General features: G+C 43.9%; 1 protein-coding gene and 2 long non-coding RNA genes across 3 annotated transcripts; 1 reads left to right on the plus strand and 2 right to left on the minus strand.

Annotated features, from left to right (window-relative positions):
- Positions 1-30,461: 30,461 nt before the first annotated feature.
- On the minus strand, positions 30,462-38,571 carry LOC128854347 (uncharacterized). Its single transcript, XM_054086800.1, has 3 exons — positions 38,477-38,571; positions 38,065-38,361; positions 30,462-31,364 (listed from the first exon to the last, which is right to left on the minus strand). The coding sequence occupies exons 1-3, from the start codon at positions 38,569-38,571 to the stop codon at positions 31,220-31,222; spliced, it is 537 nt and encodes a 178-aa protein (XP_053942775.1). The 3' UTR covers positions 30,462-31,219.
- A 3,775-nt stretch (positions 38,572-42,346) lies between these two features.
- On the minus strand, positions 42,347-197,968 carry LOC128854356 (uncharacterized). Its single transcript, XR_008453397.1, has 16 exons — positions 197,714-197,968; positions 193,196-193,252; positions 155,286-155,459; positions 128,226-128,303; positions 127,460-127,571; positions 124,999-125,142; positions 123,067-123,173; positions 113,996-114,120; positions 78,272-78,303; positions 72,215-72,294; positions 55,548-55,659; positions 53,308-53,416; positions 51,441-51,533; positions 46,520-46,649; positions 44,138-44,214; positions 42,347-43,478 (listed from the first exon to the last, which is right to left on the minus strand). It is a non-coding gene; the product is annotated as an uncharacterized LOC128854356 (long non-coding RNA).
- LOC128854357 (uncharacterized) lies at positions 139,073-155,990 on the plus strand. Its single transcript, XR_008453398.1, has 3 exons — positions 139,073-139,209; positions 141,427-141,511; positions 155,876-155,990. It is a non-coding gene; the product is annotated as an uncharacterized LOC128854357 (long non-coding RNA).
- Positions 197,969-288,358: the final 90,390 nt, after the last annotated feature.

The raw sequence follows: 288,358 nt of genomic DNA on the forward strand, positions 1-288,358 counted from the left end.
GAGATTAGAATCGTTTTGAAACATCAACAGTGGCATTATAGTTGGTAACATTTCCATCTAAAATAGATGACATTGATGCTATACAATCAACAATGCCACTGGGAATACGATATAGAACAGAAGACTAGATTGTTTTACTCTATATTGATTTCCCCTTAGTAGTTTTTGATTAACTGTCAAATCAATTAGCTTTCCCCACCCAAACATCATATCAAGTTGCTATATTTTTTAGTGTCCCCCTCACAAACCCCCAGTTCAAAAGCAAACAAACAAGGGAAGCCTGGACTCAAGTTCTCAAAAGTGCTCTGAAAGAGAGGTTTTACAGGCAGAGATAACTCCCCACAGATAGCCTGCTTCTCCTCTTGATGCTGGAGTCTGGCCATGTTTTTATTGAATCAGGTTCTGAAGCTGTCTAAGGCACGAAGAGATCTGATTGTAGCCTTGCCATAATGTCCTTTTAAAATAAAACGTGTGGCATTTTCACAGTGACATAATGTTCTTTGGGCTCAGAAGAGAGAGTGTGTCGACTAGTTTCGCCTTCCTGTATTGCAAAGGGAACACATCCATCAATCCATCCATCCTAATTTCATAGTCCCTATACAGCAAAACACCTTGTTAGTTGTATTTTCTTTATCCCGCAACAGAAGGTGCAGTGAAATGTCATTATTACTGATGGGGCATTAAAGGGAATCAATGAGAGAGTGGGAACTTGCCCAAAGTGGCAGGCAAACACAAAACCCGTCTGGTTTACAGTGGACTCCTCAGTTACAAGGCCCTCACTTTTTCCAAACTGTCCCAGGTGAAGGCGCACATGCAGCGTGGAAAAGAGGGTTTAAATCTTCAAAGCAGAAGTTAAGAACACATTCATCTCTCATAATTTCTTCATACCTATCTAGCTGTGACTGGCACTACAGGGTCAGAAAGCTCAGATTTGGCCTGACTCTGGATCTGAACTTTTCAGAAGTTTGGAACCATGCTGGGCCTTGACTTTTCTTGCATTCTATTTATTAACCACCTCTCTCTTCTTTACCTTTTCTTTGTCTTTCTAATTCAAATTGTCTTCACTGTAGGCACTGAAAATCTCCCAGGGATGCTGTACTACCCACTATGTCTACCAGGACTGATAAATTGGACAATGTATCTATTACGATTTGCATTGCACTGATGCTTAAGGGACCAGGCAGCTTTTATGTCAGTTTGTACACACGTGGAAGAGAAGCCAGCTCCTGCTGTGAAGTTCTGGAAGGCTGAATGGGGACAGCAAGGCAAGGCAGAAAAAACTCAAAGTCACACAGCAGGTGAGTGTCTGGGACAGATCCTGGGTGTCTCAGTTCCCAGTCCTGTGTTTTATTCATTCGACCCCAGACTTTCTCCAGAGGCCGTTGTGACGGGTGCCTTAGGACAACACACAGTAAATAAACTTCTCTAATGAAGACTTAGAATCATAGAACCATGGAATGGTTTGAGTTGGATAGGACCTCAAAGCCCATCCAGTCCCACCCCCTGCCATGGGCAGGGACACCTCCCACTGGATCAGGGGCTCCAAGCCCCATCCAACCTGGCCTGGAACCCCTCCAGGGATGGGGCAGCCACCACTGCTCTGGGCACCCTGGGCCACGGCCTCCCCACCCTCACAGCAAAACATTTCTTTCTAAGATCTCATCTCAATCTCCCCTCTTTCAACTGGAAACTGATCCCTTTTGGTCCTATCCCTGCCCTCCGAGATCAAGAGCCTTTCCCCAGCTTTCCTGGAGCCCCCTTCTGTACTGGAAGCTGCTCTAAGGTCTCCTCAGAGCCTTTTCTTCTCCAGGCTGAACAACCCCAACTCTCTCAGCCTGACCTCGTATGAGAGGTGCTCCAGCTCTTGGATCATGTTCGTGGCCCAACCTTCACCATTCCACTAAAAGGAAGATCAGCTGAACAGCTTTACAGGGATCATTTCCCTCCTGCCCACTCCTCAGTGATACCCAGTCCCCTAATGTGGGAAAAGGATCTTTATCCAAGCCCAAGCTGTCCCAGCGTTAGGTGTAGGGAGGCATAGTGGAACCAGCTGCTGCTGCCACGCCGGCAGCCAAGACTCTCATTTGTTTTGGCTAGCGCTGAAGAATCAGCTTAGGCATCTTTGAGAACAAAATGGTGTGTGGAACGGGTCCAAGCTGCAAAAGATAAGAAGCAATAAGAGTCGCAACAGATTATTTGTCTGGTAAAACAGAAGGAGAATTCTATCAAAAAAAAACCAAAAAACCTGAGAGGATCCTGGTCCAGTCCTGCGAGCATAAGTTCTGTTTGCGTGGCACCAGATGAGAGCCGCTCGGGCTGCACAACAGGTGCTAAGCTGCTGCTATTTCTGGTGAACAACAAACTGCTGCTGCCAAAAAGGAAGGACAGAGGAAAGCAATTTCTGCACAACTGCTGTAAAGAGGAAGGCTCTTCAGCAACATAGCAACACTCCAGGCCACCATGGCAAAGTTGGAGGGGAGGGGTGTAAGTATTCAGCTAAAATAAACAGAGGTAACAACTTAAAATAACCAGTTTGCTCTTCTGTGATGCTGGAAAGGGAGATTTGGTTGAAGATTAGCCACAGCTTTCCCTAACTGATTGTCAGCGAGGCACTTAACCTCTCTGAAACTGGACTGAGAATAAATCTTACCACCTCCTTATGCACTTCGGATCTATTGGGCCCATTTTCTCCATGTCCTTTACAAACAAGGGGAGATGAGAGGGGAGGGTGTGTACCCCAAAGGGATTTAACCAAACAGATCAGAAGGAAAAGAAAATAAACACCTGGAATTCAGTAAGCAGACATAAGCTTAGTAACTGATGAGTAAAGACTGGCATGAATCCTAGGATTAGGTTGTCACCCAGGCTGGCCAAAATATCTTTAAAGAACCTAAAGGAGATTTTATTCTATCACCTTTCCTTAGTCAAATGTAAATGTCCTGGTTTCCTTTTTAAGGAAAGCTTTTTAAGATATTGAGCTATAACACCACTCATTACAGGTTAGATAATAATTGTCCAAAGCTCCCTTCCAGATCTAGGTTCATTCAAAACCAGCCTCGAATCAGGAAATAAAACCCAGGGAGGCAGTTCTGAATGTGCACCGAACAACACCCACCTTCAGCCTAAGCAACTGAACTTTCACATATCTTGTGCTAAATAAAGGAGCGTATGATAGCAATATCTGAAGGGATGTCACAACGACACAGGCATCGTTCTCACAGCTGATGGTTCCTGAAAGGAAAGTGGTGCCAGGCACGGGACAAGTAAACCAGATCCAAACCTTTGCAATGAAATCACACAAGACAACAGGACTCATTTCACAACAACATTTGGTTTACAGTAAACATTTCACTCTTGTGTGATGTCATGTGTTCATTCCTGTGTTGGTCTGGAGAAAGTGTTTGTGCACCTGAAACTGTGTTCATTTTTATTGTTTTGTTCTTCAGCTCTGTGAGACAATGCAATAAAAGCTGCTGCTCTTTCCCACCAACCCTCACTCCCTTAGTACTGTACAGCTTCTTTTAAAATTCAAGATGTTAAAGTCTTTATGATAAACACATCTCTGCAGCCTAAAGGATTTTCAATCTTGCTTGATTTACAAGCATTTCATTGCATTTGAGTATAATGTATTTTAATAGCGTGGTGGAAATTGCAGCAGGGGCTAATTAAAGCAACGATGTTAGTTAGATTTCTGTGCATTTGGGAAACAGGCTCCATCCTTTTAATAGAATAATCAAAATGGATCTCCCCGACTTGAAGAGTTTCTCTGTAGATACCAGGAGAACTGATAGCAGTCTAAATGGAGGCAACTCTGTTCAAGTTAATGGGACAAAGATGATTTACTCCTGCTAGTGAGCAGCCCTTCCTTAGCATTAAATCCTGCAAAGTACTGGGCACCTTCCTCCTGCAGAAGTAGTGGGAGGTCTAGGGAACACAAAACCTGGCAGGACTGAACCCAGAGGACAAAATCCTCTGCTTCCACTGCCGCGTTATTAATAGATGCTCAGCTTGCCAGCAAGACTCACTGTTTGGGATTTTTAAAACTCACAGTCATGGTCTTAAACTAAATTACAAACCATTTGGCCTCAGCTAACTTTGACTTGCTTCAATATCATCAGGCTGGTTTGAATTGTTCTCAGCTTGCAATCATAGCCTACAACTAATTTGAACCACATTGAGAAGGTCAACAAGCCCATCCCTGGCTCTCCCTCTTGTCGTTTCCCGAGGTAAGGTCTTTACTCTTAGACCCAGTCATCCTTGATTCCTGCTACAGCCGAAGGAGAGGAACAGACATCTTTTAGGGTACAACCCATCTGAACTATTTTGTACACACAGTTTAGGATAAGATGAACCATACCCTGCAAGCAGCATTTTTTTTCCTCTATGGAGCACCAGCGAACCCAGACAATCAGATCAGATACAGACACAGCTGGCAGAGTTTACTGGTTCAAGTTTTACCCTCATCTCCATTATTAGGTTACCTCCAAGTGACGGGAGCCTCATCAACAGGGACCTCAGCTTTATGTTTTATCTCAGGCAGAGCTGGGAAACCCCCACTCAGCTACTCCACACTGCGTGAGAGTGCTCGGGTGTCGCAGCCACAGGCTACAAGTCCTGCCATCCACTCAGTCCTGCAAGTATCCACACAACGGGAATGGAGGAGCAAACACAGAGCAAATTAGATGTCAGAACATGCTGGTTCTAAGTTACATGCAACACCACTGTCTGTCAATGAGGGATGATGACTATGTCATATTCAATGTTAGGAGGACACTCAAGCCTGTTAGGTTGGCTGTGATTTTCATGCTTCTGCAAAGGGACTGATCGAACACAGTTCCTCCTGCCCTCTGCCACTGCCCACACAGCCACACTGACCTTGCTAAGCCTCAGTGGACCCAATTCTGTTCTCATTTGTATTAAGTAAATTATCTGACCTCCAACACTTACTTGATTTAAGACAAAGAAAGAAAGGGAAAATTATACCTGCTTTCTGTAGAACTGCTTTACCAAGGGGTTCCCTGCCTTATGCTGGAACTAGGAAACATTCCACCTGGGCTCAAGCAAAGGCTGGGGACCATCTTTGATCCCCTTTGAAATTTCCACAGAAGGCTTTCATTTAATTTTCCAGGCTTCTTTGCCTTTCTCAAGTAGTAATAGCTGATATCATTTAGTGCAAAGCACAACAACAGCCATTAAAAATGGTTATTAGTCTGGAACTGCCTCCTTAATAGGAAACACACATGCCACACTCTGGGAGTTCAATGTTTTTTAATAGACTTCAAGGTAAATGCCACTGTGACCCTTATTTTTAAGGAAGGAGGGAGAGAGAGGAATATGTTTCTTGGACTGAGATTTTGCCCTTAGGCAGAGCCTTGGGCAAGAGGTGGAGCAGCTACACATTCCCTCTGCTCCTCCCCTCAGGAGGGACCCTGTCTCTGAAACACTCCTCTGAGGATCTGCTCATCCACAGCGACTCATTTCTGCTGGAGGGAAGGAAGATGCATTAGCACTTCAGCATCCTTCCTCCCCGGCATCCAGCTGGTGCAGAGGAGCGGCACCACGGCTCAGCATACCCACAGCCTTCTCCTCCCTCTGCTCACACTCTCCCTGCTTTCTCCTTCCCATGGGCAGAACAAGGCCCTTGCAGAAGTGGGGTGCCCTTCAAAGTAGCCCTGACAATCCTCAGATAGGCAAGGAATTTGCACATTCTGGAATACTGACATTAAAACTGATTGCATTTTTGCCTTAATGCTCCCTGTGATTCATCAAATGCCCCTTTTAAAGCAGGAGATACTGAAAATTCCTGCCCTGCGGAAGAGAAAAATAATATACACCAACGTTCAGCAGGCTGAAACATTTCAGTGTGATGTGGGACTACACATCAAACATTTAGAAGTAACATAGGTACTTAGGACCTTGAAGAGTTTTCTCTATTTACTTTCCTTTCTCCTCCCACACCTGAATCTGGCATTTAAAGCAGAACCTGAGACCTCTTAAATGAAAACAGAAACAGTGCCATACCCACTACAAAATTAGAACACAGGGGAGCCAGGGGCTGATGGAGAGACTCTGAATCTACAGCGTGTCCACTGCTTTCAGTTCTTTACCTCACATAGTAAAAGCTCTCCCACACTTCTTACAAGCCCATTTCACTAACAGGATATTTTATTTGCCCTGGCAGAGAATGTCTAATGCATATCTGATGTTTGCATTGGGGTTTGTTGTTGTTTTTGCTCCTTTCATCACCTTATAAAGGCCACGTGATGATTGCGTGATGCTGAGTCTTTTGACAGATGTAACATATGTGCAACAATATTTATCATTTATTTAGCATGCTGGGTATAGCGGCTGGCAAGACACTGCCATGCCTGACTTAAAGGCTGCTGGCACTTCTATTAGATAAAACCCCATCATGCGGGGGGTTAAGAATTCAGGCATTTCAAATCACATCAGGCTGAATCATGATTCAAATCAGAAAAGCCAGTTTTTGGTTCACTAAGGGCTGACAAAGTGGGGAGAGGGGGGAGGGTCAGGAAGAGCTGGTCTAGATGGCAGGTCATGAATATGTTCCTCTCACTGAATGGATGACCAGGCTAGCACACTATTTTTCAATAACTAGGGAAGAGAGTGTTCTGCCTAGCTCAGATGTAGCCCTCAGATATACAGAATTTCAAGGTGGGATTTTTCAAAGATGCTCAAATCTTGGCCTATCTGTCTTACTGCTACAGACAGTTTTGGTGGAAGCAGACATAAGCCAGTAGTCATCTGCTTTGAAAATCCCACTGCAAAGTGTCTGACAGTTGCATCTTAAGGACCACATGCCTGCCAGACACAGAAAGCCTCCTGCTACGTACTGGGGTCCTGCACCTCTCAAGAACAGAAACGTCTGTGCTGACCTGACCCATGCTGACTGAGAGATGCAGTAAGACCGAAACAGCCGGACCCCCAGGTCAGGCTCAGGAGCTCAGCATCTAAATCCTCTGTGCTGTCTCAGGGTCTGTCAGCTGTGACAAACAAATGTACGGACTCTTCGGACCCTTATTTAGTGCTGGAAAGGTTAGCTCAGTGCAAACAAGCTTCTTTAAACCATCCTTTAAAGCAAGATATAGCTTATCGGGTTTTTTAATGTTCTCAAGGAAAAAGAAATTAACCAAAACATCAAGAACTGTCAATTTTCCCTGAACCTGGCTTGCCTGTAGAGCAATAAGAAGAGTCCTTTAACTTCTGCCCGGTTGCAGTGCTCTCTGTTCTCATGGAGAAGCAACATACCACATATTTCATAATTAGGGCAGGAGTGAGAGATAAGGCCACCGGTCTGTGCACATGAAAGGAATGTGCTGGGTGTGGGGAGATGGTGCTGAAAGGAAGAAGAGTTTTATATAGGCTGGAAAAGGCTCAGGGAAGAGCCAAGCTGCTGAAGGGGGAGCTGCGTATGTCAGTGGGAGAGTGCCCAGGTAGTTGGAAAACACGTGGTTTTTCTCCAAACTCTGTCATCCAAGGATTAAAAAGAGGCTGGTAAAAATACTTAAGTTCAGATTATGTATAAGCACACACATTGTGAGGGAGGTTTGGCATTCCAGGAAAAGGAACAAGGAACAAGTGCTTTGCAGCACTTCTCACCCCAGGAGGGATGCAGCTAAGGAGAACCTCCAAGGGTTGTGGTCTCCAAGGTCCTGCAAACCTCCTGGCTGGGGGCAAAGGGAAAGGAGGGTCTTCTCCTTGTGACTATTTTGCACAAATCCACCTCAGGGTAATATTTGTAAAGGCCCACTCTGTATTTTGGAGGGCTTTTGTGTTTGTTGGTTTTGAATAGCCTTGGGTTTGGCATCAGAGTGTAGGAAACCGCACGGTTTTATGAGCTTCCAAAGCGAAAAGAGACCTTAGTGCCGAGCACAAAAGCATGCTACTGTGGCAGAGGTAGATGACATCATTATTTGCTGAATAAAATCAGAGGAAAGTCAGAAAATAAGAAATTGCATCAAAACAAGAACCTGCAAACTCTGCTGCTCATTCTGATCTCTGCTACCAAGGCAGTACGTGCCCTTTGGCGACAAACTTGATTGCTTTGCACCCATCTCACTCCTCAGACCTTGGGTTCCTTTACTTCGATTAAAACTCTGGGCCCACAGCACTTCTAACCTTTCTGGAGACTTACAGCTGCTTCTGAAAACACCAATAAATGTCCCTACTCAATATTTCACTTTCAGCCCATAACCCTCACTGACCAAACGGGAGACCAAGCTACATCTGGAGACTCTTATTGATCATGTTACAGTTCCAAGGTGTTAGTGAATACATAGGAACTCCCAGCCTAAAAAAGCTCCTCGAGTGATTTTTTTTGTTTTGTCTTTAATATTAAAATTCAGGTCTTATAGAAATGCTGGTTTTTGCGCTGCTGCTGTGTGTGAAGGCTGGCCCAGAGCGTCAGGTGCAGGAGCGGCACATAGCTTCTTTGTCTCAGAGAACAGAAACCATCCTGATTTACACCACTGCAGCATCCCAGTCTTTGTTCAAAAAGGTCCTCACATAGCTATCTGTCAGTGATAAACTGGTAAGAAAAGGGCTAAAAGTAATTCTTCTATTTTTAATATATATTTAAATGCGGTGTTTCTACCTGACAGCCGCTCTTCTGGGTGTTTGCTCCTCTGGGCTCCACACCACTGGCTGCAATATTTAAGCAGCAGGCTGACTACAAAGACACTTGTACCAAAGCCTCGCATTTTACTAACAAAAGCAGCACATGAACCCCCCATACAAATGGTGTGGAGCATTTTCCTAAAATCAATCAGGCTCTATTATTCGGTTTAAGCCCAATGTCATTGTCTCCTTCTTCCTCCGGAGGCCGATTTCTGCCAGGTAGAAAATTAAGTTTCCTTTACTTTTCTTCCCTACACAATTTTTCAGTGTTGCGGCACCGTTGTTCGGTGTGGGAAACCGACTTCCTGTCTCAATAAACAAGTGCACACAAGGCTTTGCTGGACGCATAATGGGGTCTTTTCTTTTTTTTTTTTTGTCTTTTTTTTTTATTTTATACAAAAATCATTCCACACTTAACACATCAATGAAGCCACTTAAGCTCTACTGCATCTGAATTAAAGGGGGAATTGTGTGATCAAAGAGTGTGAAGGAACCACACATGGAGTTCTTCAGACACTTCACTTTTGTTACATTTGATACATAACAAACCCAATAAGTATGCTTATCCCAGTAGCTTGTTTCATTATCTCATATCCTTATGTTTAAGAGCATTTCCTTTAAGAGCTTTTCTCTTTCCTTTGTTTTACACCATCATAGTTTTGAAGCAGTTTATTTTAAATTAAGATGCTAAAAAGACAGAGAAAAGCATATTTTTTTTCCTGGATATGTCCAAACAAGACTGAAAATCCCTCTACTCCAAGTTTTTCACTGTGCTTCAACTGTGCAGGACATATCTACTCCACGGTAGAACACAGATACATGTGCAGTAGCCTCAGTGAGGGGTTATTGGAGACAAGACTTGCACAGGATGCAGGGAAGGACAGGAATGCTTCCTAAAATTCTTTGCAATAATTCTCTGCCTTTTCAGCACTCTTCCCTGCACTATAGATCAAATTGCTTCAGAAAATAAAGATTTCATGTACCTTCCCTAATGCTTTCAGTTCTGGGAACAATTGCAGACTTGCGGCCAACTTTATTTCTCCAGAATTACATCAAAATAATGAAGATTAGAGCCCTTTCCCCCCTTTCTTTCGCATGGTTTCTCCAGCCAACAAAGAAACTGCAAGGACTGATTTTTGGAAGTGCCAAAAGTGATGTCTGGCTGGTCAAAGGGTCTGTGGTCAGAACAGCTCTGGCTAAGCCAAAGCAGGACTTTGCTCAGTCCCAACAGTGAGCAGGAAGGTTTAGGTGATTTGATTCCCATCCATGCAGAATAGATGGCCGAATCCCCTGCTCCTGGCAGGAACCTGTACTCACACAAGTTCCAACAGCATTTCTCTTGGAAATTGTGTGTGCTCAGAGCTGTACATAATATGGTCTACCAGAAATAACCATTGTAAAGCATCCACCAAACCACCAAGATAACTTATTTGGAAGAAAGTGACAGGTGCTTTCAGCACAGTTGCTCATTAAAAGGCATTTTAAAACATAATTTTTAAAATTGCCTTTGTATCTTTTTGGGTTTTTTTCCCCGTCTTCCTCCTGCTTTCCCCAAGGGGTCCTGACAGAAGCGCTTGACACAAGATCTCACATGCACTGAAACTCTAAGATCAGAATCCGCTTTGGTAAACCTGCTTCCTGCCACACAAGATTGGTTTCTTTCTTTTCTAAAACTGGATGAGAAATTATCCTGCCCTAAAAATAGATTGACTTGCATACATCTAAGTGCTTCTAACGGGCTCATGTGCAGCAAAGGCAGTGGGGAAAAAGCACCTGAACTACCAGGAAAAAAAAATGTATTTTCTGCTCTGTTTAACCCCCACTATTAAATATGATGCTTTTGTAATGAGCACGGCCTGGTTATAGCTCCCTTTGTTTCACTAAGCAGTGTTTATCTCTTGTCACTTCCCAAATCAAAACAACTAAACAAAACAACCCCCTGCCAACAAGACAGGGGCTCAACTCCTAAGTAGGACACATCTCCATCTCTTCACTCCAGCGCAGCTCTCACCAAAGTCGGTAGGAACTCAGTTCAGTACAGATAAGAATTGCAATATTTGACCCCGTGTCCCTCAGCCACATTCTGTAAATGGCTTTTACAACTTAGAGACATCAAACTCTCTGCTAACAGTTTTCCTGCCACCATGATCTTACCATCAGCCTAACAATGTTTTTACAATGTCTGCCATGACATACAGTTACTCTGACAATGACAGTTTTCATTGAAAGGGGTTTGAAAAAGAAGATGCCTGTAACACTCATGGTTAAGGAGGAAGATCTGGTAAAACATAACACGAAGAGAAACAATTGCTAATGCTAGAAGGCAATGAGAATAAGTCCCACACCATCCTTTCCTAATCTCATCCTTTTCAGACTATTGGTGTTAGGTACCTGACATTCTGTGTGGTATTGATAACCCAAGCAGTCAAGACGCAACACCTCATCGCTATGAAGGGTAGAAAGGAAGTGTCTGGCAAGAAGGAAAAGGAAGATCAAAGCCAGCAGCCTGGCTGGCATGAAAAAGAAATGCTAAAATATCACAGAATCACAGAATTGTTAAGGTTGGAAAAGACCTCTAAGGTCATCCAGTCCAACCATCAGCCCAATACCACTGTGCCTATCAAACCATGTCCTGAAGTGTCACAGCCACAAGCTCTTTTAACATCTCCAGGGATGGAGACTCCATCACCGCCCCGGGCAGCGACTTCCAATGCTTCACTACTCTTTCAGTAAAGAAATTTTTCCTGATATCCCATCTAAACCTACCCCCTGGTGCAACTTGAGGCCATAATATTAACAAAAATGCGCACACCTAATTTTTGTTCTCCATATATGGTGAAACATTCATTTATAGAAGTGATATACATGCACACATGACATTTTTAGCATTGTCCCTTCTTCCATTGTGGGTGGGGCTTTTTTGTATAAATCCATATTGGCCATTAAATCAAAATTTAAGAAGCACTTAGTGGCCAGGAGCTGGGTGGCAAAAGCCTGCTCTAACTCGTTTAAGCTCCAGCATCCCATTTATCGATGGCCTGAAATACCTACCCTATGCACATCCATGTTATCATGCCTAAAATGATCCAGTTAAAACAAATGGGAAGAAGGGAAGAACATTAAAGTCATTTTTATTCTCACAGGTTTTCCCACGATTGAAACCTTCATCCAATTTTAGATTTCTGTCTCATTTTTTAAGCAAGAGCTTTTGAAAGGCGACTGTACTGGGTGTGGTAATCCAGCAGCATTAGCGGTTCTAATCACCTTTTGCCTCTGAGAAGATGCTTTGAGGGAGACCAATAGAGGAATAATCAGATACCAGCTTTTATTATAAACGACCCTGCTTCAAAAAAAACTGAGGGAAAAGGGAAAAGGCTGTAAAATCTGGCTGAAGTCCTTGCCAAAACACTTAAATGATAATGAAACAAAGCAGCATTTAAGTTTTTTTACAGATTAAATTGAGAAAAGATACTGCAAAGACCCACTGATGCCTCACTAAATGGCTGCGGATATTTAATCTGGCAACACACTGCACCAAACAATTAAACCTATTCCTCGCTCTAAAATTTTTAATCTTGATCTAAATCATGAAGTAAATTTCAAAAAGGGGGAAGTGGATAATTGAAAGGGGCCATTTGGTTTGTCCTGTTACAAGAAATAAGGTTTCCCTGGTTGTATTAATTCAATTAATCTTAAAAACTGCTCTGGGAGTAGCAAGGAAAAACTCCCAAACTTGTCTTATCCAATAACTGAGATAATTCTATGGATTTAACTAAACCCAAAAAAGGTACTGTGGATCATACAGACAGAGAAGAACCTTCATTGGTTCTGATGGGACGCAGGAAAATTGCTTAAAAGCCCTAGTTCAGCTTTTAAAGCTGTTTCTGACAGCGTAAAGGTATCTGCAGAGCTTTGGAACTTCACATTTACCAGTCACAGCTTACAATGGATCAGACAAGTAGGTTGAGTCCAAAATCCTTAATTATGAGCCTCAGCCATCACTTCTTATAGCAGGAAAAAGTACTGCTATAATGAAGAGTTATGGAAGAACCACCTTTCACCAGCATTTCTAACTTCAGGCACTGCATGGGCAGTTTTAGGCAGGATTGTCTGCCAATGAAGTACTTGTCAGTCCTACAATTGCCACGGCAAGCAGGAAACAAATAACCCAGTTTTCATGTCCAATGGCAATGTTGTATCTGCTAACTAACTTCAGAGGAGACACTGGAAGCAAGGATTCTACATGCAAAAATAGTGCAGAAATGTATGCATTTATGTATGTATATTGTATATGTATGATATACATGTGGATCAAGGAGAAAAATAGTCTGAGCCTTCAACTGTCCCACAACTGCATCTCACTCTCAGAGAAGTGTCAGGCACTGCAAGTGAAGATTTATAGCACAGGATATAACTCATCATGAGCAACAGTGTGAATCTGAGCCATGACATTTTAATTTCAGACATATACAAAGGTAGGAGAGTCACTGTGTTCTGACTGAACTTTAGATAAGCACGTGCTGTGCCATGGTTTCGGTCTACTCACAACATTCCTCACATTTTCACTGCAGTAGGAGGAAAGAAAGAGAAAAAAAGGAAAGAAAGGGGAAGGGAGAGAGAGAGAAAGAGTTTGGTTTACAGGAGGTGTTTTATTGTGTCGATACCCAAAGGCTGGATTCAATAAAACCTCCATCTGGCTCTCACACAAAGCAATGTCCTCTAAGACTTTGCAGCAGTTCTCCTCACCTCCAGAGTCAAGTTTTGGAGAGTTGTGAGCATTCGCATGGGCCTCCCTCCTGCCACGGTAGGACAAGGTTTTTTATGGAGCCAGACCTGTGGACAGCATCTCTCTGCCTTATTTCAGAGACTGAGGGTGACTTCAAGCTCAGATGATGCACCAAGGATGTTTTAAGAACTTGGCTTCAGAGAATCAGCTATTCCCCGTGTGCCAGAGTGAAAATAAAGCTCAAGTTGTTGCTAAAACACCACACGTGGAGTTTGCTGAGCGAAGTTCCCCAGCTTCGCTTAAGGAGGGGGCCAGACAAGTTGTTCATGAGGGTCTCTTCTGGCCTTACCATCTACAAACACATTTTCATCCACACAACTGAAACTCCTTTTGTGGCTGCATCACAACACAGGGTTAAAAATGCTCAGAAATGCATAGAGGTCTGTCCCGCTGCCCTTATTTTCTGATCTATCACCTACTCGGGTACCAGCACTGTAAGCACAAAATAAGAGCCTGGAAAGACAGCGAGATAAATGATACACACGTCAATACACAGAACCAATTAATTCGATAGATCTGATAGATGTTTTGTCTTTTCTCAAGCAAAATAAATACCAACACCCCGGGACTTTTTTTTCTTTGTGTTATAAGATTTGATCAATAAATCCTGGTTATAATTTTTTTTTTAAGTTAAGGAGCATTTTAATATTTGACCAAGTTAATTGTCTCTTTGTTAGCTCCCACATAGCCTTTTCTCCTCCTCAAAGTTCATTTTATAGCTGGTATTTTGGCTCCCATTTTGTTTCACAGCAAAGACATACAGTCAGACAATAAGAGAAAAACCTATTCCTTTCTTAACAGATAACACTCGTGCCTTGTTACAGAAATTTCAGGCTGTAAATCAACTTGAAAAGCTAATTTAAGGATATTCTCTTGCAATATTCAGGGCTGGATAAACATTCCAAATCCCAATTTTTCATAAAGACATATGCGAATATTTAAAAGGGATTTAAAGAGCCATTTTGCAGTTAAGACGATCTAGATCGAGCATTTTATTTTCCTTCAATGAGATTATCATGTAATATTAATATACAGAAAAAATATTTCCAGTGCCTCTATGTATTTATGAGGTCCTGGGGGACAGCGGAATTCCTTTAGCCGAGAGGGAGGCTGGAAGGAACTGCAAGAATAAGACCGACTGTTGAAACATCAAATGCACGACAGGATCCGTTCGTACACTGCAATTCCTGCGAAAGCGCTGCGGTGTTGGTTTTCACTGTATCTGCTGGTTTAATTGTTTCTGCCTGTTCGTTTCTTTGTCCGCTGGAACCACTAGCCTAAGGGAGACTGAGAAATCAAAAGGTAGGGCCGAGGCTGAACAGGAAATGAACACTGGTGTTGCGGCATTATTAAAGGAAAAAGTTCAGCCGCGGCTCTAGGAACCAGCGTCTCCATGCAGGGTTTAAGGGCCATCACCCTCTCTGCCCACTCTTTTTCTTGTTGGGTCGCCACTACAAATCAACCCCAAACCCTGCGTGGCGAAGTGCCCTGGGTTTGCAAGGCTTGAAAGGGTCAAGTTGAGTCCTTGGGAGACGTTCCCAGCCCTCTTGCACTGAGGACCCCTTTAATGAAAAGATCCGCATTTGATTTGGTGTCATCGCAACCGCCTATTTTTTCTTCCCCCCGTGGATCCTTTACCCATGTGGGAGTTTGTGTAGACAGCGAGCTCGAACAGAGAAAGAGAGCAACACGCGGGTTGCTATTTTCGGAGCGGGGAGTGCAAATCGAACTCCCAAAGTTCAGAGCTCCTCACCGGGTACAACGCCAATGAGACGCTTAATGAAAATAAACAGAGCTAGCATTAGGATCTCGGCGAGGAATTCCTTTCCCCCTCCTTTTTTAAGTGCACTCTATCTTTCTCCTCCTCTATCTCTCTTTCCTCCTCTTTTTTCCCCCCTCATCTCCAGGACAAAAGATTCGACAATCAGAGATTCCAACCCCAAGCAAGGAGGATATGTACTTAAAATACCACACGGCCAATAAAACCTATTTTACAACATATCTCACCTTTAACAAGCAAATTGACCAATGCAAGCAGAACCTGATGCAAAATTCTTCTATAAAAGAGCCAGAAAAGCCCAACCCTCCATTACAGCTATTTAAAGAGCCATAAGATTATGAGAAAAATATTCAGAGTTTTAATAAAAATCACAATAGTGGTTGTTTCACTGCACAAACGTGCTCACTACCCAAAAGGTATGAGGAATTCATTTGGTTTAATTCAAATGGCAAAGATGAGGTAGGCAAAATAGCAAGCAATTACCTTCTCTTGCCTTTGAAGAACAATGACTTTGGGATTGGTCCAAATTCAGAAAGAGTGGTTACAGACTGTATGCTAGAGTAAACCTCTACCTTTTTAGTACATACAACACATATATGTGTACATGCACACTCTACGTGTATTTGTTATGTACCTATTTGTCTGTATTCGTATTCTACAACACGCTGCCCTTAAAGACTTAATTAAAGATAAAATTCAATTATTTACTATACACCCTGCTAATTATTTTTTAAGCTCTATAAAGAGAGGCGGAACACTGACCGACACAAGCCATAACCCAGCAGCCAGGCTGCATTTGTGTGGTCACTTGGCGAGTTCAGCATGCAAACCGTTTATCATTTAACCATTTCCTATATCGCGTGTATCAGGGTGGAAGGGTTTGAAAGGAAGGCAGAACTACAAATTTGACTTAAATATATTTTTGAGGAGGAAAGATCTATTTCTATGAGTTTCGACAATCACTTTAGTGGATAATAAGCAATGTTAAATAAAACATGTAGCTAAATAGGCATTAAAGGCCTTTTACATACTTGGAAGAAAAGAAAACAGTTTTTTTCTCTTTTTTTTCCTCTTTCTTTTTTTTTTTTTTATGCTGCAGACTGCAGGCATTTTGGTCTATCTCTGTCAAGTGCAATTCTTTCTTGATGAATGACAAGGTACGATAATAGGCTGCCGTTACCAGGGCAACCAGACAGCAGAGCTGTGTGCCTTGAATTTTGTCATCTGAAAATGAAACCAGAAGCAAAAGAAAAGCTGAGAATCTAGCGACAGATTAACTCGTTGAGGGGGGACTGGCAGGGGGACAGAAAGCGGGAGGAGGAAGGAGAGAGCAAGGCCAGGGGAGAGGGGGCTATGTTACAAGCAATTAAAATTACTGTAATATGTGCTATATGTGTCTGTATTGCAATGTCAATAGGCTTTTATCCCCGTCTTCCTCACTGCTCTCTTTGTTCCAGAAATACATAGAATGCTTTAAAAAGTACCTTTCTCAAAGGCCTCTCCAGCACATCTACCTTTGTGATACTGCTCACCACCCCACTCCTAGCAGCACCCACCCAGTCCCTCCCAGTCCCACTCAGCCCCTAAGAGGCTGCAGCTGAGACCCGAGGGTCGGGAACCAATGCTCCTTTCCATAGTTTATGCTGGGCAGCTGGCATGCGACTTTACTGCACATGGAGATGTGCAACCCGTGGCTAAATAAGACCCCCTCAACCCAAGGACTCCACAGGGAGTCATCCAGTGCCGTCACCATGGGCTGGGAAAGTCTTGCCCATGGTCTCTGTGCAGTCCTTCTGGGTCAGACCCAGCCATGCATGGACTGGTTTTGGTTCACACCGAGGTTCACAGGTGCATTCAGCAAAAGGCTGAAAGCAGAAAGGCTGCAGAGGAGCCAGCTGCCAAAATCCCACCTGCAATCAACTTTTAAACACTAAGATGTCTGGATCTGGGCTTAGTTCAGGCCTGGAACTTATGAACATGAGCTAAAACTGTAGCAGTCTGTCTTCCCCTTTGTACTCCAAAATTTGAATAAAATAGAATGAAAACACACAAGTCTTGGGTTTAGAAAAAAGTATCTAACCTGCAGAGCTCAGGCACAGTCTAACATGGCCTTCACTAATACATAATAATATTCATAGCTGAGACAAAATCTCTGCCTGCTCAGGCCACATTAGCTAAACCTGTAGCACATTTCCTCAGCAACGTAACCTGAAACCTCATAATATTTTTGTGTCAGAACCACCATCTTCCATGCCCTTCACAGATTTTTATATACATCATCTCTTCCTCTTGGGTTATCAGATAAAACTGTGCTCCTGCTGGTTTTGTGGAAGATAAAATAAGCCTTCTGTAATTTCTCTGCTGTCCCTCAGGCAAAACTCCCCATGATCCTTGCACAGGGTGAGTGAATCTTTAGGCTCCAATATCTAAGGAGAAGGCATTTCTGCCAACTTTAACGATGAGGAAACCAGCACGGAGAGTAGCTGCCTGAGTAAGACCCTTTGAAGTCACTGGGACTCTTGTGTTAGGCTTCAGCTGGGTTTGGACCAGACTTTAACAACCTAGAACTCCTGGCTCACAACTTCAGGCCTCCGTAAGCCAAATTTCTTCCCAACAAGCTTTCTCTTAACATACTGATTTAGAACGTGTTTCAATTAAATAAGAATGCAAAGCAATAAATGTTGCTTAACCAAAATTACTCCACCTTTGCAGAGGAAAATTATACTCTAAGTATGTCAGTCGTAAAGATTACATGGTCTTGAAATAAAAATTCATAACCTGTGCATGTCTTTACATGGGGAAATCAGCTACCTGATTTTTTTTTAAGGTAGGGATCATCCCTAAGCTTCCTCTATAGCACCCAGGATAATGGGTTATAGAAGAATGACTTAATTTTTTTGGCAACTTGACTGCCTCTGGATATTCTCCACAGATAAATGAAGCGATTTTTCTCAATATCATCACTTGCATGATTGACTATTTTGCCATGACAAGTCCAGGACATTTCAGTTATCCTGATCTATTTTTCCTTGCCTAGTATCCTATGACTGTGTCCACATGGCATTGAGGAGAGGAACCCCTGCTAGCTCTGGCATCAGCAGCAGTCTGGTTGCATCAGCAGCTTCGTTCCACATGGACTAATTAGCTACAGTTTTTCAGGCGAGAATGTTGTGTCAAGTACAGTTATGCTCAGTTTTGGAGCCAGATTAAGATCATCTACATGTTCCGCGTAGCTTTAGCTGACATCCTGCACAAGTACCACGAAGCCAGCGACTGCTTTTTTAGGCTGAAGAAGTAATCTGGCTGCTTCGCCTGCCAGTCCCTGTTCAAGCAAGTGGTCGCTAGGGCAATTACAAACTTGTCTTTGTTGCAAGCTGCTTTCCAAACCCTTCATTTAAAAGCTGCATAATTCTTTCTGCAAATCGTTTCCATTTAGTTTTGAAGTGGTAAGAGGAATCTTCATTAGAATTTGTCTCTTACCAACTGGATTTGTGAAATGTGAAGGCCTAACTCTCAATGATGTTATCTTCTAACTCCCAAATCAATTGTGTTCAATGCAAAAAGCAGTATTTAGGTTTTTAAATTTCCTGCTTTTTCATGGAATCATGGAATGGTTTCGGTTGGAAGGGACCTTAAAACCCATTCAGTTTCATGGGCAGGGACACCTCCCACTGGATCAGGGGCTCCAAGCCCCATCCAACCTGGCCTGGAACCCCTCCAGGGATGGGGCAGCCACCACTGCTCTGGGCACCCTGGGCCAGGGCCTCCCCACCCTCGCAGGAAAAAGAAAACAAACCATCATCTTTTCTGCATTCTCCTGTTTCTGTATTGTGAACAAGGAAGAAAACATGTTCTACTTTATCTGACTCAATAATTCCCAGAACTCAGGATATTGGACAACATGGTAAAACACAGCACTTCTCCAGCTACTACATGTCAGCTCTATTTCTCTCCTGTCACATACCATCACATACTTTAGGTGTATTTTGCCATATGGAAGATTCCCCAGCTGAATGGCAGAACCATGAAAACCAAACTTTTTAGAATGTTCCTTTAAGCCTTGGGCATTTACCATACATGTCCCGGCCATTCCTTATACCTGTCACGGCCAAACACAAAAGCAATCATATTAAAAGGAAATTTCTACCTATTAGTCATATTGACTAATTCTAAAGTGCTTTTTCCGAGCTCTGCGTAAGCCCACAGCTGAGCAAGGTGGGATAGAGTCCAGCCATCATGACTGCCTATTATTTTAAAGACGAGAATTGAATTAAGATCTCTTTAGTCTTAGAGCCCTGCCTCAACCACCATCCCATCCTATTGCTGCATTGTAATCTTCTTTCTGTGCACCTCTGTGTTAACTCAAGCTGAAGCTGAATTAGGGCTCTACTTATCCCTGATAAGCTGAGGGAGCTGCGGAAGAGCAAGCTGGGGTTTACTCAGCCTCATGCATCCATCAGCAACATGTCAGCTAGTTTCCAGTTGTGGAATCCTTATTAGCAGTGGTGATGGAAGAGGCACATGGGAAAGGGTGGGGTTTTCAGACCCCCTCCACTGAGCACCGAGAGGTGACAGCTCAACAAATCACCTTTAGATTTGTGAACTCAGCAGATTGTTTCTGGAAGTTGTTGAGAGAAAATAAATATGGAAAACCACAATGTCATTTCTAAGAGTCACTTTTCAGAGCCTGACCACATTTTAAGTATCTGTTAAGTGATGGCCTTTCTCCTACCATGCTTCTCGCCAAAACCAACGTTGTATCAGTCTCCTGACAAAGACAAGTTTGACATTGGGATTCCGGACACCAAAACAAATAATACCACCTACAACCCTCGTGAGTCACAGAACTCGTGATTATTTTTTTTTTTTTTCAAAAAAGAAGAAAAACCCAAATAATTCTTAGAAAAAGAGGCATAAAAAAGGAAATAACTCAGTAAGGCTTCCCCGTTTGTTAATGATCTTGTGTTCAAAGGAGAGAAAATGATTTATAAATACCCTGAAATAACATAAAGAACACACATTTATATACTTAATGAATTACGTATCTATACCCAAAACCACCCTGCATGGTTTGGCCTCATGGAGAACCTCTGGGAGAACTGTCTGCTTGTGGCAAGGTGCTTTGCTTCCTTTTATTCTACAGGGTTTGATGATCCTGCTTTCCTGTGCTGTGGACGTGAACCAGCTCCAGCCCCAGTTTACATATCCTAGTACGTTAACATGACTGCGTGACTTCCAAACCACAGTCAGCTCAGTTTGGCCAGCTCTGGACACGTGCAAAAGCAGCTTTGGTCTCTTTGCACCTGCCTGTGTAGCCAAGTCCTTCTCTGCTGCTTGCTGTTTGTGGAGACCCAGCAGCAGGTACATCCCTTGGCTCCAACAGTCCTTCCTGACAACTATCCCAGGGATGAATGCAGCATTTATAAAGGAAGGTTAGGGTAAAATTATGTTTTTTGAGGCACACTATGCTACGCTTACTTACATGGCAACTGGAAACTCTGGTTATGGGTACATTAAAATGTATTTAAATGCTGGTGTTAAATGACAGCCTTCCTAGTGCTTCTTACTCAGAGCACAGTTGTCCAATAAATTATTTTGGAAATGGCTTTAGACTTTTGCAGTAATGGGGTTTTGGCAAGCAATGAGACTCTTAAAAGAGCCACTTTATCATTAAGAGAAGATCCTAAATGAGAGTTAACTCACAGATACGGTCATTTGCCAACCATCAGAGGTAACAACAAAATATGAGCCACTTTTAAACGGACTGCCAAGAAGGAAGCATGGGAGGAAAAAAACCTGTCACCAATCCACAGCAGGCCAACAAATGCAGGCAAGTATATTATACCCTGCAGTCCAACAGATCCTCTTTCTGTCAGATTGCATTGGCACAGCACATTTTTTTTTATTTTTTTCTTTGAGAAGAATCACAGAGCTGTCTTGTGGGCCTCATCTCCAGTGGACATGGAGAACAATGTATTCCCTCTGCTTCTTTCTTTTGTGTTTTGAAGGCAATTTTCAAGTTTCACTTTCAGCCTTCTCTTCTCTTGAATAACCCCCTCAGTTCTCTCAGATATTTTTCCCCAAGAAAAGTTATTACTCATAAACCTCTAACCACTCTTTCTGTTTTTCCTATGTTGATTGCTTCGTGTCATTACTGAAGCACAGACCCAAGAGAAGACATTGTCCTACACCCAAAGCTCTGCTTGGTAGAGAGGAATGTTTATTACTCATACAGAACATCCCAATATGATGACATTGCTGATTCATGCTGAGGTGGCTGGTACTGCTCATCCATGTTAAGATTATTGTAACTGTTAATCTTCACCCACAATAAGGTGGCCCTTCAAGAATAATGCAATGTCCAGCAAAGTGGTGAGCAAATACCATAGAACAATTTAGGTTGGAAGGGACTTCAAAGCTCACACGGTTCCAACCCCCAGACACAGGCAGGGGCACCTCCCACTGGATCAGGGGCTCCAAGCCCCATCCAACCTGGCCTTGAACGCTGCCAGGGTTGGGGCAGCCACAGCTGCTCTGGGCACCCTGGGCCAGGGCCTCACTGCCCTTTAAGGAAAGCATTTCTTCCTAAGATCTCACCTCATCTCCCCTCTTTCAGCTTGAAACTCTTCCCCACCCCAACCTATCCGTGCACTTTCTGATCAAGAGACCCCCTCCCCAGATTCCCTGGACCCCTTTCTGTACTTAAAGTTTGCTACAAGGTCTCCCCGCAGCCTTCTCTTCTCCAGGCTGAACAACCCCAACTCTCTCAGCCTGAATCAGTTGTTGATGGAAACATGCTATGGAGAGAGGGACTATAGAGAATTGAGGGACTCAAGCTGTGGTGACAAAGGAGAGCAAATATTTGGAGTATGACAAGAAACAGCCTAGCAAATTAACTTATCTGTTTTCATTACAGTTGGAGAGTCTCCTACATCTCCGTTGGCAAGTGGGTGGGGGGTTAAGATGGATGTCACACTTTGGTAAGTAGGGCACTCAGTTATGAAAGATTAAGGCCAGAGACGCGCATGCAGCTGAGTGTAAATGAGACTCCCAAGAGTGAAGATCAAAGTTTGTAGGAAAACCATAGTAAAGCATGAAAACCAAACTTCCTACCAGGAATTTAAGCCTGAAAAGGCCACAGTAACTTTCAGCTTCAAGGCCAGAGGCTGAAGACATTACTGAAAGCTATGGGAGGGTCTCTGTGCCAAGACTGGAAAGTCCTCACTGAAAACAGGCGGGAAAAGAGGGGTTTCTTTGTGTCCAAGAAAAAGAATCAACTTTGCAGGCTGGGGAATCATGCTAGCAAACTAAGACAAGATACAGCTTCGATATTTCTTGGCATTTTTCTCCCATAAATATGAAGACCACAAGACTTTCAAAGAAGCCCAGAGGGCTCTTGTCTGTTTGTAGTCATGTAAACCGCTGCTCATCAGAGACTCTTTCTTGCCAAAGAATTAAAGCCGTTTCCTTCCTGGCCCCATTTGTTAAAGACTTTGTCTCTGCCATTTCACTGCATTATAACTGGCAGGGCGGGAGAGGTATTGGAACCTCTTCCACAACAAGGTGATATTTATGCATTCTCATCTGGAGCAGGAGAAGGAGACACAACAGTTTCATATCCTCTTTATCGCATAGCTGCATGCTCACTCGATTGTCAGAGCCTGCAGCTGCCTAAGGAAATCCTGGCAGCTTTTTCACTGCTGTCAATATAACCATGTTGTTACCTTAGCCCTTTCCCTCACTCTGTGATCAACTTAATGTGAAATTTGGGGTAAATAATTCAATTCCCCCATGCCTTCAAGGTTGGGGGTTTAATAATAATTATTATATATATCCTACAAACTGCAACACAGCCATTAGATCCATCTTATCTGAACATCTGATAATCTATTGCTCATCACCACGCTGTAACCATTAAGTTTGTGGCAGTCTGGTATGTAAGTAGAGGGAATGAGGTCTGTGCTGATATTCTGGTCAGAGGCAACAATAAAGGGAACACTGAAGAGCTGGTTTGGCAGTGATACTTCTCACTTTTCAAATCCCAGCCTCCTTTAATTAACTTCTCTAAAGTGTGTGAGGAAAGAAGTATGGAACGTTCAGCTCTGCTCAGGGATGCCCCTGTGCTCTGATTGCAGCAGAGCTTCTCTTCAGCAGCTGCTGCTCATTGCAACTTTTAGTGGAGGAGGAAGAGGGGAGGTGGCTCCCACTAGAAATTCCAGCACAATTGCATGCCCTGCCACTTCTTAAACTGGGTTTGAGAGTCCTGTTTAAAAAAAGGAGACTGTTTAATGTGCAGTGGAGCATCCTGAGCAGGCGGAGGGAAGGCAGAGCTGCGCCCTGCTGCTAGGGTTGGTCGGCTGGAGGTGAGTATGGCAAACTCTGCCTTCCATCGTAGTCGTACTACAGTGACTCCTATCCCCATGGACCCTTCATAAAGGAGTCACTTCCAAGTGACTCTGCACTGCAAAAGTGACCTGCCCACAATGGGCTAATACTGTCCAGCACCTTCCTTTTTCCAGCTGGGGTTAGAATTCATAGGAGAAGACATATCCCTTGCCAGTTTACTGTCCCCCTTTCCCACAGTTTTCTCCACTGGTTTCCCATTTCATTTTCATCTTTCCTAGCAAGTCATTACCTCTTTTGACCTCCTATTAGATCTCTCTTCCTTTGGAGAAAAGGAGTCAGTTGTAATATTCCCCCCCTTCAGCTCTATCCCCTGCAAGTTCCACCGACCTCACCCCCACGAGGAATTTCAGTTTTGTCATTTTTAACTCTGCAGCAATAAATTTAGCAGAACTAGACAGGGGTTTAAGTGCCAGAGCAGTCGAGAGCAGGACACGTAGCGAGGTCTGAATGAGTTAACCTTAATAACACTTAAGCCAAGACACACAGCACACACTCCACTGTGACCTAGCTTGGTAAGAGCTCTGTACGTTACTTGGGTAACTAGAGCAGCCTAATTTCTGTGCCATTGCATTCCCACCCCACCATTACCTGTTAGCAGTAGCATTTGCTCTAGCAGCCCAAGCCACAGTCTCATCACACCTTCACCTCTGGCAGAAGAGCCAACCTCTCTGATGAGTTCTTAAGTACCCACAGGCACCATCACAGGTGGCATGAGCCGGTTCCCATCAGTTTTAGCCAATCCTCTTCCGCTCCTCCAGAAACCAATCCTTAACCAGCTGCACAAAAAGATTTCATCAGCAGCTTCCAGGAGAGCTAGAAAGATGTACAGTGCCTGGGGACTGAACCAGATTATGTTTAGCCTTTAGTCCCCTGTTTCAGAAACAATAAAGTTATGAATAATCCTTTTATGTTCATATATCTTGTATAAATATCTGAAATATGTATAAAACTAAGGAGAGGAGGGAATTCATTAAGGTGGTCCAGGGGAATGTTACTCTGAGAAATAAAGCACTGCCTAGGCGCGTTTAAATTATTTTATCCCATTACTTTTACTTAAGAGAGGGGGTGAGAGAAAACTAAATATAAGGACATTTTCCAAACTATGGAAAATTTCCATTAGTTTGTGGAAGGATCTTTCTGAGGAACCTGTGGGAGCTTTAGTGTGTTAGCCCAGCTGTCCTAAAAACTGCACTAGAGTGATTCTTCTGTATTTTACTGCAAAATTCCCTATCAGCCAAGTCCAAAGCCTAGAATCAATAGTAATCTTTCAATAGAGTTCAATGGACTTAAGGGGAGGCCCCACGTGATCATTATTTAAAGTAAATAAAGGGGGAAATAGTGAGTCAAAACGTGACACAGGCAGTGATTTTAGGAAAATCCCCCTAATTTTTAAGAGACTTATTCAAGCCAACTTTTTTAAGACAAAATAGTGCATGCATTGACTTTTCAGTTCAATTACATCACATCACACTGATTTCATCTGGTTAACGCATGTTATTGGTGGGAATGTAACTCGATGCAGCTCAATACGGATTGTGGCGTACTGTGATTTATTACAATTTAAATGATAAAGCACCCAAGAATGTTCAGGCAATTGGATTACTCCATTGACTGAGTGTTCAGACGTCTATTTTTAGAAAAGAGATGTCAGTTTGTGCAATATTAGATGGGCTGATCCACTGTTACTGAAGGCGCGGGGGAAATCACATGTCGTAATGCTGCTTTATGGTACCCTCTGCACTTTCATAGAATAGTAGAATAGTTTGGGTTGGAAGCGACCTTAAAGATCATCCAGTTCCATCCCCCCTGCTGTGGGCAGGACACCTCCCACTGGATCAGGCTGCCCAAGGCCCATCCAACCTGGCCTGGAACACCTCCAGGGATGGGGCAGCCACAACTTGCTGAGGGTGCACTCAATCTCACTGTCTATATCATTGATGAAGATATTAAACAGTACTGGTCCCAGTACAGACCCCTGAGAGACACCACCCGTCATGGATCTCCATCTGGACTTCGAGCCATTGATCACTCTCTGAGTACATGTAAAAAGTTTTACACTTTTTAAGGGGTTTGTGTAGACCTGGGTGTGACAGGATTTTATCCATCAAAGGTGGACCGAGTTCTCGACACACTTTGCTAGGAAAGACTGAGCCACAGGATAAAAATCAAATTCAAGTCCACATTTTTCCGGCAGTTTAAGGAGGCTCTGGACATGGGTTCTGGTTGTGCTACATTTTTCTAGGGATGGGACAGCACTGACCACTGCTGAGGAGCAAGAATGGGACTAGAACTTGCCTAGAACACATGTAGGTCTGTGGATGCCAAGTCCTTGGTTTGTGCCATCCTGTACTCTCATAAATTATCCTAGATCCTCAAAGCTGGAAGCTGTTTGGACCCACAGCTCTGGACAGACAGATAGGAAGTGGGAAAACTCTGTTCCTTTCTTTTGTTTTACAAATATTTTTAAACAGGCTATATTCCAAAACAAATATAACCATGAAACTGGAATAATTCATGAATAACATGGCACAACAATAAAAGATTGGGCATTACTGCAGTGAATTCTTTAATTCAGCCAAGAAGAGAAAGTGATAAACTCAACACAAAGGGAACCCATTAGACCATTAGTAGATGAAAGGCTGGTTCCAATTGCTTTGGTTTGCTCAGCTGGATCTCTTTAGGAATGCTGAATGGTGAGGTGGGGCCTGATTCTCCATTTTTTGTGTTCCAAAGTGTAGGACAGGAGCTGCAGGTGTGTGAAGGTAAGAGTGGCATTTGATGTGTGGTTTTGAAGAGATAGTAACAACTATTATGGTCATCGTATATCAGATTAGTCCATCTTCTGGATACACTAATCAGAGACATTCTTGTGAGGGCCCCAAAAATTTGTTCCTGTCTTGACAACAAACTCCTTATTTTACATGAAAGCATCAGAAGCTTCTGGGAGATGGATTAAATCTGGTTTCAAACTTCTCTTGATAGGGATAAAAATGTCCAGGAGAATGGGCTCGACTAATCTCAGCAGGAACAAGATCTCCTGCTGAAGAGCTCTCGCTTTGGTGTTTTAACATCTGATCTTACTGTCTCTGGGTCAAAATCATTCTGGGTGTGATTCTGACAATAACATGAGCCAGTTTAAGAGAGAATTTGTCCCGTTGCATATGTGGTTTTGCATCAACCAAAGTCCACCTCTTAGGAAAGAGGAAAGGTAGCAGATAGAAAAAAAGTCAAAACTCAGAAATAAACTCATAGAAAGGAAAAAAAAAAAAGGACATTTAAGCATTCGTTCTTTAAACATCTCTACTTTTTGCATCTCCTCTAGCAGTAAAAACATTTGATTTTATAAAAGAAACATAGATTTACAAACAATGCTGAAAATTTCAAGAATTAATTACCCAGAGACAGTCAGAGGGAAGGTCACTAGAAGCCGAGCAACTTTGTCTTCAGTTTTAGCAGCAAACGGGGAAAAGATGAGGTCCATATGAAAAGATATTCTGGCCTGGGTGACATAAAAATTAGGGGATGCAGGCTGCTACCAAAGTCAAAGCTATGTTCCCTGGTGGGAGACCCCCTCCCACTTAATCCTCCAGTCAGAGCTTCCACACCTCTCCAGGCCTGGCTGCCTTGGACCACCCGGTAGGACTCACACCAAGGTAACTGCAGTCACCCGCTGACTCCAGCAGAACTGGAGCTGATGAAGTGCAAGGCATCCCAGCACCTGATCTGAGTCAACGCTACCACTTAACTGGGATATTCCTGTACATTTCTCCCAGATTCACCTCGTTGCCGTTATATTTATCTAAAAGAGGTCTGGCTGTCAGCCTTCCCTGGAAGGCAGAATTTAATGACAGAGTAGAACGTGTGCATAGTCAGCAAGGAACTTCTCATCATCAATTAAACAGCAAAAGAAATGATGAACCAGGACTTTCCATTTCTGCACTTATGGGTTTTTTAGACTTGTGGTCAAAGCAAACTGATCAGAATTTCTTCATTATGAGACTGATGAAGCACTAGAACAGCTTGCCAGGGAAGTTGTGGCTGCCCCATCCCTGGAGGTGTTCCAGGCCAGGTTGGATGGGCCTTGGGCAGCCTGAGCCAGTGGGAGGTGTCCCTGCCCATGCAAGGTCTTTAAGGTCCCTTCCAACCCAAACTATTCTATGATTATCTGAAGAAGTTCGGGTCTTGATTTAGCGAAGATCTATATGTACACCTTCTCCATCTGATTTGTCTTCTTCAGGCTAACGTGAGTGATCACGGGCACTTTTTCTGCAAAACCATAACCTCAGATACTGCCCAGACAGTGGAAGCTAATTGGCATTGCAAAGCTGTCTGAACCTGGCACCCAGTTCAGTTCACAGATGCTGAAGCTGGTGTAAAGGAGCCTGCAGAGGCAGTCTCAGAGGCTGCAGCTCCCCATCCCATGCCTGAACTTCTTAGTGTGGAGAGCAAATTTCTTTTTCCCAAGCCTCAAGCTAAAGAGCAAGCAAATGGTGCAGGGAGTTTGTATTGAAATTAGCCTAACATGACACAACAAATGTATGAAAGTAGCTTCCCCGACTAGGGTATAAAATCCTTACAGGTGTAACAGCTATTCAAACTGCCAAACGTAGCACGCTCCACCGTGAACATCTGAAACTGCTTTATGGAGAGAGAGAATGCTGGGCAGGAGTCAACAAGCGACAGTGCACGGCTAAGAGCTACTGAAGGCACAGCTTCATCCCTCCTCTGCTGCATTACCTATGGTTGAGGCATCTTCGCAGGCACAGATGGAAAATGCTGTAAAGGAAACATTTTAAAACTAAAGGTGCATTAGACAAATGATTGCAAGCACTGTGATTTATAGATGCAATAATGGACTAGGACTCAGAAAACTGAAATCCATTTATCAGCTCTGCCATCTCAGGCAAAATGCTGAAGCCAAACTTTCTAATCAGTGCTTTTAGGTTAGGTTGGTTTTCAGAGGTGCTAAGCGCCTCCTCACCCACAGGCTCTGTGTAGAGTAAGAGATTCCCCAGCCTTCTGGAAAGCAAACCCTCTGGATTGAAAGCTGATTTCCCCTCCCCTGCCCCAGAAGAAAGAAAAGTGAACAAATCAGATTCTATTTGATTTTACTGTGCTTGATATAGAGGGGGTGGAACTAGATGATCTTTAAGGTCTCTTCCAACCCAAAGCTTTCTATGCTTCTATGATATATTTTTTGGATAGTTGGGTTGCAAATGAAGTCTTACTTCATGTTATCAGGGAAATGAAAGTGTGGAAAGGAGGACACAGAGGTTAAAAATCTTGAAAAGAATGGACTTGGTTCTCTGCCTGTGTTTTTCCTCTCATGCAAATAAAGAACAGAAACATTTCCATACCCACCTCACAAAGGGGCCTGTGAGAGTTAATTCAGCTCTCTGCAGAAAGTGCCTTGAGATCCACATATGAAACTTGCTGTAGAAGCGAAGCATTACTAAATAATGAGGCACCATCATATGTGAACAAAACAGACTCGTATATTGCTCCATATGTTTTATAACATTGAGCCCTGTGTTGTTTTCCAACAGACAGATACATTCCAACCTGGAGAGGAGCAAACATATCCCAGAATATTTTGCCTTTTTATTTCTGAGGTCAGGAGATGGTTCCAACAACAGTGTTGTCTCTTCTTGGGTACGGAAAAAAAAAATAGGAAAGAAAATAAAAGGGGTGGGGGGGGGACGGGAAAGAAGGAAAGGTTTCACGCAGCATGTGCCAAAGGAACAGAACTTCTTCCCGCACATTTGTCCCTGAACAAGAGAGGAGACCTTGGGGTTTCTATCTCAACTGAAAAGATAAATGTGAAAACACACCTGCCCCGCTGTCCCACTGTGGTTTCATGTACGGACCCAGAGAGATCCCTCATGAGAAATATTCATTTAAACTTTGGTTCTGCCACTGGCGTCTCCTTTTGCCTCTTTCTACCTCCCACGGAATTCGCGCCGACCACTCATGCTCCAGTCCAGTCCTCCATGCGAGTACAAGAGATCGAGGCTTGTCCTCTTTGCAGCTAGAACTTGGGGAAAGTTCTTCCTGAAGCAGGGAGAGAGGAGAAGACTGGAACAATTTTATTTGCCTTCGCAGTGCCAGTTTGCATGCCATAAATGTAAGAAAAAGCAGCATTTAGCTGCCTGAGGAATACGGGGACTTCAGTTTTTTATTGAATAGTTTTGGCAATTGTACCAAAATGTCATGTTTTTACTGGGTTTTGATCACTATTTTTAACTTTTCTATTCATATATTCCAAAAGGAACCGAATGCTGACGTAAAGACAGCAAGCAGAACACCACTAATTCAAAACCAGGGCTTCCCTCCTCCTCCAACTGTGTTCCAGCATCTTTCAAAATCCACATTATATCCCAAAACTACACAAGGGCTGTTGGGTCACGGGAAAGAGATCAAAGGGGGATGAAGGACAACTGGAATTATGCCAAAGCTGTACTGTTATTTCTGAATTACCTCTGAAACACGAGGGAGAGAAATCCAGATCTCATGAGGTTTTAGTGTATTTGGGCCCTCAACAGTGAGATGCAACACATCTTTTAAATCACCTTACCGTGCCAGATATTTGTGAAGTGAAAACACAACAGAACGAAAGATTTGAAGGCAAAATTTGATCCATTTGTGTGTAAGGTGCTCCACGAGCCCACCACCCTTCTTCCCAAACTGGTATTGTTTCCCTGGCGTTCTTCCCTCATCCCAGCCCCAGGAAGAACCCAGCCCCAATCACTCCATCCTCTCCTCAAGGGCAACTGAGTGCTGTAAAGGCAAGAGGATACCCTAGGGGAAAGGAAGAATCAAATGAGACAAACACACTTGAAGTAACTGATTTACAGATTCACCGTTTACTGGATTCCTTGTGAATAACCATGTATATTCTTGGCGAGTTCAGACACGATACAAGCACACACGCACAGGAAAAATGAAGTCCACTGATTATTGTTTTGATCCTTTCCACTTTTTGTCCTTTTCGGGGAAGCTGGAATCCAGGTGAGTCTCAGACTTTATCCAGAAGTGAGTTCATACACTGAGAGAGGACTCTTCCCAATCCTCAGCTCCCGAATGTCTGATGCTTCACAGCATTTCTTGCATAATTCATCTTAAAAGTGGAGTTACCAGCAGGGCAGTCAAGTGAGAAGTATATAATGGCCTGTGATTATCAGACAGCTTCTGGGGAGCAGAAGCTGTCGGTTCAACTTCTTGTAGTAGCCAGAGGGAGCTGTTCGGAGACTTCTCTCAGGAGCTGACTTAGCTTATCCTCCTCTTTGCCACACAGGACACCAAAGGGCATCCCGTCTGTCCCATCTTCCAAAGGCACACAACAGCAAATAGCACCAAGTTTCAGTCAGCATGTTGGCTGTTTGACATGAGCAGCAATGGTCTGAGAGTCAGCAGCAGGAAACAAACTCTGCCAGCACTAATCTACTCCTTGTCCCGCAGAAGCCCAAACCATCCTTCAACAGTTGCTGCTGGAGACCACCCGTTACTTCAAGGATGGCATGAGAAGCACATATTGTACAGCAAAGCCTACGTTTGTCCTTTTTTGCCCTCCCCACTCCTTAAAAAACATACAATTCATACCCAGTGTATCATCAGCCCATTGCTAGGACACTGCCATAGGTGGAGCTCTGTGAGCACAACATCATGGATACAAGGGCCAGCAAATAAATGCTTCTGTAAGTGCCAGACATTTCAGTCCAGGAGATTAGAGATTCATTGCCTGCAGCGTGGGAAGGGCTGTTAAAGAAAAACAATCGCAGTTTCAGCCTTCTACAGTCACTTTGACTACCATGATAGGCAGAGACACATCTTTCATCTTGAAAAATAGCTTGTATATATATACATCACATATATATATATATATATATATATACACACACCCCCTTGTATCCTGAATACAGTTGCCAGAGCACTGGGTGAATGACACAAAACCAAGTAAGACTTGTTCACAGAAGTAACATATTGGTTCATGACTGCATCTGTGGGGACACAAGAGGGTGTCCTGGCATACTGGTAAGCTTATTCACAACCTGGAAAGTTCCACAGAGGAAGAGTGTGTACTAAGTAAGTACAGCAGCCCTGTAAGCCAGGAGACATGAATTATTGCTTTGCTAATGATGTACTGTGCTTCCTTGGGCAAATCACTTTGTGGTGCCTCTTCCCTTCATAGTCCCTCCATCTACTTTGTATAAATCAACCTCCACATCTTCTGAGCAAGGAAAAGCCTCTCTCCATGGACTAGGGACCCTACTGGATTAGACACTGTGCAATTTCAGGGTAAGCCTGCACGTTCTGCCTTGTTCACAACAAATTGTTACAAACCACTGCATCTTACCCCACAGCATTCCTTCTCTGGGGACACCATGGAATCAATCCACTCCACAACTGTAACATAGGAGTAAAGTTCAGTTTGGGCCCAGGGTAAAAGCAAGAGCCACTGCTGTGTCTAAAAGACCGATACACAGCCTCTCCCCTCATTTAAAGGGTGAGCCGCATGCTGACATTTTACTTGAAACATCAAAGTCAAATTTTCAGACATTCCTTTGTTTGGCAGAGGAAAAAGTAACCTTGACTGTATCGAGTAGAGAGGTGGTAAATTACGCTTTGTAAATGCATCACATGAACCTGTATATACATTTGGGCAAAGGAGTATAATGACATATAATACAATGAGATATTCTGAGTAATATTTGATGCACCTAATTACTGAGAATATGCCTAACAGATTTTTTCCAGTAGCAATATCAATGCCCTGCAGTTCCTTGTCCATGCAGCCTGTTCCCCTGTATAGGATCTGCAGACTGCCAACCTGGATTGCGCTCATCGACATCTCCACTCACTGATTCCAGATGAAAAACTCGTGCATTTAGAGGAAAAAGTGTTTGCCTGGCATAATAGTTCTAATCATCTTACTGAAGACCTAAACCGACTCCACTGATGAGAATGGAGCTCTTCGCAGTTTGTACCACCAGCAAGTGAGACAATGCCCCGACCTTGAAATTAGACCCCACATCAAACCAGAGGTCCCAGACCCTTCCTAGACTCTACCACACATTTCCCAGCATCGAGAGATGCTGGAAAAGTGCAATCTAGCTCCCCACTTAACTATAAAAAGATCTCAGACTCCAGCAGTCATTCACCAATTCCACATCAAACTGATTCAGCCCCATCACAATCAACCCAAGAACGGCTCCTGGCTGAGAATTTAATCTTTTTAATGGATCATTTCTAATAGATCTAGCTTTTCTGAAGCCATGAGCTTTTTCTCTATTATTGACTAATATCCAAAACTTCCATTGTACGCATTCACTTCTTCTAAAAACTGAACCACCTTATGCAGAAACCATTATTTGGAGAAACAGCCCAATTAACTGTGCAACTATTTGTAACCTTTTGTGTTATTGTATCAGGTGGTGAAGCAGTAGCAAGGGTGGCAAATATCCGATCTTGGGGAAATGTAGCATATTATTAGGTTTGATGAGATCCATTTTCTTGATGGCTTCTGAAAGGTCTTTGCACTAATTAGCCAAGAATACCACTGAATTATTTAATTATCTCTACTTTTGTGCAATAAAATATGTTGTCATATCACACACTCTATCTTGCTGTTGCTCTGAAATACTTAATGATGCCTTTATAGTTAGCGATTTCCTTTGTTCTCCCTCTGCAAGTGAGTTTTGGTGGCGGTGCTGGAGAATGGGGGAGCAGGGAGGGAAAGAAAAGGGAAAACAGCCATTTTAAACTAAATTTTTAGGTGTGGGGAAATCTTCACACATGTTTATCTCCAGCTCCAGTTCCCTATGCAATATGCAAAATGTGTTTCAATGCTGCAGCACACCCCTATCCGTACTGCTAACGCAACGAGGAACGCTTTCCAGAAGAAGAGGAAAGAAACTCTGGCTTCAAAAATTTTTAAATCAGCAAGGAATGTTTTTTTAACAAGGAAGAGGTAAATTATGATAATTACTCTGACTGGTAGGGTCCTTAAGCATTACTAATTAGCATTTATTGCCTGGATTATTGAAACAATGTGTGTGTTCCCAAGAGTGAAGAAGAACTGGGATTCTCTTTCCTTCTGAGCCCTGGGAAAAACGCAGGGCAGCGAGAAGGCAGTACAGTTGGCAAGAGGAGGCTCTTCTTCCAAGCACCGCGAGCACCAGCCTCGTGCAGAGAAACTGGGAACCAGGGACCTTTTTTTCAGCCCACGGTTTGAACTTCCGAACTGTACATCTGCATTCTGCCTCACCCACAGAGAAGTGAACAAAATTAGGGCAGCACAAAAGGAAAATGGCCATCAAATTAGTCAAAATCGTATAGCAACGGCTAGAGGTGCGGATTGACATTTATCTTACATCTGGGTATAGAGTGTCTTGTATTATTATTGGGGCGGTGCGCAAACGTACTGTGAATAAACACTTTAGTGCTTTAAAGTACTGAAGCACAGCCAAAGAATTCATTGCAAAGAAATTAAAGAGTTAATAAATTCAACAACAAGAAGAAAAAAGAAGTCTATTTTGCCATTTTCAACTAGCATTTTGGCTGGGTTGATATGACTTTGTGAAGAGGCTGCAATCAGATTTCAACATAAGCTGCATTGTTATTATCAAGGATTTATAATGTGAATGAAGCTTTGAATTAGAAATCGATTAGAAATTAATCAATCATCTAATCAGCGCTAGCCACTGCGCAGGATCTCAGCTATAATTTGGTATCCAGGCCAATAAATCCTTAAGCACTTTGGAAATGACTCAGGAAAGACAGACAGTCTCCATTTTTTGAGCTGCAGTTCGATGTAACTTGAAATACTGTTAGAACCCTTGAAATAAAAGAGCAACAATGGAAAACTGCAGAATGCCTCGGACCTTTTCTACCTTTTGCTGCCACCAAACCCCATGCCTTTCAACTTGGGAAAGCAAGTTCCAGCTAAGCTCCAACGAGGTCAAAGTCACAGAGCTCAACGCTACAGTTGCCGCTCAGACAAAACTCTCAGACACCAGAGTTTTGAAAAACCTGCATTTTTTTTTAAAGCCATAAATAAAAAACAAACCCCCAAAATGCCTTGCTTTCTCCATCTTCCCCCATTTTAATTATTTGCATCAGATATTGCACAGAATACTTGGGATCACGTTATATTAAATGGCATTATAGCATATTAGACTTTTAACTCAAACTAGTCCCAGTGTGGTATTTTTTAGTGTTGAATAAGATTTTCAATCCTTACTAAGCCCGATTTATTCCGTTTGCTAATTAAATTAATATCTAATATTTTTTTTCTTCCATTATCATCTTAAGATTTAAAAAAAAAAAAAAATGTCTTTTTGTCCAGAGCTTCCTTTTATTCCAGAGAAAACGTACAACTACAGAGACTGATGAAATTATCATTGGAGGAGCTTTGTAACTCCGAGACAAGAAACCCTGACGATAGCTCTAGGTACAAAGCAAAAATAAAACCCAAATGCAATATCCCTTCTTTTGTCTGCAGAAGAGGGAGAAAAATAACGTTGCTCGGATTGATTTTTACTCGTTTACAAAGAAATTCTTTATAATAATTTATAATGTCTATTTAAGGGCTATTTATAATGTCATTAAGTCTCCTAAGGCTGATATTTCGGGACGGATGTGGCTCAGAAGCCCTCGGACCCGCGTGCCCCGGGCGCTGCGCTGGGGATTTCGAGCTGCTTGGAAAAGGGGGGAGAGAAAATATCTCCCATTTCAGCCGTTATTCGCTCTTTTTTTTTTTCGCAAGAAGCGAAACAAGGAGGGGGGGCGGGGGGTGGTCCGGTTTTTCGGTTTCCCTCTTTCGTTTAATTCTTGTCAATGGTTTTCCATCCCGTTCCCCTCGCTGGCGGATCCCGGAGGGCCCAACCCGCTTCCAGCCGCGCTATCCCTTTAAACCGCCAGCCCCTCTAATTGATGTGTCTGGGCGAGTCTAGACTGGCAGCGATGGAACCAGCTCCCAATTATGCTCCTCACCGCGCCGGGGCTCAGCTCTGCAGCCGACGGGTTCCCCCCCTCCTCTTCCTTCTCCTCCTCCTCCTCCTCCTCCCTCCTCTCCATCCCCGGCTTTGCCGCAGCCCCGCGCAACTCCCGCCCCCCGCACCGCGCAGACAATAGCGGGGCTGCAGCCCCGGGGGCTCCCCGCGCGCCCTCCCGCCCAGAAGCGACGGAGACGGGGGAGATTCCAGGTATTACAGGCGCGCAGCGAGCCCCTGGGCAGACAAAAGCCCTAAAAAAGCAGCTTCTGAAGTAAAAAAAAACAAAAACCCACTTTTTTTTTTCCTTTTTGCCTATCTCGGAGGTGAATTGGTGGACAAAGCGCATGGTGTTCTGGTCCCAGGTAATAAGAGAATAAATTCTACTCAGAACAAGTTTCTCACTTTGAAATGCAAACAATACACAAATTCAGAAATAAAAGGCTTTCTCGGCATTTTTTCACGGAGATAAAATAGTCAACGAAAGTACAGCGTCAATAAAATCAGCTAAATATATATATATATAAATAAAAAATCAAACAAGCAGCCTTTTCCAGTTCAATAACTCTTAAGCACATCCTAAGCTAGAAAATACCAAAATGTTCCACCGTCAATCATTTTTGGTGCATTGTGGTTTAAGTAAAAGCATTCGCAATCAAATATCAAACAGCAATTCGGTGCCATAACAAGGTACAGTAACTTCGGTATAAATTGCCTTTGCAGAACAGAGATCAAAAATACAGTTCCAACCGTAATTCATTTTACAGCAATAGGGAAAAAAAAAAAAATCTAATAGAGACAAAACAGCAACAGGAAACATTTTTTAACAATTCTGGTTTACACATAATTTTGAGTGGAAAAGCAGCAAAGTTGCAAGTTCTCCAAAAAGGACTAAAACAAAACTTCAGCATTTGCTCAGAATTTCTTTTTCGCAGTTTCCAACCATCGGCAGACACAACCATTTTATTCTTTTAGTTTATTTTGACCTAATGCTCCCTAAGATCCAACCCATCTCCTGGCTTTTTCCCCTCATTTTTTTTCCCCCTCTCTTTTTTTTTTTCTCCCCCCTCTCTCTATTTTTTTCCCCCGGCCGTGTGTGTGTCCATAGAGCACATTTCCAAGATTAATCGTTCAGTTTTAAACTTGGAAGCATGAGGCATGCTGGGATTTCAGCTGAGGTCAAGCACCAATGTACCGAGCTGTTACTGTTACGCTCTCAGGGTACTCCGTGTTGCTCTCAAGAAGGAGGGAGGGGGAAAAGGAAAGAGAGAGATGCTCTATGCTGTGGCCTGCAGCAAGGCAAATCTCTCTTTCCATCTGAAAACACAGGCGTGTATATTATTATACCTCTATATGTAAATATATACATACATCTCGGGTTTTATTTCCCTACATCCATATTTATCCCCACGTATCATCCATGTGTGCACCTATACACACACCTCAATAGCTGTATTTACACGCATCCGTATCGTGTCTATCTTATCGACACACGCATGTATAATAATCGCTCTACGTGTACACATAGACACCCCCGTATCTGTATCCGCTGTAAAATTATCTCTCGAATAGACACACATACACAAAAAAAAATCTCTTTGGTGTGCAAACGCCAGGTTTTAATTTGAGATATTTTTTTGTACAGTAAATGGCCATAACCACCGCCCTACTGTTCACCGATCGACTCTACGGAGGAGAGAAATGCTATTTTTTTTTTTGCCCTTAAAAGGTCTACCGAACACTATTTGTATGTGTGTGTATCCGTCTCTCTCCATACAGCCGCGCGCACAAATATATACAGAAATAGAGAGGATATATCGATAAAATTAAAAAAAAAAAGATGCCAAAGCACAACTCACAGCTCCCAAGAGCCTAACCCGTGGATTTAAAAGCTAAACATCACAAGTTAGGGTCTCAGGGATTGAGAGGGGCGCAACAAACTATTCCTTGCAAATGAAAAATTAATAAATAAATAAAAACCAACAGGGATAAAATAATAAAAGATAAAAAAGGAGAAAGAGGAAAAGAACAGCAGGCAAGTTCGATTCATGGCTCAAGATTACAAAACAGGACACACAGGTGGAAGGAAAGAGCTTCTCTAAGGACCCTCTGTTGAGAGAATACATTCCATTTTTAATCGTTTATAGAAAAATGACAAGGCGCGGCAGGTTCCTCACAGCTTCCAACAAGGTCGCTCGCGACAAATACACGAGAAGTCCCCGCGTTTAAATAACGAAGAGGAAGAAAGGAAGGGAAGTTTGGGGCAGTGACGGAATTATTTTCATTGTTTGAAGGAAGAGGAATGCAGAAATAAGAGCAGGAGCGGGCAGGCTCCCCTCCAGCCGCCTGGCACAAAGCGTGCAGCAGCATAAAGGGCTGCCTCCCCGCCCCCTCCGGCAGCCCCGCGGCCGCCGGCGAGGGAGGAAAAAAACCCCACTTGCGAGAAAATCAGGTAGAAAACTCACCATTTGGAAGCGGGGGAGGCTCCGATCTTCAGCGCCAAGAGCAGGGGGGAAAAGCCCAGCGGTGGGGAGGCGGGAGGACGGTCGGAGGGACGGAGGATGGAGGGATGGGAGGAGGAGGGGGTGGAAAAGCGGGCGGGACCCCCGGGCTGGGGCAGTGCCCGGAGCGGGCTGGGGGTGCCCGGCGGGGTTTGACACCCCGAGCGAACGCGGGCGAGCGAGCGATTGCGAGTGTGCGGGTGCGCCGGCGGGGGAGGCGGCGCGGGTGGGTGTGTGCAGCGCCGGGCGAGCCGCTTGCAGCTTTAAAACTGCTTTTTTTTTTTTTTTTTAGGGAATATATCAAGGAAAAAAAAAAAAAAAAGGGAAAAGGGAAAAAAAAAAATAGAACCAAATTCCTCCACAGCTCCTCGCTTACCGCCCTCCTCCCTCCGCGCTCCCACCAATGCTGCTGTTATGATGATGATGATGATGATGATTACGGGGCTGAGGGGTCTGCAAGCCTGCTTCCATCAGCGGGGGGGCTGAGCCAGGGCCAGCCTGGTGGCAGCAAAGCCCCGCTTTGCTGTCAGCATCCCGGCCACCCTGCCCTGCCAGGGAGGAAAAACCTGGAGGGAAAAACCCCGCTTTTCCCCGGAGAGGAGGGTCCCCGAGCCCCGTGAACACACACACACACACACACACACAAAAGGGACTCCATCCTGCACCGGCTCCTCTCTCCAAGCACCTTGTGCAACCACAGCCAATGGAAATTTTCGCCGGCCATCACCGAGAGAAGGATTTCGTCCCCAGTCCGCCACCTCCTCCTCCGCTCTTCTCCTTTTTCCCTTTTCCCCCTCCCCTTTTCCCCCAAATAAATAACATAACAGCTGCACCCTCCACCCCGTCTCTGCCACCACTTTAGGCCCAGCGGGGAGAAGCCGAAAGGTAGCGGTGAGGTTGGGTTTAAAAACCGCAAAAGGTGCCGAAAGTCCCCCCCCCCCGCCCTTGGCTTTCCCCGCATCCCGTCCCCGCACCGCTACGGAACCATCAGCATCACCACCATCATCATCATCATCATTCACTCCGGTCCTTTTCTCACCTCAAGGAGTCTGAGCCCATTCACCAAAGTCCTTCCTCGTCCAGGATCTCAAATCTTTTTTTTTTTTTTTTTTTTTAGTTCGTTTTTTTTTTCCTCCTTCCTTCTGGATCAGCCAGTCCCGACATCATTAAACTATAGTCCTCCTCTTCCTCCTCCTTCCTTCTCCCCCGCTCTGTCTCCCCCTCTCTCTTTTTTTTTTTTTTATTTCAAAAAGGGGGAGTGGGGGGTAGCTGGGGGGGAGTAGACATAGCTGCATGAAGTGGCTGCCTTTTAGAAAGCACATTTAATCTTTACTGGCTCCCCTAGGCTTCGATGAAGTAGAAGGGAAAGGAAAAGGAGAGGAGAGGGGGAAAGAAAAAATACAGGCAAGGGAGGCTGTTGAGGGACAGCAAGCATCAGGCTCAAATCAACGACCAGATGAAAATGTACTAGACCACACTGCCCCCTCTCTTCCTCTCGCTCTGTCTCCGTCTCTCTCACACACTCTCACTCCTGGAAAGCTTCAGTGTCTGGTTACAGACTCTTTTGGATCCTTCCCCCCCTTCCTTCCCTCCCCACCCTCGCCCTTTGCCAACTATCCTAGAGATTCCTTGCATGCCTACTTAAATTTTTAACAGAATAAGGACCCGGCTCCCTCGGCCGCCAGGCTCGCACACCACCCCTGCCCCCCCAAGCCCTGCTCCCCCCCCCCCAATAATCCTTTAAGCTCCCGGGAGGAACCCGCAGAGCATCCCACCCCCTGCCCGACACCGCCTTCCTACGGGGGTGCAAGGGAAGGAGAAAAAAAAAAAGGATAGGGGGGGCTTGGGGTGCAGCCCTTCGCCTAGCATCCCTCTGGAGTTTAAAACAATAAAACCCGCCGCTGCTCTCCGGGTTCTCTCCCACCACCACCACCACCCCCCCGCTTCCCCACCCGCAGCCGCCCGTGGAAACCGCACGCCCCACGTCTGCCTGGCGAGGCAGCAGCCTGCCCGGCTCGTGCCCGTGATGACTTTGGAGCTGACAACCGCCTCTCCTCGGCCCCCCCTGCCCGCCTCCACACCCACCCCTCTGCTCAACGGCAGCCCCGCTCCCTCTCACACCAGACTATATTTGCAGGATGTGCTAATTTACCAGCTATATGCCCTTGGATTTTAAAATGAACTCATCAGTCAATGTTTCGAGCAGCGATGCTCCCTCTCCCTCACACACACCCTCCGCTGCAGACATGTTACTCATTCTCCAAGCATTTCCTCTCCCAATGTCCGTCAGACGCATATACACTTCATTGATCAAACCAAATCCCTTGATAACAATAAATAATAATACAGACAGTTAACATCAGCGGGGAGCGGAGCGGGAGGGGGGAAGAGACAAAGATGACGACTAAATCTCCATTGTGCTCTATGAAGCTGAGCCCTGCGTTTGCCAGAGCTGCGGTGCTGCGCGATGCGGGAGGACAGGTATGGCCCCAAGACAGGGCACCCCCCCAGGATTTGGGGACCTCACCGCAGACCCCCTGGCTGCCCCGAGCTGTGGGGCTGCTGCTGCCTCGTACCTGCCCCCGCCTGCAGGAAGAGAAGGTGCTCCTCTCCGTGAAGGAGAGGAAGCGCCTCACGCAAAATAGAAGGAATAAATAAAGGAGGGGGTTTCTTTGTTCAGCTGTCGCTGCACAGGTGCTTAGAGGTAACCGTGAATCCAAAGATCCTGATCGGTGGGGGGTTCAGAAACGCCTTCCTAGCTCCCACTGAAATCTTTTCCCTTTGTATTGAAGACAGAGAGCACCTCTGCAAGACCCCAGGTGAGGAGGACGGTCTCTGCCATACCCTTCCGTTACACGTGTCAGGTATTTCAAGAGCTTCTGTGGCTTTATTTCCTACATTTGGGGGGGGGCTAAACCAGAGAAGAAGCTGCCTCTTGGGAATTTGCCTGCTTAGACATCTTGTGTGGGTCTGGCAAAGAGAAAGCGACTGCAGTGCAAGTGTTCGGGAAGTTGGGAGGGTGGGGCTATCTAGAAATCTTTGACTCACTGGGGTAACTCCCTGAACACAGGAATTAAATTATTACTCAAAGCGCTGCATTTTATGAGCGGCAGCCTTAGAATGAAATTCTGCGTGCACACAGGGGTTGAAACAAGGAAAACAAACATATGGAAATAAATATATGATACATAATTAAATTATCAGGTGCAATGCAGAAGTCCCTGGGTGGTAGAGGAGGTGGGATTATGCAGTGAAGTCAGTCCAGGAATCCATGGCTACAAATTTTCTTATTTATACTGACATAATCCTGATTGACATCAGCACAGACAGGGGAAGAATCAAACCCTGCATGCTGAAGGATCTAATCTTTGGGAAAGTCGTCTGTATTAGAGAGCCTGTATCTGCCAACCATCCTTTCACTCCCCTTACAGATGCCCTCACCCTCACAGCAGCATGCAAGATTTTGCCATCACACAGAACACTTACATCCATAGTCTTTTTTTTCCCATTCTGTTATCTTTCTTCCCAAAAAATGTTGGTTTTTTTTTTTTTTAAGTTTTGCTGCAAACACATAATTTCTTTATACAATTTAACCAAGCCTTTGGAGGATACTTATTTCAAGCAGTTAACACCTGACCCCAATTTTTGTGGGTAATTAGTGAGCTAGATAACCACACAAAGTGGGTAATTATTTAGTACCCAAGGGTACCGTACAAGAGGGTAGAGGCTGGCGATGTTAACAAAAGCACATTTCTAATTATTGTATCTATACTGGTGATGTTTTAAGAATGGTTACTCCATCTAATGATCCATGATAAATCAGTAAACTATTTTGCTTGCCTTAGCATAGGCGCGTGGTCTAACCAAGGGCAGGACGTGAGGGCAAAGCAAACTGAAGCCCCAACTTCGGAATACGCACAGGCGTCTGGAGAAGTGAGAGGCACCCAGCGGGAGGAGAAAGCAAGACTGGAAGTGTCTGCTCTAGAACAGCAGCAGCAGAGCCTAAGAGCCATCACTAGAGGTAACAGGTTGGTTGGGATGACTTGAAAAGCCCCTGCAGGAAGAAGCCTCTAGAGCGTTCCTCAGGGTCTGCTTCTTGCTTAAGTGACGTGGCTCCACTGATGGACCTCTGTATGCAACAATAACCTTAATCATGTTTTCACCGAGTTCAGTCTTATTGAAAACCGCTTTGAAGGCTGCACAAGTGAGGCATTTTGTGTTTGTGGAAGGTCAGGGCTGAAATGCAAGAGAGTAGAACTGGTGGAGAAAAAAACCCCCTGTATTTGATGTATTTCAATTATCTGCCATCTCCAATATTTACATTGCAAAAAACCACATTTCCCCATGGAAAATATTGACTCCTCAGTAGATTTTCTCATAGAATGATAAAATAGTTTGGGTTGGAAGGGACCTTAAAAATCATCTAGTTCCAGCCCCCCTGCCATGGGCAGCAACATGTCCCACTAGATCAGGCTGCCCAAGGCCCATCCAACCTGGCCTTTTCTACAAGTCTAAGAAGAAGGAAGAGATGGGAATTATTTTGAAACAGATACAAAATAAGAAAGAATCGACCACGAAATAAAATGGTTTCGGTCATCAGAACCCTGTGAAAAGAAGTGTTCTGCTGCAAACAGATCCATAATCTCATACACAGCAGTCACTAATCACTGACCACTGTTCGCAGCATTACACACACACTTAAGAATATCTTCAAACCAAGACATTACGCTCACTGGAAAAACGCTTTCCTTTTTCAATCGCTTTTATAAATCATCACTACCATCCGGACACTTCATTTACTAGACTCCAGTAATCTTGTTTTTCAAAGACCTCAATTCCAAAACCTAAGGATCTCCAGGCGGGCACAAAAAAGATAGAGGTGTCATTCTCTTTTGATCATAGCCATGGATTTAACTGAGCTTGCTGCTTTGGGATCATTCAAGCCAGGCATTACAGAAGGAAACACAAACGGCAACATCACCTGGCACCGTGACTACCAGGTATTTGAAATTGTTGGCCTGAAAATCGTTTTCATGTTTAAAAACGGGCCAAAGCTCTGCAGCCCTTTCAGTCCTGAGCATACCTGTTTGTATTACCAATGCGAACAGGTTAAAAAGGACAAAACCCCCCAAATTTCAGCTTTAGGGATAAGTTCAGAGCAGCTATGAGGAAGACACTTGTTCACTCTGAACTGCACCAGAAGACTGAAGCTTCTTTCATGTGCCACAGGCCATCTAACCATCCAGCAACTTATAACATTTGGCTGCTACCATGCTGAGGTGGGTATAAATAAACCGGTATCCCTAATCTTCTTAGGGACCTGGTTTGCAGGAAAAGTCCTTGCAGAAATGGAGTGAGAGGAAGTTTGCAGAGAGAAGCTGGAAAACAGAAAGGAAGAATGAATTTAGTCACAGGCACAGGTTCAAAGGAAGAAGAGGCCCTTGTAAGTGCACAGTTATAGCAGAGAGCAGAGTGGAGACCTTTGTTGCTACATTTTTCTGTGACAAAATTGGAGAGAGTGATTCGAAGGAGAAGACACATAGCAGAAAGGATGCTCAGCTACAGATGAAGCTTTAGGGGCTTCAGCATTAACTATATAAACTATTGACTACTCAATAACTTCACCCTAGACAAATTAGACAGACATCATTTAGGAAATGTAAAATAACAGTTCTACCTCAGCTGTATGGGCAGCATGTATGATTATATGTGAGAATAGTTTATGAATGAATACAATTTATTCAGCGGAGTAAAAAGCACTTTCTAATGCAAATGTAGAACTCTAATGATGTGAGGAAAGGTACTAGTTCATAGGGTGGGCACATCCATGGAAAGCAAAGTTGGACAAAGGTGTCACAATTTGGGCACTACCAGAACAGAGCTCTACCAAGTGAGGAGTTTGACAGCCAGAAGCTTCTAATTTGAACCTCACTGGTTTGTATATCATTGTCCAATTCCACATCAAGTCAGTGATAAAAACACTTCACCTCTTCCTACCTTGCTTCCCCACGTATAGAACCATCACAACAATTCTTACCTTTCCTTGGAGTGGTTTGAGGTCCTTGGAAGAAAGCTGCTATGTCCACATTACTTTTGTTATCTTCATCTCATACCCTGTTAGTCAACAGAGAATGGAGTGTGGTTGAAGATCACGTAAATTTCCTTTCATCTCCAACAATTCCTTTAAACCTGACTCACCTACTGACTTTCACTTCCAAACCCAAGAAGGCATCTGTTATCAAAATACCTCACCCAAGCACTGTCCGGACAGCAACACAGCTTAGAAAGTTGTTGCTGCGTTTTCTCTCCATCCCTCCATTCTGCTAACAGGTTTCTCAAAGCCTTTTGAGCACCAACCACATCAATCCCTGGATAATGGAGAACGATTAAAATAATAAGGTGAGAAAGCCATAAACCAACTCTATTCCAAGGCGAGTGGAGCAAGAGCAAAATGAGGCAGTGCTGTTCACCTCCTGGTGAAAGGGCCTGGAATTCCATACCAGTTGGTGCCCTTAACGAGAACAAAATTTTGGGAAATGGGAAGAGTTCAAGGAAAGGTCAGTGGATGTAACAGAGAAAGGTTACAGAGATTAATTCATCTGATATCAAAGAAGGAGTATGAGAAGAGAGAATGCAGTACCTAGAGTTATGTGCATCTTGTCTATGGGGAGTTAACAATTGGCCCTTATCCATGGGTTCTCCTATACATACCAGATTTATCTGAACTCTGAAACTCAAGGGGAAATGCAGATTTACGTGGATGAAGTCAGGCAAAAAAAGTATTCCATCGACTCCTGCATGATTTGCCATTTCCGTATCACATAAAGCACCTGAAACCCCTCTTATTTCACATGTTTTCAAATAAGACTCAATTCTCTTAAAAGAGAACAAAATCTCCAAGAACCTCACTAAAATTTCAGATAAATCTAACCTTTTTTGAGCTGCTGCCATCATTTCTTAAGATCTGAGGCTTCACACTGGGAGCCTGACAAATGGTAAAATATTTCAGTTGCTAAGAGATGAGCTGTATTAATATGTTAACCTACAAGGGTGCTACAAAACTTTCTGTCTGGTCAACGTTTAATGCTTTTTAAAATTTACTAGAAATTTCAATAGAGTCATTGCACAGAACGATGGTGTCTCTCAACCAACTCTTTCTTTTTCTTTCTGAAAAAGCCAGTAGAAATAATATACGTTGAGGCTAGAATCTAAACTGCTGAACCTAGATTCAACCTCAGAAACGTGCATAAAGTTTAGGGACATTTGGGGAATCTGATCTTGCAGGAAAAGTAGAAAATTAAATGAAAATTAGAAATCCACGCAATTAAAAGCAGAGCTAGAATGAATCATATTCCAATAGGCAAGAAGTGCTAGGGTCACTCAGTAAAAAAGAAACAGGTTAGAGGGCAGAGTTTGCAGCCTGCAGTCCCCAGATCTATTCCCATCTCCCCCATGAATTCACTGTGGACCCTCAGACCTGCCTCCACTTCCCATTTCCCCCTACGTAAAACCAACACAAACAGGTAACATAACTATCACACATAAGGAGTTGTGACTCTGAGCCTTAATCAACACTGGTGAAGAGCCCCGAGAGATCACAGGGACATGAAGAACCTCAAAGCACCATCCTTAAACATCCCCCAGATCTCCAGTCAGATTCTCAGCCTTTTTCACCAGCACTGGCTTCCTTTATAAGGAGGGGGTGGAATTATTTCAAAGATAAAACAAAGAAACAAATGTTCTTCAGGTTTTCCAGCACTCCAGCTACAGCCTGCAGTTGACCCAATTAAAAACCAAACAACACGTGAGGGCATATATCAACAAAATAATACTTGTCTCAGCCACTGCTTAAGAATTAATCCAAAAGGTAAGACACCATAGAATCTTCTACCACTCATTGGTGGGCCCAAGCCACGGACCCCTGCAGAGAAAGAGGGCAGAAGCTGGCACGCAACGAGCCTGAGGAATCTTGAATTGGTGGTGATGACAATGGACAGGATTCAAAAGCCCTGTTCCTATTCCCACTCTTGCCACTCAACGTGCTAAGTGTCTTGGGCAAGCCTCTCCATCTCTTCGCGCTGCTTCTTCTGCCTGCCTTTTCTAGTTTGACTGCAAGCTCCTGGGGACAGGGAGTCTCTCCTCACAGGGTGTCTACAGGATGCCAAGCCATTTAGGTATTGCTGTCAAAGAAATAACAGGCTTGGGCACTTTAACACAGGCAAAGGCTGAATGCAAGTCTGGTCGCCCCCACCTCTTGTGAAACCAGACACAGAGATCTTAATATACCGTAACTTGTTTTCCATTGCTTCACTGGTGTTGAGAGCGTATCAAAAATGAGAAAGTCACATATCAAGAGGCATGAGACAGACAGCATGAATGTCAGAACATGAGGAAGATGCAGCAACCTCTGAGGACTTACGGTTGGCCCATCAGATACTGCTCAGTCTCTGCATGCCAGAAATAGCAGCGGGACGCAAGTGCAGCAGCCAGTCTCCCTGGTCCTGGTGCCAGTCTGTGCTTCTGCATCACTTAACGTTGCAGTGCAGGCTCTAGTACACCCAAAATTTAAATTTAGCTGGTTTTATAATGCAAAAAGACAGTGTAGCATTTTCATAAGATACAAAATGAAGAAAACAAACAGAACAATCTGAATACTAGATTATTATTATAAGGTTTTTTTTAATTAGGATTTTTGAAGGGTAATAGCAGCCTTTTCAAGCAGATTTTGTTTGTATAGAAGTCGTATTGGATTATAAATACTGTCAATTTGAACTCTGCACCGCTACAGAATGTATTTGTCAGCATGGAAGTAGTCATGGAGTCATAGAAGGGTTTGGGTTGGGAGGGACCTTAAAGCCCATCCAGTTGCCATGGGCAAGGACACCTCCCACTGGATCAGGGGCTCCAAGCCCCATCCAACCTGGCCTGGAACCCCTCCAGGGATGGGGCAGCCACCACTGCTCTGGGCAGCCTGGGCCAGGGCCTCCCCACGCTCACAGGAAAACTTTTCTTCCTAAGTTTTCATCTCAATCTTCCCTCTTTCAGCTGAAAACCATTCCCACATGTCCCATCCCTGCCCTCCCTGATCCAGAGCCCCTCCCCAGCTTTCCTGCAGCCCCTTTCAGGACTGGAAGCTGCTCTAAGGTCTCCCCGGAGCCTTCTGATCTCCAGGCTAAACAACCCGTACTCTCTCAGCCTGTCCTCATACGAAACATTTCATAGAGGTTTACAGTGTGCTTTCCCTGTAATTCCAATAACTGCCTGTGAACAAGTCACATATGAGCAACTTCTCTGTCTTTATAATACTTCTTACGAGGAACAAGGACCTCTATTTTATAGACAGCGAATAAAATCAAAGAAATAGAACTGACTCATCCCCCGTGCCATAGGGACCATGTAGCAGGATTTCAGGGCCTGCACCACTGGCTTAATAAAAAACAACCCTGTTCCACTGTAATGGTAGAGCCTGTGCACAGCCTTCGCCCCATTAATAATAAAGCAAGACAGGCCCCATGAGCTGAATATGAACAAGAATCCCTCACAGTAACTTACAAAGGTAATTCTCCTGGTGTCTAAGAGAAATCTGAACTCCTGTTTCCCAGGAAGAACTCCTGCCAGTCATGACGGCAAATACCTATTCCCTGGGTGCCTGCGACTGCAGAGAACCACGATTCTGACCCTGATGCCCAGAGAAACCCCTCCCAAACCAGCTCACACCTGGGGTGATTTAGTAGCAGCACTTAATTCTTACGATTTGACCCATGCAGGTCATGCTATGACAGGCTGTCCACATGGAACCAACTGCACCAGCAGGTCCCAAGCCATTATTTGGTCACTTTCCTGCTTAATTGCCATTTTTAATTACTTGCATAGTAACAACAAAAAGTCAATCTAGTAACGGAAATCCATTCTTTGAGCAACTTCTGCCCTTCTTCTTAGAGATAAACTATTGCTACATAAGCCATTCCTGATTAACATTCAGCCCTCACGGGAACTCCACTGCCTGTCTACTGAGTTCATCGCCCATGTCTTCTTTTCTTCAACTCACAACTCAAGTCCCTAAAAAGTAAGGGCAAAGAGATCCCTTATTTTATCATTACAAGATGACAGCACTTTTTCCCTCGTTATTTTCTCTCAGGAAGATATATTAGCACGACATGTGCTCCTCCATGCGGTGGGATTTCTTAAATAAAAACCGTATGTTACATACGTACGGACTTGGAACCAGAGCTGCATTAGCCTATTAACTATCCACATTTGCTTCAGATTTGGCCGGTCACCTAGAAAACCTGCCAAGACCTTTCTGGCAGACTTTTCCCAACAGTTCCAGGAAAACATGGAATATTCAAAGAATTTTAGGGCCTCCCAGCTCTGTTTGTCACCACTCTCCTTGCCCACTTAAAATGAAATCACAGGCAAATTGCTCTAATGCCCTATTAAAGATTTAAAAATGGCCTTCTCCACAGCAGAGTATCTGAGGACAAGTGTGCGTTGATATATAATGCAAAATCTACATCAATACGTAATGCAATGTGGCAGGAGGCAGACCGAGGGCTTCACAATGAGCAAAGGAGCCGAGATTTTGAACTTCCCAGGTGAATTTTGTCCTGTTTACAGCTTTTAAAGCTCCTATGGATACTCAAGGCAAAAAAGAGATTCATTTTGTCTTCATCGTTAATCAAGCAAATTCCCATTGAGGTTGCAGGCCTGTGTCATCCAAGGAGCAAACAAGAATATGAGCAGCTCCGTCAGGATCCACCACCTCCATGGGTCTCAAGGTACTGCTTGAGCAATGGAAGTTGTTAAAGCTTTGCTTGAGTCCCCTTGCCCAGGGTTTGTTTGTAGGTTAAGTTTGAGATGACCAAATGATGTGATTGCATAACCAAATTTCAGAGTAGGATTAATGGAAACAGCAACTGGAAGCATTTTATTTGCAACCTAATCCAGGGTCTAACTCATTTTAAAGCTGTAGCAGGACAAAGACAAAAACCCTGCTGTCATTTGCATGAACTCTTACTGCTAACTAAAAGCAAAAATCGGCCCATTTCACTTGCACAGCTTCCTCTGGTCTTTAAATGCAAGAGAAGCACGCTTTAAATTATTTGAAGAGGGGTTTTCACTACACAGAAAAAGCCTCCCTGTGACTTCAGATGTCAAGTAGTCTTCCTTAATTCCTAGCATTAATTTATGGATTAAACATTTAACCTTTGACTTCAAAATGGATTGAGAGTTCCTCACACCTGAGTGCTGACAGACCTCCCCCCCCACACACATCCCAGGTGCCGCACAGAATTTCTTGATTCAGTTTTGGTGCAGGACTGACTCTCTGTACAACTCTCAGACAGTCTGTTAGGCTTTCACCTCGCATCCTATTAGTCTAAAAAGTGATCATGAACGTCTCTCTGCTCCAGATAAACTTTTCTGGCTCTTCAACTCATTAGTACTGTTGCTTTGCAGTTTACTACTCACAGGCATGTGACAAACATATACAAACCTACACATATATAATGTCAGACAGCATCAAGACAGAATGTCTTATGAGATCCTCATCTCTTCTAAAATACCCAGCAGACCACTGGTGGGCACAGCTCCCAAGAGGCTGTATGCAGCTTGCAATGAGACTGTGGATACCTATGTAGTAATTAAAAATTGTCCCTCTATTGGACTAGAAACAAAACAGAGCATCAATATTCAAGAAGCATTTGGACAACTCCCTCAGACACATGGTGTGGACTTTGGGGTTGTGGTGTGGGCTACAAGGTTGTCCTATGCAGGAACGGGCGTTAGACTTGATGATCCTTGTGGGTCTCTTCCAGCCCAGGGCATTCTATGACCCTATGATCACAGAACCCCTTGCTCTAGGAATTCCACCAGAAGAGTATGGTTATCCCCCTCTACGACCGAAGAAGACTACAGTTCTTTAATTCTGATGCTCTGTCACCAGGAGCCACATTTTGAAATGTGGCCACCAACATAGGGCCCTTGTGGATTCATTACAGCATTGCAATTATAGATCACTGACCAGCGACTTCTATCCTAGAACCTACAAACAGACATGATTCAGTGGTCTGACTGCGTCTGTACGAACACAGCAAGCAGTGTAAACTGATTGTTTATTTCCACTAAGACGTGTCAATAACTGTTCTCATATAAAAATGAAAGGAATGAAATAACTTACGGTCCTTATAAAATAAATTCTCCTTTCACATTTCAGAAGTTACTGGAAGGGCGATTTCCAAATCCAACTCAAACCACAAGTTCTGCAGCAGAGAGCAATTGTGTCTTGCCTTCTTCCCTTCCCATTTCCTTCCTCTTTTTCCATCTCTTCCTTATTTTTTTTTTTTTTTACAAAATCTTGTCCTCTAAATCTAACAACCTCATTTATGAAAGGAAATGGAAAGCCAAGGGGAAGCTGTGGCATCACACAGACTACAAACCCCGCTACGGCAAACCACTCTCTGATGCCACAACTGCTATTCCTTGTCAGAAGAGGTGAGAGGCCACTTCAAACACAAGAAAAACAAACTTTAAAATAAACCCACATCAGTGGCATTAATCCGGGAATGGGTTTGACCTGCTGTTTACAATTCCTTAAATCTCCCTTAAGCCAAGGAACACAAAGGCTCTGCCTACACTCTTCAGGAGATTCCCTGCAGTGACCCCAGATCTAGTACCAACCTCAGCTGCCGCAACCACCAATCTCCAGCAAGTAGTGTTTGGAAGTGCCAGCTCAGGCTTCCAGGAGGCAGGACTGTTGCTAGTGCAGCACCACATCTAAGCTCATCACGTTCCACAGCAGCCACTGACTGCCTGAACATATATGTATGAGATGCCCTTGCCTGGTAAAGATCAGCTCTAACCTCACACTGAAAAGTGGGTGTGAAAGCAGCACCAGGTGTGACCCTCCTCACTGTTTCTCTAATTTTATTACTTCTGGTAACACCAGGGTTCCAAGAAACCTACTTAATGAGGAAGAAAAAGGTCACAACACATGTTTAGATGGAGAAGTTCAATCCAACTGACCTGGCTTTTGTACACAGCCCTTCCAATGATACTGTGCCTAGCCTTGGTAAGTCATTCACCTTCCTCTGCTTTCATTTCTGGAGTGGCCACGTAATCCTTTCCCACAGCACGTGGTAACTGTAAGGAGCTGGAGGTGGACTGTGCCATTGGATAATTATTTCTAACACTGCCGTACTGCAGTTATTCAGTATGCAAGCCCAGCGAAGTACAAATATCCATCAGCCCTTCACTTTTATTAGTCAGCAGCAAACTAAGTGATTAATCCTTTGCAGGAGACAGATATAGACTGTGTCAGGATCCAGACTTCGCTAACATACCTTTTCCAACAGTGATAAGTTTTAGCAGCTTTGGATAATGAGAGCCGTCCTTTCCACTGGTTCTTCCCTGGTCTTGAATTGCCGCACTTCATCCTAAACGGTGAAAGGAAGTCTTAACTCAGTTCTGAAGTTATCACAATGAATTACCATAAGTCTCTATATATTTATTAAAAACATAAGTATCTCATCTGTTCTAGACTTGGAAACTTCCCATCAACCTCTAACAGCAATTAGGTCCATTTTTTTTTTTTTTTAATTAAACACTGGTGGAAAAGAATCACTTTTTAAAACATTTTCAGTTTGTCACCATTTCACTCACTGCATGTCTCCTTGCACTCACTTTGTGAAACTGAGAATCTCTCAGTCTACCTCCTCTTTCTTTATTTTCATGGTAACATCAATTCACTTTTCCTTTCAGGTGGGAATGGTGCCACTATATAAGTATATATAAACAGAAAGAGGGGAGATTGAGATGAGATCTTAGGCAGAACTGTTTTGTTGTGAGGGTGGGGAGGCCCTGGCCCAGGGTGCCCAGAGCAGTGGTGGCTGCCCCATCCCTGGAGGGGTTCAAGGCCAGGTTGGATGGGCCTTGGAGCCCCTGATCCAGTGGGAGGTGTCCCTGCCCATGGCAGTGGGGGGTTGGAACTGGATGGGCTTTGAGATCTCTTCCAACCCAAACCATTCTACGATTCTATATCAATTTCAGATATCTCCATGCACGGGATCATATTTGCTGGCACCTTTTTGAGCCACTCCTCCTCTCCTCAATTTGGCAGTACAGTTCCCATGCTGCACGCCTTACTGTCTTTGGTCCCCAAATAGACACATTGCTCATACAAACTTCACATCAGCATTAGATAGTTTATCCACTCCATATTTATAATAGAATCAAACCCTAAGATGCTCATAAATCTTCCATTCATGGCTTGAGATTTGTATCTGTAGTGGATCTAGGAAGATCATGCAGCAAGGTCTATGTGTCTATCGAGAATTCAATGAGGAGAAAACAAAAGGAAAAACAGATCTGTCTTTACAAGCCATTTGCCTGACCGGTCAAGGCTTTTTTGGACATTGACAGTTGCACATGTAAAAAATGGCCCATTCACAAAAATATTCTTACACTACAATTTACACATCCTTGTTAATTATAAATGACTCAATCCTGACATTCTGTTAACACATTATGAAAGCCATAATGAAACCTTATGAGCTGCATGTCACACCTGTAACAAAGACGAGCTTACAGAAATCACAGTCTTGTCATCAGACCCTGGCAAGGGGTGGAAGGAAAAGTGGCAGCAGCGTGACTCACACTTGAAGCAGACTTAACCTCAATGACCCAAGAATCTTAGAATGGTTTGGGTTGGAAGGGAACTTAAAGATCATTCAGTTCCACCCCCTGCCATGGGCAGGGACACCTCCCACTGGATCAGGGGCTCCAAGCCCCATCCAACCTGGCCTGGAACCCCTCCAGGGACGGGGCAGCCACCACTGCTCTGGACAACCTGGGCCAAGGCCTCACCATTCTCACAATAAAACATTTCTCCCTAAGATCTCACCTCAATCTCCTGTTTTTCAGCTTAAAATCACTCCTCTTTATCCTATTCCTATTCCCTCTCCTCAGCTTTCCTGTAGCCCCATTTATCTACTGGAAGGATGCTCTAAGGGCAAGGGAGAACCCTGCACAACATTTGCTCCTCTGTGGCACAAATGTGGCTACCTGAATGTGGGATCCAACAAAAGCATATATGGAAAATAAAAGTCAAGGAGTCTATATTGTTTACACCTACACTGCTCTTAAACAGTACTCTTAAAGTGGTCTGGACTGTCGTTGGCTTTTTTCTTAGAAAAGAAACAGTGGTTGTACCTTGAGAGCTGGCTCTGGCAGGATCCCTGCAGCCATGGGTAAGGCCCCCACCTCTGGCCAGCAGCTCTGTCCCCAGACAGACAACTTCATCCTCAGCATCTCCCACCTGCTTTTAAGAAAATAATTGTTTGGAGTATTTCTAGCCAGTGGTGTCTCATTTGCAGTACATCTCAGACACTCTTGGATCACCTGTCTGAAGAGGAAGCTGTTTTCTATGAACTGCAGAAGGAAGCAAGGAGAGGCGGTGGTAAGGAGGAGCCACTACATATAACACAGAATGCAGACTTTCAACTGCTTTCCCTATCTGCCCCAGAAACCTGATTCTTGAACTTATTTAACCAAGAAACAGGGCCATGACATTGTACAAAGAGACTAATTTCACTCTATCGCACGGTGAAAAAAAAAATTTTGCCTCTAACACGCACAAAAAGAACTTCCTTCTTCAGTAATTAACAATTTCCAAAGGAGAGAGTAGCAGCATTTCTGAGGTCTGGGCTTTGAATCCATGTAATGAAATTGTCTTATTTTTAACTGTCTGAGCAGCTTTCAAGCAGAAGCGTGTTATAAGTCATATTAATTTGTGCAGTACCCTATCATCATCATAATTTAGCTCACAAGGTTGCTGTGCTTGGAATTCCAGTTATGACATGAATTCTATACATTTTATACAGATTTATAAATGGCATCAATAGAACACTTAGGGCCTTATTCATTAAACAATGAGTCATTCTGGCATTCCATTCTATTTCATTCCAGTTCTTACAAAACTTTTATGTACAAATTGACTGTATTTAATGCATCTGATTTAGCAGAGAAGTGTTGCAGCATAGTTTCAGCTGGGTGTGGAAACAGATGAAAGGCATTGTTTAAAAGAAAAAAAAAATCCCTCTAACGGAGAAAGTTTCAGCCTCCTTTCCAAAGGAAGAATATTCAAGTCCAGGAAAAACCCTTTGCTTCAGCTTTGTCACCATCACAGGCTGGCCCTCTCCAAGGAGAGCTTTGAGGCAGCACAACAGAATTAGCAGAAGATGCTTAAGGTGTCATGGGCAATCACGTACCGATTTTGTGGACAAGGAGAGCTCCTTCTTAGAATCACAGGATAGTTTGGGTTGTAAGGGACATCAAAGATCATCTAGTTCCAAACCCCCTACCTTCTTCAGAACTGTTAGGGTGCCACTTTTCACAAGAATCAGAGCCACGTGCGGGCTGAGAACCAAAAGAAAATTTTGTGCTGGTGCACTACTGCAAATATTTCCTTGCTACTAGGCAAACCTGGTAAAAAATATTTCTGAATACCATGCTTGAGCAGCAATTCTTGATGGATAATTTTAGAGGTACAGTACAAAAGGCTTGAATCACAGAATGGTTTGGGTTGGAGGAGACCTTAACGCCCACCCAGTTCCAACCCCGCCCTCACAGGAAAACATTTCTGCCTAAAATCTCATCTCAATCTCCCCTCTTGCCGCTTAAACCCATTACCCCTGGCCTATCTCTGGCCTCCCTGATCAAGAGCCCCTCCCCAGCTTTCCTGGAGCCCCTTTCAGCACTGGAAGCCGCTCTATGGTCTCCCCAGAGCCTTCTTTTCTCCAGGCTGAACAACCCCAACCCCCTCAGACTGTCGTCGTATGGGAGGTGCTCCAGCCCTCAGATCATCTCTGTTCCAACAGTTTCGTGTCCTTCCTGTGCTGAAGACTTGAGAACTGGACGCAGGGCTCCAGGTGAGGTCTTACCTGACTTACATCAGCATGCAGCTTACGACTGGCACCAGCAAAATACTAACAGTGCAGGACAACATATGAATCCCCTAATGACCTAGGGCCTTCCTACAGACTGGTTATATGTATGTGTGTGCACATGTTTTTAAATGAGAATTGAGTAGAAAATAAGAAGATTTATCCACAGTTAGACCTGTCACCTATCTTTGAGGAATTGCATCTCTATCACAAACACTGGCTAGCAGTGTGACTACACAGCCAAATACAGGACCGTTGTTTGGTAAATTCTAGCTTAACCTAGGCAGAGCACATAAAATTAGCAGTGAAGTCATACGGTATGGATTATAGCATGCTCCAGCAACTGGAGTACAAAGTCTTTAGGGACATGCTGGTTACCAGCCAGTGAGAATCTGTTTGAACTGTTCTAATTATTTCGTTCAAGCCAGTTAATCCAGGTAAATTGGCATATGCCACACTGTTCTCCACTTCATAGTTTGGACATCTCAGCATATATCAATATTTTACCTTCTCTTTGTCCTTTCAACCTTCTTCCCGACTGCACTGGGTATATGGCTGCAATTTCTGTAAAGCTTGCTGGGACAGAAGAGTCTTGGAAGTCACTGCTCCTCTATCCAATCTGATTTGGATTAGAAAACAGTCTCAGAAGCTGTTTCGGAGAAAGAAGGCATAGATACACAAATCTACCTAACACAAACAAGCACGCTAGCTGCCTTTTCATAGAATCATAGAATAGTTTGGATTGGAAGGGACCTTAAAGATCATCCAGTTCCAACCCACCTGCCACAGGACACCTCCCACTGGATCAGGCTGTCCAAGGCCCCATCCAACCTGGCCTTGAACACCTCCAGGGATGGGGCAGCCACAAGTTCCCTGGGAAAGCTGTTCCAGTGCCTCACCACTCTCATAGTGAAGAAATTCCTCCGTATGTCTAGTGTAACTCTGCCCCTCTTCAGTTTATACCCATTGCCCCTCATCCTATCACTACAAACCTTTGTCAACAGTCCCTTCCCAGCTTTCTTGTAGCCCCTTCAGGTACTGGAAGGTCTCTGCAAATTCTCCACAGAGCCTTCTCTTCTCCAGGCTGAATAACCCCAATTCTCTCAGCTTGTCCTCGTATGGGAGGTGTTCCAGCCCTCAGATCATTGCATCATTGCATCTCTATCACAAACACTGTGATAGATCATCTTTTTTCATTGGAAACCATTCTGAGGCATCATGATTTCTAGGATTCTTGTAGTTTTCTTCTTTACGTATACAAGCATCACTGCCTATTTTTGCTCTTTATCCTTAATAAGTCACAGCAAATTTGGAATCTATTTCACTACATATTCTTGTACATTAGGACACTCTCTACCCAGCAATCACCATGCCAAGAAAAGCATAATGCTATCTCCACCCATTGTCCATAAGGGAGAATAGGGATGCGTGCTTAAGTAAATTGTACCATCTCATTTTCATTAACTCTCTCACCACGTATTTCTAGTACTTCACTTTATGTTGCAGACTTAAAGAGTCAAATACAAGACCAAAGTTTACATTTCATTATCGTAGAACAAACAATTTTCTGGGAGGTGGATTGTTTCTTCTTCATTGTACATTCCAGTGGAAACGTTTTCTGAACAACAGTTGCTCTCTCTGCCACTATTCACAGGCTTAAATGAATAAAAACTGGGAATAGAACAGTAATGGAAAACAAGGAAAATAGGACACTTTCGTCCCTTCATTGTCCAAGCTGAGAGAAACAAAACTGGCAATTAAAGGAATCGTGCAAGGCAAGCCACCTTCCTTTTGCTTCCTCCTCTTTTAATCTACGGCTCATGTGTTGCTCCTTTACTCACTGCGAAAGGTCCACAATTGTAACACTGCCACGTTCTCCTGGAAATCTATTTAAATGGCATATGATAGAAGGCATATGATAGAAGCTTAATTACATAGAGGGCATATGGAAGGCATATGATAGAAGGACATATGGAAGGCATATGATAGAAGGGCATACGAGGACATATGATGGCAGTCTAATTAATTGACAATACATTCCTCTCATCAGGGGGAGAGTTGGAATGCTATTTTGTTCAGAAGAAAAATATGCACACTGAATTATGCTTATTGTCAGCTTCAACGTACCACTGACCATTCTCCTTTTGAATTATTACTCCTTGTTCTTTGGAGCAAGATAGATAATTTGATTTACATACCAGACAATTAACATACTTCACGTAAAGTGAAGTATGATAGCTACAACTGTGTGCGTTAGTATAAATAACTGCTATTTTTTAACCTTCTTAAGTTCCCTTATGTGTGTACAAAGCAGATCTAAAATGCTTTACAAATCCATGCATTTGTAAAGCTGTTCCTAAAGAAGTACCAAATAGGTAAAAAAAAAAAAAAAAAAATCAACCCTCATGGAACAGCTCAACATTGGATCAGAGTCAATGCAAATTGTGGACTTACAGACGAGAATTTGCACTTCCATCTGCAAAAAGATTTATGGGGGGGGAAATAAGGTATTGCCGAAAATGTGCCAAAAAGATTCTTCCTTTTAACTACCTGCATATGTTTAATGCATGTGCCTTCATGAAATACAGAAGCAGCATTGTGTTAGCCCGGATACTTGCCTTGTCCTAAGGAATCGTGAAGTTATAAACCACGGTAGTGGTATCTGTAACCTCTTTGAAAACAAGATGAAATAAAATCCCACTAATCCACTCTTTGAATAACTAATAATTAGGCATTGGGTAACACCCGAGAAACCAAGAGTTTCTCTTCGCACTCATTAAGCAAGGATTTGCAGATATTAAAAAGTTTTTAAGTGTCATTTTAGCAGCAGAACACTTTTCTGGGTTATTTAGATACATTTAAATATCATATTTCACACTTTTAGATTAGCCTAATGAAATGAAGCCTATGCCTACGCTTTACTTTTATTTGCTAACTTGGACTCGAGTCCAGAGAAGGCCATGAAGATGATCCAAGAGCTGGAGCACCTCCCATACGAGGACAGGCTGAGAGTCGGGGTTGTTCAGCCTGGAGAAGAGAAGGCTCCAGGGAGACCTTAGAGCGGCTTCCAGCACTGAAAAGGGCTTCAGGAAAGCTGGGCAGGGGCTCTTGATCAGGGAGGGCAGGGATAGGATTAGGAATAATGGTTTTCAGCTGAAAGAGGGGAGATTGAGATGAGATCTTAGGAAGAGCTGTTTTGCTGTGAGGGTGGGGAGGCCCTTGTCCAGGTTGCCCAGAGCAGTGGTGGCTGCCCCATCCCTGGAGGGGTTCCAGGCCAGGTTGGATGGGGCTCGGAGCCCCTGAGCCAGCGGGAGGTGTCCCTGTTCATAGCAGGGGGTGGAACGGGATGGGCTTTAAGGTCCCTCCCAACCCAAACCCTTCTATAATTCTAACTTAGAAAGCTGACCCTCTAGCAAGCTGTCTCTGTTATTTCCGGGGACTCAAAAACTCTTGCCAGAATCAATCACATAAACAGTCCAAAGATGCAAGACAGCTCATGTTTTGGGCTTTGATTGAGCAGCAGGGCCACTAGCTGCATCCAGGCTGCCCCAAAGCCCCAACACTGCCAACATGAAATCTTGACTCTTGTGTTCAAATATCATCAGATAAATGCCAGTTTCCAAGAAATTTAGTTAAGCAAACAGAACTGAGGATTTAAAGAGCAGCCAGTTATATTTGGTATGTTCCCTGCATTTTAGGCATGTCAGACACAGGAGAAACATCGTATTTTGCCCAGAATTGCTGGCTCATCATATCCCCATTCTCCACACAGCTCCTCTGCAAAACCTGGGGTGTCTCCACAGCTCCTTAACCCAAAGTGCTGTGTGGAAGAAGCAAACCACCTCTATTGGATGCATCCAGAAGCATCAGCCCTTGAAACACCTGATGTAACTGTACAAGCCTAGGAAAATAGCCCTTACTCATCCCTATTTTCACTGACTGCAATCTCTAATGGATACTCCCGAAGAACAGCTCTCCAGAGGACTATGTAGATTTAGGTACTTTCACAAAACCCCTTCCAGCCTTTATCTGGAAGCATCAGCACCAACCTCCTACACTTCCTGAGAGACAACGAGTGTGCCAGGTCTCACACTGCAACTGGGCACAGCCTTGTTTAACTCCTCGTGTAGAAGTAACCAAACCAGTCAAAGACAAATGGTGAGGGAAACCTGCTTACATATCTCAATTACAGATGCAGACAGAATGTTTTTCATGTTACCTTTGGAGATTTCTGATGGTGACCGTGAAGGCAATAACATTGATATGTTGCCATCATGCTTTTTAGGAATGTTACACATCACACTGCCCAAATGCTATTAAAGGAAGACAAGCATTACCAGTCCACTGAATCTGCTAAACACTCAATAATATAGCACCAATAAGTAAAAAATGCTAATGGAACGAACATTTCTGAAGTTCTAAAGATGCAGAAGGAAAGAAAAGGTTTTCTAGTTCACCTTACCTGCTTTTACCTCTTCCACGTGTCCAGCGCAAACATTGCTGAGGAATTGTGGTCACTCATCACGCCGTTCTGTGCAAGACCCAAGGAAAGCTAGGAGGTTGTACAGTTATCTCCCTTGGTGTAATTCTAAACTATACAACCTACTACCTCAACCTGGATGCATGCAGTCAAAAACGCTGGAAGCTACCCACCACTTCCCAGCCAACAGAATGTCAGGGTTTTAAAAGTCCTCAAAATTCTCAGTGCTCTAATTTAGAAGTAATAAAAGTTGTACTAGTGAAAAGATACCAAACCCAAATGCAGCTCTCCACACTGCGTATGTTAATAGATAAAACACAATAAGCCATAGTTATTACTGCTGGATATAGGCAACATCATGGGCCATGGCTAAAAAAAATACTCTCCCCCCGTTCACAGCAGATGCATCCGTACTGCAGCACACAATATACACACAAATTTTATAAAGCACTTAAAGAAGGTTTAGGATTAAATTTGCCCTAACACGTCCTTTTTGAACACATATAACACTGCCTTTGGAAGATCCCCCTTGGCTCCTGAACGTTTAAAGGATGATCTTTTTGACAAGGCCTTATAGCAGCGTTTCAGTAATTCAAGGGAATACAGAAAGGCCGGGGAGGGGCTCTTGATCAGGGAGAGCAGGGACAGGGCAAGGGGGTATGGTTTTCAGTTGAAAGAGGGGAGATTGAGATGAGATCTTGGGCAGAAATGTTTTGCTGTGAGGGTGGGGAGGCCCTGGCCCAGGGTGCCCAGAGCAGTGGTGGCTGCCCCATCCCTGGAGGGGTTCCAGGTCAGGTTGGATGGGGCTTGGAGCCCCTGATCCAGTGGGAGGTGTCCCTGCCCATGGCAGTGGGGGGTTGGAACTGGATGGGCTTTAAGATCCCCTCCAACTCAAACCATTCTACAATTCTATGATTGCAGAATTGGGATTAGGAGAAGAACTGCAAAAAGGGTAGAAAGTTTTAAGTGAATTTCACCCTAGCATCAATCCCTTGCTAAGATTAATGAGTTCAGGAATGCAACACTGAGCCTCTCTCAGCAGGCAGAACAAGACTGTGTTCCCTTAACAAGGAACACATTGCATTTTTAACTTGTAGCAGCTCACAGTCAAACAACCAGGATGTTATCATTGTGACTCATTCCCATTACCCACCAAGGTATTACTTAAAGCAGTACACTGCCTATTATGGCTTACAAACAGGGATTAGCATCTTAAAATACGCCAGTGCAGACAGTGGACTGAATCAGTCCCAAGATCCTGCCTCTCAGGTGAATGCATCCTCAGGCACAGCAGCTCCGTGCTGGAAGGGGATTACAAGGGAATCAAACCCGATGAATGAATGCTGAGCTGTGCTGAATTGATGGCATCTTGGTTGTTTCTATTTTCTTGGGATAAAGAAGTATTGCTGATAATGAAAAAGCCAGTGCCCTACCTTTACATTCAAAGCCTGACTAGAAATAAAGGAGGAAAGTGAGAAATAATACCTCTTTTCAGAATTCAGCTATTTGAAAAAACAATCTTTCTGCAAGGTTTAAAGGTACATGATGTTGATACCATCAGTGGAATTTCTAATGACTTCATAGTCTGTAAAGTTTACTTTGACCTGATAGGTTCTGTGGAAATACAACATGTTATTTTAGTTAACAGCAGAGCACAGTGCCCTAACAGTGGAGTCACTGTTAACCATTTTATTAGTTAGACCAGCAATGTAAGCACAAATCTGGATGAGGAAGCCATGGCTCTCTCGCCCCATACTCTGACCAGGAGCTTTATTGCTGTCTAAAAACATCCTGAAACCATCCCAGTTCCTTGATGCAACATCATCATTTTTGTGCACTGAACATCTGTGCTCTGACATGAAATCCAATGATGGAACTAATGTAGCTCTGTGGAAGCCAATGAACCTGTGTGCTCATTTAGGATGACGGAAGATCTCAAATCCCACTCAAGTTCTATGTGACACAGGAAATGTAGACTTTCAAAAATGTCTTATTTCATATTCTGCAGCTATAAAATAAACCATCTCAGTATCACATGGCCAGGCTACTCATTTTTTCTACAACTTATCCTTGCAAGTATTTCCTGTATCTCAATCTTGTTGTGAATGTTAGATATTCAATACATTTAAAAAATTATTAACTAAACCCCATCGCAGAGGGGGGTGGAACTGAACAATCTTTAACGTCCCTTCCAACCCAAACTATTCTATGATTCTATGAATCTGTTTGATTAAGGAAAATACCATTAATATCACTATTGCATGGAGACTAACAGGTACACATTGCAGGCTATGTAGTTATCAGCAGAGCTGAGCAAAAACTTCTCCAACAATTTGCTTTAAAACAGAAGGTGTAGAAAAAGCATTTTGTTTCATTTATCTCCTCAGCTCAGTAAAGGTCCTTTCATAAATATATTTCAATAGAAAACTCCTTATGAAAAATTTCCTTACTCTCATCTTAGCCTAAATAATCTAAACTTTTCTCAGGTTGGCAAACTCCACTGTGACTCTTTCGTTCATGACTCTCCACCTCGACTTCCTGCTCTTCCATCGCAACTTCAACTTCCTCTTCACCGCCACATTTACAAATCCTTGAGCTGTCAGCTCCGTGCTGGCACTTATTCAGAGCCTTCTCGCTCCCTCCTCCGTCACTATATTGAGACAGGGAGCTGCGCCCCGCTTGGCACACGTGCTTCTACTGCAAGTACCAAGACCCGCTCCAAGGTGCCATGGCAGCATCCAAGAATGAACTGCCAGAAGAAGGTACTCACTGAGAAGATATCCTCTATGCCAACGTCTCTCTGCACAAATGTCATAGTAATAAGCAAATTTTTATGTGGACTTGTATGCAACCTACGTTCACTTTACAAAAGCAATACAAAGACCCGATAAGATAAAGTGTTTTCTAAACACTTAAGCAGTTTCTGTCTCGGGGTCTGACATCTAATCCACCCTGTGGCCAACTGTGAGACACCTTCACCACCTGCGGCACAGATTATCCCAGCAAATTTTACCCATTTATAAGAGCTTGGCTTCAGAATTACAGGTATTTTGCTCCCATCACTTTAAGCTCAGATGAAGCCTGGACAGATGAAAGTGTATTTGCATCCCAGAGGAACAGCAATCTCAAGCAGATATAAGCGTCACACATCTAGTCATGCTATCAAATAGAATATCTACTGCTATGACTGACGTGAAGTATTGAGTTTAGGAAGTGAGATCAAATATTAAACCAGAAGTTATTTCATTACTATCACTTCTGCACCTTCACATTGATCAGTGCCTGGCTCTTTGGTTACTACCTGTGTACTATAAGCATTCTTCTTCTGGGAGGAGAGAAAGAGCACCATAGCACTCGTGTCATTATGACACTTTCTTTTGGTGACATCAAGCTCCATGTTTGTTTTCTAGTGATTTTTGTCAATTATGTCTTCACCCAATTAGCACAATCATACCTAATTATGTAATTAGTGTAAATATGTACTCTAATGACAATGTTCAATTATGCTTCGTATTGATGTCATAGAACTTCCTATTAAATACTGTGATAGGGAGACCCGCATTACACGTTGAGCTGCGTCCCTGTATAAGTTCATGTGCTCGAGCGCCTATTGTTCGTGAACCCTTTGAGGCCTCTTGCTTTTTCAGAGTCACAGAAATGATTTCACACTTCTGTGGACAAAAGGAAATCTCTGTCCCAGCCCAGTTAGCTGTATTTTAAAGCAATAGTCTAATCAAATAACTGTGCCTTTTTACCTACTGCAACCCTCTGATTTCTGCAATTGAGCGGCTGAAGTGAAAATGGAAAAGGCTGCTGCCTTACCACAGGGAAGACAAGTTGTGTGCACTGAATATTTATTTTCAAATGGAGAGGAAATGTCATTGTCACAGCCATTCCCAGACAGCTCGAGGGTTTCAATCTCTAGAGTTAACTTCTGAAGATGTTAGATCAAGATGCAAGCCTTAGTCTGGACCAGGAAGCATCATTCATTTTCCTGCCTGTTCCCTTCATGGACCTCAGCTGAGACAAATATTCAGAAATCTGCTTCCTCTGCTCTATGCTACAAGAACCTGAATTTTACATTCTCCCCAACAAGAAGGGGAGAATTCAAATCCAGAACTGATTTTTGAGGATTGAATAGCTGGAATATTCTACTCTTTTAAAGCATGCTTCAATGCAAAGCAGCGATTTAGTCATGACCCACAGAAAAGCAGGGTTTCAGAAGGCAGAATATTCCCAAATAATGACACAGAAGATAGTGCCTTGTGCACCGATTCCCTGCTGCCGTAGCACACTTTGTGTGCATTCACAGACCACTCCTACTGCCTTTACAGACAGGAATAAGACAGTAAGGTTACCAGCAATGGAAATACAGGCTAAATGTGTTCAAGAAGGCTGAATTCTATTTTGATATTTTCATCAAGAAAATCATCAGCTGAGATTTGGCTCTGAATCTTTATGGCTGTGAATGATGTAGGAGAAGAAAGAACCCACCTTCACTTTCAGATCCCAAGCAGGCTATTGCAAGGCCGGCCAAAGAGGGGGTGGAAAGCAGAAAATACTCATGAAGAAAACATATTTCCTTAAGTCATTGAGAAAAAAATAAATACCCAAACCCACAAATGATATTGTTCCAGTTTGAGGTCTGAAATCTGGTTTGCTAAATTTCAGCCTGGCGTGATCTTTTTTATAACTGACTTTCATAAACCTCAGACAGAAGAGATTTTACAATGGAAACGCTGACATGATTCCTACTAGTCATCTCACCCATTCAGCTCTACGTGATGAAACTCTGTTACTAGAACTTGGTTGGGATGGGTAACCTGAAGAGGTTCAAAGGTTTACTCTAGCTCAGAAGATTCTCCTAGAAGTCTGGCAGGCACATGAAACATGGCTGGAACTTCAAGAGTCTGCAAAATAAGGAAACAAATCTCATCTGGGTTCAGCTGGAATCCAGAGCATGGAAATATTCTGAAAGCTATCCAAAATTTTTCAACACATTACAAAAATGGTCTCTGCCCCAGCTTTTAGCAAGAGTTACAGCAATCTGAAGATTTGCTCAATATTACATTTCAATAGCTGGTACTTTCTAGGGGAAAGGTAGCAATGCTCTTGCTCCTGAACCATATGTAGCTTCTTGTCAGCAGCTGGGGCCCAGCATCAGCTCTGGGTTAGACAACACATGACAGAGACACTCTGCCAGCTCTACGGGCGGATCAGGGATGCTGGGGGGTAAAGTGCCACAAGCTAGCAAAGGTTGCAAGGTTTATGACTTTAAACGATGCCAACGATGCCAAAACCTATTTTTTTTAACTTAGCCTGAGCCTGTTCTGTGATCAAGCAGTGCCCTATGATTTCATGGAACGGTTTGGTTTGGAAGGGACCTTAACATCCATCCAGTTTCAACCCCCTTGCCATGGGCAGTGACACCTCCCACTGGATCAGGGGCTCCAAGCCTCATCCAACCTGGCCTGGAACCCCTCCAGGGATGGGGCAGCCACCACTGCTCTGGGCACCCTGGGCCAGGGCCTCCCCACCCTCACAGCAAAACATTTCTTCCTAAGATCTCATCTCAATCTCCCTTCTTTCAGTTTAAAATCATGGCATTTTGTTTTGGTGTGAAGCTCAGTGAGCCAAGCCCAGGTTGAACATTCTCATTTGATATTCTGCACAGCAGGACAAGACCCAGAGCCCACGCTGGCTTCACATCCACACTGGAAAGTAAAGAAACTCATAGTTGATTGCCATATAGCTGTACCAAAACATCGTCCCAGTTCCAGGATGGCATGGTGAGGCTACATCACATCATGATACTGCATATCTAGAAGCAAAGGCTCCACAGTTTGGATGGAGCACATCTCCCATCCTCCTTCAGATCGCTCTGGCTAATGCTTATGCAATGCTTCTAAGTTATGGAGCCTTCCTGGCTCAAGGGCAGGTGTCGTACTTAGTCTTAGATTCCTCCCCAAGAACATCCTCTCCTTACTTTCTCCCTTACCGATTAAAATCAGATAAACAAACAAACAAAAATACATCAGAGTACTGAATTAGTTATTTATCTGCCTCTTAAGAGTTTAACCAGATTTGATTATCTGAATAAGAGAATTTGGATATGGTTCAAAGTCCAGGGTACACAATTACATTCTGCTTCTCATGAATCCCATTTGCCACTGCATATGGTTATTCTAATCACCCAAATGCTATTGTGTGCTCCTCTGCTGACAAGGGCTCTCTGTGCTCCACACCAGACAGGACTGAGAAAACGGGGAGCACACAAATGGGATGATATCCACACCCTAGTGGATATCGAGCAACAGACTTGTCTGCAAGGGATCTTCCAGGGACTTTCTGTGAAAGATGTAACAGAAATGAGAAATGCTCTTGTTATTTTGAGGGAGAGAGACATGATTTACCAAATCTGGGGGGGGAAAAAAAAAAGGGAGTTTGCTTTGGAAAGGCTTTGGTTTGCTTCTTCAGACAAGAACTCTGCTTCTGGTTTAAACTGTAACTCAGGCCAAATGAAACACAATTGTAAAGCCTCCCCAGATGCAGATAGAGCCACGAAACTCCACAGGAAGCGGTTTTTTTCCCCCTCTTGGGAGGCACTACAGCAATGACTTTGCCTATTGCTGGAGAAAGGAGCCGCATTAATTAAAGTACCAATTTTTGGAGAGGATATTGGGACTTTTCATATCCCCAAGGCCTCCCTGCTACTTTCTACATGCAGGTGCTCCGGTTTGTTTCCAGCTTCAGTAATGGTCTTAGATTTCTTTAAGTTCCTCTGCAACATCAAACTGGGTGAAGCATTCAGTACTTCCTGCCCTTAGCAATTTTGCAGTGCGTCTGTGCACTGTTCGGCAGTCGCTGTACCTCAGTGACAGATGAAGAGATCTCTTGGCATACTGTATAGCACTCGGATCAAAGCTGCTGCATAAATGTAAGCTCCTTATCAACAAAGCGAGGAAGAAAAATTCATAAGAAACATACAGGTAGAAGCTCCACGGCTTTCAATTAGTTTCTTCCATCCTAAAGGGAAGACACATTACAAGGTTCTTCACATCATTTTGTCCAGACTCCAGTTTCACTCAGAAACTTAATGAAGTGCAGTGAAATACAACCAACAGAAAAGAAATACAAATTAAGGCTGGGAACACAATAACAGTACTTTTCAAAAGGATGAAAAATGAAGGGCTGGGGGAGGATATTTGAGGCTGTAGTTAAGAAGAACAGGGGGTAGTTCAACAATTTTAACATTTAGTGCAACGTAAGAGGAGGAGGGGAGGGGAAAGGCACCGAGCTAGTGGCAGGAAGGCAGGAGCTGGAGCCAGGCCATCCCAAGTACTAACTCTGGCTCAGAGTGCTGCCTTAGCAACATCAAGCAAACAGGTACAGTGAGAGAACACTTCGATACCCAAATGACACGTTGCATCATGGCAGAAACCATAGCTACGAGAAGCTACGCTGGTATTGCTGACAGAAGCGCTGACTCTACTCATGCCCACGTTGGCATCCTCTCTGCCGCATCTCTTGCTGCAGAAGACAACAGAGTTCAAGAGGCTTCCTTGGGCACGTTTACCCTGTCCCATAAAGCAGAGGCCACAGCATCTCCAAACTCACGTCAGGCTGAGCTGATGCATGCCCACACAGTGGCACAGCTACTCTTTTTCTCTGCCAAGCACCAGAAAACCAGAAGCAACCAGAAAACATGCCTAGCCTCAGAATACGATGTGATGGTTCCTCACAGCAGCACGGGGACTGCATCTCAGCCCCATTCCTGAAGGCACATTTCTAAAGCTTGATTTCTAAGCATCCACCCGTGTTTGTATCAAGTCTCTCACTGAAGGGAAAAATAAAGTTGGATATCGATGAGCAGGTCCCAGCACAGTCAGTGAGAAAACACACTGAAATATTTTACTAAAAAATCTGTTTCCTCTTGCCTCCTCTTTGATTCAAATATTGATTTTCTAATCCAAAAATATGCTCCCAGACCCAACTGCAGGATCTCATTTTGCAGCACATCTGCCCAATTCCCCTGCCATGGGCTTCTGGCACTCTCAAAGCAACAGCACCTGAAGTGCCAGCCTCTGGAAACATCCGTGACAAATTCCAGGCTTTTCTTAGCATATTCTGCCAGAAGCCTAGTGTCTCCAAATAGTTTCACAGAGAAGAGACCACCACGCAGGAAACTATTTACAGTCTAATTATTTTCATATAGAATCTGTATATTGGGATTTTAAAAAAATGACTGCTTCAAAAATAATTGTTCCACTTTCACAATTCAAAAAAGTTTGTTTTCCATAGCAGGTTTTATGCTGCCTTCTTACATGATGGGTTTTTTTTCCTGCCCTACCAGTTCTTTGGAGTTTACAGCATGATTATTTTCCCTTCAAAACTGTTTTAAAAACATAATAGCATGAAACTGGAAGGAATGGGATTCTACAATAAACTAATTTTTGAGAGAGAATAGGAGGTGGAAGGCCAATCCACTCCCCTGTTAGAGAGCTGCCGCCACCAAGCAAAAAACGGATCCACATTACTTCACAAATGGAACAATTTTATCTGCTTCCCAAGAACCTGTGAATTAAACAACCTAGGAACAGTCCCTAGCACGTCCCCACAACCAGACCTATGCAGAACGTGTCTGAGATTTAATTTCTCCGGTCCGATGTCAAACAACTCCCCCGTCCCATTTTACTCCAGCACAACTGAGTGGCTGGTTTGCAGGAGCGTATCTGAACAGTAACCAAACCTGAAAGCTGATATGATAATTGTGAAACAATATTTGCAGCTCTAATTTTATATATCTGGAAACAAAAGACAGGAGGAGGGAAGAAGGCATTAGAAGAAAGATACAAGCAGCAAAGTTGAACATTGGCAGTTGAAATGCATAAACACAACACCGCGCACTTGCCAGACAGACACATACCTATAGATACAAGCTTGTGTGGAATATGACCACAAGTTCGGATCTACGGGTTTGTGGCAACAGGCAGGAATCTCTTCTGTAATTTGCTAGGGTTGAGTTTTGATTTTGTAATGAAAGAGGAAAACCATCTCTGCAAATGAAATTTCAGAGCTGTTAGTAAATACCAGCTTTCATTCTCCACAGCACCTTAAGAAACTAAAGCCCCTCCTTTAGGGAGGGGGAGATTCGTGTATTGACTTTGCTCTAACATTAGCTCTGAGCTAGAGTTCCTTTGCGCCCATGAAACCCTTGAAAAAAGATCAGCAAAATAAAACAAATTTTAAAATAAACAAAATAAAGCAGCTCTGTGTTTCTTTCTGGGCAGCACTTTGCTGGACAGAATTCCTGATGATTACACAGTCCTGGAGGATTAACAGCCAGCGCTGGAGGTATATCGCTAGCAGTGGAGCAAACTATCCAACAGCAAAGATTTTGTATATAGATAGAGCTGCAGCACACACGCATACCCCCACCCCACTCAAAGTTGTCCTGTTCCCATTCTGACAGCCTGGCTAAAACAGAAAAAAACAACTGCATAAGAGTTGTTTTAACTTTCAGATAAGTCACTACTGATCTGGGGTTCTACTTTAATTCTCTTTTTAAAGGAAAAAAAAAAAATCCTTTCAGTCTGCTAAACAATCCAGACATCTCCCCTAACCCCAGCTCTCTGCAGCCATACTGCAATTGGTCCTAAAATGACAAATATAATACTTTTTTAGGAGTTTTCTAATAAATCTTGAGAAACAGTCGCGGAGTGAAGTTTTGCCACTGCAAGCAAGAAGCGTCCCCTCCTTCCCCTGAAGTTTCCAAGTTTTCTTTCCTGCGTAACATTTCCAATTAATGACATTTTATTGGGTGGGCAACTGGCGGGGAATCGGGCTGAGGAGCGGTCTGGCTGTGAGCTCCACACCGCCCTGGCAAACAGAATCAGTGCTTAATTGCGATTAAAGTCTTACAACATTTTCACTTCCTGCCTCTTCTCTTTCTTGAGAAGATAAGCTACATTAATGCAAGCTGGTGTTATTCTCTATGAATTGAAACAGTCAACACTTGGAAAAGAATTCTGCTACTTGGATGCTTTTAGAAAGTTCCCCCACTTCTTGTGCAGGTTCTTAAAATAAATCACTTCAACCTTTCCAGCCTGGTAAGTAGGCAATTAAAACATGCAATTTTCCTTTACTGGAATTACTGCTTGGGCTGGCTTACAAGAAACTCCTGTTCCATCCAGCAACAGGGATGTTAAACTTTTGCCATCTGTCCAAAGGTTACCTAAATTGATCCTCTAAATTTAGATTCCTAGCACTTATCCTCCAATACCTACCTTAAAAGCGTCCAGCTTTCCCAAAGTTTTCAGCACCCAAAATTCATACCAAGAACAGGAGCTGCAGGGAGTTAGCATCTTTGAAAACTCAGGACTATTTTTATGTTGGAGCCTAAATGCAATTTAGTAGCACACAGAATTCAGAGAGCTCTTGCCCTGCAATAACTGTGCAGCAGTCAAGGCAATGGGTCAGGGAGCACGTGGTCCTGCAGACAGAACAGAGTCACATCATGCACAAATACACGTATTGTGCGCTCCTTTGGAACTGAACTGCAAATGGGATATAACAAATGTTACCCTACCAAAAATAACTCCAGCCCTCCAACTACAAAGCTCATTTATTTCAGGGAACCCAAGACTGAAATTCAAATTGTCTTTTGACCCTTTTAATAGAACCTGTTAGGCACAGCATTAGGAGCCAGTAACATTGCTGCTGCATGTACCAGTATTTCTTACAATGGCAAGGAATTTTTCCATCAGACACGTCATTCTAATGCTATAATGCAATACAGCATAAGACAGTATTTTCTGTATGTGCATATTCATTTTGACCCTAATATTTTTTTCCATTAGCATAAGTATATGAAGGTAAGCAAATTTGCATGTCTCTCTGCATGGCAAATAAATACTTATTTATTCATATGAGATAGGAAAAAACGTAGTCATCTCACTGAAGTTCTTATACGATGTGGAGGTCACATTTTTTGCTAGGTTTTCCTGCCTCTAAAACTTCCCCCCTTAATAGCTCACAATCTCATTTTCTAACCACTGGGATAGTTCACATCCATGAAAGAAACCAAGTTGTAACGTTTGGGTGGCCTGTACATACCTTCTTGCAGTATGGGACATGTGTCCTCAATTCTGACTGGTCTGAATGGAAGCTGCAGGCACCCAACACACTTCAGCAACTGCTCTTTATTACTGAATTATCGCAGCTCTTCTCAGAGACCGGACTGAGCTACACCTTCTTAGAGCCCACCACATGCTTGCGAGGGCAGCTGTTAGGTGCTGACCCATACAGAAAATACACCCTTTATTTAGTTGCCCACACAAGAGCCGATCCCTGTCGCAGTTCAGGCCAACCATCTCCTACTCCCTTGCCACCTGATTGGCTTTTACAACACAAAAGGAAAGGAGCGCTAGGATCCCTTGCCACAGCTTCAGTTGTTGAAAAAAGGAAAGAGAGCAGAAGAGAAAGCAGCAATAGCTCTCTGTAGAAAAGCACCTATGACTGCCAAATAAATCACTTGGGCAGGTCCCCACTATAAATCTGATCGGCCACTTCTGTGTTCCTGGGAGCCCCGTCGAAAGGCAGCTCGGTGGCACGGAGATTTCACCAAGTGGCACCTCTATGCTGTAAATTAAAGCTATCCAGGAACCAGACTCCTCTCCCTCCTACATTTTGGGCAACAAATTCATGGACAATTGTAGAGGCAATGAACTGATAAAGGCAGCAGCAAATGAATACGGGTTTGTTTTTTGCAAGGTACGGATTATTATTTTTTTTTACGAGCACTGTTTTTTTTTTAAAGATTAATTTTACTTGTAGCAAATCTATTCAGGGAGGTTGAATGAGAGCCATAATTATACAAGATCTGGGTTTTGAAACGTTTCCCTACATTGATTAATCATCCAGCTGTTGTACCTTCTGAAAACCTGATGAACATATACACAGTGGCAGAAAATCCATGAGAGCCAAACAAATCAATCCCCTTCCCACTACATTCGTCTAGAATGCTAAGATTACAAACAAAAAGTTTCAACCTGTACATTAGGGAACATGTTATTTATATTAAGGATTGTGATATTCTTATATGAAGCATACTTTGCTTCACTATTAATTTTATTACATGCCAATGATCACAGGACCAAGAAGGCTTTAGTGCTAGAACCTGGGACAGCCAAAAAAGTAATACATTTTTGTTAGTGTTAACCCAGCCCAAGACTGGAACTTTATAGATTTATAGCCAAAGGAATATAGCAGGAAACACGTAGAAATAAAAGTCTCTAAAGACATAACATTGGGTTTGGTCTGTGGGTGGTATTTTTGCAAACCACAAAGCATAAATGCCCTGTTCAGGAAAATCGATCATTATGGAATACATTGTGTGCCTGAATAAGAAGCTGTTTGCAGCCATTTCATACTTCTGCCATGAAAATAAGACAAATAAGAAACATGACTGCTAAATAATTCCCATTCTTTTCCCCTACCCCTTCCCCCCGATTTTAACCCAGATCTATTTAGGCCTATAAATATATATATTTATATATAGACACACACACACAGACACTCTCTCTACCTTAGGTTTAAAGACCTGCATAAATAGATTTCTGTACTTTAAATAATTTTAAGAAACTATAAGGAAAAGGAAGATACTGACTGGAGAAGGTATGAGAAACCACATTACCTCCGTATCAGCATTTTACAAGATTCCTTATTGAATGAACGCTGCCATCTTGCTAGGCCCAACTCTTCAAGGCACGTACTCTGGAAGATAAAATATTTATGGATATTTTCATGGCATATTTTCAAGATATAGATTCTACATTTATACACCCAGAGGCTACAGCTTTAGAAGCAAAAGGAACAGATCATGTCCTAAGAGAGAAATTACTCCCCCCTCCTGATATCCCAATTTTGTTTACGAGGATTATTTTCCATCTTACACCTCAATTCAGCCCTGCCCTGCACCATGCAAGGAGTTAAATCTGTGGAAATAAAACATTTCTGGTAACGCAAGCATTTAAGTAGTTCGCCAATTCGATTACCACCAAAGCGATGAAGAAAAATAAAGCAACGTGGAGGTCGCAACAGCAAGCGCATTCCCTGCTAGTTAGTAACCCGCACCAACTTCTTAAACTGATTAGTTATCATATCTAGATTCCTATCCAATTAAAGTTTGAGAAAACAGAATCAAATAGGAGGATCGTTACCTGCTTTTGAGAAGGTTCACCAAGCAAGCATTTTAAGCTTTTTGACTCTTTTAACACTGATACAAGGAATAATTATTTCTCTCTGCCGATGCGATTGTTAAAAGAAGTGAAACCCCGGATTGTGGTGGCTTCGCGGATGCTATTCTTTTTGCACCACAGCAGGATTCTTGGCTGCCAGTCCAAGCTGCTTTCACTTGCCAAGTTTTAAGATGCCGGTTTTGCCTTTCATTTTATTGTTCCTTTTGCAACGTTAAAGACCGACTTAAAAACCCATGCACAGCTGCTATCGGGGAAGGGGGGGGAATTATTTGAATTTTGCACAAGAATGGAGATGAGGAAGGCGCGCACTGTGATGTAACCACAACGACACCCACAGAAATATTCCCAATATTGGGGAGGGGGAGACGACGGACTCACACTCAGAATCCCGGCGTATTCCCTACAACTCAGTTGGGATGTAGTGTAAGAGAAGGAAATAAAACCATCCAAGCCCTACAATCAACCGTAGTCACGTACGAGGTGGATGTTGGTACTTCTACCTCCCTCCCACCCCCCCAATCTATTTTTTAAATCCACTTTCTGCAGCTTATGACTGTTCTTTCTCACTGAGGATTTCTTCCAAAGGGGAGCAGGGAAGCAGAGGCTGGGGAGCAGCCTAACAAAAGGATTCCTCCCCTGCACACGGACTCCTACCCCACCCTTTGGCTGCTTCCCTCTGATAGGAGTTCACCCATGCCCAAACATCACGGCCTTTCTTTAGACGCAATGCCACTGTGAAGAGGCTCAGCATCACGGCCAAAAGCTTCCACCAAAATCCAGTACGGGGCTGTCAATACTTTCATCAAATACATTCATTTATCGTAAGCAACTGATTTTATATATATATTTTTTTTTAGAGACTGTGTAAAAATAAGGTGGGAATAGATTTTTAAAACCCCCCAACTTCTCTGTAGATGAGTTGATTTATTTTATTTCACTTGATGCATCAACAAAACTATTGGGACTGGTACCTAAGCTAAAATCCATTTAAAGGAACAAACAGCGACAAAAAGTTGTTTGTGATCCTTCTCAGACTTTAACTAGCTATTAAAAGCGTTACGGTGGCTTACGCTCAATATACATCATGAAGTATGGAATGATAGAAAGCTTCCATCTGTGGGAGAGCATTCAGACACACACAGAGTCAGACTGAACGACTGCTTCTTGGTGCAGATGTTGGAAGGACATATACTTCATATCTGAGTAAAGAAAATCCCCACTCAGACACGGTTCCTTGAGTTACCCATGCAGGCAGCCCTACAGGCATACAAAAAGCAGGCAGGGTAGGCAGAATGGCTGGAAATGACTATTTTTCCCAATACATAGGTGACTGTTTGTACAGCCTGCAAGCCAGAAAATGGAAGCTGTTTCAAACATACAATAATGACAGTGAAAATAGCTCTGACACCAGCTGTTATACGTGCACAGGTTTACAGCAGAACTAACTGCAACTTGCAGAGGATGAATTCACCCCCATATTTCAGATTTTAAGAGGAATAAAAAGAGCTTACCAACAACTTAAAGTTTCTCTGAAAGGCAACAGGGTGAAACAAAAGCAGCGTGAATTAAATAAGGGGGGGGGGGAGAAAAACAGAAGCTTTGTTCTAAAGTGGAAGCATAAGATGTGAAATTTCAAAATCAGATGGCTTGGTCTGTGATTTCTTTCATTTAAATGAATTGATCTGTTGCTAAACTGCTGCTCTTGTGCCAAGAAACTTTAACTCTTTCAGCTCAAATTTCTCCATGTTTTGCTGTTTTCTCTCTCCTCCCAAGCAGACTACAATTAAAGCAGAAATTAAAAATGAAAGGGGGGGCAATAAAAAGCAAGAGCATAAAAAGAACAGGGGAATTAAACCCCCAAGTACACGCAGAATACAAAAGAGGCACGATCTGGAAAGTATTGGTGCTTCATTCGAACTTCTACTGTATAAACAACGTGATTCTTGTTCTTACTAAAACTTGGAAAGGAGACAGAAAGGCCTTCAACCTTCACAATTCCATCTACAGCAAGAACTCCAGGGTAAACCCAATCGAAACAGGGCTAGCAGCAAGGAAAACAACAGAACCTCTGACCTGTTTCAGTGCAAACATTCACTTACCGAGAATGCCTTAAGCATTTCCAACAGAACCCCCTTTCCTATGCATGCTCGCCTATGTGAAAAAGAACAAAAAACCCCATAAAAACTGAAAAACTCACAAAAACAACCCAAAAGAGAGCTGCTATGATAAAATTCTGAGTGAGAGTTCCTACTGCTTTTCCATTTTGTTTTGGATTTGTTTTGCCCACTTCAAAAATAAATTAAAAAAATTGTATTAAAAAATTGAAAATAGACTTGTCGTAATTAGCGATAATTCCAGGAGGAAAAAAAATTATGTGTAGAACAAAAAAAAAAATAAACACAAAAGAAGATATTTATATATCTATACATTTCCCACTTTCCAGTTCTGCTGCAGTTTCCCCTAAACTGCTGCTGCTCGCTCCAATCTGCTGCCTGCTTAACAACGGAATGACAGGCAACATCTGTTTGTATAGAAGCCAAGATCAAGCCTTCAAAATTTTTTTGGCTCAGTCTCTTTTATTTTTCACCCCCCCCCCCCCCCCCCCCCCCCCGAAAGCTTTAAAAAAAAAAATAGAAGGAAAAGAAAAAGTAAAAGCAAGATTTTGACAGCAACTTAAGTGAGGCAGTTACAATTTTCCCTTTTCAGGGTACAGTACTTTGAGGAGAACCCTTTCCTCTCTCTCCACCCGCCGTCACCTCCTCCCCTGCTCTCCCCACCCTACAGCCTCTCTTCTTGCCCCGTGCTATTAATAAAGCATCACACAAACTGGGAAAAAACCATAATCCAACGTACCTTGATCACTACAAGGCCACTCCCTCCGATGGGGAGGGAGGGGGTTCTTCAATAGGCAACTAAAAAATACTGTACAGGGAGGGGAATAACAGGCTGGTTCGGGGTACAGTCTTGCCACAATCCTCTCACCCTCTCTTTTTTTCCCCCCCTTCCCTCCATTTTACCGATTATAAAATATACTTTGGAAAGAAAAGAAATTGTTTTAAAATAAATAAATATGCAAGGAAAAAATATAAATCAGCCTAGATCCAAATAGAATTCAAATGACTAACAATGTCAGGCTACTGCCAATTCTGTGGCAAATCGGGAGAAAGCACAATAATTCCACATGCTGAGATGCGAACAACTGGAAAGAAACCAACTCGCTAGAAGTCACAATGAAAACTCTTACAGTGCCCCCACCCCCAGCCCCACTGCCACCCCTTTCGAGGTCTGCCCCGTACCCTCCTCTCTCCAGGGAGAATAAAAAAGAAAATTAAGCCACTAATTTAACAAAAGGAGAAGGAAAAAAAAAACAACAACATGAGCATCAACCAATGCTATCTAAAAACTCGGGGAATGTTTTATTCACTGGTGATTTGGGACAAGGCTCCCATGTGTGTACACACACATACACACACATCCCAGGAAAGAAAAAAATCAGACAAGTTGCTAAGGAGACTTGTGTAAACTCAGCATCCAGGCACATTTCTGGCCTTTTCCCCCGATATTCCATCTCGTATTCCGATCACGCACCACTGCGGCACGATTGCACCAATGCACTGCATTAATCTTGGCCTTAAACGGGCTGACTGGCAAAGCAAACTGTGTGTATATATCATCTTTCCAACTTAACAAGTTAAAGCGAGAGAGGGTGGCAGTGGGTGGGGAGGGCTGGGGGGGGCGGGGACCTTCGTGCTGAATATAAAATATAGAAGCCGAGCCTAGTAAGGGAATTTAAAGGAGGAAGTGTTATCCAGGCTTATATATAAAGCCGCAAGCTTCCCCAAGCTTTCTTGCGTCTCTCTCGCTCCTCTCTCTCTCCCACTTCTCCCACAAAATCCCTCGTCCCCTGGCAGATGTCTGAAACCCTGCCAGCTTGAACAATGTCGGACCCACTCACTGCCACCAGACACTCGGGGCCGCAGACCAGCTCATTCTCTCAGCACAGTGGGGTCATATATACATATTAAACAACCTTTTCCCCCCACACCCCAGTTCCTGATCTGCATGTTTCTAAACCATAGAGACAATATTTTCCACTTCTACTTTTAGGAAGGGGCGGTTTGAATCAAAGCCTGACCCATTTGTGGGAGATTTGAGCAACCTGATGCAGAGGGAGGTGTCCCTGCCCATGGCAGGGGGTGGAACTGGATGGGCTTTGAGGTCCCTTCCAACCCAAACCATTCTAAAATTCCACGTCTGTCACTTCACAGCACAACCCGTTCAGTAACCAACAATGCGTCAGCCCTTGGCTGGGACAAAATTAAACTTGGGGGTTTATTTTTCTGTTCTTTATATTTGAGCGCAGAAAATGCACCCCTTTTTTTAAGACCTCCCTCCATGTCTCACAATTTCAAATCCTCTCCCCCTGACAGGCAGCTCGGTACAACCATTCAACACCTTGTTCAACACCTGCCTTTTGCTTGTTTTGTACACTGTGTTTCACAAAACGAGGATTTCAAGCCTCACGGAAGGAATCCAGTATCCTACAAATTCAAAAGCAGCACATGCAGCAAAAGCCAATTCCATGGGCTGTGCCTTGGAGCCAGTCCTAGAGCATCACCCTGCCTTCAGGTCCAATGAGGGGCTTTTACAGAAGAAGGAATATTGCAGAAGGGGAACCCAAACTGCCCTAAAGGACATTGTCTTCCCTTTACACCCAGGCCAGCAAAAGCATAGGAGAAGCGAATCCATTGGCTCAGCCTCAGAGTGTGTCCATGCCAGATCTGAGAGCGGTCCCTGGCTTCATTTCAGCACAGTCGATGTCCCACCATGGTGCCACCCTATACAGGAGAAGCACCATCATGTGTTGGGCACATAGGGTCGAATGCTCATTCCCTGCCCCGGTACTTGCTTTTCGCATGAGGGACTCAAACCCCATGAGGGTGCTGAACAGCCACACGTCTCAGGGGCTTTGTCTCAGCTGCAACACGAGATGCGAATGGATAACTGTGACTAATGCTCTTGACAAGGCATAAAGAAGGGACAATATGGAAATCTGAAAGAAAAAGTCTAGTTGGACTCCAGAGCATCACGTGGAGGAAGGAGAGGCTGGCCCTGAAGAACAACTCCACTGGCATCTTCCACTTAATCTAATGACAGTCTCACTCATAAGACTATTTATCATGGCACCCAGTGGGGCCAATTCTGGCAGCGTGCTTTCCTTTCAGCTCCAAATGACAGTGTGAGGGTATTACTAACAGAGGAGAAAATTATAAAGTCCTAATCACTAAATTTGGGCTCCAAAGCAAATGAATCTGTGGCACTGCACAGACATCAGAGAATTAAACGTATTTAAAAATGCCTCTCAGTGGGTTAGTGCTCAGGTGGCTACAGAGCCACCCTGAACCTCACTCTTAACTGTCTAGCGCTGTCCCCACTGATCATTTCTCTTTCCTTTTCCACAGATCTACTGGAGAGCGGGGTGTTTGACTCACCTGTCTGCTAATCTTTGTTCAGGAAGAACCACCTGAAACAAACAAACAAAAAAAAACAAATTAAAAAGTTAAATCGATGCATTTAAGAGAAAGGTTTGTCTTTTCTCCTAGGTAAGGAGAAAGCAGGAATTATCATGAAAATATTATTTCTTACATACTAGTGCTTTTTTAAGTTAAAGGAGAGCACACAAAAATAAGCATTTCCCTTTCCCCAGCCTGGCAGTCCCTTTGAGCAGACAGATGCTCCAAGCCCAACAACGTGGAGCCAAAGCACCTGCCGGCAGGACACAAAGCATTCAGGTCCACACATTTACCAAGGGCTGAAAGGAGGTTTGAGATGTTGTTGCACCATAACTGCTTCTGAAGGAGGTTATGGCTTCTATGGCAGAGCCAGGAGAAGGGATCATAACACAGCAAAAATAAGTCATTTTAACTTAAAACCAGAAAAGGAGATGATATAGACCTCACCAGACACTGCACTGCCTTAGGGACATTCTTCTTTCTCTGCACGAGTTGCAGATGGGAGCTGCCTGCAGATGTTCAGAACCTCAACAAGTCCAGGTGAGCTGGGAAAAGGATACTTGCCTTCATGTCTAGCGAGACATCTGTAATTCACATCTGAAAATCTCCTACTGCAAAGCAGACATGTCCAGCTCCTCTGAGACTGATTTAGTCTTTTATTTAGATGGATAACTGAGCTCCAGGCAGCTTTGCCTATAGGAATACACACAATAATGGGCAAAGATCTGAGAACACTGACTGCACCTACGCCGATTCTGTCAAAATCCGTACTGACCACAGAGGAGACAACCAAGCATGCATCCCCTGGACACAACTTGAGCACCTTTCCAAGGAAAACAGAATCCATAGGTCTCAGACCACTAGGCAGCTATTAAATAAACCATCAGGCCCAGTAAGGCAGGGAATTTGCAAAGCACCGACATGAAAAGAAAACTGAGAAGGAGTAAAGCAAGGTAGAAGAGGTAAAAATACACTAAAACCACCGCAAAGGCAGCACCAGGTACTTTATATGCTTTCCCAGTTCTGGGCCCAAAGGTTTTCAGAGGAATTTCTAGTGTTGAGGTTGACTAAGTGGGCCTACATTTTTGTTTTGGTTGCAAATTGGAAGCCACTATTTTTATTCACAGTCCCCCAAAGCATCTGTTTCTCTTTAGCTATTTAAGATTTCCTTTTATAAGACCTAGTTAGAGGGATATAATTATTTTTAAATGTTACTCCTTGCAGTCACACTTACATTTTATCATCATTACGTGCACCATTATCTGTGTGTTTGAACTGTGTAATTTGAAGATGAGGAGATAAAAATCTTGCAGGGGGTCTGAGAGTTACTTTCCCTTGAGCAAATATTTTGGGATAATACCTACCATTTGGTACAGGCCAGTGCATCCCCAATGAAAGGAAAAGCAATCCTTTTACAGGTCATGCTTTAATGTCACCTAGAGAAAGAAATTGTGTGGAAACATCCAAAGAGTAGGCTAAATTCCCAGCAGAGAAGGAGAATACCCTACTTGCTCCTAGCTCGTAGTCAAGGCAAAGCCATCTAAAAAAAATCTGTACAAGCATCGTTTGCTTTCCCTGGAAACGCTGCATTCATGGGGAGTTCTGTTCACTGCAAAGAGTAAAAGATGAGGATATATCAAGCTTTCATGGTTAAGCTGTAAGACAGAAGAGAGTATGTCTTATTTAATGAGCTACGTGGAGTCACAATTACAACAGACCTGACAAGATGGTAGTTTTGGACCACTTAAGGGTTCGTATGATGCGATGTAAATGCAACTCAGGTCATTCAATTTAGGAGGCCACTTTTGTTTTGCTGATTCTGTAACTGATTTACCTTGCTGCTACTAATGGCTATGGGGATTTTTTATTGCCTCATCACCGCTGTCCCTAAGTGACAGGCAAGGAAATGAGATCTACTCCAATCCCATCCTATAGCAGGGAAAACACCCTCTTGGCACTCGATAGGCCTGGTACATTGTCAGCTTCCGGAAGACTGTAAGGCAGTGGTAGTGGGATGCTACCACAACACAGGCAAAGCAGCAAGAGACCAAAAGTCTCAACCTCTGGGTCTAATCTAAGGGACAGGTGCATATCCGAATGATGTCTAAAACTGCATGTCAAAGGAACAGTCAGATGTGTCATGCAATCAGCAACAAGACATGTAGAATTTCAGTTCCTGACAAGCAACAGCCCCAGTCTGACCTAAGACTGTTGGACTTGATAGTGCACTTGGAGTAAAGCTGCTACACAGTCCAAGAGTGGGTCAAGTGCACAAAGTAGTGAACAGAGTCATACATTATGGGTTTGGGTTAAATTTTTCACGTCTGTCAAGGCCTTCTAGCAAGAAATTTTGTCCTCTATGTACCCTGTCCTAGAAATCCTAATGAGAAAATAACATTCCCTCTTCAACCCTGGATTCAAAGTTGTAACAAAGGGACCAATCATGGAATGGATTGGGTTGGAAGGGATTTTAAAGATCACTCAGTTCCAAACCCCTGCCATGGAGACCAAGATAAGCAAAGGCAAATTTTAGACATAATAGCAATAGTTCACCAGGGATGGGAACAACCGTAAGCAGTTTGTGGGTGAGAAAACCACGGTGGGGACAGTAGGGGATCTTTTCTTTGACTTCTACCACCCAAACCCAGATCACAGCGGCTTATTCAAAAAGAAGCTGCCATGTGAAAGTTCAGTGAGTGAAAACCAACTCCAGTGTCCTAGGCTGAGTAATACACCCAAGGACTTGCAATTTTGTTTTCATTACCAAGTGCCACATCATGCCACAGGGACATCTTGGAGTGTGGGGAGGCATGTCAATCCATGGACAACTACCTTCGTTCCTACTCAGCACAGCCTGGGTAACACTGTGAGGTGTGCAGGGCACTGAGACCAAGGCCGGTGCAGATGTAGCTCATCCAGACTGCCCAACCCTACCTGGAGCTGCCACTGCCTGTCACGTGCCCCCCAGGGAGAACGTGTGCACACACCTACGCATTCCTTCTGCATTATTCCATGGCAGGTTCATTCCTTTGGCCACCGATTCACTGAGCTCCAAGCAAAGCAGGTCTCTGAGAGTCTGCACAAGACAAGAAGCTTGACTGGCATTTCATCAGATATGAAAGACAGATATAAATCATGTGAGAAAGATGTTTCAATAAGTGCTGCTGTCAGGTCTACGTGTCTCCAAACCTTCAAACAAGAAGCACTACATCCCAGAAGAGGACGATTGATTCTGTATATTATTCTAGACACAAACCTACAAGTAGGTACAAGTGAATTTAGTCTGAAATAGATGTTGACACACTGAAGGGAATTCTCCAGCAACTGCCTTTCCTTCTTCCCTTTCCTCTCAACATGAAGCTGGAAAGTGTCCATATCAGGTGCCAGTGAGACAAACCTTCATTCTAGTCTTCTCCATCAGATTGTGACTGTCATTTTGGAAGTCCTTCTCCAAATAAGTAGCTTCCAATAATCAGAATTGCTGCATTTAAAACTTATTAAAATACAGCTGTATAAGCATACAACACTGATTCTTCATGGACAGCCTTTTAGCATTGCTCATGGCCATTCATCCCTTGACCATCTAACTAAACCTAGAGAGCCTTCATTTCCCAGTGTTGCTACTCCTCAACCGCTCTGAACCACGCTGTTTCTCACTGTCATCAGGCTGAGTAAATAGCATTACTCATTGTGTCTTTCAACCTTGTCGAGCTTTTGCGCTCTTACTTTCAAATTTTAAACTATTTCCCTCCTGTAGGTACATGGGGCTAGAGCACTAATGAACTCTAAAGTTAAGACATCCAGAAAATTACCTGTGCAATCAGTCAGAAGCTTTCAAAATTGCAAGTTTGCTACAGAAATCATGAGAGTAGGGAATGGAGGCACAGAGAGAAGAAGCAATTTTCAGAAGCTGACAGGAAGTGCACCACTGAGTTTGGAATTCATCTTGCATCTCTTGGTTCCAGTCCAAATGCTTAAACCACAAGATCATCCTTCAGGCCTAGGACACCAACAAAATCTTTAACTCTTGTGTTGTAAGATCCTGAAGCATTTATATTAATTGCTTTGTAGCACAGGTGGCCTCCAGCCTAGGAGAGGATCCTGATCTGACTGCTCAAGGTTTGAAGACAGAGAGACAGAGTTTGTGAGGGGTCTGTTGGATGACAGCCCACACAGTTTTTAACAACTGCTTTGGGCATTTCACATCCCAGACATGATGTAGCACTCTACATATTTCTGCCTCAGCTGTGCTACAACATTTTGCTGGGATCTGAAAATGGTGAGATTTTTCCAGATACAGTGTCTTACTGAGAGAGTGTCCTTCACCACTCCTTCCCTGTCCAACCTCAGAGGGGGTAAAATGAAATATTCAGAACTTTAGGAAAACTGTAAAGTTGTGAGTAGAATTTCTAAATATCTTGGAAAGAGAATATTTAAGCACAAACTAACAAGGTCTCTTGGAGACAAGTTGTGGGGAGGAAGAAGGGAGGTCTTCTGCTGTCCAAAATATTGCTTTTCAGAAGGTATAAAAATACCGTGACCCCATTTCCCTTCAGCACAGAACCAGCCAGAAAATAAAGTGAAACACGTTAATTATCATAGCAAGACTGATGGCTAGGGAGGGGAAGGAGGAGGAGGAGTAAGAGACATGTGTCTACATGCTCAGTACCAAAGCAAGGAGGGCTGAAACAAAACAGATGCATATTTAAAAGCAGCAAGTCTCACTGGGGATGGACACATGCACACACACAAACGACTCTCACGGCCACTCACCCATCTTCCTCTTTGGCCTCAGACCAGAGAAAGGACAATTGAAACAAATGGGGTCACAGTTTAGCACATACAGAGCCACCTAATGCGAGAAAAAAACCTTCCTCTTTCAGTTTCCAATGACTCAAAGAGAAATTGTTCCACCACTTCAGCTTTTTGGCTGCATGGCCCCTTAGAACAGAGCGCAGCGAGCATTTTATCTCATCTCCATTTTCTAAATCTAGGTCACCTCAATCTGTGGCTGCACTGCTAGTGATACCTCTATGATGTGCCACAGCCCTGGCTTCGAGCAAGTCAGCAGCAACTAAGGAAATGCTAAACAGCAGGCAGAGTACAACCAGCAAATGGGGAGGCTGCTTATAACCCAGTCGCTGCACAGCCACTGAAGCAGACAGATCACCTACCTCTGGTCACAGCTCACTTACAGAGAAAAGGCCCACAATTAAAAGCCAAGAATCATAAAATGGTTTGAGTTGGAATGAACCTTAAAGCCCATCCAGTTCCAATCACCCTGCAGGGACTCTCCACTGGATCAGGTTGCTCAAAGCCTCATCCAACTTGCTTTGAATCCCTCCAGGGATGGGGCAGCCTCAACTTCTCTGGACTCACTCTAATAGATCCATGTCCCTCGTGTACTGAGGACTCCAGAACTGAATGCAGGACTCCAAGCAAGGTCTCATCAGAGCAGAGTAGAGGGGAGAGTCACCTCCTTCATCCTGCTGGTCACACTTCTTTTGATTTACTTCTTCAGCTGCTGGACATAGCAATGGTAGAACACATCATCCGTTACCACCAAGCTGGTCCAGTACAACTACAAAACCTGCCTCTGGTAAGATGAAAAAGGGATGGAACAGACTGAGAAAGTGGTTCAAACACTGCAGTCAAACTTTCCAGAGACATCCTGATGTCTCTAGTATGTCTCCTGATGTATCTAGATGACATCCTGAGTATCTTTGGGATACTTGCAGATCTAAGACCAGCATAACTGAACTAAGGAACTGGAATCCGAAACCAGCCTTTGCAGTTCAAGAAATGTGGACTTTTCCCTTTCCTTGCTTATGTGAGATAGTCCCTTGAAAAGACCTAAAGGATGTACATGCAGAAGGCTGACTTATTTGTCATAGCAATGTTGACTGGTGCTAACTAGAATAAGTGGTGGTTCAGATCGGCTTTAGATTAGGAAGAGACAGGAGAAATAAAAAGAGCATCTGACACCAAAATAAAACTATTTTGGTCACTGCCATCTCTCTTATTCTAAATGAAGCAATTGTGGGCTACGTTTGCTTTGCATTCATAATTAGCAGACAGAACAGATGGCAAAGGCGTCACTTAAAGCCACACGTCCGACAAAATAACCCAGGCTGCCAGTGTAATTTTTCACTAGGAACAAGGAATACTTTCCCCTCTTCTTCCCATTGAAACATATCCCAAAGAAATGAGGCCAGCAAATGTTTGCATCAAGTAGGGGATTCACCGCAAGAAGAAATCCATTGTGTTTTAGAATGTGTTGATTACTGGCTGAGCAATGAAGAAAAGGACAATACCAAAAGGACTGCTAGGAGAACAAAAAAATAGGAATGGAAACTAGCAATACATTGCCAGCAACGTAACAAGGGGCTCAAATAAACATATATTCTCTCCTCCCTTTAGTCTTCTGGTCCAGGCATAGGCTGGAACTCAGGACATCTGTGTCTCATTTAAAAGACAGCCAAACAGGAGAATCATTATCAGTAAAGGTAACTGTTGTCCCACACCCACACCTGACTACATACGCATATTAAATGCACTCACCCTCTCCATACCTATCTCAGTTTAAGGACAGTGGAAAACAAACAAGGCACAAAGTGCAATACCTCACTCAATGCATGCAAACAGTTTGTAACCACAGCCAGGGCAGGCTATTTCAATAGAAATCTGGAGCGTAAAACGCATGTGTGGCACTCTCATCCTATTTCCTCTGCCACAAGGAATGAGATAAAACCCCAAACCACACACTGCTTACTGAAAACATTGAAGCGTTGTTCCTTGGTCTATTGGATAGTACTGTACTGAGTTTGGCCTGTGACACTGAGAATACAGGTATGAGTACATCTCCAAGGAAGAACTTCTCTGGGGAATCTCTTCTGACAGCCCATGTGGTGTGACCAAGTCCCTTTGTGAAATTCTTAACCTCCTACAAAACCCTGACAATTTAATCACCATGAACACCCCTGCTTGTTGAGAAGAAAAAGAAGACAGATACTAACATAGTTTCGTTCCTTTTATAGCCTTGTGAGGTCCTCCAACAGCCTTGCTGATAGACTACAAGAGGGTTTTGGCACACCATTCTCTGAATGCTATGGATAAGCTGTTCCTAGCATGCATGACTGAGCAGTATCAGGACACAGACTGATGGGCAACATAATAAACTCCATGAGCCTTACCACACTCATACTGCAAATGTGCTGGCAAGCAGGAGCTTCCGTAGCTGCTGCAGCCTCAAAACATTGTCTCTGATACTATTAAGATGTTAAAAGTTGTGAATCTTTCTCAGCTTTTGCAGTGACATGTCTCCCCTCCCAGGTACTGCCAATGTATTAATAGTTGTATGCCTCAGTAGCTACAGCAAAGTAAAACTCTGCTCTCTGATGTTGTATATACACTAAAAATAATGAGGCTCAGCACTACTGTAGCCTACACAGCTCACCCTCAGCAAAACAAAAACACTTAGAGAAAAAGCACAGAGCTCTAGGAAAGGCATAGGTGTCTAGGAAAGAGCACAGACATAGAGAAAAAGAGTATAGGTACCTGCAAGAGTTAAGTACCTAGGAAACCCCGTAGACCTAGGGCACACCTCAGCAGGACCCAAAGCCACTCTCTCCATCTCCCTCCCCTGGTCAAAGACTTCTGAAAAAGGAGAAATACATTGAGACAACCCCTCTATCTGCCAGGTGTGCCCATCAGGAGCAGTATAGACAGGCTGCCTTAACACAAACACTTTCAGTGAGCCTCTCAGGATTCTGACGATGCTTTGAGCAACCCATTAGCAGTTCTGCTTCAGGCCTTTCCTTCCCTGATTAACCCCACCTCCCTCCAAAAGCATTCATAGAACCATAGAACAGTTTGGGTTGGAAGGGATCCTAAACATCATCCAGTTCCAACCCCCCTGCAGGGATACCTCCCACTGGAACAGGTTGCTCAAAGCCTCATCCAACCTGGCCTGAAAACTCAAACTCCTCTGTGTGTCAAGGAGACCTCACAGCAACCTTCCAACATCTGAAAGGGCTACAAGAAAGCTGTGGAGGGACTGTTGACAAAGGTTTGTAGTGATAAGACGAGGGGCAATGGGTATAAACTGGAGAGGGGCAGATTGAGACTGGACATAAGGAGGAATTTCTTCACTATGAGAGTGGTCAGGCCCTGGAACAAGTTGACCAAGGGAAGTTGTGGCTGCCCCATCCCTGGAGGTGTTGTTCAAGGCCAAGTTGGATGGGCCTTGGGCAGCCTGATCCAGTGGGAAGTGTCCCTGCCCATGGCAGGGGGTAGAACTGGATGATCTTCAAGGTCCCTTCCAATCCAAACTATTCCATGATTGTATGAATTAGAAACATCAAAGTCACGTCAGAGCAGAGGCAATGGTATTCATGCAACAGGACTAACACATGCTAGCAGAGGCGTTCCTTCTCACAAGGCAGCACGTTAACTTTCTTGGGCAACCACAGTGGAAAATCTCCTCTCAGCGTTGCTGCTCCACTCGCCATCCACTGGTGTAGGAAAAGGCTCAGAAGTTTCAGCAAGTTCCACGACAGTTTCATGCATAGTTTTAAGAACATTCACTTTGATCTGAACAAGCACAGTCACAGTGTTTTATGAGTAGAAAGACTTAACAGAAAGCAGTGATATTAATGCAAGATACAGTTAATTCATATTGCTCAACCAGAAGGTTCTAACATTTTTTGGACACCTTGTTCCTATTTCCTCTCTGTTTTATAGTGGCGACTTAACTTTTTTTTTATTTCTTTCTGCAGTTATCTGAACATTCACATGCAGGGAGCATTGTGCAAGAAACAGGCTCATCCAAAACACGAGTGTGACTTCCCCTCAGCTTCAACCTCAAATGACATTTGATTTTTGTTACCTCCACCAGCTCTAAGCCACAAAACCTCCCTGCTTTTGCCAGCTGCTCAATAATCCAAAAGAAGGACCCCTACATGCTAAGCCACCAGGACACATAGCCCAGGGGCAGAGCTTAATACCCTCCAAATTTAGAGCTCAACATTGGTCCACTGGCATGACTTTAAAACATTCAGCAACGGCTCTAAATTAGGAAAGTGCTCCACAAACGCTCCTAGAGCTGTTTTGCATCTACTGGGAATTCCCTTTAGATTTGTAAGAGAGGGAAGAGCTGCTACCAGGATATTGCTCCCACCATCTCTGCTGCTTGCAGAGAGGCCCTGGAACATTTCACAGGGACTACAACTCTTGCAGGAAAAAAAATCACACTGCAAGAAATCCACCCTCATGTTCTCAGGCTCATTCCACAAACTGACTCAGACTCCTTCCAGCAATCTGGGGATCTGAGGTGCCCAAGAGAATGATTCTCAAAATATCAGACTCAAGTCTTAGCTACCAGGTTTGCTGCCATGCACATCTCACTCAGGTCTCTGGATAAAATGCAATGACCGTGGCTAATTAAACGCAAAGCCCTGAAAGTCAATCACACCATCCTCCATTACCTTAGAGCAGCTTCCAGTGCTTAAAGGGGGCCTACAGGAAAGCTGGGGAGAGGCTCTTGATCAGGGAGTGATGAGAGGGGAATGGTTTCCAGCTGAAAGAGGGGAGATTGAGATGAGATCTTGGGGAGAAATGTTCTCTTGTGAGGGTGGGGAGGCCCTGGCCCAGGTTGCCCAGAGCAGTGGTGGCTGCCCCATCCCTGGAGGGGTTCCAGGCCAGGTTGGATGGGGCTTGGAGCCCCTGATCCAGTGGGAGGTGTCCCTGCCCATCGCAGAGGGTAGAACTGGATGGGCTTTGAGGTCTCTTCCCACCCAAACTGTTCTATGCTCCTATGATTCTACAGTGACGAAAAGAGCAAGGAAACAGAGGAGAAGACTGTGTCACCCATCTAGGCTCTCCAAACCTTAGAGGTCAGTGCCTTAGCCAGCTGGCTGCCACTTGCTTTCTCCTGTCAGGACCTCCTGCTTCCTTTAGCATTTCCTGCTAAAGTTGTGGAAAATGGTAAGATTCAGTGCACTGGAAGATGGAGCACGGGTCCCTGATGTGCTCCCTGTGGCACTCACCTGGCAAAGGGGAAACCTGGACTCCGATCCCTGCTTTAAGGACTACATCTACATTCTGTGTTAAATAGTCAGCAATTAAAATTCACAAGCAGTTTTAAATATGGAATCTTAATATAAAGAGTCACTGAAATAAAACAATTCTCTCGTCAAATCATTAATACAATCACTGGAAGACATAGGAAGGTGAATACCCACCTTAAGACCTGTCAATACTTAGTTATTCATGCAAAGTGGAACAGTGTTAACACAGGCTGGAGTTCAGCACACATTCCTGCAAGCTGGATGTGGTTCAAATTTCCTAAAGGTAGGGGCGGTAACCGAACCAGGGTGTCCTACATCTCAGGTGACCGTGCTCCTGAGACACTTAATGAAAAGAAGATGCTACTATGGCTGCTGATGCCTACTACTCTTCCTTCACCTTGTCAAATCCAGCCTCTAAAACTCTGCATTTTGCTTTCTGAAAGCTCAAGGCTTGTTAAGCATGAGAAAAAAATGTGTGGGGTAAGAGATTCCTTTTTGGGGAGGGTAAACGTAGACTTTTCTCCCCCAAATTCCCAGTTCTGCCACTGATCTCCCTTACCTCTAAAAATAGCCCATTATTCACACAATCCTGCGACAGGCGAATCCCACTGAAGTCAAGGGTAGTTATAAGACTTCTGAAAACTTGGTACACTTCTAATTTAGGCGCCAATGAATTCAGCAGATTAACAGGTGCCAACATATTCATGCACAAGGCTTAATTAAAGCAAAAGGCATTTGGTCCCAGAACTCAACAGCAGCAGAACAAAGCTGGTATGCTTATTGTATAAGCACGCACACACATTATTCATTAATTCACAAGTCGTATCATCATGCTATATACATCCATATGTGTTATTCACTATGCTACACAGTGGGCATATGTACATTCAATATTTAATCTGCAATAGCACTCGGGTCATCAATTAGACATGTGTTATATCTTTTAGAACATACATAAGCCGAGAGAGATGAATCTTGATGGAGAGGCATTTCAAATCTTCAAAGGTGAAGTCCTTTAAAAAGGGATTGACTGGGTCAGTTCAGCTTTATATACAGCCCTCCTCTAAATCTTAAGCACTGGGTATTATGTGTTGTCCTCCCAACTATTCATGGTGGGAATTTTACCTGGTATGTGTAATACCTCTCGTTTCCACAGCCTTAATCTTTGCCCATAGGCAAGATCTCAGAAGCGCCATAAAGTATGCACTTACCTCATTCCTACTGTCTAATCATAATTTCAAGAGAATGAGGTAACCAATCTCACCACCAATACATTTATTTTCATTGTTCAGCCCAGGTTTCCTCCTTTTTTTTGCATTTATTTAATTAAGCCTATTTAAATCTATGGTCTTGTCTTAATGCCGTGCCTTTATGGCACTTTGAACAACAATTCCCACAGTCAGAGGCAGCTCTCAATTCCACCTAGAATTCCAAATCTAGAGAAAGACCCTACACTTGAGATGGGATGCCTTTAGCCAGTTCCCAGCTCACAAAAGAAGGGGCGTGCACCACTGCAGGCAGTGCAGAGGCTCCTGGTAACTTCCGCAGTGTTACCCGAGGCATCTTCATGGCACAGGTCAGGGAGGCTGGAAGTGCTTTCCCTCAACTAAGCTCCAGCAGCTTGGCTGAGATACCTTAAGAATGCCTTAACAAGTCTCACAGCCTCTCGAAAACCAAGCTTTTTATTGATTATTGCATTTCTGAGCATGCCGCAAACCCTCATAACTGTGTATTACCAGTCACTTCTGACAATGAGACAGGCTTTTTTGCTCGGGGCTTGCAAAATACAGATAAATGTTATCCCAACATTAAGACATACTTTCTGATCACGAGTTTAAGGTTCTTTTGGCTTTCTTTCATCTCGATACTACAAATGCCTGCCTAAATTTCTCAGGAAGGCAGAATTCAAATCTATGTAGATACACCCATGCAGTAATAAATAAATAAAAAATAATAATTAATAGCTTACTCAGATAAAGGCTTTACATCTTAGGGCAGAGGAAAGTATTAGTTAATTAATCATCAAGTTGGCATTAACTTATCTTTTGGCACCTACAATAAAATGTAAATCTCAAACAAGCAGTAGGGGGGGAACAAAGGAATAAGAAACCAACAATAGTTTTGGAAATGGATGACAAAATCCAAATGTTCTGCCTCACTGCTGCTAAATTAAGCACAGTGTTATCAGTGCAAAGATTAAAAAAAGAGAGATTTTCCTCTGAACCTGAAGTCACACTTCTTAGCTACACAGGACATGACAGCAGTAGTGAAGACAAGAGAATTCACTCATCCTGAAAATGAGTGGAAATAATAAAAGGATCTGTTCAGTTCTTGATTTCCCCAACTGCAGTTCTATAGAGTAGAAAAAGAAAGAAGGACATTAGTTTATTGTACGGAGCAGACAAAGAAGTGATGCCCCATGTTCCTTCCCTCCTAGGCAGCATCTGATCCACCTTTGCCTTGCTCTGCCTTGGGCCTGTCTCCCCTGCAGGGCACAAGGCAGAGGTCAGAGCCAACCTGCAATTGGAAAGGGATCTAGCGAGATCTTGGTTTTAGCTCTTATGGGAATTAGTTTGGTGTAAAAAGTATGAGAAAAATTGTTTTCCCACCTTCCATCAGAGGCTCTCAGCTGCTGAACAAAGATGAAAGATCCTCACATGGAATTGACTTTTCTCCAATTGATTTTGTTTAGCTTCTGAGTAAAACTCACTCTTTCAGAGAGAGGTCACGGCCAGAAACACACGCAGTGTTCCGTGTATGCATCAATTTGGGTATTAAGGGATGCACAGTTCCCCCACAATTCCTCTACCTACAGCCAAACTGCACCTTCTCTGCCTCTTGCTCTGTCTGTGTAATGAAAAGCCAGTGAGGTTCTTGTTTTGTCCTGTTATGATTTTCCAGGATCTCTGCACAAGCAAAAGAGGCCTCTCAACATCTTCGTCCACATAATACAATGGCAGCACAGAAGACACCAAAAAGGACATTATGCTCCCCTAAACTTCTTGAAAAATCATTTATTTTCCTAATTAACATCGAAGTGTAGGAAATCTAATCTTTAAGCCACTCCAGTGCTTTCCTCTTGTTTCCTTTTGCTATTGACTTTTGATAGTATTACTAATTATTACAACTACACTAGACCATAAACTGGTAGCATCAAGCCAAGTAAATCTAAAGACCTAAGCCAAACTATCTCTGCTACAAACCCTGAGACCTTGGGCAAGTCATGGGCTCTTCTAGCACATCAGTCCCCCACCTATCAAGGTAAGATGAAAGCACTGCTCTACCTTACAGAGATGCGGTGCTGTGGGGTTCTTGAGTGTTACAGACACTCAAGTGGAAGTTACCCAGGCACCAAGTTGGAGAGAAAAGTTTTGATGTTCTTGGGCTCAAAGGACAGCTGTAATGTTTTTTGGACGGGATGGTGAATCCTAGTCTTTACTATTGACTCGGTAAAATCACTTAATCAACCTATATCACCATGTATTTCTCAGATAAACCTAATGATATTTCGCCCCTCAGAAGAAAAATGGTGAAAACAATTAATGCTCTGTAAAACACTGCTAGAAAGAAAAATATTACATCTAGTGCTTTTACTCTAAATCCAGAGGAGAATCAGCAAGGGAAACAATTACACACACATCTCTTCCAAAACTACAATTCATAATCATTCATTACAGTTCCGTGTCAAACATTTTGCAACCACCCGTGGGTGTTTATTTGATTAAAGTAAATGTGCTCCATCCTGCCCAGCAACAGAGCTGCCTGGTAGAGGAGACAGAAGTCTGGATGTGCACTTTTACTCCTCCTGAAAGCTGTTTTATTACCAAATGAACTGTGAATAAAGGAAGGTAGAAAGACAGTCTTAAACTATCTTTGCTCTTGCATTTAATTCAAGATATCCCGCATTTGTCTACAATGACTTCCCAGGAGTCCTACTATCATCTAAGACTCTCTAGAGTCTATAAACCCAGTGTGCCAGAAGGCACGAAGGCATCTGATACAGGGCAGCTCCAGCAGCTGCATGGCACCTGGAAAACTCATGGGATTCCACACCAACCCAGGTTCATAAAGCAAAAATCAATGTATTTCTAATCAGCAGGGCTACTTAGGCACAGCACAGAGCCCACAGCTTCTCCAAATCCATCCAAAAGAAAATATTATTTCCACATATACTCCTCTGTATACTACCTCTAATATTCTCTTTCCTTCTCTTCCTCTTTTTCCACCAAAATGACAGGAAAACCAACAATTCAGCATGTTCTGATTGAATGCACAAAACCCACCGAGACCTGGTCTGAGCTGCATCAAATTCCATTCAGAGGCTGCGTCCTTTTTTTTCTCCCAACTTGTCCAGCCACAGCGACTCACAAATCCACAGCAAGGAGAGAGAAAATGTTTCTGGATCTCTAAAGAAAGAGAGGATGCAGTTTTAGGTGTTGGGTTTGGTTTTTTTGTTGTTCTTTTCTTTTGCCACTGCATCTTGCATTCATTAATTTCATTTCAAGAATGAAGTCAGATTTTTTGTTTTAATGTGGTTGGTTATTTGACGAGTGAAGCATTAGATTTGTGAGTTGTTCCGCAAGCCAAAACATGCTCCCCTTTCATTCATAACACTGAGCTGCTCTGCGTTAAACAGCCGATTATCATGAATGAAGTGGGTGTAACTTCCTTGAAATCCTCCAAAGACCTGTCAAAGCAGAGCTACTGCAGCTCAGTTTGCTCCTTGAAGCGCACAGATCATTGGTTTAATTGTTCCATGCTGATCTTGAAATACGCTTGCTTGGTTCAAAGCATTAGGCGGTATCGCTTTTGGAGGAGGAAAAGGGAAGGGTGGAGAACGGTGCCTCGGGATAAGAGAGAAAAGTTGGTATATGTCTCAACCATCGAATTTAGATTTTCTTTCAGAATCTAAATTGAGCTTCATCCATTTAAAAGTGTGTCAGGCTAAACTTTACAAACCAAAGCCCTGGCCTGTTTTGCATGGATAATCAAGAGCCGCTGGCTCTTTTTGTAAGAGGAAATGTTTAGCCCTAAAGAGAAGAGGACTGATCGAACAGTTGAAGTGCTGGCCAGTGACTCAGAAAATTTAAATTTGACTCCAGGTCTGCCATTCTTCATCCTATTCCAAACATTTTGGTGCCACTTTTACAAAGGAATGTGCTGATATTTGCAAACTGTGATGGTCTTTGAGCCTAGAGACTGAAAGACTACACATTCACTAATAAATAAATGTACTAAAATCTGTGTCTATGAACTCATTTACTATAAAGAGCTTTCCAAGGATGGCCATTATCTGCAACAAAAAGACCTGCAGCATCTCAGCTATTCATCTTATCAGACCTTAGGACACCAACGGATGGATCTTGGCCAGTAGTAAATTGTGAAAATACCACTGACTTTTGTGGGCCCACTAAATATCTAATTTGCATCTGATCTCTTGCCTAACATTTTTAAAGCCTGGCAAAATGGAGATTCCTGGAATCGTGGAATGGTTTGGGTTGGAAAGGACCTTAAAGCCCATCCAGTTCCAACCCCTCTGCCATGGGCAGGGACACCTTCCACTGGACCAGGTTGCTCAAAGCCCCATCCAGCTCGGCCTTGATGGTCTAGACAACTACAGGAAAGTCAGTAAAGAAAAACACAACCCATGAGTACTAACACACTTAGAAGAGATAGTCTCAGGAAACACCAGGGAAAGTGGCACCAGTGAAAAGTATTAATTTTTTTTCTGTATTTCAGCTCAGATTTTCTGCTAAATTTCATTATCTCCCCCATAACCCAAACAACAATAAATTTTGATGGTAGTTTCACAACAGCAGTTTTTACACACCTCTTCACAGCAATAACATAAATATTTGTCCAGCATTTTGGAAATTATAGAACTTATAATACACTGTGGCCAGCTCCAGAGATGTAACACACTGAACTGAGCTCCAGAGATAGCACTGCTTCCCACCGGCTCCTCATTCCTTTATCGCCTTCCCACAATGAGGTGATGCCCACCTGGGACCATTCACATTTGACTGGAGACTGTGCTCTACTGAAATGCCGCCCCCTCTCCTCAAGGCGCCGGTGCACTGAGCTAAAGGTGCGCACAGCAGAGCAGGTCCTCTACCAGCTCCATCTTATAAAAATCCACAGCTCCTCGAAATGGAAACCACAAGACTGTACCCCGCAGCCTTGTTCTGCTCCCGTGAAAGTGAGTGAGAATTCTGACACTGGTTTAAAAAGCAGCGAGAGCTGGCTGACATACAAGCAGGTCTGACAGGTTGCGTTTTCATTCTCATTACTATTACGGGCATGCGGATTCATTTCTATTTATCTTTAGCTGGCATTCGGTCCTGGATTTAAACTGCATCTGTGGTTGCATTGCTGTGAAATGTATCACTACTTATGACTCACGCTGCAAAGGACATGTTTGTAAACTGACCCACCATTGACAAAATCCTCTCTTTCTTCATTTGTAGGAGGCGAGATGAGGCATAGGTTCCTCGTCTGATTCATTTCCTGAGGAAATTTTTACTCTATGCATCTTTTTCAGTCCTTATTCAGTCAGAGAGTAGCGAAGTGATTAATACAAAATCCACGCTTGACACGGAGTGGAAGGAGGATTCATTCAAATTCTTTTAAAATCAGCGCTTAATTAATTGCTTAGAAAAACAACCCTTTGCCAAAAATGTGTGGGGTTGGTTTTTTTGCTTTTTTTTTCTTCTCTTCTTCTTTTTTTTTTTTTTTTTCCCCAGTTGAGAAAGCTTTTTCAGTTGAGAAACTAATTACAGGCAACGACACACAGTAAATTGCACGAAGGACAGATCTGGCACCTTTGGAAATCAGCCCCCTGGAAGGAAGAATGGGCAACCTGGACAGAGCTCCGGGCAACTCCAGCTCTGCTGCCTCTTGTGCTTGATCTAATTTGCTTACAGCCAGCTCTGGTTCTTTCTCACAACACTGCAGAAATCCGAGGAGAGCTGGATATCTAACACCTCTGTCACACACAGACAATAATCCGGAAATTAAAATTGCCAGAAATAAAAGATAACAGAGAGCCCTGAGGTAACTGCAGTAAGTTTCTTGACCGTTTTTATCTACCTGATTATTTATATCAAGACAGTACTAACCAAGTCCGGATCAGGATGGGGTTGTGAACAATCCCTGGGGCTTGGAAGGCTGTTCAGAACTTGGCACTCAGGATCAGGCTCATTTCTGCATCCTATTAGGGTGGACAATGTTAGCCTACAGAATCAGGGAGAAAAGTGAGTGTGTCCTTTCCCTCCGTTTCTTCTCCCTCTCTCTGCACACTCTTCTCCTCTCGTCTTTTTCACTGCGAGCACTGAATGATGGGATTTTTGACATCAGAGGAAAGTCATCCTTTCTCCACTCCCCCAGCTCGTGTCCGCTTCCTCCTTATGCACGCCTGTTCGTTTGCATACTATATCCCTGCTCAAAGAACGGGATCAGCTGATCCAACCACAGTTTCATCTAACTAAGCATCCTAAATCCTGCCCAAAGTAGACCAGACTGACTGGCTCATTCCCGCTGGCAGTCTGCTACCAACAAGCCTTTAAAGTACATTTTGTAACCACTACGTAGCTGGCACCAGCTATAGCAAAGTCATTGTTTAGTCAAGGTAAAGTGACCTCTATTTACTTAGACAACTCAGCTGCCTACAGGGAATAACTGGATTGGAGATAAGTGACAATTTGCTGGGAAAGTTGCGCTTTGGCTGGGCTGACACTTACTACAATCAGCTAAATGTTTGGCCAGTTCATGCCCTTTCTCCTACAGTTTCTTCAGCCCTTTGATTTATTATCTGTGACTAGACAGCAAAGGACCCCATCCAATTCCAGCGAATTTGTGGCAAGCCAAAGACAGATGAGAGGCTTGTTCAACTAAGTATATTTTGTGATCCCAAATAAATATCCCATTGATGGTCATAAGATGCCAGGCACCTGCCATAAGCTGTTTATTCATGTATGAAAGAATACCATCACTCAATCAGGTCTTTTTCTACATGTAGCTTCTCATTTTCCCCCTGCCCCCTCAAATGACTCCAGGCACCACTGCAAGAGTGCCGGCTAATTCCAGCCGCACTTCAGGGGGTGGTGACCAGGACTGCACGTAGGGTCAAGATCACGACTGCTACAAGCTGAGCACCACCCCAGGAACCGCGTAAGCAGTGACTAAGGCATGACTCTGAGTCACAGCTCTTCTCCTGCTTCCTTCTTTCTCCGGGGGGCGGAGGTAGGAATTTCCTGCTGGCCGGTCCTTGTAAATCACAACGTCCTGTGGCAGTAACACAGCTGGGAGGGTCAGTGAGTGGGAGAAGTGGAGCTGGTGCCCAGTCCACCTGCCCTGGAGGAGGAAAGATAGGGCAGACTGCCCCACTCAGGCATGTACACTGAGAAGACAGCAGAGATGCCATACCATAGTAGGACCTTGTTCCCCGTGCTCTGCATCATAGTTGAACCTGTAGAATAGCCCTGACACCTTCAAACATCTAATAGCTTGACTGAAACTGCACACTACTCCTCCAGCAACCAACCCAGGAATACAATTTTCATCTCACAAACACATGAATTACACTGATATAACCTAGGCAATTTCTCTGTCTTTCTTCAAGACAGCATCATCAGTGAGAAGAGAATCAAGATGTAAATTTCTGCATGCCATCCCATATACCTATGCACGTTACAGTGAAAACCAAGACACTCAGTTGAGATTCTAGGACACATCCAACCATCAGCCGTCACATTGTGAAAATCTTCCCAGCTGCCCTTCAAAAACTTGAACTTAATTACAGTTGCAGCTGGAAGGATTTCACTATCACAAAAGAATTCAAAAACATGAAGGAGCGGTGCCATGAAAACTCTGCGAAAAAGTGGTGTATACCTGTGAGAAAATGGACCATGCATGGTTAGGAAGGGAAGGAAACATAGTAGCCTTGTGAGAAGCACCTTCCAGAGCAGATCTAACCCATTCATTCGTGAAAACTAGTGTTTGGAGTAAGAAACTGAATGAAGGAAAGGAAAAGACGGATGCTTGCAAAGATAGTTCTAAGTAGACTTCATGGAACAGTTTGGGTTGGAAGGGACCTTAAAGCCCATCCCGTTCCTTCAGACTCCACACAAAGAACTGGACTGACAGACAGCACTAAGTTACTGCACAGGTTCACCTGATTCACAGATATGTTGTACAGTGCTTAATCACTCTACTGAGAGTAACAGTTAAGTACCACACAGTGACAAATATTACACAACAACATTAATAGCACCTACCACGACAGAATTATGTCCCATCAGCTACACTGGTGTAGTTACATGACCTGCTACCAAGTGTGGACACAGTCAGTGGGACTTTTCTCTCTAAATTTTCAACTCTGCACTTTTATATTGGTTTAATTTCATCCCTTCTAGGGATAATTTTGCTTTAGCTATCACAGGGAAACATATTGCAGTGTTCAGCCAATGGAGACATGCATGTGCAAGGAGATTCCCGCTTTAGACCAGGACTCTTAAAAGCATGCTGATACTAGAGGGGGATTTTGTGGTTAGTCAAATCTGAATGGATTTTGGCACATTCTTTAAAAAGTATGGGGTTTGAGAGAGATCAAATGGTTACAGTCTGAATTTTACATCTTATCAAGAAGATGATGGCTCTTGGAGAGTCTTTTGGAGCACATCGGATCTGGCTATCAAAGACTTCAAAAAAATTTTTTTACAGGAGCTCTTGTGTCTACAGATAGTGGTATAACCAAATGCAATGACAAGAAAATTAAAGCAAAGTAGATTCTGACCAAAAATAAGACACTCATTTTTAGCATCCAGAGGCAATTAACCCCTGGAAGCACTTCTGAAGGACAGTGGGTGGCTTTCCATCACTCAGTGTTTAAAAATCAAGGATAGATATTTTTTATCTCAACAGATACAGCTCAGACGGGGAAGTCTCACAGTCAGCATTACACAGAAGGTCAGAGCAGACTCTGATGAGGGTCCTGGCTGCCTCCACAACCTACCCAGCCATTCACCTACTGACTCCCCAGCACTGCTCTTGCAGTACATAGCCTTGTTGTTCCCAGTCAGTCTGTTTCCCCACGGATGACCAGACCTGACCCTGCTTAGATTACAAAAGTTAAAGGGTTCAGAAGTGAGGAAAACAGGAAACCCAAACAGTGAAAATCTAAGCAATAACGTTTCCTAACAAAGACCTTCAGATCTCACTCTCAGCCAACAGCTGTCTTCGTGACGTCCAGAAAGGACGATGTTTAGCATGGTGAAGACTGTCTTTCTGCCATTTATTTTTACCCTGTTTATTTTTCTATACTGTGACATTTTCCTCCTTATTAAAATCTTGGTCATAAATGAGGGCGCTAATCCAGACCTAAGAAAACATACACGAATGCACGTACTCCATATGCTTCAATTACATGGGCTCACAGGGTGGAATTCTCCCTACAGAAAAGCAAACCAATACCTGTGCACCACTTCAATTCCCCTTTGGGCCACAAAACAAGCTTGAATGCTGCAGAGCCTTTTTATTTCAAGCGAATTGAAATGAGATGACCTGTAGCTCAACTTATTACACCACAAAGTCTGGAACTGCAAGGCAACTGAAAACATTATCCTGTGGAGAAGTGTGAGCAAAAGCTGAAGAGTGAGGAAAGCTTAATTGTGGAAGAAAAATACATTTGGTTGCTTTACCGTTTCTGCATTTTAAACCTTACCCAAATTTCCTGACTCAACGTCATACACATGCAAATCACAAGTAAGAGGGGTATTTGTGTGAGCCATGTGGGCCAAATCTGTGGGTGGCATAAATTGGAGTAGCTCCTGTGCCATTGGGACATAAGTGAAGACCTTGTCCTCGGTCTTTAGACAGAGCCTTATGGGAATTTGAGGAGACTGAATGGGCATTTTAAGGTCTGATTGGTTTGCATTCAAATTTTAAATTTCATCCACTTTTTTTTTTAGGTGAAATTTGAGTTTTCTGCCTGGCAGCACAGGAGGGCAGGTTTTTGCCATTACGCTGCCATCTAGTGATACGAGGTTGCAAGGCAAAAGAGCTGGTGAAAAGATGGCTGGCCAACAGCAAGTGCGAGTCAACTTTTGAGAGGACGGTCCAGAATTAAATTACATACAATTAAACAAAAGGGCACACCCAGTGGTGGCTCTCAACCATCTATGGGAAAGATAAGCATTATGGTAAGTAAGATAACAATACACTAGAAGAGGCTGCATAGAAGCTCATCCATTATCCAGCTGTTATCCATGGTAAGGGACATTTTGGACATATAAACTTGCAACTGTAAGTCTCAAAGTCCAGTTTCTCAGTGATACAAGCTGCTATGGCTGTACTGATTTATAACTGCCAAGCGTACATAAGCACTCGAACGCCTTTGGACATGTTTCTTCCAGCTTTCCTGGATACATTCCTCAGCAGAACTCCCTCCTGCATTCAGCTCTGTTGTATCAGATCATCTGGGCCAAATTTATTCTCTTTGTAACTGATTTCAGTGGTTTCCACCACGGATCATTCTGATAGTCTCCATCCACAGCCACTACTATGGTCAATCAGTATCCAAAAAAGGATCTACTAAGCAAGCATGGCATATTGCTTACAGAAAGTCCTCCTTATAATCTCTTTGCTCAAGGACTTGACAGTGAAGTTAAGGCTTAACCTATGAACCTGAAATGAACTGACCTTTATGAGTTAAAATCCCAGCGCTAGTGTTTTACTCATCTTGAGGATATTTGTCCTCAGTGGTATGTGTGTCAGAGGGTGTGAAAGTGAGAGTGTCTTGAGGTTAACAATTGTTCATACTCATAGTGGATGAATCATATGATAACACCACAGCAACATCCTGTATAATTGTTGGGAGCCTCTATTTCTGGCAGTGCGTCCCTAGTCTGTCTCATGAGTAAATGTTATTCGTGCTTTACTATATAAAACCAAAACCAAACAGAATCATACAACTGGACACTATTCTGCAGGCGCCGGCCAAAATCACAAGTGCCTAATTGAGCCTTCAGTTACCCACTTCAATGATGAATTGTGTGATGAAGTTAATAGGGCTGAGATGGATATCTCTGTTCTTCATCTGATTAGTACATGAGCAACTCTCCACATGTGAGAAACAATATTTGTGTTTCCTTAGCCACAATTGAACTCAGTGGGACTATCACATACGTAAAGAGGTGGGACTTTGCTTGTAAGGCAGTGGGTGCTGAGGGAACAAGCATTGTACTGCAGGTCAGAAGATTTATGCTTTCCTTCTGGATGACTGCAAGCAAGTCACTCCCCCCTTTCTCCCTCCCGTCTCCTCAAACCTACAGTCTGCAGGCTTCACTACTCTTTGAGCAACAGAGCTGCACCGAAAGGACAGCCAGCTCGCTTCGCCAACCTAAACACCTGAGGAAAGCAAAACACACCACCACAGGCAATACCAGAGCATTGCAGCAAGCCACAGATTTAGAGCAAACCCCCTGGGGTGCAGCGAAAATACCAAGTATCTAGACCACCCCTAGCACAAAAAGGCACCCATGCAGCCCGGATCCCCTGTGCTGGAGTTTCAAACAGAATCATAGAATGGTTTGGACTAGAAGGGACCTCAAAGCCTATCCAGATCCAAACCCCGTGCCACGGTCAGGGGCACCTCCCACTGGATCAGGGGCTCCAAGGCCCATCCAACCTGGCCTGGAACCCCTCCAGGGATGGGGCAGCCACCACTGCTCTGGGCACCCTGGGCCAGGGCCTCCCCACTGTCACAGGAAAATGTTTCTGCCTAAGATCTCATCTCAATCTCCCTTCTTTCAGCTGAAATCCATTCCCCCTCATCCTGTCCCTGCACTCCCTGATCAAGAGCCCCTCCCCAGCTTTCCTGGAGCCCCTTTCAGTACTGAAAATCACCGCTATGCCCTGCAGCAGTGGCACCAGGTGCCACACGGATAGCATCCTCGGCCTCTTTGGGGTGCGTACACGGCTGCTGTCAGGAATTCTTCCGCTGGGAAAGGTTTGTCGTAGGCACTCTCGTAACACACACGCTCAGGGCAGAGGCCAGCTCTTGTTTGCATTCATAAGGTGATGGCAGGATTTTGGCCTGCGGTTTGTGACTCCGGTTCCGAAGCATTAATGAAACAACACACTGGCAAACATCTAATGTTTTATCCATAATCACAGAAGCTTCAAGGGAATCGTGACTAAACCACTGAGAAAAATCAGGCCAATGTTGCAATCACCTTTTCTGCATGGAATAAGACTAGGGGAAAACTTTAAGTCCTGTAAAACCATATATTCAAAAATTTCAGAAGAGATGTTTTATTTCTCATTAGAAAATAATGAGAAATAACTTTGCTATGACATTTACTAGCTTTACTGTCATATATTCATGTGTTAAAGGAAAACTCAATATCGACAGGGAATCTTTTTAATCCATCTATAATGAGCAGATATTCTATCTTTTAAAGTAGAAAACATGCCTATGAAATGGTCAAATCTGTTCAAATGTATTTTTTTTTCTGAAGGAGGAGAGGGACAGGTAGAAGAAAAGCTTCCTCCAGAAAATTTCAAAGTATGGGCTTGTTTCTGAATAATAGCTGAATTTGAAATCCTTTGCAAGAATTATCTTCTGTTTAGCTCTAAAAATAACATATTTCTAAAATGCCACTAATTTCAGGAGGCTCGAGGAAAGACGGCGAGGGGCTCTTGATCGGGGAGGGCACAAATAGGATGAGGGGGAAGAGTTTTCAGCTGGAAGAGGGGAGATTAAGATGAGATCTTGGGTAGAAATGTTTTGCTGTGAGGGTGGGGAGGCCCTGGCCCAGGTTGCCCAGAGCAGTGGTGGCTGCCCCATCCCTGGAGGGGTTCCAGGCCAGGTTGGATGGGGCTTGGAGCCCCTGATCCAGTGGGAGGTGTCCCTGCCCATGGCACGGGGTGGGACTGGATGGGCTTTGAGGTCTCTTCTAGTCCAAACCATGCTATGATTCACTAAATGATTACCATTACTGTATTTTCATTATAATTGGAAACATTTTCAGTGTTTTACCCACTACTTGCAGTAGAAATTTACAGGATATTCACACTAAAAAGAACAAACATTTTAAAACAATCTAGGGGATTAGCCGCACACCTGCCATTAAAGCTGAAGTTCCCCTGACTGCTTTAAATTCTCATGAGATAAACTTTAAGACAGTCTATTTAAAATGAACATAGAAGTGGGATCTGAAACCCTTTTCACTGCGGTGGCAGCAGAAGGGACTTTCTACACATGTAGCACCCAAAAGATACTGGATTCTGAAGAACTGAAATTATTTAATTCTGCAATAAAAAGAAAAAAAAAACCAAAAAAAAACAAAAAACAAGCCCTAAAACAATCCCAAGCAAACTAAAACCAAATGAGAACATCAGCAACAGAAAGCAGAAACACTTTATGAAGTCACATATAGTATTTTGGCTTCAGATTTTTGGATCATCTTGCTTCTTTCAAACCTCAAGCCTCAATCCGAACGTGGGTCTAACACAAACCCAAATTCTGACACCACTTCCCAAAGGTATCAACAAAGCCCTCGCTGCAGGACCTGCTGGCCTGAGCATTCCTTGCTTCAAAGTAAGAAAAAATCCTGTCAAATTCAAAAAATATCTTCACTGCTGCCTCCTCATTTCCTGGCTGCAGCAGAGAGCGGAAATAGCTACATTTCCTGAGCAAGGCTGTTCCCCAGGGAACGTCAGCCTGTCTACAGTGAGCAACCACTGGATGCTAGGGCTGGACTGTGGCATTTCAGGGGGGTTTAAATCTGAGCTGGAATACCACTGCAAGCATTCAGAGTTAGTGAAGGACACCTCAGAAGACAAGGCGAGAGGGGAAGGAGGGAAGGTGTGAGGAGATGGAAGTAGGAAACCAAGATGAGAATATAAATATGTGTTGAAAAATAAAAAAGACAGGCATGAGAAATACAGAGGAGAGGGTTATCAAAAGCTTGGTGAAATCAGATGTTACTCCACAGTTCCCCCAGCCTGCGTTCTGTGTCTGTTTTGGTCCTGATGACTCTGAAGGGTTATTTCGCTCCAAAGCACACTCATGTTCAAGAAGAAAAGCAATTTATTAAGACAACATGAAGGCTTCACTTTAGGAGAGTGGGAAGAGATTTAATAGCCGGAGTGAGGGGGGAAAGATGGGTGAACAGAGACTACTTATAAGAAACTCTGCAAATAGGTGGAGCAATTGGCAATCCAATAAACCCCATGGGGAAAGCCTTATCTTTTCTTCCTGCATTAGAAATCCATTCTTTCTTGGCTCTTTATGGCCAGGCAAGTCTCTCATTATCCAGAGAGGTGTAAAGTCCAAAAGAGTCCACACACCTTTCAGGTAGTCGTCTTAGACTGCTATTGCCAATTGAGAAGGTAACCAGATTTCCAGAGTTTTTACAACATCACCTTGGCAATGTCTACAGGAAAAGAGTGTTCACGGTTACAGAGGCTGAAAGGCAGCTTGAGTCATACTTTGAGTTTGTCCTATGCAGCGACAGGAGCTGGACTCAATGATCCTTTTGGGTCTCTTCCAGCTCAGGACATTCTATGATTCTTATAGAATCATAGAATCACTAGGTTGGAAAAGACCTCTTAGATCATTGAGTCCAATCACTCCTGTCTGCCACTAAACCACGTCCTTGAGTGCCTCGTCTACCCGTCTTATAGAATCACTAGGTTAGAAATGGCCTCTTAGATCATTCTACATTAATCATTTATCTGTAACCATCAAAAGGTTGGGTTTCAATTCTTATCTAATTGTTTAGTGCTTTATATCACAAAAAAAACCCAGATACAGGAACCTTTGGGGCCGAATCAACCAACAATAAAGCAGAGGGAAATGGAGAGAAATCAACCCAACTCAAAGGGAAATGATAAACACTACCAGTTAGTTCCCCAAATAGCTGCTTCATTTAGAGAGCTGGGTTTTAGGTGATTGAACTCGATCAAGAGAAGTTTCACCCACAAACGCAGTTTAAGGAAAAATAATAATAAAAATCTCTATATAAGGGCCCAACTCCCACTGTAAATAAATAATAATCTCAAAAAATGGCCATCAGTGACCTAAGTTTGCAGCTGCAAACCATGAATCCCTGAGAGCCAGTCTACTAAGAATCAGGCTTGGACCTGACCTCTGCATCATCCTATGAAGAGGATGTTGGTTGATAAAACTGCACTGAGTTTAATTGTAGAAAATATCACCTCAACCTGCCCAACACATAACCCAATCAATCTGCTGAGTCTTCACAATTTTAACCCACAAAACATCTTTGCTTTGGTAATTATCAACCACCTTTATGCGGAAAGGTTCTTCCAATTTTTTTTTAACTGCTCAATCCTTTGAGAGACAGATGAATTTTAATGATTTAGATTATTAACCTAAAGGTTGATCCAGACTGGAAGGAACAGAATAATTTGTTTAATCATTATTATTATTTATAATTATTTAACATAGGGGAGAAAAATATCACCTTAAATGTCATCATGATGCTTTTTAATTGCCTCAGATGAAATTCAGAATAATCATCGCTCCGTAAATGTATACGGATCTAATTTTAAATACCCTAAGATGCTGGATATTTATCTGGAAAATGCAAAGAATGCATATTCATTTCTGTACAGGGAGTTGCAAAGACAGAAAATAATTGATCAACCATTTATTGAAAACTCATTCTTTTCCCAATTCACAACCAGGCTGTAACTTGACACAAGGCAGAAAAATAAGGTGAGCCAGGCAATTTTTCTTATTCATTCATTCCAGGGCTTTAGTGTGTGTCCTTTATGAAGGGATTTGTTTTATGGATGAGTGAAAAGATACTTTCATAGACTCATAAAACGATTTGGGTTGGAAGGGATGTCAAAGCCCATTCAGTCCCACCCCCTGCCATGGGCAGGGACACCTCCCACTGGATCAGGGGCTCCAAGCCCCATCCAACCTGGCCTTGAACACCTCCAGGGATGGGATGGGACAGCCACGACTTCTCTAGGCAAAAGAAAGTGGCTATAATTTATAACATATATGTTGTGGAGTTACCTGCATTCAGATTGGTCATCCTGAGGGATGCCCAGGATACCAGGAATTTCAGTATATGAGGAATATTGGTACCCAGGCTCATGCGAGGAACATCAACGCATAGGAAATACATGACACTCAGTAGTTTCAAAGGATCTTTGTTTTGGTTTAGTTTGGGGTGGGTTTTGCATTCATGTAGCTCCTTCAGCCAGATGCACACCCATGTAAAAAAGGTAGAGTTTGGGATGAAGGACAACTCTGTGTAGGTCCAGCATCTCAAGGGAACGAAAAGCACTGTAATGGGATATGGGAAAGGCAGGTATAGAACTACCTGGGGAGGTTCCAGACCCGTGCTTCTACAAACACACCATAATTTAGTGATGATGCACCTAGTGCAAGTTACTTCCAAATTTAAGTGAAATGGAAACTGTTTGTTTTTCCACATTGAAAAGACTGTCTGTTGTCAAAAAGCCTCAGCAAACAAGCTCAAAGAATTAAGCAATCATCTTCTCCCGTTTTAAGATAATGGCAAACCTTGAGCATAAAGACAGTCATGCCAGTAATTGACTCCAGCACTGAGCTGATGCTCTGGGAGAGAATAGAGTTTACATCGCATCAGGTCTGGATGCAGGACCGCAACACTGAACTAATTCAGAAATGCTGTGACTAGCTGAGCTAGCAACACAAATAATAGTTTTTATGGAGTTAGAAAAGAATAATCGTTATCAAATAACGAGATAAACAGGGAAAAGACCTTACTGGTTCAGAGAAACAACTCTATACCCTCATCACTATACTCAGTTAAAGACAAACTCCTGCACCTTAGTAGACACCATCAGTGTCTGATTCACTGGCCTTGATGCTACCCCTTTTGAGCCACCCATAAAACCTGGCTCCAGTGTGACAGGAAACAGTCCTCGAGACCAAAGCTCCTCGGCTACAGCAGCACAGATGAGGAAGAGCTCAAACCATCAGAAGGTTTGAGTGAAAAGATACTTCAAGATATGGACCTTCAACAACAGCCTTGCCACCAGGCTCCACATGCAGAAATATCACTGGTATCTCCCAGCCCGCCCTACTCATCCCTGCAGGTAACAAGGATCTGGGATCGGTTTGTGACCACGGTTCTCCCACAGTGAGACAGCCTCCAGTGACACACTGGTACCTAACACCACCATACCCACTGGCCATAAGGATGCACTCCATGGCAACATTCCTGCACTTGGAGGAATAACCTTCCTTCTGACAGGAAACCTTCTACAGTGAATTACAGTTAAATAAATAAACAAAACCAGAAAGAAAGCGACATCAAGTTCTCCTGTAAATTAGTAAAGGATCCAATAATCCAGTGCCAGATGAGAGGGTAATGGACTACGGAAAAGCGGGAGTTCCAGTAGGTACCTACTCTATATTTTACCCTGGTCTGCTTTATTCATGCTTCCTTCTCCAAAGCCCTTTGTTTTTGAGTTAGATCAAGACCTCCCCATTTCCCATCACATCCATGTCTCCATGCCCCTGCTGCTGCTGCTATCAGAGCTGGGGCACAGGCACTCCGAGTGCCTCGTCTCGGGGAAACATTTACATTTTCATTGGCACAGGTACAGCATTCAGAATTCTTTCAGGCCAGGCCAATTAAAACAAGCTGAAAACTGCTGAGTGAAGCAGTTTCAGCAAGGATCTGCTTACATTCCCCCTCTGAAAAAAGCAGGGGGCCCACTTTCTGTAACTCTCTCCCTCTATGCACGGCATGGGTTTTGCTTTTTTTGCCTTTTTTCTTCCCCCCCCCTTTTCTTTTTAAGGTGGAATAACTTGTACCCTTTACACAGTGCCTCTAAGAGATGGCTGGCAGAACTTGGGAATGCAGCTTCATTCTAAAACCAGAGCCCAGCCAGGCTCTAATACTGAATTCAGGCATGGGAAAAAAAGGGGGTGGGGAGGTGGGGAAGAAAGAGAAAAAAACACCAACCCAAAGACTGGTAACTCTCCACAGATTAACACACTTTACCTCCTTCACAAACCTTGCATGGTATTTTCTTAGAAAGGCATAGAGCCACATAATTAGCAATCAGTCGAAGCCTAAGGCTTTTCTACCACCACAGAGTCTATTCAATGCCTACTGGCTCTACTAACACACTCTTATTACTCTTGGGTTTCTTTTTGGACAGCCTCTTTCAAACCTCAGATGTGTTGTAAATGCATACTGACAGGTTAAAAGATACCACTTTCATACCCCTGAGCCAAAAAGGAAAAATATCCCATCCTGCCAGCACTGCCTTCTCTTCTACTGGTAACCCTCAAGGGCTAGAACAGGACACGAGGATCTAGGAACAATGAACCAGCTCAGAGAGTCTTAGGGAATGAAGGAGAGTCAGGTCTCTGCACACACGCATGCCCTAGAAGGATAGCAAGAAATGGCTGATGGAAGCAGCCTTACCAGAGCCTAGCTCTGCTAGTCACAGTGGCCACTCTTCCCAACACCTGTGTGCCAGGATCCAATGTCAAATGACAAAAATCACAGAGAAACCCCCCCTGCAAATGCCCTTGCATCAATCTTGGGGGGTGAATGGGCTAATGCAGCAGAACAAACCACAGCACATGGATTTGCATTTGTTTTCATCTCTGAGAATGAGGCTGTGTCAGTCTTACATTTGGGCTGAATGGACGTGAAACACGTATTGCATGTAAAGTTTGGATCCATTAGGAGTTGATCTGGAGTTTATCTCACCTGGATAAATAACTGCTGGGTTTATACAGCAACCTACACAATACGGTTCCCACCAATGCCTGTGCACCCAGGAGTTGTGACAGTACAACTAGAAATGAGACTGCAATGCAACATTGACACATAATCTGCTCACCCAATCATCACAGCATTACTAACATGTTAATAAGAGAAACATCGAAGAAACAAAGCAGGTGACAGCTGGAGTAAACAGGGAAAGATTCAAGACAAAAAAAATACCAAATTTTCTTAGATCATCACTGAGAGAAGGCGATTCTCTTCTGTTCTTTTCTATCTGCTTTCAGAGCCCTGTTCTAGGAACAAGCTGGCCCAAGGGACCAGGAAACTAGGACATCACAACTATTCTGGATCAAAATCCTTTTCTTTCTCAAAGATTGCTGGGATGCCCCCTTCAGTGACCTCAAGCAACTCAACTTGTCACCTGCTACACAGGTGCCTACAAAGGTCATTTATTGATTCAATTAGGGCAGACAAAGAAAAGACAATCTCTGCAGTACGTAGAACATGCAACGAGCATCCTCTGATCCCAGCTCTGCCTGTTAGAATAATGTGGGATTATTCATCCTTAAAAGTGTGAGCAGATCCCCAGCTTTACTAATAATGGATAACAGCATCTGATATTCACATGATGACTTTTATGTTCGAGTGTCCTCAAGTACTTGAAAAGACACATAGCTGTACACCTCTCCTTCCTGTCCTGCTCTACAGCTCCACCTCCGCAATGGCCTATCTTCCCAAATAACCTGCAGGTTGAAACAACCCCCATCCCTTTTATCCAAAAACAGTAACGTTTTTTATCTTTTAGAAATCTTTCTGACCCTTTTTCCCTCACCAAGGAACCTCATTTAGTCTCCATTTGTATTCATTTCCCCACAGAAAAAGTAAGCAATAACAAACAAACGTATAGTAAAAAATCCTCCATGCAGGGAAGCCCTCTTGGAGTATAAGCAAGGACTGGAACGAATGAGTGATATTCAGCAGAAAACCATGTATCGCAGAAAATATAAAGAAAATCTTTGCAACTGGGCTATCTTGGCGAGTCAAGGTTATCACCCGCTCAGGACACTTGGCTTTCCAGTGACATTTGCTATTGGCATCACCCATGTTGGGACTCCCCCAGCCATGCCCTAATGGGCATCCTTTTTTATCTGGCCCCCAGGGGAATGAAAAAACAACCAACAAACTAAAAAGAGGGGATCAGGAAACACTCACTTGGTCATGTCCTGAGCAACTCCCAAGATGCGAATGAGCCTAGGCTTCCTGCTGTCCCCTCAAATATGTTATTTTCCACTCCCACCTTTCTTCCTCCTACTTATCTCCCTCCCTCCTTGCCTTCTAAGCCTGAGTCAACCAGTGCAGATTAGATGCCAAGCAATGCAGTCGCTGTACAAAGATTTGACTCCCACAGACAGGCTAGAGAGATAAAAGCAGTCTAGTCAAACACTGTCCAGAGACAGCATAGAGAGAGCCGGGCTCCCAGTACCTCTGACTGGGTGATGTCTTGAACTGGTGACACTTCAGCAACTTAACTGCAAGTGCTAGAGGCATAAGGGCTTCTTCCTGGTACCTGTGCTTAAATACAAATAAAATGGGTCAAATTTGCCAAAATAGCCACTCTTTGGAGATAAGATTGACTGACGGAAACCCTGATTCAGGCATCAAAGATCTGCTGCTGCTGCTCAGAGGTGCAAAGAAGTGGCTCTCCTCCTTACATCGCTTTACTGGGACCTAGTGCTCCCAGGCAGACAATGACAAACACTGTGCCTGGTCCAGGAACACTCATATTCCCTTGGTATTGATACACTCATAAGTAAAGACAACTTAGATGCACAAAACCATTTCCCCTGCCATTTGAAGTGTAAGAATTTCTACAATGCAAAATAAGGCCCATTTAACAATGCACTTAAACAGTACACAAAAGTGTGGCAAGCATGACTGTAGCGAACCGAACCCACGCAGAGAATCTGTGGCAGTTTGGAAGGTAATGACCCACAGGAAACGTGGACAGATCCTACCTCTGCAAAAACCTGCTGTAACAATACATACTGTGGGTAGGCAGACTTGCCAAGCTGCAGTCGTGCCATTTGGACTACACTCATAATACTCTTGCTATTTAAGAGAACCATATACTGGTTTGGGTTGGAAGGGACCTCAAAGCCCATCTGCTTCCAATCCCTGCCATGGGCAGGGACACTTCCCACTGGATCCGGTTGCTCAAACCCCATCCAACCCGGCCTTGAACCCCTCCAGGGATGGTGCAGCCACCACTGCTCTGGGCAACCTGGGCCAGGGCCTCCCCACCCTCACAGCAAGATATTTCTTCCTAAGATCTCATCTCAATCTCTCCTCTTTCAGCTTAAAATCATTGCCCCTCCTCCTATCATTGCACTCCCTGATAAAGAGCCTCTCCCCATTTTTTTCTAATGGTATTGTTTTCCCCTTAAATGACACTTAGAACATCCATCAGGGTAAACAGCTCGGTAGCAAAGTGTCTGTCCCATCTGTGGACCTCCGAATGGCACTGAATGCTGAAGTAAAGAAAAGCTTTCCGTGTTCATTTGGCCTATCTCTGGTTACACGATAAGAAATGAAGTTGACACAGCAATATAAACATTATTACTGACAACATTAAGATAGACAGTGGGTGTGGGTCAGGCCACAGTATCCAGGGGATACTCTATAATGGTAGCTGTCATATTTATCTCTGGCTTCTTCAGAGCCAGTCTTAGTAGCTGGAGGCAGAGCACACAAAAGGACTATTCAGTGTGATGCACAATCTGGAATAAAACAGATGCATTGTGGAAGTTTGCAAACTCCCCAGCACAGAAGGTTGGCAGATCTCCGCTCCATAACTAGAGCCCATCTTCTTGGCAGCATCAGGAGCCCTCCCGCAGCCTTGGTGCCATCGCACTGCTCATGCTTTTAGACGAAGGACAGTCTGGAGGACAAAGCACTTAGCTTGGCAATTAGCAGGGATGCAGAAGTAAACCAAGGCTCAGAGGCCACTCGGGCTTTTAAACACTTCTACCAATTTTGGCTGGTAAAGTCAGGTTTCTTTTGTTTTTTTCTCTGTTCTGGCAAATTACTGAGCAAAATGGGGAAAGAACATTGCAGCTGACTTGCTGGTAGTTTTATTCTAGGTGAAAAACAAGAGGTCAAGGAGCAAAGAATATATATAAAGGTCAGATTTCAGAGGCTGCAGCATAGCATGAAGCAATTTCGACCGTCTAAAGCATACAGCAAACCGGGTATAAGACCAAGAACTGACTTGAACAAGGTCTGTTTTCTATCTGGAAAAGCATAAGGGAAGATTCAAATGCTTAAATTAGAAAAAAAAAAATATCCCGGTTTGAAATGCATTTCATACCCACGTTAAGACCAATCCAAAATGCTTTTGTTCATAGCTGGTATTTCAGGAATGAGTACAACCAAAGGCACCTGGTCTGGTTTTACAGACTGAAACGCTTTTGGAAAGGAATCAGATGTGATTTGGACAAAACCAATGGAGGGCCAGACACAGAGGCTGCCCTGGGAGAGTATACCAGCTGTCTGCTCAGTCTCAAACCTCTAATCGTATTCTTGGAGAGGAAGCAAGGGGACCTGTTAGGGGTTGCCGAGCTCTGTGCTCGGGGCCAGGTCCAGACGGTGGAGCCAGCGAGCATGAGTCCTCCCCATGCAGAGGCTGCTCCATTGCCTCAGACTGAAAATTCTGGCACCAGGACAACAGCAAATGAGGCCGAGTCTCTGAACAGACACCAAGGGCTGGGAAGGAGGCAGAGGGAATAAAAACAGCAGCACGAGCAAAGATGAAATACTGCAACTCGCGAGAACAGCAGGAGGAAGCTTGGCAGTGCCCAGATAGGCAAAGCACCTGCTGGCATCGAACAGAGAGGACTGCTTTTAATAGGCAATAGGGCCCCCAGTCAGCCAGCATAAATCAGCCCTGCTTCTTGCTGGCAGCCTGGCTGCGCTCAGGCACAACAGTTTTATGGCCCCGCTCCAGCCCTGATGGCTTGATCCCACAAACAGAGGCAGTGTGCTGCCTGTATTAATGTGATGTGCAGGATGGGTAGCAGAGGAATCCAGGCTAGTGGTAAGGAGAGCACTGCCTCAAAGCAAAACAAACCCTTGGAAAGAAATGTATAAAACTACTACTGTGTCCTCTTTCAACTCTTTAGATCTTCACTCCTGCTTGCAAACTACACAGACTGCAATGCTTCTTCTCTACAAATCATTTCATGACAACCTAGTGTTCTCCTGTTCAGTTTATTTTGGCCACGTGTTGTCTCACTGCGATGAGCGGACACCACATCTTGGCTTGCATTCATTCCAATAAGGTGCAGGCAATTGAGACCCCTCGTTAAGAGCGCAGTTCTCTTGGGCTCCACAGCAGAGCAGCAGCGTCTCCAAAGCTGATTCAGCCCATCCCATCAATTCCAAGAGCTTTGTGCCACTAACTTAGGTCCTGGTGTTAAGCACCAAAAAGTAGGTGAAGTTAATTAATTCAAGCTTGTGCATGTGTGGTTCTGATCTGTCTTTTGGGCCTCTTGTCGCTGCCACTAAGCTGTAAAATGCCAAACATGGCTCATATCAATTCCACCTCTCTCCAATACGTTTTGTCAGCTCATCATAACCTTAAAAGAAACCTTTAAGTACAGGGAGGCATCCTGGTTTCTAATTAGGCTCAGTCAGATTTTGTGGCCTCATACGCCTATTTAGCCAAGTTAATCTGGCTCACGCTGTTGCCAGCTTCAAACTTACGTACTTGAGATCAGTTTTTCCACTCAGAAGAAGATAAAGCCTACAGTTTCCTCCTCTCACATAAGTTTAAGGAAAAAAAAATGAAATAATGTCCCTGTCATCCAATATCCATGTGGTTCTGTATCCCATCTCCATAACAGCTCCCAAACCAGGACCATTTCCCCTTCACCCTGCCCCGAGATATGTCATCTTTCTCTACAGCACAGTGAAGATTGCATAGTAGTGCCCCAAATCCATCCCCTTTCTGCTGTGCCCTCGGCTCTCCCTCTGGTCAGCAGGAGAGATGGACACTTTCAGAGGAATATGCCACCTGTCTGAAGTCCGAGTCACTTTTTGCACCCATTTCTTTCTCTCTGCTTACCCAAAGCTCTGCTGAGAAGCACAGGACTGCGACCTAAGCACCCAACCACAACTGAGTTTTGATTATGGGAACTGCCAGGTTTGAGAATAACTTCCAAAGCCTTCCAAACTACAGGTCTGCACCAGTTGCAGATCTGGCTCTATCTGAAACTCTTTCAAAGAAAGAAAATTGTATTCAATTTCTTCAGACTGCCCCAGACCATAGCTGCTCATTACCGGCATCCAAACTCAGAAATCAAAGTACAGGATACTTCAAGGGATGAATCATTGAGCAAAAGAATTCTTGGATTTCTAAGCCATCACAAAAGATTTTGCTAAGCTGCTGTTCACTAGCACTATTATTACTATTCGTGTTTTCAGAGGTGTCAGTGTCCTCAGCACTTTGCAAACAATAGGTCAGAATTCACATAATTTTCCAAACAAATCACCTTGTCAGGTTAATGCAAAAACTCAAAGGCCATCCAAAAAAAAGCAGAGAATTCAAAGATGACTCAATCAGCTTCACTACAAAGCATTATCTGCAATTTCTTTTCATCAACTGCATGCTTACTATAAAACACCTGATGTAATACCATTTTTAAAATCATTTAAGCCTTACAACCATTTAATTCCTTTCTGATACAAATGAATTTCAGTTGTGGCATTTTTATCACCTTTAAAACCATATGCAGGGTCTGACTGAGTGATCACAGATGCTGCTAACAGAACGCTGACAGTGACTCCAGGGAAAAGGCACTGACCTGTCGAGGTGGTGGTATATGTATTGCACAGCACTTTTGTCCTTTTCGAATCCAACTTGAATCTCGCCTCAGTAATCCTTCCTTTGCGGTGGCATTCCCTTCTCACACAGCTGCCAAAAGGAGATCTGAAATGACCATAATTAACATTCATCAGCAATAGGCGTTTTTTTTCCTGCTAAGCATCCAAAAAACATCTTAGATAAACAAACAAATCAAAACACTTGGCTTAAACCAAGTCCTGGCTCCAGCCAAATCTGGATAAGAAATTTGTGTCTGGATCTATCATATTAAATCCAGTGAAGTAAATTTACCTCAGATGTGTCCATTACTGTGATATCTGGACCCCAAACCTTTTGGTGGGTTGAGTAACATCTTTTAGCATCTTTCAGGATGTGCCCTGGGGTACATCTACACTCCGGGGTCAGGGATGCTCAAGCTGTGTCCGAGAGCCCTAATCCAGACCCAGAAACACTGAGCAGTAGCAGAGGAAGGTGCACTCTGGTTGGACTACATGGGCACTCTAGCTGTTGGGATCAAGCATAGCTGTGACTCTGTGTGTCTAACTGAAGTCAGGAGTACCTTTGGGATCTCTCTCTCCCCATGGATATACCCTGAGGCCAGGACACGTCTCACTTACCTTAAGGGACCTGCCTGAGGTAGCTCAGGTGAGGGACACCCCCAAGGCACTCATGCAATTGAGAGAGGTACCTTTGGAGACTTTGATCTCTCTTGCCATTAGCTACAATGCCTTAGGGCAATTAATGCCAAAAGGGCTAAGCCAGCCAGTGCCTCAGATCCATCTCTTCCTTTGTGCTCTGTTATCCTGGCTGTTGTTTGGCTTGCACCCAAAAATGCAGCACCTTGGGAAGCCTGCATGACAAGTCAGGCTTTCCAAAGAGCATTATTTGCAAAGCTGGAAGGACGCATGCAGATCTTCATTTCTCAGACAGCACATCTTTCCTTCTCACTGACTTTTCCATCCCCGCTCAAACTTCCAGGAAACACAAGGGATTTGCTGAGATATGCGGGACTCAAGGGCAAGACATCTTGCTAAAATCGAGGCGGGTGAGATGCTGCAGAGCTCTGAATGGGCTGCCTTGTCTTTAAGGTTTCCACTGAGATCAAATTTTGCCTAAAAGGGATTAATTAACATTGGACAACCCCACAGCAATTCCTCATCGGCTCTGGAACAGAGGACCCATCACTATGGTGACACAACATTAAAGGGCTGGGTCCAAAATGCTATTCTGGCAGGAAGATGCAAGCACCAGGCCAGAATCCGAGATGCTGGGTGAGCTTGTTGTAACTCTGGTGGAGATGCTCCTGGCTTACTCTGGTGCCACCGAGACCAGCCCTGGACTGCAGCCTTTGGGGAGAGCTCCATCCTATCGTGCAGATGGTTGGCCTTCTAATTTGGAGGGGCTGAATGACTTTTCAAATCTTTGATTCCCGACTGATGTATTCACTTTAGGAGACACAAAAGTACAAAATCTCAGCATGGAGTGACTCCCATGCTTTCTTTTCCTTTCCTTCCCACCACCCCTCCCCACCAGCCCCCACCCCTGGTCTTTTCTTCTCTCCCTGGATAGTTTTATAATTTTGGCTTGCGACCAGCATGTCTGTCCTTATTAGCTTGGGCTGGCTGTGAAACACCTGCAGCCCATTATAGCAGGAGGAGGAAAATAATCGGTTGTCATAGGTGAAGTAATGACCACTTATTTCTTTGTTTTATCACACTAAAAGGACAGTTGAGAGGGGAAGCAAAAAAAATGACACTGCTTTACTATCACACCTGCCATTGACTGGACTCAGCTGTAGATGCTGGGTCATATTTTTATCTGATAAGTGATGCCAATAAGTTGTTGTCACTTCACACCAGTGAGGGTGACAGTTTATTCAATATGACATACACTTGCTACATTTGAATACTGTCTTGTGCACCTTTTCTCTTAATTTATGTCTTTATTATGAACTTGATAAGCACCAGGAAGAAACTTCCCTCTGGGCAGGTTATAACTAGAGTGCCTACTGGCATATCCCTCCAATATCCCAGTTGGTACTGGCTGTAAACACTGCCAGATCAAGCCAGGGCTGTGTGATGGCAAGGCAGAAGAGCTATGGGGTGGGACAGACACTGTCCAAGTTCTATGGGCCACTGCCTCAACCTGAATGGCTGCACATCCAAAATATCTTCATATCCACTTAGGTTGGATATCAGAAAAAGGTTCTTAGGCTGGATATCAGGAAAACGATCTTCCCCCAGAAGTGGAACAGCTCCCAGGGAAGCAGTCACGGCACCAAGCCTGACAATATTCCAGAATCATTTGGCTGACGTCCTCAGCCCCACGGTGTGAATGTTGGGGTTGTCCTGTGCAGGGACAGGAGTTGGATTCAATGATCCTTGTGGGTCCCTTCCAACTCGGCACATTCTATGATTCTATGAACAGACTGACCAGGGTATAAACACAGAAATCTCCATGATTGAGGTACGTGGTGACATATGGCAATACTTGCCCTCCACACTCCCAGCCCACAGAACTCCATCTTACTTCAAAGACCAGCTCATTGTACTTCTGCAAGACCATCCATATGGAGATGAGCCCTACTCATGATCACAAAATCCTACTTCAAAAGATGTGTTTGTACACAAGCATGGCTGTTACTCAGAAGGTGCTTGGTGCCCACTAAGATGTTGATGATAAAGAGATCAAACCAACCTTTACATCCCCTACTGTTTAGCAGCACAACAACCGAAATACTCCTGGACTGAAGGAAAGGCCACAACTAGACCTCCTGTATATCTATCTCACTGAAGGTGCATGTATCATCGTTGGGGATGCTAGAGAGAGAGGATCTGGGAGGACAGCTAGAGGTCTAAATAATTTATCATGCTCTCGAACTACGATAACAAAGTAGGTAGCTGCAATGCAGCTCCAAGAGTTTTGCTACTGAAAACAGACTCGGTCTCTAAGGACTTGCTGGTATTTCAATCCCAACAGCCCATTCAGGGAAAATGCCACAGTCGGGATGTCAAGAGACCCAGAGTTCCTTCTAAAACTTTGCTGGTTTAATCAAACTTACTTGTCTAGCTGCAAGGCAGTTGAGACATTTACCCCAGCAGCTGGCAGTTTCAGTTCTGCATCAAGGGGAGTGCAGTCATTTTGTAATAAAAAAAAAAGGAAAAGAAAAACTTTTCACCACAAGGGACTCAGCCAAATATTCCCACTGCTGTCCTGGAGCATGAAAACACAAGTCTACTGTTGCACACGGGTCTGACTATTTGCATTTTTAATAATTCAAGAGTTTAATTAGTATCATGGCCTTAATCAGGGGCTGAATATATAGCTGAAGTCATCAGAGCTTAATTAGTTTCAGAAAAAAAAAAAAAAAAAAGATATCTTCAGTCTGAAACTGCCTCTAGTAACATGAAGGTTTGTCCTTAGCTTGATGTTTTGGGGTTCAGCTGAGCCTTTACCTGTTGCTTCAGGCTGGGTTTACATGAGCACTCTAGCTGTTGGGATCAAGCATCTCTGTGACTCTGTGTGTGTCTAACTGAAGTCAGAACTAGCTTTGGGATTTCCTTCTCCCCATGGACATGCCCTGAGGCCAGGACACATCTCACCCACCTTTAGCGACCTGCCTGAGGTAGACTTCCTGTACCTCACAGTAACTCAAAATCCCCAAACAATACTGAGTCAAACTAGTGGGATTTCTTCTTTATTTCTATAAACAGCTTTCTTGAACTGGACTCAGAAAAACCGACCCGATCGAAGACAGCATCTTAAATTAATACAGGTATATCCCACATGCTCCATGTGAATTTTCCCTCTACGGGAAATGGAACCTTTTTACAACACCAAGAACTATCACTGGATCTTCAGCCAAGCCAGCAGGAACACGGGGAATATGAAGGAAATAACTGTTTGGCTAGAAAAGTCACCATTCCGTAGTGGAAATGCAGAAGATGCCCTGTGTGGCAGGTCGCCTCGGTCCCTCATAGCCCAAGTTGGGCAGTGAAGCGCAGGAGGTCCAGTGCTGATTCACTTCCCAAGTGCAAGGGATGGATGAGGTCTCAAAGAGAATTATCACCAATTTGGAACCTGAAGCCCTGGCAAGGGCCATCCATTTACTCACTGGACTGATCGATAGCATTGTACAGGACATCCTGGACGAACTTTTTCAAACAATATGGGATTTAACAGTGGGACTCATCGCTACCCGGTGCAGTGGAGGCCAAATATATAAACAGGTTCAAAAATGGATTTGCAAAATTCATGGAAGATAGGTCAATCACAGACAATTAAATATGGTAATCCGGATGCAACTTCCAGTTCAGGAAGTTAGTTGGTTTAATGCCCTTCCACTTCTGATTTACTTGTAAAAAGGAAGCTAGAAAAATTCTCCCCGTGCCAAAATTGTCCCTTGGCTCCAAGCATTAGCTAGAATCACAATAAATTCTTTTTTTTCTTTTGGCAAGGGAAGGGGGATACATTTTCTTTCAGTAATGATATTACAACATGGTATTTATTTCCCTCTGAAGCTCCTGAACCTCTGTGTAACCTCCCATCTCTCTATCCCCTTAGGAATTTGGCAAATAAATTAGTGAGACCTACTGGAAGGTGATGGCAATCACAGATAGCACTAAATCCCATTTAGCAAGGAATTAGGAAACCAATCACTTATGTACATAGGAAAAGTCTGACTGGATCACACTGAAAAAACAGTCTGTCTTTGTGAGACCTGGACCAGAGGAACATGCTGGAAACTCAAAATGGAGAAATATAAGTTGGTTTGTCCACAAGGGAAGCTTTTTGTAACCCCAGGACAGCTGCTGTTTGATTTATTCCCTGACACATGCCTGTGCAGAAGCTACTTTTATATATAAATACAAAATACCTACACACAGTGCATTTCATAGAACCATAGAGTGGGCTGGGTCAGAAGGAACCTTAAAGATCATCCATTTCCAACTCCCCTGCCATGGGCTGGATGAAGCTGCTCAAAGCCCCATCCAACCTGGCCTTGAACGCCTCCAGGGATGAGGCAGACACAATTTGCCGGGGCAGCATTTCATACTGCAATGCTCTGTATCCTCAACCCCTTCGAATCCTGCTAAACTCTTGCAGACCCATGACCCACTGAGCAGTTTATGACACAGGTTATCCGCTCGCTGCTCCCTTGTTGTCTTACCTGCTGCAAGCTTTTCTATCCATTGTCTGGTTTTGAAGGCATTTAGGGGGTTTGGTGGAGAGCGAAGGACAAGATGACAAATGAGCTAACACATAGCGATGGAATGTAAGTGAGTCTCAGCTATTTTTAATTAAGAAGCGATGACAGCTGACTAAATTCCCTGACACTGCAGTTAAAGGCTCCCTGACCCAGACATTATTGGACACGCTCCTAAGACCAATACATATTGGTCCCAATGGTACTTCTATTATTGTCCCCACCATCTCGACAGATGCAGGACTAACAAAATCTATGCCTATTATCAGCATGCAAATAGAGAGATAAACATGTGAATGCTTATGAGCAGGACAAGGCAGCAGGTGAGAGGAGGACAACGAAGGTAATTTTCAAGGGAGCGCTGAAGTGCCGATGTTTCGTTCCAGTAAATGTTCAAAAGGTTTGGACAAATTTAACTGCCATTTTCATTTTTGGTTGGTTAAACCAATGACAGATTGACCATGAGAAAGGCAGAGAGACAGAAAGAACATTTCCTGCTGAAAGGCAGATAAAAGATAAGAGGTAAAGCCTTGGACTGGCTTTTCTCAGCCCACAGATCACAAGGAGGGCTCAAATGAACGAGAAAGTTTTTCTAATTCCCAGAACAGGGAGCCCAGGAATCTGATTAAATGATCTGGATTATGAAGGACAGGAATTCATCTGGCTTTGTATAAGGACTCTTTATATTAGAATAGAGCCAAGGTGTCCAGCTCCTACAGTCACAACAGACTGGCAAGGAACCGACTGTTTGAACAACAGACTGTCTCGGAAAGATGTCAAGAGGAAGATACCAACTGCAAAAAGAGAATACAAACCCCACTTTTGTTCTCAGGGCTCACACAGCAATGAATCCAGCAGCAGATCCCTTTATCTTGAGCTCACTGTTTGGTTTTAATAGCAAAGGCAAAGGGAAGATTCCCTCCTACCCTTTCCAAAGGACCACGGAGAAAAGGGGTAAAGCAGCACATGCAGCAAAGTCACACTGATCACGTACAAACTTGGCATGAGCGAGACAAATACATTAAGGGACATCATCAGGAACTTTCCAGCATGGTTGCACAGTAGAAGGGGGAAAGTTGCTTTCTGCTGTTGCTAAGACAGTTCCCCCACCCTTGCACTCCTCCAGCCCAATCCATGGGCTTTCTCCTCTCATTGGTTCACCAGCTGCATCGAATGATCATGACAAGTTTCCCTCCTCCTCCCTCTATTGGCTTCTGCCTATGGCCTATTATCAGGGGAGAGCAAATCAGACGCATAATCAATAGTTTGCGAGAAGGAACAGGGCTGCATGATGCTATATTTGCATTAAATCTCTCACTGCCTATGTCTCTGTGTTCAGATAAGCACGGATCAGCCGTATTGGCCACACTTGCAGAGGTGAGCGGAGATGGCAGACTGATAGCAAAGCAACACTGCAGTGAGGGAAAGGCAGCCACTACACGTTCCAGTCCTGAACTTCAGGCCAGGCTCTACCTGATGGGAAGGTCAGACCCTGACCTTGCAGGCAAACCAGCATGATTCAAGGACCATCATCATCCTGCGTAAGCACTGATGTAGATGCAGACTTCCTTCCTGGTATCCTGTCTGAGTGGTGTCCCCACTTGGGGTACTCATTAGTGCAGCTGGCTCTGAAAATACAGAAAAGGGGTGTAGCCGGGGAGAAGTCTATCATGCAGTACCATAAGTGATGGCCTCTTCAGCAAGTTTTTAGAAGTTGATTGGTCTGAAGGCATCTGGAGGCAGGCAGAGAGCATAGAAACACTCCACAAGGCCAGATAGGGTTTCCCTGGCTTGAGGCAGGACAGTTGATGACCGCCTTCAGAAATTCAGGAACAGCAGTTCCTTCATGTTGCAGCGTCTCTGTCAGCTTGGCTCTCCCTACCCCACCAAAACCCTATTACTGGGCAGCAAAACACAGCAGCAGTGGGACAGATGGATCCTACCAAAGACCAGGTCAAGGCCTGGAGCAAGAAGCAGAGAAGAGGCAGATGAATTGGAACAAGTTTCCACCTACAGCCAAAATGGGCTTGAATTGACACCACGCATCAATGAAATACCAATGCCAAACAACTAGATGTTGCCAATGGCTTTAAAACCAGCTGCTAAATAAAACTTATTTACCAGTGATGGTTACATCAGAAACTAGGACATCAAGAGCATGGCCAAGTTAAGTGTCCATAACTACTGAACTGGCCTCAGGCCTTAAAGCTCTGCAGTTTAATTTATCCAAGTAGGGCAGCTAATGAAATATCATAGAATCACAGAATGGTTTGGGTTGGAAGGGATCTCAAAGCCTATTGAGTTCCAACCCCCCTGCCATGGGCAGGGACGGCTCCCACTGGATCAGGGGCTCCAAGCCCCATCCGACCTGGCCTTGAACCCCTGCAGGGATGGGACAGCCACCACTGCTCTGGGCAACCTGGGCCAGGGCCTCCCCACCCTCACAGGAAAAAACATCCCCAGGCACACTGGGCACTAGTGAAATAGCAGCCCTTTGGCTATTTTCTTTCACCACACAGGTGAGTCAGCATCCGGACTATGGAAGAAAAACTGGTGTTTCCTTTTCTGTTCAGGACTGCAAGTGCCTCATGGCAGAAGGAGCTCAATCCGGTCTCTGTTCCTAGCAGACATGTACGTAGACTACAAGAGGTCAATGAACCCAGCAAAGCCATCCGCTGTGGTTGGATGCACATACATTAGACGTATGCTGTCCCCTAAATACTAGATCTTCCCGGCCTGGACAGTCCACTTGCTCTCTGTCCTTTCCAGGCTGATGAGGTTCAGTCACAAGTGTTATAACCTAAGCTGTTGCAAAATAATACCACTGAGGGCAAGACACAGGGCAATTTTCTACGGAAACTTCCGCAGCAAATCTATTTTTCTCTGGGGTGGAGGTGTTTGAACACAAACCACTGGGTCAGTTAAAAATTCCCAAGTGTCTGACCTGAATACATCCATTTTTATGGAATCCAGGGGGATGGTTTCTTCAATATAAGATGGAACGTCAAGTTAAAAGGAGAAAAGAGTGTGCATAAAAATTGGATTCAAATCCCAGCTTGGCCTCACTCAGTGAGGACTCTGAATTAGGTCTACAGTTACTTAAATGGCTTCAAGTATTCTGGGATCTCTCTCCAGTTCATATGATCTAAGTTTCATCCTGAGGCAGAACAGGAAGAATGTTCTGAGCTCTCAAAAATGTTCATGACTTAGGATAAATATATTATATGCAGCTTCAAAACAAATATATTCTCTTTTTAAACTTACGTAATAGGCTAGATGCCTGTGTTTTGATTCCTCCCAACTGTGCACTCAAACTAGTACAGAGCTCCGTGAAAGAAAATTAATGGACTGGAAGGAAAGCTACACTTATTTTTTGTGTATCTCTAAACTGTGGGCCTCTTTTCCAGATACCTTCACAGAGAAGCATGAAATTTAGCAACAACAAAAATGATAAAATGAACTCAAAAAAGAACTCCTATCATAAGTCAATCCTGCTTCAGCCACTCAAGAAGACAGAGCCTATGAATGAAGCATTTTGATCAATAAAAGCCTTTTAAATAAAGTAAGATAAGAGGTCTTTACGACTAATTCAAGAAGCAACACACAATGGAAAAGATTTGGCCCCTGACTGCCTGGGATCAAACTTATTCTTGCCTTACTGCGAGTGCCTACACAACAACATTAACCTGGACTATTAGATTTGCTGTAGATGAAAAAATAATTTGATTCTTACGATGAGGAAATATCAGAGCTGGTATGTTATAACAGATGCTATGACCACCACCGTGGTCAGTTCACTTGCGACTGCTCACCCCGCCACCCAGGGGGAAGGTGGGCTCCCTTACCTGGCAACATGTTCAGTGCTCAGCGACTGTGTTGTGCCCGTCCTCTGTGAGAAAGGCAAGGAGGATGGGCACGCGCTTCCTCCCCTCCAACACTTCGCAGGCACAACCTGGGGAAACAGGAATAATACATCAAGATATGGAATAAAATGATGGATAACCTGACAGGAAACCCCCAGTGGTGGAAAAACTGTGTCCACAGCTCTATCTCCCCACTCCATTTCTGCTTATCAGGCTCTATCTGAACCTAGTCCCAGGCTCAGACTTCAGGGCTTCCAGGCTGCTGGTCACCACCTGCCTGGCATGGCTGATGGAGAACAAGGATCCAAGAAACCTGAGAGCTATTTCTGAGCCAACAGCATTTGTTCCCAGGATTAACTCTGTTTTCAGGCTTCCAGTTTGAAAGATAACTCCCAATGGATTTCTTTTCAGATTTCTCTTACACTAAAAGTTACTGAATAACTTCTTGGTTTTGTTATAGACAGGAAACTATTTTCCATATGCATTTCAGAATTTATCACAAGAAAAAAATCAAGGATACAGCCACCCTTACTTAGCACATTGTACAGCTGTCCATAAAGGAATTTGATTTCTGTTTATCTGCTTCTGGTTTTTCCCAGCTCCATTTCATTAATAAAATTTCTCAAAAAGTTTGTATCTTTAATAAAACCAAACCACAGGAATACTTCTCAAAACTGCTCTATTTCTCCAACGCCAGAAGCTAGTTAAAGGTCTCCAAACTTCAATTTTGCCTTTAAATAGTTGTACGTAAGGTAACTCAGTGTTATTAGTCCCCTTTTGCTATTAAACAGAGGCGCAGAAGAGTGCTAAGAATTGTCACAAGCCATAAAATAAGTAGAAAAAGACAACCAAACCCCGAGCGTTGATCCACAGCCTCTTGCTCTATCCCAGCAGAAAATATTCTTTCCTATAACTACTAAAAATATTGGAGTCTCCTCTGAAACAGAGTGGGATGCTAATTTTTGAGGTGAAATCACCAACCCAGCACGGGACATCGTATAAGTGAATATAAAACTCTCAACTTCCCGAACTCTTGTACAACAAACAGCTTAACAATTTGTTTCCCACAGAGGCACCTGTGTTTTAGTAGCAGATAAGAAATGACACACACGGATACAGAGCCCTATTTTCTTCTAGCTCTACACACACATGTATCTCCCCATATGCACCAGTATTAAATACAGGTTTATATATACATGTCTATATCAAAGTTATTAAAATTAGAAGGAACTTTGATGTTGGACTCAGCGTGGTCTGCAGAAATGCTAATTCCACCAGAGCACAGCTGTGGGAAGGAGACACCGGCTCTGTGCACAGCACTCCAGGCACAGAAAATGCAAAGACTTACTTGGCTGAGAGCACAGAGCCAAGACGCTTCCCTCAAGCTGCTTCTTCCGATCCATCATCACACCTATCACCTGCCCACGGAAATGAACTGCCCACAGGAGTCTCCACACTCTCTGGTGAGACCTTGACCTCTGTGCCATCCCACAATACTCGCTGAGTATCACCACAAAACCTAGCTACCTAACAATTACAGGTTTTTAATTGAAGCACAGACATCTCTCAATAAGCCAGGATGGGATGGCTGGATGCCTCCAGTGCTAATGGCAGTGCTCTCATGAATGCTTCCAACTCAAACCATCCTATTGATTCTATGACTCTTAAAGCTAAACAACTGAAAAAAAAAATAAGTAAACTAACAAGTTTCTATACTAATTTGTTTAGGATGACAGATGGACAAACACAGTAATTTTTTAATGTATTTTTTTAAAACAAACAGCTTTTTATAATTCATAACCCAAAATAAGCCCTGACCCATGCGGTGCCATGTTAAACAGTAATTACTCTATATAAGGCTGACCAAAAGGGAATATTTGTGGGCCAGTGGAATGAAATTATTTTCAGACTTACACAGACTGTCTCGGGGAGCGATGAGACAAACTGAGGGCAATGTGGTGCACCTAAGCAACAAGCGGACACAGTGGGGATTTTTTCTCCTTCTTTCAAGCCTCCATTAAAACTCACTAGGTGACATGAAATGACTTTCCCAAATTCCTGTTCAACAGAAAAGGAAAAAAATAAAAGAAGTAGAAGTGAGATTTGGTGACCTCCATATGCATTTTGAGATTCTCCCTCAACCTTGCTACCTGTCATGCCTGCTAAGCCACACCCAAACATATCACAGAGCATAAGTAAGCAAAGCTGCAAAGCAAAACTCTTGTAAAATTTCATTATATTTGAGGAGGATGGGGGAATCAAAACTCATCTCCAGCTCTTAGCTACCATTCAGGTTGCTTCACCGTGAGCTATCATACATGGATGCAGGACATCTGCCTCAGAGGAGAGCAAGCTGAAGGAGGGATTCCTTTGAATAAGGCAGGACCTTCTGGAGAAACCTTATAGCAGCCTTCCAGTACTGAAAAGGGCTCCAGAAAAGCTGGGGAGGAGCTCTTGATCAGGGAGGGCAGGGGTAAGACGAGGGGGAATGGTTTTCAGCTGAGAGAGGGGAAATTGAGACGACATCTTAGGAAGAAATGTTTTCCTGTGAGGGTGGGGAAGCACTGGCAGAAGACAATTTCTTGCCCAGAGAAGTTGTGGCTGCCCCATCTCTGGAGGTAGATGGGCCTTAAGGTCCCTCCCAACCCAAACCACTCAGTTCATCATTTCAAAGTGCCTCGTTTTGAAGCAAGTGAGGCAGCACAGCCTGTAGAGAAAGGAACAGAAGTCCCATAACCTGGAGCACATCCTGCCTTGCAGGAGGGTGGGGAATCCTAGAAGAGACTGACAGAGCTTTCAGAGGGGTAATGCTCAGTTAAAAAAACATGCAAAAATTAGTGGCGTGCCATTTGGGTGCAAGTGGCAGTTTTCCAGTTTCCAAAATATCCCTCCTCTTATGTCACGGTAAAATGGAGCAAAAATGGAAAGTGGTTTAGCAAGTAGGAACATTGCAATTCAAAATAGAACCAGAGAGGATTAAAGCAAATAGCCAGACTGTTCTAACCTGTGTTTACAGCCCAAATACTGTACCAATTCCTGTTATTTTCAGGGGTTTCTTCCTGTGTTGTAACATTCTCTCTGGGATTAAACTTGGCCCATGCAACACATGACTCATCTGACAAAAGTCCCTGGGCATATGCTGCAGGTTTTGCAGGTGCTTATCACTGACAACCCATCCTGCAGCCTCGGAGCCCAACGCAGCACATTACACGGTGTGGGGGGGGGATTGCTGGAAGGGTAAGAAGAAAATGATAGTATCAGCCTAACACTAGATTTTCATCCTTAATTAAGGTTTTAAAAAATAAGTCCATCTTCCGAGGAGGATGGTGAGTAGGAAATAAAATAGAGCTAGTTTTTAAAGACCTCCAGTCCATTTGCTAGTTATTATGCACCCTTGCACCCAGGGATTTCAAGTTAAAAATTCATTGCTATGGAACTCGTGTTATCTACAGCACCAAGTGCTGACAACAGCCAAACTAATCCCAGGTAGGATCCTCTGCCTCACCGATATAAAACAGATTCACTGTTTTCAGGTTTGATTTTCATTCTACCTGACTTTCTGCATTCCAGAAGATAACTTCTCTCTGTGTCTGTTTCTCATTAGTTCTTTGAATTACCTCCACACAGGTGATTATTCAGCACTGAGTCCACCCTGCCATTCTTCATTCTCTTCCCCGACCCAGACAAGTGCCAGTACCATATCGATACTCACTTAAGAGACACTGTAATGCATTTAGCATTACAGTGTTAAATTCACAGGTGAGATCAATTTTAGCTGCAACAAATCACAAGATGTAGCAGGATGCAATTCAAAGGATAAAAATTCACAGAATACATAGAGAGGAAGAGAGAGAAAAAAAAAGATAAACACGCAGAATCCCAGGGACTTGTGTAATAGACTGCAGCCTTACAGTACGTTTGTAAAGTTTAGCAAGTTATAGAGCTTCTTAGCTTTTAATTATTCGTTCAGTTCACAATTGGTAAGGCTCGTCTGAAAGAAAGGAGCAAAAAGGTAAGCATTTCATAGAATCACAGAGTAGTTTGGGTTGGAAGGGACCTTAAAGCCCATCCAGTTCCAACCTCCTGCCATGGGCAGAGGCACCTCTCGCTGGATCAGGCTGCCCAAGGCCCATCCAACCTGGCCTTGAACACCTCCAGGGATGGGGCAGCCACCACTGCTCTGGAGAACCTGTTCCTGTTCCTCACCACTCTCATCATGAAGAATTTCCTCCTTATGTCTAGCCTAAATCTGCCCCTCTCCAGTTTATACCCACTGCCTCTAGTCCTATCAGTACAAGCCTTAGTAAACAGCCCTTCCCCAACTTTCTCGTAGGCCCTCTTCAACCTTCAGTTGACAAGATGCTGAACATCTCACCTATAACAGCTCCTCCTTAGGCTCTTTGCCAGTGGGAAGGAGCAACTGTGAATTGGGGCAGCAGCTTCTGTTGTGTGGTTTGCAGAAGAGACTTCACCACCATTGGTAGCTCCTGAAAGACAAGGAAATTCACAGTCAAAATTGGAATGAGATGTGATCTTTACATTTTACTGAGTCACTGATTGCTGAAGAGCCCAGCTCTGTTCACATGCCGCAAGTCTGAAACAGAGTGAGTCCAGGCCTGGAGAATTCAGGTATTTCAGTACATTTTTAAGTGCACGAGACCCAGCTGACCACAGTGGACATGCCTGTCAGTACAAGTTAATCAAGAGCCAGAGCCTCTTGCCGAAACGATGCCCGAGGTCAGAGCAGGCTGTGCTGCCTTCTCCAGTGTTTGTCTACTGAAATCAGCAGAGTTACATCGGCAGAAGGTAGGTAGCTCAAGGTACTTGCTGACCTTTAGGCATATATCTTAGCTGTAGAGCAGCAGAGCTGCCTAACACAGAAGCCGTGAGCCCTCAACTGAAGACTCTGCTATCAGGAGAGCCAGAGTCCAACCTTCAGAGCCTGATCCACTCTCCCAATTCTCCACATTCACATTTCCACTTCTATTGGCAATAATCAGATTCACATGAATATCATCCTTAGTTTCTTCTTCTTTAGATACGTATGTATCTGCAACAATTCCTTTAAAAACAATCAAGGCAAGCATGACACAGAAATTACAAGATAATTAAAAAAAACTACAGAAAGCAAATATACATACCCCTTTGTTCCACTGGGTTGCTTTAGAACACAGTGTTGTGGTTTATTCCTTCCCTATCAATCTGTCACCAACACACAGCTACACGGAAGAAAATAAATTGAAATTAAACTCAAACATTACGCCCAGTTCGTTACTAACACCTTCTAAACAGTGTTGAACCTTTTACGCAAATACTTCGTGCTATAACCCCAAACTATAAGGCCAATAAAGTCACAACAACTGACAGCAATTACAGACTTGGTCTATATTCTGAATTAAAATATCATAAACTAGTAATAAAAACAGCAATACACACACAAAAAAAGCCTACTTCTGCAAAAGTTACTTAACTTCCCAAGCCCAAAATCTTTGTTGCAGGCTTTAAATCTGAGAGATACATGTGTGTGACAGCTGCCAGCTCCTGCAGTACATGTGATACAGCACCTTCGTACAAATATTGTATTGTACAAATACTCATCAGCTAACTTCTAAATAACTGTGTTAGATGGGATCATCAAAACCACCCCTAAATTTACTGATAAGTAGGCTGAGAAAGAAGGATGGAGAGGGTTGTCTAAAGTGAATAAGTAAGTAACAATGAGAACTCCAAAGCATCCTCCCATCTCTGATCCATGGACACGGGTTTTTTCAATTGCGAAAAAAATATATTGGGCATAATTTGACCCAATGCCAACTGAAGTTTGAAGACTTCAAAACCAACCAAACAACAGACTTCAGCTCATACCCTAGGTTCATCACTAATGAAGCATTTATGTTACATTAAAAATGTGTCTTTGCTTGAGTATCCATTTTTAACCATCAACTGAAGTGAAAACATTAATTCATGCAAATCAATATTCCCTAAACAACAATTTTCCTCTAGAACATTCCTTCTTTTTTAACATAAACTCTTATCTAACATAACCCTTTTAAAGTATTATATTTGCAGAGTTCAGCAATTAGCTCTGTAAATTGTTTTCCTTGAGCGTATAGAAGGTTTTATTACATAGTGAAATATAAAGTGTATGCTATAGTGAATGAAAACCTCACTGCGAACAACGATTATGTTTCAAAAAGGCTGGGATAAGGGCCAGATTACCAAAATGAATTCAAGCCAGCTATTAAGAGTTCTACTTGTACATCCAAACTCCCCTGTTATTTCATGCAAGCATCCACTTTCACTGCACCTTTGGGGATTTCCAAATGTAATTGTTTATATGTAATGCCCACAGACGGCATTTTCCTGAAAACATGGCCAGAAAAATCCAATATGAAGGACAAAAAAAGCAAGGAAATACGAAATGGGAGCAAAGAAAAGCAGAGAGAGAAGGAACAATATATAAAACAACCAAATATAGGTGGGAGAAGGCACTGAGAGAACTTCAAATGCTTCTGAAAGAGAGAAGAAAGGAGAGGCTACACCTCATCTGCCCACTAATCCAGGACAAACTCATGAGAATCACAGACTTGTAAAAAAACAGTATTTTGCATGGAAGGTGTACAAGACTACAAAGTCACCTAAGCCATCCTTCTAACCTCAAAATTGAATCCTTCCCCTATATCCAATCAGAATTTCCCTTCTTGCAGCTATGACAGATTTTTTTCCCAGTTGTTTAAAGAATGTTTCGCTCAGCTCTTCCTCTCAATCAGGTGGTTCACAGGAGATGCCCACCACAACACTCTCTGTGGGCCACTCTGATTCTGACCCACACACTGCCAACACCCACTGCTAATCCTCTGCACAATTCACAACCCCGTCTTCTTGTTTTCCCTGTACATCTTTGTCAAAGAGCCATATCCATCCATTGCAACACTCCAGCCACGTGAACTATTCCACCATGCCTGCCATTCCAGCTTGATTAAAGTCCACAGCACAAAGGTACTAATGAAATAAAGACGGGGTGAAACAAGGCACACAGCTACGATGAGGACAAACTGCATCAAGCATAAGTGACACTGAAGACAATATAGGAACCCAAACTCCTCATCTCACATATTACCTTTTAGAATAAACAGCCCTTGATGATGCCCTAGAGGGCAAAACAAGAAGGAAAACTTCTCATGGAGCACAGTCACATGGGGCCAGATGCTCAGCAGATCAAAATCCATGATCTCCACTGCCTTCAATGCAGCTATGCCAATTTACATCAGTTGACATGACCTATATAACGAAAACTAGCTTGAAGCAGCCAAGGAATAGAATCCTGATTTATTCCAAATACATTATATTTAATGCTGTCACTTATCTTTTACATGCCAACATGCAAGCTCAGGAGGCAGACACATTTGGGTACTCTCAGCTGGGAATCGTGTTCTTGCAACACTCCTAGATGATGCACATACTGTCTCTATTCGTGTTCACCCTTTTGGATGGCACGGTGCCCATGAAACAAGCTGATTAGCACTTGCCCTGGGCTATCAAGGCAAGGCAATAGTACATTTAGATCAGCAAACTGCATAACAATATAAATGTCATCTATTCTACAAGAAGCTTTGGCAGTATTTGCATCTTGAGCTTCGTTGCACATATGTGCCAAAAAGAAACTCAAAGGCTTGCAAAAGAAAGACAGGCATGGGATTCGCCAGCCCAACCGGTTGCCAAAACATGCTGTATAGCAGTGGGTGCCTCATTATAATCCCCAAGGACCATCTCTTGGGTGTCAGATTGCATGTAATGTGTACACTACTGGTACATATATATACAGCCTTTTTGTTCAGCCAGGCTCATAGGCAGAAAACGAACCACAAGCAGCACGTCTGGCACAGTTTAAGACATGATCTGTACACTTGCCCAGAAAAGGTGGCATCCAGCCTAAACAGAATAGCCCTGGGTGGTCACTGGCTGGTTGTGCAACATCTCTGCTGATGAGGCAAACTGGAGCAATACCTAGCAGATACAATGGGTAATGGGCTAGGGACAGCGGTTTTGGGGACACTAGCTGGAGTGCGTGCCAAGCCTCTAATGGCCTGGCACTCATTAGCATTTGATTGTTACTGGAGACGTATATGGCATGAAATGATGGTCTCACTCCAATTCCTGGCGAGTAAATGTCAGCACCATTATCCCAGTAAGCATCCATCTTAGTGGCTGCACCAAAGAAGCCACAGGCTGAATGGGAATAAAGGCTGATCTATGTCTCATTGTCAGCGGAGGGGGCTTTCCAGGACAGAGCTGGGGCAAACCAGCAGAGTTCAGAACTGCTGCCTGTACAAGGCCTGCTTAATTCTTTAGCAGACGGGAGAGGATGCACAAAGAGGAGGTATGGTGCCAGAAAGATGCACAAAAAGTGAGACAGCTATCTGACAAAGGTAGGAAAAAAAAACCCTGTGCAGATAAACAGAAAACATCATGGTATGACATGCTAAGTGTAATAGTGGAATAACACACCTAGAGCATCAGCAACTGAAACCACACTGTAAGCACACAACTAGGACACTGAGGCAAACACAAGGACGCTTTACTAGATTTCACAGGTTCTTCTATGCAGTTCACATGTTGCTCACACACTAGGAAACAACAACAGAGCTGAAGGTAAACCCCTCAGCCTGTGTCCCTTAGCCCAACAGCCTGAAACAGAGCTCTCGGCACTCCGAGTCTCTCAACAGGCTGCCCAGGGAGGTGGTGGAGTCCCCTCCCCTGGAGGGGTTTAAAAGATGGGCAGATGAGGTGCTCGGGGATCTGGTTTGGCAGTGGACAGGTACGGTTCGACTTGATGATCTCAAAGGTCTTTTCCAAACAAACAATTCTATGATTCTAACAATCTCCTCCTAGAGCAAACCCTAGCACTTTCTGTACAGTTTGCATAAATTCACAGCTACATGCTTGATCCTAACTACTTATTAATGACTATTATTCGCTTTATCAAAGTTTTATCTTCACAAAAAACATATAAACCACTTGAACTAATTGTTGTTCCAATCGATTTGTGAGCAAGGCTTCCTTCTCCGAGACCTTCCTTCATTGCTCTGTGTAACCTTACTGCATTTCTGTTTCATTACACAAGTTTTTGGTCAATGTTAGAGCTATAGCACAGACGGTAAGACTGCAGAGTGACCTAAGGAGATTATGTAAAGTGTCACTTAGCATTAGATTTCTATTTGAAAATGGGATTTTTTTTTTTATTCTTAGTTACACTAATGAAAATCAGAAGAGATACTTTATTTTCTAACATCAAAGTGGAGCCCTTAACTTTTTGAGAATCCGTAGTCGTGCCCTTCTGCTATAGCATATTCCTCATAAATTCATATTTACAATACTTTATATTAACGACTTCTTTAATTTCTGAAAATAGAAATGGGTTTGAAATGCTTTTGTTTGCTTAGCAGGATCCAGATGCATTAAACTTCTATTACATAAGAGGATTTGTACTTTATACTGAAGTTTTCAGGAGAGAGATATTTAAAAGATTACGGAATGTGCTGGTGAAAAAAAGGACGTTGGAACACATCCATCAATATTTCAGTATAAATTGTTGAAGCACTTGAATTACACGGTATGATTATCTTTCAGAACATATAGCTCCTACCACTGATCTTTACATTTAACAGAAAAAGTGGTTGAATACTTAGTAAATGAATGCTAATTGAAGTGTTGGAAATGTTCTGTCATAACTGAATAATGAAACTAATGCACCTTGTGCATTTGTTTAAGAAGACTCTTCTGCTTTGCGTGTACCAAGCCCAAGTGGCCTTTTAGGCAATATAGCACCAACACAAATCTTTACATAAAGTCTGATTCTTTCTGAGTATCAACCAAAGATCTGATTTGGACTCCCACAGCAAGCAGAGCCACGCTCTCCATGAAACCTTTAACAGAGTCATCAGTACTTAAGATGAGCTGGACAACTGGTGCCTGGCTCCCAAAAAGCAAAAGACTTGGATTTCTCTCAAGATTTGGGTTTCTTTAAGTTAAAAAAACCCACAATTAGAGACAATTCTTTCATATGTCACAGTGACAGGATTTTTTTTCTTTGGGTTTCTTTCCCCCTTGTATTCAGCCTTTGCAGAAATAGTTCCTTATTGCCTACCCACCTATTTTCCGAAGGGCTTGACAATTCAGTCTGGGGTTTGATCACATGCCATATCAATACGAGGTCCATTTATGGCATGTATGTTTAAGATGATAACAGGGCAGGTTTTGCAATGGTAATGTGGGCCATAAGAAGAGCCCAAACAAAGAATCCGATTGACATAGTCGTGTTTCGGATCAGGCCCACTGTGAATCTGAAGATGCAATAAGAAGCAGGATGACTATTCCCTTCCAGTAAATATGCAAAGTTCTCACATACAATGGCAACAGTTTTACCCTGATGTAGATCATGGGCCATGGATAATCAGCCCACTATTCAACTTCCCCAGCTTTGCGGAAGCGTAATCAGGAAAGCATTATGAAGAAAAACCTGCCCTGCAGGGACAGACTTGCTTTAATAATGTTTATGACTTGTCCGTACTGTATTTACGTCTGGAAGTTGATTCCTTAGGTTTTCCCACCCTTCCCCCACTCTCGGCCCCAAAGACAATCCGGCAAGCTGAATCCTCCACCAGGATAAATGGGAGAAGCGCCAGTGACTGACAGACAGGACCCCTCTCTCTATACACTCAAGATCACATTCAAGAATAATGCTTGATTTTATCTAACACACAGGTCAAAGCTCACCTTTTCCTGAAGTGACCAGTCCAAAATGAAGCTTATTCTTTACAAATTATTGGGTTTGGACTGAAAGTACAAGGCTTATGCTGGTCAGCTGCGGGCCTCCTGTCCACTTGCTTTGAAAACAGCCCAGATTCACACCAAAGCCAGCAATATTAAAAGAAAATTATTGAAGACTTCCCCAGTTATCTGCCAGGTTCACAATTTTTACTAAGCCTTACGAATGTGTCATCATCACTAGTTCTTTTAAAGCCATCAATCTTAGTCACCCAAATCCATCACAAGAAACAAATCCCCAAGAGGAACCAATGTGCAGAGCAATTGAGAAAGACAGGCTGTGAGAAAACCCATGCAGAATTTTGCTTGGTCTCTGTACTCCCTCTCAGACAGGTTCTGCAGGCAGATATCTGCTGGGATTCCTTTTGCTGTGTTACTCCACTTTGGCTTCACTGATCACTTCTGTAAAACCCGCCTCAAACTTCCCAGTTTTCCAAAGACTGGTGAAGCATCAGCAGAGGCTGCCCAGGTCAGTGGTAGAGTCTCCATCCCTGGAGGAGTTAAAAAAACATACAGACTTGGCATTTTGGGACATGGTTTAGTAGACACGGGGCCATGGAGCTCATGGTTGGACTGGATGAACATGAAGGTCGTTCCTAAACTTAATGATTCTATGATTGATTTGGCTTGTGGCAGAGGCTTGAGTGGAGCAGGAAATGTGCAGCTTTGCAGACAGAGCGTCTGTCTGAAAGGTTAAGGGAACCACCAAATGTCAGCTTCCCTTTCAGGAGATAACACTTCAGACTAAGTCTGAGGTGATCTGTCAACTGAAAAAGCACTGAAACCCAAAGCACCTGATGGGGTGTTCCTCTTGGGCTCTTAGCCTTCAGGACACTTTAAAAACAAGTATTGGCTTAATGAGCTTCGTTTCTTCATGCCATCAAAATTTTGGTCTCTGAAACCCACAGAATCATGGAATGGTTTGGGTTGGAAGGGACCTCAAAGCCCATCCAGTTCCAACCTCCTGCCATGGGCAGGGGCACCTCTCACTGGATCAGGCTGCCAGTCTCCCTGGAGCCTTTGCTTCCCCTCTCCAAAGGGCTGCTGGCCTCACCTGGACTTGCAAATTCCCAGCATGCACGAAAATAGAGCACAGCCCATTTTAACACAAACACCCCAAAATGAGAGAGGACCATCTTTAAACTTTTGGACACAGCCCATACAGAAGCAAGGAGTGTGTTTGGGCTCCCCTAGCTCCAGGCTGTTCTGTGGCTGCTTCCAAGTCCAAACCAGGTGCCCGCTTGCACATAAACACTGTGGAGAGCCACTAAATCTGAACCTGAGCAGCTGAGCACTGAACTGCACTAAGCATTGCTGCAGAGGTCACAACCAAAATAAGAAAGACAGCTTTTATTCCTGCCTTGGAGCACTCTGACTTCTGCAAGATGGAGCCACAGGAGTCACTTGCAATGGCTTTGCTGACCTCTCCTTGGCAGCAAGTGTGTGTGCAACCAAATGCAGTTGGAGGGGAACATCTACGGCTCCTGTGCTTCACAGCTGCACTGGACTTGTATCTTTGTTCTGATAACATTAAAGTTCTTCTAAAAGACATAAAATAAACAAGTTAATCATGTTTTCACTTTCCCATGCACCACTCAGCACCTGTAGCTGTCTACAAGAAAAGCCCCTGAAAGCCGCAAGGTTTCTTTTTTATTTACTTCTTTCATCTTTGCAGAAAAGTAACCCAGCCTTGGTTTAGTTCAAACCTAGCCAGAAACAAAAACCCTCTTGAATTCCTCTTCATTATAAATGGATTGTCAATGTGTTAAATAAATCAGCGAAATGGAAATCCAAAAATAAATAGCCATCCTGCTGTTGCTAGGACAACTCTAATTTTTTACCTGGACAGAGATTTTCTGTTTCACAGTTAGCAATCGCTGAAAAGGAGGGTCAAAATTTTTAATCCTCATACAGTTTACCACCTACCCCCAACAGAAAAAAGGGATTATTTTCGGTTACTTTTTAGCAAATGAGGGAAGATCAAAACCAGGAAATCTTTTTCATTCCGGACAGGAGAGATGAGTTACACTTACCATTTACAACAGCATAGCTTATAACATCTACTCAGCTGAGAAAGGACAGCGAGCACAAAATATTAGAGTAGGATTTCAAAGGCTCTAATGTCACCCTGCTAAGCAAAAAGTGCAGCATCTATAGAGTAGGATTATTATAGCTTAAAACCATATTTTTGGCTCATTCATTAAGCAATTTTACAACGGAAAAAAGCAACACCATTTAGGTCTCAGCAGGAAGTAAATCTTGCAACTTGTGCCGACATGTCTAAACAATCCAGAAGTGAAGACTGCAAAGTTAACATACTACCCAGTCCTTAAAATGGTAGAAATGAACCCAGTCCCATCCAAGGCCATGGCTAGAGAAGTCCCAACACACTGAAGAATCAGGGCCACACGTTACAGTGGAATTAACTTCTGGGTTCTATCTGCCACACGCGATGGGAAGAAACACGCTGGGATGGTAAAGAGAGGGAAATTCAGCAGTGAAGAGAGGAAGAGCCGCTAAGGGGACACGAGGTGTCACAGAGCCTTAAGCCGGTATCACCTGGGAATCCCTCAGCCAGCCCCAAACAGTCACATGAATGTCTTTTATTCCATTTTACTTGCCCAAAATAGTCTTCTTAGAGCCTCTGTGTCTGGAAGCTGGTGGGTGGATTCACTACAGAATGGGTCAGATCAGAGTACATCATCATCTCTTGGCTGATATCCAATTGCAAGCAAACCTTACCTTCGCGCCGAGAGGTGACCAAAAAAAGCCAAAATCTCTAAGAATTCCAGAAATTCAAAACGTAGGTAAGAAAAAAATCTCTAGAAAATCATGAGTCCGTTTCCATTGGCCAATTTTTGTAAAATGCTTACAGTAATGAGATGAATTTTCAAAACAACATTGTCTTGACTGAAATATTTTCTTCAGTTCCAAACTTTGTAACTTGTTCCCAAAAAAAACATTTTTGATTGGGGGTAGGAAGGAAGTGGCACATAACCACACTGTTTCTTGTGAAAAGTCTCCACAAACGAGCATTTTCCACAAAAAATACCTATTGTCAGAAACTGCCTCGATCTGCATTAAAGAGAATTTATGAATCTCAGACAATACTTAGCCTAATGGCAATAAAACCATAGAACCATAGGATAGTTTGGGTTGGAAAGGACCTTCAAGACCCTCCAGCCCCATCCCATGGGCAGGGACGCCTCCCACTGGATCAGGGGCTCCAAGCCCCATCCAACTTGGCCTTGAACACCTCTAGGGATGGGGCAGCCACCACGGCTCTGGGCAAAAATGCTAAATATTCCCCAAATCAGACACAATATCCCCCACAGCGAAGTGATAAATTCTTACAGAACCACACACAATACATCTGGCCACGTTAGATGGGGTTTTTTTTACAGTCTAATGTTTGTACCAACGTACAATCCTACCAGCCTAAGTCTGTATCCAGGAACTGATTTTATATAGCTCTGTATCCACACATATGCACACACTGCGATTGTGAAAGTGCTCTAAACAAATATGGGTGTTTGCATCCTGCCTTGCCCGAAAAAGCAAAGCAGACTGTTCAAGCAGCAGTCGGTGAAAGCAAGCATTCAATTCTACTCTGAGGCTCGTTTTCCTCTAAATGGGCCTCTCAGACTCAGTGACAACTCTTTGCTGCCTGAGAAAAAACACTGGAATCAAAAAAAAAAAAAAAAGGAACCTATTTTCCAGTGCAAAGTAATCCCTGTTCCATTGCCATGGCACCAGACATCCGTCTCTTTCTTTCATTGACCAGACGAGGTCCTCCTCAGCCCCTCACTTTTTTTTTTTTTTTTAAAAAAAAAAAAAAAAAGAAGACATTTTTTGTTTTGTTCATGCATGTGTGTGCGCCTGAATTTGTTTCCTTGGTAGGAAAAGGAGTCATTAAAGTATTAGTTTAGGTTGATTGATTCTTTGGGGACAGAAGAGGGTTCCGGGGCTTTGTAATAGCTGACATGATCTCAAAACAGAGGCTCTTCAGCATGATACAAGATTGAAATAATAAAAGGAAGATGCAGCTCGCCCCTCAGAAAACCAAACGGCATGGTTTACAGGCTGGGAGGCAAATCCCTTCCAATAAGTCTGTGATTTCTTCCAGGTACAGTGGTGAAGTTAAGGAGGAGCGTAACGCAATCTCTTTTTCTTTTAACTTTAGAGCTGTTACGCACATGGTATCGTTCCAAAATGCCCTTTACCACAGCAGCAATGGAGAATCTGGATGTAGATTGCAGCATAAGGCAAAAAAAAGCAAAAAAAAACCCCAATAACTGAGTCCATTTAAAATGAAAAAGACAGGGGGGGAGGGGGAAACAATTGATGTTCAAGGAAATACCAGTGTTGACAAACACACAAATACTGCAGAGGTTACCAAAACCACCTAGCTCTGCCTCCATAGTTTTGGACCCCCTCCTCTCCTGCTTCCCAAGCTAAGGAAATCCAACCAATTTCCAGCTTCTTTGGGTGAACAGAGGAGTACAAAAGTGCTGGGCAATGACTCAGCATCTGTTGCTTTGTTTCAGCAGATGACTGTATCGGGCAAGTTTAAAAGACATATCTGATTGCAGCTCAGGGGCTGGAGAAAGCCACAGCTCACCCAGTACGCAGGGGATGCTGCAGGTGCTTGGCTTTTTCAGGAACGACTCAGCACCTTGGCAGGATGCAGTTCTTTGGTGGCAAGAATACACAACACAGGCAATTGGATGTGCTCTGTGTGCCAACTTTTCATTTAGGGAAAGAGAACCTGTGCTTACTGATGGGTTTTGCAAGGAAAACAAAAGAAAATGTCTCTCCCCCACAGACGAATCCATCTTTGGCTGCAATTTATGTGGCTCCTTATTAATGAATAATTCCAAATAATCATCCTGTGTGCCCTCCCTCCAACAAGAGTCCTGACAAGACAGATGGCTCAGAATCACCAAATGCCACGGTTCACCTTTTTATTTCATAAAAAAAAAAAATCAATTTTCTGTGGCATCCGCAGGGCCAATGCAGGAGGAAGCAGAGCAAGGGAGCAAATGTATATGCAGGGCGCACACAGACTGCGCTGCTGACAGCGCACGCGCTGGCACACACACACACAGAATTGATTCCCTCTGGCTCCTGCAGTCTGATCAATTTCGCATTCAGCGCAGACCTACAATGAATTTATTACTCCTCGGAAACTTTCTAGCAGAAAGGGAGATGGATCCATTATGGCAGAGCCCGGGGTTTCAATCAGCCACCTCCTGCAGTGCCCTTGCAGTTTTTGACCCATCCCTGCTTCCCCTGAAGGTAAGTGGACACCTGATTTAAGGCCTGCACATTCAATATTTTGGGTCACACGAATGTTACTGGCATTATGGCATATCCCAGAGGCATGATTTGGCACAGAGTCCCTGTTACACCACACGAATTTCGATATTTAGACTGCAAGACACAGCAAGAGGCAAAGTAGATGGAGAAACAGAGAGGCGAGGTGACTTAGAACACATTAGTGACATCACCAGCAACCAACCCAAGACACTCTGAGTCCAAACCATTTACCAGCCTCCAGCCCACAGCCTATTCCTCCTACCCAAGTCCAAGAGGACCCTTTTCTTGGACATGCGAGACCTTGAAACATTCTGAATGCTTTGACATTTACACCTCTTGGAAACCATCTCCTTCCCCAGTAAGGAAAACATGTCTTTCCCAGTTGACACAGCTATGAAACTTCACTTCTGCCTGACACTTCCATATGTGACAGGAGCACACACTGAAAGCCAGAAGAAAGCTTCTTCTGTGACGGGGCAGCATTGCAGTACCAGGATTTCTAGGGCCTTAGGAAAGAAAGGGTTATTTTTCATTCCAGGACAGTCTGGCCTCCAGGAAGATTCTCTGGCTCATTTTATATGCAACAGTGGTTTCAACATCCATGTTCGATCTCTTTTGCCATGCACAAGAAGGAATTACCTTAAATTCAGCCCAGGAGGGAAAAAAAGAAGAGAGAAGACTGTTCAGCTCATCATTCACTCTGGAAAGAATGGATAAAAGTAAGGGAACACTCCTTCCTTAAGCTGAAGGGGGTATTACGTGATCTCTCTTCGCTTTCAGTTCTTTCAATTTAAACCCAGTTTGTAATTCAATGCCTTCCCATAATGTTTTCCTGCCTCCAATAAAATGTCTGGGCAGAGGTTATGAACTCCAATGCGATTACTGCTGCAAAAAAGGATGAGGAATAGGATGGAGCAAGATGGCACATGTTACACAATGAAACAGGAACATCTCTGTAGCCCAATGACCTTTATGTTTAGCTTCAGTTTCTGGAAGACGAAGCTTGGGTGTAGATATAAAGTTGGCTGCTTACTCCTACCTCTGCTGTGCGCCAAACAAAATCTTGGTACCTACCCCCAGAGAAACACTGCAGTACTTCCAGCCCAGAAGTTTCAAACCTGATCTCCCATTTTGTTTTCCCACGCCCACATACTGTGATGGATTTGCTCTTAGCTAGCGAGACTGTCCACAGCAAACAGATCTGGCACGTGATTTTTTTTTTGCCTGTTGTCTATTCATGCTTCACACAACCCCTCCCAAGGATGCTCTAGGGTTGGCTCTAAGCTGCCTCCTACCTCTCATGATTTTTAGCTAGACAAAATCTAAAGCACTACCAAATCAGAATGGCAGCATTTCACACCTTGACTTCTCGTAGACACAAAAGATGATGCCAGGTGCCAGACAGGGGAGAACCAGTCTCCTCCATTGTCAGTCCTGCAAGACACACTAAAAATAGAGCCGTGCCAAATATAGCTGGGCTGCACCCGGCTGCATGCAGAACCAACTCAGCTCCTTTATGCAGCCTGCAAATTAACACCAGGGTGAATCTGATAGAATCATAAAACGGTTTATGTTGGAAGGGAACTCAACAACCATCCCCTTCCACCCCCTGCCACGGGCAGGGACACCTCCCACTGGATCAGGGGCTCCGAGCCCCATCCAACCTGGCCTGGAACCCCTCCAGGGATGGGGCAGCCACCACTGCTCTGGGCAACCTGGGCCAGGGCCTCCCCACCCTCACAGCAAAACATTTCTTCCTAAGATCTCGTCTCAATTTCCCCTCTTTCAACTGAAAACCATTACTCCTCATCCTATCCCTGCACTCCCTGAGCAAGAGCCCCTCCCCAGCTTTCCTGGAGCCCCTTCAGGTACTGGAAGCTGCTCTAAAGTCTCCTTGGAGCCTTCTCTTCTCCAGGCTGAACAACCTGAACTCTGTCTGTCAAATACACAGCAAAATTACATTCTTCTGTAGAATTCCAGAAGGGTCTTTCACCAAGATAATGTAAACGATAGCCCAGATTTGCCCAAGTCCCATTGTCTGTGCCAGCCTGCGACACCTTCCTCTGTGTCCAATTCCACAGACTACCAGAAGAGGGGGATCACATACAGGACTGACCGAAGGGGAGTTCACCACCAGGAACAGGTTTCCTTCAGCAGATTTCTTTATTAATTTAATTTTACCCTTTCCCCTTCCAGTTCTCGCTGGTGACAGAAAAACAGCAAGGAAAAAAACCCCTCCTTTCCAAGAATCTTTGTGCCATGTGAACAAAACCACAGTGAGGTAAGGTATTAACATAGTTATTTATTGTGGAAAAGTGTGGTTTTAAGTTAAGCCAAACTAAATTTAAGAAAAAATATATTTAGTTGTTGAGACAAAGCAATAATGGAACAACAAAAAAGGCATAATAATGGAAAATACTGGCCCCCTAAGCAGGTTTTATGGATCTGATTCAGGTTTCACACAAGGTTGCAATGAAGTAGTGCAATGCTGACCAGCAGAGCTTGGCTGCAGTACACTGGCACAGAAATCAGACCTAGTGATGTTTGCATTCGGTTTTTGAGAGAAAAGGCAATCCAGCACAGAAGGAATTGAGCAGAAGCTTCACCAGCACTACTTGAAGTAGGGGAGAATCCAGTCCCTGGACTGGCCTGAACTTCACATACCCCACAAGCAGTCTTAAAATATACCGTTACAGCCAAAGAGAAGTCTTAGAACGCAAGGAAAACCCACGAATTCTGAAGCCTTTAATAGACAATGAAGAACTTGTCAGCTTTTCCTGCCCCAGGTTGCAGTCTCATGAGCTGGTTTCAGGCAGTTGGTGTTGGCTGCAACGAGTTCTCACTCCCTCTCTGCTCTCCAACATCTGACCCTCTGCCCACTCCCAGCTCACACATGCCAGATCCCTGCTTTTTCAAACATCCCAGCGTGCAGTGTACCCACAAGATACTACAACGCCCTAGAGGCACCCTAAGAATTGCAGTCATATTGACAGAGATGGTTTGGTTTAGTTTAGAGTGATGTTTCCGTTTTGATTTGAAGCGCACTAATGCCTAATTTAGCAGATACTGGCATAAGAAAGCAGTGCATCAGGTGTCCATATCCTACAAACTGAGACACAAATCCTTGTCATAGTCCCTAACTTTTCCCCCACCCCTTCTAACAGGTTGATGCGATGCGTTACCATGAAGCAAATTTAAAAAAAAAAATGCTCTTTATAGTATAGGTCAGATCTTCTACTGATGTAAATCAAAACCAAGGAGAGATGATGCATGCTGATTTATTCAAGGCAGAGACCAAGTGTTACCCAAAAAACCCTACCAAATACTGGCATCTATTTTCACAGGCTTACTACTGCAGAAGAAAAAGCCAGGCTTCAGAAATACTCCAGCCAGGCCCCTGGGGAGGAGGAGGGAAAAAAAGCGAAAGCAAATCCGGCTCCTTCTGGTGTTCACAGCAGCCCTGATACAGACTGGGGGTGGTGCCGGGGGAGTCTGGAGCTGGAAGGGCTGGGACCTGGGACCCCAGGCTGGACAGGGCACACTCGCTAACCCCTCAAACAATCGGATGAGCAATCTTTGTCAGGAACAAAAGACATCTGCTGAGTAAAACAGGAATTGACTCAGAGCAAGGACAAAGCCAGACAGTATCACGTGATGCACCAGCCTGTTCCAGCAAGATGCCAGGGTCAACGGCAACTAATGCACCCAATAAGTCAAGAGGAATCAATAATGCTAAACAACTCAGTGTCTTCTATATGAAGCAAATCAGTGCAAATGCAGTTAAAACGGGTCCTCACACCGCAGACGGGACTCTGATTGAAGTCCGTCATGTGACACGGCGGCATTGGCAGTCTGAGGTTCCCACAGCTGCGGGAAAATGTCTTTTCAAGCTCGACACACGCGTAAGGCAGGTTTGAATATGGATGCTTGTTACCCATCTATTTTTAGAGACCTAAAATGGGAGGAGAGCAAGGAGATACTGGATTTTTAGAAACGCATACATATTGCCCACGCAAAGAGGCTGTTTAATAACAAACCCCACTTCCAAACCACCCCCTCAACATTTAAGTATTCCAGCTTCTAAATGCTGTCTGTGCATTTCTGTGCATGTACTCACAATAGGCACACAAGCGATACACGCCTACCCGAATCGCCCCTCAAGAACCAGCCAACAATTCAGATGCCGCAAGCAGATGCTGCTGTGCTGTGAGGAAAAGCTGAGCTTAAAACTCAGAAGGGTCATCACTCAAGTTCCTAAAATCATAGAATCATGGAATGATTTGGGTTGGGAGGGACCATGGGCAGGGACACCTCCTACTGGATCAGGGGCTCCAAGCCCCATCCAACCTGGCCTGGAACCCCTCCAGGGATGGGGCAGCCACCACTGCTCTGGGCACCCTGGGCCAGGGCCTCCCCACCCTCACAGCAAAACATTTCTTCCTAAGATCACATCTCAACCTCCTCTCTTTCAGCTGAAAACCATTTCCCCTTGTCCAATCACCGCATCGTGCTCTGTTTTATTTCTGGTCATGTCACTTAGCCTCTCTGTGCCTCAGTTTCCCATTTGTAAGAGAAGACATGACCACTGCATTCTGCCTTTGGGAAGCTGTGAGAAGAATACTTTAGCAAAATAGGACACTCCCTGATATCACAGCAATATAGGGCAGACAAAAACCTACGTTTCCTGAAAAGAATTATTATATGGCTTAACCCAATTATTAACAAATCATATACTCAAAGTTAACCACAACTCAAGAAAGCATCAAACTCACATTACCTAGTATTTCAACAGGCCCTTCTCTTTCTCCACAGCAGACTTGGCATGCAGATGATTTTGCATCATTATTACACAAAATGGTTCACTGAATTCAACCTCTCATTCTGAATTGGCAGGACCCTAACTACTTGTCCTCAAAGATAACACTAAGAACAAATATTCCCTCCTTACTTTGGATTCAAACCCAGATTACATCCCTCCGGGAAACAAGCTCAGCTCCTCACTTATCAACTCGCCTGACCACCCGTAACTCGGCATGATGACTCTACCTCTGCATATTGAAAAAAATGAACATTGATTTTCCTTTCCTAACTCTCACAAAGCTGTGGAAAGATTACATTTCCCTTGGAAACATTCTAAAAAATTCTAAAATTTATTGTGTTTGATACTTGGGGATTTTTTTTAACTAGATTTTTCTCCCAAAACCACTTGCCCCAGTTCAGAAACTTTGCAAAAAATACAATATTTGAAGTTTCATTTTCTACTTTTAAATGCCTCTTCTTTTATTGTTAAAGACGGCTACGTGCCTTGTTTAGTACATGCTCAACTGTTCAGTCCACCTTGGCAATTCCTGGAACTACAATGGGAATTTTATTGTTAGATGGCACAGCACCGTAGGGAAAACCACAATCCAAAATACACAGATTAATTCTAATCAGTTCAAACCAAGAAACAGAGGAATGGAGGCAATGCAGAGAGAGGCACTACTCAGCAACCCACATCTAAGGAAGTAAGTGAATGGAAGTAATCTGAATCAAGAGTAACAAAACAGCATCACAGCACATATTACCACTTTCCCTGGCAGCTCTCCTTCAATCATCTAAATGGTTCATTTAACCTGTTCCTAACTGTCTCCGTGGAGGAAAATGCAAATTCTTACACAAGGAAAAATGACTCATCACTTAAGCAGGAAGATCTTAACCCTAGTCAGCAAGTAAGTTGAAAGTAAAATTATTAACTTAGATAAGCCACAAAACCACGAGCAAAGATGAGCATACATCAAAGAAAACACACCTTAAATATGTTAATGAGTGCCAGAAAGTCATGTCTTGGCCTGAAAGACTACAGAGTTCAACACAGAGCTCTGCTACCAGCACAGCAACCAAATACAGAAACACAGGTTTCTGCAACCTGCAGCAAAAACCCGTCCTGCGGGAGCCAGCAGCATATGCTGGAGAAAGGCTGTCAAGGAGACAGGGTAGATTCATAGACTAGTTTAGGTTGGAAGGGGCCTTAAAGACCATCTAGTTCCAACCCTCCTGTGATGGGTAGGGACATGTCCCACTAGATCAGGGTAGGAAGTGTTGAGCTCCCCCCCATTTGATTTCCCATTTCCCCATCAGTTCCACTCTCAACTATCAAAAAGCACGGCTGGCCTCGGCCATTCAGACACATTTCCCTACCCCACCAGCAACTGAAATACAGGACTTGCAGGTAGAGAAAGGCAGATGAATGCTTCTCTACTACACTCCAGACATAATAAAGCATAATACACCACATAGAGGCTTTCACAGAGCAGGAGAAGATAAGGAATTAGGGAAGCTAATACCGAAGAGGCCCCAACACTACTATGAGCTCTGTAAAGCAGCTAGGCGAAGTATTTCAGGATGAACAGGACTAAGCACAGATATTATTGTTATTATTTTTATATAACATCCCATATTGCTGCATTTTCAATTCACCCACAACCACCTCCCGGAGCACTTACACTGTCACTCTCTTCTTATGTTGCCCTAGTTTTCCAGATTTCTTCTATCTAGGTAAATACAGAGGCCCCATCTCTGAAGCAGCTGAGTACCTATTATACCCCGCTGTTTCTCCCTCACACTTATCCTATTATGCTATTACAGCTGGCGTAGGGTCATGTGTTTTCTATTTTGTGACATAATATTGTGGGCCCAATTCCACCACCACTAATATGCTATATAATAAGGGTGAGATGCACAGGAGTGCTGGTAAGAGCACTTCATGTAGCAGGCGTCAGGGCTGCAAATAGTTAGACTGCTATCACTCAGCAGGATCCAGGATCGGCTCATTCCCACAGATACTGTTATGCCTTCCATTTATATATAAATTACCATTTTATATATAAAAGCAGTACTGACCTAAAATAACAACCATAGCAAATGCAGCCAATTAATATGTGCAAATAGAGACAACTTGGGTGCATATCAGAATGATAAAACCTCTCCTCTGCCTTTTAAGCAGAGGAAAAAATTGTTTTATTACTTCCTTCTTCTCAGCTCCCTCCATCTTCTGCAGCTGAAGGTACCTGAGCCTGGACCAGCAAAAATGGGAGGTGAGGAGTGACAGTGGGATATGGATTTTTCCCTTCTCCCAGACTCTTTTTGCAGAAGAATTTGTGACCTTCTGTCCTTAAAACCTCCACTGGTGTTTTTATTCTTGGAACCAAGTCAAAATGATCCTCCGTGATGCTCTGCAGTGGTCACTGGGTCCAGAAGGAGTTTGTTGTGCCATTTTGATCCAGTGGTCATGAGAGTTTGGAGCCTACATACATTGGGCATCTGAGGTAAGGCTAAATTCCAGCCTATTCCAGCCCACTCCAACGTGGATAGAGAAGAGCTCATCAAGAGGAGCTCCAAACCAGTTTAAAAAGCATTGAAAAGAGGCAAGATTTAGCAATTCAGAGTTCTCTGCTAAAACAGCAATGCATTTTCAAGCCCAAGCTGGTGTCTCCTTGACATCAAGTCATGTAAGAGAAAAAAAGCCACCTCCCTGTTGCATGTTGCATACCCAGAAGTATGCTACAACAGCAAACAAAGGAAAGCCAAGGGGAGCACAGGTATGACGTGCAACAGAGCAGAGACACGGAATCTGGTGACAGCAAAGGCTTTAGCTTTTCATCTCTGCCTGAACCAATGCAGCGCAGGCAATGAGTATGACCAGAAAAAACATCACACAATCCCTGTGACTCATTCCATAAACATCTGGGGCTTATTATTTCTTCTACTACAAGTGAAGGTACCAAGCAAGACTAGGTGGTAATTTACTTAGCTCAATAGTAACAAAGAGTAAAAACCTTTGAAAGCAATGGGAATTACTTGCCTCAAACTATACCACCTTCTCAGCTGAAGCATACGCTATTTTTAAGAATAGAGTAGGTTCCTAAACCTCTTTCTCAAAATGCTCCTTTCAGGGATTTGCCGATGGTCACAGAAAAAAGGCACTGCAGGGCTACCACACCCAGATCTCAGCTGCTTCAATTCCAAGCCTTGGCAACAAGAGCAAAGGGCCTGGACCATGATGATGTAATGGACATGGAATAATGAGCATTTTTCTATCCTATTCAAAACTATCAAATGATTGCAAAATAGCATACTTGTCTATTAGTTAGTGCCTTTTGTCGAAATCATCGCTTTTTTTTTTAACAAGGACTCTAATGAAACTACAAATCATATTGTAACCATTACGTTGCATCCATACCTTCTGCTATGGTTATGGCTAACCTGCTTATCAGAAGGATAAGCGGAGAACCTTACAGCAGCTTTCCAGTACTGCAAGGGGCTCTGGGAAAGCTGGGGAGGGGCTCTTGATCAGGAAGGGCAGGGATAGGATTAGGGGGAATTGGTTGTAAGCTGAAAGAGAGGCGACTGTGATGAGCTCTTAGGAAGAAATGTTTTCCTGTTGATCTTTATGGTCCCTTCTAACCCAAATCACTCTATGACTCTATGATTTGACTGATGTAAAAGATGTAAATATCTGGTTATTTTATTCAGAACAGTCTTATTGGTAGCAGTGACACAAATGGAAAGTAGAATCATTCTTCTCAATCACCCCATAAACCAGACTGTCAGCTGTGTTCAGCCACGACCTGTACCCCACCATCCCAAGTGAGGATCTTGCCCAACACTCATACGGTATAATCCTGCTGAATTTTTGCCACAACGTATGTTAACCAATTGTACCTTACAGAGATCTTGACATTAATTTCCATTCGTTACTTTTGGTTTGCACCTCTTGCCAGTGACAGTCAATCTTTTACTAAAGCCAAAATCAGTTCCCCACAATCACACCAAGCTTTGGACTTCGCTGAAATCCATCCAGGAGACATCAAGAACAGACTCATACCTTACAGCAATTTCATAACTTGAGCATCTTGTGTTTTGTTCAACAGTTCAGGTGGCAAGCGCAGCCATGTAAACTGAAGAGCAAAACCTGCGCTGCATTTTAACTGAAGGATTTGCTAATAGCAAAATGAAGAGTGAATTTATAAAACTCCTACTTGTTGAAAGAGCAGAGATTTTAAATCTACTTGGGCAAATGCCGCTTTGCACAACTATCCTTTCTCTTTTCTTTCTTTTCAGTTCCCTACAACCTTCTGGGGTGTTGTATGTCCCTGTGATCCACTTTCCATAATATCATACATTCCTTTGCAACCACTCTAATACCCTTGTTTTATAGCCTGTATTGGAGAATCCCACTGAACTGAAATGATATTACAACTTAGAGACAAAGCAGTGAGAGGTGAGAATTAGGTTCACTCTTTCTATTTCTCTTGTAATAAAACCAGTAAGCATCATAGTCAATGTCCATATTTATGGTGGATTAGTTCATTAAGCCATCCGAAGTCACCTCTTCTCTTCTTATAGTCAGTCCGTAATGTCACAGACACAAAATTATATTAACAGTTCATAAGCTTTTTATCTACAAATGTGCAGCCTAGGGCTTTTTAGCTTGCTAGTTTGCCATAGCTACCTTGTCCAGCTAACCTGGGACTGCACCAGGACCTCTGAAGTTAAATCAACAGTGCTTTACAGCCTGAGCTGCAGGGTCAAAGTCTAAGAGCCAAGACAGACCCAGTTCCTCTGTGACTTGGGCACTCAAGGGACGCACAGTACACACTGACCAACAGATTTTACCCTTCTCTGAACAGCAGAGCTGACCTGGAGCATCTCTGCTGAGCTTCCACTGATTATGGTGACTGTTGGCCAGAACATAGGTAATTATAGCTTGACCTACAGTTAGAGGACTTCAAGTAAGTCTCCATTAGCAGCACTGCGTCACATATATGAGCTCACTCCAAAAGATCTATTATGCCTATATATCTCAGCCCTGCTCCAGGGAGAGAGATCAGCTCAGGACCTAAAAAATATAATGCCACATTAACCTGCCATAATCAGCCTCTGCATCAGCTGGGCTGGTCCCGCTTTGTGTGTCTGAACTCACCCGTCTGCAGTTTGTTCTCTATACGTTACAGATACCCAGCGAGTGGAACAGCCAGCTGGCAAGTTCAAGGGCCAGATCCAGTTCATGAGGCAGAAAATCTGGTCCCAGGGGAGGCTGGCTGATCAACAGGCCAGACAAACTAGTATTTCTGTGTGCCTGCTTAAGTGCGTGAAAGGGCAAGGCACAGGTCAGCAGCCCTTATTAAGTTGCCAGTAAAAGGGAACACACATCAGACACATACCAATGGGTTACACCAACACGTGCTTGCAGAACTGGACTCACATGTAGTTTCAATGACCTCAGCAGGACCATTCACATGAGCACAGGGGCACGTGTGCAGAAGTATCTGTAGAATTATGGACCAGTTGTGCCTATAGCCAGCCCCCATATGATCTGTACGTTAAGGGAAAGCTTAGCATTTGAGGTCTGTTTCAAATTGTAAGCAGTCCTGCCACAATTAATCACAGCTTGGTTGAAAAAGCCTACTGCACTGAAATGACAACATGCATTCTGGGAAACTAACACTGTCATCTCTAGCCGCAACAAGTTTATTTTAAACCTCAGAACAATGAAGGTTTGTCACCAAATCCCTTGTCTGCTCTGTTCTTCTGAATGCAGCTTTCTAAACAAGAAAGAAGCAGATGGCCCAAAAGATGACAGGCTGAGAGAGCTGGGGTTGTTCAGCCTGGAGAGCAGAAGGCTCAGAGGAGACCTCATAGTGACCTTCCAGTACCTGAAAGCTGGGGAGGGGCTGGTCACAAAGGCTTGGAGTGATAGGACGAGGGACAATGGGTGTAAACTGGAGAGGGGCAGGTTTAGACTAGACATAAGGAGGAATTTCTTCACTAGAGAGTGGTGAGACACTGGCCCAGGTTGCCCAGGGAGGTTGTGGCTGCCCCATCCCTGGAGGTGTTCAAGGCCAGGTTGGATGGGCCTTGGGCAGCCTGATCCAGTGGGATGTCCCTGCCCATGGCAGGGGGTGGGACTGGATGGGCTTTAACGTCCCACCCAACCCAAACTATTCTATGATTCAATGATCATTTACCAAGGTTTTGATTTCTCCATCACCTTCTAGATGGAGATTCCCAAAACAACAATCCGTGTCTTCAGAAACAAAATGCTGTCTTAATGACTGACGCTATCAGGCCAATACATGGAACATAAACATGAAAGAACGCCCGTTCATCAGTAGTCAAGAACAGGGTATAAGCTACATGATGCAGTACCTTTCTATACATACTTAATTGCTGAACATTCACAACATGATTTTATTAACTACTGAATTAAAGTGTCTATTGGATTAATTACTGCATTTGAACTAATGCTGGCACCTCTTCAATTCTCTCTCCCCGTTCAGATTTTCCTTTTATAGAATTTTACTCACTTTACCTACACAGTTAAGTCCATCCTGGAAACTATTCAAAGTTATCTGATCATCTTGAATCATATGAAATGAACATGCAAATATTTGGTGTTTTTCAAGCATTTTTTAAAACTTCATCAAACTGAACTCCTTCTCCCTTTTTTTTGCGAGAAGATATTAAAAAAAAGAAAGCCTCTCCCAGGATTTAACTTACTAACCTTTTATAGTATCATGGAATGCCCTGAGTTGGAAGGGACCCACAAGGATCATCAAGTCCAACTCCTGTCCCTGCACAGAACAACCCCAACAGTTTTCAATAGAAACAATGTATTAATGAGAAACTCCTTATCACCTCTGCTTCAAATTAAGATCTTAGTTCTTATCACAGTCTGATACCGAATTCACTGCTAAAACCTGGCAAATAATTTCTCCTTTCACAGAGTTTTTCTGTGTGTAAAAGGAAATAAAAAGCTATAATTATATTATAAGGGCAGCAATTACAATGAAGAAATATTCTATGATCTAGAGCTCTTTCCTAAAGCCTGTCTTTATGTCAGAAATGTCAGATCTGTACAGCCAAGAAAGCTAAATCTGAACACTTTGCTCCAGAAGCACAGGCCAACCATCCAAGAATGAGTCGCATGATTTAGATGACCAGTCACCGCTCAAAAAGAAGGACAACCTGGCAGATGCTGGCTGGTGCGAGACCCTTCTTCCCTACCACAGCCTTGTCACGGCAGGCATCTGAGGACCATGCTGCTGTGTGGCCCTACCAGCCATAGTAGTACACACACAAGGCACCTACTGCAGCTCTAGCTATTGTGAATTTAGTAGGTTTGGCTAAAATAGTCATGTAGGTGAAAGACCAGGCAAGTTTCTTCCTGGAGGAGCCACAAACCTACAGCTTTCCCTACAGGATCTGCAATAGATCTTTGAGATATTTAATATTTGGTAGATTACTTGTTCTAACATATATTAATTCGTTGCCTGATAATTCAAAGAGCAAACACGTGCAGTAACTAAAAGAAAAAAATCCAACAAAAGATAAAATATGCAAATAGGAAAATGCATATTTGTTAAATAAGCAGATAGGGGCTGTGTGACATTTGCACACACGGCAGATTTCAGGACCTTTAGATATGAGAAGAGTCCAAAGTGATAAAAGACATTAAATTAATCAGATATGTTACTCCACACAAGGTTCTGACCCCTTCATGGCTTGGCATCAGCCTAAGATATCCTCCTAGCCCTGCCCCAGCCAGCGTCCCACACAGAGCCCATGAAAGCAAAAGCTGGTCACCCATGTACCACATCCACTGACCTGGAGGCTACTGAACAGCCTCAGCCCAGCTGGTGCCAGCTGCAGAGTTACCCTCAGTCCTGATGCAATGTCAGCATGAATTGGCAGTCAGTGAGTACGAGGCTCCTTCCACTAGCCTTAATTAATGGGTTTGGATGTTCATCATTTCCCAGCACCAGGCCTCCTACATCCACCAAAACATAGGCTATTTCAGGTTGGAAGGGACCTCAGGAGGTCTCTAGCCCAAGCCCAGGCTCAAACAAAGTTACTCAGGGTTTTATCCAGTCTTTCATCCACTCTGTTGCTTTCAGCAAGGCATACTCCTTCACTGGCAATCACCACCAGTGTTTCATTTCCATTGTCCACTGCGTGTTGCTGAGTCTTAGTGCCAACCACACGTTTTGCTGAGCTGCAGCTTGTACCCCAGTTATCTTTTTTTAACCACTTACCTATTATTTATACAGATTACAAAATGTATCATAGTATAGTTAGGGTTGGAAGGGCGTCTCCATGGGCGGGGACACCTCCCACTGGATCAGGCTGCCCAAGGCCCATCCAATCTGGCCTTGAACACCTCCAGGGATGGGGCAGCCACAACTTCCCTGGGCAACCAGGGCCTCACCACTCTCAAGCTGAAGAAATTCTTCCTAATGTCTAGCCTAAATCTGCACCTCTCCAGTTTATACCCATTCCCCCTCGTCCTGTCCCCAGAAGCCTTTACGAATAGCCCCTCTCCAGCTTTCCTGCAGGGCCCCTTCAGGTATTGGAAGGTCACTATAAGATCCCCTCTGAGCCTTCTCCAGGCTGAACAGGCCCAACTCTCTCAGCCTGTCCTCATACGGGAGGTGCCTCAGCCCTCCGATCATCTTCGTAGCCCTCCGATCATCTTCGTAGCCCTCCTCTGGACCCGTTCCAACAGCTCCATATCCTCCTTACATTGAGGATTCCAGAACTGGACAGAATATTCCAGATGAGGTCTCACAAGAGAGGAACAGAGGGGCAGAATCACTTCCCTCGACCTGCTGGCCACACTTCCTTTGATGCAGCCCAGGATACAGAGGATATAACAAGGATAAACGGAATCACTTGACACAATATGCTAATTCAAGAAGTTTACCATTTTACTTCAAATCAAAAACAAGAAAAACGATAAATTTAAATAAATGAAGGGGAAAAAGAACCATGGTTACAGGGAAAATATCACACAGGACATTTAGATACGTACCCGCTGCACAGCCAACCTATCTACAGCCTCAGCAAATATGCTGATACGTTAGAAGAATAAATCATTTCTTGTAGTCAATACTGAAGAAGTGTGGCCTTAAGAGGGATTTGCATGTTGAGAAGGTAAAGGACGAGAAGGATTTTCTACGCACAGGTGGGAATGTGAACCAGAGATGGATATCAAGGTAGGTATCATCAGCAGAATGGAGGGAGATATGAACCAGAAACCAAGTCTGAGGTAAATTCTGTAGGAAGAACATGACTTGCAACTGGTTTATTGCCTGCTCAGCATTTAAACCTAATGAGGGCACATTCCTTCAACACTTGGGGCTAGACCACACCTGTGTGCAGTGTCTTCTCAGCTGATTATACCTTCTCTCTACAGAGTGCATGATGTAGTCTCTTAATCTCATTCTCCTGACATTTTGCCAAGTAAGCACAAAGCTGGACAAGACAATGAAAACCTGTGATGGACAGGAAAAATTTTAACAGTGCAAAGCTTGATTTTTGCTTTGACTAAAGCTTGAAGAGGCCTCTGAACCTCACAGAAATGACTGTACATTCTGCAGCAATTGGAAAAATCAACCAGGATCAACATGGTGACAAGTGCCTTCCATCAGACTTCAGTCCCTTCTCAAATCATGGACTAAATACTTTGAAAAACCAAGGGTAGAAGTGGCAGGTGGAAACCCAACCTGTGCATTGCCTTTTTTAAACATATTACTCACGCACAGGTTAAGTCCTGGAACATTTTGTCATCGTAGTCAAAGTCAATGTAAAGAAACCAAATAATGTTCATGATTTTCAGCACATGCACATCTCCACACTGACTACCCTGGTTCAGGAAGATGTCCTCACATAAATAGAAGTGGGAATTCCACACCCAGGCTGAAGACAGTGGTTGAGTAGATTTCAAGCATATAAATGAAACTGAAGTTGTACCACAAATAATCTTCCTACAGAAATCACCTTGTGGCAAAGTGCTATCCTGCAAAACTGAAATAATGTTCTGAAATCTGAATTAAGATTGATATTTGAACACATGAAGCACTCCTGACACAATGTCAAAATACAGCAATTGCCCTGAGTTAGAAAGAAAGCAATAAATACTAAAAAATTCTTTTCTCTCTCTTGCCAGTACTGTCACATGAAAGTTTTCTGTTGTCAGAACACACTAATGGTTTTCAAAGTTCTGTTTTTGTTAAACTATGTCATGTGTTTTGAATGAGGAAGAATGAAATCTGCCAGCACAAAACTGTCTCAACCCCCGGGAAGACCAGACCAAGCAGGACAGAATCCCTGACAATTTTACACAAGAACTTCCATCTGCCTCACATCCCATAGCTGAAGAAGATCTCTAATTGATGTTGAACACTGTGACAGTTTCCATCAGATAAGGGTCTGTCCCCTTACACTCTCTCTATTCAGAGTCTTCTCAACAGACACAGCTGACCACAGATTTGTACTAATTTACTGGAAACAAACATAATCTTACCTATTAGTAAAATAATTGCCTGGCTAGTCTTTCACTCCACACATCCCTCCCAGCTTCCCATGGCTATATGAGTCCCTCCAAGCCGGCTTTTCCCAGTGGAAAGTAACATGTTCTTCCATGTCTTATTTCAGATGCTTCCCCTTTTAACAGGGCTGTAACCATCCCAATTCTACCTGTTAAACTGAAATTGTTTTACTGCTATTGAATAATACCTAATTCTGTAAACAAACGTGGAAACCAGCAACAATCCCTGGGGAAGGTTCTGCCCGTGACATGCAAAGCCTACCTGGACACTAAATTCATTTCAATGGCTTGGCTCTGGTGGTCTGTAAAACTCAAAAGGCCCTTAAATGCCGTGGGTTACCTAATCAATGAGTTAAAGTGATAATGCCCTACCTATGCGCATCTTGGGTGATAACAGGATAAGTATTTGGAATTGCTAACAGGTTAATTATCCAATGGTTCAGCTTTTCCTGACATGACTCACTCAGGGTAGCTCTTCTTGCATTTTGGACTGTACAAGCCCACCTTGTTCATGAGCATGTAATGCCACAAAGGCCAGAGGCAGGGTGTGAAAGAACACATTGGGGTACAAGAACCTGCTCTCTGATTCACTAGAAAACTTTACTGACACGATTTATATGGATGAGAAGTGAGCACTTCTAAGGACTCACCAGTGAAGGTCCAAGAAGGGTAAAACAATACTTACTTGAACCTCAGTGTGTGATGGAGTCGCTGGAGAATAGGCAGCAGGTGAGATCCTCTTCTTCTATCTCGGGTAGGTCTTTCATGGAGCCTTCTGGCCCTGACTTGCCTTCAGAAGATGCCAGATGACCCTTTTTCTTCTTTACAAGCAATTCCCGCTGAAGTCATCAAGTTACTCCTAGGACAGGGGGAAGAAAGTGAGAGAGAAATTTATTCCTATGTGTAGCAGGACTGTAAGGGTTGTGTTTAAATTAAATCCCACAGGAAAATGTTAAAGAGGTGCCTGTTTCTTGACACTGTACACAGAACACTTCAACCTCAGGTAACTGCATTTGGGGGGGAAAAGCCTTCTTTTTTTTAATATTAAAACCAACAAAAACACAAGTTGTCTTGGTAAATAAGGAGGTAAACCTCATTTAAAAGATTAAACACAGAGCAAAGTTTTCCCTTCTCTACCTTAAACAGTTCCCTCAGTCTCAAGACTGTAACAGTTTTCCAGTCAATTCTCCTGAATCATTCTTTTTTGCAGCAAAATGCACCTGTGGGGTCAAATGTTGCTGCCTTTGCGCTGAATACACTTCTTTTTCCTCCTAGGTAGACCTAACAACCTAGCCACCACCACCACATTCCCCCGGACGCTGTGGAATGTCCAGACACACATAATTCTACCCCAGTTCTTTGGAGAGACTATTTCCCTACCCAGACCTACCTAAAGAAAACACATCGAGTTATTCAAATATTTATTCCTAGATTCTGGAAGGTCAGACTGATCTCACTTCTACAGGTGTGAGTCCGGAGTAACGACAAACTCAGGATTTACACCCATGTGTTTGCAATCAGCATGAAGTCACTCAGTGAGCATCTATCGTCAGAATAGTTTTGCACGCATAAAGCACTGCAAGACAAGCTCAGGAAGCAAAGAAATAATCCAGGCCTTATCCTGATGCTGCATCAGTATTCAGCAGCCGTTTCAGTGGGACAGCTCAGTATTTACACTGGAGTAAGGAAAATCAGGATTAGGCACCATCTGTCTCCAAGTCAAGCAACCAGAATCGCTCTACACATTTGAATCCTCTTCCCCATTTGTTTAATCTCTTACACATTCCAGGTTTTCTATTCGGCCCCAGTGACAAAAGATTTTACAAAATGACAGTCCGGAGTGAGAGAACAGAAATGACAACCTCTGACAAAAGGGATCCCAAACTTTTATCAACGACAAGTGCTCCCTTCCACACAGCCACAGGGCTGCAATGGTAAATATAAGGCAGATGTCGAATGGAAATTCAACATTGTGCTCCCAGGGTGGCCCCGGCTGCCTTCAGAGGTTGATTTAAAACAAGGCCAGAGTTCTTTCATCATCTCTTCAAAAAGTTTCAATTCTAAAGATATTCCAAACAGACCCTCGCTTGACCTAGAACTTGGCAATGCAAGACAATATACATGTGTAAAAAAAGACTAATACGGAGAATAAAAGGCAAAGCAAGTTGTCTGTAGGATGGAGTAAGAGAACTTGTTCATCAAACCACTCATATTTCAGCATTCTGAGAGTTAAAAGTGAATTCAGGTGAATATCTTTCCCTGTTTCTTTCGAAGTTAAATTCACACAAACATTTCTCGATTGGGAGACTCGGACAACTCAAATACAACCAAACCAGGAGCTTAACTATGCGACAGTTTAAGGAGTATTTCTCTGCACGCTGCTTTAAGACTTAAACCATATTTACATCTGTGAAATCACTCTGCCTGTTATTATTAGACATGATAAAATAGCACTAGACGTTTGCAATGGCTTAGATATTCAGACCCAAAAAGCACATATTGGAATGGTCTGTAGCGTTTGCTTTTTATAATTTCTGATAATATAACAATAGCTCAGTCAAAGTAATGTAATAATAGACTTGTAAAAATGAAATTCCAAACTGCTAAGTATAGTGTACAATTAGGAAAGTAAGCATAAATCTAAAAAAGATGTTCATATTTACAAAAGCATTTAAAAGCATAAACCAAATTGCATTTGCTTTTCTTTTACTTTGTTAGTTTTTTAAGAGGAAAAAAAAAATCCTGAAAGTGAAATTACTGGGTTATTTACAATTTGAATAGGTAAATATGTATGTATTCTGCTTGGAAGCCATATTTGAGAAATAATTTCTTTTTCTGAACAATTTCATCTCAAACACAGTAAACCAAAAAACTTTCTGAGGCCACGACTTTGTAACCTCCCTCAAGTTTTGAACGCCGGAAAAGCTGGCCTGTTCACACAAGACAATCAAACACAGACTTAAATGTCAAGTGAAGCCCTATTATACATTTTTCCCTCCACAAAAGGAAGAAATTGTGACAAGATTTTACTTTTGGATGACCTGACAAACCAGCATCTCCTGGCACGACCAGGACAGTCATTCCCCCTTCAATTCCCAGTACAAGATTCTATCAGCTCAAACACAAACCTCATTCTGCACTGAGAAATTTTCACATAAAACCAACTTGCAAACAGTCTCCCCGGCCTTTTGAAAAATCATTTTCAATGGCTTTAAAACATAAAATATAGATGAATGAAAGAATGAATGAATGGACAGCTCGAGAAACGCTTTCAGTCATGCTTCCTTCCCCCACCCCCCTTAAAATTGAAAAGCATCAGTATCCAAATAGCAACAGGAAATTTTTACCTTGTGGCTAAATAGCTTACTGTTCACTTTGCAGCTGCCTCTATTTTTTGCTGGGCAAAAACACCAATACAAAAGTCTTTCCTAAGAAACCAAGCTTTTAACATAAGGGCAGCGACAAACGCAAACCTACAAAGAATTTTTTCCCCCCATCCCGTCGTTATAATTCCTAATTTTGTGGGATGTATTGCTGGGCTGTTTATCATAACAGTGTGCAATAAAAAGGACGACTAACTCTTGCAATTTTCTCCCTACTCCTCCCCTTGACAGGGGCCACTGATAGGGAAAGAGGCTCGGAAAAGCAGAGCAGTGAAAGGCTAAGAAACAATAGGCAACCATGGCTTTGACAATGCAGCCCTGAACCCTTTTTGCTCCCGCTGTGACACTTGCATTCAAGAGCAAGGGCGGCTGCCATCATAAGAATGGACAATGGCATGAGGAATACAAGGGAGAGGGGGGATAAAAAAAAAAAAGGAAATCAGATGAATTCAGAGCTAAGATGGCAGAGCTCTCACCTTTTCCGCTTTTTTCGAGTAATCTGGATGGAGACGTCCCGCAGAGAAGAGATAAAAAAGGTGTGCTGAACTGTTGGATGGTTCTGAAGACTTCTGCATTTGCAAACGCATTTTAGAACTATTTGTAGGGGTATATATGCTGCATGCCATCTCTCTGTCTCTGTCTCTCTCTCTCTCTCTCTGTCTCTCTCTCTTCTGTTTTATGTCCTGCTATCTCCATCACACACCTCTAATAGTATGAAGACTTTCTGCCCATGTAAGTAAGTGAGAGTGTGCGTTCCTTAATGTTTGAATCAAGACACACGTCTGCATGCATTTCTAATCTAAGGAGCCTATAGCAGTTACTACAACTATCAATTAGTCAGCAATAGCTTGAGATCCCCATGTGTCTGGGTGAACAAAGGTGAGAAACACATGCAAATAGTACTACAGCACCTGGGTCACGTACAGTAACCTAGCTAGCAACAAATAATTGCATTTGTTTCTGTCTTTTCTATGCTTCTGGTTCATTGTTATGTAATGTTACAGGTTATTAATGTGAATAGTAACACAATTAGACATGGCATTGTATATTTTCATTTGAGCAACACAATAAAAGGAAATTAAGCTTAACTAGATCGAAATAAATGGTGACTTAAAGGCTTTAAACTAAAAGATGCTTGTATCTGTTGCAGTGCTTCCATTTCTTGATCAATTGTTCCCGAGTTAAAAATTCAAATGATGGAGATGTATTTGGTCATTTCATATATATTAGATAAGAAACTGATTATACCAGAGGAGACAGAGGATGCCTAATTTCCTGAAGTTAAGTCTATAAAAGAGGGTAAGCTAAATCTGTTACTATTTTTATTAATTAAGCGACTGTTACTTTTAAGATCATTTTAAGGGTGTCTTTGCAGATGCTTTGCACTTAAGCCAAACAATTAAGAAGATACAGTACCTTTTACTCTCTCCTTCTTCTTAATCTCAAAAAAAAAAAATGAGCTTTACCTCTAAAAACTGTCAAAATGGACTAAAAAACCCCCAAAAATAATGCCCTGAACAAAATAAAAAACAATAAAACAAGAAAGCTCCAATATCCAGCACCACCCTGACTCCACCACAAGAAACGACAGAGCGAGGTTGCTATCCATGAGCAGAGAGCATTTCAAAGATGACAACACAGTTTGTGGACAATGTTATTTACACAGATTTGATAAGAGCGACTACGGCTCCAAACTGTAATTTAATTTGCAGAAATTACACCCCGTGTTTCGAAGTGCAGGGAACTCGTAAAATTAAGCAGTTTGACAGAAAGAGTTGGTTGCTGAGAAGGATGCATTTTTTCCTCACCTACACTATACTCGCAGAGTCCTGCAAGGATGCACACTGCACATCCCTTTACTGTTAGCTCTCTTTCGACTTCTATCAGCTTCCACGGAAGGTTGATCAGTGACACCAAAGGAAAAATAGTCCTAATTTTGGACTTGAAGAAACTGTAGGGTTTATTTAGCTTTAAACAGCTTAAAGAAAAAAAAAATAATCTTCAATTTAAAACAACAGAAATAACTCCTTAAAGAACTCACCAGCTCCCTCACCTTTTAGAGCAGGCTAGTGGCTAAAAGATTACAGCCGGCCACTGCTAACAACAGAGAAGGTGCTCACAATGAAGCAAGATTAAAGAAAACCTGCAGTAAAACAATGTCTTTGCCCAGAGAAGCCCTGAGTGCAAGCGTCCCAGAGCAAAATCAAGCAATAACGGGCTTTAAAAGAAACGGGTGTTGTGCTGACCCGTCATGCAGTTTCATTTCCAAACTTAGCTGTTGGGAATTGCAGGCACTATGGAGACAGAAGATTTCCAATATGCCAAGCGCAGAGTTTATCGTAGGCTCTCAGAAAAGAAAGACAGCGCACAGAGGACCAGCACAACACGGAGAGCAGTGGTTGGCTTTGCAACTCCACCAGAAACAAATCCCGCTTGCGGTCCCCGTGCCAGAGGTCCCACCAGACAGACAAAAGCATCACAAAAACTACAAAATAATCTCACCCTTCGCCGAACAATGAGACCTTAAAATATACGTACACAAGGGTATTACATGCAGAATAGGCAGGGGGAGGGGCGGGGGGGGATGAGAGCAACATTTCCCATCAATGCATTTTATTTCTTAGTGTCTGAAAAGGCTGTTTCCCACTTTAATGTGAATTACTCAACGCTTTTATCGGGCCGGTCTGTTGCCTGTGAATGTACATCTCAGGTGAAAAGGGGCATTTGTTTAGGAGTTCAAACAGAAAACTAATCGCTCGATACTTATCTGGGGGTGAAAAGTAGTTAAATAGAACAGGAAAGGCTGTAATCATTCCCGTGGCTACCTATCCACTACTACCGCTTGGGCAGACAGGTCCGTCAGACAGAAAGGGAGCTGAGGGAGGAAGCGGGTGAGGCTGGAGCACCAGATAATTTATTTTACTACTGTATTTTATGTCCAATTCCTCTAACTCCTAGACCGAGTCCTGACACCATCGCTCCTTCAAACATACCGCATTCTGATAAAGTAAGTCGGCTTGCTTTAAAACCAACAGAGGAACAGACACCACTAATCAGATGTAATGTAATCGAGCGCTCTTCTTCATCTAATCTGTCTGCTCTGTGTAATCTTGCTATTCTACCAGCTCCAGCATTCGTAATAGGCATGACATTGATTCAGAGCTCGTGTAATGTTATTTCAGTATTTTATTTTTAAATGAGGCCACAATTTGGGTGGCTACTTGGCATTCCAAATTCTTCATCAACTTTGAAAACGGTCCCAGCTGTAAAGCAAAGCTGATCGGCACCTTTTACACTATGTTTTAATTGCTAGGTTTCCTAATGTCACGGACAAATCTCAAAGCACGCCATAAAATTTTAAACAGACAAAAGAGCAACAGGAATTTAACAACTGAACTGTCCAGGATCAACAGCAAAAAATGAAAAGCACCAAGCTATTTGATAAGATCTGCCTTCGGACAGTCTAGAAAGGAATGAAATCTCACCGGCGTACAACTTTGATATATATTTATATTTCTAAAACACAGACTGCCTCCCTTCAAAACAAGCATTTAAGCAATGTCCACCTAGGTTTCCCCAAAAGAAAAACTCATCTTATTTTACAGGACAAGCAGGATTCACAGATTAAGGGACAAATCAGTCTGCTAAGTAAACAACATCAGTGGAAAGAACAAACCAATCTTCTCACACAAACAAATATATTTGAATGCAATAAAAATGTTCACAATAGTTACATGATTAAAGCAATTGTTTTCTTCATTTAAGGCCTTACCATTGGAATAATTTAAAATTAAGTGAGAAATATCAGCCCCTCGGGTTTTGCAGAGGAGAATTAATTTGTAGAAATAGTTCTGATTTTTTGTTATTGTTTTTTTTTAAACATAGCTATTTTCAACGTTGCAAGATAAAGCCCTCTTTTTTTTTTTTCAATTTTATTTTAAGAATAGACCCCATTTAGGATTTCACATTGTAAATCTCCCTATGTCTGAATGCTGTTACAAGGTTTGACAATGAAAGAATAATTCATGTCAGACAAAAAGAGCCCTTCAATCAGCTTCATGCAGCTTTTCTCCTGCAGGGCTATGCCAAAACGAATGTGGAATCCTGAACTGAACCATCCATCACATTTCCCGAGTCTTTCAATTAATGACACTGCAATCAGATCGATGGCGTGTAATAAGAAAAGAGCTTTGCATTTCTATACCTATTAATTCGCTGAGTAACTCCACTGGTAAAATGTGACCAGAAAGGGAAAAGAAAAGAAAATTTCATCCTCCTAGCAAGATTTTTGGGGATGTTTAAGCCACTCTGCACAAGCCTCGGTTCCATATCCCTGCCTCACGCCAAATCCTGAGTGCTCAAAATCACATAAGATTTTTTTGTTTAAAAGCAGGGCAGTCTCCCTTCCAGACAGGTATTTTGTCCATGGAGCACTAAGTGTTTTCTAGATTATAAAGGAGCCTATTTTTCTTACAGGCTCAGACTGGGCAACTCCCACCAGACTCCTGTTAGCCAGAATCGTCCTCTAGGCAGTGTGAGCCATGAAGGAGCGCAGACACTTACAGGACAGGACTCTGCAGACTCGTTCTCCGGTGCGAAGGCAGTAATTAGTGACCAAATTTCCAGATCACAGAACATGCCAAGGATGGAGTTACTTCACGCAGTGATTAACCTCCAACAAAACAAGGTGGGGGAAGAGAGCTAGGCAGGGGGTGAGGGCAGCCGGGACAAAAACCGTCTACCAGCAACCATGGGATGAAATTAGAGTGACCTCACATCAGTGAACTGGCATAAGATTTTGGATCGATGACAAAAATTATCGAGGCTTTGCAGAAGGGAGCTGCCAAACACATTTCAACCCCCTTACTGCAAATGCTGTGGGTATTGTTTGGAGAAGCCGAACACTACAGGAAAGAGAAAACTGTGATTAACCAGAGTACTGCGATTATTAATAAAGGTTTAATTCAGAATTTTCTGTTCTTTTAAAAGATAGATTTTTGGCCTTAAAATGCCTGACATAAAATACCCTCTCTTGAATACTGCACGGCCGTGCATTTCCTAAAATGCTACCAAGTCTCCCATTACTGGGTCACACAGGGAAATAAGAGCTCAAACCAAAAGGCTTTATAACCCCGTGGCTGACGAGCAGCTTAGAAGGAAGGAGGGATTTGGAGGACCTCCCAGGAGACAAGGTGGGTCACAGGCAAGGAGAGACACATCTCGCCTACAGAAATGATCTGTTATGTTGCCTTCGACAGGAAACTGGACGAGAGCTGCCCCTGCCAACATTAACCCCTTCCTCTGGATCAGGTGAAGTATTCAAATCACCAGTGCTGACACTTATTTCAGCCCCCTTGGCTTTCCCTTAAAAGAAAGAAGCTGCAGCTGCAATAGGAGATGGACTCAGGTCAAAACCTACCAAAAGACCTTCTGCGAGGAGCAGACTTTCAGTGAGGTTGTGCATTTTGGAAGTCTTCAGAAAGGAAAAGGAAACCTCTATGAGAGAAAACAAGAAATGGAACAACAGAAAAAAAAAGGGAAGGTTTTGAGATTCACTTCAATCCTTTCAAGTACCAAAGGGTGCTTTTAAAGGATAATTTCTGGCTTTGCCTCATCATCTTTTATGATCAAATTTCAGCAATTCTGAATTTCAGCAGCACCTCAAAAGAAAGCCTTGGTAGTGCTGCAACTCAACGTACTCATCCATGCCATACAGAGTCAGACACTGTAAGCCTCTGGGCTGAGGAGAGGAACTGAAAACACCACGGCAATAAGTGAAACAGGACAATGCCCATGAGCTGACTTGCAAAATATCTGCAACGAAAGCACAGCGAGACATGCCCACTTGCTGTCAGACAAAGAACAATAAAATAAATCACGTAGAAGGAAAGATAATTTACAAATATACCATGAGAGCTGCATGCAGGATAAAGAAATAGGAAAAAAGAAATCCAGGATAAGAAACTTGTAAAACTGAAAGAAATCTTGACTAGGAAGCCAAATGCAAAATATTTATATCGCACATCACTGTATCTTGCCCTCTCAATGGAGCATGTCAATGCACACAACCATAGGGTCCAGGATCCCACTGCATTTTAGAACAGCAGGTTACACGGTTGCAGCACACATCCCTCAGTGACCTCCAAGGTACGATAAGCCACTCAGGCTAGAAGTCAGCCCTGACCGCTTCTCCTAGCTTACAGGACACCAACAACAGCCACAACTCATTTTTATGCAGATGTCAGCATCCATACACAGGGGGATGCTTTTAAACCCAAGCAGGGTGTGGGAGTTGAGGAGGCTCTTTCTGACGTTATACAAGATTCTCACAGTGAATATGTGACTGGAGATTTACAGCTCTGAACAGTGCCCTGCACTGTCCAGTTGCAAAGCACAGTATGCGCTCCACAGCTTAATAATGTACAAATGTCTTGTCTGCTAGCGGGTCAGGGAGAGGGGAGAAAAGGGTGCCTCCTCGAGCCATTATTTCAGCGCTGGCTGCCTTCCAGGAGCTAACAGAGCTTCAGAAGGCTCAGGCAGGCTTGCTTACATCTGCTTCCCTCTGCTGTAGCTGCAGACAGACTTGCACACTGCTATTTGCTTTCTTTTTTTTTTTCTCTTTAAAAATGGGTTTGGACAAGCTTTCAGTAAGTATTCTCAGGGTTCTTTTCCTCATCTCTCAAAGGAGCTTTGGGAGCGCCCACTGCAAATGAATTTGATAAAGAGAAGGCTTCTGTAATTGTTTGTCTTGTTCGGTGGCTGGGGCAACGGCAGAACCTGACCTTGCGGTAATGCATGTGTCCACAAAAGCTGTGGAGCCTCTGTCACCTCCTGTCAACAGAAGTCAGCTACCTGTCCTGCTGCCACTCAGGCACAGAAAAGATCCAACTGTCCAAAGTCATGCCCAAATGTAAGCTTTGGGACTTAAACCTTGTCCCTTGTGGTGGGACGCATTTCTGGAAATGCGAACATCCATCTACCGAGGTCTTGGGTTCAATCCCTACTGATCGCAACATTTAAATAATGTCATTATTCAATCTCCTTCTTTCTACGGAAATAGTAACTAAAAAGATACCTTCAGGAGGCTCCTGGTGTTCTAGCACATGATTAATACTACAATTAAATTTCGGCATTAAAATAATCAATTCAAGAAGGGACACAGGAAGTCAGCCTCCACCTATAAAAACTCCCCTGTGTCTCCTTATCTAGGAATCCTATCCTTAGCTTTCCCCAGGTCCCCAGTTCAAACCGCAGCATCGCAATCGCTCCTTTCCATTAAAATCAAAGCAGGAATATTGCAGTACCTGCATTTTACAAATATTTATCTGGTAACACAATATTATTTAAAGGTAAATAAGAAAATCAAAGGAAAATCTGAAGGTGAAACCATAGATTCAAAGAATGAGTTGGGTTGGGAGGGACCTTTAAAGATCACCTAGGTGCTAAAATATTCTGTGGATGTGCATGGGATTACAAGGCTGGAAGAGGTCAGACATGGTTTAAATTCTCAAGTAAGGGTGGGGATTGCCAGAAGAAGCAGGGATGTGTATCAGGACAATTCTACACGTCATAGGCTCCTAAACAAGACAGAAAGGCACAGAGTCCTTTTGAAAGGACAGTGCGTTGCCACTGGAATGAAAAAAAAGATTGAGGAGCACTGCTTTAGGAGTCAAAGATCAGGGTGGAGTGAAGTGAGGAAGGGGGTGATCCCAACTTCACATTCCTCATGATGCCATGGATGAAAAGGAAAAAGAGCACTTTAGTTTTGTTCTAGGCTCTCTCCACCAACTGATCTCATCCTTGGATAAAACAATAGAATCACATATACAAATATTGGCAGCTCTCAGCCTTGTTTTTCACTGCAAGCCCAAAGGGCACACAGCAGTGAAATTGCAAGCTCTTCTGAGCATGCCTAATCAGCTCTGCCTGCCAGGTTTTCAATCTCTGGTGGCCAGTTATGTTCCCAATTTATACAAAAACGCAGCTTCTAGTCTGTGTGGTGTTCTGAGGACAAGCTCCAGTCCTCAGGCCCATCTGAAACAGCAGAACACCATGCATAGAGGGAGGAGGCACAGAAAGGATTGTATTAATTGGTCTTTCTTGATGTCCCTGCATGGAGCTTTGTGAAAACAGCTTTACGATGGATTTATTTTTCCATTGCACCTCCTGGAGCTATAGCCTTAGAGATATAGCACAGAGGGTGGAAGACGAAACCACACTAGGATTTGTAACTGCTCCACAAGTCAGTGAAATACAGAGGATGCTCCATAGCAGAGAGCAAGAACAACCCTATGGACTCATCAGTCCCACCCTGCTCAGAAAGGAGTGGACAATATCCCATCATCACCCAGGCAGATCCAATTAGCTCTTGTTCTCTCATTGAGGCACTTTCTGAATCATTTAATTAACACCAATAATTTAGTAGTGCCAACTTGTTTTTAAAGGACAAGTGCCTTTTTTCTTTTTCTCTTTTCAAGAGTTGTGCTTGTGCCTACAGATGCTATAAAGATTTTCAGAAATATCCAATAAATGGGCTCTATTTTTTAAAAAAAACCCAACAAACAACCCCTCCACCGCATCTTCCAACAAGTAAATTACTTTTAAAATATCAGCATTACACATCTAGAAATGATATAACTCCTATAACTTCTGATGGAAAAAAATGACCACCCGAACTATTCATGTAGTTGCCCTCTGCAATGAATGAAGAGAACAACACTTCCAATAGGCAATTCAGCTCTTCCTCACATAGTATCTAAAGCAACTAACGTAATTCACTCTCTGGACGTGCCCCCTTCTCTCCATCGGCTGGAAAGACATCCTGACTGACCAGCATTGCCCTAAACTACCCATTTAACACTAGACAAGATTAATCTTCTCTGAAGTGCCTAGCCCTTGGGATTCCCTGCAGCGATGTAGCAGCCTAAAACTGATAAAACTCTTGAATATCCTACATCATGTGAAAACAGCACAATTCAAAAACCCTAGGCAGTATCTCAAATGTCCCACATGACTTTTTGACACACAAACTTATGTGTCTCATGCATTCCTCTAATATCTCAGGAGCGGAAACTTGTGAGGAAGAGGTTATGGGCAAGGCTATTTATGTTACTGAAGCAAATGTCTTCTTAATTTCAAATGCCTAATCATTTTCTTGTGTCTTTTACCCTGGTGCTCACCTTCTCACTGTTCTTCTATCTCTACTGTACTCATATACATGCAAGCACACACACATATATACATATATATATATGGTCTTGACAGATACGGTGATAAATCCTGCAAAAAGGAGCTTAATCTTAAATAGTGCCAGGATCCAGAAAAGAAAAACTCTATTTACATTTCCGTGGGCTAAGAAATAAGTCTTACTCACTCAGAAGCTGAGAAGTGGGATAATTTGAGCTACTATCAGATGCTTATCAGATTTATGTCAACGGTTAGTCAGCCTTAACTGCAAACACAGACATATCAGTGTTCTTGTAAGTCAGCTGCTGCATGTTTTAAAGGGACATCACCTCTTCTCCAAGAGTACATTAGTCACATGTAAACTGTTGAACCTGGAGAAATAAAACTTTCCCAATGGTCACAGTAGTTACCTTATGGAAGACTTTATTACCCTTACATTAGCCTGTAAAATTACCATTATTACTGAACTCAAAAATAACCACTGGTGTTTCGACTCAGCAGCCTGCTGCAGCAGAATACAACAGGCTGACCGTGCACTGCAAGGTTGATTCATACCTTCAAAGGCAGAATACAAGGATTATATACTGCTTTGGCTCACCAGAGGATGTGCACGAGTTTAAATAACTGTGTATTAGAGTTCAAGACTAACAGATTTTTGGTTCCCATCAAAGTATTCTGAGACCTATTATACTTGAAGTAGATTTATCAAAACTTTACATTCTGGTGAAAATCTGATACGACTAATGTCCTCTAAACACTTTTTGGCATCTAAGCCCTTGCACAAAAAAGATGAACCTACAGAACACACAGCGAGACTGAACCCTTCAATCTACCTTCATCCCCAAAGGGATCAGAGACCAGCTGCACCAGAAGAGTTTCATACAACTCACTGTGTTTCCTAGACACTTTTATCCAAACACTAAAACTGGCTACTGGGCTATCGTATGATTTTCCAAGTTTTAACAATCCAGTTTCTTTTATGGATTCACCTACAGAATGTGTGGCAAGAAGATCATAGAACGGTTTGGTGGGAAGGGACCTTTAAAGCCCATTCAGTCCAACCCCCTAGCACAGAGCAGGGACATCTTCAACTCCATCAGGTTGCTCAGAGATCTGTTCAAGCTGGCGTGGAATATTTCCAGGGAAAGAGCTTCTACCACCTCCCTGGCCAACCTGTGCCAGTGTTTCACACCCTCATTATCAAAAGTTCCTTCCTTACATCCACTCTAAACCTCCTCCTTTTTGTTTAAAACTAGTTCCCCTTGTCCTATTGCAATAGGTCCTGCTAAAAAGTTTGTCACCATCATTCTTACAGGTCTTCTTTAAGTACTGAAAGACCATGACAAGGTGCTCCAGCCCTCTCATCATTTCCGTGGCCTCCTCTGGACCTGCTCCAACAGGTCCATGTTGTTCCTGTGCTGAGGGCTCCAGGTGGGCTATTGCCAGAGCAGAGGGGCCGACCTGCAGGCCATGCTGCTTCTGATGCAGCCCAGCATACAGGTGGCTTTCTGGGCTGCAAGTGCACATTGCCAGCTCATGTCCAGCTTTTCATCCACCAAGACCCCCCCCAAGTTCTTGGCAGGGCTGCTCTCGATCCCTTCAGACCCCAAGGCTGTGTTGCTACCAGGAGTTATCCCAAGCCAGGTGCAGAACCTCACACTTGGCCTTGTTGAGCCTCATGAGGATCACACGAGTCAACTTCTCAAGGTCCCTCTGGATGGCATCCTGTCTCCCAGGTGTGTCAGCCGCACCACTCAGCTTGGTGTCACCTGCAAACTTGCTGAGGGTGCGCTCAATCCCACTGTGTCATTGATGAAGATATTAAAGAGTACTGGTCCCAGTGCAGACACCCCTGAGGGACAGCACTTGTCACTGATCTCCAACGGGACATTGAGCATTTGAGCACTACCCTCTGGATGCCACCATCCAACCAATTCCTTGTCCAATGAACAGTCCACCCAAGATGATACCCTAAAAAACAGCGTTACCAGTCTGTAACTGGTGTTACCTGTGAGCTTGCTCAGACCTCAGAGAAAATGTCTTTGGCCTGTAATCCAAGCTCAGTATAAGCGAGTAGTTTCACTAACAGTAGAGAGGTTTGGGCCCATTTTCACAATTAAAAATCTGGTAAAACGGAGCCTGCAGAACTGAAAAAAACATACACAAACCGTGATCAGAGATTCAGGTTTCTAAACTGCACTGAGGTTGCAAAAACAAATTGACATCAACATATGGGGAAAGTCTGAAGTTGCAGCAAACATTTGCATATGTGAGAAACCTTGGTGTGTAAGAGTCCCATTAAATTTAAATGCACAATGCACAAGATTAAAGTTACTCAGAGGCCTTAGTGCTTGCAAGATCAGACCCTGAGATTTCTCTATGCAGTAACAGTTACCTTAGGTATTGCATTAATATCTATAAACAGCATATATAAATACAAATCAGATGGCAGCTGCAGTCTTACTGAAGACAAACAAAAAGATTGGAGTGCTGGGGGAGGTTATAAAAATTTCCATGATGGCCATTTCCAACGCCACATATTTGGGATTATCATCCTGCTCAAACTGCAGCTATTTTTTCCCCATACACAATGCACACAAATATACAATAGAACGAAAAAGGCAAAGAAATGAATTTGAGAAAGAAGAGGAGGACAATACTGATTGTCTCAGTATGGGGAAAATTGCTTCAAAATGGACAGATTGCCCTTACAGAGGAGCGAGTGACAGTCTGGAGTACAGCAACCTCCCACCCCCCTCAGATTCCTGTGAAAAGCCTGATATGCTCTATTTAACACTTAAGAAAATTCACTAGGGAATAATGACCTCTAATTTCTTTTGGCTAATGTGATCTTCATCTGTGCTTCCGTTAATCTCACTCTGAAGATTTCAGGGTACTTTTTACTAGCGACTGACTCACTCTAGCTGCCCAGTAGTTAATCTGCTCAGATATTCCCCTAAATAACCATCTGCTCTACCTTGTATTTGTTTCACTTTCAGACTATCTTAGTTCTTGGTCTGTCTTGCTGGCTTATTCAGCACTCTTTAAATTTCTCCTCTGGCCTTACGTCTGGTTGCTTATGTTTTGGACAGACAATAGAGGTGATATAGGCCATTATTCATGAGAAGCTTCAAGTGTAACGTGAGAAACATCTCATCTCCTGACCCCTGTTAGCATAAGAATTGCTGATAAAATTCTGGACTGAAAGAGAAGAACCTTCTGGGAAAATTATTGGCAAAAGTTTCACTTGAGAGATGTGTTTTGTAAGAAGAATCCAGATTAATTCCCTGCCTAAGGATCAGATCTAACTCCTAGTGCAGTTACAGGGAATCTAGAGAGGCATTGTGGGACAGACCATACACGCTAGTGAGATTTTAGAGAAGGATATTCTTTGGCATTCCTTCAGCTCTGTGCTATTGCTTTTATTTTTTTATCCAAGGATCACAAAATTATTTGCATACTTTAGTGAACTAAAGCCTCATAATGTTCTGCGAGAGGGTGTAAATGCATTTCTGCTGATTCTACATTTGGTTCACCCTAAGTTAAAGACTGAAGAGACCTCCTCGGATCATGCATTTTCATGCATCATCAAATTACCAAGTTTTAAACCAATTTCAACTGATTTTATCAGAGTTACCACTGAAAGATATCGGGTTACGCAGTGGAGATATCACACATACTGCAAGCATAGTGTCTGTCAAAGGCTCATCAGACACTAAACTCAGAGTACACCTGGTCACAGAAGGCAAATTTTAGTAACAGTAGAGCATTTATCTGCAATTTAGAAGCAATGGCAGGAATGGATCCATCCTGCTGCCTTTTCCTCCTTAAAACGCTGTATCAATCCCAATTAGACTCACAAAGTGTTTATGCTGTTTGTACTTCCACTGGGTATTATTTCACTCCAAAGTTGGCATACTTGGCATCAGTAGGGTTGCCTTAGCAGAAGCAGAGCACTAAGTCTATCAATTTAATTGATACTCTGTATGTAGACAAGATAATATGGCATATGACAAAGTGGCAAAGAGATGTCCAGTCTGTCCATTCACACCTTCAGCTTTAGCTGGTGGAACTGCACAAACCAAAATTGAGATCGTTTATGTGCCGATTCACCGTACAATAACAGACTACAGGACATTACTGAAGGTGTTCAAAAAGCATGTAGACATGATACTGCAGGACACGGTTCAGTAGGCATGATGGTGTTGGGCTGACGGTTGGACTGGATGACCCTCGATGTCTTTTCCAACCTTGATGATTCTATGAAAACTTGTCATATCAGAGCACCACCATTCAATCCACAAATACTTAAAAGGTTGATCATGCATCCAAACTCAACATCAAACTGGCACAGATGGAAAGGATTCCAATGAGTCACAGCAACTTGCAACAGATGGTCCCAGTCCATCTAACTGGAGCCTGAAGGATTTGTCATCCAGCTACAGAGCCATGCATGGGATTCAAAAGGCAGGTGCACTCCCAGGGTAGCCTCTGTGCCTCCACTGCATGATCCCAGACATGAAACTGGGATGACTAGCTCAAATCTGAGGTGAACACAGGCCAGCAATAGAAGGGGATCAATATCCCCCTTAAGATTTTCAAACGCATTGGAGCCCAATTCTGACAAGTAATTTAAATGCTCAGCAGCACAAAGCTGCGAATAATAATTCACATATTGGGAACCTACCCCAAATCACGTCCAAAATGCCCCAACCTCTGCCATTAATAATACGCGAGCACTACAATTTTAACATCCTTATGTACCATACTGTTTAAATCTAATCACATTCATGATGGGGAGGTGCTACCTTCACCCTCTTACAATTGAGTGAAGAGAGATGCAGAGGTGCATAATGCGACCCAGGATATAAATTATGTCTGTGTTAGTCACAGGCCACAACAGTTCCCAGCTTTCAGGTGAGTTTTAAGTGCACTAGATCTTACGGGCTGTTTTGATTCAGCACAAACCAAACCAATACTTCTTTAAAGGGAAAGTATTAAATAAATGGCAAACAGAAAACCAAATGGGCAATTAATATCCTTGGATGGATTAAAGGAAAAAATCTACATTTTCAAACACACTATTCCAAAACAAAATCTAAACATACTGAGAAACGTTTGTAGATGTTCAAACTGCTAATGGCATGCAAGAGGCTTATCTTTCAAATATCATAGGTCAACGAAAAGTAATATGTGAGTTTCCAAATGCTCCTCACTTGGCTGATCCATCAATATGATAACTAATACATACTTAAACTCCTCAATGTAGTCCCTGAAATTAAAACAGCCAGATAGCACAGAAAGAGCTTAAATAACCATTATCAATGGATTTCAGATAAAAATCAAGAAATAATTTCAGAATGATCACCCAACACAATCAAATGAAATAGCTTTGGAAATGGGTCAGGGAAGTGTGAGCCGGCAACCAATTACATTTTGTATGCAGAAGCAGTTCAGCAGCAAAGCCTCCCCAGATTAAAAGCCTGACAAAGTTGGCCTAAGCTACACTCCTCAGTAATTAATGGCAAAAAATCCCCTGCAGTAAACTAACAACTTTCTGCTTACCAATGGTGTTCGTGATGCAGTAGATGTTTGCTCAGAGACAAGGTGTGTGTAGATGCTGCACCTTTTCTCTCCTGGTTTTGGGAGAGCAGGGGTGGGTACTTAGTGGTCCCTGTGACCTCCCAATCCACACAGGGCAGGACACAACCCCCTCCTTCACCCGTAACGTGTTCCCAGCAAACGACAGCACTGGAGGCAGGACTGCTGGGCATCCCTGTGCCAAGAATGAGCTCACAGGAGCTCAGGATGGCGGTACCATCGTTTTGCCTGCACAACCAGGGCAGCCCACAGCACAGCAGTGGCTCTCCTGGCACAGGATGTTTTGACATACATGTTGAGTTAGGAAAGCTGACTACCTCTGTGTTAAAGCTTAAGGGAGGAAAGACAAAAAAAACCTGGAATGCTTACACAGATTTAGAAGTCACCAGCAGTTTAAAGGCATTTAGGGTCCTAAAGAGAGCATTAGGGATTGAATCTTCTGCAACACTAAAATCCCATTTATTTCTAGACACCAAGTCCATCCTTTGTTGTTTGCTTTTATCTCATTTTCAACATATCCCTGTCATTATCAATGGAATACCTTTCAAATTCTGGCCCTTCAGCACGTTGTTTGTTTAAAAGAGGGCTCAGAAGTCATTTCCATGCTCTCGTGGATGGTACCCTGCTTTCAGCAAAGCAAGAGGAGAGTCCTAGAAGACTACAGTATGGAAAAGGAACTCACAGTACGAGAGAAATGAAGGAAAATCATCAAGGAATTAACCTACTGTCTGGATGACAACACTTTACAGGTTTCATGCATGGAGATGCAAACACACTTCTACTTTCCTTTATAAATGGTGCTGCTGTTTTAATTTTAGTATCATCCAGAGGTTCTACCTGAAACTAGGGAGCCTCAACACTATTGACATGCTCCCATCACTATACAATCCACACTTTGAAGAAAAGCATCAAACATTTTGTGGCTGCCCCATCCCTGGAAGTGTTCAAAGCCAGGCTGGATGGGGCCCTGGGCAGCCTGATCCAGTGGGAGGTGTCCCTGCCCATGGCAGGGGGTTGGAACTGAATGATCTTTAAGGTCTCTTCCAACCCAAGCTGTTCTATGAATATCCAACTGACCATAAAAACATACAATTCAGGAGCACTGGGAGAGCTGTCTCACTAATTAGTTTAAGGGAGGGCATTTCAAAACAGGGCAATGGAAAGCACAGGTCTGAGATTAGCGCTGAATTCACACACATGAAATTTGAGAGGAAAAATGTTTCTCTGGGCGTCTCTTCCTGTTAATCTTGTTGCGGCTGGCCTGCCTGCCTCTCCCTCTCTCCTCTTTCCTGGGTGGAACCCTGCAGTTCTTTGATTTCCTTGCATATTTGCAGCTATGTCATTTCTGGCTGACCCTTCCCACATCTCAGATGTTTTCCTCTTGGAGATGCAGAAGCATCATGTACACTTATCAAGAGACAAGTCTGGAGCTGGGCTAGTCATAAGGCTTTGAGGTGTCTTCAGCAACTTGTAACTATTCTGAGAGGTCAGGGAAACCAGGAGGAAAGATGGAAGCCAATTTCCTCATAATTTTAGCCTTTATTCTCCTTTCCCTCCACATGCACCCAGAAAGATAACACCATGTATTTTTCTGGCCGTAGAGCCATTACTGTCTTGGACAAAGTGACAGTTCCTCACAAACATCAGTTACTGGAAATCACATACAAAATTGTCCCATCTCCACTTCCTGCTCTTTTCTCCCCCTCCACATAGAGTCTCTTCTAAAAAAACCACAAATGACTGTCATTAAACATGAAGCTTGTGGGTTGTAAAGTTTGGGCTGCTTGTAAAAATCAGACAGATTAAGTCGGCTGAGCCCAGCTTAAACTACAGGATTACCAGAGATGGCCAGGCAAACACGGGCTTTTGCAGAGAGGAGCTCAAGCTACACATATGGTTTGAAACCCCAGGGTTTCACGTGAGGTGGCTCAGACCTAGACTGTACAGCTTAGACTCTTCTCCCACATCAATGTTGCTCCTCTACTGGTGTTGCTTTGGGGTTTTATGGGAGCTATGAGGATATGTTTTGGTTACTGGGTGAGAATCCCCTCTGATAATTAGTATTCCCACAGGGTTTTCTCATCCTTCCTGATTCCCAGCACATCAGCTGCTCCTTAAACATCGCAGCAACCTACTCTGCTTGTGCCTGAGCAGGACTGGTCAACAGCACCACACAACTACCTCAGCTGGAAACACAGAGGATCGTGCACAGAACCTAGAAATGCCACCCATAAATGCCTAGAATGCCCTCATTTCATAAAAATGAAAGTTAAACACCCTTTGTTAACATTACTAAAGCTTGCTCATTTAAACACAGCATCATCCATATCCTACTCAGAAGCCTACCAATACAATGTGAAGCAAATCCTTCTAGGTGTTCACTCTTGAAGGAGCTGGAGCAACATAAATTAGTCCTAAACATCTTGCATTTTCCGAGGAGAACTATTTCCATGAACAAATGAAGAAAACAAACTCCCAGGGCCCCTCATAAATTCGGGCACAGAAAGGCATGTGCTTCCATTGAGTACATTTCAGAACAATATTTCCTAAGGCATTTCTGAATGATGTTGATTTACATGCAAAAGATTATGTCTGCAGCCATGCAAAAGGACTGGGCAACAAAGGTGAAAGAATAATGCATCAAGAAACAAATGTAGACCTTTTTTCTTCAAGTTAATTAAAAGAAAATAGGTCTGATTCCCTTTGTTTGACACCAGTAGGATACCATTCACTGCTCAGGAGTTAATCCTGATTTACTGCAGCAAATCAGAGTGATACGCGCTCAGCATATGAGCCATTCTAAGTTGCAATCAGACAGAGACTTCAGCACAATGCTCCCTACATCTGCAACAAACTCGGATCAAATTTTACTAATCACCTACCTCTTTTCAATCCATTATGTTGACCATTAAGATAATCATGTGAATTTGTTAAGTCTGAGATGGAAGAGCCATGTGAGCCTCCATGGTTGTGTTTCTATAGCAACAATTCCCCTGGCATCTTTGGTCCACATTCGGTATTCCTGTCTGTCTCATTCGCACGCTCAAAATCCCCATTTTTCCAAATGCTCACTTCAGGAGGGCGATGTTTTCTTCTTTTTTCTATTCATCCATTGAGCTGAATATCACAGGGATGACAAGGTATCTGGCAGGTCACTGTGTCCCACTCCTGACCCAGAGAAATCACGATGAAGGCAACAGGGCAGCACAGCCTTCACAGGCCTTTACAGTGCTTTGGCTTTTTTGGTGCAAACAGTAAGACTGAAAATTAGTCGTAATTATCTTTAAGAGGTTTGGCTGCTTTCATTCCTCAGTCAAGATCACAAGTGACTTACAATACGAACTGATACCTGAAGCAACTTCCACCCAGAAGCTACTACACTCCCATTTCTTTCCTCTGCTCTCTGGCAGCTTCACCCATCTCACAAAAGCAATCACTTATGTGAAAGGCAGCAGCTTCTGAACCGCACGTGCAGCCAAGCCGCACTGTACTTCAGCCCTGGGACAGAATAACTCCCTACTCAATTGGAACAAGGAGAATGCAAGGGAGCCAGAAATTAACTTCTCAGTTTAAAACTGTCCATAATGCTTCCATTAACTATCTATCCTTACGGAAAGTACCATGTCCCGAGCAACAAGACCTCCATCACCTCCCTTCTGAGACTATTTTGCAGTACAATGGGCTTCACATTTAATTTTCCATAGAGCTAGCCCACGTTTTCAATTGCTCAGTTTCAGTGGACCAGCAGGAACAACTTGTTACTTGTGTCTGCAGAGTGGCCACCGCCTTGATCAGCTCGGCAAGGATAGGACTAATGGTTCCTAAGGCTGAAAACATGAGCCGCTGTTCCAACGAACTACACTCACGAATTGGGGTATTCACAGACCTCTCCTCTGTGCAAATGCTACAAAGGAGGAGGCACATCACACCCATTCAGCACTGGATTACACCTGCAGCTTCTCAGTACTTCTCACGGCAACGTCCCTCCATTTTCTGGGGCTACGTTAGACTTACCTCTACTGGCTTAAAAGCTCTTGGTATTTCTGTAAAGCAGGTGAAGTAAAAGGTAACATAAGTGTCCTTTCAGTCCATCCTTTTGCCAATATTTAGCTGAAGACTTAAACTAAATTTTAAGCTTTCTGGTACCAGCTCTTCATTAGCACTCTTGCCTGAGAAAAGGCATCAGCAAAGGCAGACAGAGTCCCTGTAGAAGGAAGATGCTCAAGTATCTTCCGCTTTTAACAACTCTCTATTATGAATATACCAGAAATTAACTTAGAATCACAGAATCGTTAAGTTTGGAAAAGACCTCTAAAGATAATCAAGTCCAACCATCAACACAATGCCACTGTACCTACTAAAGCACGTCCCAAAGTGCCACCTCTACCCACTTCTTAACACCTTCAGGAATGGAGACTCCATCGCTTGCAAGAGTTAAAACACCAGTTACCTCCCTAAACTACTGCTTCCACCCCTCCTGTTACCAGTTTTCTTAAAAAGTGCAAAGGCCACATTTTAGACAGCGTAATCTGGTACAGAATCCCTTTGATCCATTGTTTTCACCAGCTCTGTGGTGAGTTACACCAGATGAGGATATTGCTCTAAAAAGATTTTGCTTTAAAACAAAACACACAAACAAAAACAGGTTCAGACAAGACTGGGGATTTTGAAGCTGCATTCCTATCTCCAGAAACTTCCAATGACTTGCAGTAGTCTTTGCCTCACCAAGCCACAAATTTGTAATGCCTTTAATCTTTCCATGTAAATCAGTTCCTCTACTCCCTTAATCGTTTCTGTTGCTCTTCTCTGAATTCCATCCAATTTACCACACAGCACAGACTACGCTACATCTGAAAGGCCAGAAGTATGGTGTACAGAAGCTTATTTTCAAATTCTGTGACCTCAGTTCTTGGGAGGATTTCAGAGACCAGACATCAGGCTATAAATGAAGAATGTGTGCCCATATAGCTGGGTAATTTAAATGCGTTTTCTGTGAATAAATCTACTTGGTACTTTCTTGATCTGTACAATCTCCTGCCATAGGGGCCTAACATAAAAATACTTCAAAGGCTCTAACAAATTCCCTCAAGATGTGATCTTCAGCATTTCAAAAGCTGAACGACATAGACAAGGTTTAAAGTGATCATGATATATTTTCAAGGTAACGCTCTTCAGCAACTCCCGTTCACCCATTTCTTGAAAGCCAAATTATAACACCTCTCTCTATATGTATCTTTTTAACTTATTGACTACCTTATGAGCAATGCAAAGATGTATTTGACATTTGGTTAGGGTTTAGTCTACCTCATTATCTTGAAATGAAGAACAGCAATGCTCCCTTCCTTCAAATACCTACTAGACTTTCAAATGGAAACACTCCAGCCACAGACCCTCACCACTTCCCTTGCAGCACTAGAAGTTTAGATTTGGATTCAAATTCCAGCCCCGATCTCTCTCCCTGTGTTGAGTTAAAACAAGACCCTGCATGGCAACACTTCTGCATAAGATTATTTTTATGTTACACCTCAGTCCCATCTCCAATATTAACTACACAGATCGAGCTTTAAGGCAAAAGATATTTTGAAACCAGTGCTCTTGGCTGAAACCAAGACTCCTCATGTCCTCCAAACAGTTTGATAACAAACTCTCCCAGGCTGCCGCATATTGAATGAGAATGCGGATGATCAATTGCAGCCCGCTTTGCACGGTTAACTCAATCAACAAACTACTAATGACTCCAGCATGTTACAGCTTTTTTGGCTAATGAGAACCGTATTGACCAGATTTTTTCCCGTTCTCCCAGGATCAAACACCAATATGGAATGAGTTCTGGTACAACTGTGACATTAGACTGCAAGCCAAATCCTGACCAGCAAGAGCAGGACATGGCCTGAGTGTTATTAGGAAGCAAAAGATCTCCCACACTTGTGGGCTGGCCTTTCCAAAACCTGCCATGGTTTGTGTCTGTCTGGTGAAACCAAAACCCTGAGAAACAGACGCTGTGTGAGCACAGACCTTCCACCTTGGTGCACAGCGCTTCGAGACAGAAAAGTCTTTTGTTCCCGGCTGCACCATTCCTCCTCATCATCACATTCTGCTGCCCTTGTGCTGCAGGATAATTCATAGCAGGTGAGAAGTAAATACCCTTTGCTTCCTCTTTCCTTCACTTTTGTGCTGCCTGTTGCTGCAATTTACCCTCACTTCCGTTTCTTCTTCCCTCCTCCTTCAAACACAAGTCAATTGACCCTTTTCTGCACAGAAATCTACAGCTGACCATAGTCTAAGTGTAGAGCAGTATTTATTGCAGAGCCCGAAGACTGCAACCAGAAACAGATTGTCGGATGCTATCTTGCCTGTTAATAAAGGTTAGCTCCCATGGAAAGCAACGGAAAGAAATTCCAGTGACTTCAGACATCTTTGGAGTAAGTTGTTTCCGAACAAAAAAACTTCAGTTGCCAGTACAGTCTGATTTCCAAAATGACCAGTTTCTAAAACAGGCTTTCCAAACTGCTGCAGTCTGACTGATTTCTCTCTGTCCAGGGGAGACCTTGGCTCCATTTTTGTCCACACTATCATTTCGCTGGGTGACAGGTCACTTCCTTTCTCCAGTCCTTCACTTCCCTCTATCAAACAAGGATAACACAGAATGCTTTGACCTCTAGGAAGTAAAACTGCTACAGAAAACAAAATAAACAAGCATTATTCTGAATTTGATCAGCTTCACACTGAACCACACTCTGGCATCCCTGGCTGCGACCAAACCAAAGCAAAAAGTAAAAACACACTGGGTAAAAAGGTAAAAGAGAAGGAGTGATCAGGATTTTTTAATCAACTGGAAAGGGTCAATTCTCCAAAGCTTCTTTTCAGACTAAGCTCATTTCCCAGTATAACATTCAACAAAAATCATGGAGAATGTGCACAGGGATTGTGTCCCTTCTACTTTAAGAGGTGCTCCTACACAGTTCTCTCCACTTTAAAAGGCTTAAATATTAAATATCATTCAGCCAAGTCATAGTGGGGGTCCACGCTTGACTTCACTCCTCTCTTAATGACCTCAGGCCAGCTGCCAGGAATTCAGACACTTAACTTCCCTAGGCTGAGAACTCTTCACCTCGGGCATGCTCTTCTCTTATCTACAGTGGGAAATGTTCCCATTTATTTCATGGTCCACTCTGACCACAGCACTGCTTGCTTGATTGACTTTCTCCAGCTTTATTTTCCAGGTTCAAACTTCCAAGTCTCATCTGCAGGTCCAGGCACACCCTTACCCTGGTAGCCTCCTATGCCCTCTCAGCCTTAGCTTTCACGCCACAACATCTAAACTCTTTGTTTCCTTCTCCTACCCTGACTTCCATGTCTTCTGTGTCACCATCCTTGCAAAGGCTGATCCACAGAGCTCTAGGACTTTGCTGTGGTGACCGGTTCTGATAAAGGATCTTTTACTCAGCCTTGCATTTTTCAGTGCTGAAGGGCGTCGTTTCAAAGCCGTATTTCTAACAGTATGGCACCCTCTTCTCACAGTCATTGAGCTTTGCAAGAGCAATTGTAGGCAGAAGTGGAGCTTCACATTTGCAAGCAGGTTTCTACTCTTCCCTGCTCCTTCCCTAGAGCCGCTGATATATCTTACACAAATGCTGATCATATTTCTCTCCTCCAACCACTCCACACTCCTTCCTATTCTCCTTTTTTCCTGAAGGACACAAGCCAGCTAGCCAGAAATGGCCAAGGAAAATGTACTTTCACTGATTTACTCTGCTTTGATCTCACTCCTCCCCTTGCTCTGTATAAAAAGTTGCAAAGAGAAAATCAGAACATGGTCCAAAACTGTGTGATTTAAGCCCATTCTTGTCCACTGCTAGCAGACAGGAGCCATTCCCTACCAGCGTGGTTTCAGAAATGTCCAAGTCACTCTAGGCTTTACTGTCCCGGGCATCAAGAAGCCAGTTCTTGATAAATGTGATTGGCAACTCCTGGGAACGACTGCAGTCTAAAGTAAATTAAAGTTACAGGAAATACAACTTTGCCATTGCTCTTGGTTTTCTTATTTAAATGGAACAGGGTATTCGTACAGCCAGTTTTTGTACTACAAGACTCCTTCCTCAGATTGCTTTTAAGTTCATTTAAGTTCCAACTTCAGGAAAGAAAATGGGAGCATTTGATTTATTGGTACTGGGAAAGAAGGATGAAGTAAGCAATAAATCTAGCAATCGCAGCGTTACTCCAGCTCAATGCAATGCAGTCCCAAGGAGCACGCAGATTTGCACATCTATCTGGTATCCAGGAAGAGTCCTCCCCTTGCTCTGTGCCTCAGTTTCCCCTGCTCATCAAGATGACGACACTAACTGTGAAGCTGAATTATAATTGGCAGAGATGTAAAAATACAAAATCATGTACTCACACGCAAATCCATGGAGACAGTGTTATCGAGCAGCACGCTTCTATATAAAGTATGTCTCTAGGATACACACAAAACAATCAGCGCCAAAGCATTGGGGCAGTCCTGCAGTTCTGACACTGTCCTACCCCTCAAAGTATATTGTTGTTACTGACTCTTCCACAGACCCTGTGTGAGCATGGGCAAATCACCAACTCTTTTCCAATCTGTAGAACAGAAAAACAATCCATCCTGCCTTGTTTTCTTCCTCCTGTCAGCATTACAAGTTCTTAGGGCCATAAAGTGACTCCTTCTGGATATGCTTGCAAAACTGATCTGAAAGAACCCCAAATTCAGCTGCTGCACTACCACTACATATAATTGGCCGCCAATACCCATACTTCAGGATACGCTCAGAGTTACAGGCAGAAAAGAAGGAAATTGCTTACCTGGAATGGATTATTTGTGACTTCTGAAGCAAATATGAATAAAATAATGCATTTTCTGTCTAGTTTTTTTGTCTTTTTATGCCTTCAAAGAGTGGAGAAAAATGACTATAACGTTCTCTGGACAAATCAATGCAACTAACACACAACAAATGACCTTTCTTCAGTGTCTTATAAGTACCTGTCAACTTCAGGAATGTCACCACAATTGAATAGGGAGATTTAAAGCCAGACTATTCATTAGAGATCAAACTATTATTCTAGAGACTTAAATGAATTGGCTAGTGGCCAGCCTTCCCTACAGTTTAGGTACCACTAGTGAAATGGAAAGTGGCCGCTATTTGGTTTGCACAAAAGCACAGAAGAGCAAAAAAAAGTCTTTTAAGAGGAACGAGAACCAGGCTGTCCAACTGATGCTGGACTGACATTCTCACGAGATGGCATGCAGGGGAAGCAGATATACAGAATAATCAAGGAACCATGAAAACAAGCAGAAGTCTCTAAACACCAGAGATAGCCTCTATTTTATGGCATCTCTATCAATCAACCAACTAAGCACACTATAATGAATGCATTCATAAAATAAAGAGTCTGGGAGGGTGTCTCAATAGCTCAAATCTTCTTTTACACAGTAGTTACTATTGACTTGCCATGCACCGTTCTGAATTAAAAGCCAAATTATTACCTTCTGATACAGTTCACATTTGCATTCCATGCTAATATTGCAAAGTAGGAGTTGCAAACCTCACCACTGATCACCTGTTTCGTATCAAGCACTATGTCACCTTTATCTCCATAGAGCCCTTTCCTCACGATAACCTTCTTCTCAAATTCCCGTTGTAAAACTGTTATTTATGATGAAGAGGACAGAAGTAAAGGGGACTAAAACGAGCTCCGTTATACAACATCAGACGTGTCTGTACAGTACAACCAGCAATACCACCTCACCTAGCAGCCAGCAAGCCAGCTCTGAACAAGAAGAGCACAGCTGTATTGGTTCTTCATCACTCTCAAGTAATGCTGTTAATACACCCACACTATATTGAAACAAGGCTATTATTATCATTATTGTATTACTCCATAAGAAGAAACCTCCAGGAGGATCGGAATTAAAAGTCCAATGTGCAAAACTGAAAGAAAAAATGGGGCAGCAAGAGTATGTAGGCTCACATCACACCTTTTTCTAGTTTCCCATCCATGCTTTGCGCCTTCCTTATGGTTAGAGATAGAAACCCTTGAGATGGCAACACTGAGTTTTACTTACCCTGTTGAGGAACCCTAAGTTAGTTCTGGGTTACTCTGCTCTGCAAATACACTGAATCTTACAAGTTTACTTTCCTCAGCCTCACCATGAAGGGAGCAACTAAAATTGTGAGCAAGTCAGTTTTCTATCAAAAAGTACCAAGCTACTTGGACAGACATAATTTTTAACATCTCTTTTAGTGCTTCAAATGCACAACAGTGGCACACATTTTCGTTTTTATTAAAACTGGCTCTAATACTTGCTAATAGCCCTCAGTGAAATATCCTAACGTTCTCCACAACTTCTGGCAAATAGCCGGTTAAGATTCACCCTGCTACTGCTCAACAGGAGTTGGACTGAGGATCCTTGTGGGTCCCTTCCAACTCAGGATGTTCTATGAGAACAAGTACTAAGACTGTCATGCTGGGCAAGAAGATGAAAAGTTATCTCAGCAAGAGAGCACTTGTACCAGCTAATTTCCCTGTTTCACAGGTGCCTGTGATGATGGTCAACCTGATCAGAGCCAGTAGCTCTAATCTAGAGAAACAATATGCAAAATCCTCAGGCACTTGGATGTTTCTGACCGAAGGTCCAAGCCTTCCCAAAATGTTTGTTGGGTGAAATGACCTCCTTTTGCAGATGACAAGGTTTGAAAGAGAAGCAGATGCCATTACTTCATCACTTTATCCTGTCCACATCTTTAACATCACCACTACACAAATTTGCTAAAGTGTCCAAGATGTTCTGCCTACTACACATACAAGTGGCTCAATTTCCATTAAAACATGAATGCAGAGCATTGCCTACCTTCCCAGACCCCATTTCTTTGCCAGTGACACACAGACTGCTGTAAGGCAGCACGTTGTTTCTGCTGCTCTCCTCCTCTTCCCCAAACTGCAAGATTTCTCAGATCACAAAGCCAACAGCACTTCCCGTGCTCTGTTCCTAATACCTTTGAGAACTGTGTGTCTGAGTCCTGCCCTCCACATACAACGCGGATGGCTTTCCTATGTTGGGTTGTCTCAGTTTTTCAGTTCAGCTACCTGAGGAATAGGCACTTACATTAATAAGGTCTCTGACGGATGCCATCTTCCCCTTTGTTTTCCAAGGGGTTTCTGCTACGTTCCCACCTCTCTTATTTACTCATCAGTCCGTTTGAAACCTTACCGTTCTCCAGCACTTTAGCAGAAGCTCGTGGTTATTTGTAGTTTTCAAAAAGGAAGGGTGAATTTCAGATGACACACAGTAAAATAGTCTGACCGTGTGTAAAAATAAGATTATACCACACAGTTCCTGGTTCCAAGTAGTCCAGCTTTGCCACAGATAAGGCAACCTGAGCCAGCTTAGGATGCAAATCGAGCACCACTTCTTCAAAACTTACCCAGCTGCTGAAAGTGGAAAAAGCAAAGTTTTAGGATAAGGTTTATGGTGCAATTTGTTTCCATCAAACTCTGCTTATGATGATTTAGCTGAGTGCATCCAGAATCTGCTACAGTAAAACAGGCTGAAGTGGATATAGAAAAAGATATTCCCATTCTTCAAAGGCAGAAAAACAATCTTTCATCTTTTCTGACCTGATACAGTTAAAGACGATTACTTCTTGTATGATTGCTTTCAGCAGCCTAGAATTTGACCTATAATTCTGTAAAAATATAACTAACCCTTCACATGTTGACTGCCAAGAATTTTTCTCCCACGTGATTTTTGTTCTTCTCACTCTACTTTATACGGAAAATTTGCAATATTATAGATTCACATATTAAGACTCCTGGGGCCTATTTCATCACCAGACAGAAAAGATTAATCATAAAATCGTAGAATCATTAAAGTTGGCAAATACCTCTCAAATCATCCAGTCCAACTGTCAGCCTAACCCCACTGTGCCTAAACCACGTCCCGAAGTGCAACGTCTACGTGCCTTTTTTAACCCCTCCACACATGGTGACTCCACCACTGCCCTGGGCAGCTACTTCCAGTGCTTGCCACTCCTTCAATAAAGAATATTTTCCAACTATACAGTCTGAACCTTTCCTGGCGTGCTCTGAGGCCATTCGCTCTTGTCCTATCACTTGTTACTTGGGAGAACAGACCGACACCCACTTCATTACAGCCTCCTTTCAGGCAGTTGTGGAGGATGATGAGGTCTCCCCAATTAAACTAAATAGAACACAATTACAGTTGCAAACTCATCCTGGTCATCTTAACTACCCACGAGAGTGTGCGTTCAAAACAAACAGGATGAGGAAAGGACAGAAACAGAAAGATTGTGTCTCTTCCTTGTGGCCAAACAGCTGAGAGAGAATTTCAGTGGCCTGTTTGTCCAAAGAAGCCAAACAGCAGCAGCCTTAAGGACTGCAACCCACACTCACTCCTTCCAAAAATGAATCCATGTTGTAGGAACAAAAACGGGGAGGCAGCAAATCAATCTGCCTGATCTGTCCTCCAACAGAAGACAGCACTACTTCCCGAGCTACTGCAACATGATGCACAACAGCACCACATTACAGAGCTGCCTTCATTACACGTGGGCTTTGAAGCCAAGGGAGGCATTTGTGCAGAAGCCCAACCTAGTGTGAACACGTTGGCAAAGCTCAGAGGAAGCAGCTATCCCGCATGGAGACTTTTTGCTCCCACTGCAACAAAGAGGGAGGGAAAAAAAAACGCAGACTCTGGAAGCTGTTTCTCACAGCCGTAGCAGCATTCAGAGAGCTACCACTGTAAGCACCAAATGGTAAATTAACTCTCTCACCTCTGCGATAGAAGTAGGAACAGTTGAAGTTCAAAATCACAGCCTGTACTTTAGGGAGTCCTTAAAATAAGGATTGCTAGGAGCTGGGAGGACACACAAACCCTACTTTTACAGTCTAAGCACGTGCCACTCACTACCAGCAACAAGGTACAAGACAAGGACCTGCTGTAAACCCTTACCTGATTGCTGCCATCACCCCTGCACATCACATCCTACTGAGCCACAAACATGGACAATCCTACTGACAGTGAAGGGAAGCTCTCCAAGCATCTGAGCTCACTATGTCCCACACCAGTCCTGGGAGAGGAATCCCTGCTATCTCCATCACCAAGGAAAAATCCCACACTCTCCTCAGAAGGCCCTTGTTCACATGCAGAGCAGCCTCAGCTTGGCCAGATCGTGACAGCTGATAGGAGCTCAAGATCCCATGTTAGACACAGGGATTGCCTTCTGATTTTTGGCAGCCTGTTGTTGACAACGATCTTGACATATGATGGAAAAGCAAGGTTAACACAGCTAAGCACAGAACAGGTCCTATGCAACTCCTTACTTGCCACTTTAACTTTCTCTGTTTACTTTTTAATTTAATGTATTCTTTTGATCTCTCTTCCTCTCCTTTCTCTTGTCTCCCCGAGTTTGCTGACACAGTAGAAGTATGACAAGCTCAGACAAGCTAACCTACTTTTTTCTTTCTCTCTTGTACATGTTAGTGTTCCCACTCTTCTACCTCGCATATGAAAGCATATTGCAAGTATCATTATAATGATACTTCCAATCCCCCTGTGAAGTAATTCCCCAACTGACAGGTGAAGAAACTGAGACACACAGAGCTCTTAAATTACTTGCCCCTCAAGCTCACAGAGCAAGCCAGCAACACTAGTGGAAATGAAACTCAGAGTTCTGGTTTTCTTGGTCCCAATCTATATAAAATTATTACACCTTCACCTATCATGGATCTGTCAAGTCCCTCCATTGCTAAATACAGCAGTAATAGCAAAACTTTAACTGTATGTCACACAGACTTACATATTTCTGTGATTTAATTGCATCCAAGGAGCACTCATTGCTGTGTCCTGTGCGCATCAGCCTGTGCTGCCACCCATCAGCTTGTGTTCAGGGGGTGCATGCTGCCTCTAAACCTCAAGGTCATGGGAGCAGGGCACAGCTTACCTGCTTTCTGTAGCCCAAAGTCTGTGTGGAAGAGTTTGTTTACACATTAAGCCATGTAATATTCTCCCATATTTTCCTTTTAGCCCGAGTTTCCAAATACTCTGGACTCTGTTCCCTGTGTGTGCTCACATTCGGGAGTTTCAGCTGGCCTTAGACAGGTCCAAACCCACTCCTAACTGCACCTCATCATGCCCATGGATATCGCTCAGCCAAGCTGTTTTCCCTTTACACATAGAATAACTCAGTGCTAAGCCACAAGCTCGATTTTACAGAGATTACATTTCCAGTTATGACACTGCCTAGAATTCAATATCCATTCCTCCCTCCGGGGTACTGAATAATTCTCAGCATTTACACACCCGAACTTTCAAAAGCAAGTACACCTTTAAAATTAGTCTAAAATGACTTGAATTCAAATATTGACCCCTTTGGGGTTAATATTCTCAAAGATGCTCTCTGCAACAAATCATGCCTTTCTTATTTTGTGAAAGCTGAAATTAGCACATTATCCTGGAGCTCAGTTGTTAAGGCAAAAAATAAAATATCCAAACACTACAAGCAGCAAATGATAAAACCAAAAGTGGACTTTGAACAAAGCACATAACGTTTTTGTGGCAGATGGTCTGTCTACCCCAGAGCACTCAAAAAAATTAAACCATATTAATTTTTGAGGTAAGTTAGTTGAGCACCATTTAGACCCTTGCATGGACTTTTTGCTTCATAAAATGGCTTTAATTAGGTTTCACTAAATTTATTCTGGAAGTGAATCAAGTTTAAACGAAAAGAAACCACTTTCACCATGAGCAAGAGTTTAACTAATGCATTTTATGTACACATCATTAGTTTAATACAAATTAACTTCTGCCTATTCCAGTGTAGACAAGCCCACAGATCTTTACATCTTCATGTGTAATAATATTCCCTTTGTCCTGTCATTTTGAACATTGAGCTCTCTGGAACAATTACTACCCTGAACATACAAGGCATACTAGGCTTAGGCCAGGATCTCTTGGGATTCAGATCCATACAGCTCCTGCACGGAAGCAGTAGGGAGCCTCTTTTGACTACCCCTGTGAGTCAAGTTACCTGCACACATACCTGCTATGTTGGATAGAAATTAAAACCTTAAAGCCATCCATCATCACGAGCAACACATGCTGACATATCCACTCCTTACACCCAAAGCTTCATCCACAGGGAGGATCCTGGGTATGGGGTCCTCACACCAGGGTGGATCTGTGTGTTTGTATTTCAGTTCTAATGTTTAATTATCCTAAACACAGCGATACCCACACCATTCTAGAAAGAAATCAATTCTCCCTTTACTCTCAGCTATAAATGCATTTACATTAAGAGGTGCGAGCCTCAATGTTTTCTGAGGAAAACCTGTGCAGTGCAGTAAAATGCACTGTTGGAAGACGTTTCCTTATCTATTATTACCCCAAATTTGCTTTTTATTATGATCATTCAATTATTACTAATCTTTGCCCATTAAGTGAAAATAATTTCTGTCCCATTTCATTGCTCATCACTTGCCAATACTTCAAGCTGATTTTCTTACATTCTTTCACCATAGCCTTAATTTAATCAGGCATTAATCTTTGGATCTTTACCTGTAAATCACCATGTCCTGCTCTTTAATAATTTCTTCTTCTTTTCCATAAATTTCCTGTATGTTTTGCGATACAGGCTTTTCAGAAACCGAAACACAATATTTTAGATGTGGTCTCATCGGTATATTCAATGAGATCTTTCTTATATCTTGTGTTGGAGATATGTAATACCATGTTCCTTGTTCTGCCGTAATCAGCCCAACAGAACAGACGTGTGAGATTGTACATGTGGGAATCACATGAGGCCTTCTTAGATATAAAATTATTTTGCCAAGTATCTCTCTCAGACCCAGCTTTAGGTATTCTTCCTTCATTTTAACGCTGGAGAATTTGACTGATGGTTTCGGTTAGAGTTATTAAATAATAAACCACCCAGTTACATTACTGGAATGCTTTTCACCCCTCAAACCTCCCAGTACACCTTATCAATCCTTTCTTTGACATGCTAGCACACTCTGTTGCTGCCGTCAGCGCTGGGACTCATTTCTCCCATCACCAACTCAAGGCTGGCTCTGGGGTTAAACTGGGCACACAAATACCTTTCCAGGACAGACCAGAACAGATGAACGATCACAAGGCTTCTAGAACAGCAAGCAGACATAAAGCAAACAAACTGAAATCAGACATGTTTTCAGTGCTGATGGCTCTGAGGGGTTTCCAAAATCAAAGGAGGAGAATTCCTACTACAAAGAGCTCCTCAAGAAGGCACCGCTACCATCAGTGACTCCCAGAAGATGGCAAGCACCTTCTTAAAGGAAACTCACAGCAGCAATCAGAGCTGCAACACTGCCTGGTGGCAGACTCCGAAATGATGGTGGCCCATGACAGGCTGCTCATGAACCAAACAATCTGGTCACCTTCCCACATGAGAAGTGATTTTCCCTTCCTTGCTCCAGTGGCAATAAAACAAGGTGGATCAGGCACTCTGGGAAATTTTTCATCTCCAAACTGGCCATAACATTTTCTTTTGCCACCTCCTGAGTGCCATGTCTCAGGGTCATGGACTCTTACTGAGGTACATACAGCACTTAATACAATGAGGAGTTAAACTCAGCTGAGAGTATTAGACATTCCAGTTATTATAATAATTTCTCTTTTTGTATTCCAAATCTGTCCGTCTCACACGGCAACAAGAAAATACAAATGAAATGAAAGGCCATATGATGAAAGTTAGCCTCAGAAGAGGCCAAACCTGTCCACAGAAGAAACCTTCATCCTATCCCACAATACTCTCTGCACTAAAAACTGAAGACCTCTGCCAAGACATAAGTCTCATGGAAGGGCAGGCATACAACAAGAACCAAGCTGCACACATTGATTTATGCCTGGAGCACAAAAGCATTTCGATGGTGGCGACAAGAGTGAAAGAAACCCTGAAATTTTAAAGTTTCCCTCCAAGATGTAAACTACCCAATATTTTCCCATTTCAATTAAAAACGCAGCCCTCGTCGAAAAATTGAGGAAATACCAATTTAGGCAACTCTTCCCTACAAAAAATCCACGTGAGATGTGTTCTAGCATTGACCTTAATCACAAAGGTGGCTGCTACTGTGCTTCAGTTAAGAATTTGTATTCCTCCCTCTCTCTTTCAGGTTTTCCTTGGAGGCCAAAGAAATCATTTACAGGAGCACAGCGTCTCTTCCGTGCTGGAACTGCCTTTCTTTTCCCTCCCTCTCTCTGTTTTAGGAGAGTGGCAATGCTATGCAAGACCAGATCTTGTTTGCCTTTATCGCTATTAGGGGCAAAGTAAAAAGACTGAGACCTATAAACACAAAGATGCCAAGATACAAGGACACTACATGCTTGAATGCCCTGCCCTGGCTGCTTTGTTCCATGAGTAACAACCAATATGTTGGCAGAGGTCACATATATACGTTTGCCACGGCACAGAAAGTGGAGGTGTGAAAAGATACACCTCATACCAACAAAGCATTTAATTTCTCCTGTGGCAGAGCATCCCTTTGCCCTTGCACAAATCATAAACCTTCTCTTTATCCACATTTCTCCTCTGAATCAATACGTCCCATTCCACTTTTCCTCTCTACAGCAGTAGGTGCTACTGAAAGGTTTCTGAGTGATTCACTGCCAAAAATGTTTGGGGGAAGAAAAACATTCACGGCTGTGCAACATGGACCCATTTGGAACCCAAATCACGTGACAAATAGCTATAAACTTTGAATTCAAGCCAGACCAGTTGAAGTTTCACTGAGCTCAGTTATCCTGGTTTAATTTAGTGCTTTCTGTGGCAGCAGCTCCCAGCAAATCACCTGGCAATCTCATACGCTTCAACTCCACAGCACTTGGCATACCCTCAGAAGCTTGACCTTCCCAGCTGGCCTCGCTGCCCTGACCCACAACAGTAACCCTGGGCCAGCTACTTCTGGGTCAACCATTCTGAACCTGAAGCCCTGAATTTCCAAGGAAAGCAGTAACTTTGCTTTATAGGAAGCTCATGTTTTGATACAACTCCTTAAAGCTGCCTCTCCTCTGCTAGAGAACTCAACATACTCAAACCTGAACACCAAACCTTGGTCTGAATTGAAGAGTCCAACCAGTCAGCCCAGGAAATCATTCAATATCATCATCTTGGAGAGCCAGGGTTCACTACTTTCTGCCTTTGGTTGCAGAGGGCTCAGTGGTCATTGATCAAAAACCCAGCCAAGGTGGGAGAAGGGGGTCCATAAACACCATTTAATCTACCCCAGCGCTGGCACACATCCCCAGGACATGAGACCAGTCCAACAAAGCTCACCATAACCCACTGCAGCACACGATGCTCAGCCTTCCCGGGGGACTTGGAAGCAACACGTTTGCCCTAGAGAACTCCTGTGCTATTGATGAACTGCCTGGGGCAGAAGGGAAAGACTTCAATAGCACAGGCAGGTCAGGAGAGCAAACCCCACTTCTTTCAATAGGATAATGAAAGAGGCCAGGTGCTTAAGCTCAATGTTAGTAGAATTTAAGCTTCAGTGCTTACTCATCACTGAAGTTTCATATTATGTCTATAAAAGCTGAAAAGGAGGAAGAATATGAAATACAAAGTAAAATAAATAAAAAAAAATAAAATAAAACTAAACTAAACTAAACCAAACTAAACTAAAATAAACTAAAATAAAATAAATCCATCACACCCCCTAGTACCACAGTCCAAAAGGAGTTTTTGGCACAATAAACAGTTTTTGACCTCCCACATTCCACAACACAAATTTCAATGAATGAAAGCAACAGTGCCAAGATCCAAGACACTTTTAGGCCATCAAGGTGAGGCTTTTCACTCAGGCTTATAAACTAGGGCATCACTGTAACTGGTTCAGAAGCCTGGCAAACTGTTAATATACACACCAGTGTGTGTGACCAAAGGGATTACCCCACCTCACCTGATTAGTTATACAAATGCCTGCCTTTTTTTTTTTTTTTTCTGCTTTTAATCCAAGCCTTGCAGAATGCCAAAGGGAAGAAAGGACTGGAGCATGTACTGGAATGTCTGAAGGCTACAGACTTGGGATTTATATTCCATGTTGAATTCATTGTTCTCTCTCCTACCCCGCGCTGCCCTCTAAAAAATGCTGCAGCCATGACAGAAATAAATTAGCCTGAGGTACAGGTCACACCTTCAAGGGCAGCAGCATTCTGGGTAAAATCAATAGAGAAGATAGGAGTCTCTAACAGCTGAAGCAGAAAGAATGACGCATTGATAGCTTTACATATACTCAAACAAAGGCACTTTGGAGAAACTCTGGTCCCTGCTGCCTTGCGAACACAAAGCTCATTTTTTTTCAAGCACCTGAACCCAAACAGCACCACACAGGCGAGTCAGAAAGACACCCATTTCTTTGGAGAATTTGCATGTGATGCAGAAAATTCTGCTTCTTTGCATCTCTGCTTAAGAACGCGCTCCAGATGCTCGGGCTGCAACTCTCACAAACTTCTATAGAGATCAGAACCTGCACCAAACTCCAGCTTAAATTTCGCGGCATCCCCCAGTCCCTTAAATGGCAGAAACTGAAGCCTCAGACATAAAAAAATCACCTGAACTTTGGTGAACACAGAAATGAGGCACCAACAGACCCTAACACTGGGTGTTGCAGTAGTTATTTTCAACTGTCAGTTAAAGCAATTGATAATATATTCAAAATCACTTACATCCATTGGGAACCTTAAATTCGGGCTTCAGTAGTTGTGAATCGCGCTTCCTCTGAAATGAGGTGATATAGGATTTATAAGGATATGGGATAGATGAAGTGGGATGTGTCCCTCCCCACTTCAGGGGGGTTGGAACTAGATGATCTTTAAGGTCCCTTCCAATGCAAAATATTCTATGATTTTGTGATTCCTGCACAAGTCTGGTGGCTCTTATTAATGCCCCAATGGAGAGTTAAGTATTAACTCTCGGAGCCAGGCACATAACCTGTTCAGACACTTCACAGATCCCACAGGGTCTCTACCTGTGTTTTCAGGTTCCTAAAAGCTTTAGAGCCTGATTTCTAAAAATAGGACTTAGACTCCCCAGTCTCGCAGGAGTTTATGAAATTGCTGCCCAGGAGGTTTCTCAATAGACAGAGCTAAAAGCTTTTCCTCCTCTTCTGTCCCTCCCAGACTTCTCCAGAGACAACTTTGGCCCAAATACAGCAGGATCTAAATCCAAATGAACCCTGATTTTGTGCAAAGCCAGCAAGAGAATGTCAAATATGTAACTTTTCCCTAGTTTCCTTGTTTGTTTGCTCTTTTACACCGCCCCCCTCAACACGAACATTTGTATTGTTCTTTGATCATTAGACTCACGCTTCCACCTATGGTGAAATACAGTGCGGTTTTGATCTATGTACTTACATTTGTGGAGACCACGAACAATATCGTAAATAGAATTGTTCTCATTTCCACTGCTACCTGCAAAAATAAATGGAGGAATTCAACATTAGTACTGGTGCTGCACTAAAGGATTGTCTTTTGCTTACAGTCTCTGTTCTATGTCTCAAACACATAGCGACGATGTGGTCATACCTGCAGCATCTCTTTGCCTTCTAGGATAAACTACAGTAAAACCAACACCTCGAGGAAGGTGTTCTTCAGCAATCCACCATGTTTTGATGCTTCTGCTCTGAAGGCCTCTGCACCTTTGGATGGTTCCTTGAAACCAGCAGCGCACAGAGAAAAGAAAGATTGCTTCACTCTGGTCAATGGAGACGAGGCAAGCGCTACTGAAGTTCCTCAAGCAGAACAGATCCCTGGCTCTTCAGGTGGCCCTACAGTAATCTTGTACATCGACACTCTATGTATGGCTACAACTTGCTCAGGAAGAGACCTTAGCAAAAGCTGACTGAGGGCACAGGTTCAGATGTGGTCCCTGCAGTGGAGCTGTGAAAACCCACTGGGTAGACACACAGCCTCCACCCGAAATTATAGGCAAGGAAATCAGTTTTACTATGAACTCAGAAAGAGGTTTTTAGCCAGACTATAGACTTCCAGCTGTCACACAGCTCATTCCCTGCATCTGCTTTCACACACTGCTCTTGGGGACAAGGAAGGTGGGGAAAGATAGGCACATTCAAGACTTCCCAAGTACAACCAAGATCATCTGGCTCAAATCAAACATTAGACACAACAGCCTACAATTACTTGCCCTGCTTTTCTCAAGGACAAAAGCACAGGGTGATAATCCACATTACTGCCTGCGATACGCTAAAAGACTGCCTGAGTCTTTTGCCTTGCACTCCTATGCTAAACAAGAAAATATACAGTTGTGCATTCTGACATGTACTGCGAACTCTGTGCTTCCTCAAAAGATATACAATGGCATCTAGTGCAGCTTTCTCTAAAATAAATCATCCCTTATTTGTTTTATGCTTCACTGTGCTTAGCGATATGGCAAGTCTTGCCCCGTTTCAGAGAACATTCCAATAATCACAAGGGTATATTATGTGAACAGATTGCGTTAAGTATCTGTAGATCAAGAATGACCCATTAGAGATACGCCCATGTGGGGTCTGTTTTTCTACAGCAGTGCCAGATACCAGCTGGCTTGCTTTTCTGAGTGACTTACCCAGGGTGTTTCAGACAGGTCTTGACATCCTGGTACTCAAAATGCTCTGCACCATCACCTTTTTCAAAAGCCTTTTTCAAAAAAGGCCTTAGGAGGATGCCTCTATGTAACCAACAAAACAAGGAAGCTGCCACAATTAACTGCTCCAGAATCACAGAATCATAGGATAGTTTGGGCTGGAAGGAACCTTAAAGTCCATCCAGTTCCAACCCCCCTGCCATGGGCAGTGACACTTCCCACTAGATCAGGCTGCCCAAGGCCCATCGAACCTGGCCTTGAATACCTCCAGGGATGGGGCAGACAATGTCCCCGGGCAACCTGGGCCAGGGCCTCACCACTCTCGTGGTGAAGAAATTCTTCCTTATGTCTACTCTAACTCTGTCCCTCTCCAGTTTACACCCATTGCCCCTAGTTCTATCACTACCAGCCTTTGTGAACAGTCCCTCTCCAGCTTTCTTGTAGCCCCTTCCAGTACTGGAAGGTCACTATGAGGTCTCCTCGGACCCTTCTCTTCTCCAGGCTGAACAACCCCAACTCTCTCAGCCTGTCCTCATCTGTGAGGTGCTCCAGCACTCAGATCATCTTTGTAGCCTACTCTGGACCTGTTCTAACAGCTCCATGCCCTTCTTATGTTGAGGATTCCAGAACTCAAAGACCAAAAAGCTCAGGACCATTGTGCTTCTGCTCTGCACATCCCAGGACAAGTTCAGACCCATAGCAAAGGTAACCTACTGCTACAGGCAATAAGATATATCCTATTGCTGCGCCACTTGCTTTCTCTATTCAGATTTCATCTCTACCTGTTGATTATGGCTGGTTTCAGCAGATGCCTCCATTTCAAAGAGCAAGATCCCAGATGAAACTCGGAGACAAGAGACCTGTTTTAAGTTTTCCCCCATTTAATCTGTTCAAAAAGTCAGGATTCAGCATACCATGAAAGATAAACAGAAAACTATGTTAGACACATTTGAAACAGCTTGCCCCACTCTGGAGGTAAATGAAACCACAGAAAGACCTGGGCCTTTCCAAGAACTATGGAATTCCCCTGACTGGTTTTAAAAATAAAGGATTTAAATTCAACCAATGAACAGTAGAGGACTTGCTTGGGAATAACTGGGAAGATGAAGGATGGAAATAAAGAAGGGCAAGAGGTTAAATGGCCAAAATCTGGCTGATAGCAAATGGACTTTACTATTGTGCATCACTGGTGGGGCTGTTAACATCTGGGCTACATGGTCTAAGAGTTCCTTCCACGTATAACTTCTTCAAGCCTATAAATTGCAAAAATCTCAACCCTAGGAGGGGAAATGAAATAATCCAAAAGTGTTTCCTCCCCCTAATTATATTTTGCACATGAAGTAGATTGATATGAGGCTGTTGGATCTGCAAATGAAAATGAACAATAGCAAAAGGGAGGCCATGCTGTTGTGTCTGGATAAGGACAATATTTTGCCTTTCCATCAACGCTATAAAGATCTAAGCTAAATCCAAAAGTTCATGTTCAAAACTCAAATCTGGATGTGTAGTTTAGCAGCCTGTGTTTATCACTTCTCTGCAAGTACAAGGCATTTTTCTGCTATAAATACGCAAAGTACATCACAAAAGACCCTCCCCATTTCACAGCTATGGAGATGGAGGGGAGGGACCAGGCCGTGGACACCCCAAGTCCATGTCCATCTGCAGCACAATCCTGACTGCCTCCCCTGTAGGCCGCGAAATCAAAGAGGAACTAAAAATGCCAAGAAATTTTCCCAGCCTTCTCTCATAAAATGCTTCTTTGGATCTCAGGGGATAAACCTAAGGCAAGATCAGAGAGCTTCAGCTTTAGTCATTTACAGATTCCTTCTGCTTGGCCTGGCTGCTCCCCGTCCCTCTGTGTCCACATGGCAGGTAATCCCGGTGGGAATCAACTGAGAGACCAAGTGTAACCCAGTCCCTTCTGCTCTGCTCTCGCCCTTTGCAAAGAAGAGAAGCTGAGAGGGGGGTGGTTTCTGCAGATCCTGCAGCTGAAAGTGGGCAGCAGCAGCACAACCTATTGTAGTTTGTGAACTAACCCTGTAACTAGAAGCACGTGTCATGACTAACCTGCCACCCTTTTCCTCTTACTGAGATCCTCTGCAGAGGAAATCAACTTCCAGGGTAAAAAAGCCCCCAGAATCAATATATAGCTTTTAAACAAGGATTTTACACTTGCATAGATAGTCATTTAAATTATCTCAAGTTTATCAAATTCATATAATTCAGATATTGAAGGCTGTACACACTCTTCCCACTTACAAAATTAAATGCTAACTTGTGGTAAGCAATGCAACCATTCTGAAGAACACTGAAGGACAAACCTTAACACCAGAAACTACCAAATGTTTCTGATCTACTTCCAACAATCATTAACTCCAGTTAGTTTCTAAGGATTTGAGTCCATTTCACTTCTCATTCAGTGGTCATTTTGTTTCTTGCCCACTTGGCCTATGTTCAGAAAAAACTCCATTAGGCAGCACAAAGTCTCAAAAAAACATTATTCTCCCCCCCCCTTTCCCAAGGTTGGAAATATTTCAAAACCTCAAGAGAGAGGAGTTTTAAATATGCCTTTAAAACCAAAAAGCAGAGAGCACTTAAATTTAAAAGTGCAATACTTAATACATTAAAACACGTCGTTATCAAGTAAAATTGCTTTCTCTTACCCCTCTGCTAACAGTTTTGCAATTCATTTTACCAGCAAGAACTGGGAATGTATCGAAAAGCAAAACATCTACACTCAGGCTGGAACTGATCACATGAACAACCCACAAGATTTGCTTGATAACATACAAAGTTTATTATTCACTAATGAGTCTCACTTCCAGCTTTAAGGGCAGGGCGGGGAGAGAAGAGGGAACAGTCTGTTAAAACACACACACTGGAAGCAAAGGATTGCATTTATAGAAGGCACAGGAAAGAAAAAGAAAAGGAAAGAAGAAGGAAAGAAGAAGGAAAGAAGAAGGAAAGAGAAAAAAAAAGAAAAAAGGAGAAAAGAAAAAAGAAAAAAGAAAAAGATAGGAAATAAAAAGGGAAGAAAATAAACTTCTATGCTAGCAGCAACTCAAGTTTTTAAAAACCAAGCTCAACTCCCATAAATCTGGTAACGTTTTCACTTAAACCGAATTTACCTTATAAGAGAGGCTGAACAATCAGAAAGCTGCTGAACTCTTCTAAAAGTTCAGCCCTGCTAAAGACGGGAAGGGATACAGGAGAGCAGAAAACAAAGGCAGGAGGAGTTCAAAGTCAAAAGCTGCTCAAAAAGTTAGTTTCTCTGCACCCCTCTTACTGACCTACGAAGTCTTCAGTTCACAGGTAGCAAAGTTTGTCCTCCTTCTCCCCTGCCAGACTCACATGCAGACTCCCTGCATGACTGAGTGCTCTGAAGAATACTGTTTCCAGTGTTCCGGTGCCTAAGGAGGGAAAGAAAAATGCAGTCCAGCCAGGTACAGTTTCTTCGTGAAAAGTAAATCCAGCATTCTGGAATGAGTTCAAACATAGGGCTTGACAGGCAAAAGGAGAAAAGCTTTTTCACCGAGCATGCTTAGTCCTGCACTGCCTGCACACTTAATGAACATTACTTCCTTCCCAGTGGTTACTCCTAGTAGAAATCCACACCCCCTACTCTTTCAGAAGTCAGGAATGCAGCTGAAACCAAAGTCCAGAAAACATGCCCGACACCCAGACAAGGCCCCACAGATCAATAGACTCAGGTTGTGACCTGCAGGTCAGTTTGTCAAACAGGACATCAGGCTGAGTTTTTTCTACACTTGGTAGAGTTTGCTTTATGCTTTGGCTAATGCGACTCACTCCCCAGAGAAAATAAAACTGCACCAGCCTCTAAAGAATGATTAAATGATTCAATAACAGAAGGGAATTCTCTTTCAAATATTGTCTCTCCAAACCTGCTTTAAAGTGAGGAGAGAAAGCTGCATAAAGAAGTTTTTCAGACAAAACTTCTTCGGTCCTGAACAAAAGTGATTTGAATTTGTCATAGGTAAGGAGTATCCAGAGACAAAGAAAAAAAAAAGGAGGTCAAAAAAAAGAGCACCTTTTATTTAGTTAGGGCCTAATACTGTTCCATTTGGAGCTTTGTCCTTGCCTTCAATGGGAATAGCACCCAAGTTTTAAATTACAAACGCTTTCAGGCAAGATCTGTGTCTACTTCAGTGACCTGTACAGGACAGACTGGTTTTGGCACTTCAGTTTGCAAGTTACAATAACTCTGTGGCTGAGTGTTCGAATGCCAGGCAGCAGAACACACCCCACACCCCCAATATTCACAAAAGTCACTGCAAAAAAGCAATTCTAAAAAACTACATGTGTTGTTTTTTAAAGCTCTTCATTGTATTTCAAGCTTTCAGTTGCTTTCCTATTTTTTTTCCTTGAGGTTACACTTAGCTCTCACATCTCAATTCTCCTCCACAAGCAGAAATATAGCCTTTTAGGAGTGAAGTCCGCTGGCCCCAACTGCTGTGTCACAGTGTTCATGAAAACACACGGTGTCTCAAGAATTATAACAAAATAACAAAAGCCATAATGTCATCAGAGTAAAGAGGACTAATCAGAATTACAACTGCATTGGCTATTATCACCTTCAGACCTCAAGCATAACAAACATCACTCTGCATTTTACAATATGTTAGGATTCAATCATCACCTCAGTGTCTGAATAACTCCAGACTTCACAAGGCTGTGGGTCCTGATTTAGACAGGACAGACCACAACAGAGATTAAATCCTCGGATTCCAAATGGCCCAGACGATTAGAATATGACCTGGATCTGTTGGAGCAAATCTAGAGGGGGCCAGGAAGATGATGCGAGGGCTGGAGCATCTCCCATATGATAACAGGTAGAGAGAGTTGGGGTTGTTCAGCCTGGAGAAGAGAAGGCTCCAGAGAGACCTTGGAGCTGCTTCCAGTCTTGAAAGGGGCTCCAGGAAAGCTGGGGAGGGGCTCTGGATCAGGAAGGGCAGGGATAGGTTGAGAGGGAATGGTTTTCAGCTGAAAGAGGGGAGATTGAGATGAGATCTTGGGAAGAAATGTTTTGCTGTGAGGGTGGGGAGGCCCTGGCCCAGGGTGCCCAGAGCAGTGGTGGCTGCTCCATCCCTGGAGGGGTTCCAGGCCAGGTTGGATGGGGCTTGGAGGAACCTGATCCAGTGGGAGGTGTCTCTGCCCGTGCCACCCCCGTGGCAGGGAGTGGGACTGGATGGGCTTTAAGGTTCATTCCAACCAAAACCATTCCATGATTCTATGAATATACAACAAATTTAGATTGCAAATTTTAATAGTGGACATTGGGACTGTATCCACATGGATACATTTCAGTACCACTGTGATTCCTTTGCTCCCAAGTGCAACAAAGTTGGTTGTTTGGGTTTTTTAAACTAGTTTAACTGCCTACACATCCCTGCTTTTCCCAATTTCATTCAAGAGCATAAAAGGAAATAGTCCTCAAACTTCCTGACAAAGCTAAGCCATGCTGTATTTTCCAGGTACTGAACCAGAAGAGATTTTGTAAGCCCCCGGAGAAAGTTTCCTGCAGGTTTGGAAAAGCAGCAAATCAAATGCGAATGCACTAACCAAAAGAATTTTCCCTTTCGTAGGTTTTCTCTTCATATCCCAAAGCTTTCCTTTGGTCAGGAAAGTCCCTAACAGGGACATTCCTAACAAGCAGCTAAATTGGAATTTTATCTCTGGACCAACTTTCAGACCCTTTTCTTGCCTGTTCCAGGAACTAAACCTTTTTGGTGTACGTTGAGCTCCAGACATTGAAGGCAGGTGGACTGAGCATTTCCTTCATGACTAAAAGGAATTACCCTAAAGTTCTGAACTGACCAACCCAAGGCTTAAACACACATTTGCTTAGCAAACAGTTGTGGTGATTTTAGGCATCCTTGTCTCCCTCAGTTGTTCATTACCACTCCCGCAGCCCAGCTTCCACGTAGTATCTGGGAGCTTGAATTGCGACCAGAAGAAGGGGCCACCAATGGACACAACACTGAAGTACCTTAGGAGCACGCATAGGTGCTTCATCATCATGGCATGACTCTGGGATGGTAACAGGCTAGAAGATAGTAATATGTGAACACCACAGCTGTCCACAAAATGAACTTAAGTACTTACTTCCCTGGTACTTAAAAGAGAACTCCTTCATATATTCAAGCAGTAATCACATACTGTCATAGGCTCGTGGAATCAGTAAGGTTGGAAAAGACCTCTAAGGTCATCCAGTCCAATTATCAGCCCAACAACACTGTGTCTACTAAACAATGTCCTAAAGTGCCACATCTACACACTTTTTGAACCCCTCCAGGAAGGAGACTCCTCCACTGCCCTGGGCAGCCTCTGCCAGTGCTGCACCACTCATGTCAGTAAATAAATGTTTCCTAATACCCGATGTAAACCTCCCCTGGTGCAACTTCAGGCCATTTCCTTTCATCCTATCACTTGTTACTTGGGAGAAGAGACCAACACCCACCTCACTACAACCTCCTTTTAGGTAATTGCAGAGAGCAGTGAGGTCTCCCCTCAGCCTCCTCTTCTCCAGGCTAAACAATCCCAGTTCTCTCAGCTGCTCCTCATAAGTCTTGTTCTCTAGACCCTTCACCAGTTTTGTTCCCCTTCCTCTGGACACGCTCCAGCAGCTCAAAGTCTTCCCTGTACTGTCACCACAGATCTCCTCCCTGTAATACTAGTGACAGAGCTGCTGAGTACCTCAGGGCTGCCGTACGCTCAGGATCCATTTTTCTTGCTAGTATCCCAGTGCTGAAGCCCTGGGAAGCTAAAGGCACATTGCAAATACGCCGTCTGTGAGTCACAACGGAGGGAGCAGACTGCTGATTCCCTTCATGCCTAATTACCCATAAGCGGTTGGCATGATGATTTATTTAGCACAGCGTTGGCCTAGCTTTCAGACAAGTCCTGTGTCCAAATGGAAAACATTCTACCTTCAGTTTTCTTCTTGAAAGAAAAATCATGTGGGCCATTCAAGTCCTCAAAACCTTTCTCCCCTGTGAACTATTTTAAAACTATATGGGCCACTGTCTGCCAAAGCTACAATTTCTGTGCCTCAGGATGAGCTCAGCTCTGCGCATTCTGTCCTGACACAGGATACTGGTTTCTCCAAGGGAAACTGGGATCAGTCCTACCTGAAACTCAGATGCCTTTTCAGCTGGGACTGCAGGATGACACCCCAGGTAACAGTCCAAACTGAATTTAAGTGGGAATGAGGTGCCTAAACACCCTTTAGGGTCTGCAATTAGGGCCTTTAAAGAGCAAGGAGTTGGGCAGGATTACAAAGGAGCAGAAAGAAAAGATCTGCCCTATGCCTAGAAGGTATTATGTGACTCCCAGATGGACCTTAAGCAACAGAGGAGAACATAGTCTCCTTCGGGCATCCATGAGTCAGGACAAGGGCTGGGGAAAGCCTGGATAAGTGAAAAGCCTGTAGGAAACGGTACAAGCTTTGGACAGAGAAATGACTTGGGTTTTGGGTTGCTGCCCACATATTCTCTTCAACCAGTAAACTGTGCCCTAAGGCGCAGACCTGAAACAGACTTTGGTGTGGCATCAGTCCTTAGCAGTGTGAAGGACAGGCCCTCCAACCCACATTCACCATGATCCAATAGGGAACTATTGTTACTTCAGATGTTGCCACTTTTAATGAGAGCCAAATGGCTGCCCCTCCCAGAGCTAACAATCCAGCTGGGGCAGTTTTGCTTCTCTTTTCCCCCTAGGATGCATAAAATGCATTTTTGCTCTCCTTCCTGACACCAGAAAAGCCTGGATCGCTTCCCACTGTACTGTGAGAGCTTGAAACTTGGCCATGCTATTTACAGCATCTTCTTTGCCCAGAGGAACTGAAGACGCATCATGATTTTTCCACCATATGCAAGCAGCAGGCACTGCCGCACGTGCCAGCACCGCTCTATGGCAAACTTAGCCCTACCTGTCAATGCTTCCTCATTGCGACTCGAAGCACTAGCATGAGAAAGAGGGTTTCCCAAGGGATGCTGTCTGCTGGCTCTCATCTTCAGATGAGATTTGTTCTTGGTTTTCAGATGCATCCATCCTTCAATTCTTAGTGGGAAAAGACAAATTAAAGAAAGACTGTACAGGGTGGGGCTCCAATTCCGGTCCTCTTAACTGTAATGTCAGCTCTTGGCTACAGAAAATCTTTTCAAAAGGACTTAAGTGACTCAGAAGTGTCACATCTATTGGTTTGTAGCAGGAGTTTGGGCTCCCAGGTTCCTGCTGGAACTGCAGAAAAGCCTGTTCTGTCTTTGAGTGCCTGGAGAAAGATCCAGTCCCTTCCGCTTCTCATTAAACAGCCCCAGGAGAGGCTATGGGCATCCAGGGGTGGTCTGACTGATGGGATGTAACTCAGGGGTGACTTTTAGAGTCTGTCCTGGCAGTTTGGCCTTGGTCTGCAGCCAGACACCTACCCACTCCCCTTCCTCAGCAGGACAGGGGGAAAAGTCAGACGAAAAAACTCCTGAGTTCCCAGAGGCTGCAGTCCTTCAGGATAAACCCGCTCCAGTGTGGGCTTCCTATCAGGAGACCCCAGCTCTGGAGGAAACGCCAGCTAGCACCTCCGGGCCTTGAGCCCGGCAGAGAAGCGGTCCTCTACAAGATGGAGAGCCTGAGCCATCACAGTGTGCAACAACCACAAGGAGGAACAAAACAGCAAAGGACAGCAGAGCTGTAAGCAAAGCAGCCGCAGGGTTGGCATTGACTACGTATCACAACACAGCCACGCTGGAAATCTCCCAGACAGCAAACCACAGAGATCTCCATTGGCAGGACGAGGAGATGTGAATTTCCAAAGATGTGGGGTTTTTTCCTTTGCTTCCTGTTGACTTCAGCAGAGCTTATTCCTACCTTGCACTGAGAAAGAACCCAGGAAACCTCACTCCTATAGACACTCAGCTGGCAAGCGGGCAGCTTTGGAGCGGGTACCAGAGGCAAAGCAGTCCATCTCAAAGGAAGGGTGATGCTATACTGCATATTGGCCTTAGCTTTTCCGCTCAAGCAGCCACAGTAATGTTTAACATCCATGTTACAGAAGGGGTTTTTGTGGAGCACCGGTGAAAGCACAAAGTGGACGACTTCATTCAACTTTGCACAAAATGCTACCCACTAACTGTTACTGGGGATAAAGTATTAGACTATTAAGACTAAATATCCTGCTGAAGTTATACTTTGGTCAAACCTGAGAGGCTGGACTCAGAGGGAAGAAGCTGAGTGAAACTGTATGATTATCTACACAGAATGACCAAACTGGCTAAATAATTCTTCCAGCTTCGGGATCTACTAAGGTAGAGAAGAAGTTATTGCATTTATTTTTTAATGAAATACTAAATTGAAGTATTTGGCATGTTTTCCAGAATGCAGAGGTAATCTAGACATATTGAAAGTTAAACTGCATGAAAGCTTAACTTTGAAGAAGGTGCAAAGTACTTGCTTTGCTAGGACAGGAGGACAGAGCAGTTATTGTGCAGCACAGTAGTTTCCAAGTCTGCCCCACTATCCCACTGCTCTTCCATGCAACTTTAGACAAGACACTTCACATCTCTGCTTAAAAATAATCAAAAGGAACTGGATGTAATGACTGCTACAATAAGCAAAAGGCTACAAATAACGCAGGGGAGATCCTGCCACAGCCACAAAATTCCAGGGGATTCAAATGCAACTTTACATAAATATGCAAAACAATTACACATCAGAAAGAAAAAAATGGAGCGAAGCAAGCACAGTCTCATACCCCTCAGTCATTGCTTTTGAAACTACAAATGAGCTGGCTGCAGGCCTTTTTGCAGCAGAAACGTTTTCAAGACAGAGATTCAAGCTAAGGGTGAGGGTAACAAAACCTTCAGAGAAGGACTTAAAGGCGGCCTACAGGAAAGCTGGGGATGGGCTCTTGATCAGGAAGGGCAGCAATAGGACAAGAGGGAATGGTTTTCAGCTGAAAGAGGAAACTTTTACATGAGATCTGAGGAAGAAATGTTTTCCTGTGAGGGTGGGGAGGCCCTGGCCCAAGCTGCCCGGGACAGTCAAGGATGCCCCATCCCTGGAGGGGTTCAAGGCCAGGCTGAATGGGGTTTTGAGCAACCTGATCCAGTGGGAGGTGTCCCTGCCCACAGCAGGGCGTCAGAACTGGATGGGCTCTAAAGTCCTTTCCAACCCAAACGATTAATGGCCTCAAGCTCTGCCAGGGGAGGTTCAGGCTAGACATCAGAAAAAAATTTTTCACAGAAAGGGTCATGGGGCTCTGGCAGAGTCTTCTCAGGGAGGGGGTTGAGTCACCATCCCTGGAGGTATTTAAAAGACCAGTAGAGGAGGTGCTCAGGGACATGGTTTAGTGGTTGACAGGAATGCTTGGACTTGATGATCCTAGAGGTCTTTTCCAACCTAGTGATTCTGTGATTCCATGAACTCTCTCCCATCAGAGCAGAATGCTACCTGCCAGAAATGACCCCACCACACACGTAGCTCAGCCTGCTACAAAGGGGAGCAGCTCTGCTAAGGTTGAACCAGCTCTGTTCACACTGGCTGAGCCAGCCATGGTCAGCAAGCCATCATCTCCTATCTCACAGGAATTAGGAGCCGTGATTCACATTCACTTGCTGACTTTTCCCTTGCATTTCTCAAAAGTTTGAACTGTTTCTTTCCTCCTGACCTATAATACATTTCAGGTTCACTATTTAGATTAACTATGATTTTTCAGAGTTTTATTGTAGGATAATAAATGACAGGAAACATTTCCTATGACAAACTATGGTTTTATATTCCAGGCAAAATAAAGTGGATTGACGGAGGAGAAAAGACAAACTTCATGAGCGACAGCATTGAGCTCAGGGAATTTCATTTTCCCCTCTCACAGGAGAGAGTTGTCTCAAGGCAAAACATTTTCTGTGCATAGGTACATATGATAAATAGTTGTAGAGAGATGTTGAAGTTCAAACCTTCTGAAGGAGCTGAGCTACGTTATTTGCGATCTACAATCTCCATACAGCTAAACTCAATAAGACATGATACTTGAAGAAAAGAAAAAAGGGGGGGTAATCTAAGAAAACCAAGATTTGTTAGTAATTTCTGATTATAAGGCAAAAGGTTTAGAGTTTTGCGTTTGTTCATGCATACTTAAATGCCATATCTTACTGAATAGGTTGGATGCATTTTTGCCAGCATAAAGGGACTCACCATCTATCAGTCCCTACAGGATTAATGAGTTTGTGGTACCTAATCCCAGCAAAGCCAGCAGGCTGGTAAAGCTCTCTCAGTTGAGCAGAACACAGCACACTGAATATCAGAATCTGAACATAAGAAAGTTAAGAGCAGCTAATAACTACCAGGAGCAAGGGACAGGTCAAAAGGCAGAACTGCAGACGTTGCAGTGGCATGGAAATGAGACTGGACCCTAAATCTAACTGCAGCTCCTACAAAACCCAGAACAAGGTCAGGCATTTGCTTTTATGGTCTCCCTGATCATGCAACCTTGGCAAAGATGAAGATTTCTTTGTAAGGCAATGGCTACGTTCCTCTGATGGGCTCTTCCAACATAAATCAAACACCCTACTATGTGGCTAGCCAGAATTTGAACCTAAGTCTACCAGTTCCCACATTCAAACCTCAGGGCTTAGCACCTCCCAGGCACTTTCCAGGAGCTAGCGGCAAAAGCAAATCCCTAAACATCTCAGAGAAAAATGACAACTGCCTATATACAAACCAACAGAGCCAAGACATTAAAACCCAAGGCAATAACATCCATCTCCTTAATTATCTCCCTCAGCTAAAAGCCTGTACAGTTTGCTTTAAATTTCAGCTCCAAATGCTTTTCACAGGATACGCATCATCCCCATGAAACAAATGGATCCATTTCATTTTTTCCACTTAAAGTCACTGGTGAGTTCAGCTTTGGCAGTCCAACAACAAAGGCCTTCATTGCCAGCATGCACAGTGCTCTGGAATTGAAATGGGGCAAGAGGAGTGGAAAGTCATTTATAAAGCAAATTTTGCAGCACTGACAGAATCGCTAAGCTTTACCTCTGGATTTTATATTGCATTTCTTTATGTAACATTGTGTTTAACTCATAATAGTCTTCTGGCAGGGGGTGGGGGGGAGGTGACAGTTTAATTTTCTCACTTCATTTTTTAGATTTACAATAACAGAACCACATCAATGTTTGATTTTTTTATGAGATTTTCCTGAAGTTTTCACATATCTAGGAGTGTAACTGCTTGCCTCTGGGGATGTTATTGCTTTGCTAAGGGTTCCCCAAGCACTTTGCAAAGGCATGGAACAATGTGAGAGTGAACAGGCTTTTCCCCATGGAGCATCTGTGATTGAGGTGTTCCCTAAGTCTTATAGCTCTGAATTGGCTGCACCGCATCCCCATGAGCAAGGTGGCCCCAGACGGAGTATTTCAAATGTGACCACCTTGATTTGAGGAACCTCAGTATAATGTAACAATTTTTTATTTGACAAGATTGAGAAAAAGAAAGCCTAATTCTTTATCACAGAATCATAGAATGGTTTGGGTTGGAAGGGAACTCAAAGCCCAGCCAGTTCCAACCACTGCAGTAGGCAGAGACACCTTCCACTGGATCAAGGGGCTCAAAGCCCCATCCTGCCTGGCCCTCCAGGGATGGGGCAGCCACTTCTCTAGGCAACCTCCCCAAAGGAAAACATTTCTCCCCAAGATCTCATCTAAATCTTCCCTCTTTCAGCTTAAAACCATTGCCCCTCATCCTCTCCCTGCTCTCCCTGACCAAGAGCCCCTCCCTAGCTTTCCTGAAGCCCCCTTCAGTACTGGAAGCTGCCCTAAGGTCTCCTCACAGCCTTCTCTTCTCATCTTCACATCTGAAAGAGGTCATGGAAAAAGTCATTAAAACTGACACTATGAAAACTTCAGTTTTAGATATATTGACACTTTACTATCCGAAGTTCTTTACCGAGAAATTCCCAAACGGCTTTAACTTGCACCAACCGATAGTTAACTTTCACCTGAAAGCATCTGATGAGTTTTCTTTTTTCCATTAAATATGCATTCCCTCCCCTTTCAGCCCAATAGATGATTATTCCCAAGAACTCTTTTTGGTATCTCTGTCATCTTTCTTTGCTTGTTGGTAACTTGTCTTAGCTTATCCCATTTAAGCAGTTTGCAGGGTCACAGCGAGTGTCATGGGATGTTTGTCTTACTTCCCATGAATTTAAAAGCACCCTGTCCTGCAAACGCTGTTGTCTGTTTACATCACTGTCATCACTCCTTTTACCGGGCACTACATCACTGCACATAATACTTTTTCTTTTAATCAGCCTGTTTAGAGATTTAGTAGTTTTTTAACATGTTTGGGCAAATTCAGGTATCACTACAGACCTTGAAATATCCACCTTGGTAGCTACTATGGAAGCAAAAGCCTTTCGCTTGTTAGCGGTAAATGCAATAAATACAGACATAGCTTTCATGCAAGCAGAAGTTTGTGTTGTGTTTACTTGGAAACCACTTTAAAATGTGCTTCTGCCATAAATACACAATTGCAAAACAGTCAGCGGGACTAAAACTCTGGGTCTTGAGTGCTACACCTAGTGGTAAGTGCTTGCAGGATTTGTAGCTCTTTTGACATTTAAACAAATAATTACACAAAAACAACGTTTAGAGAAACAAGCAATAACAACAGGAGCAGGAGAGGAAAAAACACTCCAGAATGCTTCAGATACTTATGCAGGGGGCTATTTTTCTACCAGCATGCAAGAAATTTAAGCAATTAAATTATAATCATTAATGAAACTTGCCTATGAATATAACCTATACATCAGAAGAAAAAGCCCACCTACTTGAGATGCAATTTTAATGTAACAAAGCAAGAGCAACAGATGGTGCTCTGCTGTTCCTGTTCCATGGTGCAAGGAGATGCTATAGTCTACTTTCATGTTTACCTGTCTACTGACCCGTCAACACACTTAAAGTACCTCAGGAGTAGCAGCCAAGAAAGAACAACTTGCAAAGTACACAGCATTGCACACCTATGTGGATCAAAGCAGGTTTCTGTTATGAACTTCAGCAGAAAGTTACAACTGTCAATAAAGAGTGAACATGCATTTTAAATGCAATGCCTTTAAAGACAGATATTTATTGCATATACACACAGGAAGCTTCATTCAGCAATGCTTCTTTTTGCTTTGCATTGAACAGCCTTAGGACAAAATCAAGACAAAGCGCTTGGAATGGGGACTGACACCTGCATTCCTCCTCACCAGCGGAGTGTCACAGCACTCAGCTGAAGAGTCACATTGCCTCTTGCTGGGTCAGTGACCTTTAAAATGTCTTTTGCAAAGTACACCACCTTCTGCAGGCAGGCAGGCAGAGCACTGAGGGAAGTCAGCCCAAAAGCTCTCGTTGCAAAGAACTTCTAAAAGAGGAAAAATAATTTCTCTACCTTCCTTCTTTATTAGCAGCTTATCTTCCTTCTATTGGAAACTCCCAGAGGGAAAAAGTTGCCCCCTAAAGGAGCCTCCTTCAATCTGAATGCTCCTGTTTCACCAGATCAGTGCCTACACGTGCAATGCAGCACAGACTGATGCAGACCTCTCAGGTACAACACAAATTTTGCTCCTGCAATTTGGAGATCTCAGCCTGCTTCAGAAGCCTGACTTTAAAACGTGTTCCCTAAACGCTTGCCATTCCCAGTTTGTTAATTAAAGTACATGTAGACTGAGCACTCAGATTCCTGGGAATGCTCAGGCTGGCTGCCTGCCCCTCACCTGAGCTGGTGGAGCATCCGGTGTTGAACTGTCCCTGCTTGAGCATGGCCTTTCCAAGTCAGTCACCAGCACCTTTCAACACTCGGCTGTTAACTGAAGCGGTGCAACAAGGAGCTCGCACGTACTGGAGTGCTGAGGTAGAGGAATACACAGACAGCTGGGAGCCTTCACTTTAAGACATCCCAAATACTTCTACTCCCACTCATAAATGAGAGTTTGAAGTTATGTGCTCAAGGTTATTCATTGACATTAACACAAGACATGAGACCATAAATCAGGAGTCCCAACCTCCAACACCAGTCAGGCCCACAGACTCCACATTGCATCATGTGCAGCAGCATGACACCATTCAGATAGGACATGCGGGAAGGGAAGAGACAGAGAGGTCTGAAGCTTCCTTTCTTAAGCAGAATTCTGCTGGAGAACTTGGCAAGACAGACCCAGCTCTGTTATATGGTTAGCACTGGTCACTTGCCAGTTGGAAGGAAACACAAGTTTCAGGGGTCAAAACTCTTAAGTAACTCTCCAGTTTCCAGCTCATGTCTCCCGAGATGCACAAATATGATCCAACTCATTGTGGACATCATTTCCTTTTTATGTTTCTCTATTTTCAAATTACTAAGTAATACAAATGCTTTTAACAGCCATTTCCACAGGGCTGATGTACTCCACAGTTTCTAAAAAGATTTCCTAATAACCCAAGCTCATATAAATCACTTATTGTAGGTGGTGTTAACACGCAGAAGTTAAGCAATTGATTAAAGAGGAAAAAGTTTGGTGTCTGCTATGAAATGAGCTTCCAAGTCTCAGAATATCAAGCAAGTTCCTGTTTATATGAGAAAAGAAGTGAGCAGCAGGTATTTTGTGGTCTCTCTTTGGGCAGACTGGGAGGAGTATTTCTGAGGAATGGGCTTGTGTCACCTTGCTGGGACACCGTGCTTCTTGTCCTTTCTGTTCTACAGCTAGAAAACAGTTTCATTTGTAAAGCTCCGTGTACTGCCTGGAGAGGAGAAGGCTCTGAGGAGACCTTATAGCGACCTTCCAGTACCTGAAGGGACTACAAGAAAGCTGGGGAGGGACTGTTTACAAAAGCTCGTAGTGATAGAACAAGGGGCAATGGGTATAAACTGCAGAGGTGCAGATTTAGACTAGATGTAAGGAAGAATTTCTTCACCATGAGAGCGGTCAGGCCCTGGAACAGGTTGCCCAGGGAAGTTGTGGCTGCCCCATCCCTGGAGGTGTTCAAGGCCAGGTTGGATGGGGCTTAAGCAGCCTGATCTAATGGGAGATGTCCCTGCCCATCATAGGGGGGTTGAAACTAGATGATCTTTAAGGTCCTCTCCAGCCCAAACTATTCTATGATTCTATGATGAGTTAACACAATAGGTACAAAATTAAATACATAAGCATATTTATATTAAGTCATAAGGAGTTTAGCAACTTATGACTTATTGTTGCTTATGACCATTCCTGCCATACATTATAAGCTGCTCTTATTTCTGTTCCATAGGTCCTTTCCCACTGTGGATGACCCTCTGCAAATATGGGATTAAACACAGATTGGAAATTTTTGGAGCAAAACCTACCAGTCATATTCATGCGACTTCACATCCACTTTCTATTTAATGTCACCTCTTGGCTGGCTTCAGAGGAACCTGTGCCTATAGAAGACACTCGCCTCAGGGACTTCGGTGACTAGATGGGGCCTTTGGTGTAACCACAAGAAGAGCAGGGAAGACAAAGATGATGACAACATAATTAATGAAGTGTAAGTAGCACAGGGAACATCAGTCAAACGCTGCGCCTGAGCCCCGGCTGTACCTTTGTAATGGGCAGCGGAGGGACCCAGGCTCTGACCTTCCTCACACAAGGCTGCTGCAAGCACAGGTGTTCCCATGTTGTGGCTCCTTCGTGCACCATTAAAAGCCTTTGAACCTGAAACACTCAGCACAGGCCACTGCCACTTGAGTCACAGGCGTAACTTCATTGGCTGCTAACCCATAATATGCCATTACTCCTTAACCCGACCAGTCACCAAAGGCAAATATGCTTCATTTTTACACTGCCTCGTTTTTCCTTCCTGATAAAGAGATTAGAGATTTAACCCAGCTTTTTCTCTTAATCTCACACTCCCATGTATTTTGAGAATTAAGGGAAGGTTTAGTGCCAATATTATCCTGACAGATCTCAGCCTAACTTCCAGGCATCCTACATATGAAAGAAACCAGAAATCTTTTATGAAATCTCCACCGGAGACATTTAGACAGCTGACACTTTAACATCCTTCAGAATATACAATCATCATCACTTCAGGCAGTCATGCTTTTCAGGCAATAAACCATGAGTTGCCTTGTCCTTCACCCGCAACAGTAATTTAATCCATTTCACTCAATTTAGTGACAGTCCTCTAAAAAGGAAGAGCTGGAAACCTAGGTAATTAATTAAGAATAGAGTCTAAACTTGTACTGGAGAGCGAAAGTAATCCTAAGTAGTTGTACAATATTATTCAGAATTTAAAGTTACTAAACTACATGGACTGCAATGCTGGGGGGAAAGCAATCTTGTTATATAAATTTTCCTGGGAAGCAAACATTGTACATATACATAATACACATCAAAAGATGTAATAAGATTATGAGATTAAGCACTCTGGAGTCAAAGACTTCACAAAGAGATGGTTACTCCCACAACATTAATTAAACAATATTTTTATACCTTTAAGTCTGATGTTGACATTGCTGATAATTAATATCCTATGATTTGCAGAACACAAGGCAAAGAGGAATGGGAAGCATTGTACAAATGACACATGGTTGATTTAAAATTGCCTGAGTACTGCTAACTTCCAGTGAAGTCATAGAATCATGGAATGGTTTGGGTTGGAAGGGACCTTAAAGATCATCCATTTCCAACCCCCTGCCATGGGCAGTCTCCAACTCCCTTTTTTCCTTTGTCAAAAGGTGATTTTTCTCTGAAATTTCAGAGAACTCCAAGAACTTCATTCAGTTGTAATGACTGAAGCGTAGAAACCACATGAATTTCAGAGCAAGCTGTGCAATTGCTGCAGATAAATTATAAAGTGTGGGAGACGTAGAATCATAGAATGTCCTGAACTGGAAGAGACCCACCAGGATCATTGAGTCCAACTCCTGTCCCTGCACAGGAAAACCCCAAAATTCACACAATGGAGTTCTGAGGTTTGGCTGGTACCAACAGTTAACATTTCACTGCCAACTCACGCTAAGCAAAACAAGCCTCGTAAGATGAAACAGCAGAGGAAGCTGTTGAGATGTCATCTTGAACAGATCCATCCCAGCTCCTCCATTACAGATTCCCACCGCTCTGCCTTCACCCCAAATTCTGATAAAGCCTGGAGCTGCCTTGAATACTTGGGCGAAAAAAATGAATGGGCTTGCAAATGGCTCTTTGCAAAGGTGATGCATTATCTCTCAGCTACAGTGGGTGACACAGTGGCAGTGCTCATGAGTTCTGCAGTGCATACTCAAACTACCTAGGGAAGAGAAAATAGAGTATATTAACCCAAGCAAAGTGCTGCCACCCTGCTTGCAGGGGCTACCGCTACAAGGACTCTTCAGTAGAAGACTACAAATCATTATTTTTTATATGCAGCGCATCTGGGAAGGGTTTCTTTAATGACAAAAGATGTGGTGACAGTAAGGTCTTCAGAATAGCAGCCATTTCTAGGTAGAGCTGTACATAACAGAACAAGGGCTCTTTGCTCTTGGAGAGAAACTCCTTGACCCCCAAGAACTTGAAACCTAAATATTTAGGGATACATTTACAGACAGTCACTCCCAGCTCTACAGAGTGATCATCTGAGTGTGGCACAGAGCAGAGACACCTTGAGCTGATCCACACCAGCACAGGTCTGCCAGGGTAAACACAGGGAGCTCAACACAGGGATGCTCCAGTGGCACCACATTCAATCCCAGGCTGGATCTGCTCAAAATAGTGGAAAAATCTGAAATAATCGGCTCCTCTGCTCCTAACTTGCTGCCATTCACATATTTCTGCTCTGCACCCTTTAGCAACCCTATTATCCATGTTTTCCCATTGTCTGGAATTTCAGTCGCCCCATTGTTTTGTACAATGGAAACCAGACTGAACTATGGTACCTTTCTTGACATTTTTAACACTCACCCCTTCTCCTTGCCCTTGAAAGGAAGGGCAGAACAAAGTTCAAAAAATAAAATGAAATAAACATATCTTGGGTTCTGAACCTCAGCTCTGATCTGCCTAGGCAGTCCGACAGCCCGATGAGCTAAATGATCTGTTGGGGAAAGGAACTGAAATACATGTGTATATATATTAAGCTTTTATTTAACAGTTAATTAATATTTCTATAAACACATACACCTCTCTCTCCTAAGTTCTGCAAGTCAGTGCATTTTTTCACCACAGACTGTTGTAGCCCCCCTTTTTTTTCCCTTCGAACTTTATTATAAAGCCCAAAAGTTCACATAATGTCTCACTATTGTTTCTTTAAAGAGGAATTCTCCTCCCCGCCTCCTTCTTTCTCTGTATCTCTGAGACACCACATGGCACAATAAGAGCCCTTTCATGTTCAATACTCAGAGTCGTTGCTGTGGCAACTCACCCAGCCTCGCCAAGTATCCAAATAAATAGTTAAAATGCAAAAATAAAACCAGAAACCCAGCGGGTCCGCAATCTTATCTCCACCCTGATGGCTTTGAGGGACATTAAAGAAGCAAAATAATAACCTTCTGCCCAGATTAGTCACCTAAAAGTGGCCATGCTTTAAAGACAGAAGGACGTTCGCGCTGTTCCAACGAGTATTTGGCTGAGATGGGACGACGAAGATGGAGAAGACGCAATGCAGAGCCGAGCACCCGTGGCATCAAAATTCTGGTGTGGAGTTTTTAACAGCTTGCGGCCAGATTTCTCTCTCTCGCTCCCACAACAGCTTCGAGATAGACGCTATAAGGAAAGCTCTTGAAGGGTTTTATCTAACAGGCAATAAGCATATATATATATATATATAACAGGCAAAGTTGTCATTAATTACTACCTTGCAGGAAATGCTGCTACAAAGAGAAATCTATGCTTTCTGTATGAAAAAAAAAAAGGGATTTCCCCCCACCCCCCTACGTGCTCAGACAAGCCACCGCTTGAGGCCCCCACTATCTGCTATTATCAGTTAAGTCACGTCTAGTGCCAGGCAAAAGGTCATTTCAGGTCATTCCCGAGATGAAAGGAAGGGGTAATGTATGTGAGAATGCCTGAACTGGCGAGCAAAGAGAAAAAAAGGGCGGGGGGCAGGGGGGAGAGAAAAAAGGGAGGAAGGGAAAAGGATGCGAGAAGAGGAAGAGAAGGAGAGAAAGAGGGAAGGATACCATGAGAGGATGATATCAGACGAAAAAAGGGATATTCATATTGCCAGGAAACAAATAAAAGATCGAATCACAGCACGGCTGGTGACACACTCTGTGAACTTGATTCTTCATCAAATAAAAAGGCTGCCACATTTTCCGGGGTCATCTTTTTAATTCATTTCTTCAATGAGGTTTTGCTGGGGTTTTTGGGGTTTTTTTTTTTTTGTTTTTTTTTTTTGTTTTTTTAACCTTAACTGCTGAGAAAAGCAAATGCTTAAGGGAGAAAAGAGTATCCATTGTCTGGGGTGTCTGCTTCAGGTTTCTTTGTCTGGGAATTGTAAGAGAGAGGTAGAGGCTGACTTTTCTCTTTTTTATGCATTAAAAAAAAAATCGATTTTACATTTAGCGGCAAAAAATAAAACACCATGATGCTAGAGCAGACAGCCCAGCCGTTCTCCATTTGCCTTTTCTCACTTCTCCCCCATCCACTTCTCGCCCTCCCCCCCAAGGTAGTAGTCGGATAAAATTTGCAGTCAAGCCCATCAGTCATTCCTGAATCCATTCCAAGGTTCCCCCTCCACCCCGACTCCTTCCACCTCCCCCTGCTCTCAACTCTGGCTGTACTTGTCTAACAAATCATTTTTGTAGGACAAGCGACTGGCTCATGCCGAGATTGCACACATAACCCAGGCACTGCCGACAAACTGTCAGGGGAGGAAGAGCTTTAGTGGATGGGGTGGGTTTTTTTTCTTCCTTCATTCCTTTATTTGTAAAAACATTCCTGTTCTGGGCTGCCCTCCTCCTCCGTGCCCTTCCCCAGCCACTCCAACCTCAAGCCGACCACACTGATTTTGCCTGAAGCTTTGGTGGAGTATAGACCATGTTGGGAATTACATCACATAAAATTATCCTTTTCATCAGCGTGTGGCCACATGGTGGGATCCCTTCAGAGCACAGCAGCCTCACCCAGCCTCATAAAAACATCTTTTGTGCTTTACACCTCAGAATCAGTTTTTCTGGCCACACACACAAGAGGTGCTGCTGTTGCCCCTTCCCCATCCTGCCCTACCCAGATTTCGTGCTTCCAAAAGCTGGGGAGAAGGGAAAATTATCTCGGGAACAGCTACAGTTTTCTTTATTAGCAGCAGGACGCTCTGTTTATTGGGTTGGGGAGGATGGTTGTTAAACTACCTGCAGGCTTTGGTGGGGGCTGCTGGGCATCTGGTGGACCACAGCCAAATCAGCCGGTGCGCAAAGCTCTGCCCAGCCTCAAAAAGCTCTTGCACCCTGTGCTGCCCATCTTCTTGGCCATCTCCTCCACTGCACGTGCCAAACGAGAGCCCCATGGCAAATGCTCAGGAGCAGGGACAGCCACGCAGAGCAGCCGTCTGCCTCCCGCAACGAAGAGCATGGCTATTTTAAGCAGAACAACTATTTAAAACTATAGTGCTAAAAGAGCTCTGGACATGCAGAACAATGCTCAGGTGAAGCCTCTGGAAACTGCTGATAAAGGTGACATTCCCGCACAAGGTAAATTCTGAGAGCTTTTCTTGGTTATTGTTCTGGCAGGCATTTGAACGATCAATTAAAATTCATTTTAAGGCTTTGTAGAGTCCAAAGTCCTCTGAGATACCGAGTGACTCTATGGCTAGAGCTGTGGAAGACCAAGGTTTAAGTCCCATACCTAATTAATCGGGATGAATTAGGTTCACTCTCTCTTGCTGATGGTTTTTCATTGACAATAAATTACACTGTGCATTTTTTTCATTCAGTCATGCTAAGTTTCTAGCAGACACACTATTTTCCTCATTTGTCACTTTTATTATAGCACTATCTTAGATGCATAGTTGCAGACATTTAATCAATCCCACTGAGCTGTTATGTCTCTTTGCAACTTGCCGCATCTCTGAAGAAGATTCCTACATGATTCACAGTCTTCACTAGAAAACCTTGGGACTCTTGCTTGTCCTCGTGTTTCTAATGTAGAGAATTAAGACCATAGTGCCATTTGCCCCCTAAGGAAAAGCTCATTGCCAAACAAAAAACAGTCCCTACTTTAATTGCCAATTCCCAAAGCATAGGGATAAAACAAATTCACACATCCCTTCTTCACACAAGTCATAGAATCACATAGTTTTGGGTGGGAAGGGACATTAAAGCCCATCCAGTTGCAATCCCTGCCATAGGCAGGGACACCTTCCACTGGATCAGGTTGCTCCAAGCCCCATCCAACCTGGCCTTGAACCCCTCCAGGGATGGGGCAGCCAACACTGCTCTGGGCACCCTGGGCCAGGGCCTCCCCACCCTCACAGGAAAGCATTTCTTCCTAAGATCTCATCTCAGTCTCCTCTCTTTCAGCTTAAAACTGGAAGGCTGCTCTAAGGTCTCTGCAGAGCCTTTTCTCCAGGCTGAACATCCTCAAATGTCTTAGCCTGTCCTCAGACAGGAGGTGCTCCAATGCTTGGATCATCTCCACAGCCTCCTCTGGACTCGCTGTAATGGATTCAAGTCCTTCCTGTGCTGAGGACTCCAGAACTGAACACAGTACTCCAGGCGAGGTCTCACCAGAGCAGAGCAGAGGGGCAGAGTCACCTTCCTCCAAGTCACTCCAAATCCAGAGATCTGTCTCACATATTGACATTTCTCCAGCTGTGGCCCTTCAAAGGGTTAAAGCAATGGCACATCTATCAATGCAGACGTGGGTGTACTAACTGGATAACTGAACAATAACAGATGGAGGAAAAGAGTGTTTTGCAGTACACTGAACAATTGCAAGTGCAAGATTCTGTGAATGAAGTATAAAAATCACAATGAAGTTCAGTGGCTTGATGCTGCCGCACACCCCGTGCAGACGATTCCCACTGAGCTCGAGGAGTTACACCTTCAGTGAGGCTGACTCCACACCTCGCTTGCTTGTTTGCCACATGCCTCTGGAAGTGCAGGTACAACAAATCTCCAGATTCGTATCAAGTTCTGCTGACCCACTTTACTTCGGGCTGTGAGAACAAGCCAAGCCTCCAGCTGGGAAGGGACCCGAATCTGGGCTGGGATGGAACAGCACACCTGAAGTTTTCAACCAAAGCCCAGGGGAAAAGAAAGTTTGTCATTTGGCTCAGGTTGCAGTGCTAATGAAGCACAGGTAAATATTATTAGTGATTACAAGCAGGCAGGCAAAAATGCTAGCAGTGGAGGATAAAATCCCCAGTTCCGGTCAGTCCATGTTCCTTTCCTGCAGCCCAGCTCTATTAATGCAAGAATCCCAATAAGAACAACATAATTCAGCACGTGCATGGCAGCCACCAATGGTCCTCTGAGCTTTCAGCAAGCTATGAGAGAGGCTGGCAAATAAAAAATACCTAATGCTACAGCAACACACCACCTATAGGTTTTAATGCCCACAACTGGTCACCAGAACCCCTGAATCTACTGGAAAGGGTCAGTAGGAGCATTAAGAGATCCCTGGAAGCTATCACACACAAGAAAAGACTGACTGACTTACTGCTGGATTGAACGCTTGGATGATCTTAAAGGTCTTTTCCAACTTAAACAATTCTGTGACTTACTGTTTAACAAAGGGCTGTGGAGTTGTGGTGGGACAGGCAGGAACCACAATTACAAATACCTAGAAGAGTGGCACAACAAGGAAGAGGATAATGATCACTTACAACAAGGAGCACCAAATCTACTCACCAAAGGATTCTGCAGAGCCTGCGGCAAAACTGTATGAAGGAAAACATCTACCAAGGGACAGTTTGGGCCCTGTGATTCTTGCCTGCAGAGCAGGGATAGGTTGCAAAGCGTCCCTGCTAACCTTATGATGATAAGGCAATTTTTAACCTCCATTCTGCAGAAGGAGCAAACTTAGGTACAGACAGGTGTAACCATGTGAGTTCTGAGAGTGGCTGTCATTATGTATTTAATGTTTTTTTTTCCTCAGATAAGTATTAAAATGGAACGGTTCACACCTCACACTGTATTTGTTCATTATAGCTAACAAACTAATATCAGAGTTCTAAAGTGGGAAGAGCAAAGACTCTTCAATGAAAATAAAGATATAAACATCTCTAATATATCAGTTCCTGATTCCTTCCCCCCAGCTCCCTTCCTGAAAACTAGTGTATAAGCCTCTGCCAGCAGATTTCTAAGATAGCTTCCTGCAATAGGACTGGAAGCGTATGCCATCAGCACCTGAATATTACTTTGTTGTTACGGACCAGCCATATATTTCCTATTTAAAAAAATTACTTTATATCACAGGAAGCCACTTTTTGACAGAGAATTCCCAAAATTGTAAAGACGTTTTCTACCTCCTATACGAAGACAGGCTGAGAGAGTTGGGGATGTTCATCCTGGAAAAAGAGAAGGCTCCAGAGAGACCTTGGAGCAGCTTCCAGTCCTGAAAGGGGCTCCAGGAAAGCTGGGGAGGGGCTCTGGATCAGGAAGGGCACGGACAGGTTGAGAGGGAATGGTTTTCAGCTGAAAGAGGGGAGATTGAGATGAGATTTTACGAAGAAATGTTTTCCTGTGAAGGTGGGGAGGCCCTGGCCCAGGTTCCCCAGAACAGTGGTGGCTGCCCTATCCCTGGAGGGGTTCAAGGACAGGTTGGATGGGGCTTGGAGCCCCTGATCCAGGGGGAGATGTCCCTGCCTATGGCAGGGGATTAGACTGGATGGGCTTTGAGGTCCCTTCCAGCCCAAACCATTCTATGATGCTATGATAAATTTCTGATACTATGCAGAATTGTAACATGGAATACCAGGAATGGAAAGTAGATGGGAGTTTGCCAAAATGTTACATTTTTCACTTGAAAAGGAAGCTTCCAAATAACATTATTTGCAATGACAGATTATTTTTCCTCCTGAAAAACATCCTGAATCCATTTCCATTTGGTAGATTGCTGCATCACCCCTGAGATGGGAGGCTGGGGAGCAACATGGGAGAGGGACGAAGCAGCACTGCAATGACAGTTCGCAAGACACCATGTCTTATTTCTGGAACCTAAATCATTTGGGTTTTCGAATACAATATTTAGTGTTTGCTTTCTAGCAGGAACAGAAAAAAAGATATTTCTTCCTCAGAAGCTCTTCTGGAACGGCTCCACATCCCATTCCTCCTTTGCCAGCTGGCCAAGCATTCAGAAACATGGCACAAGGCAGCAGTTGCTTGTGGGCATTTATTTCCCTTCGATATTGAGGTAGACAGTTGATGCGCCTCTTGACAGAAACTAAAGGTGTATAAAGTTTTAAGAAAAACTGACAACAAAGGCACTGGAGAACAAGTCTTATCAGGAGCAGCTGAGGGAACTGGGGCTGTTTACTCTGGATCAAAGGAGGCTGAGGGGAGACTTCATCACTCCTTGCTGGTCCCTCAAAGGAAGTTGTGGCAAGGTGGGTGCTGGTCTCTTTTCCCAAGTAAAAAGTGAGAGCATGAGAGGAAATGGCCAAAAGTTGTACCGGGGAGGTTCAAATTGGATATTAGGAAATATTACTTCACTGAAAGGGTTCTAGGGCACTGGAAGGGCTGCCCAGGGAAATGGTCCCCATCCCTGGAGGGATTTAAGAGACAAGTGGATGAAGTGCTCAGGGATCTGCTTTAGTAGTGGACAGGTATGGTTGGACTTGATCTCAAAAGTCTTGTCCAACCTAATGATTCAATAATAAAAGCTTCCCAAAGATGGAAGGTTCAATAATTTCAGTATTTTCAAGGTGTCTTGATGGTGGCAGGTGCATCTCCCACCTACCTTACAAGAAGAAAGGTGTCTGAGCCTCCAAGTCTGCTTTGTGAGACACAACTTTATTTCACTTTTCACTCAGTTACAGCTGGGATTTTTCAGTTGCCAGTGTCAGAAAATTTCCAGTCATATGCAGCTGAGCGCTGAAGCTGATTCATCATTGAATTTAGGTTATCACAACATGTATTTGAGTTTAAGCTTAAAATCTCATGATATTTTAAGGAAAATGAAAATATGACAAACTCTGCCTTGCTCTGAACAGAAGCATTTTAGGTTTTATAACCCAATCTAAATTTCCTTCTGAGGAGTGAAGTACAGGCCATCGTGTAACACTGGCATACATACTCTATCCTAGTCTTGCCGCACCGCAATTCCTATTATGCCTCAGAAACTGCCATAAGTTCAGAGTTAGACTCAGGTTAGCTTTTCCCTTAGAGGTTTGGCTAAGCTTCTCTCAAGATATTTTGTTCTTTCCAGTCCCAGATGAAACTCCACTGCTCACAAATGCATGAAAATTAGCAAACAAATACTTAAGAGTTTAAAATATATGTATATCTAGTTATTTTTCTGCCAAGTAGATCTTTTGGACAAAGCTTCTGGTTGGCTACGGGTTTGTGCAAAGTGGTTCAAACTGCCATCTGCGTTAGAGACAGTAATGGGATGTGATAGGAGCACAGACACGAGACGGCGGAGGCAGCTCTCTCTCATTTGTGCTATTGTCTTGCAGCCTCTGGGAGCTCTGCCTGCATCTGGCAGAAAAGTTGATCAACTTGGGGTAGCTAATCAGGCTGCTGCAATTTCCGGCCCTTTCTTTCCCAGATTCCTCAGATCAAAGTTCAAGTCCCAGAATTATTATTCCCCGAATGCTTAATGAGCTCCAACCGAGGAACACCAAAGGCAAAGCTAAAACATTGACCGTGCACTTCATTGAGTTTGGCCAATGTGGCTAAAAACAAGAGGGTGGGATCCATAGCATGCAAAATCACAATATCCAGATTTGTATTTTAATCCAATTAAGATTCCTACACATGAGCAGGGACGGCAAAGGGCTTTAGTCACTTTGTAAAGAGGCGTCTGCTTTCCTCATTGCTTTCCCACTATTAAAATTGCGCAGAGGTAGAATTGGCCTCGTCGTCAATCATTTCTAAAGACCTCTCTTTTGGGAGAATGGAGAGCCCCACAAGCACAAAAGCTTCCTTGAAGACTAAAGTTCAGGATGTTGAAATGCAAAAGTCAGATTTTGCCAGGAGGCACAATTTCTGAAGCCAGATGATTCCACCTCAGATTAAGTTATTGAAGATCTTTGCATGCAGAAACATTTCTTTGTTCTGGCAAAAACTCCCCAAGTTTTCTATTCACAAACGTGACCCCTAGGAAAGCCAGCCAAGATTCTTTTGCATTATCAGGTCAGAATGTTCAGGGCCCAATTATTTTAATAGTGATAAAAAAAAAATGACAATGGTTCAGTACGCCAGGGAGAATAGCATTCAGGGACTTAACAAGTCACTCACTCTAACATCTGGCATGTTCTTCCGTGAAGACTAAACACATGGAGAGTCTTGCAGCAAAAGTCAATGGAAAGGAATGATAATTGCTCATTAGAATGCCTCCTCCACAGGTTATTTTTAACTTCCCCTACTCTATCTAATCATAGTGTATGCATCAGATGATACTGAAAAGGTTCAGCGCACAGGTTTCTCCTCTCCAAAGACACTTACAACAAAGCCTTTTTGTGAAGCTGAAGATTCCCATGCTACACCAATGGCTCCCATTTTGTTTTTAAAACTACAAGCAAGGGCCCAGACAAAATACTCCCAAAGTGCCATGCCTTCAGCCAGCAATCCAGATTGCAAAGGCAAAGATACCGACTACAAAACCCAAAAGCTTCATTTTTATCTATGATGAAGATAATTGTTTTCCCTCTCCTTCAGCTTTAAGAATGCTGTGTGTGGCAAGAATCAGAGATGCCCAAATGCAAAGGTATTTGAATCACAGAATGCCCAGAGTTGGAAGGGACCTACAGGGATTGTCAAATCCAACTCCTGTCCCTGCACAGGACAACCCCAACATTCAAACCATGGGGCTGCGAACATTGTCCAAATGCTTCTGGAATATTGTCAGGCTTGGAGCCGTGATTGCTCCCCTGGGAGCTGTTCCAGTACTCCACCATTCTCTGGGCAAAGAACCTAACCTAAACACCCCTGGAATACATTCCTGCTGTTCCCTCTGAGTAGAAGACATAAGACCAAGGACAGAGTCCTCATATCGGGAGCCCACTGTCAACAAAGCAATAAAGCAAAAGCCACCAAGTGTCAAATGAAGCAAAACAGCTATTCATCTACTTTTGAAGGCAGAATAATTCTGGCTGAATTTCCAGTGTATTTCCCCTCATGTTTTCAAGACTAGGAGCTGCAGGTTCTTTGTGTTCTTAAAATCAGTGTTAGAAGAGCACACCCAGAAAAAGAGACAGCAAACTGGCCAGGTCTGCACTAGGCTGTGTTAGCCTAGCTTGTCAGGGATGCCTTTATATCCCTCTCTGTTTCCTCTGCCTGTCAGCCAGTGCAATGCAAAGACATCTCAGCTCAGCCCTGTCTAAATGAGTTCAGATCTTTGCGCTGAACCCATCACCATAACATCTGAGCCTTTGTAAGCGACACAAAAACCGTTTGCATGGGTCACCCCACTTCCTCTCAACCTAGTTACATAAAACTCTCTCTTTTTGTTTTATTTAATGGGGGTTCAGTAGAGCATTAGGAAAAAGGGGAGATTCTTTGTGGTGTAACATCAAAGGCTGCACACAAGGAATCTTGTTCTGAAGCCTCTCACCAGGAAAAGCCAAACGAATGAAAAGCTCACATCAGACAGTTAGAAGACAGCAAAGGCAATGGACCTAGAGGCACAAGGAAAGCTTAAATCCAACAGTTTCCAGCCAAGACTCAGGAGGCTGTGTCCTTATTTAAAGCTTTTTAAAACAGCAAAAAGCTGTTTGAAGATGAACTGAAGGACATGCTCCTAATAGGCTGTAATTTGTTTGTTTATCTGTCTGTTTTTAATGAAGGAACCACAGAGCCTACTGGAGAAGAGCTGAGTTTCACTTCTACCATTGTTCTAGGCATTCTCTAAAAGCTCTGTGGCCACATCAAATAGCTACCAGAGCTCCGGAGGAATGGGCCTTAAACCATGTTTCAGAGAACAGAGCCCTGGGGTAAGGCAGTGGCTGGACGCTCCTGGAATGCAAATCTTCTTTCAGCAACCAGACATGACCCTGACAGTAGCCGTGCAAGCATCCCTTGCGCCTCCTGCACCAACCTGCCCCCAGACCACCCTGGAAGGATAAATTGCAGGCAGATAAATTGAGATCAGGCATAGAGGGCTTTTCAGCCTTGATAACTGGAGCGAAGCTGCCAACAAGCCAGCCACCTGCGCAGCAGCCACGGATGCTGGGATGTTGAACACCCTCAGCTCCAGCTGGCCCACGTCTGCCAAGACACTTCACCTCCACCAAACAGCTGTCTGAGGCTGCAAAGAAACACTTGGGACAAAACCAAGGCAATGATTTGGAGGTGGAAGTATGCAGCTCCCAGGATGGATTCAGACCTGAGCCATCTGGTGTCCTTCTCCAGCCCCCTGCCTCCAGATGGGCAAGAAAGCCAGACCACACTCATTTTGCAGTTTTCCTTTCACCCACACAGAATCATAGAACAGTTTGGGTTGGAAGGGACCTTAAAGATCATCCAGTTCCAACCCCTCTGCCATGGGCAGGGACACCTCCCACTGGATCAGGCTGCGCAAGGCCCATCCAACCTGGCCTTGAACACCTCCAGGGAATGTACAGCCACAACTTCTCTGGGCAACCTGTTCCTGTTCCTCACCACTCTCATGGTAAAGAAAACACTCCTTATGTCTAGTCTAAATCTGCCCCTCTCCAGTTTATACCCATTGCCCCCAGTCCTGTCTCCACAAGCCTTTGTAAACAGTCCCTCTCCAGCTTTCCTGTAGCCCCTTCAGGTACTGGAAGGCTGCTATAAGGTCTCCTCGGAGCCTTCTCTTCTCTAGGCTGAACAACCCCAACTCTCCCACCCTGTGCTCGCATCGGAGGTCCTCCTGCCCTCTGATCATCTTCGAAGCCAAATCCCTGCTCCTTCCAACACCACACTTCTCACCAGCACCAGAGTTTGCTGAACAGAGAAGTCAAGCAGGGTGGCAAACTACCCAGAAGTGCCCAAGACAAATGAACCCTCCCTTCTGGGTCAAGTTTTCCTCCAAGTTCACGCTGCCTTTTTGCAGCCAGATCCACAGTGCAACACTGACCTCCTGTGGCTGCTGCTCCTCAGGCACGACCCCGAACACCAGGCTCATCCCTCCTTCCCTGGCAAGCTGATTGTTTAGACTACGGGCGCAAAAGGGGCTGAAACAATCTCCCTCTGTGCACAGCCCCCTACTTGCGTCGGCTTTCATGTGTCTATCACCACAGAGGATGAGGGACAGCTTGTCTTCACTCAGTTCCTGGCATCAGTCCCAAGGCTGGAGAGGTGAGTCTGCACAAACCTCATGAAGTTCAACAAGGTCATATGCAAGGTCCTACACCTGGGCTGGGGCAATTCAATAAGGACAATTACAGGCTGGACAGAGAATGGAGTTGAGAGCAGCCCTGAAAAGGACTTTGGGGTTCTGATGGAAGAGAAGCTTGAGATGAGCCAGTGATCTGCATTCACAGCCCAGAAAGCCAACTGTGTCCTGGGCTGCATCCAAAGCAGTGAGACCAGCTGGGCAAGAGAAGGGATTCTGCCCCTCTGCTCTTGTAAGACCTCACCTGGAATCCTGCATCCAGTTCTGGAGTCCTCAGCACAGGAAGGACATGGAGCTGTTGAAGCAGTTCCAAAAGCAGGCCTCAAAGGTGATCCGAGGGCTGGAGCACCTCCTGTACAAGGACAGGCTGGGAGAGTTGGGGTTATTCAGCCAGAAAAGAGAAGGCTCCAGGAAGACCTTGGAGCAGCTTCCAGGATTGAAAGGGGCTCCAGGAAAGCTGGGGAGGGGCTCTGGATCAGGAAGGGCAGGGACAGGATGAGAGGGAACGGGTTTCAGCTGAAAGAGGGGAGATTGAGATGAGCTCTTAGGGAGAAATGTTCTGCTGTTCAGGTGGGGAGGCCCTGGCCCAGGTTGCCCAGAGCAGTGGTGGCTGCCCCATCCCTGGAGGGGTTCCAGGCCAGGTTGGATGGGGCTTGGAGCCCCTGATCCACTGGGAGGTGTCCCTGCCCATGGCAGGAGGTGGGACTGGATGGACTTGGAGCTCTCTTCTAACCCAAACAATTCTCTGATTCTATGAAAACCATTCTCTGGTAACAGGACAAAGGTACATGTTTCTACAAAATCAGGCTTGCACTGTGCAGGGCCCTTGTGAAGTCATCTACAAACAGATTAAATCCACCCATATTTCAGTGGCAACATTAAAGCAATTGCTGTTTTATCTCATGGCTGCCTAAACTGAAACAGAAATAGCATCTTGTGTGTGTCAGAAGGGGGTCACGGGGAGGCCAGGGTGTACAGTCATTCCCACAGATACCGCTCTTCTGAGTACCAGAGTGGGAAGGCAGTTTTTTCAGGTTTTTATGGTTGTCACATCTACCACGTGTTGAAACGGCTTCCATAGTGTCTCTTCCCTTCCTGCAAGCTTATGCTGTTTTACCACAGGCAAAATGAAATTCCCTTCTGTGAGACAAACACAGATTGTCCATGAGTTTCCAGCTTGGATATGCTGCTGACCTGCGATAAAGCTCAGAGGTCACAGAAGCAAGGAATACGATTGCAAGTTCAAGTGCTTTTAAAAGGTCACCATGGTAAAGGCTTTCAAAATCTAAGATCTACTAAAAAAAATAAAAAGCCCGGCCTGCATTCATGGCATTACTGCCTCAGTTTCACATGCAAGTTTGTTCCTGAAGAGCTGTTTTCCTGCTGGCATCACCACAGAGGGTGCTGGGAGTGGGAAGAGCCTCTCAGCAGCAGAATATCTCCATATGACAATCCCAAGATGCATATTTCTGCTCTCCAAGATCTCAAGATGAAGAGGCCTCTGGAATGACCTTGCAGAAGGAAAGTGACAGCAGATTCCCCAGGGAATTGCTCCATTCAGGGCTTTGGTAAACCCTGGCTACACAACTGAGCCTCAGCCACGCTCTCAGACACCCTCTAGGATGCTCAGCAGCACCCAGCCCTGTACTGCCCGACTCTCATGCTCACGTAACCATGCACATGTTCCCAGAATCCCTAATCTGACTACCCACAGAGCACAGAACCTCCAGACATCAAATATTTTAGGATCCTCTTTAAAACAGCCTGGCATTAGAGGACTGTTATGCTGAACAGCAGCAACACATCACTCAAAGACAAACAGCTGCCTCCTAGAAGCAGCAGGAAATCGGCAGGGACCACCGTGTCTCACAGAGCTCAACTATACCCATTGGTTGCTCTAGGTGACCCCAAAATCTGACAAGGACCAGCAAACATGGCTCAGAAGCCACAGAGGGTACGCTCAGTTGAGAGCAGAAGCTTGCCATACTGAAAGGACACTTTCTCTGCTGTGCCATTGGGAAGCAAGAGCGAACCAAGAACCACTGTGTCCTTGCCAGAAGCTGTTTATCAGTTGGGTTTTGCCCCTGTGCAGTGGCTCCTGCTGAGCTGAGAATTATAACCTACATTTTTCACCCCCCACCTGCCCCTCATTTTGAACACTGGGTTGTAAATGATGCATAACCCTTCTGGGCCTTCTGCCTGGGCACAGAAACTTTCCCATATCGAGGGAATTAAAAACTAGGTTAGACACACTTGTCTCTCCAGTAAGTTCCTTCAAGCAGATGCAAGAGACATTTTTTTTGGTCACTTCTCATTAAAGTTTTGCAGGAAGATTCCCTGCAAAGGCTGGAGGTGTTAGATCACAGCTGAAACACAGCAGAGGGACTTGTGGTGGCCCATCCAGACAGCCATCTCCATGTGTTCAACAGGCCGGTCCTCCAACAGCTCTAAGCCTTTTCAGAATTTTTCAGGGTAAAGCCAATAAAGTCACATAAGTGACTAACCTGACAGTACAGCTGAGGGCACACATTCATCACATTGAATGCTTGACCCTTAACCAAGCACATTGTAGCTCTATCACCCCTACAGAAAGCTGGATAGCGCTATTGATGTTTGTATATGAAGCATACCGAAGTACGAAAGATCAGGTTACTACATGGAGCATCTTCTCTGCCAGCTCCGCATCATTTCAAGACAAGGTAGGAGCATTCAGAAGACTCTCTTTAAAAGCCCTGCTCTCAACACTTGGTATACATGTCATTGATACACAATTAACTGCATGTGCACAATGATGGAGACATTGGCAGAGGAAATGTACGTCTAAAAGAAAAGCAAAGCAAAGAGACATGCCGTGACATGTTATCATTAGGGAGTCATAATTTCCTTCCTGTAGTCATACAACAGCTGTCACTAACATCTTGAACACAGACCATGTGTTAGAATACCATAGCAAATGCCTTTTCAGGCAAAAGAAAGAGCGGGCATGTTAACTGGGTGAATAGCAGGAAGAGTATTTTGACAGCTTGAATGCATTAACCTCCCCGCAGAACACCCACAACCTTTGCTAGAACTTGGCTTGGTAGATACTTTCCGCATGCTGGGTAAGGAGCAAGGGACTCCAGCAGCTCTACTGCAGCTCACCCAGAAGCCTCCACTGTCCAGGGGCCCCTTGTGGCAGGCAGGGTACATGCATTTGCCCATAGTCACCTCTGGGGTGCATCTCCCCATCTCCACCCTCCACACTTTGCACATTTAGCGTGGCTTCAGAAGGGCCAAAGTGGATGTCTGAAATACCATGAGCATCCTGTCTCATAAACAGAGGGAGTTACAGCACAAGTTGACCTTACAGATGAGGAAATATTCTCTAGCCTTGTCTTCAGGAGATGAGAAGGCACCTTTTCTACCTACAACTGTTCATCAACATAGAAGTCCCACCAAAGATGTTATAGTTGCCATTTCAGAACAGAAGTAATCCAACCTGATAAATTCTGAAAGGACTGAGAGCCGTGGGAGAACACATCTAGTGGAAGGTGTCTCTGTCCATGGCAGGGGCTTGGAACTGGATGGGCTTTAAGGTCCCTTCCAACCCAAACCATTCTATGAACCTAAGTAAATAGACTTCTCATGCTTTCTGCCTCAACCTTGCAACCTCTGAGGAAGTTACACACCACCATCTTCACTAGAAATCCACCTTCTCTTAGCGATATTATGTCAACCAACACATGGTAAGAGCACATTTTCCTCAAGTAGATGAGGTCCTCAAAGGTTACCATGAGAGGACCATGTTCAGGCCACCCTGAATGTTTGCCATAAGCAGTTTATGTGAGGCAGACTAATTAGTAAAGCTTTCAGTGCAGCTTTTCCAGGAGCAGCAGTTCTCCTTACAAGGCAGGCTGCAACAACTCATCAATCTTGTACAAAAGATAATTAATCAGCACCCAAAGCCATTTTTGCAAATACAAAGCATGGCTGAAACAAACCAAAATAAGAGAGGAAGGGAAAAAAAACCCACACACTATGACAGAGCTGTTGGCACTTGCCAACTCCTCTTGATTAAACTTATTTTCACCTCCAGGTGCATACACAGGATGAGTTTTGTTAATTAAACCTGCCAGTCAACTCATTATGCATTCAATTAAAAAAAGCCTGATGCCTTGATTTTATGCAGCTGGCAGGCTGCACAGTGACAGGCCATGTTGTTATAGTGCATAAGTTCGAATGGGGAAGCGAGAAGAGACACTCCAAAATATGGCTAAGTGTGAGGTTTGCTTATTAGACATCCTCTTGGTGTTTTATCTTCTCTCTTTTTTTTTTTTTTTTTTTTTTGAGGCTATAACGGATGGGGTTGTTTATCAGACATACAGCCTGGCAAAAGTCAAGGCAGAGAGTGGAAAAGCATGTTCATCTCATTTGGAAACCCATCCAGATGCTCAGAATATTCATGATAGACTCTGGCAAGGTTAAGAGATGAGGAGAGTGGCACCTAGATGCCATGGTGATGAATGCTACGTGAATAGATTAGATGGAAGCCCCGAAGCTTCTATAAAATTGTGGGGTTTCATTTAAATGAAAGATAGCCTTTATTCTTAAGGCATCACATATAGTCAGCAGATCTGGATGCAGACCTTGGCTCTGCTACAAACTCCTTGCATGACCTTGAATAAATCCCAGCGGACCATGCTTTAAAGGTATCTCTTGTTATATCTTTCAAGTGGCAACCCTTAGCCTCCTCTGTGTTCCTCGTCTATTCACCAGTAACCAAAGGCTATTGCTTCTGCTGTGCCTACCACTCTGAGCTATTTATATTCAGCTGCTGAAGAACAGACAGTCTCTCTTGTTATACACTGCAAGAAAGCCTGTTACAATGGATCACCAATCTCAGATGACAGAATGAAAACCTCTAACATTTGTTACAAAAGGATGTGTGGCTGCATGCAACGGTTTTACAGTTACCTCACACTGACATTTCTAAGTCTGCTTCACACTGGCCACAAATATGAGAAATGACCTACAGCAGAGGTGACCCATCTGTTTTGCTCTGAGGCAGAGAATTCATTTTCTTTCCACTGCTTCCTCTTGTTTTCTTCAAGTTTGCAGGCTTTCAATAGAGTTGCTTGTACAGACAAGAGGTGTACCATTCCAATAGTGGGTTAATGCATTAATGACATCTCTCCCTCTCAGACCATGCTCCAGTTCTTATGATAATCTAGGACCTTTATACAATTCATGTACAATCATAGTATGGTTTGGCTTGGAAGGGACTTTAAGGATCATCCAGTTCCAACCCCCCGCCATGGGCAAGGACAACTCCCACTGGATCAGGGGCTCCGAGCCCCATCCAACCTGGCCTTGAACACCTCCAGGGATGGGGCAGCCACCACTGCTCTGGGCACCCTGGGCCAGGGCGTCTCCACCCTCCCAGGGAAACATCTCTTCCTAAGATCTCATCTCAATCTCCCCTCTTTCAGTTTAAAGCCATTCCCCCTTGTCCTGTTCCTGTACTCCTTTATCAAGAGCCCCTCCCCAGCTCTCCTGGAGCCCCTTCCAGTACTGGAAGCTGTTCTAAGGTCTCCCTGAAGCATTTTCTTCTCCAGGCTGAACAACCCCATCTCTCTCAGGCACTGGTAATAACCTTGATTTCCTCCTTTTGTGTGGAGTGCTTTATGATTGTGACTTGTCATATGTTTACTGCAGCTCTTCAGTTCGTACCGGATGTTTTGTGACTTACGAGGAATAAACTAGATGTTCTGCAGAGTGCTCTAAACTGCACTTCTGTCTTGGAGGTGACTGAAAGTGTGAGGAACTGAACTTTGACCAAAGAGATCCCTTGAGTCATGTATGTTTTATTAGACCATGAAACAGAGAGGGTTTTGTTATTATTATTGTAACCTTATTTGCTATCTGATCTAATGCCCTCTGCAACTACTGGAAGCATTGGCCCAGATTCACAAAGATGTCTAAGGATGTTTAAGTGACCTAAATCCCATTGTCCACCAACATATGAGAATTGGTCCAAATCCAGAATGACTCTTCCAGGCTCCAGGAAATCAACAGTCAAGCCTCTTATCCCTGGAGGTTTTTTTCCTGTTAGCAGCTGTGTCTCTATCATCAAAACCAGCAAGGCAATTAGTGGTTGGCAGTAGCTATCACAGCTGGTCTGAATTTTTTATTACAACTTCCATTGAGAAATTCTAGTTTGTCAGAATAAAAAAAAAAAAAATCTTGTGAAGGATGTTGAGCCTAATAATCTCTGTTGAGACCAAACTCATCATAGTCTCAGGGAGACCCTGCCCCTATCCAGCCAAATACCCTTGTGATTGAGTCTTATTTGGAAAATGCAGTGCTTAGGTCCAGAGCTGTTTTCTGACTCAGACCTGGACTGGAGCATTTTACATCCCAGGTGAGAACCTGTCCCACCAGGCCAACTGCTGCTCTGTTCAAGGAGTCTAATTTCCCTGTGAAAGTCTTCTAAAAATCTTGGCTTAGCCTCACATGTGGATGGAAGAAAGTGATAAAAACTCAGGCTTTAAGCAACCTGTCATTCTTGACTCTCAGCCAACTGTAGATGTTTATCACCTTTTCCAATAGATGATGATTTGGAATTCCACCCACGTATTTATTAACACATCCCAACACACAGGGACCTGCAGCTACTGCTAAACATCTTAAGACAGGACAACATTTTCTGCCTGCCTCAAACTTCCAATACAGGAAAATAGTTAGGTTTGCATGGAAGATATCCCACCAAAGGGTGCTAGTTGTTTCATCTGAGTGCAGCCTAGGTGAGATGCTGTGTCTGGTTCTCCCAAGAGACACAATGCAGGCAAGCATGTGTGTGTGCGCGCACCAATGCATCCATGGAGAGGAGACGGCACAGAAGATCAATAGCCCATCTAGTCTGAGTGTCCTGTACGACCATGTTACTAGGGAAGAATATAGGAACAGGAAGATCCTTCTATGCTCTGTCTTTCCAGCCCTGGACACAGACACTTTAGGGATTTTTCAGACAGAGGTTACACCAGGGTTAAAAACAAACTTGCCACCTCAAAGGAAATTCAAAGTGACTATAAAATAAAAATAACAGATAGCCCAAGAGAAGCTGGAAAGCCTTTTTCCATCCCATCAGTGTAATTGCTGTTGTCCTCTATTCACATTCATTTACAAGGATAAAATAGAAAATTACTGGTCTACAGTTGCTTTCTTCCCCTGACCTAGAAAATAATAATAGTTTACATTTCTATAGCTCCTTCCATACAGAGATCTCAAAGCACTTGCAATCACCTATTAATCATTGCTCTCAAACCCCTGCAAGGTAGGTAACCAGAGTACAAAGTACTTTGTGCATGCCTGGAGATGCACAGAAAATACATGGCACCATCATAAATAAATATACAGGGAATCTGAGAGAGTCCCTCTCACCAAGCAATAATCTATAATATATTCCCAGTCAAACGGAAACAGCTCCATTCCCTTTTACTCCACTGCTGGCTAACAGCACAATGGGAGGCACATGTCCCCTCTCCATACTGAAGCAGCTCGGCCCACGGTCCAAGCTCCAGCATCCAAGAGAACGGTTTTGCAAGGCTGTTCTTCAAGTTCTTGTAAAACACAGTCAACCTTTGTGTTCCTCACCTCTCATTTGATCTTGCTCTCCACTCTATGGACTAGAAAGCTAGATTAAGCTTTAAGTCATTTTTGCAGGAAACAAGAACACTTCGGCTGTATTTTCAGCATGTCTTCCCAATAATCAGCCTTTGGGCAACCAAAAACTGAGCACAGGATCTCAGAAAGCAAAGACAGGATGTGTCCAGGATCTATGTATAAATGCATCTCATCCCCTAAAGACCAATCATTGTTATTTCAGCTCACTGTTCCTGTAAGCAACAATTGAAAATACCACCCTTAGCACAGGTCATTGCCAGCAAATTACTGCTTTCTAAAGATGAGGAGGCAGAGACTTAAGCAACAAGGAAAGAGTAACATAACCAGAACAAATTCAGAGTTACTTCACTTCATAGTGGTAAGACCTCATTCCTCTAGGTCTTTCCTACTTGAAACACTATTACCCTTACAGTATTGTATTATGCCCAATACTTAACAAAATTAAAAGCGTGCCCAAAAGACTATCTGTTTTAGCATATTACAGTAAAGGAAATAATAATTGTTCTCTTACTACTATGACTTTTTATCCAAGAACTGTAATGATATTTTACAGGTATTAAATCAAGGCTCAATCTCTATAAGGTAGGAAATACCCACTTGGTGGAATCAAAAGACAAAGAATAGGCCACTGTACATAATCCTACAGGCTCTGTGCACTCTGCTGGGTGGGAAATACGCCTGATTTGCAAGTGTTCCTAAGGCACTGGCAAGGCAGAGGAGCTTTGGAAAGTACAAAAGCAAACAAGGAGTTTCATTTCTGTTTTCAGAAGCATCTCAAAAGCTTGTATTTCATATTACTTTCCAGTGATAGGGGGGCCCTTATCACGCTTTTCCAAGTGATGTAGTATTCCTAGCCCACTGCAGTCCATAAGACAGTGACTCCACCCTTGCACCACATGGGCTATGCAGTTTCTTCTATCTAAAATCCTCTACTGATCCTCCAGCCAGATGGCTCTTTAGTACAAACTGACCACCTTGGCCGAAGAGCTAAGTGTGTTAACAAAATTTCTTGCAAGAACTATCCCTCTCTACTGAGGTCTGAAAATGATTTCTCCCTCCTTGCAGATAGCAGAGCTGCCATATAATTCATATCTTGGCACACTACAGGCTGGCCCTGCCAGGGGTTTTCTGGAGCACAGGAGTGTTACGAGCTTCATAAAGAGGTTTGGAGGGGGTCAGTGTGGCAGAGGAAGATGGCAAGGAGATGTCAGGTCTTAGATATCAGTTCCATAATGGTATTGCAATATACCAGACAATGTTGAGGTCAGATAGTGTATTTCCTGTCGCTGTTGAGACACGACACGGTGATGTGGAAGCAAGTTTCTTTATTGAAGTTAGAGGGCTGGCCGGCCGGTGCTTGATCTTACGCGCGCCTCTTATACCCTTGATTAACACACGCGTCTCCGCATGATTGGATTATCTTATACATAAACAATCTGTGAATGGATAGTGCTACTTTCATGCATTGTCTGCCCACTTCCCGTCCCATGATCTCCTTCCGGGTGCATTAATCAGGGGTCCTCAGCCCGCTGTGGACCCCACAATTCCCCCTTTTTGTATTTGTGCTAAAGAAAATTGCCCGTTAAAGATTGCCTGTGTCGGCTGCTGCAGGGCCCTTCACAGCAGACACACAATGTAGGGCAACACTGATAGCACAACTACAAACAGACCCATTCTTGAAACAGGGAAGCAAAGCAGCATCAATATTTGACCACGCTGAATAATATTGTAGGTGCATCTGAAAAGTATACAAACAGTGACTTATACTCCGTTTCTACTGATCCTAACAGCTCTAATCTGTGATTCCAGTACATGACTTATACTCTGTTTCTACTAATCCTAAAAACTCTAATCTGTGATTCCAGTACATGACTTATGCTCCACTTCTACTGATCCTAACAGCTCTAATCTGTGGTTCCGATATACGACTTATACTCCAGTTGTTATGGCAGTTCTTTGATGTTAGCAAGGGCTATCCATCACGCTCATCTCCAGCTGTTTGATTCTCCACACGTGGCCTCCGTGGCTTATCCACAGCAGGGCGAACACAACGAGCAGGGTACCACCGAGGTCCTTCATCTGTGGAAACACAAGCATATCCTCGACCCCAAGTTAATAGCTTGCATGGGCCTGACCACTGACCACTTTGAAGGTCCTTCACTTGAACCTTCACTCCATCAGAGATAGCTGTGGTAGACTTCAAGGATTCAAAATGTCGAATCATTGAGGGATTCTGATGTTCCTCATTGATAGTTAAGAAATTTAATACATACATCACCTTGTTCAGCCTTGCTTCAGGTGATTCCCCAGACATTCCTGCCTTTTGTTTTTGTAAAAGGCACTTAAGTGTACCATGGGCACATTCTACAAGTGCCTGACTGGTGGGGGAGTGAGGAACACCTGTAGCATGGCTGACACCCCAAGACTGTAAAAATGCTTTCACTCGCCCAGAAACATAAGTGGGACCATTGTCAGTTTTAATTTGTTGAGGAACACCACAGGTGGCGAAGGCTTTTTGCCAATGCCTAATAGCATCTTTTGCTGTTTCTCCAGTATGTGCAGTAGCAATAATGACAGAAGAAAAAGTATCTATTGATACATGTACGTACTTTTGTCGGCCAAATTCTGTAATATGAGTTATATCAGTTTGCCAAATTTGTAGGGCCTGTAAGCCTCTAGGATTTACTCCATAAACTGTTGGAAAATGTTGGCCTTGACAATCGGGACATGACGCAATGATAGATCGAGCTTCGGTAGTAGAAAGCTGAAACTGTCTCTTGAGTGCTCTGTGACCCTGGTGAAAAAATTGATGAGAAGCAATTGCTTGTTGGATAATGTTTGGTACTGGTCCCAATGCTACCGCAGATACTAATTGGTCAGCCCGGGCATTTCCTTCTGCTATAAAACCAGGTAAGTCAGTATGGCTTTTTATGTGTAGAATATAATAGGGTAGGCTGCGTTTTTGTACAGTTTCCCACAGGAGCTTCATAACTCCAAACAACAGGTGGTTTGTCACTTGTCCAAGAACTGTTTTATCCAATCTCCGCACTAGGCCTGCAACATAAGCAGAGTCGGTTACCACATTTATGGCTTGTGGGAACTGTTGAAATGCCAATGTGACTGCTCGTAATTCCACCACTTGTGGGGAGCCTTGCTGATGCTCAATTAAATGTTGCCAATTTTGTCCATCAAACCATGTAACAGCAGCTTTCCCTGTTTTCCCAGACCCATCTGTGAAAACTGTGGGTCCATCAACAGGTGCTGTTTGGCTTAATAATTTCTGTGCGATAGAGATTTGAGTTCCCAGTTTACAAAGTGGATGGGAAGGAAAATGATACGATATCTGGCCTGTAAAATTAAGTAGCGCTGCTTGAAGTGCAGAACTATTGGCAAGACACCATTCAAAATATTGAACTTTTAAAGGAATAACAATACATTCCGGATCTCGTGCCAATAGTTCCACACATCGTGTTCAAATTTTTATAATGAATTGAGCTAACAGCTCATCTAATCCTGGAGCAGCCTTTTTTGTTCAAAATGGTAAGAAGATCCACTCCAGTATATGGAGGGGGTCTTCCCACCCCTGATCCCACTGCACGAGCGCAGCATAGGGCATCGAGTCTTCCACAAAGACCAATGCCTGCACGATTACAGTCAGGTCAATGCGCCAGACATGCTTTTCCTGAATGGCTTTGCTCTACAAGTGTCAGAACATTTCTGGCTTCCTTATTTAGAACCCTGGGTGCTGCAATATCTGTGTCCCCTTTTAACAGATCAACTAGGGGTTGTATTTGTGATGATGTAAGGCCCAAATAGGGTCTCAGCCAATTTATAATTCCAACTATTTTCTGAACATCATTTAAAGTCCTGATTTCAGTTACTATTTTAATTGCCTGAGGTTGGACTGTTTTGGCCAGTACTTTCATGCCCAAATACAACCACGGTTTAACACGTTGTACCTTTTCAGGGGCAATGACCAGGCCATAGCATTCCAACATTTGTTTAGTGTCCCTTTCCAATTCTCCTAATTGTTCTGACATTGCAGCAGCCAATAAGATGTCATCCATATAATGATAGCAATAGCATTCAGGATATTTCTGCCGTACAACACTCAGTGCCTGGGCTACAAACCATTGACAGATGGTAGGTGAGTTTTTCATCCCCTGGGGTAGAACCTTCCAATGATATCTTTTTGTAGGTTCTGCATGATTAGTTGAAAGAACTGTAAAAGCAAATTTTTCGACATCATTTTCATCTAAAGGAATTGTAAAGAAACAATCTTTTAAGTCCATGACCAGTATGTCCCATTGCATTGGAATCATTGCTGGGGAGGGTAGTCCCAGCTGTAGTGCCCCCATGGTTGCAAGCACTTCATTGATCTTTCGCAGGTCATGTAATAATCGCCATTTTCCTGATTTCTTTTTGATTACAAAAACCGGTGTATTCCAAGGACTGTGTGACTCTTCAATATGGCCTGCAGCTAATTGTTCTACCACTAATGTGTGCAGGGCTGTGAGTTTCTCTTTGTTAAGGGGCCACTGATCCACCCACACTGGCTTATCTGTGAGCCATCGCAACCTTAAAGTGGGTTTTTTAGTGCCCTGCAGGATAGTGACCCCTATGGAAAATCCGTTGTGATACGGACTCCCCATTGTCCCAAACAGTCTCTTCCCCAGAGGTTTAAGGGGGCTGGAGTAATGTAAGGTTGTACAGTGGCATTTTGCCCTTCAGAATTCGTGATAATTACAGGTTTTGCTGCTATGAGGCTAGTAGCCATACCTCCTAGTCCAATTACTCCTGAAGTTGCAGGTACCACGGGCCAGGAATCAGGCCAGTCCCTTCGAGCAATGATAGTAACGTCAGCCCCTGTGTCAAGCAGTCCAGATATTTGAATGGAATGTGGAAAAGCAGTGTTCATAACAAGGATACATTTCATTTGTGGCCTTGTGTTTGAGACTGGTTGTGACCAACAAATCTGAGGTGGTCCAGTGGCTCCAAATCCCCCATCTCCACGGATGACTTGTTCTGTTTTAAGAACACTGCTTTTAAAAGGCACCAATTGTGCAATGCGAGTTCCCTCTTGTATTGTAACAGGGGGGGTGATAGTAGAAACCATTGCACAAATCTGTCCTGTAAAATCCTCATCAATTACTCCCACATGAACTAGAATGTTTTGTAAGATAGCACTGGAACGTCAGATAAGTAAGGCACTGAGTCCATAACCGATGGGCCCCCACGCTTTCAGAGGGACCTTGTGTACTCCCTGTGTATTAATAGTTACTGTGTTGGCGGTGGATACATCCATCCCTGCTGCTCCGCTGGGTTTTCCTGATAACAGGTCGCAAAGGCCTGGGGCCGCATTGCAGGAGACCAAGCGTTCTTCATGGGCACGGGTATTTGTGTCTGGGCGCGCCCCCCCCGCGCTCTGTCTCCCGTTTCCCAGCTGTAGAAATTCTCCATTTAAGTGATATTTGGACTGGCATTGCTTAGCAAAGTGTCCAGCTTTCCCACACCTGAGACATCTGCTAACAGCCGATGTGATCGCTGATCTAGCAGTGCCATTATTCCTTTTTTGTCTATTTGAACAGGCAGTTTTGAGATGTCCAGTCTGGCTACATTTACAGCATCCTTTGTCAGGTGTTCCCGTGGCTGCCATAGCGGCAGCGACAGCAGCCATTTTTTGGTCAGCCGACCCCATCTGGGCACAAGCCATGATCACAGTTTCAAGAGTCGGCTCACCTGGCAAGGCACGTATTATTTTTTGACAATCTGCGTTAGCATTATTTCGCGCCAGCTGTGTAATCAACAGTGTTTTGACATAGTCATCAAAAACTTGGCGTTCTACAGCAGCCCGTAGCCTTTCTACAAATTGTAAAAATGGCTCTCGAACTCCCTGTGTAATTGTTGTATATTTATCCTTCAGTTCAGCGATCTCAGCTGTTCTCATCGGTGCTTCAAGCCCTACTATTTTTACCTGTTCAAGCACTGCAGGGTGCCACTGAGCTTGATGCTGGGGATTACTAAACTGCCCAGTTCCTGTTAAAACATCTACACTGTTCCCATATCGGGGGTCTGACTCAGGGAGCTGCAGGTTCCGTATTGCCTGTGCTTCTGCCCTTTGAGTCCAAATATTTCGTAAAACTGTGCACTGAACAGGCTGAAACATAATTTGTGCATTTTGGGCAAAGTTATATGGTGTCATTTCTTCCATAGTTAATAATGGAAGCAATTGCATTGTTGCAGGGGAGCTGGGACCATACTGTGTAACAGTTTTTTGAAGTTCCTGTATTACTTTCCAGGTGTATGGTCTGTGCTCATTCATAATTCCCTGTCCTGGATCCCCCCGGAATGCCATAGCTGTCATAGGACTCGGGTCACATTCCTTTAAGGGTGTAGTTATTGCCTCAGACAATGTCCACTGTCCTTCTGGCATAGCCTGTTGTTTTACCTTTTGCCAAAATACACATGGATCATACGGTCTCACAGAAACCTGTGCCGAGGGTGGATCCCACGCCTGAGGGGTTTTAGGTTTACCAGAGGAACCCCCAGAGGCTGGCTCGGCGTTAGCCTCAATCTTTCTGGTTTCTGAAGCAGCCGCCTCAGTGCCCCCCACCACCACCGCGGGATTGTCCCAATCATCCGGCTCATCTGGCAAAGGCGGGAGTACCAGTGGATTGTACACTTCGGGGGTCCCTCGCTCTTCAGGGGGCAGTGGAGGGGCAGACGGCATTATGGGGTGAACCCGCCGTCGGCTTTGTTTATATATCGGACAAACCGAGTCTGTTTCATCGCCTGACTCATCAACAAGAAAACGTTTTCGCACTAACCGAGATGGTTTATTCTCTTGGTGCGTTACCGGATTTCTTGAATGTAGATGTTGAAACTCAGATAGAGATGCAGAGTCTGGGTCGGCAGTTAATATAGAAAATTCCTCTTGCTCCGTTAACAGATCCTCAGCAGGTGGAGGCTCGTTTCGGGAGGCAGGAGGTGAAAGATCTTGCTCTGCCCGATCCCTCTGTTTTTTAAAGTCTTTCAAAGTATCAAACAAAAGGCACCATGTGGTTAACAAAGATACTGACTCTTTTTCTCCACTTGAAGCACTATCAAACAGCCTGTCCCCTATTTCTTTCCAATTCGAAACAGTAAATGATGTCATTATGTCTGGCGTATAACCCTGTCTCTTACTCCATAAAAGCATCTTTTGTAACATTGATTCCTCTAGCTTTACCCCCTTCTTTTCTAGTATTTTCTTCCACATGCTCAGAATCATATCCTCCTCTTTTGTTAGTGAGGCTCCCATCTTTTTTCCCCAACAGCTCACCTGCACTCCGTGGCTTCTTAAAAGTCCCGGATCCGGAATTAAGCAGCTTCTCTCGCCGCTCCTCTTGGCTACTCTTGCCGAGAACTCTTTTAGCAGCTTCTCTCGCCGCTTCTCTTGGCTATTTTTGCCGAAAACTCTTTTTTAGTGGCTGTGCCACCTCGGGGAACCCCTAAATTAAAACTCTCATAAAATCGCTAGCTATATCACGTCGCGGTCACCAGATGTCGCTGTTGAGACACGACACAGTGATGTGGCAGCAGTTTCTTTATTGAAGTTACAGGGCTGGCCGGCCGGTGCTTGATCTTACGCGCGCCTCTTATACCCTTGATTAACACACGCATCTCTGCATGATTGGATTGGCTTATACATAAACAATCTGTGAATGGATAGTGCTACTTTCATGCATGGTCCTATATTGTCTGCCCACTTCCCGTCCCATGATCTCCTTCCGGGTGCATTAATCAGGGGTCCTCAGCCCGCTGTGGACCCCACAATTTCCAGTCCAGAGGAGGCCACAAAGATGATCCGAGGGCTGGAGCACCACCCTTATGAGGACAGGCTGAGAGAGCTGGGGTTGTTCAACCTGGAGAAGAGAAGGCTCCAGGAAGACCTTAGAGCAGCTTCCAGTATGGAAAGGGGATGCAGGAAAGCTCCCTTCCTCACCTAGAAAATCCTGACAGTTTCCAAGCTGCACTTTTTGTAATCTCATTCTGCAAGATCCATGCCCTATTCACTCACAGCTTCTTTTCAATAACTAGTGCTTGAGCTGTTTTTCTGCATGAGAACCAACTCTGGGAATTTAACATGTGCAAATACTGCTCAAACAGCCAGGAGGCAAAACCAAAATCAGGGACTGGGAGCTTCATTAGATAAGTTGACTGCTGGAATTCAAATACCACAATCTCCAGGCTCAATACATAACCTACCCACTAGATGGGGCAAAAAGCTCTATTCTTCTTAGGAAAAAAAAATGCTTTCCAGGTGCTTCTTTCACTACAGTTTCACCTGGCCCACCTAACCAAGGAGAAGCCCAGGGCAGAAGAGCTCTGGCTGCTAAACTCCTTATTTCACAGTAGAACTGCTCCAGGCTAGAGAAGCCCAGTGCCTTGGCTGGGCTCCCGTATTCCCCTCGCATACACTGATCTGCCAGGCTTGAACTTCTACAGCCAGGAATTAAATGTCCCAGCCAAACTTAGCTTCCATATCAAAACTGTCATTTTGGAAGGGATCCTCCGATGAGGTGGATGTGCGGAGGTCTTTTGCACCACCTTTGCAGAGGAAGGAAGAACATAATGCTCTTCAGACGTATGTCCATGATACAGCTGCCCTGACTGACCGCCCAGCGCATTTTAAGTGCCATGAACCCCACACAAACCCTCAGAAGCTGAAAGTAGCTAAAGGACTTGAACTCATCCCCTGCCATAAGTTTCCCTCCCACAGAAACCTTTCACATTGCTTAATGTGCCAAACCATTTGCTGAGCTTGGACCATTGCCTCCATTTAAGGTCCTTCTGCTTTGACCATACAAGAGCCTTTTGTCTCGACAGCATTGGTGTTCAGTGTTTTTAGGCTGGGCTCTGCACTCAGCTGCACTGCGTATGGAGTAACTCTGCTCTACCCCATGGAACGATACCAGCTTCAAACTGATGACCCTGCAGGGGTGATCAGGGCATCTGCTTCATAAGAGATAGCTCTGGAAGCTGCATTCCTCACTCTTTGGCATCACAACTATGTCTAGCATTTGCCTTTCGCAGGATGAACATGATATTCTAGTCAGAGCAATTTCAGGTACAGAACAGGAGCCAACTACATACATTCACTAGCACGTCACTAACAAGCTGCCAAAGCAACCGACCTCCTCCAGATCCTCTGCTTCTAGGACACAAGAATTTATACGCAGCAACATCAGCAAATGACAGGTTGATCTGGTGAGGCCATGAACACAGAATCCTGATCCAAAACCCATTAGAAAAAAAGTAAGAACTATGGAGAAACCTTCAGCAATCTCCCATGGGCCCGAAGGAAGAAACTGAAGGCTGCTGATACACTGGGATAGTCCTTGCCCAAAACCATCCTGAGAAACATCTGGAGAATGAAACTCAGCTATCAGGTAGGTTTTGCAGGCTGAAATCCCTTTACCAATTGTACTTTAATTCCAAACCCTACCATCTCAGACCAGTAGCTTCTTCAGCACCCAGAAACCAAGATTTTACAGCACATTCACCCCGTATCTCTCTTCCTGCAACAACTGGAGTAGGCATTAGACCCTACTCTGTATGTAAAACAACATAATATCAGTATTTCTATAACCACATACTGCAAATGAGCTTTCTAATCACACCAGCCTCCTCCCCCACAGAAAGGCTATCAACCCACACTCAGAATTACTAGCTGATTAAAGGAATTCTCCCACCTCAAAAGGCTTCTTTTCTTCTTTATGCTTTAAAGAGACCGTGTTATGAGGACTGAAATAAAACTTGGTGAAGCTCCACAAATAAAAACAAATAAAACCTCCATTTGAGTTACTGTGAGCTTCTACTCTCTGAAGCCAGAAAGATCTGATTCACCCAAACAGTTGCTGTGTCCCTGTAGCTCCCTTTATAGCCCAACTCCAGTCTCTGCTGGTGCCTGATTGCTCATTTCTTGTTATAGCAAACACCTGGGCAAATCCTGCCACCAAAGTTAGCCTCTTGCATCCTTCAACTTGCTTTGTGCCTTCACTCCCTCCTGCAGCGACTTCCAACAGACTTCTTGAAAATGACCCACCTGTGCAGAAAAGCCCGATTCAGCACCCAAAATGGAGCGAGGTGGCTCAAGGTAATACTCTGTCTATTGAAATGCAGTTGATCCCAGTCAGAAATACACTTATATTTTAAAAGGGTAAGTTTAAGGCAGGCAATATGAAATCTTCAGTCTGGACTCAGTGGGACTAACAAACAGGCTGAATGCTGACTCTCAGACTGAATCAGAGCACGTATGAATGAAGCCAGTTAATTTAGTTTGCCTTGCCTGTGGCGCAGATTGCCTTGGGTTTCTTATTTCAATGCTGAAAGCTCTCATGTACCTCCAAGCATGGCAATTCATCGCTAACAAGCCACAACCCTTTCTCCATCACTACCAAGCACCTTGGACTACTCTGAGAGGCAGCATGTGGCTCACGATCCCATTCTGTAATAGCTAAATATACTAATGCAGTCCCATTAAAGGTCTCACGTCATGTCTGAAAACCTCATCTTCAATCACACACTTGGCCTGCAGATACTGTACCTCGATTCACTTTTCCCCCTCCTTGTTTTGTAATAAATAATTGCCAGGCTTTCAAGAAAGAGAATAAATGGAAACGACTCATTTGAGGCCTGCATTAAAATCAAGTGCTCTCATGTCTCTTTACCTGACCTGCTGGAAACTTACTCTTCGGCCTTGCTCCAAATCAATAGCTGAGAGCAGTGTGGTGGCACACTAGACAGCATCAAGAAAACCTTTGTATGGGAAAAAAATAGAAAGCAAGTCCATATTTAAATGTCCTGGGGGCGCTTGAGCTGAACAGATAGCTGCATCTCACCACAGAGACAGAAGAATTTTAGCAGAACACCTCCCAGTCTTTGGAAGACAGGACTGGAAAATATTTCCATACAATATCCCATATCATAAGTCCCTGTCAGCACAGTTAAGGAAGGGAAGCTGATCTTAACTCAAACGTCTGCTTTCCTTATGGTGACATATCCAGAGCTGAGGGAGGAAGACAGGCATCTGTCTGTACATACTGTAAGGACACCAGATCCTGTGTGCCCCATCTGTTATAAAACTGAGTGTGTGGATTTCTTCAGGCTTTTTGATTTGTCAAAAAAGAACCCAAATATTGTGCAGAATGCAGTGAAATCTTTCAGAAATAAAGGAGGGTTTCCACATATGCCTAGGCAGCTCCTCCCTTTGAAACACCTCCATGGGAGCATGGGTGGTCTGAGACTTCAGTCTCTGGCAAATAACTTAGGAGCTGCAAAACCAGGAAAAAAACCACTATGAGTCGCACTGCAATTAAGCAGCTCCAACCTCTGTATTCACCCTGGTGAGAAAAAATTTCATAGAACTGTAGAATCAAAGAATGGTTTGGGTTGGAAGAGACCTCAAAGCCCATTCAGTCCCACACTCTATCATGGGCAGAGACACTTCCCACTGGATCAGGGGCTCCAAGCCCCATCCAACCTGGCCTGGAACCCCTCCAGGGATGGAGCAGCCACCACTGCTCTGGGCACCCTGGGCCAGGGCCTCCCCACCCTCACAGCAAAACATTTCTCCCTAAGAGCTCACCTCAATCTCCCCTCTTTCAGCTGAAAACCATTCCCCCTCATCCTATCCCTGCACGTCCACCATGGAAAAAACCCATCCAAAATGGCATGGGGAATTATTCCATTATTCTAGTAACTCTTAGAAAAAATAAAAAGCAAAAGAATAAACAAAACCTGTTCATCAGTCTCCAGGAAGCTGGGGGATAGCCCTGAGGAGCGAGAGGCTCGGTGTGTGTCTGCAGGCAGAGGGAATACAGTATGATCAGCAAACAGAAGACGGAAGTGCAGCACCTAAATCCAGCCCTTTGCAGGGAAAGAGCAACAGGCTTTCGGTTTTGGCTTAAGGGTTTCTGCTCACACGCTGGTGCACAGGCATAGAAAGCATAGGTCATGTCATGGTAGAGAATTTTCTCCCGTCCCCTGGTACTGACGCCTGGACCCATGAAGAATCTGTGAGGGGCTCTTGATCAGGGAGTGCAGGGATAGGACGAGGGGGTATGGTTTTAAGCTGAAAGAGGGGAGATTGAGATGAAATCTTAGGGAGAAATGTTTTGCTGTGAGGGTGGGGAGGCCCTGGCCCAGGGTGCCCAGAGCAGTGGTGGCTGCCCCATCCCTGGAGGGGTTCCAGGCCAGGTTGGATGGGGCTTGGAGCCCCTGATCCAGTGGGAGGTGTCCCTGCCCATGGCAGGGGTGGAACTGGATGGGTTTTTGAGGTCCCTTCCAACCCAACCCATTTCATTATTTCATGATTCTATTTGTTGCAGCCACAGTCTCCGACTACTTAAGCAAATGCTGTCATTTAAGCCCAAAGTTAAATTCAATTGGACTGCATGAAAAACAGTTGTAATTATTCATATATTTTTACTGTAAATTCAACTATTTCATCTACAATTCTGTGACAGAATGCCTCTAAAAAGACAATGTTACTAGACCCTAAGGCAGGATTCTGAATCCAGTCACTTAGGAGTTCTTCAAAAGTTAATATGGGAAATCCTACCAGATTTAATGCAGATACAGAGTTTTCAACTGTACTTTGAACACAGTCACAACAATTCTCCCTCTGAATGATGCTACAGGATGATTTGTAATTACTCCAGGGTTGCTTTTAGCTCAGCCTAACACCAAGGATTCCTGCAGGGCCACAGGCCATGTACACAGATCCAAGTGAAATAGGAACCCAGTTCAGAAGTAGGAAGCCCAAAGTGTTCATCCAGACTTTGTGTTCTTTAAAATGAGATGTACACAGCGAAATGTTCCCCGGAGTCAAACAGAATGAGAAACAGATGGGAAATTATTTGCAAACAGGAACTCTTTTCTTTCTTGTTTGCCTGCCTTGTTTTGTTTACCCCTCAAAATCCTAACATGAAACATAAGCAGGATAATATGACTGCAAGCTACTTCATACTCGCAGACCTGAATGAAGACAACTACTAAGCAACACATTTATTTTATGTGATGTGTTGAGCATGGCATCAAGACTCGCCTTGGGCCTTGGTGGAGCCAACACTGATGCAGGGACTTCATGTCATTGCTGGGAGTGAGGTGAGGTGATGCTGAGCAGTAACATTAAACATAAAATCATAGAATCATAGAGTCACAGAATCAATCATAGAATGGGTTGGGTTGGAAGGGACCTTAAAGCTCATCCAGTTCCAAGCCCCTGCCATGGGCAGGGACATCTCCCACTGGATCAGGAAAACATTTTTTCCTATTATCCAATCTGAGATCTCCCTTCTTTCAGCTTAAAACACAGACATTTACGCTTCTAGAGCTGTGGCCTTAAACAGTAAATCTTAATTACTCTTTTTGTGATGACAAGGGCAAAGTTTATGCTCAGTGTTTGTAGACATTAGAGTTTTGACTGAGGGAACCAAGTGTATTTAATTTGCTGCATCACTCAGTCAGATAAAGACAGTAGCAGCTGAAATTGCAGCACCATGGAGATCTATGTTCCAAGTATGAATGTAACAGAAAATTATTGCTGAGTCACACATGGAGCCACATACGGTGGGATTTAATTTATGGAGAACAGCCTCTATCTTTCAGCCATTCATATAATGAAGAAATAAATTGCAGACACTTGCAGCTGAAGCAAGATGTTGGATGATGTTTATTCACACTGAAATTAAATCTTTAAGTTCCTTTCAAGCTACATAAATGTATCCATAACAGACATGGAAAACAATGCCCTTCTGTAATAAAAATGTGTATTATTAAAGTGCTGTTTTCCAGATATAATTCTTATCATAAACATTAAAAGTCGGTCTCTCATGCTCTTAACCATGTCTGATGGCTCCACTAGAAATATTCTCTCAGATTTTGTTTCTCTCTACCATTCTTGCTTTGTTGCTGCTTTATTATTGTCATTTCAACAAACTTTGTGAGACTTGAATAATATTTTCACTTTTGCTTGTAAGCACTTTCACTTTCTTCTCCATTCAAAGGCTGCTGCCGTATCCAAAGAGTGGAAAGTTAAAAAACAAGTATAACAAAAGAAAAATGGAAGAAGGAACCAAAGCAATCCCTAGCGTCACTCAACTACTTTTGGTTTGTTACTGCCTGTCTTTAGGACCAAGCCAAATCCCCTATCTTCATATCTTTTCAATTCTGTAAGAGAATTAGCAAGATTTCAAGTTACCATAAACATCCCTTTCCCTTGCTTTTCAATGTTATATCAAATAAATGCATTTTTCTCTAAGTAATCTGAGATGGGGCCCATTAAGGTGCAGGAATGCAGCTCAACAAATCACAACACAAAATAATAATTACAAGAAAAGCAAAAGTAAAAAAAAAAAAAGCCTTTACAGAAACGCTGCAGACTTAGTACAACCTCCTGCAGATCAGCACGTTTGACTGTGTGTGGGAGTTGGGAAATCCCAGCAGCTTTATATTGTATCTCATTATTTCTTGGCTCATTTCCAAGCAAATAAATAATCATCGTCATAAACTAGAGTCATACAAGTGTAGCTGAAACAGTCGTGAAATCCAATAGATAATGTAGCCAACGCTCAAGATATTTCTTGCACATGGGCTACAAGTTGGGAGCCCATTAATCTTCTGTTTGCTCAACTGCTCTTTCTCTTCCAGATGCCCAGATTGCAGAGAGCAGCCCATGGCAGGAACCAGCTGTCTTTCTTGAAGTGAGAGGCTCAAAACTGAACGCAGGATTCGAGGTGCAGCCTGCCAGCACTGAGTCCAAGTGGACAGTCCCTTCCCTACTCCTGCTGGTCACACCACGGCTGATCCAAGCCAGGATGCTGCTGGCCTTCTTGGCCACTTGGGCCACCGCTGGCTCATGTTCAACTGCTGTTGACCAACAACCCCAGGTCCTTTTCTGCTGGGCAGCTTTACAGCTGCTCTTCCTCATCTTGGCAAACTGCACTAGATGTCATCTCCTGCCCTCTGGGGTCAAAGTGAAATATCTGAAGGACACTTTGCCTCTTGGCTCATACCTGACAGTCCTGCTTGACTCCACAGCTCTGTGCACGAATGAAAGGATTAGGATGAGAGTAAAGTGGATTTTGTATGTAATGAGGAAACTACACTCCAAATTTGAAGTAAATTGAAGCTAGAAAAGCAAATTCTCCTGTGCCTTTAGCCAGCTTGGATCCTCCAGGCCCAAGCTCCAGCTGCTCTCTAATGAAGCCAATAGTGCTGGGACCAGACCTGGATCTGAATCCACCCCAACACCTCCATGTCTGCAGCAGAGTTTGGAGTTACAGCTTCAAGGCTATAAAAGCTGGAGGTTGAGAATAAATCCCTGGTCCTTCGGGAGAGCTCTGCAGCCCTAACAAACCCTCCCAGAGCCCAAATCTCATGGCAAAGGTTTGAGGTGAAGTGGATACCGTGAAGAGTAAAAAAAGTCCTTTTGCAGCCGGATTTTGCAAAATACAGAATCCGGTTCTATAAACCAGCTGCTCTATTTTTAAATACTCTGGGGGGACTCAAATATTGCAGTGATTAGGGAAGAGGAGGCTCTGTAAGTACCTGTGCAGATGGATGCTTAGAATTAGAACGGAAACTATCCCTGCAGGATGGAACCACGAATAAATGCTCATTCCAGCTCAATTATCAAAGCCCATACAGGTAAAATATCTGGACAAAGGTGGTTTAGGCTTTAAGACTAAGCTGCTCTCAGGAATGTTGTTCTTCCACTTTCACCAAGGCTTAGCAGTTGTTCCAAACACATTTGTTATAACACAAAGGCCAAAACACTGCCCACAGAGCAATTACCAACCACTGAGGAAATGGGATGAAGTTTGATGAAGTTTCTTTGGTCTTAGCTTTGTGAAAACTCTGCCTAATAATTTTGATTCAATTTTCATGCTGTTTTGAATCAAGTGAGAGGCAGCTGTTCATTTTTCTCTGTGATAAATCACCTTTTCTTGACATTTGGAAACTCGGGAGACACAAAAAATAAAAAAGAGAGGAAAAAGTACTTAGGGTGTACTCAATTTTGTTTTAAATTATTGAGTGTATTCAGATGTTCTGCCCTACAAGTGTGTTGACACCACCTCAAAATGCAGGCTGGACTTGCCAAAGCAAGATAAAGGCTGCAGCCCTCCTTCCCCCCAGCTGCTGATTGACCATGTGGAGCATCCGTGTGTGTAAATCGGCTCAAGCATGCAAATCATGGCAAGATCAGGCTCAGTCTAGGGAACAGTGATCTTGCCGTGTCCTTCATTGTTCAGGTTTTATTCAATGTTTGCCTTATGGCAGACTTCTTTTCTCTTTCCCTTCGCTGGGGGTGGAAGGGAGAAGGGACAGCCTTTCCCTTGATGCTTCTACAAAGGAGGTGCTGGCCCAGGAGGAGCTCCACATCCTGTCCCTATCCCTGTTCCTGGGGCAACAATACAATTCAATTGGTAACAATTCAAAAGCAGAGTATCCAACAAGGACTTTCTGCAAGAATCTGACGCCTATTTTTAAGGGAGGGAAGTTAGGAAGGAGGAAATAAAAACCCCTGCTCTGTTTCCTGCTGTTGTACTGTTTCTCTCGGAACATTTCCGAAAGATTTTGCATGTGAATGTGTGGAGGTAGCATCAGGCTGGGAAGATGGGTAAATTTGGCTTAAATTTCTGACTTCTTCCTATTGAAGTATATAGCAACACTCCTACTCACTGTCCAGTGTGGCATTTTTAAACACTCCCCCTGCAAATTAATTCCGTTCCAGACTGAAGGAAATTATATAAATAATCCCCTACAAATGCATTTTCCTGTAGGTAAAGGGATAATATTTGAGTTTCACTCAGGAAAATAGAGGAAGTCCACAAAGACCACACATAAGCCTGTTGCTGCAGGAACTCGCACGCTTGCCTGGCTTTGGGGACCCAGAAGCTGTTGCTCTGAAGTCATAGAATCATAGAATTGTTAAGGTTGGAAAAGACCTCTAAGATCACCCAGTCCAACCATCAGCCCAGCCCCACCATGCCCAGTAAACCATGTCTCGAAGTGTCACATCTACATACTTTTTGAACCCCTCCAGGGATGGAGACTCCGCCACAGCCCTGAGGAGCCTCTGCCAGGGCTTCACCACTCTGTCAGTAAAGAAATTTTTCCTCATATCTACTCTAAACCTCCCCTGGTGCAACTTCAGGCCATTTCCTCTCATTCTATCACTTGTCACTTGGGAGAAAAGACCAGTACCCACCTCACTACAACCTCCTTTCAGGTTGGCAATAAGGTCTCCCCTCAGACTCTTCTTCTCCAGGCTAAACAATCCCAAGGCCCTTCAGCTGCTCCTCGTAACACTTGTCCCCCAGAACCTTCCCCATCCTTGTTGCCCTCCTCTGGACAAGCTCCAGCAATTCAATGTCCTTCTTGTACTGAGAGGCCCACGTCAAGGTAACAATTAGGAGGAGTAAGTTAGGCATACATATACATTTCTAGGATCAGGCCAGCAAAGGGAAGGAAATGCGAAAAAACATGAGAAAGGCTTTATGTGAAAACCTGCCAGCACTTTGAAATAAATTGTATATCACAGCTTTCACACATGCACAAACTTTTCATGTATTTCATTTTTTCCACTAAATTGTTATTAATTTCGTCGCCTGAAACAATTTTCTAGGTGTTCGCTTTTCTTGGAATTTGCTTTCTACTTCTGTTTTCTTTCCTTTTTTCTCTTTGATCAATAAGACAGGTTGCATTTTCAGCTTTCAATCAAAGACAGGTGGGAGGAAACATTATTTCAAAGCACATAATTAATTATTATTTAAAAAATAGGCTGCTGCTGCCCAATGAAAGGGTTTTAACATAAAAAAGCAGAGCCAAATGTAGAGGCATTCACTAAAGTTACAAGGACATGAGATGGTTCTCTGAGCAAGCTTGAAAAGTCATTTCCAGCCATTACGCAGCCAGTTTCACTGACAGACTATGAATTACACACTCAGCCACTCTGGATGGGTAAACATCCCATTCCTGCTCCTTCTTCTTTGTCGTAACATAGAATCATGGAATGGTTTGCGTTAGAAGGGATTTTAAAGTCCACCCCACTCCAACCCCCTGCCATGGGCAGGGACACCTCCCACTGGATCAGGGGCTCCAAGCCCCATCCAACCTGGCCTGGAACCCCTCCAGGGATGGGGCAGCACCACTGCTCTGGGCACCCTGGGCCATCCTCATTTTGAAAAATTTATTCCTAATGTCTAATCTAAATCTTCCCTCTTCCAACCTTCCATGCTTCCTGTGGAGTTAGTTGTAGCAATTAATCCAAGCAGCAAATCTTCAATCTCATAACGTCTATTATGTGGATTTTTTATAATGGATGGTGTGAATCTGTCACTGCTGGAGGAAAGGGATTCTTCTCTGGGCAAAGTCCCTGGAAGCTACTTCCATAGCAAATTACATTTGTATTGTTATTTCCTGATTGAGTAATACAGCTGAAGAAGAAAAATCATCCATGAGTGAGGCATATCAAAGTCACAACAAACCTCATGGGTTTCTGTTGGCAGCAAACCCCTGTACATTGATCACATTCCCCCAGGAACTGCCTGCAGTGCTTATTTGGGGGGTGGGAGGGCGGAGTCAATGTTAATTTGGGATTTTCATCTTCCCTTTTTGCAGATCCAGAACTACTTGTGTTTCCTAGCATAGGTCCGCCAGTGACAAATGCCTCTGGGGCTCTTGGCAGGAGATGTTTCAGTGCAAATATTGTTATTAATAATCCTTAACCCTCCTCCTCTGTTCAAATGGAATAGATTGGGTGCCTGATCCTGATTTCATGGTTGCAAAATGCCTAACACGGCTGAAATCCATGACTAAAGGCTTCTTGGTTTCACCCCCCCCCTCCAACTTTAATGAAGTTCTTGCCAATTAATAGTGAGGGTAAACGAAAGAATCGGTGCCTCAGCAACATCAAAGGAGTTAAAAGTGACTTCAACAGATAAACAAGTGGTGCTTTGTGCAGTGTCCTTCTGGAGCCTTCATTTTCATGGCACTCGTTAGCTCAGCCAGTGCGAGGATGACTTGCCGGCCTGTTGTCCCTGTGGGAACACAGCCCCCAGTGTAGCACAGGAATGCTGACTGCAGCGTGCGACCGGTTCTCATCATGCCTTGGGAGAAAGCAGCAGAAAATGAACTGGCATGGGAGGGGAATGAGCAGAGAGCTGGGGGTGGATTTTTTCCCATCTCTGCCTTCATTGATACAACAGAATGGAAATGGGCTGTTTGTTTTCCTTTATTCTAATAATAATAACAGTAGTGGTAGATTTAGTTGTTGGAACAGGTCCAGAGGAGGCCACAAAGATGATACAAGGGCTGGAGCACCTCCTGTATGAGGACAAGCTGAGAGAGTTGGGGTTGTTCCATCTAGAGAAGAGAAGGCTCTGGGGAAACCTTAGCTTCCAGTGCTGAAAGGGGCTCCAGGAAAGCTGGGGAGATGCTCTGGATCAGGGAGTGCAGGGACAGGATGAGGGGAAGCGGTTTTCAGCTGAAAGAGGGAAGATTGAGATGAGATTTTAGGAAGAAATGCTTTCCTGGGAGGGTGGGGAGGCCCTGGCCCAGGGTGCCCAGAGCAGTGGTGGCTGCCCCATCCCTGGAGGGGTTCAAGGCCAGGTTGGATGGGGCTTGGAGCCCCTGATCCAGTGGGAGGTGTCCCTGCCCATGGCAGGGGGTTGGAACTGGATGGGCCCTCTCAATTCAAACCATTCCATGATTCGGTGATTTCTCATTGTCAACTTCACTGTTCTTCCACAGCAAAAATGACTGTACTTTTTAAAAATGCCTCTGAATAGCTTTTAGTTATTTGCCAGGCTGCATTTTCATTCTGTTCTCTCCAGTCCAGCGAGCTGGGCCTGCTCTGGGAAGATCAGCAACTATACCTTCTTGCCCTTAAAGCGAAGGGGAAAGCAGGGAGGCTGAGGGGTGGGAGGGAGGAAGGAAGACGGGGATATCAGGAAAAAAGACAAAGGAGAAAGAGAATGCCATAAAACCCCCTTGGTTTACCCCCAAACACACCAAACTGGAATATGAAATACAACTAAGCAACAATTTTTGTCCCACCCAGCCCACAGGAGTGTGCAGCTTTTGCCTGGGAGGGGAGCAGGGGAGATGAGCAGAGCTGTGTGTCACAGCAGACCTTAAACTGGAAAGGGCAGTGCCTGACAGGCTCTGAGGCCATGTATTCCCAGCGACAGGGCTGGGAAGGATGCAGAACACAAGGCTGACGTGGAAATTCTGGAGCACAACTCTTTTACCCCTAACTACATCTGCTGTAACCACCAGTGCTACCACACTCAAGTGAGGGACAGAGCCTCCGGCAGAGCCCCCAGCCTCTGTTAGGACAACACTGTGCAGAGCTTTGCCTCCAAAAACCCACAAATGAACCTAAAATAATTGTTTGTCTATGTACTTTTATTTTTTAAAGCCAGCCTTCATTCTCCTATCTCCTGCTGCAGCATCCCTCCCCCGTGCCTCGCTCTCCACCTCCCCTGGGCACCCCAACCACTGCCTGCCCCTATGCGTCTGGGTAGGCACCCTGACCTTCTCCCTGCCTCCTCCCATGGGTCAGGGTGGGTGTCCCCATCCCATCCCACTTTCCCCACCACCACTGCCCCCCATGGGTCCGAGTGGGTGTCCCAACACCCTCCCATGCCCCGACCTCCATGGGTCTCAGTGAGCATCACAACCCCATCACTGCCTCCTCCCGTGGGTCAGCTTGGGCATCCCCATTCCCTTCCCACCTCCCCTATTACCACCCTCCATGGGTCCACACCACACCCTCTCCCCCCCCCTCGTTGGGTCTCAGGGGGCACCCCGACCCCATCACCCCGTGGGTCCGAGTGGGTACCCCATCACTGGCTCCCCAATGGGTCCGAGTGGGTACCCCATCAGGGGTACGTACCCATCACTGGCTCCCCCATCACTGCCGCCCCCTGTGGGTCCAAGTGGGTACCCCATCACCACCTCCCCCATCATCTCCTCCCGCCAGGGGTCCGAGTGAGTACCCATCACCATCTCCTCCATTACTGCCGCTCCCCATGGGTCCGAGGGGGTACCCCATCACCGCCTACCCCGGGGGTCCGAGGGGGTCCCCGACCCCCTCCCCGCCCGACCCTCCCGCTCGGCTTCCCCCGCTCGGGGGCGGGCAGCATCGCCTCCTCTAACGCAGCCGCCCCGGTGCCGGCGTGGGTTGGCGCGAGTGGGGGAGGAGGGGAGGAGGAGGAGGAGGAGGAAGAGGAGGAGGAGAAGGGCGGCCGTGCCCCGGGGTGCTGCGAGCTTGCATGGCCGTGCGCGGGCGGCGATGGCTGCATGATGTCCCAGCAGCCCGCTCCGCACGCCATGGCTGCCAAAGAGGAGCTCTACAGCAAAGTCATCCCCCGGCGGAACCGGCAGCACCGCGGGGGGACCATCAAACACGGATCGTCGCTGGAGATCCTGCTCTCCATGGGCTTCCCCAAAGCACGGGCGTAAGTCGCCGCGCGGACCCCTTTCTCCCCCCTCCTCCTATGGTTTTACGGCGGAGAGAAGCGGCGGGAGCCTTTCTGCTTGGCTGATCCAGACCGCCACAGGCTGGGGGAGGCAGCGAGCGCCGGCCCCGGCGGTGGAGGGCAGCGGGGATGCGCTCCGAGGCGGCCCGGGGATGCCTCTCGGAGCAGCCCAGGCAGCGGGAGGGATGCTCTCCCGGAGGGGCCCAAGAACGGGCTCCCCGACAGGTCTGGGGAGCGGGCGATGCGCTCCCGGAACGCCCCGAGGAGCAGGGAGTCCGCTCCCGGAGTGGCCCCGGGGATGCGCTCCCCAAGCTGCCCGGAGATGCGTTCTCGGAGCAGCCCTGGTAGCCGAGGGATGCGCTCCCGGAGGGGGCCGGGAATGAGATCCCACAGACACCTTCTTGGAAAGTCCTGGGCGGTCCCCGAGCGGCCGGAGGAGCTGGGGATGCACTCCGGAGCAGCCCGGGCAGCGCAGCGATGCGCTCCCGAAGCTGCCCAGGCATACCTCCTCGGAACAGCCTGGGCAGCGCAGGGATGCGCTCCCGGAGGGGCCCGAGCAGTGCAGGATGCGCTCCGGGCAGCGGCTGGATGCGCAGCCCGGGGATGCCCTCCCGGAGCGGCCCGAGGATGCGCTTCCTGAGCGCCTCGGGTAGCAGGGGGATGCACTCCTGAAGCGGCTCGGGGTTACTTTCTTGGCGCGGCCCAAAGAGCGGGGAATGCCCTCACGAAGCGGTCGGATTAGCGGGGGATGCGCTCCCGGAGCAGCCCGAGGATGCAGTCCCGAAACTGCTCAGGCATACCTTCTCGGAGCAGCCCAGGGAGCAGGGAATGTTCTCCCGGAGCAGCCTGGGGATGCATTCCCGGCACGGCCAGGGATGCTGTACAGGCCGAGGGATGCTCTGCGTTGCATCTCCCGGCAGGCACGATGCTTTGCACTCCTAGCTGGAGTCACAGACCATCGTTCCTATGCTTTGAAAATAAGGAGACCTTGGCGCAATGGTTTCGGCTAACTCAGTCACCCGTGAGATTCTCTTTAGTCCACGTACAAGTCCACCGAAAAGGAACAGAGCAATAGAAGAAAACTTCTGTAGCCCAAAGTGGTAGGTTCTTCTTGCTCAATTTAGCAATGCCCTGGTGTAATCTCCCTGCATGTGCCAATGGTTTAAATTAGGCAGCAACCTAATGATAACTTAATAATGACTCTCCTGGTTCTAAGCATTGAGACTCCCGAAGTGGGACTGTGCACTTTAGGATGCAAATGAAACCAATGGGGATTTGGATGATTCCTTGATCTGCTTAAGTTTTCCTTTTGTTGTTGATGCCGATCAGAACTCAGTGGTTTTCCAGCCTGTCTGTGCAGATGACGTATGTCATCTGTGGATTCGTGAGATTGCCATGGATCCACTAGCACATACAGAAAATCTAATGTGTGTTTCCCATTGTCCTACTTATGTTCCTTATGTCTCTCGGTGAGCTATAGTTATCTGTTAAAATCAACATACAGCATTTATATGCAATGCCTGCAAATGGAAATAGTAGGAGACCGGTGACTTCATGCTCTGCTCGCTTGGAAAAACAGATGTGCGTTTTTCAGTGGAGCTAGAGAAAAAAAGCAGCTTGATACTATGAATGAAACTAGTTATTACCCATACAACAGTGCCATCAAGGCTGACAGTCAGCCCTGGTCTTACCTAACCGTTACGAACTGTCTGTGGTTCAAATTCTTGCCCAAGAAAACACTAATATGTGACAAAAATGCATCTGAAGCTTCATCATACAAGATAGGGAAGATTAAACACAGAGAGCAAGCCAGAGAAAGAAGTAAAATATACCCAATTACAAAGAATACTTATTGTAAGTATAACCAGTTGGAGGGCTAAAACCGTTTTGATTCTAAATTCAAGATATTTTGATACAGACCTGTTTGACACCTCAGCTGTCTCCTGGGAGAGAGACCGCTTTCCTCATCTGGGGTAGCAATCAGTGCCCCTATTCCAGACAGCTGGAAATAATACAAATGATTCATCATTAAAATTCAGATAAGAAGCAAAATGGAAAGAAAGCCAAACAACGAAGTACTGCCACCAAGGGCACACTGTGGACCAGCACACAGGTTCGGAGGTGTGAGAGATAGGACTGCGTGGCAATAGGACCGCATGGCAAAAGGATATTCCCTAAAGGTCACTGCTTCCCAGAAGATGCTTTTTAGCTCACAGCATACTGCTCTGCAAGGGTGAATGAAAGAGATTGCCGAGTTGCCAAGGAGGTAAAAACACCCAGTCTCCCGAAGACAGTACTGAAAAGTTGCCTTAGAGGAAAGCTCTTTTGAGTCTTCTCCCAAAACTCTCCCACCCCTGTCTTCTACCCCAAAGCCACAGTTACAACAGCAGGAGGAGAATTCAGCGAAAAGGGGGATTTCGGATCTGTGCCTGTACATCCTGCCTACAAATACAAGCCAGGCTGATATTTAAAAGTGATGACCATCTGTTTGGGTGGCTTATGCAAAACAAAGCTCCAAGTTGTCAGACTGAGACTGTCAGGCCTGTCACGTTGCTGTTGGCGTTGGTGGTCTCCTGGCTTCTTGTTAGAGTCAGGAGGATTGATTGAGGCAGGGAACAGAGGGGGCTGTTGAAGTTGGAGGAAGAGACACAGGAGCTACCTGGAGGGCCCAAGAGTACTTTTTCAGATGTGGTATAGAGATGGTGCTGAGATCCTGGGGAGTACTTGCACTGCCTGACTTTCAGCTTCTAATTCAGCTCAAGTAACTTCATGTACCTTACACGGCTACCAACAGACAGGTCAGCTTTTGTCTCTTCAAAAATCATTAACTATTTGATAATACTTATCTGTGCTAATAAGCTTAAGTGAGAGCTCAGATGGCCAGGGCTTGCACTGCTGACAGAAGCTGAGGACTGTCATGTTCATTTTTTCTTCCTGGTTCTGTGTTGCTTTGGACAAGCCACTTCCACCCTGTGTATGCTAAAATAATCAAAGCTGAAAGACTAAATATGATTTCCAAGTATGTTAGTATAGACTAACTCAGTTAAGGGTAGAAAATGGTAGGAGCCAGGCTGAACCCGAGAGAGGATGTTATAGGTGTTTACACTTCAGGTACCAAGTACAAAACTGCCATCAAGCTTCTGTTCAAATCAAGGTGTTATTTAATAAGCCTTTATTTGTCCATCCTTCTTGCGGTTTGCAGGGGACTGGGGATAAAGGGTCCATCAAGGAAGGACATATCCTTCCTTTCTGAACATAGATAACTTGAGAGCCAGTATTGAAATGAATAGAGCTCTCCTGCTGTCAGTGTCCCACAGCACAGACCTGGACCCTGGAGGTTTTCCTCACTTCCCCACTGAATCCTTGTCGGAAGAGCGACTCCGTTGTGTGCTCCTGGACAGACATCTGTCTGTCTCTTTTCCTCCTTCCCAGCAACACCTTCAATTCAGCTGGGCTACTCTAAATTACACAGCAACGTACAAACCACCTATGGGTGCATTTACAGCAGTTGCACAAACCACTGTGCTATGTCATCACTTTAGACTATTACTGTGAAGAGCTGTTCTAGTTTAAATTCTTTTTGTCAGCACATGATCGTTATTTCATTATTTTGCAATTAGCCCATTATATTACGTGCTGTCTAGTCACACGGGAGAAGGCTCTCCCTATCCCAAGTAGTTTCTGATTTAACCAAGGAAGGAAAGCAAAGGTGATGTTATGATTGCCCTTTTGCAATTCGGGCACTGAGACAAGCATTTTACCCAGGTCACACGAAAGTCTAAGGAGATCCCAGTGTCTCAAAACCCTGAACGCAACAGAAGGCTTCCTCTAGAAACACATTTCACACAAATGTTATTTCCCAGTTGCCCTGAAATATTGTACCTCCTCCTGTTATGGATCTACTGTCAGTGGTTGCACCCACAGTTCAAATCTGATTGCCATCACCTCTCATTCTTGTATGATCATAGAATCATGGAATGATTGGATTGGAAGGGACTTTAAAGCCCATCCAGTTCCAACCCCATGCCATGGGCAGGGACACCTCCCACTGGATCAGGGGCTCCAAGCCCCATCCAACCTGGCCTGGAACCCCTCCAGGGATGGGGCAGCCACCACTGCTCTGGGCACCCTGGGCCAGGGCCTCCCCACCCTCACAACAAAACATTTCTTCCTAAAATCTCATCTCAATCTCCCCTTTTTCAGCTTAAAACTATTCCCCTTCATCCTATCCCTGCACTCCCTGATTAAGAGCCCCTCCCCAGTTTTCCTATAGGCTATATAGATGTCTATATATATGTATATATATCTTATATCCATATATAGGTGTTGATAGTCTTCCTGAGAGTAAATAGAAAGGGAAGCACAGTGTAGATTACAGGCCATTGAAACCACAGGGGATCACTTAAAACTATTATGCATGTAGAAACAATTAAAATAAACTATGTGCAACATGCATTTCTGTAACACACTAAACATAAGAAAATGTAGCGGTGAACTGCTGTTTTTTTCAAGATGGAAGGTGGCTTTTGACCAAACTTGAATTATTGGAAATAACATATGGATAAGCAATTGAAATCTTCTAGCCTGCATGGTGCAGTAATCTGTGTGGCTCCAGAATTTGTCAGTTCAGCGACTCACAGTTTTAAAAGTGTTTTGTCAGAATTTAAACTCCTCCAAAACATCCTCAAAATCACAAAGTTAAAATTCTCACATAAAAAACCCCTAAATCCTGCTTTCTTTGTTTAAATTCTGGCTGCACATGAATATATAAATGGATAAAATGTAAAACATTACTTGAGTTTCTGCGTACAACTCTGAATTAAAGCCATAGTCGCAAGGTGCTGTTTTAGAAGAGTTCCAGACCTAGAAAAAGGAAGATAATTCTCTGGCCCCAGTTATTACTCAAACAGGGTAAATCACTGCCCATAAAGAGAACACTTATATTACAGGCACCGTGCTTTTTTGAATGCAGTGCTATGCGTGATAAGCGTAAGGAATGAGCGCTGCTCTTGATGCAGGTGGCAAAGATTTCCAAAACTAAACTGATTTCCTTCCCATCATCTCAGGCTAAAAAAGGACCATCTTTTAGAGACAGGTCCATAATGTTGGTTCAGTGTGCAGTGCTGTGCTCCTGAGTGGATCTGCTGGCTCTAGACAGAATTGCAAACACTTTCCCCTCGTAAAAAAAGGATAGACAGGAATACTGTACAGTTTACCGTGAATCAACTCCACTGCTTCCCCATGTGCTACGCATTTCCCTCTTCCTCCCTCCCACAAAAGACCACCTGGGTTTAACTCTGTGCTCATGGGTATGAAGAGGAGTTAACTCACAAAGCTGGACCACATTTCCCTTGGTCCAGAATAGAATCATAGAATGGTTTGGGTTGGAAGGGACCTCAAAGCCCATCCAGTTCCACCCCTGCCATGGGCAGCGACACCTCCCACTGGATCAGGGGCTCCAAGCCCCATCCAACCTGGCCTTGAACACCTCCAGGGATGGGGCAGCCACCACTGCTCTGGGCAACCTGGGCCAGGGCCTCACCACTCCCATCATGAGGAATAGAACCAAGCCAGTCTGATTTTGATTTTGCTTCTCAGTAACTGTGAGCATTTAGGAGTATTAAGAGTTTCATTATTCTCAAAGAAAAGAAGCTCAGATCCAGTTTACAAACAGCAAATTCTTCTCTTGTGTTTTGAAAATGTTTTCTAGGCTGCTAAAGCATGTTTTGCTTAGTAACCGACTTAGCAACACAGCAGTATTTCGGTGCAGAAAGGCTGCGAAGTCTCTTATTCCTCAAAGGTTTGGGCAGGATTTGGGAAAATACTACATGGAAAAAAACCAGTGCTGCAGATAATCTTTGGATTTCAAAGTGGTTTCTGTTCCTTTACGACACTTGCCTTCAGGGTATTAGTTTTCTCCAAATACTCTTGGCTGAAATTCATCCTGCTACAAACACCAGCCCAAACATAGGCATCACAGAAGTCTCACTTAAGCCCAAGCTTTAGAAGGGTTTTTAGGATTCACAGAGGCTTGTGTTGGCCCCGGATGTGGAATGAAACCCCATCCCAATTAAAGATGATGGAGAGCGATGTTTCTAGAAGCAACAGTTTAGAAGGCTGTGTTGAACGTGGATTTCCAAATGTGTTCATAGCACTGGAGGAATTCTTGAGCTACTGAATAGAAAATGCAGGTGTTGTAGCATCAGGGGCTTAGGCAAAAGCTTCTCCTGATGTGCTCATCATTCAACTTAGTAGGTTTTGGGTTGAATAGAGCCACTGGACTGCGCAGCAAAGAAACCATCTAACCAAAACACCTCCATTTGTACTGCATGTCAAAACGACAGGCGTTTTTAAGTAGGAACTTTGTGGGAAGCGTTTGTGACCTGTTTACACTCTACAAATAGTGAAAGAGGAAGAACTTGCTGGATGGGCACCCTTTGGCAGATTACTCAGACAAGACCTGCTGTGACCCTCCCTTTCGATGTGCCTGTCAAAGCTCCTGTGGGAAGTCATGGGGAAAGGCAGCTCTTTGCTCACTCTAGGGTTTAACGGATGAGATTCTGTGCTGTAACTTCAGCAATAGTTTGAGCAATTAACTGGTTCTAATTCACGTATTGCAATTCCTAGGTTCAGGGCTGAGGACTCTGAACGATTTTGTACATCCGTGCTGGAAGGGATCCAACAGGTCTGCACGTCACAGTGGAACATGGATACTGCAATTGAGTTAGCAGCTGCCAGGAAGGTGCACTGGAGAAGGGCTTCAGCAAAGATATATTTGGGACTAAGTCCCGTGGCTGCTCTGCATATGGATTTTTTTTTTTTTTTGATTGACTTTGTTGCAGATTTCTGCTGCGGGACTGAGAGATGATTACTGCAGTGTTCAGACTAGCGGCTTCAATGGGGTTGGTGTGGGAGAGATCTCTATCATAGAATCATAGATTAGTTTGGGTTGAAAGGGACCTTAAAGCCCATCCAATTCCACCCCCTGCCATGGGCAGCGACACCTCCCACTGGATCAGGTGCTCCAAGACCCATCCAACCTGGCCTTGAACACCTCCAGGGATGGGGGAGCCACCACTGCTCTGGGCAACCTGGGCCAGGGTTTCACCACTCTCATCATGAAGAAATGATCTATCAGACAGATCTAAAGTGATAAAACACGGAGGGCTTTTTATTTCCACTCTATAATCTGGAAACTGAGGCACGGAGCATCTTAGATGTATATATCAAATTGTAATTAACCTGGCACCTGCACCTAAATCTGTAGTGTTTCAGTTTATTGGCTTAAAAACAAGACTGAGATAGCTGTTCTAAGCAGAACATCTATTTCCATGACATTGTATAAAATTTCCAAATGGAGAGAGACCTTCTCTTATCAGAGGTTGAAGAAGTCATTCCTGTGATAAGATCATACTGTAAAATGATAATGGCAGCAGCAGCACTCCGTATTACCTCAGTGATTCAGGATACTGTATACATGACTGCCATTAATCATATCTGATAGTTGGGAGAAGTGGAACAATCAGATCTTGAGGTCTGACATTGACAAAGAAAATGTTTCTGCCACAAACACTGAGAAAATAGTTTCAGGACAGAGCATCCCCCTACAAAGATTGTTCGCAGTAGAGCCAAGGTCAGTGAGCCACTGCAATCCTTGCTGCAGAAGCGCTGGCTGCCCAGAAAGCAAGCTTGCATATGTTTGGGAGAAAAGAACACCTCTACAGTGCCTTCATGCGCTGTGCTTCATTGGGATCTCACATTTAAAAGTCAAAGTAGCATCACCATATGCAGCAAGTTCCTAGTTCAGTAGCAAGTCAGCCAGAAGCCAGCCATGCCTGGATTTTGGAGGTGTGTTTTTCAGGGCTATCTAACATTGGCAAACACTGTAAGAGCCTAGAAACTTTCCTGGTCCCTGAATATTTAGTTCATTTGGGTATTAAAACGACATGGTGAGAAGAAGCTTGTGCTTCTGTCTCTCTGATGGTTTTTTTCTGAGCAACATTGCTGAACTGGATCCTTACCTCTGCTGGGAGGGAGAGAAGCTTCAGACAGTGCAATCTAGACCTCACACATCACTGACAGAGCTTGAAAAATACTTTGTGTCAATACTTCCGTGTCAAAACCCATTGAGTTATTAACTTGATCCATAGTATACAATTCCCGTTCAAGGTACATATCAATTTCAATTGACACAGATACGAGTGTTATCATTTCCCTTTCTGTCCCTTTTTCTTTCTCACTTCACAGACCTAATAATATCATCAGGAGCCAGTTTAAATGTACTAATGAGATTCACAAAAAAAAGACTCACTAGAGAAACTCATGATTTCAAATATCCAGTGGGTACTATTTGAATGGAGCCTTGTTTGCATAAAATGCTGATTATTCTTCCCCCTTGGAAGCTGGGTGACAGTGGCAGCATTTTGGCCCATTTCTGCAGAATTGTGCAGTGCTTCTTTATAAAGCCCTCCAAGAGTTTACCCTGAGATCACTTCTCCCACTTCGCTGTGTAGGAGCCCATGCTCAAAAGGTGCTGACAGCCCTCGAGACCTCCTGAATAAATGCACTGACAGAAGGCGGGGGGGGATCCTGCTCTTGGAAAGATAATAAGCAAAAGTTCCAAGGGAAAACAGAAGAATTTGGTGTTTCTAAATGCTAAATGCTGGCTGTGCTGGCTTATGATAAGACTTGTGGTTTTAAGTCACCTTTGAAAGTGAATCTTAGCCTCCTAAGTCTTGCTCACAGATGAGAACGTTGCCCTAGGTTTTAACTGGCGCTTATAGTAGATTCACAGCATGTGCTCGGCGATTGCAAAAAGAATAGAGACATCCGTGTGTGTGTCTGTACCGCACCAGTCTAATTATCTTCAACAAGCAGAGTCATCAAAAGAGCTGTAGTTTAGCAGCTGACAGCATTTTGGATTCCATCACCAAGACTCACTGCAGGCTTTGTGCATTACAATGGTGTGCACTGCGAGCCTGTGTCTTACTCACCCCTATATAAACAGACCTGAAAAGAATAGGGTTTGGCTTTGCTTGGCACTTTTCTGTCCCCAGCAGCATAGGAAACCTCGGAAGGGGCTCTTGATCAGGGAGTCTAGGGATAGGATGAGGGGAAGGGTTTTAGGATGAAAGAGGGGAGATTGAAATGAGATCTTAGGAAGAAATGTTTTGCTGTGAGGGTGGGGAGGCCCTGGCCCAGGGTGCCCAGAGCAGTGGTGGCTGCCCCATCCCTGGAGGGGTTCCAGGCCAGGTTGGATGGGGCTTTGAGGAACCTGATCCAGTGGGAGGTGTCCCTGCCCATGGCAGAGGGATGGAACTACGTGATCTTTAAGGTCCCTTCCAACCTAAACCATTCTATTATTCTCTATTCTGTGCTGCCTGGTCGTGCACAAAGACTGAATCTAGAGAGCAGCAGAAAGTGAAGGGGAAAAAAAAAGCAACAGCTGGAAGTAACAGGATGAGTTGAGGGAACTGCTAAAGGTACCACAACGAAGTAGCTGACAACCTACACACACAGTGGTTTAGACATCTTGTAAACTCGGTGCTGCTTTTCCAAGTCCACTCTCCCAATATTCCTCCTGAAGCTATGACAAGTCCCAGTAGCAAAAGGTGCTTTTAAAGGTACTCCTGAAATACCCACCATTCAGTATGCAGCTAAGAGACGTCGATTTCGCAAACCTAGGGAGCAGGAGCCATCACTCCTCAGTTCCCCAGGAAACCTCAGCCTTTCTGTTTTTTTTCACGAGGATTCCAAAAAGAATAAAGATCAGCACAGAGTCATGTGTGCAGAGATGACAATATCCTGACAGTTACTGTCAGGACTTGAGTGGTTTCTGTCACCCACCAAGCAGCAGCAGCATAAAATTTAAACAGAAACCAGACACCAAATTCAAGTCCTTGGGACTGAAGTCTCCTGTCACTGCCAGCATCAATATCTTGCAGGCCAGTCCCTGTCAGCAGGAGATTAGCACGAAAATGCTAGCAAAATGTTAGGCCTGCAGCTGAGTGAACTACAGCCCTGAGCCAATGCTGGGATATCTGACTTCGGTGCTGGAAATGCAGAGGGATACCCAAAGATGTGTACACTGATAAAAGCCCTGGCCTTCCACAGAATCATGGAATGGTTTGGGTCGGAAGGGACCTTAAAGATCATCCAGTTCCAACCCCCCTACCATGGGCAGGGACATATCCCACTGCATCCAGTTTCATTTATTCCTAAAAATCTCATCTCAGTCTCCCCTCTTTCAGCTTAAAATTGTTTTCCCTTGTCTTATCCCTGCACTGCCTGACCAAGAGCCCCTCCCCAGCTTTCCTGGAGCCCCCTTTATGTCCTGGAAGCCACTCTAAGGTCTCCCCAGAGCCTTCTCTTCTCCCTAGCCAGCATTGGAAGAGGTTTTAACTGCATTTCACTCACACCCATCACCCCCCTGCTGTTATCAAACATGAGGCAAGTGCCACTTTTTTTCCTTTTCATGTAGTATTAGCCAGGCTCTGCAGTTCATTGTAGTGCAGAATTAATCAGTCGTGGTTGGTAACTATGAAAGAATTGCCAGTGTAGAGGCGGGCGTGTTTCAGAGAGTTTTTTCATCTCCTGATTTGTAAAAATGACTATTTTCTTTCTCCTCTACTAAATGAAATATAGCAAGTTCTTACATGACGCAGATCTTATTAATGCCCTGACTCAGCAAAGCCCTTCAGCATGTGCTTCCTTGAAAGGCTGAGATCAAGATGTTTGATACGTTTCTACTGAGCACGAAGGGAGATGTGTTAAATGGCATTGGTAATACCTGAAATAGATAAAGCAGTGCTGTTTTTTTTCTTCTAAGCCATTCCTCATTTTGTTGAGGGCGATTGAATCAGTTTCATGACGCAAATTGCAAGCCCTGAGTTTGTGCTGACATGAAACACTGGTATCGTTTTTCTCCTGTATGGCAGGAGAGCAGAAGCCTGGTATTTGTGCACTGTGATCCTGTTGTCCTGGGGGCTGTGCAAGCAGAAAAGGAAAACATCATCCCTTCTCCAAGAACCGGCAACCGAAATAGGAGCCAGAAAGAGCAAGTGTCTTTAGAGAGGGAGAAGCCACTTGAGGAAGCAGTGTCATCTCCTGCTGACAGGCAGTGAACCCAGCATTGCCTCCAAAATCCTTCGTTACCCATAGTTACAAGGAGTGAGATTGATGGATGGAATTCACAGCTGCACGGGAACGGCTCTGTTATGAAGAGCTACTTTGAAATAAGTACCATTCTCATTTTACAGACAGAAAAATTTAAAATGAGACAATACATCAAGTTGCTTGATGCCAGAGAGGGCACCTTAATTAACATTTGCCATCCACTCCAGACAAAGAGCGCTCCAGAATTGCTGGCTGTAAATAGTGTCAATGATGTCCTGCTCCCTAGTTCTACTATTATATTGAATTTATGCTTCCCAATCAATATTTCTTTCTGAGAGTAGCTGCCAAGTCCTAGCAAGTGTCAAATCACAATGTATTACCCGCAGATAAGTTGCAGTCAGTTCTCCCAGGCACCATTCAAAGAAATCTCAAACTCAACAAGGATTGGATCTGGTTCTTATTCACACTAGTCCATGGGTAATGGAAACAAGTCTTGGAATGAATGTAACTTACAGCTGCACCTTACAAGACACATTTATATTCCCTTTAGAGGTTCTTTAACCCTTGCCTATAGCGTAGCTGCATCATATTCTAAAAGGCAAGGCCTCCAGTACTGTAAATCAGCCCAGAATCATTTATTTTGTCAGAGCAATACTAATACACACCAGCTGAGGATCTTACCCAGAAATAACCTGACTTCCGTGGCTACAAAAGCTTCCTTTAGAGAAATAGAGTTTTTACCTCATTCAGGTAATGCAAAGAGCCTGTGTGTAAATAAGAATTAGTACCAAACCTTCTGGGAGAAAAATATAAACCTCAGGTGTCTCTCTCCTATTCACAGCGCATTTACAAGCTGGGGCCAGAGCCTTGTATAAACAGAGCCTGCAGCTCTGCCCAGCTGCCGTGTGCTCGGGAGCACTGCGGGCTCCCAGCACTTTACAGAGCTGGTGCACATAATCATGTTTTGCCAGGCAGTTAGCTCCCCAGGTACCCTGAGTGTTTGGGTCTGAAACACATCAGCCAGGCTGGGGAGAGGATGAGTCAGGATGGTTCCACAGAGACCTGAATGGTCCACGCTCCCTGCTGCGGTCGGAAAGCTTCTGCTGTGATGGTGCAGGACAGCTGACGCCGTTTCCTTTCAGTATTACTGCAATTACAGGTCCATTGCTCCACCAGCATTCATCCTCTATCCCATTTAGCCTCCTCAGCATTAGCCCAAGAGGCCTCTGGTGTGTGGTGAGTTCCACAACTGGAACCCCTCACTCCAACTTGAAACCAGCTTTTTTATGGGTATTTTATGTCTCGCTTTGATATGATGAAAATAGTGCAATTTAGGGGGAAAACAGGACCCACTCTCCCGTGGTATTTCCTCTTTTCTCCCTAAGGTAACATTTTCTACTTGCCAATGGGAAGGTCAGCCTTTAGAAAGATTCTCCATTTCATCATCCAGCATCCCAAAGCAGCTCATCGGATGCCGTGTCTGTGAGAGCAATTAACTCCCTATGAAGACCCTGACTTTGGGGGTCAACATATGTTTTCCAGCTTCCACCAGCTCCTGCCCCAAAGCTGCTGATCCTCATTGGGATCAAAGTACTTTAAGCCCTCAGGAATACTAAGACATAATGGTGTGGTGGAGGTGCTTAGTATGACTGGGGTTTTATTTGATTCCTGTAGGCCTACCAACATTTGACAGCTGTCATTCTCACAACCTTTAACTCTGAAAGTGCATCACACAGAGCGAAACTGCTGCATTGCCCCTGTGATTCCAGTCTAGGCTGTGTCTTAGCGACTCAAGTGCCCAAAAACTTGTCTCGCCAGGCTTCTTGTGTGAGTCAGCAGGTGCTGGGCAGCCTGCTGCGATCTTTCTCATGTTCTCCTAGGAAACTCCTGTGACTGGCTGCTGATTTCTTTGCTTGCACTTGGTGTTTAGATAGCCCCATCTGCTGCAGAGTGAAAAGGGTAGTGCCAGGGCCGCACAGCTAAAATGTGATGACAGGCAGGAAAGAAATGAATAGGTCTTTAGGATGATGAAGAAATGGGCTGCAAGAGACCGAGGCTGGATTAACAGAACTACATTTGGAAGAAGGTACTGGGATCCTTTGGGCTTGGAGATTCCTTAGCATGGGAGCAGGATTGCTGCATCTTAATGACCCTTCCTCCCTCTTCTCCACCCTCACCTCAGCTGCACCAGTCTGCATGACAAATGGAGAGAAAACTCTCACTTTATTGTTGCTGCCACTGCCTTTTTTTATCCACAGGTCTAGAAGCTTGCTGAGCTGTCACAGGATTTCTATACAGATGGTGTGAATACTGGAGATACCCAATGCAGAGACGGGAGTTGGACTTGATGATCTTTGTGGGTCCATTCCAACTCCGAGCATTCTACGATTCTACGATTTCCCTGAATGACAGCTTAAGAATTTTACATACTTGCTGTCACCAGCTTGTTCTAGGGGAGAAGGACGGCAGAGGTGTCATTTCAATCCTTCCTGATGGTCATCAAAAACATTACTTGGCAGCTCCCAAGAGGAAGTTGTGTTGCTAGGCTTTGGACTTTTTATCTGGCAAATGAGAGTTGATTCACCAGAAGTAACTATGAAACCTGAGAGCTTTGCTGTGACTGGAAACCAAGCCTTTTTCAGAGATAGGACCTTAAAGATCACTAGTTCCAACCCCTGCAATAGGCAGGGACACTTCCCACTGCACCAGTTTGCTCCAAGCCCCATCCAACCTGGCCTTGAACACCTTCAGGGATGGGGCAGCCACCACTGCTCTGGGCAACCTGGGCCAGGGCCTCCCCACCCTCACAGCAAAACATTTCTTCCTAAGAGCCCATCTCAATCTCCCCTCTTTCAGCTGAAAACCATTACCCCCCATCCTATCCCTAGACTCCCTGATCAAGAGCCCCTCCCCAGCTTTTCTGGAGTCCCTTTCAGTTCTGGAAGCTGCTCTAAGGTCTCTCAGAGCCTTCTCTTTTCCAGCCTGAACAACCTCAACTCTCTCTGCCTGTCCTCGGATGGAAGGTGTTCCAGCCCTCAGATCATCTTCCTGGCCTCCTCTAGATTCTCTAATAGCATATCCCCAAGTCTTACAGGACCTTTGACCTGACTTTCATTTCAATAATGGATACAAAATTTTGTGTTTTCTTAGGTTGGGTGTAAGTAATGGTAAGGAAGGAATCCACTTTCCAAGCTGCTTTATCTTCCCTTTACTTGCAACGCATTAGTTTTGAGTGTCAGGAATGTGCAGTCAGTTTATTTGTGGGGTACCTCTCTAATCACAAAAGCATTTGAAGCAGTTGAACAATTTAAATGAGATTATGCAAATGGGAATGAGTGTTGTGACTAGATAATTGTCCCTTTGCTTCAAGGTATGCGTTAAAGCAGAGACACGTTTGTGGTTAGAATGAAATCAGAAAACCATGGTCTTTTTGTTACTTTTTTTGTTGTCGGTAGGAAAACAATTGGTGAATCCTAGAAGTCCAGACCACGCAAGATCTTAGCAGAGTTGCTTCCACTGCTGAAGAGTAGATTAAGGTGTTCCTAGGGCACAAACACCCCTGCGGCTTTCAGAGTTTGAGGCAAAGCCAAGCTTTGCAGGGGCATGCCAGGCAGAGGGAATGTCATCCATTGAACCATACAGGTTTCCACAGGCTCCCATGCAGACACGTTCAAGGAGGAAACCAGGATTAATTTAGGTGCCTGTCTGGCAAAGGATTCAATTGTGTTCCTCAAGTTCAAATGCATGAATAGTTCCATTTGTTTTAACTGAGATTACTTTGGCGTGTAAATGCATGGCTCAGTTATGGCCTTTGAAACAGTTTTGGTTTTAAATCCTGTGGCGCAGGGTGGAGCTTTGCTGCTCATCCTTTGCTGTTCTGTTACCATTCGCCAACTGCTGTCCCACATTAGAATCATAGAATGCCCCGAGCTACAAGGGACCCACAAGGATCATCGAGTCCAACTCCTGTCCCTGCACAAGACAACCCCAAATTTCACACTGTGGGTCTAAGGGTGTTGGCCAAGTGCTTGGTTATTTGAATTAGTGTATCTCTAGTTTCATTTCTTCATAGTGTTAGTCAAGAAGGTTTTTTTCTCTTACGTGTATATGTGCATCCTATTTGTTCTGAAATGGGCAAATCCAGTATTGGGCTCTAATTATTGCTGTACCCACTGCCCATGTGCCTGGTCTGCTGCTTGTAAAGCAACAGGGTTCCAAGCACAGACATTGCCAGGTGATAACTGTGAAGGTCCTGCAGTGTAAGGAAGGCAGAGAAATTTCTGGCAGCTTGCTTTGCCATCGGCAGGGTGATAAGTGTTATCACCATCCCTGTTTCACAGATGTGGAAACTGCAAGTACAGAAGGATTAAAAGCTTCCGTTTTCAAAACTGGCTTTCAGTTTTTCAGTTTTAACAATGTGAAAACAGGCATGTGGGAGCGCTCACACATCCAAGCCTAGATGCTGCACACTCACCATCTGAAAATCCTTGCATGATTCAAATGGAATTATTCAAAATCAGCACCTACTTTTGACAAACTGAGTCTGTGTAATCTCTCCAAAGCCAAACTACCAGTTCAAATTGCATAGACCCCGGGGTGACACATCTAACAATCTATGAATTCAGTAGCTATTTTCAAAGGCAATTTGGGGCATGATGTTAAAAAATATTAAGTCATCTAGACACACAACAATTCCATCTAGTTTCCAGCTATATTTTTTACGAGAAACCTCAGGTACAGCCCTGACCAAGCCCCATGTGAAATCCAGGACTACCTCAGGATGGGTTCAGCCGTCTCCTCCTGTGTATTCTCAGCAATTCGTTCAGCTCCATCTTAGCTGCTACCATGAACCGTTCTGCACTTTCCTGCCTGCCAGATTTTGCTGTACAGCTAAAATGGTTCTGCTTACACCTGTAGTGTTACACTGCATTAATGCAGCATTTAAGTCGGAAGATAAAGACTTTTACATTCTGTCTTTATCAGGTTAACCTTTCTTTTTCAATGCTAGTGCCTAAGATCTTGAAACCACACAGAGGAGCAAGGGGATGTAAAAGCTAACAGAAGAGAGTTCTTTAAAGATGTAGATTGCGTTATAGGAAATGAGAAGCAATAATCAGAGGAAGTTCTTCATTCTCATTATCAGTTCTCCCCGTCTGTTTCTCACAGTAGAGTATTTCTGTATATCCAGCACAGACCCTCTCAATTCTCTTCATTAGAGACTGGAGCCTGCCTGCATCTCATCACCGCAACCTCTGCATAGACACAATCACCTTCCTCAACCCAGCATGGATTTTGCCTCTACTGTTAAACAACTCATTTTCAAACCTAGCAAAAGACGCAGCTCCTTTCCCTCAAAAATCAATTGCTATCAAAGCTCTCTTTTGTCCAGCCTCATTCAGAGCATGCTGCCTTAAAGAGGAATCATTCCCTTGGATTCAGCAGCCTTTGAATCTGCTTGTAAGCACTGAGTTTCCTCCCTCACTTGTATGCTAGTGATATCCCAGTCATCTATAAACCAACTTCAGCCAGGAAATGTGATTAGCCTGGCCAGCAAGATTAGCATAGCTTCAGTGTATTAGAAGATCAGGCTAAGAAAAGAATGTGTAAATGTTAGTGATAATTGGTGATAATGAATCTTCTATGGCGATGCCTGAACAGGAGCTATTAAGACATGCAGAGAAGGACATGGAATCTTAGAATGGTTTGGGTCACAAGAGACCTTAAAGATCACCCACTTCCAGCGCCCATGCCATGGGCAGGGACACATACCACTGGATCAGGTTCCTCAAAGCCCCATCCAACCTGGCCTTGAACACCTCCAGGGATGGGGCAGCCACCATTGCTCTGGGCAACCTGGGCCAGAGCCTCCCCACCCTCACAGCAAAACATTTCTTCCTAAGATCTCATCTCAATCTCCCCTCTTTCAGCATAAAACTGTTCCCCCTCATCCTATCCCTGCACTCCCTCATCAAGAGCTCCTCCACAGCTTTCCTGCAGCCCCTTTCAGCTGCTCTAAGGTCCCCAGAACCGTCTCTTCTCCACGCTGAACAACCCCGAGTCTCTCCCACTCAAAGAGAGTCCTAAACACATTTATATCACACTGATTTCAGTGAATGGGATGAGGTAGAGAACTATTTTGCCCTCTTCCCTCCCTGTGCAAGCTAAGCCCAGCAGGTAGCCTGTCGGGATAGGAATTGTTTTCCCACTTTGCATGTGTTCAGTATGGCTGTGTAAAGCAAAGCACAGTAGGAAACACAACCCTCGGGGTTTTAGAGCATGGTGTGCTTTATCAATAGCAGTTAAAGTTTTCAGAAAGCACTGAAGTAACTCGAGGGGTTTACTCTGAGGACATTTCTGAGCCACTGTGAGCACCCAGCTCTGTGCCATTTTCACCCCAATGGGCTTTCCGTACCAACTGAAATGTTTGCAGAGGTTTGTCCCTGCCGGCAATGCTTGGGGAAACAAGAAGAGCAGATGTGGAGAAGGCGATAGTCATCATAACCTCCTGTCCAGCTGCACAGAGTATCTATCCCTCACTGCCTCCCATCCCTGCAGAGGCTGTCCGCCATCAGTGTAAACATGTGGCAAACCTTTCCTCCCCATCATGCTAGCACTTTCCAGGCAGCTTTTGCTGGGGCTATGGTGCATAATTTTTCCCTTCTCAAGGTCCCTGCTTTTGCAGAATCTCTTATTCCCATGATGTGGTAGCTCACAGCAAAGCAGTATTGAACACATGCCAGAAATACAATCCCTAGCTTCCTTTCCATCCCTTCCCTCTCCCAGGAGTGTGTCAGACAGAGCAGAGCACACAACTGTCCTTGCTTTGGGCAGGAAACAAAGGTCAGAAATCTGGAGCTGTAAATCTGCCATCAGTGGCCATTCCTGGTTTTAGCTCAGGTTACAGAAATGCGTCCTGGTGAAAGGTGATTTCACTGGCCCACCTTAGGTGAAAAGAAATGTTGAAATACAGGATTTTTGTGTCTTCCCCTCCCCTCCTCTTTATGACGCATTCAAAGGAGAGAAACAAGAATTTCCTCCCCAAACTCTGCAAGTTTTAAAACTGCTATGACTTTTCATAAGTCATAATTTTCCGGTTTCTTGGCAAGGCCAGGGCAGCCCCTGGAGCACTTCTGACTTCTACCCATTTCCAGAATCTTTACAAGCCATAACAGAAGCACAGAGTATCTGGAAGATAGATGGGGGCCCCTTCTTCTTTAAGGTCCCTTCTGACCCGAACCATTCTGTGATTCTATGATTTTATCAAGGATCATCTTTTTCTTGCAAACTACACTCCACGAAAGCCCTCTTGCAATTGAAGTGACCTGTTCTGAAGTAAGAGGGGTAAAAATGCAGATAGCATGAAGCCACTGGTGGTCATAGCATCACTCCATGGCCTTTGCTGTGGTCACCTGCGCACCCAGCTGAGGGTCCACACACTGCCTGCTGCTTTGGGGACAAGCCACAGCTTTTAAAGCAAGCTCTGTTATTGAGTGTCTGGATGAATGAATAGACAAAAGGGACATCAAATAGAAGTAAGCCATTTTCCCACCCATAAGGCAGATACAATGACACCTTCTTCTGCTACCAAAAAACAGCCCAGCTGTTTATTTGTTTTAGTCACTTGTAAAATGTAAAGGCTGTGACGTTTCCATTCAGATCGAAGGAAATCCAATGGCAGGGATCCCAGTGATTTCACAATCTGGCTCTTGTTCAGATTGTAGGCTACATTAACTGCAGGGCAAATTCTGAGGTCCTTCCAGCTTCGTGGTTGTGCAGATGTGAGCTCACATGGAGGTACTTTCTTCTGGATAAATTGCACAGACCAAAGGGGCAGACTTTGCTTCCAGCTATTCCTGTATCATTCCCCCCCCATTCAATTATCCGTTATCAGCCATCCAATAATAAGCTCAGCTAAGAATCAAAGGAATTAGGTGCTGGGATTTGCTTATATCATATTTCTACACGACTCAGTAAACTGGTTTACAGTTCTGTTCATCCCAGAGCTGGCTCAGAGAAGAAACACGTCACTGCTTTGCCTGATAATGCCTCGCGCCTGTTCTTGCTGACTGATTTTGAGGCTGAGTTCAGAATACTTTAATACTGAAGCATTACACAGCCCTCGTTGCAGACTGCAGAAGAGGGGAAGAGCCAGCAGCAGATGGGAGACAAGATTCTCATGCTGAAACTTTGAGATCATTTTTAAATTTAAAAGGGAATAAGGGAGATTTCTCCTATTGGGTGCCTATTCGCTTCTCATTCAGACAGTATACAGGTAAATAATAGCCACCAATCTCTATCTGGACACTTGTAGTAACTTGCATCCTCTATTCTCTCAATTTCTTTAAAGAAATCAATAAGATTAGACTTCTGAACTGTATTCATGACAATTTGATTAGAAGTGAGAAACGCATCTCTGGGAAGACAGGCAAGGCAGCCATTTACCTTTCACCAGCATAATTCAGTCCTCTTTGCTGAACCTTTGCTACTAAACTCAGGTTTGGATGCTTCTTGCATAACTAGGTGTGTTTAACTGAGACACCTAAAATGAAAGCTTAGGAACCTTGGGCATCCTGTGGGGTTCATTTAGATGGTTATTCAGGCAACCTGAGATCTGAGCTTAAAATAGTCAAGGTCTTTTGTGTTTGCATCAGCAAACAAACTCAAGTACTTTAAGATAATGCATTACTGAGTGGTAGAAATTACTGGCACATAGCGTGGTGGAGGTTAAAGTCTAAATGCCTTAAGAAAAGGAAATATAAATTAGGACTGGCTTAGTGATGGCTTTTAAGCATTTTGGGCCAAATACAGTTTGGCTCATGAAACTTCCAGCTTGCGGACTGGCACAGACTAAGAGCAGAAGAACTGCTTAACGACACATTAAGCTAAATTAATGTTTCATCTAATGGGCTGCTCAAGTCTTATATTTTTATGCGTGCACATTAGAGGAAGGGCAAGCTGCTATTCTTTATAGCATGGATGAATGATTTCTGACATGTCTTGTATCGTAGCTGGCCAGGACTGATGGGTGAGTTCAGTGTGATAGCAGTGGCAGAGCCACTGTGTGATAGCCAGTGGCAGTAGGAGATGTGGACTCCTCTTTTATCACCGTACAAATGATCAGAATTAAGCCATTCATTTCCTGAAACCACTGTCTCACATCCTGTCTATGTTCAATGGTGTGCATCTCTTAGAAGAAACCACAGAAAACAAGGCCTTCCAAGGCAATAAACACACACCACTTTCCCCAAAGCACTGTTCATCTAAATAAGAGTCTGAGCGGGATTTGCTGAGTGTCCTGTTCTTTTTAAGCCCTGTCCGGTGTATTGCTTGACAATAGCCTGCTGTTAATCCAGGCCACAATTTGCAAAGTATGGGTGAAACTGTAATATAATATGTTCATAGAATCAGAGAATCATGGAACGGTTTGGGTTGGAAGGGACCTCAAAGCTCATCCAGCTCCAACCCCCTGCCATGGGCAGGGACACATACCACTGGATCAGGGGCTCCAAGCCCCATCCAACCTGGCCTGGAACCCCTCCAGGGATGGGGCAGCCACCACTGCTCTGGGCAACCTGGGCCAGGGCCTCCCTACCCTCACAGCAAAACATTTCTTCCTCAGATCTCATCTCAATCTCCCCTCTTTCAGCTTAAAACCATTCCCCCTCATCCTGTCCCTGCACTTCCCGATAAAATACGAGAGGCTAAAAGGTTGAGGGACATTTGCAGGGCTACGGGGATAAGGACTCTGCCTAGAAGAGTTTTGGGGGAAACCCTTTGACAGCGAAGACTGAACTCTTCCTATGTAGTATGAATGAACCTTTATTCTGCAACCAAATGCACACCAGATGCTGGGATTAAAACTGAAACTTTTCCCCGTGGTGCTAAGAAGGCAGAATAAAATCTGAACGTGGGCCACTTCAAAGCTCAGCAACGTTTGAAAGCTACTTTGCTGTAATTTTTGGTGGCTCTGCTGTTAGCAGGTGCAGCGGTCCTAGCTGACAGGAGGTTCAGCTGCTGCCAGGGTGGAAGAAGCTTCACTCAAACAGGTCACTTTTCAGTTTTGGAGTGAAGCTGAAAGTCATGTGAATGACCAAGTATTGCGCAGTTTTATAACCACCGCCTCCCCCCAGCCACAATCATACATCCTGCAGGCATCTTAGATTGTGAAGGCTACAGAATTACAATTTGGGGAGATAACTGGAGGCAAAGGATTAGTCACTTGGCTTCTCTTACAGCCTGCAGGCCTATAGATTACAGCATCACATCGTCCCCTTTCTTCAATGTTTATGCGGAGAGGTGATAAATCTCAATATTTGCCGTATAAAGCCCCTCTACCTATAGTTCAGAGTGATTCTACTGACACAACAGTCTTTTATGGAAGATCCACAGAGCAGTTTACATTACTGCATGACGGGTGTTGGGGTCCACCCTGTGTGTGCCGAGTAGGGTGTCCTGTGTGAGAGCTGCTTTCCAGGCAGGGTTTTCTCCTGAAAACCCTGGCTGCTGTCCACCCATGCGTGCGTTGCAGGCTCCTTTGTCAAGTTTTGCTTTCAATCCCTTGCAGCAACTCGAGCAATTACGGATTTCAGTGGCTTGTCGGGCAGCTGAACATTCTCAGATATAGCCAAGGGCTGTGCTGTTTTATGTGAAAGGTGAATAACCAAAATGATAGCACTACTGCAGAAATTACACTGCTTTGTGAAAGCAAAGCTTAATAAAACAAGGGCTGAGATCTATGCAACACATCTGGACCTGCTGGCTCTTTGATGCTAGGAGGTCCCAAGGGTGATAACCTGTTTACTCCTTTCTCTCTGGTTAAGCTCTGAGTACTTCAGGGCAGGGATTGTCTCTTATCCTTTGAACAAACAGCAGCTCGAGGCCTGGAGGAGGGTACAGTGTCTCTCTCAGCCTGTATATTTTAGCATGCCTGAGGAGCCTGGCTGTGAAAGCTCTGTGGGACAGCACACCACGTTCAGCTCTTAAACTAACAGAATACATGAGATGGGAGAAAGCACAGTAAACAGCTCTGGGTTATTGTGGTCTGTTTGATAGGGGTTTGGGGGATATAGGTGGTGGGGTTGTTTTGTCCCAGTTACATCATTGTTTCTTGCCTATTGGTTTGTACCATGTTATAGTGAGAATTGATGGTTTGTTCTTGTGCAAATAGATGGAGCATTCAAAGAAATGCCACCCTATTAGTTATGAGCAGATTTTAACACCCCTGCAAAGCTACCATCTGCCACCAAGAAAGGGAAATTAAAGCAAGATGCCTGAGATTCAGATGGCTGCCAGGGCTTGCCTGCCTCCTTGCTTTCTGCTTTCCTGCTAAGCAGGGAATCACTCTAGGTGAGCAGCACCAGAAAAGAAATCTGGCGCATATTTCAGGTGTTGTGCCATTAAAAGAGCATTTTGATAACTTCTTGAAAATGAGAAACTGTTGGGTTTGTTTGGGGTTTTGTGTTTGTCATTGATAATTGTCAGCCTTGGGGTTATAATTAGCTTTGCTGTACTATGTATTTATACAGGGGAAAAACGGTTTAAAGACCATGATTTTCCTTCTGTTAACAAACCAGTTGTACCACATGCTGTATGCTCCTGGCTGAGTTTTTTCAGGGCTCAGAGGAGGGCAAAACTAGCAGTATTGTTCATCTCCCCCCCACAGATAGCAGCAGGAAGTGATTCTCTGAGAATTTCCTAGACAACAGCAAGAAGGAAGCACTCACCAACCCCGAATGTCACACTCTGGGTCCAGACCGAAGGGCCAAGCGGAATTATGTTCATATGGGGAAACCCACAATATAGCATCATAGAACGGTTTGGGTTAGAAGGGACCTTAAAGCTCAAGGTCAAAATGACTGGAAGCCCATTAAAAAACCCCAATTAATTTCTCCAAATGTATTGATGCGTTCAACACATGAAAATCACAATTTCCTGGAAGCAGCTGGACCAAACCGTGACCACTACCAAGGTGATGGTCTTTACAGAAGAGGACAGAGAACTCTAGACACATGGACACACTCTTCACCATTAATAGAATTCATAACATCACTTACTCAGATGTTTTCATCTCTAATGAACTTAGATAATTCCAACATAAAATTTTACTGTATGTGCTTCCTTTTCTAATTCCTTTATAAAGGATGTCCCCATCATTATGCTACTAACATTCCTACTTAACTTTTTTTCCTTTAACTCCTTGAATATGTTCTTATCAATGGAAAGAAAATTCTTGAGATGATAAACAACAGAAACAGAAGAAAGATGAGAGAGATCTTTTTTGTTCTAACACTTAGTGAGTGGGACAGGGGAATTGGTTCATTCCTTGTTCTCTCGCTGATTTACTGTGTTCTAAGTTTAGCTATTAAACCCATTTGTGCCATGGTTTTCTCTCCGTAGTAAGGGTAATGACTACCTGAGATGTCAGTGTAGAATTTAATCCACTGAGCACTGTAAAGCATTCTGAAATTCTCAGAGAGCCAAGTGCAGGAGTAACGATTAACTTCGAATTATGGAAAATTCAAATTTATTCCTAAGTGAAACACAGCCCCTTTAAGTCATTAAATATGTAACTGCAATACAGACACACTTAAATAAATTATTTAAAGTTATTTCTGGTTGTGTGTGGGAGGTGGGTGGGCGAAGAAGTTGATACTTAGTGGTTAGAGCAGCCTTTAGCCTTTCCATTTCTCCCCACTTTTGTACAAGCATTTGTTTTGCCTTTTTAACTCCTCTGGTTGATAGAGACAATTGAGCTGGTTTTGATCAGACTTTTTTGGGGAGTTGTGTGAGAGTTTATTCTGGATTTTTTTCAAACCTATTTATGCACCTTGAAAATGTTGGTTTGCAACAAAAGAAGAGCAGCTTCACATTGTCCAGTCAGGGGCATGTGGGCTCCTCATGCTTTGGAAGGCTTTTCAGGCTCTCGGTTTCTGTACATTTCATTTAAGGATTAAAACATATTATTTCCATGGGATCCCAGTGGCTTTTTTTCACGAAACTTCGTCTTTCTAGAGGCAAAACTCAAAAATCATTTCTAAACCTGAATTACAGCCCTGTGAGCACTCCTTAACAAACCCAAATTTCAACACCAATTTCTCTCTTTGTCTATCACAGGTTTAATCACTGCAGCAGCCAGGGACAAACGTTCCCACTACAGGAGATGGAGTAAATTACACAAACCTCACTACTGACTTCTCCATTTTGCCTATAATAATCGTTGGGAATTAAAATTGTTAGAAAAAACTCTTAGCAGACCATTTGGCCTTCTTCTTTTAAACAAAAGAAATGAAAGATTTGAGGTTGGCCACTGAATTTAGTATGAATATGGTTTAGTTTCAGAGAGAAACAGGCAAATAGCAGTGCTAGAAGATGAAAAGCAATTATTTGCTTAAACAAAATGCTCAGAAAGGCTCCTACAGGATCAAATTGGCCCCTCACTACAAGGGAAACATTGAGGCGCTGGAGCATGTTCAGATGCAGGGAAGGGAGCTGGTGAAGGGTCTGGAGAACAAGTGTTGTGAGGAGCGGCTGAGGAAACTGGGGTTGTTCAGCCTGGAGAAAAGGAGGCTGAGGGGAGGCCTTATCACTGTCTACAATGACCTGAAAGGAGGTTGCAGTGAGGTGGGTGCTGGGCTCTTCTCCCAAGTAACAAGTCATAGGATGAGAGGAAATGGTCTCGGGTTGTGCTAGGAGAGGTTTAGGTTGGATATTAGGAGAAATTTCTTCACTGGAAGGGTTTTCAGGCTCTGGCAGAGGCTGCCCAGGAAAGTACTTGAGTCATCATCCCTGGAGGTGTTTAAAAGACATGTAGATGAGGCGCTCAGGGATATGGATTAGTAGTGGAAGGGTATGGTTGGACTCGATGATCTCAAAGTCTTTTCCAGCCAAATAATTCAGTGATTCTATGATTCTATGAAAAATACAGTTGCAGTTGACTGAAATCTGGATTGAGAAGGAACTAGAGAGACTCCTGCACTGAGGACAGGCACATACACTGACACCTTGAGAACTGAACATACCATTCCTGTAAACGGCCCTTGGTGTGCATTTATTTTTTAATTGCCTTCCTGAAACCGAAAATGAGCCTAGCATGCATTTGTAGTTTTTTTTCCACATCTGCTAGTCCTCATAGAGCATGATCACAATCGGATCTTGTTGACTGGATATAAAAGACACTCACATTTTTAGAAACAATTTCTCGATTTAATAAGAAAATCTACTGAAGTTTTGAAAATGCCAGCGTTTTTAAGGAGCTCGAGCTTAAACACAGCAAATGCAAATAAAGCTGCCTGATCTGTCCTCACAGACCTTAGTACAAGGGAAGAAAATTCTGGTTCCTCACAACTAGTTGTTATGATATTTGCATTAATAATTCATGTGCTGGTAGAACCTAAAAGCTACCTCCTGACATCAAGGTCAGAGGCTGGTAAGCACTTTTCATACATATATTGATGCTCTTTACTACAAAAAGCTCCACCAAAGTAATGGAGAGCTAACATCATGTGAATACAGAGAGGGGAAACGCAAGGAAAGATGGGGACTGTAGCACAGGTAGAACTGCCCGCATCATCATCCCATCATCATCCCATGCAGAGTTTTGTGTGGCAGATGGGAGAGCAGGACTGCACCTTGTCCACCTATGGCAGGAGGGTTGGAACTGGATAATCTTTAAGGTCCCTTCTGACCCAAACCATTCTATGATTGTATAGAGCTTCCCAGAAAGACAGAAAGATTAGCCCTTGTAACATGCCACATAGATATAATGCTATTTATTTCCCTCTGCAAGATACTGACCTCAAACTGAGCCACACTGCGGTGTGCACAGCATGGACATTACAGATGAGCTCTGACTTATGAAGTCTTCCAGGGGAAGGGTTTTCAGAGGAGGCTAAAGCAATTTAGATCTTTTCAAAACAAGGTGATTTTTAGAACCAAAGTTGTTTTGGGAAACTCATACTTTCAGTCTGCCTGAAAATAATCCCTTCTCAGATACTCCAGCATGGGCAAGAAGAAGAAAATCAGACTTTATTCTGCTGAAGTACCTACAGGAGAGCTATGGACAAAGCAAGGAAATTCAGAGACAAGCTGAGCTGCAATGCATGAATGGAAATAATAAAATTATACATTAGTTGAGTGACAGGATGTGAATCTCATGCCCGATCCCTGGATGTACTCAAGGCAAGTTGGTACGGGGCCCTGGGAAGCCTGATCGAGTGGGATGTGTCCCTGCCTATGGCAGGGGAGTTGGAACTGGATGGGCTTTAAGGTCCCTCTGAACCCAAACTATTCTGTGATTCTATGATTCCATGCTGGAGCATCAGGCACTGGGGAAGCAGCTGGTACGCAGGATGAACAGGCCAGTGCTGGAAGCAGTTGGTGGACACGCTCTCTTAATGCGACTGCCAAAGCTCCGTCCTCTGGCTCCAAGGACACTGGCTTCAAACCCTGCTTTCCATCCAGGCAGAAAAAGTCCTTCCCTAAGCAGCCAGAAGGGAACACAATTAAGGTTGCCTCGTGAAGCTCATAAAGGCTAATGCATGAAAATGAGCAAAGACAAATTACAGTGCAATATTAGGAAGAACATTTCTAATTGTAAGGTCGGCTGGCCTCATTCCTTGAGTCTCAGAGTTCTGCGCTGAGGAAAGCAAATGAGACCAAACTACCGGGAACAGTTCTGTGCTGACCGGGAGATGGGCAGGATGAGTAATATGGAAACTCTTTCTCTACAATATAATGCACTTTTTCAGCCTTTCTCTAGAAATCCAGCCATAGTTTCTGGCTCTTATTTATGAACCTGTATCCTTCAGAAATTAAAACTTTTTTTGGTCTTTTTGCCAAGCTGTTGTATCTCTCTTCACTGCCACTTTTCCTCAGCGTGGTTTGGGATTTTAGCATGGGCTTCACTGATTCAGGAGAAAGAAACAAGAGAGTCTGCAGAAAAGCTGGGGAGGGGCTCTTGATCAGGGAGGGCAGGGACAGGATGAGGGGGAACAGGTTTTAGGCTGAAAGAGGGGAGATTGAGATGAGATTTTAGGGAGAAATGTTTTCCTGCAAGGGTAGGGAGGCCCTGGCCCAGGTTGCCCAGAGCAGGGGTGGGTGCCCCATCCCTGGAGGGGTTCCAGGCCAGGTTGGATGGGGCTTGGAGCCCCTGATCCAGTGGGAGGTGTCCCTGCCCATGGCAGGGGGTGGAACTGGATGGGATTTAAGGTCCCTTCCAATCCACAAACCATTCTATGATTCTGTGATTCTTATGTACCTTAAGGGTATTTAAACTCTCAATCACTGCTGGAATTGATCTCCAACTCATGTTATCATATTTAGCTTTTCTTTTTGGTTTGTTTTCAGAGTTTGGCTGTGACTTCAGCTTGAATTACAAAAATACCACATGCACACGCTGAAAAAAACCCAAACCCTGTTCTCAATGTTTCCTGCTGTGAAGAACCAGATCTTCTGCCCATTCTAGCCTGCTTTCTAAGCAGTTCTTGTAGGCTTGTGTGGTTCTTGGACTTCAGTTCAGAGGGAGGCCTAGGAAACCACCTCTTCAAATCTGACTCCAGTGTTCTCACTGTTTAGGATCACCCACTAACTTCATGATTTTTCCCTATGCCTCTTTTACAAACTATAAAATGAGACTATCCCATCAGTAACCCTAGCACTCTAGCCAAAACCAGAGCCCTTTCTCATGAGTGTAACCATGGGAATTGGCATGTTCGACAGAAAAGTACCAGTCATTAGGGTATGTTCGTGCCTCAGTGGGGAATGTGAGGTGAATATGAATATGTATGCACATTTTTATTCTGTATCTCATATCTTCCAAGCGGTGGGGCAGGGGGGATGGACAAAGTAGCATTGTTTTGAATTATGTGTGAGTCCGTCTCACAGACTCCTGTGCAGGACAGGACACTGTCATAAGACAGTGGTGAAATAAGACTTTGTGTAATTTTATGTACAATTTTCCACTATGAGTCACCATAATTTACATATTATCTAACACTGAGAGTCCCAAGTTTATGTTGCTTTCTGTTCTAGTCACTGCTCAGTGGGAACAATTGACTTCTTGAGGCTTATCCAGCCTGTTTGGAAGAGATCTCTGGGGCTGAAGGAGTTAATGGCTTGCTAGAATAATTGTCATCAGACAATTGTGTTATAAAGAGCAGCAGTTACCAAAATACATTTTAGCCTGCAGCATACAAGAACAATGCAGCCATTGTATTGCAACTACAGAACTTGGCACACAGATAAGCTTGAAAGGGAATCATGTTTTGTTTATTACGGAAGTGATGGAGTCTATTGAAAGGTTATTGTTTGACTCTTTTTGAAGCAAATTCCAGCCCCTTTGTGAAGGGTGTTTGCAATCTTTGGGTCATAGGCAGGGAGGGAGTTTATTTAGCAGTGTTACCTTTCTTCCACTAGAGATTATGTGGAAGGTAAGAAAACCAACCTCCCTCCAGGTGACCCTTCAGAAACCCCTACTAAACCATGATTTCTGTTGCATAGGCAAGGAAGAGCTGAAATGTTCAGAAGAAGAGTTTATCAGAATCTTGTATTTTCATCAGAAAACTCATTCCTTAAAAATAAACCCAAGTTTAAAATCAAAACATTTTCAGCGCTTTAAAGCAGTGACGAAAAATGCATGTTTTGTTTGCAAACATGTAGAATCATGGAGTAATTTGGGTTGGAAGGGACCTCAAAGCCCATCCAGTTCCAACCCCGTGCCATGGGCAGGGACATCTCCCACTGGATCAGGGGCTCCAAGCCCCATCCAACCTGGCCTTGAACACCACTGCTCTGGGCAACCTGGGCCAGGGTCTCCCCATCCTCACAGCAAAACATTTCCTATGATCTCATTTCAATCTCCCCTCTTTCATCCTAAAACCATTCCCCCTCATCCTCTCCCTGGCCTCCCTGATCAAGAGCCCCTCCCCAGCTTTCCTGGAGCCCCTTTCAGTACTGGAAGCTGCTCTAAGGTCTCCCCAGAGCCTTCTCTTCTCCAGGCTGAACAACCCCAACTCTCTCAGCCTGGCCTTGTACAGGAGGTGCTCCAGCCTTCTGATCATCTTTGTAGCCCTCCTCTGTGTTTTTCTGTATTTTTAATTAACTTTGGACACAGTATTACTAATTTTAAGCCAGGTTCAGTAGAGAGCAGTGGCATTTTGTATACTGTGGGATCTCATCCAAAATGCCTACTTTTTTAATTAGAAATATTAAAGCCAAAGACATTTAGGCTTGGATTTCTTAAGTTAAGCAGCAACATCCGTATAAAGCAAACCAAAAGCAATCTGATTTGACAAAAATACCAAGTGCCTGCTGACCCTCAGAGACAAAGATTTTAACGCCACATTTGAAAAATCAAATGTATGTGTGCCTATTTGAGATACCTGACCTCAGTGACCAACATTTGAAATGTTTAGTCCAAATCATCAAAATTCTCAGTGCCTTGTGCAGCCCACAGCATGTAAAACCCTCCTTCGGCTTACAGATGCTGAAACCAAACACAGATAACCAGATTCCTCCCTCCCTCTCTGTAACCGTGCCCAACTGCAGCACACACATAAAACAATCCTTTCGCCCACCCTGAACAAGTATATATTATATAGAAATCCCAAAGGCTTTTGTGAGCCACTGGGATTTTCTTCTGTGGGCTTCAGCAGGTTTTGGAAGAGATTTGTGGTAACCTAAAGAACAGCAGTAGCCAGAGACCTTGCTGCCTCTACTTTGGGCACAGCATAAAATGTACACAGAAATAAATAGATTATCAACATCTACCAGCAGAAGAGAACCAAATCCTGCACTTGATCTAGCTGCTTAAGCTCTCTCATGACTTGAACACTCATGTTTCTCCCTGTGTTTCACTTGGCCTTCCTTTTGGGCAATGAAGAAGCTCATTCATTAGAAAAAAAGCTACTTATAATTTCTCTTCCACCCTTAGTCCATACTTCCACTCACCCATCGGAATACCACAAAGATCTGTGATTTCGTGATATGGATGATGCCCAGTGGGAATTCATGAGATTCCATCAGTATGGGTGAATTATCGAACAACAGAGGTTCTGTGTTCGTGTAAACACCCCAGAGACAAAACCTGTGAAAACTCAGGGAAGTATAAATGTGGTTTTATCCAGAACAGTCTCCACAAAGAATACTTTGTACGGTTTTAGTATTGTTGTTTTCTCCCACAAGCATCAGCAGTTCCTCAGGCATGGAATTTATAAGAGGCTAAAATCTAAATTATGCATCAAAAAGGGAGAGATGCGACTTGAGTGTGATCATGCATTTCAAAAATAACTTCAAATGCATCGTTTAGAGCAGCAGCCTATGGCTGGGAACAAGTGCCCAGTCAGCAAAAGCAGCAACAAAAATGACTCTACCCTACCTGTGTAAACCTGGTAGAGTTCTTTAGTTTTAAATCTGCCAGCAGCAGGGCATTAGCCTGGAATCCCAAATCTATTTGATGGACTCATCTGTGGGGGTGATCCTTCAGAAATGCTCTGTAGGCATGAGACAAGTGAGTTGTGCATGCACAGCAGCCTGCTTTGCAGTGCTGAACTCTTCCACTATATCTGACTGCATATCCAAAAGGACGTTGCAAATGAACAGTGCAGGAACTCTCTGAAATTACATTTCAAACCAAGAAGTCCCTTCTGCTTAACAGACACACCACTATGATGTAGACCAGGGCAGATGTTTGTACAAATATGACCACTGCAAAAGCGTGATGCCTTTTAGTCAGTACCCAGTCTGCAAGCAGGGACAGGCTGGGAGAGTTGGAGTTGTTCAGCCTGGAGAAGAGAAGGCTCTGGAGAGACCCTAGAGCAGCTTCCAGTACTGGAAGGGGCTCCAGGAAAGCTGGGGAGGGGCTCTTGATCAGGAAGATCAGGGAATGAGGTGGAACGGTTTAAGCTGAAAGAGGGCAGATTGAGATGAAATCTTGGGAAGAAGTGTTTTGCTGTGAGGGTGGGGAGGCCCTGGCCCAGGTTGCCCAGAGCAGTGGTGGCTGCCCCATCCCTGGAGGTGTTCCAGGCCAGGTTGGATGGGGCTTGGAGCCCCTGATCCAGTGGGAGGTGTCCCTGCCCCCTGCAGGGGGTTGGAAGTGGATGGGCTTTCAGGTCCCTCTCAAGTCAAACCTATGATTCTATGAACTTCACTGAAACCTACAGATGGGTGATCTTTTACGAATTTCTATCAGGCTTCGTACAAGTTTTATAATTTATAGTTGAGGATAAAGAAACTGAGTCATACGTAAAAGCTGCTTATATGGCTTAAGGTAAAAGAACTTCCACCTCAGCTCTTTTGATAACGTAGAGACCACACTATGAATCGTTTGTCTTTCACAACTAATTTTTTTTCTGTCTGTATGTAGTAATTGCACAGAAATGTGCCTTTATTTTTGTGATGCTGCTGCTGAAAGATCCCAAGATACATCACACAGACGTCACACATTACAAGAGTTTACAGCACCGAGGGGAATGTGTGATCTAAATATACAGGAGAAAAGGATAGAGCACACCAACATGAGACAGAACTGGCACAGAAAAAGAGAGGGCAGACGTGCTTTCACATAACCCCACATGTCAGTAGGTGATACCCATGTCTGGATGAGTCATCTCAGTCTTTTTCCAAGCAATGGGGAGAAATAAGGCACTGAGAAAGTGTAAGTCACCTGACCTATTTTAAATGCCTACCCTTGCCAAAAGTAAATATGCCCTAGAAGTGCATCCATTGCCTGTAAAGATGAGTCTGGATGCAGGCATCTGCACTATGATTACCTATATTTGAAAGGAAGGATGCCACCACCACAAGGTTTATTCACTTCACTGAAACTGCCCACAAAGTGAGCGATTGGTGCCAGCCCTATTGGTTTAATGGAACAAATGCCCCATGTTCTTTCCTTGAGGCAAAAGTCAGTCCTCTGGCTGCTGCCATATCAACCAGCCTTTTTAACTGTTCACATTTACTGCCACAAAGAAACAGATTCAGCCTGAAATTCAGCTGGACAAAGGAAAGTTGGAGAAATCTAGGTATAAACCAATGAAGAGCCACTAGAATGGGACTATATCAATTATTCTTCCATGTTGTCCTACTGTTTCCCACTCACAGCTGGCACTGGAAATATATACCAGATTCTGCTCCGCACAACCCAGATTCACTCCAGATTTGCTGTGAATTCAGCGCAGTTTCTTGAGATTCCTGCCAGGATAACTGAGAGAAGCATATCCTCTCCAGCTCCCTTCATACTGTACTGTAGCAGTAAAAGTGTGAAAAACTTGTTTGGGAGGTGACAAAGCCCTGTGCTCACAGGTGGCCACCTTACGCTCTCTTAGAAGACAAAAAAACCCCATTGGGGCAAAGTGCTAGAAAGAAACCAGCAGCAATAGGGAACGCAATAGCTCTGAGCTACTACACATCCCTGTACTCTCCTTCCCACAAAGCTACAGGAGAGTAGGGACATGCAGTCATGACTGCCCCATCCCTGGAGGTGTTCCAGGCCAGGTTGGATGGGGCTTGGAGCCCCTGATCCAGTGGGAGGTGTCCCTGCCCATGACAGGAGGTTGGAACAGCATGGGTTTTAAGGTCCCTTCTAACCCAAATTATTCCATGATTCTGTGATTCTATTATCTCTCAGGTTTTAGTTTTTTGTCAGGGCTGTGTTTCAAATTAAGCCCTTGACTATCGTAGTGAGGAAATTTTTGTCCTTCACCGATATCAGGGCTCTGGTTAAGCATCAGGATGAGGGTTGGAGCTGATAACAGATTTTTCTCTTCCTCTTTTAAAGAAGTTTCTCATTTTCCTCTCACGATTAGGTTTACCGCTCCCAGGGAACGCAGTCACATTGAAATACTACCAGAAGATGTGATTGTAATGTAAGGAGATACAACAATAATCACTGATTGAAAAGGAAGAATGAAAAGAGTAAGAGCTGGTGGCAGGATTGCTAAATACTGATCAGTACTGTAAGACAGCCTTTGATTTTTTTTTTTTAATTAATTATACATTCTCTCATACTTTGTGCTGCTGCTGATTTAATTGGACTACTTATTTTTAGAGAACTACAGCAAGGGGAAGATAGGGTGCAGCTTGCAGAAGCTCAGGTCTAGCGTAATTCTGCCTCATTCAATATCTCCGGGAGCAAAATTAGGCTAATGCTGAGCTCTTCTGAAAACTTCCTGTTCTTGCTGCAGTTTAGCACACTGCGTGTTTATCTCTGTTGCAGGATGGAGTAATTTCTATGCTGTTCAGTCTATCCATGCAGAAATGGACTTAGCATCCACAAATATCGCAGAACCTTAAGGCAGGAAAGAGCAAGTATTGAGCAGCAGAAAATGGTACTGAAGTCTGTCTCCTACCAACAGATTTGGCCGTGGTATTCACTTCAGCCTCACTCTATGCAATTTATTTGCATGGTGTACAGAAACGTGTCTGCCAGCATGCTTTGCAGAGATAAAGCATTAAATGTTAAACTGCAGAAGGGGCAAAGAGGCACGCACTGAGAAAGATCTGTTTGCAGCTGCAGCCTGAAATCCTGTCTTGCTACAGGTTTAAGGGACATGGGGAGAGAGAGGAGATCCCTGCATGCACGCAGCATTCATATTTCATGGGACCTCCTTATCTGTGCTTCTCCAGGGTGTTTTGTGAAAGCGTGGAGAGACACAGGAGCAGTGACAGCCTCGCAGAAGCAGCTCTGTTCAGAGAACACGGTGGTATGGAGGAAAGGTTCTGTTATCTCATGTGCCCATGAACTGGCAACGCCAGCATCAGGAGCCTGCAGATCTGCAGCTGGGAGGCCTTTATACAGCAATATTCATTGACTTTCTCAGCTCCTGTAGTTGTGGGATCCTCCAGACACCGTTGTCTTTCTGAAACACACATTCTGTTCTTTTGGCTTTCCCAGGACAGTAATTTCCGCAAAGCTTTCCTGATATATCTGCAACTGTGGCAGCATAAAAGTGCTGGTGTCACTATAGTTTTGCTAATTTTTAAACTATCTATACAAAAGCCTTGCCTACCCTGGTGAATCTACAGCAGAAAAAATGTGTCTAGCACATCATAGCTGCCTTTGAACCTTCGCTGTCTTTGAACGACCAGGTCTTTGAACGACCAGGTCTGGGAATGCCAGAACTCACAAACCCTCATGTTGTGCACGTCTGTCTGATGGTTGATGGTTTTCTTATGACTGCAGCATTTCGCAGGGCTTGCTTCTGTGAGGATCC

The sequence above is a fragment of the Cuculus canorus genome, chromosome 23, assembly GCF_017976375.1.
Source record: "Cuculus canorus isolate bCucCan1 chromosome 23, bCucCan1.pri, whole genome shotgun sequence".
Taxonomy (NCBI): domain Eukaryota; kingdom Metazoa; phylum Chordata; class Aves; order Cuculiformes; family Cuculidae; genus Cuculus; species Cuculus canorus.

Excerpts from the sequence above, each read along its gene's own strand:
- LOC128854347 (XM_054086800.1), bottom strand. The coding sequence starts at position 38,571 with ATGGAAGCAGGCTTGCAGACCCCTCAGCCCCGTAATCATCATCATCAT. Across the intron at positions 38,362-38,476 it reads AGCGCGGAGGGAGGAGGGCG|CTGCAAGCGGCTCGCCCGGC; the intron begins GTAAGCGAGGAG and ends GCAGTTTTAAAG. Across the intron at positions 31,365-38,064 it reads GCCTCCCCCGCTTCCAAATG|CCCTTCCCACGCTGCAGGCA; the intron begins GTGAGTTTTCTA and ends TTTCTTTAACAG.